We start from the raw sequence: 288358 nt of genomic DNA, 5'->3' as shown, positions 1-288358 counted from the left end.
CTTGTTAAACCTGTTTCCAATAGGTCAGAGATCAGGATAGATTCCTTCTATGCCCTACTACAGGGATTTCTACCCACAAATTATTCAAAACCCATTGCTTTTTCATAGGATAGTTTTCAAATGAAATGCCCTTTTCTTACTAAGTCTAAAAACAAAATGATGACTTCAACATTATGTAATTTTTCACCCTGTATTTCTGTCTTGGCTTGAAAATATTCATAGGTATCTTTTTTTTGCAGATGAAAAGACACCAGCAAGACAGTAATAGCCTTTATTTCTTTTTTTAATTTTATTTATAAATTTTTTTGACAATATATATGCATGAGTAATTTTTTTTATAACATATCCCTTGTATTCATTTTTCCAAATTATCTGCCCCCTCTTTCTATTCCCTCCCCCCCGATGACAGGCAATCCCATACATTTTACATGTGTTACAATATAACCTAGATACAATATATGTGTGTAAATCCCATTTTCTTGTTGCACATTAAGTATTAGATTCCAAAGGTGTAAGTAACCTGGATAGATAGACAGTAGTGCTAACAATTTACATTCACTTCCCAGTATTCCTTCTCTGGGTGTAGTTGTTTCTGTCCATCATTGATCAACTGGAAGTGAGTTGGATCTTCTTTATGTTGAAGATATCCACTTCCATCAGAATACCTTTTCATACAGCATTGAAGTGTACAGCGATCTTCCGGTTCTATTCATTTCACTCAGCATCAGTTGATGTAAGTCTCTCCAAGCCTCTCTGTATTCCTCCTGTTGGTCATTTCTTACAGAGCAATAATATTCCATAACCTTCATTTACCACAATTTACCCAACCATTCTCCAATTGATGGACATCCATTCATCTTCCAGGTTCTAGCCACTACGAAAAGGGCTGCCACAAACATTTTGGCACATACAGGTCCCTTTCCCTTCTTTAGTATTTCCTTGGGATATAAGCCCAGTAGTAGCACTGCTGGGTCAAAGGGTATGCACAGTTTGATAACTTTTGGGGCATAATTCCAGATTGCTCTCCAGAATGGTTGGATTCTTTCACAACTCCACCAACAATGTATCAGTGTCCCAGTTTTCCCACATCCCCTCCAACATTCATCATTATTTGTTCCTGTCATCTTAGCCAATCTGACAGGTGTGTAGTGGTATCTCAGAGTTGTCTTAATTTGCATTTCTCTCATCAGTAGTGATTTGGAACACTTTCATATGAGTGTATATAATTTCAATTTCATCATCTGAGAATTGTCTGTTCATATCCTTCGACCATTTATCAATTGGAGAATGGTTTGATTTCTTATAAATTAGGGGTCAGTTCTCTATATATTTTGGAAATGAGACCTTTATCAGAACCTTTAACTGCAAAAATATTTTCCCAATTTGTTACTTCCCTTCTAATCTTGTTTGCATTAGTATTGTTTGTACAGAAACTTTTTAGTTTGATGTAATCAAAATCTTCTATTTTGTGATCAATAATGATCTCTAGTTCTCCTCTGGTCATAAATTCCTTCCTCCTCCACAGGTCTGAGAGGTAGACTATTCTCTGTTCCTCTAATCTATTTATGATCTCATTCTTTATGCCTAAATCATGGACCCATTTTGATCTTATCTTGGTATATGGTATTAACTGTGGATCCATATCTAATTTAATAGCCTTTATTTCAATAAGATCATGTCAAATAATCTGATTCATGTATTCTTGGTAAAGAACATAATTAACTATCCCATTATTTGGGTTACTATTACAGCCATGAATGCAGTAGTGATTGATGATTCTACCAAAGAGGCTACTGAGCTAGAAGAAATGTTGTAAGGTTGTACTATTCCCATACACTGTTACTTACTTCTGTATGTGTACCTTCAGTGAAGAAATGATCTTCCCCCCCTCTAAGATACATGAGACAAAGTCAGTCCCCCAATCTATTGATTATGGTTCCAGAAAAGATCAGAGGCACAGTGAATTGTCATAATTCATTTCTCTTAAATGATAATTATCACACTAATGATCAAAAGTGATATTTATATATGGCTTTTAAGTTTGTCCAATGCTTTACAGATTACATGTGAACCTTGAGCTGTATAGCAACCTTGAGATGTATAGATATTAATATCACCATTTTACAGATGAGAAAACTGATGCACAAAATGATTTTAGTGACTTGCCAGTGCTCCCACCTACCTGGGAAATATCAAAGATGGGATTTCATTAATCAATCAGCATTTATTAATTATCTGTTATGTGTCAGATACTGAGCAAAGTTCTGAGAATACAAACACAAAGAATGAAGTAATTCCTACGTTCAAGTTCATATCATAATTGGAAAAACAATTTGGATATGTGTAAGCATATACATAATAAAAAGGAAGAGAAGAAACTCCTGAATACAAAGTAGTTAAGTGCAAGGTAGTTTGGGATGGAAGACATTAGCAATTTGCAAGGATCAAGAAAAGCTCCATGTAGAAAGTAGTAATCAAACTGTCTTCAAAGAAAGATATTCTTCAAGAGAGAGGTTAAAAGAAAGTACATTTCAAGTTTGGGGATGGACAGTGCAAAGATATGGACAAAGGAGTACCATGCCATGTGTAAGATACAGAAAATAGGCGCATTTGAATGAACCCTTAGAAAGTGAATAATGTACAATAAAATTGTAAAGATGGTTTGAGGATAGGTTGTATTGGAATTTAAAAGCTAAATAAAATGGAAAGTTGAAAATGCAAATTATCTCTGTTGTAGTCATAGGAAAACCTTGAAAATTAGGAGACAGCATTAAGTTGGATGAAGGCTCTATACTCCATGATTAGATATTGTGAATGATCATGCATGACTACATAGTAGTCATATGCCATTGTGTAGCACCTAGAAACCCCAAAGAAAAAAATCCATCTGAGTTTCATAATTCAGCAAAGGTATGGTTGTGCCTTTGGTAAGCAGGATATTGACTTTATGGGCACAACAACCAGGAAGGACACATTTTTAATTAATATTTTGTTTTTTTCCCCAAATACATGTTAAGACAAATTTTAATATAGATTTAGTAAAAAAAATTGAGTTCCAACTTTTCTTCCTCCCCCCCCTTCCCTGCCTCTTTCCTGAGATGGTAAACAATTTGATATAGGTTATATATGTATAATCATGTAAAACACTTTTATTTTAATTATATTGTGAAAGAATAATACACAAAATGAAAAAAAGTATGAAAAACACAAAGTGAGAATATACCCTTCAATCTGCATTCAGACTTCATCAGATCTTTCTCTGGATGTGGATAGTATATTTCATAATGAATCTTTTGGAATTCTCTTGAAACAATGCATTGCTGAGAAAAGGTTAGTTAATCAATTGATAACTGCACAATGTTGCTGTTACTGAGTACGATATTCTCCTCGTTCTGCTAACTTTGCATCAATTCATGCAAGTTTTCTCAGGTTTTCTTGATATCCACCTGCTCATCATTTCTTATAGAACAATGGTATTCAATTACAATCATATACTATAACTTGTTCAGTCATTCCATCCTCTCAATTTTCTCAATTTAATGACCCCCTCCCAAAAAAGCTGCTATAAATGTTTTGTATGTGTGCCTTTTTTTCATTTTGTTAATCTTTTTGGCATACAGAGCTAGTGATGGTAACTGCTGGATCAAAGAATATGTACAATTTGATTGCCCTTTGGACATGTTTCCAAATTGCTCTTCAGAATGGTTGGATTAGTTTACAACTCCAGCAAGAATTCATTAATAATCTTATTTTCCTATATGCTCTCCCATATTTATCATTTTGGAAGGACACTTGCTTGAGGAAAAAAGTATATGAGATTGTATAAGGCTGAGTCAGGTGTAGTAAAAGGATACTATTCATAAATGTTACAAAATAAGTGGTCAGATATAGCATAAATAGAAGAATCTGTGGCTTGCAGGGCTGACCAGAGAAGACTACAAAGACAAACATATTCACCATAGTCCAATTCCTCTAAATCATTCTCTTTGCCAAAGGTAATGTGGTCTTCAAATTCCAAAATCCTCTCAGTACAAAAAGGATGGAGAAGTTACCAGTACTGTCTAAATTTTCACTATCCTTTCCAGAAATTAGGCTTCATGTAAGCATTCTCCCCTCCCCAGTCACCTACACTTTTTTCTCAAGTGTCTAAAGATCCAAACATCTGTATTCCTTGAAAGAAAAACATCTTGTAAATTGAATATAGGGCCTGTAATACCTTTATAATCTGAATTCTGTCTCCTTCAGAGAAAATCAATGGAAATAGTTGCACCTTTGTTCTCTCCTACTCCTTCCTCTATCAGTTGTGTTGAGAAATGAAGACCATACTCAGAAAGAGGCTTGTGTGAAATCTGTTGAGATCAAGCAGGGTTTCTTCTCTGCAAAACAAAAGTTAGGAAACATAAAAATCAAAAAGCTTATTCATCAATTAGTAACAACATGTATTGGGCACTCACTCCCTATGTTCAGAACCTTGGACTAAGTGCTGTGAAGGGTATAGAGGAAGGAGAGGGTAGAATTTCTTCTATGATAGAATTCTTTGATGGATGGGAAAATAGTTTTTTCCTTCAAGAAATCCAATCTGAGTCAGACACATACATCCAAAAGGGAAATTATTCCAGGTGTCCTCATGGTAAAATATACTGATGAATTCAGGATGGAAACAGAGATACAGAGAGAAGAATGGTTATTACTAAATCAACCAACTTTATATTGGTCCCTGGACCATGGACAAAAATCATTTTTCCTGAGTAGCTGTCCTTTTAAATTTGATCAGCCAATCAATAAAATTTTATTAAGCACTGATTATGCTCTAGGTACTTTCTTGATGCTACACATTCAAAGACAAAAAATAAATCAATCCTTGTTCTGATAATTTCTAATACTATCAAAGGAAATAGGCAAATAGATAGATAGTTGGATAAAGCAAATATAGCCTAATACTCAAATAAAATTATTTCATCAATACCAATTCTGTGTGCCTCTAATACATGTCCTTCCAAAAGTTTGCTACAAAGATGTTGCCATATCTTCAACTTACAGGGAATATTTTTCATATTTTCATAACACTGCAAGAATATCAGAGGAACACTCTGACCATCATCCTCACACTTTCCTTGTGACCAATCTGTCTTTACTTCCTATCCTACAATGTCTTGTTGACACCCTTTACTCCTGTTCTTGAGTTTCTAATAAGTTATATTTTGTAGTCATTCTATTACTCTCTATGTGATGCTCATCTTTTCTTTTCAGAGGCACTGATATTCCAGCCATACAGCAAAAAATGGGAAAATGTTTGAATTGAAAAGTTGGCTCTTTGCCATCATGGAAGTTTTTTAGTCAACAAAAATACTTTATGATTTCCCAAAAGCAATTTCAGCACACTCTCCTTTTTAATTCTGGACATACATCCTTACCAATCTGTAACCGTCTATACTGTGTGCTTCAGATACACATTATATTGGATCAGATCTATAAGTAGTTAATTCAGATGGATGTGGAAATCTGGGCAATAAATATTGCTTATTCATTTATTCTCTTCTTTGTGGGAAATCTTGAGAGATTATAGTGTAAATTGACTTGATGAAATCAGCACAATATCATCTAGAAAGAGAAATATCTGAAAACCTCATGATCCAGAGAAATCCCTCATTGATATGGACCCTACGATACATGTCTTTAGCCACACTTTATTTTCCTCCAACTTCTACATTAATAATAAGTCTTTTTCAGTGTTTTGTTAGTTTTATTCTTTTGGGGGTTAATGTGTGCCATATTCAGTAATTGCCAATTCTTTTTTTGAAGAAAATATCCATGATATAGAGGCATGAGGCTACAGTATAATCTGCAAGCTTCTGACCTTTCCTTTCTGTCCCCTGAACTATACTTCCCCATATACTTAAATCACTAAATATTAAATATATATCTTTAATTTTTTTTTAAAAATCAAATCCTTCATAGAATCTCTCTACCTTCGTTTTCAACAACCAATGTTATTGTGTAAGTTGCAATTATTTTCATGGTGGATTTTTTTTAAACAAATATTTCTAGAAAGTTCTATTCTAATGTATCATCCTAGCATGGAGGATATCCTGGAGTCTCAAGGACTATACTAATAGAACATAAGTTCTGGAGCATCATGTTGGAAAGATTTTGAATACAGACTTAGAAAAAGAACAAGTCTATTTTTTGAAGGTCAATCTACTTAATGACAGACTGACTTCCTACTGACTATTTTTTTTTCAGACATGGAAACTCATAAAACAATAAATCAATAAAGAAAAGATTGTTCTCTATCCTTTGTGAGCCCTTTCTACTTCTGAAATGATGGTGGTAGAATGATAGAAAGGGGGAAGTCAAGAATAATAGTTTTTAGGCTGTCATCAAAATTCAGTTTGATAATTGGTACTCCAAATGTGAGATCCTTGATTAATAACCAATGAATAGACATCTTATTTGAAAGTGAATAATATGTACCTTGATATTCTTGCTGCTAATGAAACCAGAAGATGCATAATGGCATAATGAGATGCTACAAAAAGGAATTGACATATTTTATATACCCCAAACTTACAAGAAATATGACTTGCAGACAATTTTGAATTTGTAAACATGGGTGTCTTGAAAAATGGTGGTATCAGTGACAGATTTAAGAAAATTAAGAATTTTGTGTTTAGTCCAAAATAAAATAAGCTCATCTTTAGGCAGGTTGGGTATGAGATGACTTTTAGACATCCAGGTCAAATGTTCACTAAGCAGTTGCTAATATGGGAATAAATCTTAGGAGAGAGAGTAAAGTCTACATATATAAATTTGGGAGCCATCTACCTAGAGATGATGATTAAGTTTGTAGAATGTGCTAAAATCACTAAGACAGAATATGAAGAGAATAAAAAGGGGCTTGGGACAGAACCTTGGTATCCATCACTAGTTAGAATGTAAGACATGAGGGTGATCTACCAAAGAAGACTAAGAAGGAGCATCCAGAGACTTAAGAGGAAAAGAGAAGAGACACCTATGCTTTAGAAGCTTCAATTTGGCAGCTATACAGAAAACACATTGGAGAGGAGAAATAAATATGTTGATTTATCATCACTTCCTCATAACCTCCTTAGATTCCTTCAAAGTTCATCTCAAATACCATAACCACAAGAAAGTCTATGATGATTCCCTAAATACCAGTGCTATCTCTCCTGGGCATGCTATTTTACTATTCTATTAACATCAATTACTATTTGCATTCTTTTGTACATATTTATTTTTAATTTACATATTTTTGTGCATTTTGTTTCTTCCAATAGAATTGAAACATCTTGAAAAGACAATTGTGTATTTCTAGTCCCAATCACAGTGTCTGACACGAAATGGCTGCTTTATAAATGTTTGCCTAATTGAATTTAAGTGTACGCTATACTATAAGTGTACAATTACTATGAATTATTATTAGACACATTATAAAAGACAAGACTTCAAAAGTAGAGCTATATAATAATTTATATCAAAATAAAAATCTATTTGAGGAAATACAATATAAGAGGAGAATTACAAGGAAAACATGGAAGAGTGTAGCGTGCTGTCGTCTCCAGAAGCTGCCAGATCGCTCTCTGGGAAGAGATCTGCTGTGTCAACTCAAATCTTTCAGACAGATTCTTCTTCCTGTAGTGAACCGTTATCTCCAGGCAGTTGCTGTTAACTCTTGTCCAGAGAAGTGACTTCCCTTCCTGCAGAGAGCTGCATCAAGCCAGATGTAGTGCAGAGTCTTCTCCTATCTCTGGAGTGGTGTCCTCTTTTATCCTCCCAGAGAATGGGTGTGGGATAATGCAAGGGCTTCTGGGAAGAACCACTTCAGCCAATGAGCTTGCTCCTTCTATCAAGTCAACCTGAGTTCTCACCTTGTAATTGTCCAGACAACCTGAATTCTCACCTTGTCACTGTCCAGACAACCTGAGTTCTCACCTAGTAATCCTAACAGAAAAGGACATTGAGGATAAGAAAAAAGGAGGAAGAAAAAGAAGTGATGTGATTTAAAAAAAAAAAAATTACTCACCCAGAAAGAGACAATAGATGCCTTCAAGAAATAAATCCCCCCTCAAAAAAAATGGAGGAATTCTATGTTAAGGATGAGCATATGAAGTATCTGTATATTTTCTGGAATTTATTATCTGCCAAAATCAGATCAATTAATAAATTGTTGACTTGTTATATTGAGCACTTCATTTAAAGGTTTAAAAGGTTAAAAAATGACAATATAAGGAATACCAATTCTCTACTCAGTTTTGACTGAGAAGGAAGTACTTGCTGCAATATAGATAATAAGGTACTTTAGAGAAAAGGATAGAATCCTCATGGCATAAAGTAGAGAAGGAAAATGAAGTTGGTTAAGATCTGACATATACACAGGGTTGTAGAAATTAACTCTCAAAAGTCCTTTCCCCAAATAATAAATAGACTATTGACTAAAACTCTGAAAGGAATTAATTTACCTTTTCCACTGACATATGAAAAGTTCAAAAAAATTAAATTCTGTACATCCAGCCATTCTGGAGAGCAATTCACAACTGTGCCCAAAAAATTATCAAACTATACATACCCTTTGATCCAGCAGTGTTACTACTGGGCTTATATCTCAAAGAGATCTTAAAGGAAAAAAAAAAGGACCTGTATGTGCAAGAATATTGTGGCAGTCCTCTTTGTAGTGGCCAGAAACTGGAAACTGAGTGGATGCCCATCAGCTGGAGAATGGCTGAATAAATTGTGGTATAGGAATATTATGGAATATTATTGTTCTGTAAGAAATAACCAGCAGGATGATTTCAGAAAGGCCTGAAGAGACTTACAAGAACTGATGCTGAGTGAAATGAGAAGGACCAGGAGATCCTTGTATACTTCAACAACAATACTATATGATGATCAATTCTGATGGATGTGTCCCTCTTCAACAATGAGATGAACCAAATCAGTTCCAATAGAGCAGTAATGAATTGAACCAGCTACACCCAGGGAAACAACTCTGGGAAATGAGTGTGAACCACTACATAGCATTCCCAATTCCTCTATTTTTGTCCACCTGCATTTTTGATTTCCTTCACAGGTTAATTGTACACTATTTCAAAGTCCAATTCTTTTTGTACAGCAAAATAACTACATGGACATGTATACATATATTGATTTAACATATACTTTAACATATTTAACATGTATTGGTCAACCTGCCATCTGGGAAAGGTAGTAGGGGGAAGGAGGGGAAAATTTGAAACAAAAGGTTTTGCAATTGTCAGTGCTGAAAAATTACCCATTTTTATCTTGTAAATAAAAAGCTATAATAAAAACAAACAAATAAATAAATAATTTCTGAAAACAATTATCTCAAGTGATTCTGATGAAGAAAAAGAAAAGGGAGGGTTGGATATGGTAAATGGTGAATCTGTAGATTCATGGTGAATCTGTGGATTAGTCATTGACCTAATTATATTTGTAAAAGACAAGCACAGAAAAGTAAGGTAAGTAAGAATAAATAAACAAGAGTGAAAAGGCCTTTCTGTAAGATTGAGTCCTAAGACTCAGAATGAATTTTGCAAGTGGTGAATGCTAAGGATAACAAAAGGATCTTTTAAACAGAAATGAACTGGACTAGGGGGTTTAGGGTGAATAAAACAATAACAATTACTAATTAAGAGAAGGTAGAACCATTAAATTTTTATTTTCTCCTGCTTTTCTCTCATTAGGTCAATCGTTTTTACATGAACAAAAATTGGACAAAAAGAAAGTAGACACTAAAATTAAGTGAAGAGATTGTAGAAGAACTCTTACTTTTCCATAATTAATTCATCATCATGTTCATATGAAGCACAAGAAATAATTTCTCAGTGTAATTGCTCTAATAATCCAAGTAATCTTTGAAAAATCATGGTAAAAACAGAAATTCTACAGTTTTCACAGGACTGAAGACATGTAAATGTGATTTTAGAGAAAGGGAAGATCACATCTTAAAATTATATATATTCTAAATGTATATATTCTAAAAAAATTAAATATATTATATGAAAAGAAAAGATTATTGGGTAAGCATTTAAAAAAGGAAATAGTGATCAACAAGATATAGTATGGTTTTATCAAGAATAAATTATACTTATTAAACTCCTTTCCTTATTTTATTTTACTTATATTTCTAAACTGGTAGATAAATAGAATTTTAAAGACACAATATACTTAGAGTTTTAGAAAAGCTTTTGATAAAAAAATCTCTTTATTCTTAAGAATGAAATCTATAGGCATCAGCTAAATTACAGAACAGTTAAGCAAATGTTTACTTGATTGAATGAGCAGATTCAGGGGAGGGAGTAAAGGGAAGGAGGGGAAAATTTGGAAAAGTGAATACAAGGGATATTCTTGTAAAAAAAAATTACCCATGCATATGTACTGTCAAAAATTATAATTATAAAATTAATAATAAAAAATATCCAAAAAAAAGAATGAGCAGATTCAAATCAAACATAAATAATTGATCAGTGTTAGTTTAAAGGGAGGCCTTTATTTTAATGTAAAATAATTCATATTTTGCCTACTGTTATTCAACCTCTTTTTTTTTTATCAATTACTTGATTCTAGGTATGCTTATTAACTTTGTAGATAACATAAAACTAAGAAGGACAGATATCCTATTGAATGACAGATATGATCCAAAAGATTTTTCTTGAGAAAAATACTAAACTATATCTTTTAAGATGAAATTTAATTTGAAAAAAAAAAATAAAGGTCTTACATTTAGTTCATTGATAGAGAAAAATTGTATGAAAAAGATATAGATATTTTAGTGAATTTCAAGGAAAAGTTATATCATTAATTTGAAATGAAAGTTCAAGAAACTGGATATATTTTAAAAATATGAGAAATATTTAGTTGGAATAGTTGTTTACAAAAATTTAATTAATGAATTAATTAATTCTTTTGGAGGAGGAATTATATCTTTTCTGCTTTGCTCTAGGAGGCAGAATTAAAGGCAGCAAGTATATGATTCAGAAATGTAGACTTTGGTTAAGTATCAGAAAAGAAATACAATTGTTAAAGCTGTCTCATGCAGAAGAGAATGTTTTAGAAAGTACTGTGTTTCAAATTACTGGTGGTTTTCAACCAGTAATTGATAGCATTTCAAAAAATAGTTTACAAGGGATATTGTCTGAGGTAGAGGTTATGTTAGAAGATCCACAAAATATTATTCAGCTAAGATATTCCGTGATTCATTTAATAATCTTTGTATTCCTTTTTTCAAGGCCTCTTACTATCACTACAATTCATAAGAGTAAATCTTTGTGCAGCTTTCTAATCACTTTCTAAATGCATAATCAGTACAGTATAATCAATTTAATACACTAACATGTAAAACACAATTTCCCAGGTCTATGATTACGTTATAGTATTCCCTCCCCCATGGAATTTCAGATTAGCATAACTCCACCCACTTCTCCAATAAGTTAGAGAAATCATTGCTCCCCATATCTGAGACATATTATGGTATAAGAATAAACAGATGAATACCACATATGATTTCTCAGTGCCTCAATCATGAAGAAAAGGTCATTTCTTTCCCGAAGGTCATAAAACAAGCTTTGGAGATGAGAATTTTTAAATCCAGTTATAGTTAGGGCAGTCAGAGTTTACAAAATAGTCTCTTGATGGCTGCATTCATGAAGGCTTTCTTCACATCTTTGTTTTTCAGGCTGTAGATGAGAGGATTAAGCATGGGTGTTATCACTGAATAAAACACTGACACCAACTTCCCCAGTAATTTAGCAGACTTGGGTGTCATGTAAGCGATTACTCCTGACCCATAAAAAAGAATGACTACAAGAAGATGGGAGCCACATGTAGAGAATGCCTTTAGTCTCCCTGAGGTTGTCTTCATTCTGACCACAGTCACTATTATAGAGCCATAAGAGACCAAGATCAAGGATACAGGTGCAAGAAGGATCAGTATACCCATAAGGAAAATGGCTGTCTCTGCACTGTGGATGTCTGCAGATGCCACGGCCAGAATTGCTGGGGGCTCACAAAAGAAGTGATCAATCCTATTGTCTCCTTGATAAGGGAGTCTTAGTGTAAATGTTGTATCCACTAAGGACACTAGAATACCACTAGCCCAGCACCCCAAGGCTAGGTGGCCACATACCCTTCCTGTCATGATGAGAGGGTAGTGCATGGGATCACAGATTGCCAAGTATCTGTCATAAGACATCACAGCTAGCAGTGCACACTCTGTACACCCAAAAAGGAGGAAGAGAAGAAGCTGAGCTGCACATCCTATGAATGAAATGTCCTTTCTCCTGGACAGCAAATTGAACAGGGCTTGTGGAACAATGGTGGTAGAAAAGAAGAGGTCAGCTGTAGACAAGTTGCATAGGAAAAAGTACATGGGTGTATGAAGCTGTGAGTCAGTCAGAACTAAGGAAATGAGGAGCAGATTTCCAAAAACTGTAATCAAGTAGACCACCAGGAACAATACAAAGAGCAATAGTTGAATCTGAGGGTCATCAGAAATACCCAAAAGGAGAAACTCTGTAACCCAAGTCTGATTGCTCTGGCTCATATTCTTTTTGCTTCTTTAGAAAGGGCCCAACAGGAATTTGATGCATGGATATAACCTGTAGAATTACAAAATCTAGTGTTGGAAGAGAACTAAGATGCAACCTACTAGTTTCCCACCCAACCCACCAATAGATGCCCTGATAAATGTTCATTAAACACTTTCAGTGACATATTACACTGTTTCAAAAAGAAGATATTCCAATATTGCACAGCTCTTAACTGTTAGAAAATACTTCCATATATTGAAATGAAATCTTCCTTTTTATAATTTCCTAATATTGATGTTAGTTCTCTCTTCTGTGTCAATCTTCTGGATAGATGTTCATAAAGTAGTTCCTTTGAGAAGTAGTATACTATCCCATGAGGAAGGCTTTTCAGGGTGGCAGACCACTAAATATTAAACAATATTTCTTTGTATCCAGCTGAAGTCTCTCAAATTGTAACTTCTATCTATTAATCTATCCTCTATCACCTGATCCTTCATAGATGGTCCAATTTCTTCATCATGTTATAGCCTGGCAAATATTTGAAAACACTTTTACATGTTTTCCCTAAGAATTTTTTCCAGTTAATTATCTGTTTCTAGAAATTAAAAAAAAAAAATAAGACAAGCAAAAGAATTTAAGGAATGAAGAAACAAAATTATCACTATTCAGATGATACATATATATATACATACATACATATATATATATATATATGGAGAGAGAGAGAGTTTATATAGAGGATCCTCAAGATTTACTAAATTAACTGAAATTATTAATAATTTCAATAAAGAATCAGAGATAAAATAAATCTGCATTAATCAACATTTTCAAGATGTTAGAATAATTTATCAAAAGAAATTTCATTCACAATAACTGTAAATGAATAAAACATCTTGCAGTTCAGCTATCAAATCATGTTCAGGTCTCCTGTAAATACAATAAAAAACACTCCCCCCCCCCCAGAAATAAAGGAAAGCAAATAATTTGGGAGATATTAATTGTGCACATTTAGACCATGCTAGTATAATAAAAAGGATAATATTGCTTAGAATAATTGAATGATTTAGTGCCAGACTGATAAAATTGCCAAGGGGTTACTTATATAATAACAAAATTTATCTGAAAATAAATGGTAAATAAAATTAAGAAATATATAAAAAAGTAGGAAATCAATAATTAATTTCAGGCCTAACTTATGCTATAAAGTTGTCCTCTTCAAAGCTATTCTATTTAGTATTAGTTTAAAAATAGGAAGCATGGTGTAGAGGGTAGAAGAATCAGAAAAATACTGTTTTGATTCCTACCTCAGATTTATACTGACTCTGTGACCCTAAACACATGACTTAACTTCTCAATGTCTGAAGCAATTTTCTAAGATAATAAATGCAGCAAAGATGCTATTCTATACTGGCAGAGGAAGTTCAACTGGGGAACTTCCTATATCAATAAATTAAACTAGTTCAATATTTTTAAAGGTCGATCAATGGAATCATTTGTAAAAACAGGACTCAAATGCATTAAATATATTCTTTCACTTCTGCTTAAGCTCACCACTTTGTGAACTGGTATACCTAGTTGATCATTACCAAAAGCTTATTGACCAGCAAGATGGCAGATTAGTTTCTTTCTTTTTTTAAAATTAACTTATTTATTTCAAACTTAAATAGAAAATAGAAAAAGAAATAAAAGTAACCATGTGTACAGTGGATCATAAAAGAGGATTCAAAATATAAAGCAATAAATTTTATTTTATTTCTTGTTCCCTCCTGACTCCTCAGCTTTAATTCTACCTGCCACTTTGCCCTCCTATTACTTAACCTATTTCCCTCCAATCTTTATCTTCTCCTCTCATCCCTTTCACTTCTAAATTCTATGTGAATCTAGAAGACTTTCATAACCTTCCAAATGTGTGTATTTCCCTCTTTATCTTATTCCCATTAATCTACAGACCTTCTATATCTCCCCTGATTCCTCGTTCTCCTGTTTCTTTATTAATTTAGAGCTTTTATTTCTTTCTCTATTAGAATGCTATTACACTCTTGTAGATATATATATATATATATATATATATATATATATATATATATATATATATATATATATATATATATATTGTTTCCTCTTTAACCCATTCCCAAAGAAAGTAGGTTCCACAACTACCAGCACTTTCCAATATAATTCCTCTTGTAACTCCTTTGTATAAGATAATTACTCTTTTTACTTTTTCCTACACTGTTTTTCTTTTTAGAATTACATTTACTCAGACAATTTAATGTTACTCTTTGGAGTAGAAGAGGCTTTATTTTTTTATTTTTTTATTTTTTTTTGCTTCAGGATCCTTTGAAGACAAACTCTATCCATATTTTTCATAGTAACTTTCTATGGTTGGATTCTTTCTCTTTTGTTCATTTAAAAAAAATTATTGTAGCTTATTAGTGTAATCACACCTAATCATGGGGTGTGGGAGATGGTGTGTCTAACTCAGGTCCTCCTTTAGTTCTTCCCTCTGGCCTGGAATTGAAACCAAGAACTCTACTCTCCTTTAAGTGCCTGCAGTCAGTAGCATCCCTGTTTCCATCACTTTTGCACTTATTGGGCATGTGCTGGTTCCTTCTTGCCCAGGGCCACCTCTCCATAGCATAATTGGGGCCCTGGCATCCCCTATTAGCAGAGTACCCTCAATTTTCCCCAACTCTGATGTCCCAACTTCTTATACAGTCTGGAGATAAAAATTTCTATGGATAAAGTAAGGCTATCTTCCAATCAGCTAGCCTCAGGGTTTGCTACTTGCTATTTCAGCAGAACTAACATGGAAATGTTTAAGAGATATTTCTTCAGATCTCCTCCCATTATCCTAGGAGAATTACTGTACTACCCAACTCTTATTGATTTTTAACAACTCTACATTTGCCCTGTGGTTCTATTTTTTTTTTTTTTTTTTTTTTTTGGTGGAGAAAGTCTGGAAAGCTTTGAATTTTCTGACCTACTCCACCAATTTTCAAGTATCCTTCCAGATTGGGGAGAAAACTCTCTACTTCTTCAACTCAATCCTTATACAAAAAATATGTAGAGCAATTACAAATAAATCCATAAGAGAAAAGTACAAAGTCACTGAAAAGTGGACATCAGTATTAATTAACACTAGAGAATTGAACATCATTACTAATAAACATTTGAGAACTTTAACATCAGAATGTTAAAATCAAATGCCTTCATCAATCAACTTTCATATACTAGTGGTAGTGTAATATAGGAAAACTTTCAGATTTAGTCTAGGGGTTGGGAGAGCCTGTCTTTTTTATCCCCTGAAGATAAAATGATACTAATATCCTTGCCCTTTCCATTCTGTATGAAATGGCATTGATTTACTCTGTTAAATGAGGGAAATGAAACATGAGTAGAGTATTGGTATGGGTGGCTGTGAAAATCAGAAGAAAAGAAGATTAAAACTTATTTGAGGCCAGTCTTTCCTCCTCGATACATCATAACCAAAAAATCCATAACTTGCAAGTAAAATTTAAAAAGTACTTTTTTTTTTATGTAGAAAGAAGGCAAGTGTCAAGGAAACTGTTTTCACACAAGACCTGTTAGCTTTTTACCATAAAATAAGAGGGAGATATTGTATTATTCCAAAATGTAATATTCCAAAAAACAAAAGAAATAGGCTTACAATCAAAAAATAACTTATTCGGCAAAGTTATATGAAATGGAGATTTGTGTTTTTATATATAATCTTCTTTTAGTGCCTTACTTTTATGATGATATGCTCTTTTTTAGTGTTTGAGTTCACAAATCCAAAAAAAATTCCTTATGTTGTATCTGGTTTACTTTATTGAATCTCCAGTAGATTTTAATAATAAACTGCTTCAATATAGATAATAATCTATATAGTACAAAACTAAGCAACCAGCAATCACTCAAATGATATCTAAATTCCCTGCTAATTCTAAGATGTGATTCCAACCAATTCTTCGCAGTTTATTTAGTTGATATTCCTTTTTTTCTCTTCAGGAACATATCTAGGTGCTAATTTGGCTCATCTACTCTGGCTTATATTATAAGTACACAAATTCCACCTATGATGTGTCAAAAGAATGTAAGACCCAAGAAGACAGGGACCTTATTAGTTTTCTATTTTTTATTGTGAGCACCTAACACAGTGACTGACACATGGGAAGTGCTTAATAAAAATTTTATTAATGTTGAAAATACAATTTAGAGTTTGGAGCATTTGACTTTAGATGAATGAAACTTGAAAATTTTCATCTGAAGAATCATTGTTAAAAAGTGAAAGTCTTGTGTCATTTCCTGAGAAGAATCCATTTCTATTAGCAGCTTATTTCAGATTTCACTTGGGTTATAGAATATCTCACCTACCTCCTGAAGTAGGAAACCAATATATTAATGGAGAGACAAATAAGGACACTGACTCTAAATAGTACACTTTTGACAGTCCTCATTTTTATTGCAACTGGTTCCAATTTTCTTTTCTATAAAGAGACCAATTCCTCTGCAATAATGCCTACATCAGTGTTCCATATAACTTTTTGTAGAAGTAGAAAAAATATGGACCAAAAAGACTTCATTCAATGATGGAATATTCTTGACATCAATTTTAAACTGATGGAAAGAATTGAAAATTATGGATCAGGAAATATATAGCAATCAAGATAGATTTGGGAATCTAATCCTATTGTCTGGATATGGTTCATCAAGTGGCCAAAGATTTCTGGAATCATTCCTTTTCTGGAAGCAATGTCCATAATAGTAGTAATGGCACCCTGCACAAATATCCTGAAAATATGCACACAGAAAGTAATGATTACAGCTACTGTAGAATAAGCAGTTTCTCCATTTTCCAAAATCCATAATTTTCAGGATCTACTTTCAAAGAATTTGGGGGAGGAAGAAAAAGGTGTCATGGCAAGAAAGAGAAATTCATAGCAAATGGAATGACATGGGGAAGCAGATGGCACAGGAAATGTCATACTGTTTGGTGGGTACAGATTGCCTTTTTGAGCAACCTGTTGAGAAATGAAACTGAAGAGAAATGGCAGAGCTATGTTTTACAGATTCAAAACGAGTGAGAAGGAGAAATGATGAATTTTCTTTCCTTCTTTCCCTTCCTTTTTCCTCTACTAGAAAGAAAAACAAATTACTATGGTATTAGTAGGCCTTCACTACAGCTCCTACTATCCCATTAAAATTGTTTTAAAAGGGGAGATGGACTTTTAGGGATATTGCTAATTCTCTGATTGTGCACTTTCTACTTCTAAACTTTAAAATGTAGTAATACTTGTTTATCAATAAAACTTAGGCTATTTTTTTATTTTAGTTAAAATTAAAGTAAAATTAAGAGTTAAGACAGGATTTTTTTTTTTAGGAAATGAGACATATATGTGCTTGGTAAAGTTGGATTGTAGACTTGAAGTCTAAAAGAGCTATAGAGAAGCAGAAATCAAAGCCAGTGTTATATTTCAAGTCCCCATACTAGACTTACTAGAGACCAAAGATGTCCTAGACCAGTTTTAGTTCCTTTGTTAAAGATCACTAATCCCAGCTATCTTCTAAGAGTAAAAAGCTATTTTTAGTTTGAGAGGATTTAGGAGGTTTGAACCTTTTGAGAGATTCCTCTACTGGTAGCTTAGGAGGACTTCAATTGAGCTTGATTAGTTGGCAAAGTGATCCTTCTATAGGAATATAGTAGATATCAGTAGTTGTCAGACTTTAGCTATCAGTGGCTAAAGTCATTCACTACTCTTTCTGATAAATAATTTCATGGTGAAATTATGTTTCTGCCTTGATCATTGTAAGTACCTCTTCAGTTGAGACTGAAATCAATACAAAATATTTCTGTTCATTTTGTTATCTGCTATTCAATGGAAATTGACAGTTGTAGTTGGTGACTAAGACATAAATTCCAGGGTTTTCCTAAGGATCAAATAAAATTATGGTTGTGAAAATATTTTGTAATCTCTAAGGTTATATATGAAAGCAAATACAGACACTCCTTAGATTTGTTAAAAAAAAAAAAAAAAAAAACAGTGTTTCAAAATGCCTAGTCTTTTTCTGCCTCTTTTACCCCTCATTTTTCTTCCTACCTTCCCTTATGTTCACTCAGAATAACAATGTTGCTGTCACAAGCATGGGGATGCGGCCTGACCCAATCACTTCTTTCTTTTTCCTTTGTAAGGCCAAAGGAATATCATGCACACACTGGGTTCCCCTATTTTTCTCTAAAATTTACTCTCACAAAACACTGCATATCAACAAAGACAATGGCGCTCTCTCTCTCTCTCTCTCTCTCTCTCTCTCTCTCTCTCTCTCTCTCTCTCTCTCTCTCTCTTCTCTCTCTTCTCTCTCTCCTCTCTCTCTTCTCTCTCTCTCTCTCTCTCTCTCTCTCTCTCTCTCTCTCTCTCTCTCTCTCTTCTCTCTCTCCTCTCTCCTCTCTCTTCTCTCTCTCTCTCTCTCTCTCTCTCTCTCTCTCTCTCTCTCTCTCTCTCTCTCTCTCTCTCTCTCTCTCTCTCTTCTCTCTTCTCTCTCTCCTCTCTCTTTCACACACACACACACACACACAACACACACAAACACACACATACACACTTCCTCTTTAACACCCTTCATCTTCCCCTCTCATTCAACTCTTTTCTATTTAGCTAAGAAAAAAACCTCTTTCTGTATGTCTTTCATTTTTTACATTATCTCTTAACATCTGTCTATTTTTTCCTGCATGCCTCTTATTGCATCTTTTTTTTTTTTTTTCCTTCCTTCTTTCAACCTTATGTTTGTGAGTGGGGGAAAAAGTTCTTTATGTTTAATTGTGTACCTGATAGCTTGAATAAAAATACAAAGCATTTTCCTTAGTAAAATTCATGTTTTAAAATTTCTCTTTTATTTTACCAAGATCTGATTGAATCCCAATCATCTCACCCAAGATCCTTGGTATCCTTTGATGCTTGGTGTTATCTAAGAATCTAATGATAGCTTCATCAAATCAAGGGTAGCTAAGTCATTCTACTTGGGACTCTCCCTGTCCATCTTAGTGTTGACATTGATATTTTAATTCCCTGTGTTTGTTTCTAGGTACTTGATCAGTTCTCAATTAATCTAACTATACTAATCACCATTATTCCATGTTTTCTTAAAATATGCAATGAAATTTTGTCAAATTACTTGTTGAAATTGATATATAGATATAGTTACTATATATCTCATGAAAAGAAATGAAATTAGCCTGTCATGAATTGTTCCTCATAGAACAAAGAATACTTAGTGATTGTTGTTTATCATTCTAAGTATTCATAAAACATAATTTAAAATAATAAATAAAAGCACTTGCTATTAGTAAAGTTTAAATTCCTGTTGTCAGGAAAGTAGCTTCAGGACAAGAACCTATTAAAGTATCTTGTTAACTGCATCTGCCTCTTTTGCTCTCCAACTTTTTTTGGAGGAGTCAGAAGAATCCTCCAGAGTAATCTTCTAGCATTCAACACCACAGGTGTGACTTTCACCTCTCCAACTGCTAACCAGTGTCAACCTTATTTATTATGAGATAAGATGAAAAAAAATTTTTTTCAAGGCGTTATGACCATAACCAGATGTATATTTCTTGACAGGGACAAACTTATGAATTCTAAATGAAAAGTGTGATATCAGGGGAGTGTGAAGGAATATCTGTTCAAGAAAGATGGGGGTTGAGAGAATCAATGTTATTTTAAGATAGTTATTTCTAATCTAATTCAATATGCTCTGTCTTATCAGACATATGGAGAATATGACTTACAAGACAAGAGGGCTAATTCCTCACTTTGGTAGGGAGTAGATAGGTATGTTTTAGGTATCTTGATAATAGTTACATTAACACATTAATATTAATCAATATTGGGGCAGCTAGGTGGTGCAGTGGATAAAGCACCAGCCCTGAATTCAGGAGGACCCGAGTTCAAATCTGTCTCAGACACTTAACACTTCCTAGCTGTGTGATCCTGGGCAAGTCACTTAACCCCAGCCTCAAAAAAAAAAAAAAATTAATCAATATTAATATATTAAGTTATATTAATCTCCATTTGGGGAAGATTTTAATCTAGATCTCTCTCCTTAGGTACTTAGAATCTCAGAGATTCCCTAGGAATCTCTCCCCAGATCCAGAATGATTCCCACAAAGATATTTTATCAAGCATCCTCTTTCCTCTCATTTTGTCTACCACATGTGATGTCAGAGCTATAGAACTTTCAGATATGGTTCCAATGAAAGAAAAGTTAAGAAAACAGTGTAACAGATATGCTTCCTTTGGTAATAGGACAAGCTGAAAGGAATATACAGAAACCAAAAGGGAACACTAAAGTTATTATTATTATTAATTATTCTGAGACCTTCAAACCTTCCTTATTCCCTTTATCCCCCATTATCCCTTTTGTTTTCCCATCCTGGATTCTTCAAATTTTTTTATCTATCCACATTTGAAGTTTTAATCTTTCTTAGGTCTATAAAATGTCATAGTCCTTCGATTCTAGTATTCATTTGTCCTTAGACAAGTTTGGGCAAAAAAGAGAATCTAAACCACTTTTTAGAAATAGATGAGATTAGAAAGAACATAGTATTTATCAGATTTATGTCTCACACTTGGGAAGATAATACCGTTTCTATACTGGCACATCCTCAAACCCATAACGACCAAATTACCCTAAATTTAACTATATTGGCCCTTTTTCCAAGTCCATAATATCTAATTCTCAATCATAACAGTCATATATTCAGTTATTCTTTTACATACCATCTCCATGTTGAGAAAAGAAATTGTGTGGGATGGTGTGGTATGGGATGATGTAGTAGTAGTGGAGGTAGAGGATTTTTTGCTAGTATGGAAATTACTTATATAGATCTATTGCCAAGAGAAAATATTAGTATATCAGACTTGCTGGTTGGTTGATAATGTAACAGAAAGACAGACAGAAAAGTACTTAGTCAAATTCTCCTGAAACATCCTGTATCAAACTCCATGTCTTCCAAAAACTTCTCTCATTTTTCTCCTCTTCCATATATAACCTTATTTTCTCAATAGGAAGACAAAATGTTATAGACAGTGAGAATATTTCAAATGTGAAACATAGAATAGATCAATGAGAAGTACCTGTTGGAGTTGGAAAGTGTTGAAATTGCAGATAACTTTCATGAAAGCAAAGAGTTCTTTTCCTTTTTTTTTTTGGTATAAATGCTAGGAACTGAGAAGAAACATGGATTCTGAAAAGAATAGGTTGAAGATGAAAAAAAATGGCAAATTGACCTAAATGTCTTCTTCCCATAAACAAATGTCTTGGTGATTTCTAAGAACTTTCCTTTCAAACAAGGAATGATTTTATAAGGACAAACTTAGTTAATTGATCTGTTGGGTTTGGGAAGGTCTCTAGAGCATCTGTTATGCTCAGGAGGATTCCTTAATCATTAGGATAGTTCTAGAACTGCAGGTTTCTTTTCAGAATATTTCTCATGTAATAGCAATGAATACATATTTAGTGCAAATAATTAAAACCTACAACTCCTGCTCTAAATTAAATCTTTTCTCTCCAAATCTATTATAATTAGGCACATACTCTCACATGCCCTGATTATAGAAATTTTCTATCAAAGGATAGAATTTCCTATGTAAGAGAAAGAATTTCCTATGTAAGAGAAAGAATTTCCTATATAAGAGAAAGAATTTCCTATGTAAGAGAAAGAAGCCTGATTCAAGTCTGATAGAAGAAATAGATCCAATAGGGCTTTCTATTACGTGGAGTTATTTCCAAAGGAAAACTTTGACAAATGAGATATGATTGATAAGGGATATTGAAACAAAAGGACAAAAACATAGAGATTCTGAATCTAAATCTACTAAAGAAATTTCACATCTAAGTCTATTTTTAAGTAGCCCTTTGAAATATCCCCATTCTATCTTTATAACCTCACATTCTTATGTGAAAGACAGAAAGGACTAAGAAAGCCTTACCTAGCCAGGAAGGTACTACAAATGTAGGACATAAATTGGATGCATGAAGTAGCTATTATGTTAGGGAGATGTAAACTTCAGGTAACTAAATATTAAAGCACGGCATTCTCGTGCATTCTTTGTTCTTTGACAAGAACACTGTTTAGTGGAGAAGGGGAAGAGTGATGAACTGGATTAAATTCTTTCTTCTCCAGACAAGTCTCCTTGGTGGTTCTGAGGACTTAATTTTCAAACAAGGGTTATTTCTATGAGGACAAACTTAGTAAAATGGTGTGTAGTGTGGGGATGCTTTCTAGAGCATTTTTCCTTCTCTGGAGAATTCCTAAGTTATAAGGATAGATCAGGAAATAAATGTCTCTTTTTGGTGCAGTTCTCTCTCAGGTGGAAACAAGTATTATTTAGTGCAAGTAATTAAAACATAAATCTTCAGCTCCAAACTTTCAACTTACGCTTTTCTTTCATTCCCATATTCTCTTTGACAATATTTGTAGCTTCAACAATATGTTATATTGAGTGTCCAGATGTGGGTCCTATTCATTTTTTGGTACACTCTGAGAAATGTTATTAACTTATGAGAAGAAATTTGAAATTATTATACTTTATTTCCAGAGTTTGTATGAAGAAATAGATGTCAGTTTGATGTTCAACAGCATATTAACTAAAGGAATGACATGGCTAAAATTCTTTTAAAATATTTTGAATCATTAGTTAAAAACAAAGTATCTGAGAATTGGAGCCATATAGCTCATTTAGATTAAATCAAAACATAAATCCTAACTATATTTCTTGCAAATTGCTGTGATATGGAAGCCACCTGCCAGTGGGTGCTAAAGGTCTAACTCAGACCTGTAGAATAGATCTCTTTATGTTAGAGGACGATGATGATACAAGGAGACTGAGAGGTAGTTGCATTCTCTGATCTCTCCACTGAGAAACCGCTGCATTGTCTGACCTCTCTCCTCTTCCCTCTGCCTCCAATTTTTTTCTTTCCCAATCCCAATCCCAATAAGTTAACAGCTGTGAAGACTGCTTTGCAACTCCTTCAAATGTTATGATCCATAGCTGTGGAGGCTCTTGGAGAATTGACCTGCCCCTTCACTTAGGCATGGTCCTTAACACAAACTAATCTGCTTCCTTTCTCTTCATCTAATAGCTAATATTCTTCATGCTTTTGCATAGACTCTCCTCCATGTTTAAAATGATTGCTCATCACCTTCACAATTTGGAATTAGCAGCTCCTTTTCAGGATCAGCTAAAATGCTATTTTCATTAAGAAGTCTTCTTGATTGTCCCTAATTTTTAATAATTACTATTTCAATGTGTATTTTTGCTATATATACCTTAAGTAATTCTCTGTAAAATCTGAGAAATTATGTCCTCTTAGTATAATATCAGATTCTCAGGGACAGGATACTCACATTTGTGTTTCTATCTCCAATTCCTAGTATAAAACTTTGTATGTTCTAGTTATTTTATAAATGTGTATTGGTTGACTGACTGATAAGTGTAAAGAGCTGAAAGTCCAAAAAGGTATGCTTGAATCAGATAAGAGAGCACTTAAGGCTAATTACCTATTCCAAGTGAGACAATGACTCTATTAGCATATGTTTAGATAAATGGCTCTTCTCTCTGTGGGGAGTTTGGTGTTAAGATAATCATAGGCTAGGATAGGAGAGCAGAGAAGAGAGGAGAGAGAGAGTCACTTTGTGTCAGGACAAGGAGGAGAGAAGCTGGTGGCTCTGGACTAGAGAATCCAGGATACATTTTTGGCAAACCTCTTGGCAGTTTGTCTCCTTTAGTTCTCCCCCTAAAGACCAAGGACTTTAATTTATCCTGACTCTGGCTGCCCCCGAGGCCCTCCAAGGAACTAGCCCATACTTCACCCATCAGTGGTGATCCAGGATATGCTTGAAGATCTTCAATGAAAGGAAACTCATTATTTCATGTAACAACTCAGTTCATTTTTTAAAAAGTTTTCATCTTTAAAGAAATGACTTGGAAAATAGTGTACATTTCCATGACACAAACAACAGTTTTCAGAGCCACAGTAAAATACACAAATCAAAGTATCAAAAATTTAAAAATTAATATACCACTAATGAAAATGAAATCAACACAATTATTGTAGCTATTTTACTCAATTATATGCCAAAAGATGATATGATTTAAGTGAAGTAGGAAAAAATAGACCACCTAGATTAACAGAAGAAGAAATAAAATGTTAAATAAGCCTATTTAGAAAAAGAAACTAAACAGACCATAAATGGGCTACTTTTTAAAAACAATCCAAACAAATTGAACTTACAACTGAATTCTCCCAAACACTTACAATTAATTCCAATATTAAATTAATTATTAGAAATAATAGACAAAGAAAGAGTCTTACAAAGATCTATGAAACAAATTTGGTGCTGATACGTAAATCAGGAAGACCAAATACATCAAAAGAAAATTATAGACCAATTTCACTAATGAATATGGATGGAAATATCTTAAATAAAATACTAGTTTATGAATTACAACAACATATCACAAAATTATACATTGTGACCAAAGAGGCGAGTATGATTTAACATAAGGGAAAATATTAACATAATTGATTAATAAGCCATTAACAAAATAATATGATTATGTTAATAGATACAAAAAATCTTTTAAAAATATAATACTCATTTCTTGAAAGCATAGGCTTAAAATGTTAAGGAAAATCTATTTAAAATTACCAGCAAACCTTATTTGTAATGGGAATAAACTAGTAGCCTTTTCAATAAGATAAGAGTAAAACAAGGATGACCATTATCACTACTATTAATTAATGTTATATTAGAAAAGCTAGCAATATCAATAAGAAAAGAAAAGGAAATTGAAGTAATCAGAATAGGTAATGAGGTAATAAAACTCTCTCTAGACAACATGATGATAAACTTGAAAAGTTCTGGAGATTCAATTTCAAAGCCAGTTGAAACAATAATTCTAGCAAAATAGCAGAATATCAAACATATACACATAATCAACATTTCTATATATCAACAACAAAATCCTGAAAAACAGAGATAGTAAAAGAATACCTTATTTTAGGTAACTAATGAGACCATAAAATACCTTGGATTTTATCTACCAAGATAAACCCAGAAACTACATTAATATAATTATAAAATACTTTTTATACAAATAAAGTCAAATTTTAATAGTTGGAGAAATATTATTTGTTACTGTGTGGACAGAGGCAGGATTTAAAAAAATATATCTCTAAAATAATCTACTTATTCAATGCCATTTGTTGAGCTAGAAAAAAAATAACAAAATTCACTTAGATGAAAAAAAGGTTAAGAATATCAAAGGAATTAATGAAAGAAAAATATAAAGGAAGGAGGTTTAACAATACCAGAACTTAAACAGCATTATAAGGTAATAATGATCAAAATTTTCTGGTATTGGCTAAGAAATAAAAAAGTGGCTCAGTGAATGGAGTATATATACAATAAACAGTAGTAAATGATTATAGTAAGCTTGTCTTTGACAAAGGTACAGATTTAAGATTTTAGGATATTAATTAACTATTTGGTTAAAATTGTTGAGAAAACTGAAATGTGACCTTTGTCACTGCAAGCTATAATAGAGTTTATCAACTCTAGGCAAAGGGAAAAATGGTGTCAGGATAAGTAATGAATGCGAATTCTGGAAGCTGCTCTTTCCCACCCCATCCCTGAAATGTACTGATAGGAGAGCTGGCCAAAATTTTTCTGATTCAGAACTAAAATCTTGTTCTTCCTGTGTCTTTTTTCCTCTCTCTCCTTGTCTCACACCACTGAGGAGAAAGATATTGTAGGAAAATAAAGCTGGATGAAAAATGAAGTAACTAAGGAAACAAAGGCTTGAGCCTCTTCACATATTGGTTTATTAAGCAATGAATTCGAATTGCATTAAATATCAGGGCCAAGCCTCTTCAGTTTTAGCAAAATGAGATCAAAATGAATAAATGATCTAAACATAAGGGGAGCTATCATCAGGAAATTAAAAGAATTTTTGGCATATTAGCTATTAGACTTATTGATAGGAGAAGGATTTATAAACAAAAGATAGCATTGCAAGAGGTAAAAGAGATAATTTTAATTACACTGAATTGGAAAGTTTTTGTACAAATAAATAAACCCAAAATAGGTAAGAGTAAAAGGAAACTTAAAAATGCAGGGGTAGGGGTGGAGGGAGAGAGATTTATATAGACAGTTTCCCATATAAGGGTTTTATATCTCAAATATATAGAGAACTTTATCAAATGTATAAGAATATGAGTCACTCCCTAATTGAAAAATGATCAAAGGATAAGGACAGATAGTTTGGGGATGAAGAAATCAAAGCTATCTGCAGTAATATGAAAAATCTCCAAATCATTATTCATTACAAAAATACAATTTAAAACAACTTTGAAATAACATCTCATAGCTATCAGATTGACTAAAAGGATTAAAAAAAGAAATTACAAATGTTGGAGAAGACATGGAAAAACTGCAATACTAATATATAGTTTTTGGAATAGCAAACTGGAGAACCATGGTGGAAAAAAAACCCGGGTGTACCAGGAAGTGTACCAGGAAGACCACTATAAGCCAGGAAGTCTATTTTCCAAGGTGATTAGTGATGAAAGGACCCCATGTATTCTAAAATATTTATAGCAGCTCAGAACCAGAAATTGTGGTTATGCCCATCAATTGGGTAATGGCCAAACAAGTTGTGCTACATGACTGTGATAGAATAATACTGAACTATAAAAATATTATAGAAATACTTAGAAAAACATGGAAAGTCTTACATGAAATAGAGGAATTAACCTAGCTGAATCAAAAGAACATAAAATATAGTTACAGCAATATAATTTGAAGACTATAAGTAACCTAGCTATTCTGAGTAATATAATAATTAGTAATATTATAATATTTTGAATAATATAAATTTTCACATCTATTGCAAATAACCTATAGCTGCAGATGGTATCTATCCCCAGGGAAAAAATTTATAAATAGATGTATAATATAGTTTTACATATATATAGATTTTTGTGTGTATACTGTACTTATACACAGATATATACATACATACATACATATATATGTGAAATGGTGTCATCTAGTATGGGATAGAGATGGTAGGAGGAAGACAATTCAGAAATTAAAATGTAACAAAAAGATAAAATAAAATTTTAAATTAAAAAAAGTTTTGTACAGGATTATTGCCTAAAATTCTACAGGTCAAAATGGATAGAAAATTCTCAAAATATAAAATTATGTAAACACAACAAGAAATTATTCTGATAAAGAGAACTTGAGTAAGGAGACTTATATAGGTTAATCTGTGACCAAAATAAATTGTAAAATGGAGGCATGCAAGATGAAAGCAAGGGCAGATAAGTGAATATATTTATTTAAATAGAAGGAACCTTTAAAAATAATTATTATTAAATTTCAGAATGAATTGAGGCTGATAATAAATTTAGAGAAGAAAAATGTCTTTTAAAAATTTTAAAAACTGTATGAGACTTAAGAAAATCAAAGGTGGGTTCATAGTTCAAAGGGAATAGGACAGTGAAAATGAACATTAAAGAAAAGGTGTTACTACCCAAAGTATATTTCCTTTTATTTTTCTGACCCAGTGATACTGATTTTCAAATGAGCAAGGAAAAACAAAACAAAATAATAAAAAAAAAATTACACTGAGTTCAAACCTCAAAGCAGAAAAAAATCTTAATTACTTCCACCAGACCAAGATAAAGCAAACCCCAAATCACTGAAAGAACTGTTAAAGGTGATTACCAAATTAATTTAAATGATCTCCGAAAAGCTATATGGAAATGGAATAATGTCACATAACTTAAGTTATGTTCTTTTTTAGGTAAGTAATAAAATTTCAAGTTATTCTTAAGTGAACCACATGTAGGAGCAAAATTCTCTAATATGTAATTTGAAAATTAAAGAAGATTGACATTTTAAAATGAAAGAGATACAATGGCTTCATTAAGAAAAAAGTTATGGCAGTCCAATTTTTTTCCCATTTTTTTGGCAGCACTACTGAATAAATAGTTCATGACATGTAACTCATTAAAAGATAGATTTGATAAAATGGAAAAGAAAACAACTCCCAGAAAAACAGAGTTTGTGAGACAGAAAAAGAAAATAACTCCTTAAAAAACAGAATTTGTAAAGTAGGGAAAAAATTGCACAGAACAAAACAACTCATTCAAAAATTCAATTGGACAAATACAAAAAGAAGTAAAAAAGAAAATAAAGAAAATAATTCACTAAAATTCAGAACTGAACAAATGAAAATGAATGACTCAATGAGGCAACAAGAATCAGTCAAGCAAAAACAAAAACAAAAAAAAAGAAAAAATAGAAAAAAATACTTAATTGGGAAAACAACTTACCCGGAAAACAGATCTAAGAAAGACAATGTAAGGATTGTTGGACTCCCTGAAAATCATGAGGAAAAAAAGAGCTTAGACACTATTTTTCAGGAAATCATCAAAGAGAACTGCCCAGATGTCATAGAATCAGAAGTTAAAATAACCACTGAAAGAATTGAATGAACATCCCCTGAAAGTGACCCTAAAATTAAAACTCCAAGAAATATTGTGGCTAAATTTCAGAACTATCGAGCCAAGGAAAAAATATTACAAGCAACCAGAAAGAAACAATTCAAATACCAAAGAACCACAATAAGGATTACCCGGGACATAGTAGCTTCCACCTTAAAGGATCAAAGGGTCTGGAATCTGATATTCCGAAAAGCAAAGGAACTTGGAATGCAGCCAAGAATAAATTACCCCACTAAACTGAGCATTTTATTTCAAGGAAGAAGATGGACATCCAATGAAACAAGTGAATTCCATTTATTTCTGATGACAAGACCAGAGGTAAACAAAAAATTTGACCTCCAAATATAGAACTTGAGAGAAGCATAAAAAGGTAAAAAGAAAAGAACTCTTGAGAACCGTATTTCTGTTATGGGTATACAAAGTGCATGTATAATCTGATTTTACTGTTATAATATAAAAAGAGACTAGAAGTGGAAGGGGGATTATACCAGAAAAAAAAGGGGGAAAGTGGAAGTAAAATGAGGGAAATTATATTTCAGGAAGAAGCAAAGAAAACCTAGTATAATTGAGGGAAAGAAGGGAAGGTGATGAATATTGTGTGAATATTATTCTCATCAGATTGACTCAAAGAAAGAATATTAGTCATATTTGGTTTCAATGAGAAACTTCTCTCACCTTACAGAAAAGTGGGGGAGGAAAAGGGAAAAGGGAAGGGGTAGGCTAAATAGAAGGATAAACAGAAATAGTAGGGGAAAGATATAAGAAAGAGAGAGGGTCTCAAAAAGGAAAGGACTGCTTGAGGCAAGTAGTACTGATAAGTAAAATAATGGGAAGGAGGGAAAGGGAAAAGAAAAGAGAAAAGTATAATTTGGAGTTAATAAAATGGCAGAAAATACAGAATTAGTAGTTTTAACCATAAATATGAATGGGGTATACTTTCCCATAAAGTGTAAGTGGGTAGCAGACTGGATTAAAAGCAAGAATCCTACAATATGTTTTTTACAAGAAACACATTTAAAGAAGAGTGACATATACAGAGTAAAGATAAGAGGCTGGAGCAGAATGTATTATGCTTCAGGTGAAGTTAAAAAAAAAAAAAAAAGCAGGGGTAGCCATCCTGATTTCAGATCAAGCAAAAGAAAAAGTTAATCTAATTAAAAGAGATAAGGAAGGGTACCATAGTTAATGAAGCAATATCAATATTAAACATATATGCACCAAGTGATATAGCATCTAAATTCCTAAACAAGTTAAGAGAGTTGAAAGAAGAAATAGACAGCAGAACTATAATAAGATTAAGATCCTTGCTCTATCAGAACTAGATGAATCAACCCCAAAATAAATAAGAAAGAGGTTAAAGAGGTAAATAGAATATAAAAAAAGTTCAATATGATTGATCCTAGGAGAAAAATGAATGGAAACAAAAAGGAGTACACTTTCTTCTCAGCAGTTCATGAAACCTATACAAAAATTGATCATATATTAAGACATAAAGACATCAAAATCAAATGCAAAAATAGTAAATGCATTTTTTTTTCCAGATCACAATGCAATAAAAATTACTTTCAATAAAAGGCCAAGGGAAAATAGACCAAAAAAAGTAATTGGAAACTAAATAATCTCATCCTAAAGAATGAATTGGTGAAACAGCAATTCATAGACACAATCAATAATTTCATCCAAGAGAATGACAATAATGGGACAAAATACCATAATTTGTGGGATGCAGCTAAAGTGGTAATAAAGGGGAAATTTTGTATCTCTAGATGCTTACTTGCATAAAATAGAAAAAGAAAAGATCAAGGAATTGGGCTTACAAGTTAAAAAAAAAAAAAAAAAGGTAGAAAAAAGAACAAATTAAAAACCCCCAATCAAACACCAAACTTGAAATTCTAAAAATAAAAGGAGAGATTAACAAAATTGAAAGTAAAAACACTATTAAATTAATAAATAAAAGTAAAGGTTGATTTCATGAAAAAAAATCAACAAAATAGATAAACCTTTAGTTAATTTGATTAGAAAAAGGAAAGAGGAAAGTCAAATTGTTAGTCTCAAAAATGAAAAGGGAGAACTTTCCAACAATGAAGAAGAAATTAGAGCAATAATTAAGGTTTACTTTACCCAACTTTTTGCCAATAAATTTGATAACCTAAGCAAAATGGAGGAATACTTACAAAAATATAAATTTCCCAGATTATCAAAAGAGGAAATGAATTACATAGTCCCATTTTAGAAAAAGAAATAGAGACAAGCTATTAATCAACTCCCTAAGAAAAAATCCCCAGTAGCAGATGAATTTACATGTGAAGTCCACCAAACATTTAAAGAACAATTAGCTCCAATAGCATACAAACTATTTGAAAAAATAGGGAACGAAGGACTCCTAATTCCTTTTATGACACAGTACATGGTACTGATACCTAAACCAGATAGGATGAAAACAGAGAAAGAAAATTATAGACCAAACTCCCTCATGAATATTGATGCAAAAATGCTTAAATAAAATATTAGCAAAGAGATTACATAAAATCATCCTCAGGATAATACACCATATCCTTTCACCTAGCAGTATTTCTACTGTGCTTTCTTAAAAGAGGGAAAGGGACCCAAATGTGCAAAAATGCTTGTGCAGCTCTTTTGGTAGTGGCAAGTGGAAACTTAATGGATGCCAATCAATTGGAGAATGGCTGAATAAATTATGGTATATGAATGTCATGGAATATTATTGTTCTTTAAGAAATGACCAATAGGATGATTTCAGAGAGCCCTGGGAGAGACTTACATGAACTGATACTAAGTGAAATGAGCAGAACCAGGAGAACATTATATATGACAACAAGAAGACTACACAATGATCAATTCTGATGGATGTGGCTCTTTCCAACAATGAGATGATTCAAACTAATTCCAATTGTTCAGTGATGAAAAGAGCCATCTAAACCCAAAGAGAGGACCATGGGAGCTGAATGTGGATTACAACATAGTATTCTTCCTCTTTCTGTTGTTGTTTATTAGCATTTTGTTTTCTTTCCCAGTTTTATTTTACCTTCTTGATCTGATATTTCTTATACAGTAAGATAACTGTATAAATATGTATACATATTGGGTTTAAAATATATTTTACCATATTTAACATATGTATTGGACTTCCTGCCATCTGGGGGTGGTGGAAGAAAGGAGGTAATAATTTGGAACAGAAGGCTTTGCAAGGATCAGTGTTGAAAAATTACCCATATATAGGTTTTATAAATAAAAATCTTTAATAATTTTTTTTAAAAAGAGAGAGATGTGGGCAAGATTATAGTACAATTAAGCATACCTAGATAAGATTGAATGTCTGGAACCAAAGATTAGTGAATTATAAATTGAATTAAATTTATAAAAAGTCTCAAGAGTAGCATCTATATAATCTATTTTGGTTTTGTGCTACTTAGCACCTTTGTCAATTACTTGCACAGAAATATATTTTATCAAGCCTAGAGGTGGTATAAAGCTAGAATGCAATAATAACATGTTAAATGATTCTTTCCTGGTGAAAATTGTTTGGAAAAAATAAAATTATAACACTTTTTAAAATTTGATGCAAAAGTGTGGAAACTTGTTAAGATAGCTTTTAAAATAAAATTTGGTAGTTCAGTGTAAATTAACAGTGTACAATGATAGATCAAGGAATCAAGATTAGACAATAAAATCTTGAGGGTAATTAGAAAATTACAGTGTTTTCAAAAATTCTAAGTTCTGTCTTGTGGTAAAGAGATTAGATTTTTTCCCCTATATACCTCCAGAAAGTGAACTATGTGTGAAAATCGAAAAAAAAGCAGACTTTGGCATGGTCTCAATATGAGAAAAAATTCTTTATAATTACACCTTTCAAGAACTGAAATAAGATGCTCCAGGAGCAATTATTTTCCCTATCACTGATGGCCTTAAGAAACAGTTGTTTGCATATCAATAATTCCTTTTCAAGTATAAATTGAGCTAGAATGAACAACATGATAAATAGAGAAATGTATTTAAAAGTATTGTGCATGTATAACCTATATAGGATCTCTTGCTTTCTTGGGGAGGGAAGAGGTAAAAGAAAAAGTGAGGAAAAATTTGGAACACAAAATATTACAAATTAGATTAATTAACAGATTAATCTAGAATTAGTTAACATATAACTGTGAAGTATTAGTAAAACAAATAAAAAATGTAATGAAACATGGTTGATATTACATTTTAAAACTGTAATTAAGCTTCCCATAGAAATGCTTATGTATTGAATTAATGGCCCCCATTTCAATTTGAGTTTGACAGTATTGATGTTGGTAATTTATGTACATAGATATAAAATGACAAAAAATTTTATTCAATAGAAAACACAATTCTTTAGATATAGTTTTTTCATGAGGAAATATAATGGCACCAAAACTTTATGCAATTTAAACTCTGTGTTCCCATTAATTATAATCAATTTCAAGCTAGTTTTTATTTGTTTTTTATATGAGTGGATCTTCCTATAAGCCTCTCAAAGACTTGATTACCTTTGTTTATTTTTTTCTTCTTTTGGGAGGGAGGGAGAAAAATTTTGAAAAACAAAATTTTTAAGAATATTTCATGTTTGTCTCTGTCCACTAAAGTCCAGTGCAGAACATTCAATGGCTATGATACTATCATACTAATTAGAGTTTCCTTATGTTTCCAAATTAGCATGATTCCACACAAGTCTCCAGAATATAAATGTATTATCTTTGCATCTCTTTCTTCACCTCAGATGTATGATGAGTGTGCAATATGTAAACACTTCATGTATAATTGATTACAAAGCAACATAAACATGTATCACTGCCTCCTAATCTTGGTCACAAGATGCCATTTTTTTCATGAGGTTAAAGACTAATATTAGGAGAGGTAAATGTCAAATTCAATAACAGGTAAGAGAATCAGGTTCTACAGAATGGTTTCTTGTTGGCTGCATTTCTGAATGCCTTCTTCACATCTTCGTTCCTCAGACTATATATGAGTGGATTGAGCATAGGATTTACCACTGCATAAAACACAGATATTATTTTTCCTAGGTCCAGTGAAGACTTAGGTATCATGTAGTTGATGATTGCTCCTCCATAAAAAAGGATGACTACAATGAGATGGGAGCCACAGGTGGAGAAAGCCTTGAGTCTCCCAGAGACTGTCTTCATTTTGATAATAGATATTATGATACACACATATGAGACTAGGATCAGGGACATAGGTGTAACTATAATCACTACACCCAGGAGAAAAATAACCAACTCTGTTCTGTGAGTGTCTGCAGATGCCAAAACGAGAAGGGCTGGGGCCTCACAGAAGAAATGAGCAATGTGGTTGTCTCCTTGGTAAGGGAGGCCTAGAATGAATGTACTGTCCACCAAGGATGCAAGAAGACCACTGGACCAGCATCCTAAAGCCAAGATTCCACATAGCTTCCATGTCATTATGAGGGGGTAATGCATGGGATCACAGATTGCTAAATATCGGTCATAGGACATCACACCTAATAAAGCACACTGTGTAGAACCAAAGAATAGAAAGAGAAGAACTTGAACTGCACAGCCTGTGAAAGAAATTAATTTTCTCCCAGATAACATGTGGATTAGGGCTTGGGGAACAGTGGTAGTTGAGAAGCAGAGATCAGCCAAAGATAAATTACATAGAAAAAAATACATGGGTTTATGGAGTTGTGAGTCAAGCAGAACCAAAGAGGTGAGGAGTAGGTTTCCAAGTATGGTGCTGCAGTAGACTGCCAAAAATAAGACAAAGAGCAGCCGCTGAGTTTGAGGATCATCAGAAAGTCCTAGGAGGAAGAATTCTGTCACCCAGGTCTGGTTGGTATGGTTCATTTTCACTTAGCTTCTTTATAAAGGAGTCAAGTGATATGAGATGTCAAGATGTAGCCTAGGGAATCATAGAACCTTAATTTGGGGGAAATATTAAAAGTTATCTAGTACAACATTCAATGATTAATAGTCACTTTAATGTATGGTCATTTAACATATCTATTTAAAGTTATGCTGTATATCACAAGGAATATATTCTATGTTGAATAGCCCTTTTAAAAAGAGCTTCCCTAAACTGAGATGAAATTTTCTACTCTGTATTATCAGTTCTCCTAATACTGAAAAATGCATTCTAAAAGACAAAACTGTGCAAAATTATAATTAAAAACATAGGACTTATGGGAACAAAAAGGATTAGGGCTACAAAACTCAAAAATTTCAACAGTGACATAAAAAAATGAACCTAATTAAAATAACAGCATAGTTTTATATGTGTAGAATATTTAAAATACATAAATACTTCAGTAAATATTGCTGGTGTTTATGTCCACAACTGCTGTTTAGCCTGTGCCCTGGGTCCAACAGGTTTGCACATTTGAATTCAGAAGCAAGAGGCCATGGGAAGAAAGTAGAAAGATTGGGGTAAAGTATGTGGATGAAGACCAGCTCTTTGCACCACCCCAAGTGCTCCTATACAAGAAGATATACAATTAATATGCCACTTTACCTGGAAGTTTACTTGAAAAAGACCTGAAGCCTACTTGTTGTAGTGCCAGATAAGTTATATTGTGGAAGATATTGTGAGGTGGTTCACTTTTCTATGTTCTTCAATGAAATCTGCATAAGCAAATACAAAATTATCAAACTGTTCCTTAAAATAATAATTATTTTGGAATAATATCTCATTTTGCAACAAGGGTTTTAGCAGAAAAGACTACACTGTAATTTCTTTTTTTTATTTCTATAATATTCTCTAGAGTAGCACAAAGTAAATCTAACACTTCAGTCAAGGAGTAAGTAATTGAACCCAAAATTCCACATACAGTTTGGCTATCATGTAATTCAATATATCTTTTAGCTCATTTGATCGATCATCAATGAAACTATATTAATACGATCTAAAATTACATTATTTTTAATTATTTACAGTTGTTTTTTTTCATATTGAGCTTATAACTGAACTCAGAAACAAGTCTTGAACTTCCTCCCATTAATGCTAAGTTGAATCTTACCAGCTCTGTATTTTTATACATAATTAAAAAATAAAGGAGCAGCTAGGTGGCACAGTGGATAGAGCACCAGCCCTGAACTCAGGAGGAACTGAGTTCAAATGTGACCTCAGACACTTAACACTTCCAGCTGTGAGACTGGGAAAGTCACTTAACCCCAATTGTCTCAGCAAACAATAAAAACAAAAAAAAATTAAGTATAGAATTTCATATTTAGCCTTGCTAATGTTCATGTTGTAATATCTTCCCCATATATGGGGAAGAGAAGGAGAGAAGAGAAGCATTTCATATTTAGCCTTGCTTCTCCATATAAGTGGGGAAACAATAGAAACTAATATATTAATAGCTTTCTACTATCTGCTTAATGAAAGACAAGAGAAAGCTAAAGGAAATAGAATTGTCTTGGAGGTGATAGCAATGATTATTCCTTTCTCTTGGATAATATTTAACCTCTGGTTAGTCGGGTGATTTTTTATTTATTTCTTTTTACTGAAAGAGTTAAATTGAATAAAGTTCCTCATGGACCTCATAGAAAACACCAGGACATTGTGAAGCATACGTGCAAGAGTGACTACAAATGCTGGAATACCATTTCTGATAAAGGAGAATCACCTTGCATCAGAATTTGGGCATCAAGATTGGGCTTTCAGAATATTCAATAACAGTCTTATCTTAACTTGTATCAGTGTCCAGCTCAATATGCTAGGAACAGCCTGAGCTATAAATCCTCATGAAAATGTAGAATGTCAAAATGTGAAGACCTCTGCTTGGGAAACAGTGGCATCTACTGTTTTAATTGTGTATATAAGAAAAAAAATCCTTTTTGTATAGTAATGAGAGGTTTTACAAAATTCCTAATAAAGAGATATAATTTAATGTTGAAGATAAACAGCTATTTGCAGAATTAGGAAATCAGAATTCATAATCTGAAATATATTTTGACTGTGGGACTCTGGAAAAAATATTTCACTACAGTATTACAGACAGTTCTCTATATCTAAGTTCTAAAGAAACTGTGGATTTGTCTTGGAAAATTTGTTCCTTGACAAGAATTCCCTATAATCTTTATATAATAGGATCAGTCAACAAACAAAATAAAAAGAGTATCCAAAGGGACAAAGCACTACTCACATTTCAGGGAATATAACATACAAAATAGGACTCCCTTAGACATTTGAAAGATAGCATCATTAAATACAATGCTTTTATAAAAGACTTTGTTCTCATTTAAAAGTTTTAGCCTTCCTGACCAATTTATGTATGTGGCCATAGTCTCTGTCATCCTGCTAAGTAGTATGTCTGAATTATTAAAAGATTAGTCTTTTATCTTATATCTTTATATTATATATAACATATGTACATATAGAGAGTGATTCGCATGTAGTATCACTGAAAGGTTTTTCCATCTAATTATTCCCATTGCATTTTTATTCACTCTAAGTTTTTTGTTCTTTCTTATAGACCTTGTCTTAGATACTCTTTTTTTATTTTTATTATAGAGCTAATAAAATGAAGGATATGAAAATACTTCTCCATTTCTAAAATGCTACAGAAAAGAAAATGTAAGCATTACCTGGAATGAAAACCACCCAACTGACAAATACTTCATAAAAACAAATGTCTGAGTGCTCTTTTTACCTCTCTATTTTTCCCAAACTACCATAACTTTCCTGTCAATCATTCAAAACAGCAATCAAAATGGCCTGAGCCAAGAGCACAGTCTGAGGGCCAGAGTTGACAATCATATCTGTTCCCAAGAGTTCCTTTTGAACTTTAAGCAAATTCCACAGCTCCCTATTTTCTTCTGTAAATTCATTATCACATATCAATTAATTTCAATGCAGGCATCCTTGCTTACAAATATACTGAGTATATGTTCTTGTGAAGAAAAAAGATCTAACCAAACACTTTTCCAGTTATGCAATGAATTCTCTCTCTCTCTCTCTCTCTCTCTCTCTCTCTCTCTCTCTCTCTCTCTCTCTCTCTCTCTCTCTCTCTCTCTTTCTCTCTTTTCCTTTCCCTTCTGCTATTTTTCTTGCTCTCTCTTTCTTTTCCTCTCCATTTTCTCTTCTTCTCTTTTACTTTCTCCTCTTCTCTCCTTCTCTTCATCCTCTTCTCTACCATAATCTCTTATTCCTAATTCTATCTCTAATCCCAAACTAATCTCCAATAATTTTATGAGGAATAGAGGGCTAGAGGGCTTTTTGTGATAACCAGGAAAAGAAAGTCATGACATTTTGAAACAGACAGAATAAAAATCAGTGCAATTCAGATCTATATCACTTGAAAATTCCAAGAAAATCCATTTAAAATTTTGCCAAAAAGTTATATGTATTTCTCCATTCTATTCTAATCAATTGACTTTTTATCTAGCACTAGTATTCAAGGGAAAGGATAGATTGTTTTCTGATTTTAACATGTTGTATAGATTTGTTATTGGTAACAGTGATCTCTACTGTATTTCATCATTCATATCTGGTTTTGAAAAAAGACTTTTGTATGTAACTAAACATTAAATTCCTATATAGTTTTGTGCTAATTATAATACTTTTTATAATTATAATAAATTATAATTGGCATTAATTACCAAGTATGATAGTTTTTTTATTGGGTGTGACCTCTGAATTACATATGGTTAACTTTTTGATGATTTACTTAATTCATCATGTTTATGAATAGGAATATATTTGAATAGTAGGTGCCAATAAGTTTTATATGTTATTATGATCCCATTGATGGATATATCACATAAAGTAGGCTGGGGAGAAATTCTCTAGGGAGAAATCATGAAGAATGAAATGAATTAATCATATGAACAGAATTGGGAGTCTCAAGAACTTCATTAAGAGAAGAGACTTTCTGTGGACTTTAGTACAATAACAGTGACAGAAAATCCTACTATTGGTAACAAGGTAAAATCAAAGCTCAATTTAACAATATTCTGTTAAAATTAATTATTATTCTTGAGTATTTTAAAGTAGTCCATGAGCTTTACTCATGTTCTTTATTCATATCCAAATATTCAGCTGTTCAAAATAACTTAATAAAATTTTACTCATAATTACTAAAACAAAATGAGGTTCAACTATTTAACCTTCTTGCCATAATATAAAAAAATAAATGACATTAGATTTGTAGGAAAAACATCTGGGAGTTAGAAGCCCAGGGTTATTATTCTGACTCTTCCTTAGAAATATCCCCTCCATACTTCAACTCTTACCATATTTTCTCCTTATTTATTCACATGACTAATTTGATCATTCCATGTTCAGATGTAGGGTTTTATAGAATCCAAAATGACAGATCAAAGAAAAAGCAAGTTCCCCAACTTGCCCTAACTCTCAGCTGTGATATGACAAAGAACTATGTAGAGCAACGACCTTGTATTAAAGAATCTCAGAATTCGGTAGTAGCTCAGAGTTTATTTACTCCAATATGTAATTAAATATAAATGCCCTCCGGAGCCTCTCCAAAAATTATCAGTGACATCCAATGATGTCTCAATCCCTCCCTCCTCAGGTAGTTCATTCTACATTTGGGCAGATCTAATTGGTAGAAAATTTTTCCTCTGTTATGAACAGAAATGTCCTTCTCTGCAACATTTACTCTTTACTTTTCTTTATGGAATCTGGAGTCAAGGAAAAAAATTCCTAATTCCACTTCAATGTTAAAAATCCTAATTCTTCTTCCATATTCAAATCCTTAACAACAGCAATACTGTCCAACTGAACTTGAAGATTTTTCTGCATTCTAAGTATCACCAAACTTTTAAAGCAGTCCACAACTGGAATGACTATAAGCCTCTCAGCTCCTACATTTCTGGCTGCCATCTTCTAGACATATTATAGCTCATTATGTTGTAAATTGTGGTAACTAAAACCGAAATACTCATTACACTACATTGAGTGATTAGACCAAGTAATAAAGCCATAGGAAATTATTATCTCATGTTCTATCCACTTTGCCTACCTATTGCCCACCAAGAACAGAAAGCCTCAAGAAATTTTTGTTAATATGCACAAAAAATATCAAGAGAAAATTTACAAATTCAAGAATGAAAATTGGTATGTCAATGGCATTTCCTGAAGCTACCAATCTAACAATGCTCTCAAAAATAGAAACTAATTGAATCTGTCATTATTTCTTCTTGATGAAACACATTAGTTTTTACTTCTCACTGCTAATCACATAAGTGCTTAGAACCTACCATCTAATAATTTCTGAAAGCACCTGTTATTGGTTGAATTCCAGAAATTCCTTTTAATAGAGAAGTCTCTTCTTTTTTAAACAAGGCACTTGTTAGAGTAGCCCTTTTGCTATGATCTGGTCTCTTTTGACACACAACCCCCCCATCCTTTTAAGAACATAAAAAATCCAAAGCTCTTGAAGATTCTCAGGACAGATTCTATGACAGATTTTTAGTTCCTTGACATGGAAAAATTTATGTGTTCTATGTGAAAACATTGAGGTCTTAAGGGACTAGAAGACTATAGTTCTGTCCAGTGGGTAATGTAATAGAATTAGAATTTCATTGAAATAAGAGGTTCTGATCTCATTCACTGTGCTGGGAGTTTGTCAATAGATATTAACAGGACTGATGAGGTATACTACATTGCAGTGTTTGGGTCCCAAAATTAGTGACAGTATTTGTTTTTTTTTTTAATTAGCATAAGAGTAAGCTATCAGAATTATGTTGTTTTCTGTCACTTTTAGGGATATGGGTGCTAAGGAGATATTAACCCAAATATCCTATTCTTAGGGACAAGCTTGTTCCTGCAATTGCATTATATCAATAATATATCTCTTATTTTATCCATCACTCATACAAGTAGAGCTTTAAATTTGATAGATATGGCCCCACAGAAAAATACAAGAGCTTAGAAATCAGTGTTGTATTTATTGGTTTTCTTGCTCCATCTCTGTCCTTTCCAATTTGTCCATTACATTGTTCCAAATTGATACTTCTCAAGTACCAACCTGACCATGTCAACTGCTTGATAAATTACAGTGACTTCCTCAACTAGGCATTTCTATAGTTCATTTACAACCAATTTGCAGCCTCTTAGAGACATACAGTGCTCTTCAATTCAAAATTTATGGCCAAGCTAAACTGAATCTTTACAACTAGCACTCATCTCTCACTCTCCACTGCAATTTTTAAACAAATTATCTCCTATTCCAGGAATACACTTCTTCCTCTGCTCCACTTTTTGGAATGGCTAGATACCTTGACATCTTAGCTCAAATAATACCTCTTATGTGAAAACTTTTAAAGCCCATCCAGGGGCTAGGTCTCCTTTTCAAACAACTATAATCACTTTACAATTTTGTTTCAGCTTTTTTGTATGCTAACTTATATACATATTATTTTTCTAGATAAAAAATAGCATAGATGTTTTTTGAAGAGAGGAAATTTATTGATTTGCCTGCTTCAATGTGGAACTCTTTTGTTCTCTATTCTTAACCAGAGGAAATGTAAGTTAAATAAATAATGAACAGATGATGAAATGAACATAAAGTTATAGCAAGGAAATATGTTTTGGTAGCCTACAGAGGACTGCTTTAAAGGTCATGGTGCCACCCAAACATATTGGTCTTAGAGAAATTCATTGTTTGATATAAACCATATGCACTTGTGTTAATTCCTGAGGACTTTTTTCTGTTGTTGGGAAAAGAAGGTTCAGTGGGAAAATCTTCTCAGTAGGTAGAAGAGGAATAGTGAAACAAAAGGACAAAGACAGAGACATTCTGAATAAAAAAAAAATCCCAACTCTAACTCTGCAAATTATAGTTATTCATTGCTATTTTCCCTTTTTCTCTATATAACTTCATTTTCTCACCTGAAGACAGAAAACACTAGGACTGCATCTCATAGTCAGGAAGCATACTCCAAATATTAAAAAAGGATACATGAATGAAAAGTAATTCTTAGGTCTCGGAGATGGAAATATCAGGTAACGTATATGAAGCAGAGGATTCTCATCCCAATCTTTGTTCCTGGCCAGGAACAACAATTGGAGGAGAAGGGGAAGAGTGATAAAATAGTTTAAATCTTTCCTTCCCACAAGTCTCTTCTGTGGTTCTAAAGAACTGCTTTTCAAATGAGGACTGTTTCTATGAGGATAAATCTAGTAAAATGATCTATGGTATGCAGGATAGTCTCTAGAGCATCTCAAACTCCAGAGGATTCTTAAGTCATTAGGAAAGATTTGGAACTGCATGTTTCTTTGCCATGTATTTCTTTCTCAGGTGGACACAAGAAGCTCCATTTAGTGCATGCAATTAAAATGTAAACTGTTTATTCCAATCTACTCTTTTCTCGAAGTACCATATTCTCTTTGGTAATGTGGGTGACCCCAGATGTGGGGCCTAATATTTTTTGGCATAATATAAGAAATGTGATTATTAGCTTATGAGAAGAACATGTGAGAGCCTTTTCCTAAATTTCCAGGTTTGTTTACCAAGAAATAAATTTCACTTTAATAAGCAAAAGTCATATTACCTTGATGGAATATTATGGCTTGGATGCCTCATTATATTACTTTAAATCTTGTTAAAAATGAAGCATCTCAGAATTGAATAACACAGATCAACTAGTCCAAATCTGTCTATTTCCTTTCCCTTTCCCCAAATATTTCATATTCTACCTTCATGATTTTGCACAGACTCTCTTCCATGCTTAAAATCATTTCTCATTACCTTTACATTTTGGAATCATTAGCGCCCTTCCATCCTTAGCTACTTTCATAAAGAAATCTTCTTATGATTGTTGCAATTTGTTATTAATCTCCATATTAATATATATTTTGCAATATATCCTTTAAGACTTTATTTGTGAAATCTGAGAAATTATATCCTAGTATAATGTCAGATCCTCAAGGATAGGCTACTTATATTTGTGTTTCTATCCCCAGTTCCTAGTACACTGCTTGTCATATTTCAGTTACTTTGTAAATGTTTATTGATTGATTGACTAATAAGTGGTGATCTAAGCTATCTTTGAAGACCTTCAGTGTTGAGAAACTTAGCACCTCCTATAATAACTCAGTTCATTATTAAACAACTCTAAAAATTAGGAAGTTTTTGTACTTATATTGAGCTAATATCTATTTCTATATAACTTATTCTGTTTCTTAGTTCTATATTCTGGCAGTGTAATAACTAGTACAGAGTGAACAAAATTTACTTTGCTCCACGATTACATTGGTATGTACTTCTTCTGAGTTTCTTATGCCACAGTACTCCTCCATGGGCCCATATCACTAGACAGCTTTAAACCCCAGTTCAGAAGGCAAAATTTGGGAAACCAGATTGTTTCTTAAATAGAGCAAGCAAAATTACCCCCTGAAAGCACAAAGTGCCCACAAGCTCAAAGCCAAGGCACAGAGCTGCACAGGAAGCTTGGGACACCACTACCTTTATTCGAGAGTCAGAGCTCAACCATGAAAGCAAAAAAAAAAAAATAAAATAAAATAAAAAAGATGATATGCCCAAAGAAAAGGAAAGAAAATGAGTGAGGAACAGAAAAGAACTTTGACCATAGAAAGCTACTGTGGTAACAAGGCAGATTAAAACACAAATGCAGATGAAGACAGAATGTCTACAGAGAAAATCTCAAAGAGTGGTTTGATCTCAATTGCCCCTAAATGATCTCAGTTGATCTCAAGCCCAAAAAGATTTCTTGGAACTGCTCATAAAAGACTATAAAAGGCAAATAAAAAGAGGTAGCAGAAAAATCAGAAAGGAAACGAGAGTTATGCATGAGAGACTCAACACCTTGGAAAAAGGAAAGGAAAAGATTGTGTAAAGAAAACAACTCCTCAAATAGTAGAATCAATCAAATGGGAAAATATATACAAAAGCTTACTAAAGAAAATCCCACATTAAAAACTAGAAGAGGGTAAATGGAAATTAATGACTTTGTAAGACAGTAAGAATTAATCAAACAAACTAAAAAGAATTTAAAAATGGAAGAAAATGTGTGATAGCTCATTGGCAAAACAACTAACCTGGAAAATAAATCAAGAAGAGACAATTTAAAAATTATTGGCCTACACGAAGGCCATGACTCAAAAAAGAGACCAGATAGCAATCTATAAGAGATCACCAAGGAAAATCGCCTCAATATTCTAGAAACAGAAGAAGAAATACTGATTGAAAGAATCTATTAATCACATTTGGAAAGAGTTCTCAAAAGGAAAACCCCAAGGAACATTGTTGTGAAACTCCAAAACAACAATCCCAGAAAAAAATCGTGCAAGTTGCCAGACAAAAACAATTCAAATATCAAGAGGCAATAATCAGAATTACCTAGGATCTAGCAGCTTCTACAATAAAGGGTCTGAGGGCCTGGAATACCATATTCTAGAAGACAAAGGAACTAGGGTTACAAAAAAAAAATTTAACTATCCAGCAAGATTCAGTATCATCTTTTAGGGAAGGTGATAGAACTTTAAAAGTCTTTCAAATATTTTTATTGAAAAAACCAGACCTAAACAGAAAATTTAATCTACAAATACAGGTCTCAAGAGAAGAATAGAAAGGTAAACTTGGGATACATATATATATATATATATATAGATAGATAGATAGATATAGATATATATAGATATAGACATATATAGATATACATATTATATATATATATGCACACACACACACACATATATATATGTGTGTGTGTGTGCATATATATATATATAATATGTATATCTATATTAAAGGTTAAACTGTTTATATATACTGAGACAGGAAAACCATGTCTGTAATTTTTGAGAACTTTCTCTAGCTCTGGGTCAGACAAAAGGAGGCATCACATGGACTGAGGGTTTGATTGTGAATGGACTCTGATGTGATGACATCAAAGAAAAAGATATTAAATTGTGGGAATATGTTTGTACTGGGAAAAGAGGAAAGGCAAGGCGTAATGGGAAAATTAGTTCACATAAAGATGTGCAAAAGACTTATTACATTCCAGGGAAAGAAGGGAAGGGGATGAGCATTGTCTGAAACTTTATCTAATCAGTTTGGGCCCTAACAGGGATATCTTAATCATTCAATTGGGTATACAAATTTATCTAACCTTATAAAGAAGTAAGAGGAGAAAGAGGAAAAGAAAAGGGAGGAACAGGATAGAAGGGAGGGCAGAAACACTAGGAAAAAAACTGTAAGAGAAAGGGGGAAGAATTAATAGAATATAAAGAATTGCATGAAGTATGTTTAAAAAAACTACTAAGAGTAAGGGGGCTAAAATAGGAGAAAAGGTAGTGGTGGGGTGGATAAAAAATTACACCACCAAGGAGAGGGTGGAAAGAGAGAACTAAATTATATACAGGGGAGAAAATACGATAAGAGGGAAATACAGAGCTGGTAATCATAACTGTTAATGTGAATGCAATGAATTGTCCCATAAAACAGAAGCAAATAGCAAAGTGGATTAAAAAACAGAATCCTGAAATTGTTTAGGATTGTTTACAAGAAATGTTGCTTACAAAAATACCTTTGATACAGAGAGACAAATACAGAGTAAAGGTAAAAGGCTGGAACAGAATTTATTATACTTCAGCTGATCTAAAAAAAAAAAAAAGCATAGGTAGCAATTCTGATCAAAGATAAAGCAAAAGTAAAAATAGATCTTACTAAAAGAGATAAAGAGGGTGAGTACATATTGATAAAGGGTACTATTAATAATGAAATGGTAATAATACTAAATGTGTATGCACCAAGTAGTAGAGTAGGCACATTCCCTTCCCCTTTCAGAATCACACAGATCTAACCACAAAATAGACAAGAAAGAAACTAGGTTAGGTTAATAGGATCCTGGAAAATATGGATATGATAGACCTCTGGAGGAAATTGAATAAGAACAGAAAGGAATACACCTTTTTCCAGGCAGAACATGGCACTTATACAAAAACTGACCAAGTATTAGGGCATAAAAACTTCACAATCAAATTCAAAAAAGCAGAAATAGTAAATGCTTCCTTTTCAGACCACAGTGCAATAAAAAACTATATTCAATAAAGGGACAGGAAAAGATAAACTAAAAATCAATTGAAAATTAAATAATCTAATTCTAAAGCATGAGTGGGGACTTTTGGGGGTGGAACCAAGATGATGGAGAGCAAACATGACTTCTGTAAGCCCTTCTGTTGGGAATGTGCAGGCTTTTGATGAGACAAGGCATGGGGGAAGTAAAAGAATTTACTAAATTATAAGTAAAAGTAGAAGTAAAAGTTTATTATAAATCATCAAGAGATCTCAGTGGAGCAAAACTCTTGGATGGAATTAAGAGTTCTGTCCATTCTGCTCACCTGCCCATTCTTCTCACCCTCGTATATATGATTTGTGACTATACAGAGCTTTTGGGTTTGTTTGTAGCTTCCATGCACTTGGGAATCTTCTGTGAGACACTTAGGCTACTCTGTCCTGGTTGCAAGCAAGTGGTTTGGCAGATTTGCCTTTTGTATGTAAACCACTGAACTCCTGAAGAACTCTGGACCTAGCCACCATTACCCAGCATTGTAAATCAATCAGGAGAACTGCCCCAGGGCAAATTAAAGCAGCTGTTAGTCCTTTGCATTGAACAGACCTCAAAGCCTTAAAAAATGAATAAAAAACAAAAAAGAACTCTCACCATAGACAGCTTTTATGGAGAGAGAGAACAGACCTCAAATCCTGAGATTCTTAAAGGCAAAGCAAGTCTTCAAGAAGCCCCAAAAAGAGACATGAGCTGGTCCCCATTTCACAAGGCTCTCTTCAAAGATTGCATAAAGGATCTTAAAAGAGAGTTAGAAGAAAAATGGGATAATGAAATGAAATCATTGCAAGAAGGAATGGAAAAATGGGAAAAGAATGCAATGAACAAAACAATTTAATTGGCCAATTGCAAAAGGAGCTAAAAAAAGATAACTAAAGAAAACAATACACTAAAAATTAGAATTGAACAAATGGAAGGAATCATTATTCAATAAGTGAATATTATTCAATAAGACTTCAAGAATCAGTCAAACAAAAACAAAACAAAGTTAAAAATAGAAGAAAAAATGAAATACCTCCTAGGAAAAATAACTGACCTGGAAAATAGATCTAGGAGAGACAATATAAGGATTATTGGGCTTCCTAAAAGCCATGATGGAAAAAAAAAAAAAAAAAAAAAGAATCCAGACATTATCTTACAGGAAACCATAAAAGAAAACTGTCCTGATATTTTAGAATCAGAAGGTAAGATAGCTTTTGAAAGAATCCACTGATCACCTCCTGAAAGAGACCTCGAAATTAAATAATGATGAGTATTGGAGGGAATGTGGGAAAACTGGGACACTAAGCAATTTGGAACTATGCTCAAAACATTTTCAAACTGTGCATACCTTTGACCCAGGAGTGTTTCTACTGGGCCTATATCCCAAAGATATCTTAAAGGGGAAAATGGACTCATATGTGCAAAAATGTTTATGGCAGCCCTTTTTGTAAGTGGCAAGAAACTGGAAACTGAATGGATGCCCATCAATTGGAGAATGGCTGAATAAAGGTACATGAATGTAATGGAATATTATTGTTCTGTAAGAAATGACCAACAGGATGATTTCAGAGTTCATCAGGATGAACTGATGCTAAGTGAAATGAACAGAACCAGAAGATTATTATACATGGCAACAACAAGACTATATGGTGATCAATTCTGATGGATATGGCTTTCTTTAACAATGAGATGATTCAAACCAGTTCCAATTGTTCAGTGATGAAGAAAGCCATATACATCCAGAGAGAGCCCTGTGGGAACTGAGTGTGGACCTTACATAGCATTTTCATGTTTTCTGCTGATGTTTGCTTGCATTTTGTTTTCCTTCTTTTTTTTTTTTTTTTTTTTTCTTGAGGCTGGGGTTAAGTGACTTGCCCAGGGTCACACAGCTAGGAAGTATTAAGTGTCTGAGACCAGATTTGAACTCAGGTCCTCCTGAATTCAGGGCTGGTGCTCTATCCACTGCGCCACCTAGCTGCCCCCTTGTTTTCCTTCTTGATCCAATTTTTCTTGTGCAGCAAGATAACTATATAAAGATTATTAAATTTAACATATATTTTAACATATTTAACATCTGGGGAGGAAATAGGGGGAAGGAGGGAAAAATTCGGAACAGAAAGTTTTGCAAGGTCAATGTTGAAAATTTACCCATATATATGTTTTGTAAATAAAAAGCTTTAATAAAATAAATAAATAAAAGAGCAAAAGACAAAACAATGAAAGAAAAAAAGAGAATGAGTGGATCAAACAGAAACAATACATAAATTCATCCAAGAAAATTGGCAATAATAAGACATTATTAGTATGCAGCCAAAGCAATTTTAGGGGAAATTTTATATCTCTAAATAACTACATAAATAAAATAGAGAAAGAAAAGATCAATGAATTAGGTATGCAATTAAAAAAAAACTAGAAAAATAACAAATTGAAAAATCCCCAAATAAATACCAAATTAGAAATTTTGAAACTCAAAGGAAAGATTAATAAAAAGATATTCAGCTAATAAACAAAATTAAGAATTGGTTTCATGAAAAAAACTAATAAAATTAATAAATCTCTGGTTAGTTTGATCATGAAAAGAAAAGAAACAAAATCAATTCACCAGCATCAAAAATTAAAGGGGTGAACTTACCACCAATTAAAAATAAATTAAAGCAATAATTAAGGATCTATTTTGTCTAACTCTATGGCAGCAAGTTTGACAATCTAACTGAAATGGATGAGTATTTACAAAAATATAAATTGTCCAGGTTAACTGAAAAGGAAATAAAATATTTAAATAGTCTTATTTTAGAAAAAAAGAAATTGAATAAGTCATTAATGAACTCACTAAGAAAAAAATCTTCAGAGTCAAATGGATTCACAAATGAATTCTACCAAACACTTAAAGAACAATTAATTCCAATACTATGTAAACTATTTGGAAATATAGGTAAAGGAGTACTGCCAAATTCCTTCTAAGAAACAAATATTGCACTGATAACTAAACCAGGGAGGGAAAACCTAAAGAAAGAAAATTACAACTCAAACTCCATAATGAATATTGATGCAAAAATTTTAAATGAAATATTAGCAAAGAGATTACAGCAACTTATCAACAGAATAATACACTCTGACCAAGTGGAATTTATATCAGGAATGTAGGGCTGGTTCAATATCAGGAAAACATAATCAACTATATTAATAACAAAACAAACAGAAATCATATGATAATCTTAATAGATGCAGAATAAGCTTTTGACAAAATACAGTACCCATTCCTATTAAAAACACTAGAGAACATAGTGATAAAGGGAGCTTTCTTTAAAATAATAAGCAGCACCTATCTAAAACCCACAACAAGCATGGAGATAAGCTGTATGAATTCCCAATAAGATCAGGGGTGAAACAAGGATGCCCATTATTTAATGAAAAAAATACAAAGCATGGCAATTTAGCAGTACCAAACCTACAACGATATTATAAAGTAACAGTAATCAAAACCATTTGGTGTAGTGGATCAGTAAAACAGAGTAAATAATCAAGGCCTATAGCAATCTAGTATTTGACAAATCCCCAAATTCCAGTTTCTGGAATAAAAAGTCACTATTTGACAAAAATTGCTGGGAAAACTGAAAAATAATATGTCAGAAACTTGGCATACACCTACATCTCACGCCCATACTAAAATAAGGTCAAAATGAATATAAGATTGGGCATAAAGGATGATACCCTAAACAAATTAAGAGAACAACTGGATAATTTACCCATCAGATCTTTAGAGAAGGGAAGAATTTATGACCCCCAAAAAACTAGAGAACATTATGAAATGTGAAATGGATAACTTTGATTACATTGAATTAAAAAACACAACAAACAAAACCAACAGAAACAAGATCAAAAGAGAAATACAAAGCTGAGAAAAAAAATTTTTACATCCAGTATTTCTGATAAAGGTCTCTTTTCTAATATATATAAAGAACTGTGCCAAATTATAAGAATACAAGTCATTCCTCAATTGATAAATGGTCAAAGATATGAACAGATAATTTTCAGATGATGAAATTAAAGACACTTATAGGTATGTGAAAAATGTTCTAAATCACTATTGATTAGAGAAATACAAATTAAAACAAGTCTGAAGTACCACCTCATACCTCTCAGACTGGCTAAAATGACAGAAATAGATAATGATAAATGTTGGAGGGAATGTGGGAAAACTGGGACATTAATGCATTGTTAGTGGAGTTATGAAATGGCCCAACCATTCTGGAGAGTAATCTAGAACTATGACTAAAGGATTATCCAACTATGCATACCTTTTGACCTAGCAGTGCCACTACTGGGTGTATATACCAAAGAAATCATAAAGGAGGGAAAAGGACTCAAATGTGCAAAAATGTCTGTAGTAGCTCTTTTTGTAGCATCAAATAATTGAAAAAAAAGTGGATGCCCGTCACTTGGGGAATGGATGAATAATATGGGATACATGAAGATAATGGAATATTATTGTCCTATATAAACTGATGAACAAGCTGATTATAGAAAGGCCTGGAAAGATTTACATGAACAGATGCTGAGCAAAACAAAAAGAACCAGGAGCATATGTACATAATAATAGCAAGAATGTACAATGACCAATTATGAAAGGCTTGGTTCTTCTCAGTAGTTCAAATATTGAAAGCAATCCCAATAGACTAAACAGAAAATGCCTCCTGCATCCAAAACGATATCTAAGGAGGCTGAATGTAAATCAACATATGATATTTTTACTTCTTTTTTTCTCACTTTTTTATCTCTCCCATGGTTTTTCCATTTTTCTCTGTTTTGTTTTCTCTCTCAACATGATTAATAAAGCAATGTAAGATAAACAAATAAAATGTAAAATATAAATAAATAAATAAATTTACAACAATAAAAAAAGAAAATTTCTAGCCATATAGCACTATAAAGACATACTTTATAATACCACTTATCTACATTTCTTTAGTGGTACTATTTTTCAGCATAGTCATGTCTCCCATTTACTTCTTCATTGACTTTTGGGAAAACTGACATGTCAAAATCTTAAAGAGTATTTTATTCCAGGACTGACAGTCAAACATCATTTGAAATATATTAATGTTAAAAAAAAAAAAAGATGAATCTTTATAGTACAAAGAGAAATTTAGAGGAGGATTCTGGGAAGATGGCAGATTAGGTTGGTAAATTTCAAGCTCTCCAGATAGTCCCACAAACAGAACAAATTTGTGCCTCAGAGCAAATATAAACTAGTGAAAAATCAAGAAGATTTGGGGAAGAGCAGGGGTCCTTCAGGTACATCTGAGAAAATCTGAGGGAAGACAATGGACTGGGATTAACCCAAGTGAAGTGCAAACTTCTGGGCTAGTTCTGCAGAAACACCAAGTGGGGAATCCTGGGACTAACTGGTATGACTAGAGCCTCAGCAGAAACCACAAATTTTTTCTTTTCTTTTTTTAGCTTTTCATTTTCAAAATGCCTGCATAACTAGTTTTCAACACTCACCTTTACAAAATCTTGTGTTCCAATTTTTTTTCTCTCTCCCTTACCCCCTCCCCTCTTTTATTCAACAAGTAATCCAAAAATGATAAACATGTACTATTCTTCTATACATATTTTTACAATTATCATGTTGCACAATAAAATTCAGAACAAGAAGAGAAAAAAAGGAAGCAAACAAAAACAAAAAAGGTGATAATATTATGTTGTCATCCCCACTCAGAACCCACAGTCCTCTCACTGGATGCAGATATCTCTCTCCATCACGAATCCATTGGAACTGGCCTGAATCACCTCACAGTTGAAAAGAGCCATCTAATTCATAGTTGATCATCACATAATAAGTTTGTTGCTGTATACAATGTTCTTTTAGTTCTACTCACTTCAGTTAACATAATGTCATGTAAGTCTCTCTCTAGGCCTTTCTGAAATCATCTTGCTGATCATAAATCACAGAAACTATTACCTCCTGGACTGGTTGTGGAGTCATGGTCTAAGTCCAGTCATGGCAGTCACTTACTGGAATGGTAAGTTCTTTGTTTGGAGTTCCAGATCAGAGAGAACAGCTCAAATAAAGGCAGAGTCATCATTCTCCATCCCATGATTAGAAATGCTAATACATCTTTTTTTTAAAAATTGAACCTTGTAAAGAAGAACCCTGCCATAGAAACTTATTATGGGAACAGGAAGACAGGGCTTCATCTTCAGAGGAGGACACTGAAATAAAAGAAAAGCTTCTACTCCAAAGAATAATGTGAAATGTTTCTCTCCCCATAGAGAATTTATAGAATAATTCAAAAAAGAATTTAAAAATCAAATGAGAGACATTGAGGAAAAACTAAAAATAAAAATAAAAACTATCCAAAAAACAAGAAGGTTATGAAAAAAAGTTAGTCTTTTTTTTTTTTTCAGGACCTCAAAGATGAAAATAATTCTTTGCAAATTAGAATTGAGTGAAGAGAAGCCAGTGAAGAGATGAAGAAATAACAAAAATTCTAAGAATGAAAAAATACAACAGAATGGGAAACATAAGAAAAACAATGAATTTGGAGAACAGATCAAAAAAAGAAAATATGTGACAAAAAAAGAATCTTGACACAATAATGCAAGAATTAGTCGAAGAAAATTGTCCTGTAGTGATAGAACATGAGGGGAAAATAGAAAGAGAAAAATATTAAACAAGTACCAGTTCAAAGATATCATTTGTGGAAAACCCATAGGAATATTATTGCCAAATTTCAAAACCCCCAGGTCAAAGAGAAATTTTTGCAAGAAACAAGAAAAAAATAATTCAAATACATTGGAGCTAAAAGTACAGGCAGCCACAATAAAAGCCTGCAGTTCCTGGAATCATATCTACTGACAATCAAAAGAACTAGGCCTGCAGCCAAAAATATCATATCCAGAAAAATTATCTATAATATTGAATGAGAAGAATGAACATTCAACAAACTTGAAGATTTTCAGAACTTTTTTTTTTTTTTTTTTTTTTTTGTTTTACATAGGAAATGTACATCATCTGTTTAAGATTGACATCAACAATAGGGTAGCTCAAAAGGAAGATTGGGTCAGAATTATGGTAAAAATAGTAATCATATTATACAAATGAAATACAGAGGAAGAATAGACACAGAGACATTAGAGGTGGGGTGGGGGACTCATAGTTCTGAAAAGATACATTGGGAATAGGATAAATAGGCAGCACTACATAAATACCATGAAGGGTATAGCACCCTCCCAAATCTATAAAGAAATAAGGAAGGAGAAATGGGCAGACAGAGAGGCAAAGAGTAAGAGAAGAAAACAGGAAGGGATTCATGCATAAGGAGGAGGTTAAGTAATAGCAAAACAAGTTATGGAGCAAAATTAAAGCAAAAGGTGATAGAAAAGATTTCTGGGAGTGAAAGAGAGGTAATATGTGGGTATACATATATTATATATGTATCAACATATGTATACATGAAAATATCCTTTCTTAATTATCACCTGCTTGGGGATAGTGGGAGAGGATGAAAAGGAGGAAGAAAGAATAAAGTAAAAAAGGATGTACAGCAGAGAATAAAGAAACAATTTACAAGTATGTAAAGAAAAGATGAATACTCACAAATATAATTTCTTTTACATATATATGTATATGCATATATACATATATTATAAATACTTTCTTGAACTAGTAATTTGTTGTCACATATTTTGAATGCTCCCTGATGTTCTGCAGGTGCATGACAATGTTCTCTTTTGTTTTGTTTTATTTTTTTATATACCTTCTCTTTTTTTTTTCTTAATTATTAAAGGCACTCCAATTTCTCAAATTCAAATCAACCCATTCTCCTCTTATTCAATTCTGAGCCTAGCTGCTCATTGTCTATCTGCAGTTCAAAGCATGTACGTTAATGGATGTAATGGTTCTTTAGTATTTATGAATTTTGGATTGTTCATTCTGATGTTGATCATATTTTTTGGACAATAAACATTTTTCACTTGCATGGGTTTTCTTGTGTGAATAATTAAACCAAAACTTTGGGGTGGTTACAGATAACATTTAGAAGGATCTGTTTTACTCTGCGATATGATCAAGGCAGCAAAATGACAAAATTATGAGGCATAGGTAGTATTTTTTCTAATATTTAGGACATAGAAAGTTACATAGTGGATATGGGATTTATGGAATTTGACATATACATCATTTGTTGCCATAGCAGCACTTGGAAGATCACAATTGATACTGAATATAGCTTTTATTTAGATTCTGAGTTGGACATACTCCATGGTGGTGAAAAATTCACATGACAGATATACAACTCCATTTTTAAAAACCGTTTACATCAAAGAACTGTCAATCACAACTTTCTTAGCTGCTACATCTATCAAGGAATTTAATACAATTTTGACATAGGCAGAGGAGGTACCTTTTTGAAAGAATGTCTTTAAGATAGCATTTTGTTTCAGTAAAACAAATATTTTATATAGTCCACAAATGTTAAACACAATGAATACTATTTTTTGTTACTTTTAGTAAATTTTGTGGAAATAAAGTTGTATTCCATTGTAGAATATTGTTTGCTAGATCATGGATGTCTATTTGCCATTCCTTCAATAAGCATAATGTATTCTCATAATGATTTCATAAAAATAGAAAGTTTATAGCTACAAGATAGCAAAGTACCAATCATATTTTATATAGTAATAAGGCTCAATATTTTTTTCTTGGATTGACATTCTCTTATCTTATATGTATCTTGAGAACTGTTTCCTTCCAAGTTATATAACCTCCAGTATATACCTCCCTCTGCTACCTGGTTAAATCTAGTTTGTGTTACCATCATCTTAGTGCTATCTTCACTTCCTTTTGTAGCACATTATGCAGTACAGGCATATGTCTCTATATATGTAAAATACACTGGCATTAATGCAAAAAAGAGTTTGGTATAACAACTTATATGGATCATTTTTGTGTTGTTTTTATTATCCTTCTAGTTTCATCCTTAAATCCCTTACTTATTATTAAGATAATTTATAATACTTGGGTTTGCTGTCAAACTCTAGCTATTAATATCTTTTCATCTGTTTCACTATATTTTATACTATAAACTATTCATTACATTTACAATATTGTTTATTATATTTCATATTTATTCATAAGATTTTACAATGTGGTGATATTCTTGTAGGTTGCTTCTTCACATGATTGTTTTCTGAATAAGGTTTCTTTCATCTCCTTGTAAAAAATTATTTATAGCAATTTCCTGAGGAAAAGGTGATTGTGTCAATGTCTATACTTTTACATATTTCCATTTTGTTCAAATATATGAGCTTGTTATTAGATTAGATATATATCATAACTTCTCTTTCATGTGCTTTAAATTGGGAAAATAATACAAAAACAAAAATCATTAATAAGCTTCTTTTTTAAAGGTCGATTTACTTAGACCTGTGATTCCATAGTTAATTTAATCTCCTCAAGGAAGTAGAAGATAGGAATACTATTCAAAACATTACTCATAATACTAATTTCTAAACTCTTGTACCTCACTTTGGGATGGTATTTATCAGCTCATATTGATATAAATATTGACAAAGGAAGAGACATGTTGAACTCGATATAATGCACTTGCAGAAACAAGATTTATCCTGAAAAGAGACTCAAAGTGTTTGGGTTAACATCTCCCTAAGATTTATATCCCTAGAGACAACATAATTTTGTTGGCTCATGCTAACTTACAGCAGTCAAAAAAGAATCTTACCACTATTCTGGGACCTAAATCCCACTAGGGTATTTAACATCTATATTCTACTGTGGATAGTGAATGTAATCAGAACCTGTTATTTCAGTCAAATGTTAATTCATTCACATTACCCACATTTCTAAACCTTAATACTCTGCTCCCTCAATGCCTTAATATTTTTGTTTAGAATACATAAGCTTTTCTTTGTCAAGGAACTCAAAGATAGAGTCTGGGAGTTAAAAGTGTAGTAGTATTGTGTTTATTTGCTTTTTTGCCTTGTCTCTGTGCTTTCTATTTTTTCTTTGCATTGCTCTCAAACTGATACTGCTGAACAAGTCATCTGCTCAATAAATTCCAGCCTAGGTTTCTTATTTATAGTCAATTTCTACTTTTTCAGATTTTTATTATATGTTGTTATTCCAACCCTAAATTTATTATCAGCCAAAACTGAATAACTTATCTTGTAACTTTAATAATTTTCACCTGGCACTCATCTCCCTATTCCCACCTTTGCACAATTTCTCTCATGTTTGGAATATTTTTCTCCCTCTGCTGCACCTTTTGGAATGTCTAAATGTCTTCATAGCTTTGCTCAAATATTATCTATTACATGAAACTTTTTTGATCTCTTCAGAGATTAGGCCTCTTCCTCAAATACCCATATTCACATTGCAATTTTTCTTCATCTTTTGTGTATACTTGAATGGAAACATGTTTTCCCTCTAGATAGAAGATAAAATATGTTTCTTGGAAACAGTTATCAATATCAGAAACACATGATAGGATTTTAAGAAATTTTCATTAGTCAATTGAATGAGTGAATGTTACTTGATTAATGTAATTCCTTTGGGAACAGGGCAAACTAAACAAGAGTGAATTCAAAAGGTCTCCTAATTCTAATACTCTGCTCCTCATTATTTAGTCTTGATTACTCTTTCATTGCTCCAAACTTTTATCATTTATACTATCATTTACACTAATTTCTTTTCTTTAGATTTACCGGCATCTTTATGGAATTGTTTGGTTGTAGTCCAATACAAACTTACTGGAAAAATCCCAACTTGATCTCTGTAGATTTTCGATATCCCATATGATTTTGCCCCTTCTCTATGTATAACCTCATATTCTCACCTGGCATACAAAAAACTCTAGGAAAATATCTCAAAGCCAGGAAATATGCTCCAAATATGGAATAAAAAATAGAAGTATGAAAATAGCTGTTAGGTTGGGGAGTTGTAAATATCAGGTAACATGCTAAAGCAGAGAATTCATCCAAACTTTGTTCCTTGCCTGGAGCAAGAATTGGAGGAGATAAAGAAGAATAAAGAAGTGAATTTAGTCCTTCTTTCCCACAAAAAAAGTCTTTTTGGTGGTACTAAGGAACTGCTGTTCACACAAGAACTGTTTCTATAACAACAAATCTAGTTGCATGGTCTGTAATGTGGGAATGGTCTCTAGAGCATTTTGTATAATCTAGAGAATTTTTAAGTCTTTAGGATACATCTGAGAGTAGATGTTTCTTTTCAGTATAATTTTCTCTCAGGTGGACACAAAAAGCATCTTTTGGTGCAAGTAACTAAAATGGAAATCTTCTGTTACAAACTTTCAGTTAACTCTTTTTACCCCACTCCCACCATATTTGCATGGATGTGTGATTAAGTGCCCTGATATAGTTCCTATTATTTGTGGGCATGATGTAAAAATGTGATTGCTAAGTTAGTTGAAACACATACACACATATTCACATATATATTTTATGACACATAGGCCACCTAAATGTATAAATCCAGTCTTTTTCTCCTGGGATACCCTACTTCCTTTTCTTTTCAGCTAATATTTCATATTCTTTGCTCTTGCTTTTGCACAAACTTTGTCCCATATCTTAAATGTTTCATCATGTTTATGTTTTGTAATTATTAGTTCCCTCCCAAGCTCAGCTTAAACATTATCTCCTTTAAGAAAATTTTCCTTATTATTCTCAATTGTTAGTAATCCCCACATCAACATGTTTTGTTTGTTTGTTCACTATAAACACTTTAATTATTTTTCAGTTAAAATCTGAGTTGCATCCACTAGTATATTGTCAGATCCTCAAGAGGGCAGACTACTCACATTTGTGTTTTTATCATAATTCCAAGTATAATGCTTTGGAAATTCTTCTTATATTATAGATTAATGATTGGCTGACTGACTGACAAGTGGTATATGCTTGAAGATTGTCAGTAATGGAAAACTTATCACATTCTGTCACAATTCAATTTATTATTTTCCCCATTTATTTAAAATTAAAGTAAAAAATAAAGAGGAAATTGCCATCTGCACAGCAGAACATAAAAGAGCATTCAAAATATTAAGGACTACATTTCCATTTTGAGGAAGTCTGTGTTAAAAATACTATACATTATGTTCAGAGGTTTTCTGTTTTTCTCTGCAGTGAACTTTTAATTTTATTCTTACTCCCTTTTTTTTTCTTTTGAAATATTACTAATTTTTTTCTCATTATGCATGTATCTTAACTTTTTAAATACACATTTCTTTACAAATCATCTTGGGAGAGAAAAATCAGAACCAAAGGAAAAATGCACAAGAGAGGAAAAAAACCAAAAATTTATTGATTTACTAAATCAAACAAGAAAACAAAAAAGAAAGAAATTAAAGAGATAAATAGAATATTAGAAAAATTAGGTATGATAGATCTTTGGAGAAAACTGAATGGTGACAGAAAGGAGTATACTTTCTTCTCAGCAGTTCATAGAACTATACAAAAATTGACTATATATTAGGACATAAAGAGCTCAAAATTAAATGCAGGAAGGCAGAAATAGTAAATGCTTTCTTTTCAGATCATGATGCAATAAAAACTAGATACAACAAAAAGTTAGGAGTAAATAAACCAAAAAGTAATTGGAAAATTACAAAAAGTAAGTGGACAAAGGATAAATGTGATGAAGAATAAGAGATCTGATTCTTGGCAGGATGCAACAAATCTTCTGTTCCATATGTAATATTTTTCATTTGCTAGAGCCTGTCTTCAATGGCTTCTCCATTCTATTCAGCATGCATTCACCAATTTATCCATGACTACTCTGTGAATGGGTGTGTTGTAATTTCCTTGAAGGATATTTCCTTTGGTACTCCAATGAGTCTATGATCTTATTGGTAAGAGGAGGGGAAACTATCTACATTTGTACATTTTGCAACACATCCACATTTTCTCATTTTCTACCACTAAATCTTATTCTCCCCAAAATTTTCCAATAAGAATGGAGTTGGTGGAGGAAGTATATTCAATGTGCTAAGGGCTTCCTTTAGATCCCTGGATATTATGTGAGTACCAACACAGTTATTATATTTTCTGTTAGTTACAGCTTATTTTCACTACATCATTAACATTTCTTTTTTCTGGCCACATAACTCTATAACACATACCTTATAATACCACTTCTCTGCATTTCTTTATTGGTACTATTTTTCACCAAACACATATCTCTCATTTACTTCTTCATTGACTTTTGGGAGATCTGAAATTTCAAATCCTTAAAGACTATATTATTCCAGGACTGTCATACAACATCATTTACAACATATTAATGTTTTTTTGTTTTTTTTTTTTAAGATGAGCCTTTATAGTACAAGAAAAAGTTTTGAGGAGGATTTTGGGAAGATATTGGAGTAAGTTGATAAATTTCAAGCTCTCTAAATTTCCTCAATAAATAGGACAAATTTGTTCTCAAGGCAAACAAAGACTGGTGAAAAATCAAGAATACTTGGTACAGAGCAGAGGTCCACCAGGTACAACCTGAGAAAATCTGAAGGTTGACCCAAGTCAGGGATTAACCTGAGTAAATTGCAAAGACCTCATGATTACCTCTGCAGAAATGCCAAGTGGAGAAAACTGGATCTATCTCAATGTAACTGAATCCTCAGCAGAAACCACAAAAACTTTCACCTTCTGTACTGGTTGAAGTATCATGGTCTGAGTCTGGGTGCTGCTAGTTACAGGAACTTGCTGGAAGTTGGAGGTCTTAGTTTGGGGTTCCAGATAAGAAGGAAAAGCTCAATTAAAAGCAGAGGTACCATTCCCCACTTCACAATTAGAGGCACTTACACCAATATCTCTTATTTTTAAAAAATGTACCAGCAAAGAAGAAAGAATCTAACCATAGAAATTTACTATGGCAATAGGGAAGACTGGGGTTCATTTTCAGAGGAGTATATGGAAGTAAAAAAAAAATGTTCTACTACAGAGAATAATGTGAAATAGCTCTATCACAAAAAATAATGTGAAATGGCTCTCTACCCAAAGAGAACTTATAGAAGAACTCACAAAATAATTTAAAATTTAAATGAGAGGTATTGAGGAAAATCTTAAAAAATAAAAACAAAAACCACCCAAGAAAAATAAGATTATAAAAAAAAATTAACTAAGTAGAAAAGATAGTCTCAAACATGAAACTATTTCTTCAAATATTAGAATTGGGCAAGGGGAAGCAGTGAAGCTGTGAGAAACTGAAAAAATAACAAAACAGATTCTACAGAATTTTTAAAAAAAGAAAAAAAAACCCAGAAATATATTGGCCAGGCTAGCTCCATGGAGGGCCTCAGGATAAGTCAGAGTCAGGATTAATCAAAGTTCTTGATCTTTAGAGAGAGAAGTGAAGGAGGCAGGCAAGCTGCTACGGTACATACAATCCGGGATATATCCTGGATTCTGGAGTCTGGAGTCCCCATCCTCTCTCCTCTTAGTCTTGCAGTCAACTGACTTCTCTCCCTCAGCCCTCCAATCCTTGCCCACAATTATCTCATCACCAAACATTCAGCAAGCACCAATGGTGAGGAGAGCCATCACATCACCATCACATCACCATCACATCTAAATATGTGTATATGGAGCCATTATCTTACATTGAATAGGCAATTAGCCTTAAGTGCTCTGCTATCTGATTCAAACTCACCTTTTCAGAGTTTCAGCCCTCTACACAGAATGTGAACCATCTTTTAAGAAAAACAACAGATCTGGAGGAGAGATTAAGAAGAGAAAATATAAGAATAATTGGACTGCCTTAAAGTTATGACAAAAAAAAGAAAGAAACCTAACACTATAATGCAAGAAATAATCCAAGAAAATTGACCTGAAGTGATAGAACATGAGGAGAAATTAGAAATAGAACAAATTCATGTATCACCCACCTCAAAAATATCCTTTGTGGAAAACACATTGGAATATTATTGCCAAATTTTGAAGCCCACAGATCAGAGAAAATTTTGAGAAAGACAAGGAAAAAAAATTCAAATATGCTGGAGCTACAATTAGAATTGTATAGGATTTATCAGCTGCCACAATAAAAAAATGGCAATTCCTGGAATCATATCTACTAACAAACAAAAGAACTAAGTGTGTGTGCAAAAATATCATATCCAGCAAAATTATCTATAATATTGAATGAAAAAAATAGACATTCAATGAACTTTCAGATTTCAGGACTTTCTATCAATCAAATCCAAACTTAAGAGAAGATATAACATATAAGAGCCAATATCGAAGATCATTTTCAAGGAACATAACATGGATAGATTGTTTATATTTTACTTTTTTACATAGGAAATGTATACCATTTGTTTAAGACAACAATAGGATCACTAAAAAGAAAAATTGGGGCAGAGTTAAGGTAAAAATAGTAGTCATGTTATTCAAATGAGGTGCAGAGGAAGAATAGACAAAGAGGCATTAGAGGTGGATTGAGGTCTCATAGTTCTGAAAACTTATTCACATTGCGAATGGGTTAAATGGGCATCACTACATATATACCATGAATGATATAGCACTCCCCCAAATCTACAATGAAATAAGGGGGGAAGGATAGGTGGACTAAGAGACAAAGGGTGGGGGAAGAAGACAGTGAAGGACCCATTGGTGGAAGGTGGTTAAGTAATAGCAAGACAAATTAAGTCAGAATTAAAGCAAAGATTCAGCAGTGATAGGAAAGATAGGGGAGCAGTATGTGTGCATATATGTTTTATATATATATGTGTGTGTATGTACACACACATAAATATGTGTATATACATATGTATACATACATATATTTTTTCTTAAGTATAGCCTTTTTGGAGGGGGGAAGAAAGGAAGGGAAAAAAGAATAAAGTTAAGGTACATAGCAGAGAATAAAAAAACAAGGATGTAAAGAAAATATGGATGGATACTCATGAATATAATTTATTTTACATATATATATACTTTCTTCAACTGGTAATTTGTTGATATATATATATATATATATATATATATATATCGAACATGATAATATTCTCTTTCATTTTGTTTTGTATGCCTTTTCTGTTTTTCATTTTTTCTTATTTGGTTTTTAAATAAAAGAAAATCCAAAAAGAAGAAGGAAGAAGAAGAAGAAGAAGAAGAAGAAGAAGAAGAAGAAGAAGAAGAAGAAGAAGAAGAAGAAGAAGAAGAAGAAGAAGAAGAAGAAGAAGAAGAAGATGAAGAAGAAGAAGAAGAAGAAGAAGAGAAGAAGGAGAAGAAGAAGAAGAAGAAGAGAAGAAGAAGAAGAAGAGAAGAAGAAGAAGAAGAAGAAGAAAGAAGAAGAGAAGAAGAAGAAGATGAAGAAGAAAGGAAGAAGAAGAAGAGAAGGAAGAAGAGAAGAAGAAGAAGAAGAAGAAGAAGAAAGAAGAAGAAAGAAGAAGAAGAAGAAGAAGAAGAAGAAGAAGAAAGAAGAAGAAGAAGAAGATGAAGAAGAAGAAGAAAGAAGATGAAGAAGAAGAGAAGAGAGAAGAAGAAGAAGAAGAAGAAGAGAAGAAGAAGAAGAAGAAGAAGAAGAAGAAGAAGAAGAAGAAGAAGAAGAAGAAGAAGAAGAAGAAGAAGAAGAAGAAGAAGAAGAAGAAGAAGAAGAAGAAGAAGAAGAAAGAAGAAACAACTTGGAATCACAAAAACCAGTGAAGTTTCTTAAATTCAAGTCAATCCATTCTCCTCTTATTCAATTCCAAGCCCAGATGCTCATTTACCATCTGCAGTTCAAGGTTTGTATTCTAATGGATTGTAATGGTTCTGTAAATGGTTTTTTTTGGATTGTAGATTGTTCATCCTAATAGTGATCATATTTTGGACAATAAACATTCTTCATTTGCATGTTTTTTTCTGTGTGAATAGTTAAACCAAAGTTTTGGGGAGATTACAAATCACATTTGTAAGCTAAATCTAAATTTGTAATCTAAACCATTTAGAAAGTTCTGTCTTACTCTGAAATGTGATCAAGGCAGCAAAGTGACAAAATTATGGGGGCATAGGTAGTGTTTTTTTCTAACATTTAGGACATAGAAAGTTATATGATAGGATTTATGGAATTTGCCATATACAACCAGCAGCATTTGGAGGACCACAATTGATTCTGAATATAATTTTTATTTAGATTCTGTGCCAGACATCCTCCATAGTGATGAAAAACTCATGTGACAGACATCCATCTCCATTTTAAAAAACTGTTTACATCAAAGGACTGTCCTAATTTTCTTCACTGTTAAATCTATCAAGGAATTTAATATAATTTTAACATATATTAAGGAGATACCTTTTTGAAAGAATGTCTTTAAGGTAGCATCTTGTTTCCAGTAAAACAAATATTTTTATGTAGTCCACAGATGCTAAATACCATGAGAATGGTTGGGTAAATTATGGTATATGAATGTAATGGAATATTATTGCTCTGTAAGAAATGACCAGCAGGATAAATACAGAGAGGCTTGGAGAGACTTGCATGATCTGATGCTGAGTGAAAAGAGCAGAATCAGGAGATCACTATACACTTCAACAATGATATTGTATGAAGATATATTCTAATTGAAGTCGATATCTTCAACATAGAGAAGATCCAATTCAGTTCTAGTAGATCAATGATGGACAGAAACAGCTACACCCAGAGAAGGAACACTGGGAAAGGAGTGTAAAATGTTTGCACTATTGACTTTTTACTCAGGTTACTTATTATAACTTTGGAATCCAATTCTTACCAAGCAACAAGAAATTTGGTTTTACACACATACCATGAGTTCCATTTTTTACACTTTTAGTAAATTTTGTGGAGATAAAGTTGTATTCCGTTGTAGAATATTGTTTGCTAGATATGTACATCTATTTGCTATTCCTTCAATAAGTATAAAATATTCTCATAATGATTTCATAAAGAGAGGAAATTTATAACTATGTACAAATGTTGATATATTTTATATAGTCATAAGGCTCAATACTCTTCTCTTGAACCAACATTTTTTATCTTATTTATATGTTGAGAATTATTTCCTTCCAAATTATATCATCTGCAGAATAGACCTCTTCTTAGTACTCAGTTTAGTCTAGCTTGTGTTACCATCATTTTTAGTGCTATCTCCACTTCCTTTTGTAGCACATTAGGAACTGGAATAGGTATATGTCTCCATTTTACAAAATATGCTAAATATACTATCATTAATGCAAAAAAGAATTTGGTATAACAAAATAAATAGATTATTTTGTGTTGTTTTTGTTTTCCTCCTACTTTCATCCTTAAATTCCTTACTTACAATTGAGATAATTTATAATATTTGGGTTTTCTGCAAAACTTTAGCTATTTCATCTGTCTCACTATAACTTATACTTATAACTATAAATTACACTTACAATACTGCTTATTATATTCCATACTTAATCATAAGATTTTACAATGTGATGATATTCTTGTAGGCTGCTTGTAGGTTGCTTCTTTGAAAGAATATTAAAGTGTTTTCTGGGTAAAGTTGTTTTTAACTTTTTTCATTACCTTGTGATAATTGATTATAATTGATTTATAGCAATTAAAGTTCCTGAGGAAAGAATGATATTTTGTCTACACTTTTACATATTTCTATTATTTAATCATTTGTTCAAATATATGAAATTACTATTATTAGTTGTATATCTTAATTTTTCTTTCATGTTTAAATTGGGAAAGTCATGCACCAACAAAAATTACTTTTTTGATAATTTATTAATTTTATAATTATAATTTTTTGACAGTACATATGCATGGGTAATTTTAAAAATTATAATTATTGATTATAATCAACCATTCTCCAGTTGATGGGCATCCATTCATTTTCCAGTTTCTAGCCACTACAAAAAGAGCTGCCACAAACATTTTGGTGCATACAGGTCCCTTTCCCTTTTTTAGTATTTCTTTGGGATGTAAGCCCAGTAGTAGCACTGCTGGATCAAAGGGCATGCACAATTTGATAACTTTTGGGGCATAGTTCCAAATTGCTCTCCAGAATGGCTAGATTCTTTCACAACTCCACCAATAATGTATCATGTCCCAGTTTTCCCACATCCCCTCCAACATTCATCATTATTTGTTCCTGTCATCTTAGCCAATCTGACAGGTGTGTAGTGTTATCACAGAGTTGTCTTAATTTGCATTTCTCTGATCAGTAGTGATTTGGAACACTCTTTCATATGAGTGGATATAGTTTCAATTTCATTATCTGAAAATTGTCTGTTCATATTCTTTGCCCATTTATCAATTGGGGAATGGTTTGATTTCTTATAAATTAGAGTCAGTTCTCTATATATTCACAACCAAAAATTACTAATACATTTCTTTTTTAAAGTTCAATATACTTAGACCTATGATTCCATAGTTAATTGTTTCTCCTCAAGGAAGTAAAATACAGGAATACTATTCAAAACAGTATTAATAATATTATCTACATATTTAAATATTCATAGCAATACTTTTGTAGCATGAAAAAATCTTGAAAAAGTAGATTTCCATTGACTGAATAATAGTTATACAAATTATGGTTCATGAATGTTGTTGAAGATTATTAAGCTATAAGAAAAGACAAATATAAATTCAGAAAAACTAGAAAAATCTAAGTGAACTGATACAGAATTAGACAGTCAAGAAAATAATATACCCATTGATTACAATGATCAGAAAAACAAAAATGTATATTTAATGCTATTCAATTATAATGACCAAACTTAACCTCCGAGGAGCTGGGATAATAAATATCCCTTTCTTATGTGGATTTATTTTGTATCCTGAAACTTTGCTAAAATTGTGGACTGTTTCTAGTAGTTTTACACTTGGTTCTCTAAGCGTACCATCATATATCATCATATAATTTGGTTTCTTCATTACCTGTTTGGATTCTTACAAGGTGCTAAGTCACTGGAATGAATAGAGATAATAATTATCTAATTCGGTATGATTGATCTGACCCTACAAGGAGATGTCATGATCCAAAACTTGAAACAAGGTACTGAGTGGAATTGAGGGGACAATGATTAAATCTAACTTAGCATTGATTTAATCCTACAACAAATAATGGTTTCCTCTTGATGTAATGATTCGTGTATACTCAATGTATACCTTATAAGCAAGAAGCTCTCAGGGCCAAGGAGGACTTTGGGAAAACTTCTCAGGAGATTCAGAGTGAAGATTCATTCCCACTTCAACCTTCATGCTGGCTGGAGACATTCGGACAAGAGCTCTTGGGAACCAAAGAGAGAAATAGGCCTTTAAGAAAGCTAACCAGGCCCAGGAAAAGATTCAGGATTTTGAAGGACACAGTAAAGGATCTCCTAGCTGCATGTTGAGATAACTGAACTAACTGAAACTAAGGCTGCTCCCAGAAGCTCCCCAAGAAAACCTGCCCCCAAGGGAACGATTACAATTTAGAAATGAAGAACATCACAATTACCTACTCTAATTCCTTTAATCTCTTTTTCTTCTCTTACTGCCAAAGTTAATATTTCTAATACAATACTGAATTATAATGGTGATAGTGAGCAACTTTGTTTCACTTCTGATCTTAATGGGAATGGTTCTAGTTTTGTCCCTTTCTTGTGAACGATATGTAAGACTGCAAGTTTAGAATGCTCATAAAATATCAAATATAGTTGTGCTATTTATTTAAAAAGTTTTGTTTTACTTTGTTATAAATCATGACCTAGTGGGTAAGGGAGAATAGACATATTCAGAAATGCAGGTTATCTAAAAGGGAAAAAAAAATACAAAGAAAGTTTTATAATACAATCTTATAGATAATATATCCAGTGACATTTATGCTATATATTTTTGTCCTTCCAACCTTCTTAAAATGAGATTTTCACTCTTCCTTGTCACCCACTTCTATATATGTTTTATTTTGCTAATGTTTTCTCAATAAATTATGTCAAGGAATGAGCACAAGTTTCCAAAAATGGTCTGGCTATCATAGAGTTCAACAAAACTTTGAAGACATCTTTAAAGGACTCTGGCATACTAATAGTGAAAGAATATTCTACCAATGAACTTAGGAAATCAATTTGATAAGATTCTACTAAAAGTAGATAAAATTCATGAGTACTCAAAAGTAATGAATAGTATTTAAAGTAATGTAAATATTCTACTGTTAATAATTCAATAAAGCTTGTACTTCTAATTATTAAAGCTTAATGAGCTTACTTAAACTTCTTGACAACATTATTTTTTAAAAGTAAAGAATATTGGATGGAGCAGGTATAGAAAATTATCTAGGAGTTAAAAGTGCAGGTTTTTTCATTCTGACGCTTCTGTAAAATTATCTTCTTCATATTTCTACTCTCACCATCTCTCTCACCCCCACCATTTATTCATACTTCATTCAGATTCAGGGTTCCATAGGATCCAAAATAATGGATTAAGAAATTAAGCCCCCAATTTGTCCTGCTTTTCTGCTGAAATGTGAAGAAACGTTATCCAAAACAAACATCTGGTATCAAAGAATCTCAGAATGACTTGGAATCTTATTGCTCATCTAGTCCAATCCATTTCTGAATAGAAATACTCTCTACAACATCTCCAAAAATGACTCAGTGGCATCTAGTGATATACCAATCCCCCACTCTTAAAGTAGTTTATTCTACCTTTTGACAACTCAAACTGGTTAAAATTTTTTTTCTTATTTTTTTTACTCTTGTTTTTTAAATAGCATTTTACCAATTTCATAAAAAGGCAATTTTTAACATTCAGTTTTTAAAGTTCTGTGTTCCAAATTTTCTCCATCCCTCCCTCACTTTCCCCCTTCCTAAAATAGTAAGCAATTTTACATAGGATATATGCACAGTCATGTAAATTCCTTTTTTTTAAAACTACAAATCTGTTTCTCTGCAAGTTTCAATTACTCTTACATCTAGCTCCTAGAGTTAAGAAAAATACTCCTAATTCCACTTCGGCGTTTATATCTTAATTCATCTTCCACATTCAAATCCTTACTAATAACTATCATTTTCTTTCTTGCTCTTGAAGGCTACTCTGCATACTAAGAATGACAAACTTTTGATGCAGTTCACAAATGCCATGGCTACAAGATTCCCAGCCCCCACTATCCTGACTGCCATCCTCAAGGCATGATCTAACTCACTTTGTTCCTAAATTGTAGTGCCTAGAACTATTCAATTAATATTCTATATCTATCCACTGCTGCCCAATTTTTATCCACCAATAACTGTGACTTTACAGGAATCCTTATGATAACCATAAAAATGTCAAAAGAATCATTATAAATTCGTTCATGAATGTTAGTATGTTTATGGCACTCCCTGCAGCTGTCTTTTGATTCTATCCAAAGTGGAGATCAAGTGAACCTGTTCTTGATGAAACTTTATTAGTTTTTAGTTATCATTGTTAATCTTTTAAGTGCTTACAAACTACCATAGTAGTAATATTGAAAGTATTTGTTTACTGGGAGATTTCCAGTAGATTCCTATCCATGGGAAATGTCTTTGGGAAAGGTATCAAATAAAGGAGCCCTTTTTCTACGTTTTGACCTCTTTTGACCTCCTGTTCTTTTAAGGACATAAAAAATCCAAAGCTCCCTAATAAAGTTCTCAAGATTCACCATGGTAGGTTTTGAGTTCCTTGACAAAGAAAGTTTATATATTCTAAATAAAAATATTAAGGCCTTAAGGGAGTAAAATATTAAAGTTCTACAATGTGGGTATGTGAGCAAATTAACATTTGACTGAAATAACAGGTTCTGATCCCCTTTATTATCCACAGAGATTGCCAATTGATGTTAACTAGCCTGGTGAAGTATATAACTTTGGTTGTTTGGGTCCTAGAATAATACTAAGATTATCTTCTGGCTGTTGTAAGTTACCATGAGACAACACAATTATGTTGTTTTCTATCATTCTCTTGGGATATGAATCCTAGGGAGATGTTAACCCAGAAATCTTCGATTGTCTTCTCAGGGTCAAGATTGTTCCTGCAAGTGCATTATATTAAGAGTCCAACATGCCTTTCATTTTGTTTATACTAATATAATATGAGCTGATAGATACTATTCTCAAAATGAAGTACAAAAGTTTAGAAATGAGTATTGTGTTCATTTATTTTATTTTGTTCTCTTGCCTTGTCTCTGTCCTTTACATTGCTCTCAAAGTGATAATCCTGAACATGCCATCTGCTCAATAAATTCCAGCCTAGGTTTCTTATTTATAATCAGTTTCTAATTTTTCAGAGTTTTATAATATGTTGCTGTTCCAACTCCAATTTATGGTCAAGCTAATCTGAAATGTTGATTTTGTTATTTTGTTAATATTTACACCTTGCACATAGTTTCTCCCTTATAAGGAATGTCTAGATGCCTTCATAGCTTTGCTCAAATAGTACATATTACATGAAACTTTTTTGATCCCTCCAGAGATTACTTCCCTTCCTCAAATATTCATAATCACATAGCAATTTTTGTTCATCTTTTGTGTATGTTTCAATGGAAACATGTTATGAAGATAATATATAAGTTTCTTGAAAACTGGGACTTTGTAACTCCAGTATCAGAAACACATTATAGGATTTTAAGAAATTTTCATTAGTCAATTGAATGAGTGAGTGTTGGTTGATTAATGTAATTCCTTTGGGAATAGGATAAACTAAAATGGATGTAGTTTAACTAAAAGTAAACTCAAAATATCTCCTGATTCTAACAATCTGACTCTCATTACTTAGCCTTGATTTCCCCTTTAGTTGATCCAAACTAATATCATTTACACTATTATTTATCTTATTCAACACAAATTTCCTTTTCCTTAGATTTAACTGTCTTTGTGGAATTCACTTAGTTAGTGCAATACAAATCTACCTGAAAAATTCCGGCTTTAACTCTGCAAATTATTGTAACTCTATACTATTTTCCTCATATTTTCACCTGGAATACAGAAAACTTTAAGAACACATCTCAAAACAAGGAAGATACTCCAAATATAGAATATAAAATAAAAGTATGTAAGTAGCTGTTAGGGTTTGGGTTGGCATGATGTTAAAAAATGTGATTGCTAAGTTAGTTGAAACATAATCACACACATTTACAATATGTTAGTATGTATATATGTATTTTTCTCTATTCAAATACTCATATACACATATAAAGTTTGTTTGCTCAAAAAATAAATGATACTTTAATGTTCAAAAATCACATAAACTGATACTACCTAAGTTTATAAATCCTGTCTACTTCTCCTAGACTACCCTACTTCCTTTTCCTTTCATCTAATATTTCAGATTCTTTGTTCTTGCTTTTTGCACAAACTCCCCTCCATTCCTTAAATATGTCATCACCTTTACATTTTGGAATTAGTATTTCCCTCTCAACTTCAGCTTAAACATTATCTCCTTCAAAAATTTTTTCTTATTGTTTTCAATTATTGCTAATCCCGCATCAAAGTGTTTTGTTTGTTTGCTATAAACACTTTAATTATCAGTTAAAATCTGAGAAGTTGCATCCCAGTTGTATATATTCAGATCCTCAAGGGGGCAGGCTACTCACATTTCTGTTTCTATCACAATTCCATGTATAATGCTTTGGAAATTCTAATTACATTACAGATGCTTAATGATTGACTGACTAACAAGTGTTGTATGCTTGAAGATGTCAGTGATGGAAAACTTATCACTTACGATCACAATTTATTATTTACCCCACTTATTTATTTTCAAAAAATACAAAATAGGGGGAGATTGCCATTTGCACAGCAGAGTATAGAAGATTCAAAATATCAAGCACTAAATTTCTGTTTCAAGGAAGTCTGTATTAAAAAATACTACACATTGTGTTCAGAACTTTCCATCTTTTATTGTTTTCCTTGGTTTTCTTTTTTGCACTGTAGTGTACTTTGAAGTTTATTCTTGAATCCCTTTTTTTTTTCCCTTAAAAATTTATTAATTCTTTTCTTTTTTTAAATACACATTTCTTTACAAATCATGTTGGGAGAGAAAAAAATCGTAACAAAAGGGGAAAAACCATAAGAGAGGGGAAAAAGTAGAAATAAGTAAGCATAGCATGAGTTGATTTTAATTCAATTTCCATAGTTCTCTTTCTTGATGCAGATGGAATTTTCTGCATCATGTCTGTTGGGATTGCCTTAAATCAATGAACCACTGAGAAGAACCAAGTTGTTCACAAATGATCACTGCACATTCTTGCTGTTATTGTGTATGGTGTGTTCCTGGTTCTGCTTGTTTTACTCAGCACCAGTTCATGTAAATATTTCTAGGCTTTTCTAAAATCAGCTTGTTCATCATTTTTTATAGAAGAATAATATTCCATTACCTTCATATACCACAACTTATTCAGCTACTCCCCAATTGAGAGGCATTTACTCAACAACAACAAAAAAAGCTGCTACAAACATTTTTGCACATGTGTAATTTCATTTGAATATAGAGTCAGTAATGACACTGCTGGATCAAAGGCACAGTTTAATAGCTCTTTGGGCATAGTTCCAAATTGCTCTCTAGGATGGATAATTTCACAACTCTATCAACAATGCATTTGTATCCCAGTTTTTCCACATCCCCTCCAACATTTATTTCCCTGTCATCTTAGCCAATCTGATATATGTAAAATGAGATATGAGGTGGTACCTCAGAGTTGTTTTAATTTGTATTTCTCTAATAAATAGCGATTTAGAGCATTTTTTCATATGGCTCTAATTTCATCATCTGAAAATTGTCTATTCATATCCTTTGACCATTTATCTATTGAAGAATGACTTGCATTTTTATAAATTTGATACTGTTTTTTATATGTTTTAGAAATGAGACCTTTATCAGAAACACTGGCTGTTTAAAAAAAAAATTCCCCAGCTTTGTACTTCCCTTTTAATCATATTTGTGTTTATTTATTTATTTATTTTAACTTTTCAATTTAATGTAATCAAAGCTGTACATTTTGCATCTGATAATGTTTTCTAGTTCTTCTTAGGTCATAAATTCCTCTCTTCCACAAAGATCCCTTGTTCTCCTAATTATCTTATCATATCACCCTTTATGCCCAAACCATGTACCCATTTATTTTATTTTGGTGTAGGGTGTGAGATGTAGAGCTAAGCTGAGTTTCTAACATATTATTTTACAGTTTCCCCAGCAATTTTTGTCAGAGTGAGTTCTTATTCCAGAAGATAGAGTTTGGAGGTTTATCAAATACTAGATTACTGTAGTCATTGATTACTGTGTCATGTGTATACAATTTATTCCACTGATCTATCACTCTATTTTTCAGCCAGTACCAAATGGCACTACTGCTTTATAATATAGTTTTAGGTCTGGTACTGCTAGATAACAATCCTTTGTATTTTTTTTTTCATTAATTCCTTTGATATTCTTGATCTTTTCTTTATCCAGATAAATTTTGTAATCATTTTTTCTAGCTCTATAAAATAATTTTTGGTAGTTTGATTAGTATGGCACTAAACAAGTAGACAATTTAGCTTAGAATTATTATTTTTATTATATTGGCTCTGCCTACCCATGAACAATTGACATTTTTTCCAATTGTTTAGATCTGACTAAATTGTGTGAGAATTGTTTTATAATTGTGTTAACATACTTTCTGAGCTTAGTTTAGCAGGAACACACCGATATATTTTATTTTATCTATAGTTATTTTAAATGGAATCTATTTTCCATCTTTTGCTGTTGGGCTTTGTCAGGAATATATAGAAATGGTAAAATGTTTTATTTTATATTCTACCATTTTGCTAAAGCTGTGAATTTTTTTACATAGGATTTTGGATGATTCTCTAGCATTCTCTAATCATACCACACTGCAACTCATTCTGCAAGGAATGAGTTTTATCTCCTCATTGCCTATTGTAATTCCTTTAACTTCTTTTTCTTTTCCCATTGCTAAAGCCAACATTTTAATACAATATAAAATAATAGTGGTGATCTTATTGAATAGTTTCTCTTAATTACAAATAATGCTTGCCATTGGTTTTAGATAGAAGCTGTTTATTACTTTAAGGAAAACTCCCTAAATCCCTATGCTCTCTAGTGTCTTTAATAAGAATGGGTATTTTGCCCAAAGCTTTGTCTGCATCTATTGAGATTATCATAAGATTTCTGTTGGTTTTGTTATTGATATGGTCAATTATGGTAATATTTTTCCTGATATTGAATCAGCCTTGCATTCCTGGTATAAATCCCATTTGGTCATAGTGCATTATCCTAATAATAAGTTGTACTGTCTTTGTTAATATTTTATTTAAAATTTTTGCATTGATATTAATTAGGGAGTTTGGTCTCTAATTTTTTTTTCACCATTTTGACTGTTTGAGCTGGACTGAACACCTTTTTTATCCCAGTGAAACTGTCCTTTCTTGGAGTTTTTCCAATTTATCTTGAGCTGGAGAGGGGATTCATTCCTTCAGAGTTTGTTCAGAGGCCTGATTTCATGTGACTTTTGAGGGAAATTAAGAGAGCTTGAGCAACTTCCTGGTTTCATTGTCATTGTGGCTTTGCCCCTGGATTTCTCTCTTTTTCTACATTTTTTTTCCTCTTTCTCCCACAAAGATGTATGTATGTATGCATATATATTTGTGTATATGTATATATACATATGTATACACACAATATCGATATTCATTTATAAACTATACACATATTTGTACACAAATGTTTATGATCATACACATCTATACACAATGATATTGATGGGGGTGGTAGCCCCCTTTGGTATTCCTTGTTTAATCTCCAACTTCCTTTGGGCTAGTTTTGGTTTTCAACCCCTATTCTAATGATCTGAAATTCCTTTTTTGGGGAGAGACTGAAGGAGATAACAGAAAATTTTTGTCTTATTTACAATAATAAGAAAATTCCTGTCTTATTTACAACAACAGAGAATTCTTGTATTATTGACAAATATCTCCAGAACCTCTTGATAACATCTCTGGGCAAACATTGTTTTGATGACTCTAGTTATGTATATAAGGAAGGCTGAAAAATGAAATCTTTGCATTTGGTGTATACCAGCCAATGCCCACCAACTGGCGTCCCCTTGCAGGCAGTTTGGGTCTTCCTGAAGACCAAATGCCTGTCTATCCCTTTACTATCAATAAAGACTGTTTCCATACAGCATTAAGTAGCAAATTCATTTGCTGCCGACCCCGCCCTTGGTTACTTTGGGGAAGGAAGGAGAGAGAGAAAAGGAACTGACCCATCTCGGTTTATTACCTCAGTTTACTCCTCATCGATATCAATATGCATCTATATAAAACTGTACTATGCTTGTTGGTCTTATTTCTTTGAAAGTGGATATCTTCCTTCATAAGTTCAAGTCTCCATATTTTTCTAAATCCAATTCATGATTTCCTATACCACAATAATATTCCAACCTTATGCTGTATGCTTATTTTAGTTTCAAAAATATTAATATGGCTGAAATATAGTGTAATTTCCCAATTTCTCTTTTAATTAAATCTTTTTTTTTAGTTTTAACTGTAAAAAATAGTAATTGTTACCCCTGATTTTTTTTACCTAATAAATTCTATTCCTGATATTTACTTTGTTTATATGTATCTCTTCTCTCCTATCCCTCTTAACACCTCTGCTTTACTTCTACCCACTACATTGCCCTAATATTATTTATTTCATAATAAGGATCCTTCCTTTATACTCTTCCCACACCTCTTGCTCCTCTTGCCTCTTGTTTCTATCTGAATTAGGAGATTTTTATAATCTTCCACTTCCCCTTTTTCTGTTACTTAACCCTCTTATTTCTTTATAAATTTAAAAAACTTTTATTCCCTTTGAGATATATATGTATATGTATATATATATATATAAATGTTGTTATCTAGCTCATATTTAAAGTAAAGTGAATAGATGTGATGTGAGTAGGGTTCCCTCTAAAAGTTCCTCCATTATTCTCTCTCCACCATTCCATTATCCTCTTATTTATTTCCAAATTTAGAAGACCTTTATACCCTTCCATATAAATATTTGTATCTTAAAGGGGGCTATACCCGTATCATCTTTCCTTTCCCTCTTTCCCTTCTCCCCAATATTTTGCTTCTGCCAACTCCCTCCCTCAAACAGTCCTCTCCTTTTATAGCTCCTCCCCTTTCTACTTCTGTTCTCCTTTCTATTAGCCTCCCCCTTTCCTTTCCCTTTTCCCTTCCTACTTCCCTACTGGGTGAGAGAAGTTTCTCTGTGAATTTAAATGTGCCAGATATTTTCTCTTTGAGCCAAATCTTATGAAAGTAAGAATCACACAATGCTCATCCCCCTCCCTTCTTTCCTTCAATTGTAAGAAGTCTTTTTAGTTTCTTCATGTGATGTAATTTACCCCATTTTAACTCCATTTTTCTCTTCTTTCAATAGTCATCTTTCCTCCTCTAATATTTTTTATATTATCACAATAAAATCAAATTATACCTGTACCCTCTAAGTATGCCCATAAAAGATATACAGATCTCAAAAGTTAAACATATTTTCCCATATAGAGGTATAAACTTTTAAACTTTTTTTCTTTCCTTTTTACCTTTTTAGCCTTCTCATGAGTTCTTTATTTGAAGATCAAATTTTCTATTCAGCTCTGATCTTTTCCTCAGAGATAAATGAAATTCACATGTTTCATTGCATGTCCATCTTTTTCCCTGAAAGATAATGCTCAATTTTGCTGGATAGTTAATTCTTGGCTGCAATCTAAGTTCCTTTGCCTTCTGGAATATAAAATTTCAGGCCCTTTGTTCTTTTAAAGTGAAGCTGCTATTCATGGCTAATCCTGATTGTGGCTCCTCATTATTTGAATTGTTTCTACTATTAGGTCTGTATATCAAAGAGCTTTTTTAAAAAGCAAAAGGACCAATAAGTACAAAAATATTTATAGTACCTCTTAGTGGTGGCAAAAAATTGGAAATTGAGAGGAAGTTCATTGTAGTGGGATACTATTGTGCTTTAAGAAATGATGAGCAGGATTCTCTCAGAAAAATTAGAAAGACTTATATGAACTGATACAAAATGAAATTAACAGAATCAGGAATACATTGTACATATAACAGCAATATTTTATGATGATTAATTAAGAATGCTGATAATTAGCTTTTTCTCACAAATAATACCCAAGACAATTTTGAAGAACTTATGAAGAAAACTGCTATCCATCTTCAGAGAAATAATTGGCAGAATCTGATAAAGATCAAAACATATTTTTCTTCCTTTTCTTAAATTTTCTTATTTTTGTCTATTTTCTTTTACAAGATGACTAACATGGAAATGTTTTGCTTGATTGCACAAATATAACTTTTATTAAATTGTTTGCCTTCTCAATTTGGGTAGGGGACAGAAGGGAGAGAATTTTAAACTCAAAAAAATTTTAATGTAAGAAATTGTTTTAACATGAAATATGGAGGGAATAAAAGAGTTTTAAAATTCTTTTTTTTCTGCATTTACTATATAATCATGATTCTTGTTACTTTTATTATTGATATAATCAGTTTTATTAATAGTATTTCTTATGTCAAACTATCCCTGCATTCCTGTTATAAATCTTAATTAATCACAATGTATAATCTTTATAATATATTGTCTCCTAAATAGTACTTTATTTTGGATTTTCTGCATCATTTCATTAATGAGATTTATCTATAATTTTCTTTCTGTTTTTTCTTTTCCTTTATTTTTCCTTCTTTTTGCCCCATCTTTTAACCCTATCTCTCCATACATATCTGATTTACTATTAACCAGTACTTCCTTAATCTTCACCTTTTAAGAAATCTCTCCCTTTTCTTGCTTTTATACTCTTGTTCTTATTCTAGCCGTCCTTCTAATAATCCTTCCCTTATCCTCTCCCTGACCTTCTTACTTCTTGATATACATACTCTTCTAACAGTCCCCGTCATCCTTTCCCCTCACTGTCCTATTTCTTTATAATTTTAGAACTTTTATACTCTTCCAGATACATGTTATTCCTTCTTTAATCCATATCTGATAAGAATAAGATTCCAGCACTATCAGCCCTCTAGCCCCATCTGCTTCCACTGTAATATTTTTTTTTCATTCATGTCTTGCTTATATGAGGTAATTGATCAATTATACCTCTTCCTACCCAGTTTTTTTAAAGATTCATTCCATGACACACAATTCAACTTCTATGTATATATATATATGTATATATATATATATACTTTTAAAAAACTAACCAAGTAATGATAATATTCTTATTGACCTTATTGAATCCCTAATATTTGGTCTTCAGTGATGCAGTGGATGCCTGAATTATATTTACTTTGATATTTCTTTGGTTCTATGATCTTACTCCTGGGAGGAGTGCAAGCCACCTTCAACTGTGCATATTACAACATATTCATACTGTCATATCTTTTAATACTCAATTATATCCTCCTCCAAATTTTCCATTAAGGGAGGGTTTGGTTGGGGAAATATATTCAGTGTACCAAAGGTTTCCTTCAGGTGTCTAGATATTATGTAGACACCAATGCAGTCATCAGGCTTTCCATTATTTATCCCTTATTTTTATTATATCACTGACTCATTTATTTAAATTTGTATTTATAATGCTGCTTCTTTGTATTTCTTCACTGCAACAATTTTTCAGCATATTCAAATCTATGATGTGCTTCTTCATTGGCTTTTAGAAAATCTGTAATATCAAGTTTTAAAAGACTTCATTATTTCATCACTTATGTCATACAATATTACTTGAAATATATTGTTATTAACAAGATAAACTTTTCTTACAGAATGAAATCTGGGGTTACTATAAAGCACTGTAATTTTTCAACTCATCCTCTTTTTTTTATCAATTCTTAACTCTACTGTTCTAAGGTATGATTGCTGATGGACCGCAGTGGTCTACCAGTACACATGCATATGAATTGTCCATCCAAATGTTGATCATTTTTTCATTTGCTTGGATTTTCCTCAGTGGATTGTTAAAGCAAATCTATTATGTGATTACAGATCACTTTTAGAAGGCTCTCTTTTACTATAATATGTGATAGAGACAGCGCAATGGCAAATTTTGGGGCATAGGTAGCATATCATTTAAGAAATTTGGGGAAGAGATATCAGTGTAGGATTTATTGGACATGGAAATTTACATGATGGATGTGGAATTTGTGGGATTTTCACCACAAAGAACAGCATTTGGAAGACCATAATAGATAATGATCATATTTTATATTTAGATTCTATTGGACTTCCCTCATTATGGTGGAAAATTCATGTGACAGGCATATGTTTCTATGTATTTTTGCATTGCTTTATGTCACAAGAATGTCAATAATAATTTTCTTTGCTGTTACATCTATCAAGGAACCTTATGTAATTTTGACATATGCATGGTAGACATCTTTTTGGAAGAATGTCTTTAAGGAAGTATTTTGTTCTAGAAAATCAAGCATTTTTATAAAGTCAAAAGATGATGAACACAATGAGATATTTTTAAAACTTTTGGCAAAATTTGTGAGTATACAGTTGTATTCTACTGAAGAATTTTGTTTGCATAATCATGTGTGTTTCTTTACCATTCATTCCACAAAAGTGACCCATGTGTATGTATAATATATTTCATGAAAATTTCATAGAGATAGGAAAAGTAGAAATAAGAGGCAATAATTGTTTTTATGTGCTGCTATTTTCTACAATAATAAAACCTAACACCTTTTGCATAAATTTCTATTCTTTTATCTTGTAGATATCTTGAAAATTATTCACTTGATATCTTACAAACTATATCATGTCTAGCATAGACATCTTCAGACTCTACTTGGTCTAGTGCCATCTTTTTTTATTGCTATCTCCACTTCTTCTTAAAATGCATCAGTAAAGGCTTCTTTCAAGGTCAGCTATTTTCTAGGGTAGCTAGTCACTGTCACTGTGAATAGAATATCAGACCTAGAGTCAAGAAAACATGAGTTCAAACCCAAACTTAGACCTTATTCATTGTGTGACCCTGGATAAAGTCACTCATCCCTGTTGCCTCCATACAATAAGCTGGAGAAGAAAATGGCAAGCGACTCCAGTATATTTGCCAAGAAAACCCAAATGGTATAACAAAGAGTCTAATACAATGAAACAAGTGTTTTCTGGCTAAAGCCATTTCTATATTCATTTGAACTCCTTGTGATAAATAATTTATAATTAAACTTTCTTGCCTAAAATGGTGGGAAAGATGGGAGACATTTTATACTTTATTATTGTAGAAAATATTAATACATGTCTATAATTATTAACCATTAGCTTATTTTTCCCATTTCCAAGTTGGAAGAATCTGTACACAAGTCTATAAACATATATCCCGAGATATCCAAGCTATCCATATTGTCAAGTAGGTAAAAAACAGGGATATTAAAAACAATGCCAATGACATTAATAATATTATTCACGTATTTTAAAATATCCTTGGCAGCATTTTTGTTGTGTCAAAGGACTAGAAAAAAGTAAATTTCCATTGACTGAGTAATGGCTAAGAAAATTGTAGTTACTGTGTAGGGTAGAAGATTACTATACTATGAAAAATAACAAATATGAATCCAAACAAACCTAGAAAGCTTACATTGAACTGACAGAGTTAAATATATAGATCATCAAAAGCAATATAATCAGTTATTACAATGATGTAAAACAAAAAAAATCATAATGTGCATCATAATGATCAAGCTTAACCTTAGAAGACTCAAGATGGTGCTTAAACTGCTTTTTTTCCACTTCATTACAAGTGATAGCCCAATGGATAAAGGAGAAGAAACATATATTCATAAATATATAATATAAAAAATAAAATATATTAAAATTGCAGAAAAGTTGTATGCAGGAGAGAACACATTCATACTGATAGTATATATCCATGTAAGAATATAATGACATTATAACCTTACACATTTTGAAAATTATATTTCTATTAAAGGCAATCTATTATCATATTAATTTTTGTTGAATTTTTGTGTGGACAACACCAAAGCAACTTTCTAAAGGCTTGATTGCCTCTTCTTGTTCCCCAGAATCCTTACATATTTAGTTCCTTTTTCCAAATTCCAGTGCACAATATCCAATGGGTATCATAATTCCATATTAATTATATTTTTGTGAGTTATTCAAATTATTACAATTCTACTTAGTAATCTTCAGAGGGATAAGTATATCATCTCTACCCTCTCCTTATGACTCAGACATATTATAAGGTAAGTATGTATAGTGATATAAAAATATTAATGTGTATCTCTGCCAACTAACATGAGTTATAATAAATTAGCAGAACAGTTTCTTACTAGCAACATTTCTGAATGCTCTCTTTACATCTTTGTTCCTCAGGCTATATATGAGGGGGTTGAGCATAGGATTTATCACTGCATAAAACACAGATACCATTTTCCCTAGTTCCTTGGCAGACTTAGGTGTCATGTAGTTGATAATTGCTGATCCATAAAAAATGATGACCACAATGAGGTGGGATCCACAAGTGGAGAATGCTTTTAGTCTCCCTGAGGCTGTCTTCATCTTAACCACAGACACTATGATACACACATATGAGATCATAATTAGTGACACAGGTGCAAGAAGTATCACCACCCCCATCAGGAAAATGGCCATCTCTGAACTGCGTGTGTCTGTAGATGCCACAACCAGAAGTGCTGGGGGTTCACAAATAAAATGAGCAATCCTATTATCTCCTTGGTAAGGGAGGCGTAATGTGAATGTAGTGTCCACCATTGATACTAAAACACCACTTGACCAGCATGCCAAAGCCAAGAGGCCACACACCCTCCATGTCATGATGAGGGGGTAATGCATGGGGTTACAGATTGCCAAGTACCGATCATAAGACATCACAGCTAACAAGGAACATTGTGTACATCCAAAAAATAGGATGAGAAGAAGTTGAACTGCACAGCCTGTAAAAGAAATGAATTTCTTTCTAGACAACATGTGAATTAAAGTCTGAGGAACAATGGTAGTTGAGAAGCAAAGGTCAGCTAAAGATAAATTACATAGGAAAAAATACATGGGTGTATGGAGCTGTGAGTCAAGCAGAACCAAGGATGTGAGGAGCAGGTTTCCAAGTATGGTGCCACAGTAGACTGCCAGGAACAATATGAAGAGTAGCAGTTGGGTCTGAGGGTCATCAGAAAGTCCCAATAGGAAGAATTCTGTCACCCAGGTCTTGTTAGTTTGGCTCATGTTCTCTCTTCTTTATAAAAGAATCAAGATGTATAAGATGTAAAGATGTAACCTAAGGAATCATAGAACTTCAGTTTGGGGAAAGCCTTAAATGTTATCTAGTAGAGCCTTCAACTATCAATAGTTGGCTTGACATGTAAACATTGAATATTTCTATTAAAAATCATGACTTATATTACAAGGAATACATTCCATTACTGGACAATGCTATAAGAAAATGTTTCTATAAATTAAACTGAAATCTTTCAGTCTGTTATGTAAATTCTATGTATTATCTGCTATTTCTTATAGAGCAGCAAAAAACTAAGTCTACTCCTTCTGCCACCTAACATCTCCCCTACTATTTGAAGAAAATTTATAGTTCCTCCCTAAGTTTTGTCCTGTCTGGGCTAAATGCTTCCTGTTTCTTCAACCTTCTTAATATGAGACTTCTGTCCATTCTGGTCACCCATCTCTATATGTGCTTCCTTTTGTTATTGTTCCCTTGTAATATTGGGTAGAGAACTAAGCAAAATACTCCACAAGCAGTATGACTATCAGAGACATCAATATATCCTTTGACTCCTTTAAGAAGGAATGAAATCATATTTAATTTAATACATTGTAAAGTTATATTAGTTTTAATTACCTACAGTAAATTAAGTCATATTAAGTTTATAATTAAAGTCTTGAGGTCTTTCTTTGATAAAATCTCACTCATTATGTATTTATGTAGGCAATTATAAAAATTAAAGTATAGAATTTCAGATTTGATCGTGCTAATTTTTATCTTCTATTATCTTCCTGAAAAGAGTACAGTGGCATATGGGAAAATAACACAAACCAAAATATCATTACCTTATTAGCACCAGTTAACTGAAAACCAAGAGAAAACCAGAAGTAATCAAATTGGCTTGGAGGGGATAGCAATGGCTAGATAATTATTCCTATTATTTTCTTGGAAAATAATTGGCCCTCTAACTAGCACATTGTTTTAATGAAAAAGTTAAATTGCATAGCACTTTATGGGCCCATGAAAAATCTATAAAAAAAATCTGTGAGGAATACTGGGATGCTCTTCAGAACAATAGTAACTAGAAATTCTGGAAGGTTTGTTCTTATAAGAAGAATTGTCATGTGCCAGAATTTGGCATCAAGTTTGGGACTCTCAGGATACTCAGTAAGACTCTCATCTCAATGGTATCCATGGTTTAACTCAAAGTATTAGGAGAAGTATAAACTGTGAACCTTCACAAAAAATGGAAAAGGTCAAACTGTGTATAGACATGTTTGAAAGGCAGTAGTAGTAACTCTCATTCAAATTACTTATATAAGAAATAAACCTATCTTGTGGAATAATAAGAGAGATTTTACAAAATTCTTAATAGAGACACTATAGTATAGAATTTAGAGAGTTGTCCTCAGCATCAGAAAGACCTGACTTCAAATCTTAGCTCTAATGCATACTAACTACATATCCGTGGGCAGATTTCACTTCACCATTAAATATGTAGTCTAAAATTTAAATTAAATTTTAGAGAAAGTGCCAATCTGCCTTGGAAGAAGAAGATCTTTGCCAGGAATTCCCAATACTCATTAAATCACAGGTACAATCTACAAACAAAAGAAAAAGAGTTTTCAGATGTTGTGGTTTGCAGAAAACATAATAGAACCCTTCAGATTAAAAAAAAAACTTTTAAAGTATATTCATCTCTAGTCTCTCATCAACTCTTTCTGATAAGTATTGATTGTGTTAAGTTGCAATTGTTCTTATCCTATACTATGCTAAATTATAAATTATAAATAAGAGAATGCTCCATCACAGATTCTGTAATTTCCAGGACAGAACCAGTCACTCAGTGAAAATTGAAATAAGATTTCTCAACCTAGTGCTGGCTTTGAAATGTTAAAATACTCATACATTTCAAATGATTCTCTTAGGTAAAATTCTTGTTTTGTTCATTAGGAACATGACCATGTTACTAGGACATAGAGGCATTGACACATCTTAGAATATGGTTTATGCCATAAGAATACAAAATCCACCAAACCTATACCTAATATATGTATCTTGAGGCTGGTACTGTTTCTTCTTTGTTTTTGTATTCCCAGCACCTAGCATAGTATCTGGATTAGGGTGAGTAAAAACAATGTAATTTGAATGTTGAAAAAAATTAATAATTTGGAAACATAGTTTAATTATATTTTATTTACATTTATATTATTATATTACATAATATATTATGTATATTATTATATTTAATTATGAAACTTGTTCATAATTTAATACAAATTTCCATAATGAAAACAACCTTCAGTTGCATCAATAAATGGTAAAGTTATTATTGGGGGTTATGCTAAGACTCTAGGAAATCTAGGTAAAGTTTTTTAATCCATTTCTACTCATAATTTATTTAAGGTTAATGACATTCCTCATTTACATCCTGAAGAAGAAAGCTCATCTATAAGTGGGGACCCAAATAGGAAGGAGAACTTTTGGCTTTAAAAATTCCATTTGTGAGGGTCCCATTTTTATTGCCCTAGGATCCCCCTCTGATCATTCTATTTAAAAAGTAGGAGTTCTGAAAAGGCACATCAGTTCCTTTTTTCAGGATTTCTCATGTAAGGTAATAGACATAAACAAAGAGACAATTTATCCATTGGTAGTGTATTCTTCTTATCAGATTTCTAGGATGGGAAAAATTACTTGAAGGGTCAAGAGTTGCAAGTAAGTAATATGACTTTGGAAACCTGCATCCATTAACTGGAAGGAGTCCAACATTTTGTCATGGATTTCTGAGATCATTGCTACCCTGCAGTACATATCCATAGGATGATACATGAAACCCTGTAACAGACTTTCTGTTTTATACACAGGTTACTGAGCTGTGCAACTATTTGCTTTAATGTTCAGAAATGTCTTCTTGTTAGTCAATATTACATGAACAAAGTTAAAATTAATTTAAGATGTTTCAATAATCACACTCTTTTCCCAAGATTTTTTTGAACTCCGTTAAATCTCTTTTCTTCTGAAATTTACTATTATATATCAGGTAATTTCAATGCAGATAGCTTTGCTCACAAATATAAAGAATGTATGAGCTTGTGAAATCCTTTCCCTTTTCTTATCTAATCAGATTCTCAAGTTATCCAATGGATCTTGCTTTTTCACCTTGTTTTTCCTCTTTCGTTTCTTCTTCATTTATCTCTTTTTCTTTCCTTACCTTTCTTCCCTTATTCTTTCTTTTTCTTCTTGTTCCTTTCCACCATTCTCTATACCTATTTCTTATTTCTTCTTCTATCTCTGATCCAAAACTTATCTCCAATAAGCTTATGCGAAAGAAAGATGTTTTCCTGATATCAAGTAAAACCATGATTGACTTTATAAACAAAAGTAGACAAATAGAAAATGTTATAACTATCTAAAGTTTTTGAGGGTTCCAAGAAAATCTCCTCAAAACTTGTACAAAAATATTCATCTACTCCATTGTTTACTAATTCAATCTATATTTTCTCCACACTAGCACTCAAAGAAAAGGAGAATTTCTGATTTTTACATGTTGTTTAGGTGTATGATTTGGAAAAGTGGTTCCTATAGTATCTCATCATAAACATCTTATATGTAGATAGTATTTTTAAAGTACCAAAGCATAGTATTATGATACTATAATTGGAATTAAGCATAATATTATTATATTATGTTATAATTATATTATAATTATATATAATATTATATTATTAAAATGTAGCATAACTATTTTATGTTACTAAATATCAAGTATAATATTAATTACATTGTACAGTGAAGTCCAAATTGTAAATTACTAACTTTCAAATGAATTTATATAATATGTATATATCATGGTTATGAATAGGGATCTCCTTGAATTACAAAATTTTCCAAGTGTTAAATGACATAATAAAGTTGATGGATATCACGTAAACTGAACAAAGAAGAATGTATATAGGGAGAAATGAAGAAGAGCGAAATTAATCAATGATGTAGACAAGGTTGCTATTACCAATACCATATTTAACTGCATAAAGAGAAGAGATATTTCAAGAACTCTGGCACACTAATAGTTAAAGAGAATTCTACTCTTCTTAAGCAGCTACTCTAGCAGCTCAATTTGACAACATTCCACTAAAAACAGGTGTTATTCATGAGTATATAAAATTAATACACTGCCTTTCTAGAAAATATTATATCTTAAAACTAATTCATTAAGTTGCCACCCCTAATTATTATAGCTTATTGAAGTTTAACAGTTTAAATTTCTTGCCACATTATAAAAAGCAGAGATAAATGGAATGGGGGAATGTGTTAGGAAAATATCTGGAAGTAAGAATTGTAAGATTTTCATTCTAACTCTTCTTTGGAGTTATTCACTCCATACTTTAGCTCTCACCATCATTCCTCTTTATTTATTCACATGACCAACATGATCATACCTTGTTCAGATTTAGCACTCTATAGAATTTTTTAAAAATCGATTAGTAAGTCCCCAAATTGTCCTATCTTTTTGCTGAAATATGAGAAAGCATTATGCAAAGTAAACATCTTGTATCAAAGAACCTCAGAATGAGGTGAAATGGTAGAGTTCATCCAGTCTAATGTATAATTGAGTATCATCTCCATAAAAGGCTTGGTGACAACCAGGGATGTTTTAATCCCTCTTCTCAGGTGGTTCATTCTACATTTGGACAGCTTCAACTAATAGAAATTTTTTTCTTTATTATGAACAGAAATCTGTGTCTTTATAATTTTCATCTATTACTCTTAGTTCTAGAGTCAAGTTAAAAATTCCTAATTCCTCTTCAACATTCAAATCCTTAACAATAGCTATCATTTTCACCTGGTCTTGAAATCTTTTCTGGATTGTAGTATTATCAGACTCTTAAAGCAATCTGAAAATAGCATTACTACAAACCCCCCAGCACTCATAATTCTTACTGCTTTCACATTCTGAATGCTGGACACATTCCAGTTTATCATGTTCTTAAATGGTCATACCTACTACTATATAATGTATGAATGAATACAGAATAAGGAATGTATTCCCTCTTTCTCTGTCCACTGTTGTCTACCTTCTACCCATCAGAGACAGTGACTTCTCAGAAATCCTTGAAATATCCACAAAAATATCATGAGAAACTTTATAAATTTATGGATGAAAATTAGCATGTCTTTGGAATTCCCCAGATGTAATAACCCTATGAAAAATAAAAATGAAGTCAGCTTGTCATTTTGTTCTTGAAGCTCTATTAGTTTTTAGTTATCATTGCTATTTTTTCACACCATGCTAATAATATTAAAAAATACTTTTTATTAGAAGAGCTCTAAATCTTCAAGAAAGAAACATATTAGAGTAACTAATTCCCTATGGTTTGGCTTCTTTTGATCCCTCCCCATCTCTTTTAAGGACATAAACAATCCAAAGCCCTCAAAATATATGTTCTGGTTTCATTATGTCAGGTTTTGAGTTTCTTGACATAGAAAAGCTTATAGATTTTATATAAAAACATCAGAGCCTCAAAGGGTGCTGAAGACTAAAGTTCTGAGAGATGAATAATGTGAGAGAATTGGAACTTCACTGAATTAACAGGTTCTGATTTCATTTACTATTATGAAAAATTGCTAGGAGATGTTAACCAACTCAGTGAGTTACATTACTTTGGGTGTTTGGGTCCCAGAATAGTGACAGGATTCTTTTCTGGCTTCTGTAAATTAGCATAAAACAACACAATTATGTTTTCCATTATTCTCTAGGGATATGGATGCTAGAGAGATGTTAACCCAAGAATCTGTGAGTCTTTTCTCAGAGTCAAGCTTGTTCTTGCAAATATGTTATATCATGGCCCTATGTCTGTGACCTTGTCCATCATTTATGTCATTAAAGAAATGGAACTAATAGATATGATGCCAAAAGAAGAACATGAGTTCAAAAATCAGTGTTGATTTTCTTATCTCATATCTACCTTTTGCAATTTGTCTTTCATCTTGCTGCCAAAGAAAGATTTCTAGAACACCAGAATATATGCTCAATTCTACTGGGTCCTTCAAATAGGCATTCTATTGTTTCTTGTTTACAATCATTGTTCACCTTACAGAGACTAATTATACACTGCTCTCCCAACTTGAAATTTATTGTCAAGACAAACTGTTCTTATTAATCTTTATACCTAGCATTCATGCCTAATTTTGCATAGACTCTTTCCCAAGTCAGGAATATACTTTCTCCTAATCTGTATCTTCATATCTTAGCTCAAATACCACCTCTTACATGAAACCTTTTTTGCTCTCTTCATGGGCTTTGTGCCCATCCCTAAACACATAATCATACTGCAATTTTTTGTTCAGCTTTGTATATGCTTCTATGAATATGTGCTATCTCTTTCTATAGAATATAGAATTATACATTTCTTGAAGACAGGTTTTGTAATGCCAGCATCCAGGACACAGAATAGTAATTTAGGAAATACTTACTGATTGAATTAATGAGTGAGTGTTTAATTGATGTACCTCTTTTGAAATAGGGTAAGTTAAAAATGGATATAAAGGAATCAAAAGGGAACTCAATTTATTTTAATTCTGAGATATTTTGTTCCTCATTATTTAGTCTTTACATCCCTTGTCATTGCTCCAAGCCACCATATTTTACATCATTTATAAATTCACAGCTAATATCTTTTTTCTTAGATTTGTATAATGTCTATACATCCTATATCCAGTCTCAATAGCACTCATTTGTTCCCAGTCCAAACCCAAAGGAAGGTCACAGATGTTAAAATAGCACAGATATTTGAAGAATGATTTCATCTTGGGGAAATAAGTTTTGGGGGCCTAGAGAAGACTGCTTTTAAAGATCGTGCTACCACCTAAAACTACCATTCAGAAAAACTAATTCTTTTATATAAATAATATCCCCCAAACTCATTTTTTCCAGTTTCTAAGGTATCCTAGTGATAGGAGAAATATGTCCAGGAAATAAATCATTTGAATGAAGTTATTTGCAATAGAAAATTCTGGGAAATCTAGTAAATCTAGTGGGAAAAAAAAGGTCAAAGAAAGAAAGACTTTGAATTCAAATCTCTTCAAAAAATCCCAAATCAAGCTCCACCTTTCAGTAAACCTTTCTATTTTCCCCATCTCCACCTGTAATCTCATTTTCTCACCTGGAAGAAAAAACAAAAACAAAGACTAGAAATCCATCTCACAGCTCACAATGACTCTCCAAGTGTGAAACATAGAATAGATGCATGAAAAATGGCTAGGGTTGGAGAGATGGAAACAGGTAACAGGCCAAGACAGAGAGGTTTCTTCCTATATTTGTTTCTTGGCAGGAACAGGATTTGGGAGAGAAATGGAGGAGTGGTATTCAAATCCTCCCTTCCCAAAAACAAATCTCCATCTTTCCAAGGACTTGTCTTTCAAACAAGGACTGATTCTAGGACAAACACAGTTAATGGCCTAGGGTATGGGACAGTCTCTGGAGAATCTACTATATATACTCTGGTGGATTCCTAAGTCATTAGTTTCTGGAGCTAAATGATTCTTTCAAACTACTTCTCAGGTGGTAGTTTGAAGTACATTTTACTGCAAGTAATTCAAGCTTAAATCTTAAAATTCTTAATCTCTTTCTTCTTACATGCCCATAATCATACTGCAATTTTTTAATTCAGCTTTTGTATATGCTTCTATGTCTATATGTATGTATATATGGTTGACTACATAGATGTGGGGGTCTATTAGTTTTTTGGTGTGATATGAGAAATGATTATAATCTTATGAAAAAAATATGAAATCAATACCCTATATTTCTAGATTAGTTTTGCCAAGAAATCAATGTCAGTTTAATGTCCAGAAATGATCTTTATATCTAGTTACATAGGAATATGTCCTCCTGACTTCAGGGATGATACTCTATCCACTGCACCATCCCTAAAGGAATATTTTGAATCATAAATTAGAATCAAAGTATCTCAGAGTCATAGTATCACAGAGATCATGTAAACCAAATCTTTACAAACTAGCCTACTTCTTGTTCACTGTTCAGGATATATTTTCTTTCGCTTCAACATCTTTGCACTAATTTCCCCCCAATTCTAAAATGTGCTCTCTCATCCTTTGCAGTTCTTGGAATTGCTCTTAACAAGGCTTACCTTAATTGTTATTCCCTTTAAGAAACTTTTCTTGATTTTCCCCAAATGTTAATAGTCTCATGTAAATATAATTTTTGAAAATAGCTTATAAGTTATCTATAGTCATGTTGTATCCATATATTAAAATGTCATATCCTTGAGGGCAGGCTACATACACTTGAATTTCTATTCCCCAGTTCCTTGTATGGTGTTTTGCATATTCTGCTTGCTTCAAAAATTCTTGTTGATTGACTTAATGACAAGTGATTCAGCCTTTATTTGAAGATATTCCATGATGAGAAACTTCCTGTGACAATTCAGTCCATTATTGAACAATTCCAATTATTAGGAAAACTTGTTTTTATATTGAGTTTACATGTAACTTCCCTTCTGGAAGAGTGATACCTAATGCAGTGAAAGGATTTACTTTGCTCCAAGGAAGCAACACTGCAATTCTCTGTGCTTACTTCACAGTCCTTCACAGGCCCATACCAATAGAAAACTCCATCTAAACTGGCCCCCACAAGGTCTCTTTCATTTGATACCCCTTTCCCAAAACAGAAGAGAATGGATTTCTTCAAAAGACAATGGATTCTAGAAGACAAATTCTTCCTTTTCGTAGAATCTAGAAATTTTAAGATACCTTAGTAACCATCTAGTTCAATCCTTACTTGATAGTCATTTTCTATATAACACAATTGGCAATTTCCATCCAGTCTTTACTCAAGGACCACTGATCAGATATTAGAATGAGAAAATATTTTTCAAAAAAGAAAGCACTATGGGACTTTAGATTGGATTTTAAAAAAGGACATAAGGAATTGAAGAGATTTAATAATTGGTTATCAAAGATTTTACCAGGTAAACATCCATATAATTTTTTTCTTGTTTTGTTTTTTAAGACTGAAAATCTTGATCACAATGGAGAGAAGTTATTGAATAGTGACATATATAAGAAATGTTTGTATTTCTAGCCCAAATGAGTGGCTTTTTGTGGACCAAGACAGTTGGTACAATGGTACCAACTAATAGATAGAGTGCTAAGACTGGATTCAGGAAAATCTGAGTTCAAATCCAATCTCAGACACTTACTATATGATAATGGATAAGATGTTTGACTTCTGTTTTAATTTCTTGAAATGTAAAATGGATTCAATAATACCACCTGTCTTATAGGATTATTGTGAGGATCAAATGAGGCAATACTTATTAAAAAAAGTATTTAGCACAGTGCATAGTAATGTTATTGTTCAACTGTATTAGACTCTTCTGGATGCATTTGATATTTTCTTTTTCCCCCCTGAGACAATTGGGGTTAAGTGACATGCCCAGGGTCACACAGCTAGGATGTGTTAAATGTCTGAGACCAGATTTGAAGTCAGGTCCTCCTGATTTCAGGGCTGTGCTCTATCCTCTGAGACACCTAGATACCACTAATTTGAAGTTTTCTTAACAAAGATACTGGAATGTGTTGCCATTTCCTTTTACAATTCACTTTACAGATGAGGAAATAATATTAAGTGACTTGCCCAATGTCTAATATTGGGCTAATATCTGAGACCAGATTTTAATTCAGTAGGATGAAACTTCCTGAGTCAGGATCAGCACTCCATCTACTGCACCACTTTGCTGTGCTTAGTAGATGTGATATAAATTCTCCCTCTTTTCCCCTACTCTTTTACCTAATAAGTTTAGACTGATCTATCTTCTGGAAGAAAAATTGAAGGAATTTAGTGCTGCTTCTTTCTCCCTTCTGTTAGAAACAGAAAAATAAAATGTTGCTTAATAAAACAAAACCAAAGTTTCATTGGGGGAAAAGGAGCTCTGATGTGAAGGAGGGGCTATTTAACCCTTGTCAGAATGCTGGATAGTGGTGGTCTCTGTATGATAGGAACAAGATTGAAAGAACATGACCTCAGATCTCACAGTTGCTCTAAAGAGAAAAACATCTCCATTTCATGGGAAAACATATCTGACCATGGACCATCTCTTGACCTTATCCCTTCTTTGCTCTGTCCTTATGTAACATCTGTCTAAATTGTGGTACAGAGATATATCTCTGTCCTACTGCTGCCCAGGACCAGCCTCCTAAGGAAGAGCCCCCACAATTAAATCCACTTATCATGCTGGTGAGCATAACCTCTTTATTTGGAATCACATTAACCTCTTATAATAGTAGAAGCATTATTAAGGATGCTCTACCACTCTGCAAGTGGTATAACCAACAGAATATTGGGGAAATAACCTTGGAAAGAGAAGCCTTACTCAGTGGTATTCTAGGTGGCTATCCTTTCACCTGAGGGAAGAGGTTCCCCATGCCTGAGGACAGAGTATTAGTATCATATTCAAGGGAACATACATATTGGCTGTGCCACTTGACAGATTTTCTTGGTGATTCTGGACTGGCTATCCATATTTCTGGGTGAGAAGTGGGCAATATGATAGATACTTGCAGCATACCAAATATACAGAGAAAATGTCTGTTGTTGGTGTAGCTTAAAGGAAGATATGGATTTTTTAAAATTTTATTTAAGTTATTCTGAACTTAAGAAATAAAAAAGCATTTCTATTACATAATAGAATAGAGAAATAGATGATTACACATGAACCTGCAAATCTATTATGTACAACTTGCAATTTCTTTTAAATATGTAACATAATATATTAACATGACAGTAATGCAAGTCATTAAACTATAGTATAATGAAATTGTTACATTAGTAACATAAAAATATATGATTTAATCTATACATATAGTATATAGTTATATATTAGTATATTGTAATACATAATAAAGTTATTGTGTAACTTTTTTTCTCTCAACCCTTCTTCATCCTAAAGATCATTTTATACCTATCTCTATTTATCAGTTCCTTCTCTGGATGCAGGTAGCAACTTCTTTCATAGGTCCTTTGTAATTAATTTGGGTATTTGCAATAATCAAAATGACTTACTTAGTTACTTAAAGTTATTCTTAAAATAATATTGCTATTACTGTAATTCTCTTGATTCTGTTGATTTTACTCTCCATTATTTTTTGCAAGTGTATCCATGTTTTTCTAACAGCATCATTTCTTACAGCACATTAGTATTCCATCATGTTCATATATTATATCATGTTCAGTCATTCCACAAGGGACAGGCATATTGATTCTTTTCCTTTTTGCCTAATCATCTTTGGAAACAGTAGTGGTATTTCTAGGTAAAAGTGTATAGACAGTTGAAAATTCTTTGAGAGCAATTCCAGATTACTTTCCAATATAGTTCCACCAATAGTGAATTAGTATCCCAATTTTTTGAAATTCCTTTCAACATTTATTACTTTCTCCTTCAATCATTGTAGTCAACCTGATAGATATAAAATTATATCTCAAGGTTCTTTTAATTGCATTTCTCTAACCAAGCATGAATTAGAGTACTTTTAATAGGACTACAAATTGTTTTGATTTCTTCATTGGAGAACTGCCTGTTCATACCCTTTGACCATTTATTAATCAGTGAATGACAAAGTTCTTTATATATTTTAGGTCTGAGACCTTTACCTGAAAAACTGTCTATAAAAATTTTCCTTCAATTTTCTGCTTTCCTTCTAATCCTGGTTACATTGATTTTATTTGTGCAAATCCTTTTAAATTTAAATTAGCCATTTTATATATCACCCAGCTATCTCTTGTTTATTCATAAATTGTCTATCTATAAATTCTGCTACATATTTTTCGTGTTCTCCAAATTTTCTTGTAATATTTCCCTTTATTTCTAGGTTGTATGTCCATTTTAACCTTATCTTAATAAAAGGTGTAAAATATTGGTCTACACCTAATTTTTGCCAGATGGTTTTCCAGCTTTGCCAATTTTTACCAAATAATGAATTATTGTCTTAAAAACTCAATTCTTTAGACTTATCAAATATAAGGTTACTATATTTATGTGATGCTATAAATTGTATATCTATACTATTCCACTGATCTACCTTTCTATTTCTTAGCTAGTACCAAATAGTATTGGTAATTAAATCCTTAAAATATAGTTTAAGATATGGCACTGATAAATCTTTTTCCTTTACGTTTTTTCAATTGCTTCCTTTGATATACATATATATATATATTACTTTTGTTCTTTCAAATGAACTTTGTTATCATTTTTAACATAGTAAAATTTTTTTTGGTTAATTTAATTGGAATGCCATTGAATAAATTCAATAAAACTGTCTTTTTTATCATATTGGTTCTGTCTACCCATGAACGATGAACATTTCTTCAATGATTTCAATCTTTTTTATATATATTTATATTTATAAAATTTTTATATAAATTTTATATATTTTATTTATATAAAAACATTTTAAAATATGATTTTGTTCATATGTTGCTTGAACTTGTTTTGGCAGGAGTACTCGCAGGGATTTTATACTGTGTAGAGTCATTTTAAATGTGACATCTTCTACTATCTTTTCTTGCAGAATTTTGTTTGTGATATATAGGAATATGGATGATTTGTTTACTTTATATCTTGCTACTTTCCTAAAAGTTAAATGTTTGAACTAACTTTTTGGTTGAGTCTTTGGAATTTTCCAAGTATATCATCATTGCATTCTATTTCCATTCAATTTTGTCCAACTTTCTAGTATGTTTAGCTTATCTGAAATTCTATTTGCTTCTTTGGTTTCTTTCTTACTTATTTTTGGTTAGATTTATCTAATTCTGAGAAGGGAATATTAGAGTCCCCCACTGTTATAGTACTACTATCTCCACCTGTTAAGGACTATGCCTAAGTGTGATGGGGCAGTTCGATTCTCCAAAAGTCCCCACAGCTGTGAATTTTAACACACTTGAGGGAATTGCAAATCAGCCTTTACTGACATAGATGTTGCTTCTAATTTGGAAATGAAATAAATCAGAGGCAAAGGGGAAGAGGAGAGAGGTCAGAGAATGCAACTGCCTTTCAGCCTCTTTGTATCATTATTATCCTCTCATATGAAGGAATCTATTCTGCTGGTCAGAATTAGATCCCCAGCAGTCACTAGTAGGTTACTTTCCCATAATGTCCAAATATAATTCATTTAATTTTTATTTTAAAAATTTAGATACTATAGTATTTAGTACATGTAGGGTTGATACTGATATTGCTTCATTGTCTATAGCATCTTTTATCATAATGTAGTTACATATATACATACATACATTTATATATTCCTCTTGCTCCCAACATTATGTTGATAAGAGTTCAGTCTTTTAAATTTCCATTAGTTATCCTCTTTTCTCACTACATAATTGATTCATTTCCTTTTCTAGTCATATAGTAATCTAATGATATACTATACATTATGGATCCTATGCATTCCTTCACTAGTCTATTTTTCAGCCAAGTCATGTTTACTATGTGCTTCTCTGTTGATTTTTGTGATCTGTAATATCAATTCTCTGAAGACCATGATATGCCATGACTAATAGTCATACAACATTATTTAAACTATTTTAACGTTCTTTTTTTTTTTTTAAAGAAGATGAACCTTTATTATCAGGAAAAGCTTGACATCAATAAAAATCATGATAGTTTCTCAAATTAAATTCATCTTGCTGTCACTGCATTGACTCTTACAGCTTCCAAAGTTGTTTGTTTTTTTGGATTATTGTCATATAAATTGTTCTCCTTATTTTGTGACTTTCTTTTTTTGTTAATTTATAAAAGCTCAAAATTTTTTCTTTTTATAATATTAATGTTATAGTATAAATTGCAATTTTTTCTTCTCATTTCACTTTTCATTTTCATCATTTCACTTTCATCATTTCATATATGACATTCTATGTCTATGATTTTGACTTATAATGGATAAAAATTATCAAGTATTGATCAAAGGAAAAAAATTACCTATGTTAGTTGACTCTTCCTTACAAAGTGGGTAACATGGCAGCTACATGTCAACATGGCATAAGCTATAGGAAGTACAGATGAAGTATATGGAACTGTCCAGAAAATCACTTAAAATGAAATTCAAACTTTCTCCTTCCTTTCTGTATTATTCATACCCAATGTCTGGTGCCACACTATCTTACTAATTTCACATTACTTTCTTCTAGACAAAAAATATTCCAGATAACCTAATCTATTCTGTGTCTGAAGAATTTACAAAATATCCTACCATATTTGTAGTAGAGTACAAATGTATTCTGCACCAAAAAAAGAGAAAGTCCTTTTTGGCCTATTTGTTTGTTAAATTTCTACCTCTTATTTAATGTTCAATTCAAATACCATCTTATCTATGGAATCTTTCCTGATTTCTCCTTTCAGTAACCATCTACCTCCAAGATTTCAAATAGCAATTTGTTTCGCATCCTTCTAATGTCTTTATTGTAAAAGTCTGTGTATTATGATTATTGGTGAGATTTAGTCTGTGTGGAATACAATATGGTATGTGGAATCCATAGTTTGAAAGTCAATCTCAGAGAAAGAATGGTACTATTCCTGACTCTTACATATATTATTAGTCAAAGACTGGCAAGTCACTAACCTCTAAGTTCTCCCTCTAAGACTATAAGTTACAGAAAAGTTCCTGATCTACTTTACTAAATGAATTTTCCACATCCGGGAACTTCCCGTCAACTGAAAATTGTTCAATGAAATCATAGACAAAGAGCAAAAAAACTTTAATTTCTATTTTTGATAAATCCTTTTACTAATTAATAAATTCCAACTAAGCAGGAATTATAGACCAATACTAGGTATTTTACAACTGTGAGTGAATAAATGAGTTAGGAAGATTTTGTACAATGAAAAGAGGAAACTAAGGATAAAACTTTGAGAAGTATCAATATTAGAGTTGAGAAAATGAAGAAGAAAAAGTGAGGGAATCAGAGGAAGAATGGTTAGAGGTAGCAAGAAAAAGTAGTAGGAGTGATGAGTGGTAAGAAGCCAAAAGAAGAAATATTTAAGAAAGAAAGGAGTGCTATCTGATAAGAATTTATGCACTAATCTCACATACAGTAGAAAAGTAGATTGTAGAATTCAAAGAAGTTTTTCATTGTTTGACAAGGATAAAGATCATAAAAAGAGGTACCCAATAGCAGATGCTAAAAATAAGGGTACAATTGATTTTCCAGAATTTCTCTCAATGATGGCAAAGAAAAATGGAAGACATAAACAATAAAGAAGAAATTTGCATAGGGTTTTGTTTTTTTTTTGGTTTGTTTATTTTCTGGAAATCATTTGTGGACTCCTTTGATTAGCATTTTATTTTTTGTGTTCAGCAGCTGCTAAGTTTTTTTTTTTTACATCATTTTTTGCCTCATAATGTTCAAGTATTTTTAAAAATTTATTTGATGTGTTTTTAGAATACTTATAATCTTGAAGATTTTTCTTCATATATTGTCTTCAGGATCAATAAGTTTTGCATTCATAGAGATATTTTTAATGTTAGCTGAGCACTTTTCTAGAACAATGCATAGTCTAGTTGTCATCACAATCAAAGCAAGCTTCTGTTTTCCATAGTAGAAGGGGTTGGGACAAAGTTAAATTTTGTTTCGAGCCTATAGTTCAAGCCAAGGCATGGGGGCTATAAAACAAGGGGTTGCTAAGTAATGTGTAGTTTAGGGATTAGGCTTTTTTGTTCTTAGTTCATCAAGCTATTATCTTATTAGGATTATTAGTGTCTCAGACCAAGGAGACAGCTAAAATTGCTTCTCTCGAACACAATAACTACTTTGGAAAGATGTGAGATGGCATGGAGATTAGAGAAAATGTTTATTCCTCCAGATAACTGATAACTAGTGAAGAAGAAATTAGAGAAGTATTCAGGTATTTGGCTATAATAGTGCAACAGAATTTTACTATGTGATTAAGAACTTGGGATAAGATTTTTTTTTTTTTGTTTGGGTTTTGTTTTTGTTTTTGTTTTTGTTTTTGTTTTTGTTTTTGTTTTGTCTTTTGCTGAGTCAATTGGGGTTAACTGAATTGCCCAGGGTCACACAACCAGGAAGTGTTAAGTGTCTGATACCAGATTTGAACTCTGGTTCTCCTGACTTCAGGGCTGGTGCTCTATCCAGCTAGTCACCTAGCTGCTCCCCAGGAGAGAAGTTTTTTTAAGTTGAAAAGTATTTATTTAAAATTAAAGAAAATAAATGAACTTCATTTCAGACCTTATAAAAATATAAATATTGACTACTGAGTAACCCTTCCTCCAAAGACAAGAATTTTGTATTGGAAAATAATTTATTGACAAATATTATTATAAATGAATAAAGAGGTGAATAAAATTATATTGATGGTAATAATCAAAGAAACTGAAAGATTTGAAGAAAGTAGTATGGAAAGATTAAGTAAAGGGAGGAAGTGGGGACTGATTGAAGAAGATCAAGATAAAAAAAATCAAGGGAAGATCAAGAAAGATGGAAGACAGAAGTAAAACACTGGTGAAGAGAGAAAGGATGCAAAGAGAAAAAAGATAAACAGGAGAAAGAATAGCATATCAGGAATGAAAGATTGGTTCAATATTGGGAAAACTATCAGTGTAACACTATATCAATAACAAAACCAACGGACATCAGTAGATGATAGGAAAGCTTCTGACAAAATATAGTACCCAAATGATAAGCATTATCTGTAATGAGGATAAGCTGGAAACCTTCCCAATAAGATCAGAGGTGAAACAAGGGTGCCCATTATCCCTATATTATTTAATACAGTACTAGAAATGTAGTAAGAGAAGAAAAAGAAACCAAAGGAATAAGCAATGAGGAAACAAAACTCTCACTATTGGCAAATGAAATTATGATATACTTTGAGAACCCCAGAACACCAACTAAAAAAGTGTTTGAAATAATTAACTTTAGGAAAGTTGCAAAATATAAGATAAGCCCACATAAATGATCAGCATTTTTATATATTACCAACAAAAACCAACAGCAAGAGACAGAAAGATAGATTCCTTTCAAACATCTGTAAACAATATAAAATACTTAGGAATCAAACCTGAGAACTATATGAACAATTACAAAACACTCTTCACATAAAAAAGTCAAATCTAAACAATTGAAAAACATCAACTATTCATAAATAGACCAAGCCAATGTAATAAAAATGACAATTCTGCCTTAATTAATGTTCATATTTTGTCCCATACAGGCAAATTACCAAAAAGCTATTTGATTGAACTAGAAACAATATCAAAATTTATCTGGAAGAAGAAACGATCAAAAATATCAAAGCAATTAATTTTTAAAATACAAAGAAGGTGGCCTTATAATAATTATATTATAAAGCAGTAATCACCAAAACTATCCAGTGTTGGATAAGAAATACAGTGGTGGGTCAGTGAAAAAGACTTTTTACACAAGAAACAGTGGTCAATACATGCCTGTCAGATTGGCTAATATGATAGCAAAAGATAATGACAAATGTTGGAGGAGATGTGGGAAAACTGGAACATTAATATATTGTTGGTGGAACTGTGAATGGATCCAACCATTCTGGAGAGCAATTTGGAACTATTTTCAAAAAGTTATCAAACTGTGCATACTCTTTGACCCAGAAGTGAAATAAGCAGAACCAGATCTTTATACACAGCAACAAGAAGACTATACAATGACCAATTCTGATGGACATGGCTCTCTTCAACTATGAGATGATTCAAACCAGTCCCAATTGTTCAGTGATGAAGAGAGCCATATACACCCAGAGAGAGGACTGTGGGAACTGGGTATGAACCACACTATAGCATTTTCACTCTTTTTATTCATATTTGCTTGCATTTTGTTTTCTTTCTCAGGTTTTATTTTTCCTTCTTGATCCAATTTTTCTTGTGCAGCAAGATAAATGCATAAATATGTATACATATATTGAATTTAACATATTTTGACATATTTAACATGTATTGGGCTATCTAACATCTGGGGGGGAATTTGAAACAGAAAGTTTTGCAGAGGTTAATATTGAAAAATTAACCATGCATATGTTTTGTAAATAAAAAGCTTTAATAAAATAAAAATAATAAAAAAGAAACAGTGGTCAATGACAAAAGTAATCTAGTGTTTGATAAGCCCAAAGATCCCAGATTTGGGGATAAGAATTTACTATTTGGCAAAATCTGCTGGAAAAACTGGAAAACAATAGACACAAACTAGATATAGACCAATATCCCACATCATATAACAAGAAAATTCTAAATATTGCTTGATTTAGACATAAAAAGTGACACCATAGCAAATTGGCAGAGGAAAGAAGAGTCTACTTGTCAGACGTATGGGAAGGAAGAAAATTCATGATCAAACATGAGATAGGAGAGCATTGCAAAATTCAAAATAAATAGTGTTGAATATATTAAATTAAAAAGCTTTTTACATATAAAATCAGTGCAGCCAAAATTAGAAGGAAAGTAGAAAGCTGGAAAACAATCTTCATAGCTCTGAATGATTCCTCAATGTATAAATAGGCAAAAGATATGAACAAGCAGTTTTCAGATGAAGAAATTAAAACTATCTATAGGCATGTGAAGAAGTGCTCTAAATCACTTTTGTTTAAAGAGATGCAAATTAAAACAACTCTAAGATACCACCAAATACCTAGTAGATTGGTCACTATTACAAAAGAAGAAAAAGATAAATATTGGGGAACAGATGGGGAAAGTGAGACACTAATGCATTATTAGTGTACTTGTGAACTGATTCAAACATTCTAAAGAACAATTTGGAACTATGCCCAAAGGCAACCGAACTGTAATACCCTTTAACCCAGCAATGCCACTACTAGAGATAAGAACTCATTTTTTGACAAAAACTGCTGGGAAAATAATAGACACAAGCTCTGTGTATATATGTATATATGAAAATTGGGATGCTAATGCATTTTTGATGGAATTATGAACTGATCTAACCACTCAGGAGAGCAATTTGGAAGTATGCCCAAAGAGCAACCAAATCGTGTATACCCTTTAATCCAGCAACCTCTTAGAGAATGAAAGACAAACAAAAATAATAACAATACCACTACTGGATCTATATTTCAAAGAGATCTAAAATATTTTTAGCAGACCTTTTTGTGGTGGTAAAATATCAGAAATTGAGGAGATTCCCACTAATGAGAAAATGGCTGAACAAGCTGTGATTTATGAATGTAATGGAATACTATTGTACAATAAGAAATGATAAACAGACAGATTTCAGAAAAATCTGCAAAGACTTTACAAACTGATGCAGAGTGAAATGAGTAGAACCAGGAAAACACTGCACAGCATTAGAAACATTGTGTGATGATCAACTATGATTGACTCAGCTCTTCTCAGCAACATAATGATCCAATAAAAATACACAGGACTTACAAAGGGGAAAAACTATTCAAAACCAAATAAAGAAATAATGGACTCAGAATATGGATCAAAGCAATTTTTTTCATTTACTTTAATCTTTCTCAGGCTCCCCTTTTATGATTCCTTCATAACTGTAACTATTATTGAAATATTTTTATATGATAGCACATGTATAAAGTATATCAAACTGCTTCCCATCTTCAGAAAAGAGAAAAGGAGCTTCCTTAAGCTCAAGAGGAAAACTTAAAAGGAAAAAATATGGAATTTAAAAATTTATAAAAATGAATACTCAAATTTTTCTTCACATGTAACTAATTAATAAAATATTAATTTAAAAAATAAACTTATGAAGATCACTTAATGGCCAAAAAATGTATCAAATACATTTTCCCCTTAAGAGTTTGATTTTTAAAATCTATTAGTAAATCCTTTCATTGTTCCATAAACATTGATTGAGCTCAGCAGTATGGTAGAAAGCTCAGAGAATAAAGTCATTATAAGACTGAAGAGGTAGTGGCTATAGTCCAGTCATTTCAATCATGTCTGATTCTTTGTGATCCTATTTGGTGTTTTCTTGGCAAAGATACTGAAATGTTTTTCCATTTCCTTCTCCAAGTCATTTTACAGATAAGGATGAACGAAAATATAGTAAGCAGGAACCTAGATATATCTATTAGCCAAATGAATCCAGGAAATAAAAATTTGTGGGTTGAGGAAAAGTTCTGTAGAGTAGTGCCCATAATCGCAGTGCTTTATAGACTTGTTGAATATTATGCTACCATAACATTACGATGTCCCAAATAATTATTCAAATGCATGTCACATATAATCAAGATTGATAACATATGAGAAAAGATCCTAATCTCTAAAAGTGATAGTTTTATGTACCCTTATCCAGAAGTAAGCTGGTAAATGCTCAACAACATGTTCTTTGGGGGAGATAGGGGAGGGAATGTGTATATGACATATTATTTAATTTAAATCTGCATTATTAACATTGTTTTATCACATTCTTAAATCTAGACAGTTAAAGAAAACAATAAATCAAATCCTGGTTTATATGGTTTGCCAATTTTCAAGGTATAAATATGCTGAAAATTTGACTATTGGTACTCACAAACCAACTTACACACACCCATACCTTTACCTTATATGCTTAGTTAAAGTAACATTTCAATTAGCTCCTCTTTATTTAGTCCTATCACTAGTTAAAACATCAATCTATCTACAATATAATTATCACTAAAACTAAGAAGTGATTATCCACTTTTTGACTTAAGGACCTCCAGGAAGAGGAAGCTTGGCATCTCCTCAGGCTGCCTATTCCATGTCTTTTTTATTTTTATTTTTAAATTTTTTTATTATAGCTTTTTATTTACAAAAACATATACATGAGTAATTTGCAAAACCTATAGTTCCAATTTTCCCCTCCCCCCAACTCCTAGATTATTCCATGTCTTTAACAGAGACAATCATTAAGACATTTCCCCTTACTTACATTTACACTTAACTGATTTCATCTTTAATTTATTACCACTTGGTCAAGCAAAAGAAGTCTAAGGCCTCTTCCTTATAATGGAATTTAAAATATTTGAAAAAAGTTATCATATCGTCATTAATTTTTTTCTATAAGCTAAATATCTCAATATTCTCCAGTTAATCTTCCCATGGTGTGTTTTTTTAATAACTTTTTATTGACAGAACATATGCCTGGGTAATTGTTTACAACATTATCCCTTGCACTCACTTCTGTCCCGACTTTTCCCTTCCCTCCCTTCACCCCTTCCCCTATATGGCAAGCAGTCTTATACATATTAAATATGTTATAGTATATTCTAGATATAATATATGTGTGCAGAACCGAACAGTTCTTTTGTTGCACAGGGAGAATTGGATTCAGAAGATAAAAATAACTTGGGAAGAAAAACAAAAATGCAAACAGTTTACACTCATTTCCCAGTGTTCTTTTTCTGAGCTGATTCTGTCCATCATTGATCAATTGGAACTGAATCTTCTCTTTGTCAAAGATATCCACTTCCATCAGACTACATCCTCATACAGTATCATTGTTGAAGTGTATAATAATCTCCTGGTTCTGCTCATTTCACTCAGCATTAGTTCATATAAGTCTCTCCAAGCCTCTCTGTATTCATCCTGCTGGTCATTTCTTACAGAACAATAATATTCCATAACATTCATATACCACAATTTACCCAACCATTCTCCAATTGATGGGCATCCATTCATTTTCCAGTTTCTAGCCCCTACAAAAAGGGCTGCCACAAACATTTTAGCAAGTACACGTCCCTTTCCCTTTTTTAGTATTTCTTTGGGATATAAGCCCAGTGGTAGCACTGCTGGATTATGCACAGTTTGATAACTTTTTGGGCATAATTCATGGTGTGGTTTTTAATCTCATTGTACCATAGCCAATATAGTCCCCAGAATCTTGGGTACAATAACCATATTATTTTTTAAATTAATTTTATAATTATGATTTTTGACAGTATATATGCATGAGTAATTTTTTTTACAACATTATCCCTTGTATTCATTTTTCCAAATTTTCCCCTTCCTCCCTCTACTCCCTCCCCTAGATGACAGGCAATCCCATTCATATTAAATGTGTTACAGTATAACCTAGATACAATATATGTGTGTAAAACCAATTTTCTTGTTGCACGTTAAGAATTGGATTCCAAAGGGATAAGTAACCTGGGTAGAAAGACAGTAGTGCTAACAATTTATATTCAATTCCCAGTGTTCCTTCTCTGGGTGTAGCTGTTTCTGTCCATCATTGATCAATTGGAAGTCAATTAGATATTCTTTATGTTGAAGATATCCACTTCAATCAGAATATATCTTCATACAGTATCGTTGTTGAAGTTTATAGTGATCTCCTGGTTCTGCTCATTTCACTCAGCATCTGTTCATGTAAGTCTCTCCAAGCCTCTCTGTATTCCTCCTGCTGGTCATTTCTTACAGAGCAATAATATTCCATAACATTCATATACCACAATTTACCCAACCATTCTCCAATTGATGGACATCCATTCATTTTCCAGTTTCTAGCTACAACAAAAAGAGCTGCCACAAACATTTTGGCACATACAGGTCCCTTTCCCAACTTTAGTATTTCTTTAGGATATAAGCCCAGTAGTAGTACTGCTGGATCAAAGGGTATGCACAGTTTGATAACTTTTGGGGCATAGTTCCAAATTGCTCTCCAGAATGGCTGGATTCTTTCACAACTCCACCAACAATGCATCAGTGTCCCAGTTTTCCCACATCCCCTCCAACATTACAATATCCATATTAAAGCTAATCTCTAACACAGAAAGATTTTTGAGTAAAAAGTGCATGGCACTGTGCAAGGCTGAGTCAGCAGTATATAATGAGGGTGTTGCCTAAGAAGATGACAAATTAAATCATCAGAAAGAGCACAAAGGGCAGGAGTTAAAGCTCAAGTCACAGAGCAAGAAAGCTCATGACAAACTCATCTACTACTGTCTAATCTCTTCATCCAGTGGCACAAAGATTGCTGCCAAGGTACAGAGAGAGAGAGAGAGAGAGAGAGAGAGAGAGAGAGAGAGAGAGAGAGAGAGAGAGAGAGAAGTTTTCACTGGAGAAAGCAGAGCCTAATTTGCCAGTTGAGAATTCTCTGCTGTACCCCAGAGAGCAGATGGGAGGACAAAGAATTTTGTATATAGAGAGGAAGAAGTTCCCCAGCGTGGTGAAAGATTGAAAACATAAGCCCAAAAACCTAGGGTGAGAGGGGAGAAGAGAGATGTATGAATAGGGTCTGGGTCTGATTTTGGAACAGTGTAGCTTACTCAATATAAACACACACAAAAAAAGATATGAATTTATGTTTTGGGTAAAATTCATCCAGGATTTGTTATTTTGGAAGGATTACTAAAAATTGTAGAAAGCAAAACACTATAGAACAGAACCAAGTGATAGGCTTAAATTCTGGTTAAATTCCTATTACCTACAAGGTAATAGGAAAGTAATCATATTTGTACTATAATCATTTAAAGTTAATCATATTTGTACTACCCCAAAAAGACTAAGAGTGAAAAGTAATTTGTAAAACTTAAAAACTATACAAATGTCCAGCTCTTCTAAGGTACTAGCTCTGACACTTACTAGCTAGGTGCTGACGAATTAACCTTTTTACTTTTCCAACCTTATTTCACTCATAAGTAAAAAAAAAAAACAAAAGGCTGATGAGAAGCAGAATGATAATAGCAAATAAAGAGCTAATTATGAAATTAGGAAGGCCTGAGTTGAAATCCTGCTTCTGAAAGTACTATATGCTTGTGAACAAGTCATCTAACCATTAGGCAGCACTATTTGACTATACATTATAGATGAATTACTGAAATGCCTTGGTAAGGACGTTTCTAAACCAGGTGTTGGTTTCCTTGAGCAATTCAGTCACAGATTTTGATCTCTCACTTCCACCAAATTGGGACAGTAAGACCAACTGTCTGATCAGGTTTGTGTTAGTCAAAGTAACTTCTGTGGTATTTTGCAATGTGATTCTGTGATTCCATTATTTTGAAAAAATAAAATAAGATTTCCATAACATTCCACTAACACATTTGTTTGTTGGGTATTTTGGTTTTTTTTCTTTCCTATGTTTTTTCCCCTTTGATCTGATTTTTCTTGGGCAGCATTATTAATATGTAAATTGCACATGTTTAATCTTTATTGGATTGCTTGCTGTGTTGAGAAGGGGGGAGGAAGGGAGAGAGGGAAAAAAAAAAAATATATATATATATATCCCAAAAATGTGCAGCTATGCTTGGTGAACCTATGCCTAATCTTAACTATCAGGGAAGCTGAGACTAATTGATCTCGAGTTTGAGAATTCTAAGCTATAATGTGTATGCCAATCAGATGTCCTAAGATCAATATGGTAGATCCCCAGGAATAAGGAGTGACCAAGTTACTGCCTAAGAAGAGTAAATTGGATTAGGCTGGAAATAGAGCGTGTCATTGCTCCCAAGTAGATCTAGAGTGGGGTTGGGACTATGAGTAGTTCCTATATTTCCAGCTTGAAAATATATAGACATTCACCTCATGAATTACAAAGTTTATTTAAGAGTTGAATCAATGTTCTTTCCCTGGCTATCAAAATTGCCATTCTTTGTTCTTAACACTGTAATTAGTTCATGGAAATAATTTTGTTACCTTAAAAATTGCTATGCTTTCATTAGTATGGGTATTCCATTTATAGAGTTATGGATTCAATAAAACATAATTGATTAATTAGTAATAATCTATTAAGAAATCAAGAAGCAGAGTCAAGGTGGCAGAGTAGAGAAGCACTCAAACTGAACTTACCCAATTCCCTTCCAAATAACTCTAAAATGATTGAATTCCTAAATTGAATTCTGGAGTGGCAAAACCAACAAAAGGTCAGATGAAACAATTTTCCAGCCAAGGTAACTTGGGAAGTTAGTTGGTAAAGGTCTGTCTCATGGTGAAGTGGTCAGCCTGGAACTCAGAGCAGGTTCTTTGCAGTGTCAGCAGCAAGCTTTGAAGAAAGCTATATTGGTGATAGCTGAAGCTTCAGGAGTTCTCAGCCCATGGACAGTAGGGGAAGGAAAATAGGAACATTGGTCAAAAGGAAATTCTAGAATACCTTTTTCTGGTACTAGGTTCAGAATCAGCAAAGTTCTGGATCATAGTCTCAGGGCCAAAAAAACCCAATAGCATTTGTAGTCAAAAGGGAGCAGAGGTCGTGGTACTGTTTCCAGGGCAGAGAGGAGTGTTTGTGATCATTCACAGAGAAATAGGGACTGTGGTCTCAATTCCAAGGCAAAGGAGATTAATAGTAATTATGGCTACAGGAGAGTGAGGGACCTGATCATAATGACAGGAGGAGTGCTAGTGCTAGTGGCTATAAGGGAACAAGCTGGATAAAAACAAAACAAAGGATAGAACAGTTATGACTCATATCCTTAATTCATACCACCTTGGAAGCACTGAAACCTTATAGATCCTCAGATCCAGCTCTGAAAACAGCAGCAGTGCTACCTCCACCAAAGGAATAGATCCCAACTTTAATATAAAGTTAAAAGTCAAGATTGGAAAAAATGATAAACAAGAATAAAAAAGAATCTGACATAATTTAATTAAAGGGAAGATAAAGACACAAATCCAGAAAAAAATGATGTCTAAGCAGTTATCAGTATAGGCTCAAAAAATGTGAATTGGATATAGGCCCAACAAGAATTATTGGAAACTACTCTATACCAAGATAAGGTCAGAATGGGTTCATGATTTAGACATAAAGGATGATACTATAAGCAAATTAGGATAGAAAGATACTATCTCTAGAGAATAGATACTATCTCTAGAGAATAGATACTATCTCTCACTATCCTCCATATCCAATTTATCCTTTAACTTTGTGATATCTTTTTTTGTACGAAATGGACCATTTAATGTGTGATAAGTATTTGTGTCAGGGTAATAATCTTTTCAGACCATTGAAAAGTTGGAGGCCAAACAGTGATATGCTTATAGAAAGTTATCTAGTAGTGTGAAAAAGTACAGGATAGAAGTGAGAAAGCAGGGGAAAAACTGCTAAATGATTACTAAAGTTGTCTAGTAAACAGTAATGAGGGACAAAATCTGTTGATCAAAACAGCACCGTGTTAAGCACTGAGGACATGAAGGAGGGTAGTGGTCATATATAGAGAGATTGATGTAAGGGATATTTTGGCGTAGTCATTGCCTAAATACCAAAAGTTAAAGATAAGAAAAAGTCCAATGATAATGCCAAATTTCCATGTATTCTTTAGTAATAATCAACAAATCATCAATCTATCTAACTACATTCATCCCACATTCCTCCATGAAAATATCACGAGCTAGTCTATCTACAAAAATATCATAATAATCTTGGACAAAAAGCATATTTCATTCCAGTTTCACTATGCTATTCCTCTCATAAATCAGACTGGTGATAGAAGAAAAATTTTCATTGCATTTGTGTGATTTGATTAGATTGTTCTTAGTAAACCCATCTCACATCAAGGGAACATAATTTCCTCTGCTGAAAAAGTGATTTCACATACTATATCTCCCTAAGAGAATCTATAGTATTCTCCAATATAGAATTGAATGTGTCTTCATATAGGTTCAAGAACTGAAAATATTTCATTCAAATGAGATCTTAAATAAAGACAAAATTCAACATGAGCTACATGGAGTTTCTTTAACTCAGCTGACACTAAAAGGAAGTTGCAGAGGATATATAGAAGAATGACCACTTCTTGTTCCTAATCTCTTTAAAACTGAAAGCAGTCAATGTAGGGAAGTTCTAATTTGACTAAACTTGAAATCACTGGACTAAACTGAATTCATTCCTGACCTTCCTTCCCAGACTAACTCCAATCTAACTAGTGAGTCTCCTAGGTTTTTAAGTCTAGTCAAACCTCACTTCTCTAGTCCCTTTTGATTCATTCTGACCTGGACCTAGAAGACTCAATCAGTACATAGAGTCCTATAAAAGGACTCAGTAGTGGCAAGTTCAGCCTAATGAAGGAAAAGAGGTAAATAGATCCCTGATCTGAGACTTCTGATTCCCACAGATAGTTGGATTGTCTGAATTGAGCTGGTATCACAAAATTACAGGTGAGATGAAGATTATTTTTGATGGTCACCAAATAAAACCAGAGATTCTCCTAAGAAACCTAATTCTTTGTGATAACTGTTGCCTACTGTCCCCAGCTTCTTCTATGACCCTTGAGACTTCAAAACAACTTAGCTCTACTAATGAGCTATCTTGTTAAAAAGTTATTAATGAGGCATGTGGGCAGCCCAGGAAAACTAGTTAAATGGGACTCCCAGTGGCCTATTTCAATCATGGTGGATAGGCCCATGATAGCAACCAGAATCAGATGTGAAGAGGGAGCTAATTAATCCAGGCTAGAGAACTGTTCCTAATAAACTTTGCCTGGGTAGCAGGAAGTTAACTCTGAGATGGATGTTCCCGTTGGGAGGGAGTAATGGAGTGAGGCCAAGGTTAGCAGAAAGTTTGCTCTAAGTTCTCAAATCCATTTAACCCCTACCTGCCAAAATGTACTTTTAAATTCTAGGAAAATCTTGGCTGGTGGTCTAAGGGGTCGTGTGAAAGTCAAAGCTGGAGATAAGAATATAATAGTGGGTTTTTCCTCGGATTTTTAAAATTCTTCTCTTGATTCTTGTTTGCCCTGATAAGTTCCTAATACCCACTTATAATATAAAGATCATTTGACACAGTGACCTATGAGGATCTAGGCTTTTTGCAGGTAAAAACTTATTCCTTCTGAATAGTTTATCCTTCATTGATTCCCATCCCCAAAATTTGTAGGAAATAATTCCATTCCCATAGATTTCCTCACCCTACAAACCTCTTTTGGATTCTACAGGTTCTTTGAGTATACTAGCTGTCCCTTTCTCCACTGATAGGGGATAGATAGAAAAAGAAATTCAGTGGTATTCTGGTAAATGTTTAAGAATCATTTTTCTGAAAAATACAGTACAACTTTAAGTTTAATCTGTATTTTTCATACAATAAGTCAGACCCTAATTTGTAATGTCTGCCAGTTCTCAAATTTTAAATACACTGAAAACTAAACAGATATTTTATTTTTATTTTTTAAAAGCTTCTTATTTTCAAAACATATACATAGACTAGTTTTCTTAGAGGCCTATCTCTCTCCTTGGTTCCAAAAGCTTGATCTCCTGCCACCAGTTGCCTTCTCTGCTTCTGCCAGCTTCTGCCTTTAGCTCCTTCCTCTGTGGCTCACTCTCTGCTTATATGCTCTACACCGAGTATAAATCAATCATTATATCACTAGGAAATCATTATTTGTTGTAGGATTAAATCAATGCTAAACTAGATTTAACCAGTCTCCTCAATTCTACTTAGTACCTTGTTTCAAGTTCTGGCCCATAATATCTGCTTTCTTTTGTTTTTAGAACATAGGTGGTCATGACCTCCCTGATTTCTCAAGGAGGTGAGGACCCAAAAAAAGGAGGTGATCACACCTTTCCTGATTGCTCAAAAAAGTGGTGAAAACACCATAAAAGGAGGTGATCACACCCTCCCTGACATCTCAGGAAGGGAGATGAAAACACCAAAGGAAATGGGAAATCAAATCAGATTAGTGGGTTTCTGAAAGGTCTCATTTGAAACAGGTATACATAATATCAACATGGGAGGTATTATACATAATTACATAAATTACATAAGCACATAGCAATATAACACAGGCTATTAGTGATGTGACAAATAACATGAATCAACATGAGGAATTATACGTGTCCATAAATCCTAGAAATAGTCCAAAAGGAATCTATTGTCCATTACTTCATGTGTGTAGGGAATCCAAGGATTTCTGCAAGTTTTTAAGTCCTGCAATAATCTTATCATGTTTCAGAGAATCCAATGATTCCTGCTGGTTTTAAAGTTCTGTAACAGTCTCGTTATCAGCCATGCATTTTCAGTGTCAGATGTTTCTTAGGTCTTCTCCTTTGTTTGGAGGTTTTTCTCTTTTTTCTGTATCTCTCCAATGAACAAGGTGAATACAGCTCACTAGCACCCATCTTATTTCTTCTCCATCTGTAGAAATACAAGCAAACTCTTTGTCCCAAGCAGTTAACCCATCTAGTTCCTTCAATTTTACCACTTTCTAGATCTCTCCTCATCATCTGGCAATTACATTGGAGCTGCTCACACTGGACACTGCCCTTCTGTTTGAGTTAAAAAAGCCTATATTCTCTCTAATTGTAATCCCTTTTTCCTACCTGATTGCTTTTTTGCTGATTGATATCAGAGTCTGAACTTCTAAAGGTGTAAACCTCAGCTGCCATCATGCCCCACCTGTCTTTTGTTTGATATCTTGGAGCTGGGCCTTCCTTTCATTTCCCTGAGTCAATCTACATTCTGAGGCCCAGTGAAACTTCAGTTGCATTTTGGACATAGAGTTTTAGATCATCTCTCACCCTGTTTTCTCACTTTATCTCTATACCTACCTTGGGATTTCAGATACCCAATTTTTCCACATTGAAAGCATCAGCAAGTCTCTCTAGAAGTCCCTTGCCAAGAGGGTAAGTCTTTCCATGTTCATCATAGTCTGGATATAATAAGCATTTGTGCCCACTGTTGCACAATATCTTATGATCTCCTCTAAAGGAGCATCTTTGTGTAGTCCCCATATAATACTTCTGCAAATCTCATTAGCATTTTCCTTAGCCAATTGTTTTATCATAATTCTTGTAGCAGCATTTTCTCCAGTGGTTCTTGTGACAGCTGTCTGCAGATATCTCACAAAATCAGCAAAAGGTCCATTGGGACCTTGCTCTATTTTTGTGAAGGGGTCCCCTCGATCTTTTCCTGGGAGGGAACCCCATGCTTTTATTGCAGCAGTAGCAATTTGCTCATACACTGCTATGGGGTAATTAATCTGTATTGAATTGTCTGCATTCTGATCTTCACCTTCTAGTTGGTTAAAGATGATTTTTATGTTAACTCCACTTTGCTTATTGCATTGGGCTTGTATCCTGCATAATTCACTATACTCCGAAAGCCACACGTTTTGTCCAGGTTCTAAACATGTCCTTGCTATGGATTTCCAATCACTAGGGGTTAGAATTTTATAAGCCAAATTCTCTAGTAACATCTTAACATAAGATGATGTAATCCCATAAAGAGTACAACCCTTTTTCAAATCCTTACTTTTTTCCAAATCAAAAGGAGTATATCTTCTCTTTTGTTGACCTGAAGAGTCAAGCTCTTCGATCACAGGGTATGCATTTATTTTTAAATCACATATATTCTGACCTTCTTTTAATTTTTAAATCAGATATATCCTCACCTTTTTTAGCCTTAACCAGTACCTTTTGTAATCTTGCTATAGGCTGCTCCATAGATGATGCTGATTATGTTACTGCCTCTCCCCCTCTTCCTTCTCCCTTCATCCATAAAAGGTTAATTGAGGGAGGGAGAGTCATGAGATGGGGAATTATGTTAAGTTATATGTATAAAGTGTTGTTTTGGAAATTGAGTCAAGTCCATTACCATTGTAGTATTCACATAGTTGCTCTCCTACTAATTTCCACTCATCTGGATCCAATTCTTTTTCCTTAGAGAACCAAGGAGATGTGTATTGTAATGTTTCTAAAAGTTCAATGATCTGCTCCCAAGTTACAATTAAACCTTGGCTTTTAATGAGTTTAACCAAACTTTCTACAAATTTTCCTTGTGGTGGAGAAATCTTCTTTCTAAACATTTGTCCCATTTTAACTGGAATACTATTTTAGCCCTTTACAAAGTTTCCTTCTTGCACTCACCCTTACTTCTGAAATTAGGATCAGAGACTTTTTTCACTGAACTAAGGATCATGTCAGCCCCACATTCAAATGGCAAAATGTAATGTTCTCTTTTGGTTCGGTTTCTTTGGGTCTCTGGGAGCAGCCTTCATTACAGTTCAGTAATCACCACAAGTATAGCCAGATGTTAAAATACAAATCCTTTATTATCTCTTTCAAAGTCTTGTCTCCTTCACTTGTGGCTCAGCTAGTTTTCTTAAAGGCTTCTCTCTCTCCTTGGTTCCAAGAACTTGAGATCCTGCCACCAGTCCTTTGCCTTCTCTGCCTCTGCCAGCTTCTGCTTCTAGATCCCTCCTCTGTGACTCACTCCCTGCTTATATGCTCCACACAGAGTATACACCAATCATTATATCACTAGGAAACCATTATTAGTTGTAGGATTAAATCAATGCTAAACTAGATTTATCCATTGTCTCCTCAATCTTACTTAGTACCTTGTTTCAAGTTCTGGCCCATAATAGACAACAAGTAATCCAATATATGTTTAACAGATATTTTGAATCAATATGATGTGGTTCCAACATACCCCTACACAAAACTCTAGAGGGTTTTTTTTTTTTTTACCTCAGGATCTCCCCATTACTCCCTACTTTTCTTTAGCTTGCTTCAGTCAGTCAGCTGGAAAACAAAATAAGCAGAACCAATTTCACTGTACATATAGAATCTTGAGCCAATTAAGTTGACCAAAATCTCCATGGAAATATGGGTGGCTGTATACAGTATAATAATTAAAAAAGAAATCCATTTAGAGATTCACAGTAGCAGTACCTGAATACAAGAAAAAGAATAAAACATATATTCATGCCAATGAATGATCAGAAAAGGAGGTTAGCCTATCACATTCTAAGAGCATTGGTGGGGGGGGGGGGGGGAGAAAATGACAGCCCAGGCAATGAATTAGTACCCAGAAAATGTTAAAATGCAGAGAAAAGTTCTCTTGAAAGGTCTTCTATGAAAGATTTACCAGAAGAGATGACCACAATTTCAAAAAGAAAATAGACTTCCATCACTACTGAGAGGGAACATTCACATTAGTAATATTATAGATCCATAAGACTATTATTTAAAGTGTGCATACCCTTTGACCCAGCAGTGCTACTACTGGGCTTATATCCCAAGGAAATACTAAAGAAGGGAAAGGGACTGTATGTGCCAAAATGTTTGTGGCAGCCCTTTTTGTAGTGGCTAGAAACTGGAAGATGGATAGATGTTCAATTGGAGAATGGTTGGGTAAATTATGGTATATGAATGTTATGGAATATTATTGTTCTGTAAGAAATGACCAACAGGAGGAATACAAAGAGGCTTGGAGAGACTTACATCAACTGATGCTGAGTGAAAGGAGCAGAACTAGGAGATCATTATACACTTCAACAATGATACTGTATGAGGATATATTCTGATGGAAGTGGATATCTTCAACATAGGGAAGAGCTAATCCAATTCCAATTGATCAATGATGGACAGAATCAGCTACATCCAGAAAAGGAATACTGGGAAATGAGTGTAAACTGTGAGCATTATTATTATTATTTTTTCTTCCCAGATTATTTTTACCTTCCGAATACAATTCTTCCTTTGCAACAATAACAACAACAAAATTCGGTTCTGCACATATATATTGTACCTAGAATATACTATAAGATATTTAATATGTATGGGAATGCCTGCCATCTAGGGGAGGGGGTGGAGGGAAGGAGGGGAAAAATTCGGAACAGAAGGGAGTACAAGGGATAATGTTGTAAAAAAAAATTACCTATGCATATGTACTGTCAAAAATGTTATAATTATCAAAAAATGTTATAATTATAAAAATTAATAAAAAAAGAAAAAAGTTAACAAAAGTGCTTGACAAAAAAAGAATATTATTAAAAGAAAAGACTATAAACATCTAAAAAGGGAAGTTGTGATCACTATGAGCCATCATATTTTCATCAAGAGCAATGTCTACTAAAGACAATTAAAAACAGGAATAGTCTACATTGTAGGTTATAAGAAGATAGGCATACTATGCATTCTTAGTAGAAATGATACTCAGAACAACCATTTTCTAGAGCTATCTGGACTTATGTAAATAAAATGACAATGAGTAAAATATCCATACTTGTTGATCCAGATATTGCTCTGCTAGGCATATACCATAAAAAGATCATGGATACATCAAAATATTTATAGCAGTATTTTAGTCATAGCAAAGAACTGGAAGTGGCATGATGCCCATCAGTTAAGGAATGGCTAAAAATTGCCATACATGAAAATAATAAAAGAGGTACTGGGTTGAAAGAAAAGATAAATACAATGCATACAGGGAAGTATAGAAAGAACTACATGCACTGATTCAGAATAAAGTAAGGAAAGCAAAGAAAACAATATATGCAATTACTACAACAATGTTAATAGAAAAAAAAAAAACAATCACCATGAAACAATTGAACATAAATATTGAGATCCAAGATCAATTCCAAAAGAGTAATGATAAAGAATACGATTCACTTTCAGAAAAAGAACTGATTCTGATTGAATATATACTGAACCATACTATTTTTTACTTTCCTGTTTTTTCTTTTGTTTGAGCTATCTCATACAAAATGGCTAATATAGAAATGTTTTACATAATTGTATATGTAGGACCTATATCTGATTGTCATTTCAGGAAGGGAGGAGGGAAAGAGAGAGGAAGGATTAAAATTTGGAACTCACAACTCTAAACGAAAATATTAAAAAAAAAATTGGGGGACAAAAGAAAGTAAATGTTGAAAATTTTAAGAAAAAGGCATGGCTACAAAGAAGAGATATAACAAAATACCTCCCTTTAATCCTTAACAGAGGTAAAAGATCAGCCAACATGGAACTTTGCACATATGTTTTTAATATATTGATATCTTGCTGATTTTTCTTTTTTTCTTTTTCTTTAACCATCAACTAGTTAACCAACATTTATTAATCACTCTATGATAGGCTGTGCTAAACACTAGAGATGAGAAAAAAAGGCAAAAAGGCAAAAGACAGTCCATGCTCTTAAGGAATTCACATTCTAATGAGAGAAGAAACATATAAATACTATAAACAAGAAGATATATAGAATAAATTAAGAAGGGATTATCATTAAGTGAGATTAGTAAAGGCCTCTTGCTAAAAATGGGATTTTAGCTGAGTCTTGAAAGAAACCAGGGAAGGCAGCAAGTGAAGATGAGAAGAAAGAGAATTTCAGTTATGTGAAGACAGTCAATGAAAATGGAAAGAACTAGATGATGAAGTATTCTTAGAGGTGCAAGAAATTTTGAGCAAATCATTGTCACTGGATCACAGGAAGAGTAACTGGAGAATATAAGGCATAAAAAGACCAGAATGGTAGGAAAGATTGAATTATGAAGGGCTTTAAAAAACAAATAGATTTTTAAAATTTGATCCTGGAAGTATAGATACTGATTGGAGTTTTTTTAATTGGGAGGGGAGAAAGTAGGTAACATGGTAAAACCCATAATTCAGAAAAATCATTTTGATAGTTAAATAGAGGATGGGCTAGAGTGAGGCAAGACTTGTAGCAAGGGGACCAAACAGAAGGCTTGATACTCTGTATCTTAAGTGTGCCTACTTCTTTTTTGCCAGGAGTCAAAATCAAGGTCATGGAGCTACAAGTGCCAAACTCCATTCTCTTTCTTTCCCTTTCTTATAAACAATGACATTTGCCTTTCTCCAACTATTTGGGACCTCTTCAATTCTCCATAGTGTTTTTTTAGACAAATTAAACTGTATTGCTTCCTTTTATTTTTTAAATAGTTTAAATTTCCCTTTGAATCCTCTCTACTCTTATCACTCATGAAGAAGAGAGATGGTGAGGAGGAGAGTACAGAGATGGATCACATCATGAGCTACAATTATTAGGAAGAGGAAAAACACATTAGGATGTTGCTATCAGCACACTAAATATTCAATGACCCAAAAGTTTTGGCACTGTTTAAAAATATTAAAGCTTAAAAGTACACCAAGACTTTGAAACACCTTATATTAACTATTATTAATATCATCATCATCCCATTCTTATAACCACTCCCTATGGATACCATAGAGGTGTGACAACATTGTACTACAGGAATGCAGATAAACATGACATTCTTGCAGCAAGAGGACAATACCTTTCTGAGGATGGCAGGTGTATTTATAGCATCATCTAAATAACCAAAATGCTGAACATATATGCTTTTAGAAAGGAAAATGTATGCCCCAATTAAAAAAACATATCTCCATGAAATTTACCTTTCTAAAGAGACCCTTATTTTTCATGATAACCTACATTATCTCCAAACCCATAATGCATTACTCCTCATAAAGACAAAGTAGGGATTCCAATTTTCACATGCCCATGAAGACTATAGTAGGGTTCCAATTTTAATATACCCATCTCCATGAAAGAATCCAAAATCCATATGATACTCATGTCAAGGAAATTACTGTTTCCATGAAATTGCTCTCTCTATAAAAGAAATCCCATCTTCATCAATCCTTACAACTATGAAAACCCACAACATTATTTTTTGTTTGATGTCCTCAGTAAAAAAAGAAAAAAAATCAGAAGAATTTTGTGTCTAACAAAGAAAAATTTTTGCCCTCAAGGAATTTATAGTCTATCTTTAAAAAAGCAGATTTTCCTGGTTTCTGAAACTAGAATTCTGGGTGAGGTAAATCTTGGCAGGTATGGGTTAAATGGATTTGAGAACTTAGTTGAAACTTTCTGCTAATCTTGGCCTCTTTCCACTATTACTTCCCAAAAGGGAGACAAACCCCAGAGTTGGGATCCTGCTTTTCAAGCAGATTTCATTAGGAATGGTTCTCTAGACTGAGTTAATTAGCCTGATTTTAGTTGTCACCCTGGGCTTATCCAACATTATTAAGATAGACCGTTGGGAGTCCCATCTAACCAGACTCCCTAGGTTGCCTTCATACCTCATTAATAACTTTTAACAAGATAGCTGTTCATTAAAAGAGTTAAGTTGTTTTATAGCCTCAGGAGTCATGGTGTAAGCTGGGGATAGCAAGCAATGGTGATTACAAAGAATCTGAACATGGCAAATCTTTTTTGTGTGTATCTCAGTTTTAGCTGGTACCCAGCAGAGACTAAATTTTGCTCCATGTCCATCGCCATTGGCACCTCAGTTCACATATTTGAAATAACAAGAATCCAACTTAGTTCATTTCTTCCAGCAAGCTAAGCTTCCCACCATCATAATAAAGTCTAGACCCTCTTTGAAGCTCTTTGTACTGGCTGATGCTAGGTTTGAGAGAGAGAGAGGATAATCCAAATTGAGAGGTAGAATTAAGCTAGACAGCAAAGGACACTCAGAGATAATTTATCTGGGAAGGGAAGTCAGAAATGAGTTAAGGTAGGAAATTTCATCCATTTTATAGATAAAAAAATGGAGGCACAGAAAGGTTGTACTTTACCCAGAGTCACACAAGTCTAAATATATGAGGCAAAATTCAAACTCTCAAGGTTTAAATTCTATGTGTTTAAATATCTAGCAGCTTAGAGAGAAAGTTAACCATCAGATTGGAATTTGAATCCATATCTCCTGCCTTTAAACTTGTGTAAAACTTCTTAATTCAGCATTCACTTCTCTCCATAATCTTGTTCCACTCTTTTTTGTTGTCTTTTTCCAATCAATCTGAGAAATATTAACTATATAACCTGTCCCTTTGTTTATACTGTTCAATATGTCTACAATTCCCTCTTTTTTACTTCAGTCTGTTTAATTCTTGACCATCCTTTGCAATCCAACTCAAACTCCTTACATCTTGGATATTGATCATTAAAGATTTTTTTGCATTGTGAAAGATCTTGGATTTCACAGAGTATTTTGTTTGTACTACTTTTGTACACTTACACATTATTTAATATTATACTTTCTCCATATTTGAATTTTCCTATTGATAAACAATAAATTCTATGAAGATAAGGATAATATTTTATCTAGACTTTCCATTTCAATCAGCACCTAGGACACTGTTCTATGCACATGTTTGAATGAACGAAAGGAAGTCATCCTAGAAGGGAATGTCTAGAGTATTTATCAGGAATTTTTCTCTTATCTTGTTCTTTTCAAAACCTTTATCAATTATTTTGAGGGGGACAGATTGCATGATTATCATTTTTAAAATACAGAGCTAGATGTGGTCACTAATATTATATTCAAGAGAAAAAATATAAAAGGTTTTGTGATGAAGATGCAAAAGGTGAGATGAAAAGTTAAAAGAATAAATATAAAGTATTAAATTTAGATTATTGCATTTATTTTTAAATTATACTGTACAAGAGAGAAATGGCTTGACAGCAGTTTAGATGAAGAAGTCTTGAGTTGAAATAAACAATATAAACCACTTATCTAGGGTGATATAGTCTCTATAAAAGCCAATTAATCTAAGGCTGAAAAAATGGAATTATAAATATGAGAATAAAGTAGTTTGATATTTCCACTGTCCTCTGTATGGTCTATCATTTCCATTTCTTGAAACTAAATTTTAATGAGAAAACTGACAAAATGGAAAATGTTCTTAGTTACTGAAGAGTCATGAAATCATAGCATGTGAGAAATGGTGAGATAACTGCGGATGTTTAGTTAAAAACCTTAAGGATTTTCCCATGAAAGAGAGTATATATTTATTTTGTGTGCAAAACCAAGACAGAATGGGAATTACATGAAGAATTTATGTCAGTATGAAGTAGAAATTTATAATGATTCCACTCAGGACCTACTTAACATCCATTGAGTACATACTAACATAGGAACTAGAGGTAAAAAGGATGAAAAATGATTCAGTCATTGATTGTCTTTTGTGTGTTTATAGTCTAACAAGAGTAAACATGGACATAGAACTTGATCTAAGATTTGAATGAAAAGAAGAATTTTAACAGATAATAGCATGGATAAAATACATTCTAGTCATAGAGGATGCACAAATGTATGGAAATAGGGGAGTACATGAAAACAAGAAATAGCAAGTCATTTTATTTAGTTGGAACTCAATCACTAAGTATAGGACAGAAGTAGAATGAGCTATAGCTAGAAGTGACATTGTTCCTTTTTCTGAAGCCAAATTATGGGAAGAATCATAAATTCTATATTAAGGAGTTTGTAATTTATCCTATGGGTAGAACTTCCCATCTATCAGACTGACAAAGATGACAAAAGAAAAAAATGACAAATGTTGGAGGGCTACTACAAGACAGGGACACATTGGTGGTGATGTGAACTGGTTAAGTCATTCAGGAAAAAATTTGTAACTAAGCCCCCAAAGTCACTAAACACTATATGTCTTTTAATTCAGTAATATTACTCCAAGTACTATACCCCAAAGAAATCAGAGAGAGAAGGGGAAAAAACTATATTTATTAAAATATTTATAGCAATTCTCACTGTTGTAGCAAAAAACTAGAATGAAAGCAATTAGGGAGTGGTTGAATTAATTATGGTTCATGAATGTCATAGTTATTCAATCATTTTTGGTCATGTTCAATTGTTCATGACCCCATTTGAGGCTTTCTTGGAAAGATCTGGGGTGATTTGCTGTTTCCTTATCCAGCTCAATTTACAGATGAAGAAATTGAAGCAAACAGGATTAAAGCGACATGTCCAGGATAACACATCTAGTAAGTGTCTGAGACCAGATTTGAACTCAAAAAGGTAGTCTTCCTGACTCTAGGCCTAGCACTCAATCCACTATACCACCCATACCATAGGTAATAATAAAAACAAAACAAAACAGTGTTTAGATCTTTGAAAGATTTGAAACATTGGGAGATTTATATGAAGTGATGCTGAATGAAGTGAACCAGGGACCAGGAAAATAATTTAAACAGTAACAACATTATAAAGATGAAAGGAGGCAGAATCAAAATGGGTAAAGGCAGTAATTCACCCAACCTCTCCCACTAAAACCACTCCAAAGTCCTTTAAATAATGAGTCTAAACAAACTTTAGAACATCAGAAAATCCAAAAAGACAGAGTAGAATATTTGCTGGCCAAAGACAACTTAGAAGCTCAGCAGAAAAAGTCTGTGACACCAAGGTGGGAGTTTGGCATGCAGTCCTGGTGCAGGCTGCAACCAGCACAGCCTCATTCCCAGCTCTGGGCCCCAGTGTCAGCTAAGTAACTAAGTGTCTGAATCAGAAGCAGTAATGGTGGCTTCCAGACCTCTCAGCCCAGAATTGCCAAAGAGGAGTTGGAAAGTCAGCAGAAAAGGTCTGTGGAGCCAGGGTAGAAGTCCAGCATGCTGCCTCAGCATAGGCTGCACCATTGCAGCCCTGGCCTCAGCCTCAGCCCCAGTGTCAGCAAGGTAGGACCTCTAAATCAGCAGTCCAGGGACTAGGGAAAACTAGGAAGGTTATTGGAAAGGGTCTGTGGCAACAGGGTAGAAGTTGGGCATGTAATACCAGTCCTAACCCCAGCCATTAGAAAAGCAGAACTCTGTTGCTTTAACACACCAGATCTGACATCTACAGTGGGGTGGGGACACTCATAACAATGGTAGGGTAGAAAAGAGTAATTTGTGACCTGAAGGAACTTCAAAACCACTTGCACAAAATCCCTAAAGCTTGAGACAATGTACCTTCACCCTGAAAACAAAGCTCTATTTTAATAGAGTTAAAAGTCAAGTAATAGGCTAAAAACCAACAAAAACAACAACCAAGAAGAAGATTTTTCTGACCATAGAAAGTTATTATGATGGCAAAGAAGATCAAAATACACACTCAGAAGATGATCACAGTCAAAGCTCCTACATCCAAAGCCACCAAGAAAAATAAAAATTGGATTTAGACCATGGAAGGGCTCAAACTGGATTGTGAAAATCAATTAAGAGAGAGAGAGAGAGAGAGAGAGAGAGAGAGAGAGAGAGAGAGAGAGAGAGAGAGAGAGAGAGAGAGAGGAAAAATTAGGCAAAGAATTGAGAGTTGTACAAAAGGAAATACAAAAAGCTAATGAAGAGAAGAATTCCTTAAAAAGCAAAATTGGCCAGTTGGGAAAGGATATACAAAGCTCACTGAGAAAATAATGCCTTAAAAATTAGAATTAAAAAGCCAATTCCAATAGAGTTGTGATGGAGAGAGCCATCTGCATCCATGGGCACTGAATTTGGATTACAACATAATATCTTCACTTTTTTTTTGTTATTTGCTTGTTTGTTTTTTCCTCTCATTTTTTGCCCTTTTTGATCTGATTTTTTTTTTGTGTGTGTGTGCAGCCTGATAAATATGGAAATATGTTTAGAAGAATTGCACAAGTTTAACACATTGTATTACTTGCTATCCAGGAAAGGGGGGAGAGGAAAAGGAAGGAGAAAAATATGGAACACAAAATTTTAGAATGGTGAATATTGAAAACTTATCTGCATATATTGAAAAACAAAAAGCTATTATGAAAATTAGAATTGAGTAAATGGAAGCTAGTGACTTTATGAAAAATCAAGATACAATAAAGCAAAAAAAGAAAAAATGTAAAATATTTCATTGGAAAAACATTGACCTGGAAAACGGATTCAGGAGAGATAATTTAAAAATTATTGATCTATCTGAAAGTCATGATCAAAAAAAAGAGCCTGGATATCATCTTTTTAAATTTTTTGTTAAAACTTTTTATTTTCAAAATATATGCATGAACAATTTTTCAAAAGTAGCTCTTGCAAAATCTTGTGTTCCAATTTTCCTCTCCTTCCCCCCTACTCCTTCCCCTAGATGGCAAGTAATCCAATATATGTTAAACATGATTTAAAAAATGTGTTAAATTCGATATATGCATACATGTTTATACAATTACATTGATGCATAAGAAAAGTCAAATTGAAAAGGGAAAAATGAGAAAGAAAATAAAATACAAGCAAACAACATCAAAAAGAGTGAAAATGCTATGTTATAAACCACACTCAGTTCCCACAGTCCTCTCTCTGAGTGTAGATGGCTCTCTTCATCACAAGATCTTTGGAACTGGACTGAATCATCTCATTGTTGAAAAGAGCTATGTCATCAAAATTGATCATCATGTAATCTTCTTGTTGACATGTACAATGATCTCTTGGTTCTTCTCATTTCACTTAGCATCAGTTCATGTAAGTCTCTCCAGCCTCTTTGAAATCATCCTGCTGATCGTTTCTTATAGAATAATATTCCATAACATTCATATGCCATAACTTATTCAGCCGTTCTCCAACTTCACTGAGTTTCCAGTTTCTTGTCACTACAAAAGAATGGCTGCCACAAACATTTTTGTCCATGTGGGTCCCTGTCCCTCCTTTAAGATCTCTTTGAGATATAAGTCCAGTAGAAACACAGCTGGATCAAAGGATCTGCACATTTTGATGGCCCTTTGGCGATAGTTCCAAATAATTCTCCAAAATGGCTGGATCAGTCTGGACATTATCTTTCAAGAAATTATTAAGGAAAACTGTTCTGATATTCTAGAACCAAAGGGTAAAATAGAAATTGAAAGAATTCACCAATTACTTCCTGAAAGAGATACCAAAATGAAAACTCCCAGGAATATCATAGCCAAATTCCAGAACTCCCAGGTCAAGGAGAAAATATTGCAGTCTTCCAAAAAAAAAAAAAAAAAAAAAAAAAAAAAAAAAAACAGTTCTAGTGGAGATATAGTCAGGATGACACAAGATTTAGCAGCTTTTACATTAAAGGACCAGAGTGCTTGAAATATAATTATAATATTCTGGAGAGCAATGGAGCTAGGATTACCATCAAAAATCATCTATTCAGCAAAACTAAATATAATCCTTCACATGAAAAGGTAGATATTCAATGAAATAGAGGATTTTCAAGCATTTGTAATGAAAATATAAGAGCTGAATGAAGATTTGATTTTCAAATACAGATTCAGGAGAAGCATAAGGAAGCAATCAGGAAAGTGATATCATAAGAGACTTAATTAGGTTAACCTGAAAAGTCCTCTTAGGCATCCAGCTCCCCTTTTGGAACATACAAATGGTACAATACTGATCTTAGAGTTGGAAAGACCCACCTTCAAATTCAGCCTCAGATATTTTCTAGCTGTGTCATTTAACCCTGTTTGCCTCAGTTCCCTCATCTGAAAAATGAGCTGAAGGAGGAAATTGCAAACTGTTCTAGTATCTTTACAGAGAAAACCCCAAAAAGAGGTCACAAAGAGTCAAACATAATTGGAAAAATGACTAAAATACAGCAAAACATATCCTAAATTATTCATTTATTGTCTGATCCTCATTTAATGTTTAATTGCTTGGTGACATTTTATTTTACTTTAGTTTCAATTTTGTATAGCTTGTCTCCCTAACAAAACTATAAATTCCTTAAGGAAAGAAATCGATTCTTCTTTACAGACAAAACCATATCTTGGTACAGTGGGAAGAATGATTAGACTTAAGAGTGAGAAGGTCCCTAAATTTAAATCCCATCTCATGCTTTCTCAGTTGCCTCATCTTTTATTTATTTGTTTGTTTGTTTACTTATTGATTGATTTTTTTTTCCTGAGGCAATTGAGGTTAAGAGACTTGTCTAGGGTCACACATTTAGGTGTTAAGTGTCTGAGATCAGATTTGAACTCAGGTCCTCCTGACTATCAGGGCTGGTGCTCTATCCACTGCGCCACCTAGCTGCCCCTTTCTCATCTCTTAAATAAGAATTATGCTACCTGCCTCAAAGATTATTGTGACAGACCCATTAAACCCCATATAAAAGTAAGTTATTATAATTCTATATCTGTTACAATCCTGAGCCTAATTCTGAGTATAGGCTTGGAGCTTATTTGATAATGGAGTCATTCCTATATGTCTGTAACTTCTGGTTTCTCTTTCTGCCCTCCACTGTATGTACATTTTTTCCTATTGTATGACTTCATCTTGTTGGCTTTTGGCATTTCTCCTTATTTCCCAAAAGAGGTGGTCAGAGGGAAAGTCAAATCTCCCTGAGGGAGAAAACTAGAGTGAAGGAAGGCTAAAATACCCTGGAGAAAAAGGTAGGTGCTTATCACTCTCTAGTCCCTGAGGACAAAGATTAGAGAATCCCAGGTGCAAATTAAGAGCCTGGAATTTCTTCGGAAGAGTGAGATCATACTTGCCTAATAGCTCCAGTCTTTCATCTTATCTGTTTCTAAGGCTGGGCCTAGCCTGAGTTTGTTGTGCCTACTTTCCCCAATCCCTGGCTGTCATAGATCAGCTTCAGGAAAGTAAAATGCCTTTTCTCCAGGCTGTGGATCCAGAAGCCTAATAGCCACACAAGGACACAAGGAAATGCAATAGATTAAGTCCATAGCTGATCAAGGAAAAACTTCTCATAAAACCAGGTAATAATCAGAATAAGGAGGGATAGGTTGTTCAAGGGTACTTGGTCAGATTCAGGTGTCCAATCAGAAAAGATTTAAACAGGACTTTTTAAGAATAGAAATTCTACCAATCTTCTTATTGGGCCAACTGAAGTTGGTTTTTTGTTTGTTTGTTTTAGGTCTCAGTTAACTTCTGGGGGATAAAGGGTATCTGAAACATTTAGGTCACTAAAATCACCCACATTCCCTCTAGTGCCATCCTTCCAGAAAAGCCCAGATTAGGAGAACTCCTGAAGTCCCTCTAGAATAGATATATTCTCCCCCCATCTTTGGTTTACTCATCAGTAAAAAGAAGAAGACAACTCTATTTATCAGGTGCTGGGTATAAATCATTAATAAGATAGTTTAGATGGAAGTTTGCCTTAGATGAGGAAAGGTTTATGACAAGGGAAATGGAAGATTCATTGGATAGAAATAGTCTTTAGTTGGGGTAAAAGGGGCAATTTAAGGGAACAATTGGTTGAAGAAAAGTTCCAGTAGACTAAGTCATGGTATTTCTTTAGAAAAAAATAGGAAGCAGCCAAAATGGTTTGAACTCTAGCTCTCCTTCTCTAGCTGTCCCTAGCTATTTCATGAGGTCTATGACCAATCATTTTCATTTTCTTTTTTTTTAATATTTTTTTCTATTTTTTTAAAGAAAAGGGACAATTATTTAAGATTTCAACTAGAAAATAATTATTAAAAGTCACAAAATATGATACTGACTAGATGTAAGTAAATTCTTAGGCAATAACTTAAATAGACCAAGACCTATGTATTTATAACATAAAATATATCAGCATATATTCTATATGTATATAAATATGTTTGTATTTATCTAGCTAAGCAAGTAGAATTATGATAGCTTTATACTTTGTTTATATTTTTGTCTATGTAGATAATACATTTCACAAATTTGTCAGACTCTTACAAGATGCAAAGTAACATATTAGACACAGAAAAATATAAAAATAAGACCAGTTCTGTCAACAAAGAGATTACAATCTAGTAAGAAAAAAGGAAAACAAGTATGTAAGTTATTGTAACACTTCAAAAAAGAATATATAAGGGAAATATGAGGGAGTAGGATAGGAAAAGACAGTGTAATAAAGAGAGAGAGATTATCTGTAGCCAAAATTATTAAATAAGGCTTCCTACTAAGTAGAATCAACGTGAGGAGATACAGGAAGTGGTATGGAAGTCTGCTTTATACAAAATATTTCAAAAAAGCTTATCTGCTAAAACCTAGGGAAAACAGGGATGCAATACAGATTTTCAGTGCTGAGGAAGAATTCACAAAATAATCAGATATGGGGAGTGAGAGAAAAGAAAGAGGCAAGGTGCTTCCCATTCTACAAACTACAAACCTAGATAGAATGGCCATTGCCTAGTCAGAAATAAGGAAGAGGAAAATTTAGACTAAAAGATTATAAATTCTATTTGCATGTGAATTTCAGATAATTGGTTACTGAGGCAGATATAGTCACTCAAAAGTTCATAATGCAGGATTACCAACAGAATAGAGATTAGGAATAGATATACATCTGCATACAGATTACACCACCCAATTCGTACTTTTGGAGACACAAACTGAGTTCGACAAATAGTGATACAGCAAAAGTTCTATATCTGCAGGGAGAAAACTGAATGGCCAATCATTTTCTACCACTACGGTAGAGGGTCACAGTCAGTAAGGAAACTCTGGGTAAAATATAAGACTTTTCAGCTCAGAAGGAACCTGCTAAAAATGTCTAGTTCTGCTCCCCATTTTCCCTAAGGGATCTCAGCCTTCCTGAGAAGTCAGGGGGTGGTGACAACCTGTGTTGAGATTGAAGCAGATGATAGCAGGTGGAAGAGTGATTCCAGGTGACAAACTACATAGAATAGCAAGCTGTTTATGCTTGCTACATGCAAGTGTTTTTGCTACATTATATAAAGGGGAAAGTCCTTGAAATAAATGGACTCCATTTTCCCACCATCCTCAGGAGTCCTGCCTCATCACATCTCCACTAGGAAAGTAGGATATTTTAATTATCCCAGTGTGGGGGCTCTAGAAAGCAATGATATGTTTTGTCACCCCAACCTGGGGGCTCTTGAAAGCAGGACACAATAACTACTAGATATATACTGACTTTTTTAACATATCGCATGACAAAAAAAAAAAAAAAAAAATCCTTGCCCAAAGCAAAAACATAAGTGGAATGATTTTTATTTTTTTTAATTCTACAACTTAACTAAGATGAAATATTGAGGTACAATTGAAGTATAATATGAGAAGAGTTTAAAAGCATGTAATTTTGAATTATTCTTTTTAAAATTAAATTCATCCAAACATTGAGATCCAGATATTTTGTTTGGCATTGGTTCTAGGATTAATGTGACTCCAGTCAAATCCCAGTATCCAATAGCCTTTCTCAGGTTTAAAAAAATAAAAATTCCCATTCTTTGAGATGGAACTCTCATTACAATTGTCTCTCATCAAGGAAAGGTTGTTGCCAGGTATTGGTTACTTCTTTTATGCTAGGTGGGGGGGAAAAAAAGAGGTTTTAAAAGATCAAGTGCTACTTTTGGCCAATTCTTTTTCTTCCTTACCATTGGGATCAGAAGACTTTGAAGGAGAATCTGAGACTGGTGATTTTGCACAGTCCTCTCTCATTTCAACCTAGTTTGGTTGAATATCATAGCATCATTTCCTTAAAGTTGTAGTCCTCTTCAAGAACAAAGTACAGTCTCTGTGAGTAGAAGTAGGAGCTGCCCCACAGGGAATTCAACTGAAACTGGCCAGCTGGACAAAACAACTGTTTTTTTTTTTTTTCTTTTCTTTCCTGTCTTTTCTTTTCCTTTTTCCTTTTCTTTTGTTCCTTTTCTTTTTTCTTCCCTATATCTACATAGGCATCATAACCTTACCTATGATTGCTCTGCCCCCAAAAATATAAATTTTGATTACTAAAACCTCCCAGGATATCTTGGAGTTTATGGGCTAGACTATGAGTTAAGCCCAAATTACTCTGGCTCTCACTGATTGACCAGCAATAAGTCTGAGGCCAAGCCCCACATAGTCATTGTCTGGGTCTTAATTGACTCAGAATAAAAGTAAATGGCAGTTGTTTGTTTTGGACAAAAATCCTGATGATCATCCCTGTAACGTCTGCACTAGCTCTCTGGAGGATTTCACTACCAGCCCAAGTCCTTGATCTTAGCAGAGGAATAAAGAGGCAGGACTCATGTGGATAGTCAAAAATGAAGTCCATTTATTCCAAATTCTCTCAGCCTTATATGCCCTAATTCCCTTATATAACTATAGCACACTGTGCATGCACTAATTATATACTGTGCAGGCAGTACCACATACACAACTTGCTATTGTGTGTAGATGTCTCTTTGCCACTTGGTATAACTCTGTTTTAATTACAACACAGATTATCACCACCCCCTGACTTCTCAGGAAGGTCAGAGCCTATAGGTGGGATGGGAAACCAACACAAACACTGTCAGCAGGGTTTCTTTTACTGGACTAAAGGGTCTTATACCTCGCCCAGGGTTCTCCACTATCTGTGGTCCTTAATATTTTCCCTCCCAGACTGATTTTTGTGAGTAGGTAAAAGAGGCCATTCTTGGCCTCATTTCTCAATTAGTCTTAAGCACTGCTTGGTCACTATTTCAGTCAAACTGTGACTTATCAAAGACATTAGTTTAAAGTGGCCAAGGTATCCTATTGCATCCAGGGCCATCTCCAATTGTCCTAATTAATATCTTGCCAGATGGCTCTGGAGGGGAAATTGAGGCAGGTGATCTTGCATAGCCCTTCCTCACTTAAATCTGATTCACTTGCATGACAATAGCATTACCTCCCTGATTTCATTTCCTTCTCAAGAACAAAGGCCCAACAATAATATCAATATGTACAAGAAGATATCTAAACATTAAAGTATCAGTAAAAGTTCACATTCTTACAGTTACAGATTCATCTGGAGTTGGGAGGGATATTCAAAGTCATGTAATCCAATTTCCTCATTTTATAATAAAGGAAACCAAGTTGAGAGAAGTTGCAGAGCTGAATAAAGTGACACCGAAAATAACAGAATCTGAATTCAAACTCAGGCCATGTCACTGTAGGTTCAGAGCTTTTCCTGTGCTTTTATTGTGGTACAGATAGTCATTAAATGTGTTCCTTAAATTCCCACTGTGGTATCTAGCATAAAATAACTAGCAGAGTATCTAGCATAAAATAACCTCTATATAACTGTTAGTTGCAGCAACTGCTATTGTATTCCTCCTCCTCACTGGGTTGTCTTGGTTAAGGAAAAACTGAGCAGAGGAAATTTTTTATCAAATCTTTACCTCAACAAGGGGATTTCAGGGTAACAGCAGAATACGTGGCCAATGTGATACATCTTTCACTGTGCAATGGGAATGGACAGATATTTCAGTCCTGTGCCTGTGTGGATTTGAGGACCTAGTATCCCCTCAGAAGTGAATTATTGGGCATGGCTGTTCTCATTAAACATCTCTCTCTTTTGAACTCTTTTAAAGAAATTGTGGGAAGGGTTCTAAAAGTAGTGGAGGATGAGATACTCTCTAATGCAGAAATTCTTAATCTTTTATGTGTCATGGACCCCTTCTTCCCTGGTGAAGCCTATGGACCTCTTCCCAGAATAATATTTTTAAATGCATAAAATCTATAGGGTTATAAAGGAAACCAGTTAAATTGAAACAGTTGTTTTTTGTTTTGTTTTGTTTTGTTTTGTTTTTGTTAATTCATTTTTCAGTTGTGTCCAATTCCCTGGAACTTTATCTGGGGTTTATCTTGGCAGAGATACTGGAGTAGTTTGCATTTCCCTTTTCAGTTCATTTTATAAATGAAGAACCTGAAGCAGAGTTAAGTGACTTGTGTAGAGTCACGTTGCTAATAAATATCGAGATCAGATTCTAATCCATGAAGACAGTCTTTCTGGGTGCAAATCCAATGCTCTATTGAAATGAAGACAGATGGAAGTTAAATTACTTGCCTAGTAAGTATCTTAGGCTGGGTTTTAACTAAAGTCTTCCTGATTCTGGGCCTGGCACTCTTTCACTTGTGCCACCTAGCTATTTCCAAAACACAGTTACCAAAATAATTTTAAAAAGAAAAAAGGCAGACCATAGAGCCCAGGTTACATCCAAATGAAAATATATTTCACCCAGGGTGATGCTGTCTTTCCTCAACAATACGATAGTAGATAGAATAGTGGGCAGAAAGACCTGAATTTCAGTCCTGCTTCAGATGCTTACTGGCTATGTAACTTTGAGCAGGTGACTTAATCTCTTTCAGACACAGTTTCCTCATCTCCAAAATAGGAATAATTATATTAATAATAATTAATATTTCTATAGTACTCTATGGTTTGAAATGGATCAAATTAGATTATATTACATATAATATATCCCAAAACTCTACTAAAATTTAAAATTGTATAACATTGAAACACTTTGCAAATGTTAGATATAATTACTATTGCCTACATTCTTCCTTACTCCTGGAATGCCTTTTACGCACTATAATTATTACCACAAATAGAGTATTGTGTTCAATTCTAAATGCTATGTTTTAGTAAAAAGGTTAAAAAACTGGAGTATTTCCAAAAGAGAGTGAACATGATGATGAGAAAACTGGAAACTGTGGATTATTTGAAGAAACCATGATGTTTAATCTGGAAAAGAGCAAGGTGGGAGGGCAAATAATAAATGTATTCAAATGTCTGAAAAGACAATTATATGGAAATGGGAATAAACTTATTTTGCTTGATCCCCAAAGGAAGACTATTCAACATTTCAGTAATTGCCAAGAGACAAAGTTTTAATTCAGTTTAATTTAATTTAATTTTGATTCAGAAAGACATTTTAATACTTTAATATTAAGGCTTTCCAAAAATGTAATGGACCATTTCTATGACTCTAAGAATGAGCAGTATGATCACTTGTAAGAGATTTTGTATTGGGGATTCTTTTTTTTAATTAATTTTATAATTACAATTTTTTGACAGTGCATATGCATGAGTAATTTTTTTTCAACATTATCCCTTGTATTCATTTTTCCAAATTTTCCCCTCCCACTCTCTACTCCTCCCCTAGATGACAGGCAATCCCATACATATTAAATGTGTTACAGTATAACCTAGATACAATATATGTGTGTAAAATCAATTTTCTTGTTGCACGGTAAGAATTGGATTCCAAAGATATAAGTAACCTGGGTAGAAAGACAATAGTGCAAACAGTTTACATTCAATTCCCAGTGTTCCTTCTCTGGGTGTAGCTGTTTCTGTCTATCATTGATCAACTGGAAATGAACTGGATCTTCTTTATGTTGAAGATATCCACTTCCATCAGAATATATCTTCATACAGTATTGTTGTTGAAGTGTATAGTGATCTCCTGGTTCTGCTCATTTCCCTCAGCATCAGTTGATGTAAGTCTCTCCAAACCTCTCTGTATTCATCCTGCTGGTCATTTCTTACAGAGCAATAATATTCCATAACCTTCATATACTATAATTTACCCAACCATTCTCCAGTTGATGGACATCCATTCATCTTCTAGTTTCTAGCTACAACAAAAAGAGCTGCCACAAACATTTTGACACATACAGGTCCCTTTCCCCTCCTCAGTATTTCTTTGGGATATAAGCCCAATAGCAGCAATGCTGGATCAAAGGGTATGCACAGTTTGATAACTTTTGGGGCATAGTTCCAAATTGCTCTCCAGAATGGCTGGATTCTTTCACAACTCCACCAACAATGCATCAGTGTCTCAGTTTTCTGTATTGGGGATTCTTAATAGCATTTAATTTAGCCTGGGATATTGAAGTCCTTTCAAAGTCTGAGATTCTTCAATCCATTACTGATGGGGGGAAAAAGGATATTGCTGTTCTCTTATGGTTTCTTTTGGAGTCTGGGAACTGTTATACAGAGTAATGGAACAAACATAGATTCTGGAGGCATATCATTTGATTCTATTTGTACTTTGAGCTCAGTTCATCAATGGACATGAAGGCATTAACTAGCTTGTTTTAAGTCACTTAGAGCTCTACATACTATGGTTTGAAGCAAGAGATAGCTTTTTATTTTCAAAATACATGTAAAGATAGTTTTCAACATTCACTCTTGTAAAACCTTGTGTTCCAAATATTTCTCCCTCCCTTCCTCTATAGCAAAACAGTAAGTAATCCAATATATGTTAAACATGAACAATTCTTCTTTACATATTTTCACATTTATCATAATGCACAAAAAAAAATCACATCTACTTTCCCTTCTGTTTCTATTATTTCTGGACAGTTCTCTTTGATAATTTCCTGTAAAATAGAATCTAGGCTCTTTTTTTGGTCATAGTTTTCTGGAAGTCCAATGATCCGGAGATTATCTCTCCTAGATCTATTTTCCAGGTCTATAGATTTTCCCAGTAAGTATTTGACGTTGTTCTCCAGCTTCTCATTTTTTTTTGTTTTGTTTGACTGATTCTTGGGTTCTCTGTGAGTCATTCATTTCTATTTGTTCCATCCTGACTTTTAAGGAGTTATTTTCTTCTTTCACAGTTTTTAGTTCTTTTTGTAAATGCCCAATTTCGTTTTTAAATGAATTATTTTGCTCTATTGAATTTTTTTCCATTTCCCTAATTTTTTTTTTTGAGAATTATTTTCTTTTTCCAATTCAGAAATTCTATTTTCTTGAGACTTTTTTATCTTTTCCAATTCAGAAATCCTACTTTCCTGTGTTTTTTTAACCTTTTCTAATTCATAAATTTTGTTTCCCTGCATCTCCTGTGAATTCTTTATTTTTTCCAACTCCAATTTCAGGACGTTGTTGTTCTCTATCATAGCTTCCCTTTCCTTTCCCCATTTTTCTTCAATCTCCCTTAATTTTTTAAGAGTTTCTTCTAGGAGAGAGTTATGTGATGGGGGGCAGGAATCGTTCCCCTTTAGGTTGTTATCTGCTGACTCTCTGCTGTTAACTTCCTCGGGGTTGGATACCCGCTCTTTCTCTGTGTAGAAGGAATCTATAGTTTTTCTGGCTTTTTTGTTCATATTTAAAAAATCTTTTGGGGTCTGTCCCTGGGGTAGGAAATTATTTATTTACTTCTTTACCAGCTTCCTCCCAGACCAGATAGATGCAGCGGCCTCTGTGCCTGAGCTAAGAGAGAGCTCTGGGAGAGAGTTCCCCACCCCCTCCCTGGAAGTGCCTCAGAGGTGATTAGCACTGCTGTGCCCCGAGGGCGCTGAACAGTAAAGGCAGCACAAAGCCCAGCCTATGCTTCCCGGTGGGGCGTGGATGTCTGCAGCAGGTGACGTGAAAAGCCCCTGTGCTCAAACTGGAAGTGTCTGCCAGAAACCGTGGTCCCTAGTTCAAAGGTTCCGCTTCTCTGGGACTTCCTGGAGCTGAGTTCCACTCCCTCCAGCTAAACTAGGCAGTGTGTGTTGCCTTGGGCCGTATCTGCCCACTTGTCAATCTCTTAACTATTCTCAGGTGGGAGCTGAGGCCACACCCCCTGGTGCCGAGATCTGCTGAGTCACCTCCAGGATGGGGAAAATCTGAGTTTTTAGAGTATTTTAGCTTTCTCCTCTGAACTGTTAAATAATTAGCAGAGAAGAGCTAATAGTCTGTGCCAGATTCCTTTATCTCAGTGGCTTCTCTGATCCCAGAGCCCTTCCCAGCGCAATCGGCAGAGAATGCTAGCACCCAGCCGTCTGTGCTGGCCTGTCTTCTTCCTCCCCTGGGGACTGACCTTTTCTGTTGAAACTCCAGATTCTCTTCAGCTGGTAAGTCGTGCTTCCAGTCCTTGTGGTATCTATCAGTCCTGGGCTTATTCTGAGGCTGATTTATCTAATTGGTTGTGAGGGGGTGAGGACCTTTATAGAGTCATGTGTTTCTTCTCCGCCATCTTGGCTCCGCCCCTCATGCACAAAAAAAATCAGATCAAAAAGAGAAAAAATGAGAAACAAAACAAAAAGCAGGTAAACAACAAAAAAGGTGAAAAAATTATATTATAATCCACATTCCATCCCAACTGTCCTGTTTCTGGATGGAGATGTCTCTCTACATCACAAGTCTATTGCAATTGGCTTGAATTACCTCATTGTTGAAAAGAGCTACATCTATCACAATTGATCATCACGTAATCTTCTTGTTGCTATGTACAATGTTCTTTTGGTTCTAACTCACTTCACTTAGTATTAGTTCATGTAAGTCTCTCTAGATTTTTTCTGAAATCATCCTGCTGATCTATATATACAGATCAATGTATTGTTCTTAGAATAATATTATTCCATAACTTTCATATACCATAATTTATTCAGCCATTCCCCAACTGATGGCCATCCACTAGTTTCTGGTTCCTTCTCACTACAAAAAGGGTTGCTACAAACATTTTTGCACACTACATCTTAGTTTCTATATGTATAAAATGAGAGGATTGGAAGAGATGGTTTCTAGGGTTTCCCTTCCAGATCTAAACCTTATGAGCCTATGATCTTCTACTCACCTTGGAAATGATAATGCAATTGCTACAAAGAGTAAAGAAGTAAATATAGAATTCACAAGTCATAGCAATCCATATCAGCAGAAACAATCCATACAGGCAACTATAAGGGTTATATCTTCTCCCTTGCCACTTTTCCTCCAGTGCATAATAATCCCCACTTCCATGTTTCTTGGGAAAAGAGAGAATACATTTGGTGAATGTGAATTGACTTTTATCATTGAGGAGCTGGAAGTGTAGACTCCTGTTAGATTGGATAATGCTGGACAATATCCCTGAAGGATGTCAATTTGGCCTCCAGCTGGGAAATGACCAAAGGTGAGTTTCTTGGAATTTTAAAAATATATAAAGAAAGCTGTTATTACAGTATTGTTCTTGGATTCAAAGAAGAGTAGGAAATCTTCAATTAACTGTAGAAGAGGACCATGACATCAGACAGGTAATGCCATAACATGCAAATGAATTGGATCTGAGTGAAGAAAGGCTTGCAAGGTCACCTCCCTCACTTTCTTCTCCAAAGCTATGTGGTCCAGCAGAAAAACTGCTCCTCCTGAGTTCAAATCTGTCCTTAGACATGCACTAGCTATGTGACTGAATAAATCACTTAATCCTATTTGCCTCAGTTTTCTCATAAGTAAAATGAGCTGGAGATGATAATGGCAAACAGCTCCATTTCCCTTGTCAAGAAAACCTCAAAGGGGATCATGAAATGTCCAAAATGACCAAACAACAAACAACAACAATATAGTATCTAGAACTAGAAGGAATCTTAGAATCTGCAATCTAATCTAAAAATCTCATTTTATTTTTTTTTCCCTAAAGCTTTTTATTTTCAACATATATGCATGGATAATTTTTAACATTCACCCTTGAAAAACCTTGTGTTTCAAAATTTTTCCCACTCTTCACCCCACTTCCTCCCCTAGATGGCAAGTAATCTAACATATGGTAAACATGTGCAATTCATATATATATATATATATATATATATATATATATATATATATATATTCTTTGACCATTTACCAATTGGAGAATGGCTTGAATTCTTATAAATTTGAGTCAATTTTCCATATATTTTAGAAATAAGATCTTTAGCAGAAACTTTGAATGGAAAAAAATTTTCCCAGTGTATTGCTTCCCTTCTAATCTTGTTTGCCTTTGTTTTGTTTGTACAAAAACGTTTTAACTTCTTTAATCAAAAGTATCTATCTTGTATTCAATAATGTACTCCAGTTCTTCTTTGGCCATAAATTCCTTTCTTCTCCACAGATCTGAGAGGTAAACTATCCTTTGTTCTTCTAATGTCTTCATTCTTTATGTCTAAATCATGAACCCATTTTGGCCTTATATGGTGTTAAGTGTGGGTCAATTTCTGCCATATTAATTTCCAATTTCCCCAGCAGTTTTTGTCAAATAGTGAGTTCTTGTCACAAAAGCTGGGGTCTTACTACAGTCATTGACTATTTTGTCCTGTAAAGCTAATCAACTACTCTTCTTTCTTAGCCAGTAACAAATGGTTTTGATGACCATTGCTTTATAATATAGTTTATAATATAGTACAATATGTTACAGCTAGGCCATCTTCATTTGCATTTTTCTCATTAATTTCCTTGAAATTCTTGACTTTTTGTTCTTCCAGATGAACTGTTATTATTTTTTCTAGCTCTGAAAAATAATTTATTGGGAGTTTGATCTACTGAATAAGTAGATTGATTTAAGTAGTATTGTCATTTTTAGCTCAGTTTATGCAAGAGTACTTGATATTTTTCCAAGAGATTAGATATAACTTTATTTGTTTGGAAAGTATTTTGTAATTGTGTTCATATGATTCCTGAATTTGCCTAGGCAAATATACAAATTTTTGTATATTACCAACAAAGTTCTGCAGCAAGAGATATGAAAAGAATCCCCATTATATCTGGGGATAATTTGCTGTAATCTTTTTGCTAATATTTTATTTAAGATTTTTGCATCAATATTCATTAGGGAACTTTGTCTATAATTTTCTTTCTTTGTTTTGACACTACCTGGTTTAGGTATCAATACTATATCTGTGACATAAAAATAATTTGATAAGAGTTTTTTCTTTCCTTATTTTTCTAAATAGTTTGCATAATATTGGAATTAATTGTTCTTTAAATGTTTGGTAGAATTCACATGTTAATCCATTTGGCCATAGAGATTTTTTCTTAAGGAGTTCATTAATAGCTTGTTCAATTTCTTCTTCTAAAATGGGACTATTTAAGCAATGTATTCCCTCATCTGTTAATCTGGGCAATCTATATTTTTGTAAATAATCATCCATTTCACTTAGATTATCATATTTATTGGCATACAATTATTGCTATAATTTCCTCTTTATTGGTTGATAGTTTACCCTTTTCATTTTTGATACTAGCAATTTAATTTCTTCTTTCCTTTTATTAATCAAATTAATTAAAAGTTTATCTATTTTGTTGGGTTTTTAATAAAACTAGCTCTCAGTTTTCTAATATTTTATAAGTGTGGAATTAAGGCCAAGAGACATTAGGTAGTTTACCCAACATTACAGCTAGTAATAATTAGAACTGGTAATTGAACAGATACTCTTGAGTACAAATCTAGTATTACTACAGAAATCTCTGAGTACAAATTGTATAACAATGCCTCTTCATGACTGAGATTGTATATTATATCCAGTATCGCAGTTTATCAAGAGATGAGAAGAGTAGAGGTAGGGCCAGAGATTTTAAGAAAACCTCAGAAAGCAGACAGAGATAGGAAACTAGAAAAAAAGACTAAGTGTACTTAGGGGCCAGAAGAAGATCCCAATCACCTGAGCTGTAGAGGTATCTGAGTGGATCCATGTTTGTTTCCATTGTGATACCTTCAAACAACACTGCAGGTCAGACACACAAACACAAGGAAAACCAGAAAGAAATCAGGAAAATGAGATGAGTAAGAAATGAGGCCAGGATTCCTGGTTCAAAGGGACAAACCCCCTAAAATTTTTTTTAAAGAAGACTTAGTTTGGGGAGAAATAGAGGAGTTCTTTGTCCTATTCAAGATCATAACAAAATTGTTTTGGGATCTCAGGATAGGGAACATTTGATGATTTCAAGACTAGATTCATAGACTAGGGCATTAGGGAGCTATACTTGCAATAATCTAGTTAGGAGGTAAATAATCCATCCCCATTGAAGGTTGAATTGAACCATGAGGCAATCCTGGAAAGAAAACATTTGTAGAGATAGAGCTAGTCAGTGTTATGAGACCATCTCATTCAAGTGGAATTTACAACTATCCCATTGCTGTGCCATTCCAAGCCTAGGTGGACATTTTTGGTAGAGAATTCTGGGTCAGGAATCACCATTAAGGTGGAAATAGCGCAAAAGATTACAGAAAATAGGTTTTTTTCCCTCCTAAAACTGAAAATGAAAATCCACAAGCTTTGTAAACTATATATAACTGCTGGTGGGTAAAACACTAACCTATTCAACTATCTGTTAACTAATAATTATGTTATGTTAATCATTGCTGAAAGAGATTAAACAATTGGGTATAGAGAGTTATTGGTCATCAAGATGGCACAAGAGATATGCCAGCATCACCTGGAAAAAGCATACACTCATTGATGGTCCTTATCATAAAGTTGTTTAAATTTATTTTTACATAAATGTTATTTTAAAAAGATAACAATGATAACAAATATGCATAGTCAAGGAAGATACTTACATTGGTCATAACAAAAAATTAATGTCTACTTTTACATCTCAAGTGTGTTTTCTCCCTGCCAGGAGATAAGTAGTTTTCTTCATCATCAGTTCTCTAGGGGAAAAAAAAAAAAAAAAAAGAGATCATCATTACCTCATCAGTTTCCAGTTCTTTGCCACTGAAAAAAAAGAGATAACATAACTATTTTACAAGTATGGGTTCTTTTCCTCATTTTTGATTTGTTGAGGGTATAGCAGTAATATTGCTTTGGGAACATTATTCCAAATTGCTTTCCAGAAAGATGGAACAATTAACAACTATACCACCAATGCATTCATGTACCAGGTTTTCCATAATCTTTCTAACAATGGTCATTTTCTTTTCTTTTTTATTATTGTTCAGAGTTGCTTTAATTTATATTTTTAATCGTTTGGCTAATTTTTTCAGAAAGCTGTTGAAAGCTTGGATTTCTTCTTTTGAAAGCAGCCTGTTCAAATTTTTTGGGAGAAAAATGCATTTCAAAAAGCTTTTTTCTTTTCAAGGCATGACACATGGTGAACTATTCTTATGCTATATTTTTCCTCACATATTTTTCCTCTTGTATTTATTAATACAAGAGGAAGCATGGTATAATAAGCAAAGCAAGAATACTTTGGTTCAAGTCCTGATGGTTGGGTGACCCTAGATGTATAGCAATTGTTGATATTCATCAGAAAAGAAAGTCTGCTCATTGAAAGTTCCATCTATCAATGAGATCACAGGTTCCAGAAATGTAAAAGGAAAAAACCCCACTGGTAGATGCCTTGTCCCATAATGTGAACTAAAACAATACTATGGAAGGGGGGGGGGGCACAGATAGTCTTCGTACAGGCAAGTTGGTGAAGTCATGATAACTTGGTGAAGTCATGAAGTCATGGAAACCAATAGCTATACTTTTTTTTTAAAGGAATTTACAGTATATTGTATACATGTATACATGGAGAGCAATCTGGAATTATGCCCAAAAAGTTATCAAACTGTGCATACCCTTTGATCCAGCAGTGTTTCTACTGGGCTTTTATCCCAAAGAAATACTAAAGAGGGGAAAGGGACCTGTATGTGCCAAAATGTTTGTGGTAGTCCTTTTTGTAGTGGCTAGAAACTGGAAAATGAATGGATGTCCATCACTTGGAGAATGGTTGGGTAAATTATGTTATAGGGAGGTTATGGAATATTATTGCTCTGTAAGAAATGACCAGCAGGATGAATTCAGAGAGGCTTGGAGAGACTTACATCAACTGATGCTGAGTGAAATGAGCAGAACCAGGAGATCACTATATACTTTAACAACAATACTGTATGAGGATGTATTCTAATGGAAGTGGATATCTAACTCACTTCCAGTTGATCAATGATGGACAGAAACAACTACACCCAGAGAAGGAACACTGGGAATTGAACGTAAACTATTAGCACTACTGTCCATCTACCCAGATTACTTATACTTTCAGAATACAATACTTAACATGCAACAAGAAAATTGGATTTACACACATATATTGTATCTAGGTTATACTGTAACACATGTAAAATGTATGGGATTGCCTGTCATGTAGGGGAGGGAGTAGAGGGAGGGAGGGGAATATTTGGAAAAATGAATACAAGGGATAATGTTATAAAAAAATTACTCATGCACATATACTGTCAAAAAATTATAATTATAAAATTAATAAAAAGGAAAAAGGAAAAAAAACACCTTCTGTTCCAACTTTTCCCCTCCTTCTCCCCAGCCCCTCCCCTACATGGCAGGTAGACCAATAGATGTTAAATATATTAAAGTATATGTTAAATGCAATATGTGTATATATATATATATTTACACAGTTATCTTTCTGCACAAGAAAAATCGGATTTAAAAGTAAGGTAAAAATAACCCGAGAAGGAAAAAAAAATGCAAGCAGAAAATAACAGGAGGAGAGGAAATGCTATGTTGTGGTCCACAGGGTGTACCTGGTTCTCTTCATTATTGAACAATTGGAACTGATTTGGTTCATCTCATTGTTGAAGAGAGTCACGTCCATCAGAATTGATCATCGTATAGTATTGTTGTTGAAGTATGTAATGATCTCCTGTTTCTGCTCATTTCACTCATCTGCTAAGTATTTTCAAAATTAGGTTATGAAAAATGAAAATCTGACTAAAAAGATAATGTCAAAAATGGAATTTGTCATTCTGTATATAGCTTGGGGTTTAGAAAGAGCCATTAAGTAATAATAAAAATAGCTAACAATTACATAGCACCTACTATTTGCTAGACATTGTATTAAAGACTTTACAAATATTTTTGATTCTAATGACTACTCTGTGAGGTAAGTTAGATATTTTCATCCCTATTTTATAGATGAGGAGACTAAGCAAACACCCAGGTGATGTGAGCTGAAGTTGGTGTTAAAGGTTGGCCCCATCAGGCCACAGGGGAATTGGCAAGGGTTACAATAACTACTGTAGGTTTTACTGGGTCTTCCTGACATTCTGGCACTTACTTTCAGTATTTTACATGGTGCAAGCCAAGAAAATCCCAAAAGGGATCACTAAGAGTTGGACATCTTTTAAATGTCTAAACATTGTAAGCAGTGTAAATAGAAAAGTGAAACAGTTGGGAATCTAATAATCTAGTGAGAAGAACATGAATATACATAGCTATATAAAAATTGTCTACAAGAGAATTTTGTGGGAAATCACTGAGAGCTGAGGAGATCAGGAGAGGTTTCATTTAGAAGATAACACCAACTGAATCTTGAAGAAAATAAGAAATTTTAAGAAGTAGGAGGGAGCTAATATAAAAGCATTGAGAGAGAAAGAATGTGTGTAAATAACAAGAAGGCCACCCAGGTTGAATCTCAGCATGAGTGGAAAAAAAAAACATAATAAGCCTGGAAAGGTAAAATGGGAACAGTTTATAAAGAAGAGTTTAGACCATAGAAGTAAGTTAGCCACTGGCATTTATCAAGTAGGGGGATGCTATACTTAGTTAGTTAGATTTATACTTTAATAAAATCATTTAGGCAGCTATGTGGTGGATAGACTGGAAAGGAAAGAGGTTTAATGAAAGACCAAATTATGAGGCTATTGTAATAATCCATATTAGAGATTAAAATTGAATCTCAATTAGAATCATTACTCTGTGTCAGTGGAAGGAGGCATAGATGTGATAGATATTACAGAGGTGGAAATGACAGAATAAGAGAGACATGGGCAAATTTGTGGGCAGAAAGGAAGGAGCCAGTAGACAGAGAAATTGAAAATAAATTATATAGTAGGGATGGCAGAGGAATCAGTCTGTTAAAGGAGGGAATGAAATGGAACCATTTGAACAAGGTGAGGGATTAGTCTTGATAAGAAGGCCACTTCATGACGTGAGAAAGGGATAGAGCAGAAGAAAGTGGCATAAGGCATCTAAGTGATAGGAGATGAGGAAAAGGGGAGAAGAGGGAATTCATTGTAAATGCTTCAATTTTCTGTAAAATATGAAACAAAGTTCTCAGCTGAGAAAGTTGGTAAAAGAAGAACCAGTGGAGCTTTCAGTTGGGATAAAAAAGTTTAGAAGAGCTATTATGGAGAATGGGATAAGGAGTTGATAAAGGAGATATAGAAGGATTTCCTAGACACAATAACTGCCTAACTGGAGTTGTGGAATTTAAATTTGTAAAAGGAACAAAACAGTTGCATATTTTCTATCTTCATTCAACAACATCTGTTTAGGACTAAAAGCTCATCACTGACCAGAGTGATCCAAGACTGAGACTTGACTGGTCATAATAAATTATAAGATAATGGGGCTAGGGCTTCAAGATTGGAGAACAGTGTGGAATTAAACTGGTTCACCAATGGATCAAGATCAGGAGAAGAGGAGATTAGCCAGTGAAAAGAAGATTGCCTGGAAAACAACTGAAGGATCAGGGATTAGAGATCACAGAGCAGATGAATAGTAGAGTTTTGTAAAGATGAAAAGATGAAAAACTAATAGATTATGATCAGATACATGAATTTCAGAAGTTTTAAACTTTAAAGTAGTACATTTGTAGTTGATGGAATGGATGTAATCATTTTTGTCTTAGGTTAAGATGAAGTGAAGGAGTAGTTCATAGAAGATGAATAGGTTGAGGAACTGAGTTGTTTTGTATTTGAAGAAGTATTATTGTGACTATTGAAATCTCCTGGTATTAGGAAGGGAATTGGTGAGGAGGGAAAAAATTGTGAACCATGTATTAAACTTATTGAGGGAGGAAGGGGAGTGACTTAGTGTCTGTAGATAACAACTACCAGATTTTGACCAAATACTAGATATGATAGATCTTGTCTCTTTCAAAGAGATCAAGTTGAAGCACTTTCTAGGATCTTTTGTTCTTTATTGTGGCAATTAATTGGCATTGACTTCTTCAAGAAATGCTTATAATTGTTGTCAATTCTAGTTCTTCATGCATTTCTCATCATACTCTCTTAAATACATCAAGTTAAAATTGTTTTAATTGCATGTCATTTCTTTTTCTCATTTTTATTCTTTCTCCTAATTTCATATTACCTTTTTAGTCTTGTCACCAAGAAAATGGTCTAGAGACATAAAGACAACAAATTCTGGAATGACCCCCATGTAGATAAGTTATTTTCTGTTGGTTAAATAACATGTTGATTTTATGTATTTCGTATTCAATATATACAGCATCTCCTAATTGTTTTTCTTGATCGAAGTATTCTCGATATATTGGCAAAAGGCATTTGAGTAATCTGCATCTTTGAATTCTTATTCCTGAACTTAAATGTTCAAATATATTTTTCACTGTCTTCCTATATATCTATTCTGCATTGAAATCATTATTAAAATAAATTATTAAATATAGAGAATTTCATTGTTTTATTTATAGATTTTTCTTTGTTTTCCTCTTCTGCACCAGGTGTTGACACCAAAGATGGAAGCATTTTCATGGTGGTCACATCACAAATATATATCCGTATGCTCTACTATAAGATGATCAAAAATCACATGAAAATAATGTTTCCTATTGCCTTTGGAGGCAGGATAAAACCATGTCTTTTATTTATCTCTCTAAGGATTATTTGAGAGTTGGTTTTCTTTTGTCTTCTGCTTTTATTTCTGGCACAGTGCTTGGTATATAGTAAGTACTTAATAAATGCTTATTGACTACCTTGTTGAATTCATGTCAATCGATGTGATCCAGTTGCTCTAGTAATATGTTGTCATCAGCCATTTGACAAGGAACTCAGATATAGAAAAACACCTCAGTTCATTTAAGTAATCTGAAGAATGTGTGATTCTTACCATCCTATCTCTAGCACAGCCTTTTTACTACTCTCCCACAATCACTGTAGCAGCCATAGGATTGAATAGGTTTGAAAGTCCTTGTCTTCTTATTTTAGTTTGTTTCATGGATTGCCAAAGACTTCATCAAAATGTACTGAGAAAATGATGTGCTCCTTTGTATTTTGATAGGCTGGTCCTTAGAAAGTAGCAACTGTATTTACCTACTACACATTTGAAACCCTTACACTGTGATAGAACATTCCAGGCTAATGGTTTGTTTGTAATGTTTTCAAGAACCCATAGTTCCCTGTATGTCATGAAGAAATAAAGAGTTTATGTTTTTGTTGTTCAGTTGTTCAGTCATGTCTGACTCTTTGTGATTACATGGACCATCACATGCCTTCTATCCTACATTATCCTTAAAGTCTGTCCAAGTTTATATTCATTATTTCCATGACATTATCCATCTTATTTTCTGCTATCTCCTTTTTCATTTTTCTTCAATCTTTCCCAACATCAGAGCTTTGTACAATGAATCCCATTTTCTCATTATGTGACCAAAGTATTTAAGTTTCAGCTTCATTGTTTGATCTCTCAGTGAATCACCTGAATTATTTTCTTTTAAGTATTAATTCGATCTTGCTTTTCAAGGGACTCTCAAAAATCTTCTCCAGTACCACAATTTGAAAACTTCTTTATGGTCCAACTCTCAAAAAGATACATTGCTTAATCTTAACCTTAATCTTAAAAAAGCCATAGATTTGGCTATATGGAAGATTGTCTGCAAAGAGATGCCTCTACTTTTTAATATGTTGCCCAGATTTGCCATAATTTTCTTTTCTAGTGGCAAGCATCTTTTATTTTCATGGCAAAAGTCACTGTCTGCTGTGATCTTTGAGCCCAAAAATATAAAATCTAACAGTGCTTTTATTTCTTTTCCTTCTTTTTGCCAGGAAGTGGCAGGACTAAGCCAAGATCTTAGGTTTGTTTGGGTTTTTGTTTTTTTGTTTCTTTTTTTAAGTTTCAAGCTAGCTTTTACACTCTTCTTTTACCTTCATGAGGAGGCTTCTTAATTTCTATTTACTTTCTTTCATCAGAGTGGTATCATCTGCATATCCAAGATTGTTGCCATTTCTCCCAATAACCTTTAATTCTGGCTTTTAATTTGTGTAGCCTGGAATTTTGCATAATGTATTCTGCAAAAAAGTTAAATACATAAGGTGACAATGATGAGAATTAGTTAAGGGGTACCTAAATGAAATTAGTGTTAATTGAGGTTTAGTGGCAGGTTTGGGGTACAGAGAGTTAAACAGAGCTCTCCTGCAACCCCTTAGGATTCAATGCAAGGATAGAGTTAAATGAGGTCTAGTGCAGTGCTAGAGTTCTCTGTAAAGGAATTTACAGACCTGAAAACCTAGATTAATAAAAGAAGTTTATTGTGGGGTTTAGAAGTAATGTTGGAAGGTAGAAGACACCAGGGCCAGGGCTGGCACCGGATGGGCAGGAACCCTTGACATAGCCGGGGTAATGATGCCATGTTTGGGGCTCCTGCAAAGAGTGGACTCTAGTTTCCCTCTTTTATAATGGGGGACTTTTGGTAATCTTGAAGGGGGCCTGTGGGTGGAGTCCCAGGTTGGTTCCTGGCTGGTTTCAGCCAAGGTTAGAATTTGAATAGAATTCAATGGGTTTTTAGATAAGGAACTGTTTGTGCTGGGGGGGGGAGGGAAACCTGAGCAGATCATTAGAATGGGGGCTGGGGCAGCTCAAGTTAGCTCAGATCCCATAGGGGCAGGGAAAGCCCCAGATATCTCCCATTGAAATTCATGGGGGCTGGGAACTAGAAAGGAATCTTAACCCATATCAACAATATACAGCCTTATCATACTTTTTTTTTTTTTCTAGTCTTAAACCAATCCCTTTTTCATGCTTGATTTTAACTTGCTTCTTGACCTGCATATTGGAAGCAAAGTATTCTATGCAAAAGCTTGTTTTTAGAAAAACAGAACTCAATACCATGGTATTTAGTGAACATCTGTTCATGAAAGAAAAGTCTAGGCTCCACAGTAAACTTTCTCATAAAGAGGACCTTTAATCCACTGGTTCTAGATACCCTCACCAGGTATAACAGGGAACACTGTGCCTTGAATTGCCTTCTGAGAAAAATGCAAGTCTTCTGATTAAAGCAGAATCAACAGCATGGGGCAGATCCCAGACTGCTGAGGGCTCTAGTATTTGTCTCTGTTGTAATCATGAACTCCCTTCATTTACTCCCAAACTGCTAAAGGGTATGAGACAATGTTACTGCTGAAGGAAATGAGGCATTGTTACTGGTAAAGAAGGATTTCTTTCTTCTGGAGTCTCTGCCCTAGGGGAAGAAGATTGGCACTATGGCACTCCTAGTTTTTATTGTTTTTATTTTATAGTTTTTATTCTTATATCCTAGAATTTATTGGAAAATATTTTTGAGAGAATAAGGGACATAGGGGGAGGGAGCAATTTCTCTAAAATATCATTTCTGTGTGTTATTTTTTTCATTTCTAATCATTGCCTCTTCCTCTGAGAATCTTGAGTAGTGTGAGATCATTTCACAAAGATAAACTATCTCTGGGTTTACCCCATATTCTGTAGGGATAAGGAGAAGTTAAGAGATCTTTTGATCAAAATCATGTCAATTGATATCAATTCTCACCCTAAAAGAAAGCAACTAAAGGAATTCATGGAGATGGTGTTTACCCTTTTTCTAAAGGCTTCAGGAAACATCATTTTATGAGACATTTTGGCCATGTTGCAATCCTCAAACCATGTTTTATAAGTAATAGTTTTCTTGCGTTGTACCCAATGGCAACTTAAGTATTGTTGCCCTTTGGGTGTCTATTACTAGAACAATTGATGGCTTTCCCTACCTAATGTTATTTATGAGATATATTTAAGGCAGATATGCCCATGCCAAGCCAGAAATATGACAGAAACACAAGGGAGTGGGCAAACTAGCATGCTCCTTCAGTCTCTCCTGGGTCCAAACACAGTATGATAGATAATACCAGTCCCCTAAGCTCTAATTATCTGCCCAGCCATCTGCTCAGAATGTAGAAGGTATGGCTGAAGCTTTCTTCCAATTATGAGAAGAGTCTTTAAGAATCTCATTTCATCCTCCTCCAATAGACAGTTTTGTGATTTTACATATCACACTCAAGGAAGAGGTACTCTAGAGAATTCTCTATCCCGGTGATCTCCAGGAACAACTAAAAAGATCATTGTAATCCAGGCCAAAGTTCCTCTTATGTGAATAACACAGATCCAGCCTGAGCTCGACTGAAGTATTAGACACAGACTAAATCCAAGACTATTCTGGAATGATTGAAACAAACAACCTTATCAGGTACATTAAGGACAAAAGCTGGAGGAAAGCATTATAGATTCTCTCTACAATGAATAATCTGTCAATTTCCCACCACTTCTGTTTTCAACATCTCATTCTTTTTTTTTATTTTATTTATAATTTTTTGACAGTATATATGCATGAGTAATTTTTTTATAACATTATCCCTTGTATTCATTTTTCTAAATTATCCCCTCCCTCCCTCTACTCCCTCCCCTAGATGACAGGCAATCCCATACATTTTATATGTGTTACAATATAAACTAGATACAATATATGTGTGTAAATCCAATTTTCTTGTTGCACGTTAAGTATTGGATTCCGAAGGTATAAGTAACCTGGGTAGATAGACAGTAGTGCTAACAATTTATATTCAATTCCCAGTGTTCCTTCTCTGGGTGTAGTTGTTTCTGTCCATCATTGATCAACTGGAAGTGAGTTGGATCTTCTTTATTCAACATCTCATTCTTATAAAGAGTCTGAGATAAGGATAAGGATGTAAAGGACTGGGAATGGAGGCATCAACAAGCTTTTCTGATGTTTAATGAACATCTTCCATCACCATTTTGCCTTAATTCTGGGAGAATGGAAAAATGAAAAGAAATAAAAAGAGGAAGAAAAAAAAGGAAGGGAAGAAGGAGAAAGGGGGAAAAAGAAAGAAATAAAAAATTAAGGAGTAAGAATGAGAGGACTCTGGACATTTTGTATGTGCGTGTACATAGATAAAAAATTCATAGATATGTCTTGGTATGCCTACATTTTAAGAATGTAAAAATTACAAATGGCAGTGGTAAGAGAAGGTATGAACATAAGGTAAAGAGCCAAGGTCAGGAAATCATAAGAACCAAGTAGGTTAGATATAAGATAGGTACAAAAATGAATCAGTAGGTCTAGATGGAAACAGAAGCCATTATTCACAGAAAAGCTCAGGTTCTGGGGAAAATAGCATGGTCTGCAATGATAACAAGAACCAGACCAGGCAAAACCAGGTTGGGCAAGAAGAGATCAGAGAGCCAAGCAGAAAAAGAAATGACAATTAAAGAGTCGAGTCATGGTGTGGTATTTTAGTAATAGGATACAACTACCAAGATTATTATCAATACAGCATTTCTAAGCATTCAGAGAGGAAAGCAGTGATCACTGTGAGTTAGCAGAGATTATTTTAAAACAATTCATACAATGTAATTTATTCCTAAACTATTTCACTGATCCACCCTCTGTTTCTTATCCAATTCCAGATTGTTTTGATAATTACCACTTTATAATACAATTTGAGGCCTGGTATAATGGGACTACCTTCTTTTGCATTTTTAATTGATTTTCTTGTTATGCTTGAGCTTTTATTGTTCCAGGTGAATTTTTCTATTGTATTTCTAACTCCATAAAATAATTTTTGACAATTTGATTAATATTCCATTAAATAAATAGATTACTTTAGGCAGAATTATCATTTTTATTATATTTGCTCAGCTGCTCTATGAGCGATTGGTTTTTTCAAATTGTTTAGGTCAGACTTTATTTGTATAAAAAGTGTTTTTAATATTGTATTCATAAAGTTCCTGAGATTTTCTTGTCAGGTAGACTCCAAATTATTTTGTTTTCTACAGTTATTTTAAATGGAATTTCTCTTTTTATCTCTTATTTTTTAACTTGGTTGATAATATATAGAATGCAGATGTCTTATGTGGATTTGTTTTTTATCTTGTATCAGCTTCTTATAGCATCTTATAATTTACGGGCAAGTGAGCATGCCATAAAGTAACTAGCATGTTAAACCATATTAAACACTGCTAAAAGCAACACTGTGCTATGTCTGTGCTAGGATTTGCCAAAAATAATTTCTTATACTGGACCATTAGGTGGTCTCTGTTGAAATTACTATATGCTGATTCCACAGACTATTTTGGCCAAAGCTATATAACCTCTAGAATAAACTTGACATTCTCAAAGCTGCAACAGTAACAACCATTTCTTGTCCAAGTGAGATCATGGAAAGACCATCATGAATGTTAAATTTTGGGTAGCATTGAAGGAGTAATGTGTTACTCAATAGATTATAGTGGCTATGGAACAGAGTTTCCCAATCAGCTTAATCAAATTCTAGTCATTGTAAGTAATCAAGAAGCTCTTTAATCTTCACTAGTAATCATAATATCATTGTAAATATTACTGCTAAGCAGCATATTCTGTGGCTAATACTTGTTAGTCTATTGACCATTCGTGATCAAAGACTCTTTTTGAATGTATAAAGTTTAAAAAGTGATTCCTCCTTCTCTTCATGTCTAACTCCCAACACACACCCCTTCCCCAGAAAATTACTTGCTTAGTAAGTATCTCTGACCAGATTTTAACTTAAGTCTTTCTGATACTAGGCCTGGCCCTCTTTCACTAGTTGCTCCCAAAACAAAACTTACAAAATAAGCAGACCATAGACCCTAAGTTAGGAATCATTACATCTAATATCTATATGAGTTTCCCATTCCATAGAAACAAATATATATTAAATGATATATATTATGTGATATAATATATATTATATATTTTAATATATATTATATTAAGTATATTATATCATATATAAATATTATGTATAATAATAAGTTTAAGTTTCTTTCCTCAACAACACCATAATAGACTGAGTAGTGGGCAGGAAGACCTGAACTTCAGTTCTGCCTCAGATGCTTATTGGCTATGTGGCCTTGAGCAGGTGATTTAACCTCTTTCAGATACCATTCCTCATCCGCAAAATGTGAATAATTACAATACTAATAATTAGCATTTCTATAGTACTTTATGGTTTGCAATGGATCAAATTAGATTATATTATATACAAGATATCCCAAAAAAGTCTGCTAAAGCTTAAAATTGTGTATTAAGTGCTTCACAAATATTAAAATACTTTACAATGTTAGATATTATTACTACTGTCCACATATTCCTTACTCCTAGAATGCCTTTTTGCACTATAATTATTATCACAAATAGAGTATTGTGTTCAATTGTTCAATTCTAGATGCTATGTTTTAATAAAGAGGGTGAAAACTGGAGTATTTCCAGAAGAGGATGGATGATGAGGAAACTAGTAAGAAAACTTCTGATGATTATTTGAAGAAACCATGATGTTCAACCTGGAAAAGAGCAGGATAGAAGGGCCAATGATAAATGTGTTCAAATGTCTGAAAAGACAATTATATGAAAATAGAAATAAACTTACTTTGCTTGAGCCCAAAAGGCAGAACATTCAACATTTCAGTAGTTTCCAAGAGTCAGAGTTTTAATTCAGCTTAATTTAATTTAATTTAATTTTGATTCAGAAATTTTTTTAAATACTTTAATACTTAAGGCTTTCCAAAAGTGTAATGGACCATTTCTGTAACTTTAAGAATGGGCAATATGACCACTTGTTAGATATTTATTGAGGATTCCTAAAAGCATTTAATTTAGCCTGGAATATTGAGGGCCTTTCAAACTCTGAGATTCTGCAATCCATTCCTGATAAGGGGGGAAAAGGATATTGCTGCTCTCTTAGGATTTCTTTTGAAGTCTGGGAACTGTTATACAGAGTAATGAAACTAATATGGACTCTGGAGCTATATTGTTTGGATCTAGTTGCATTTTGAGCCTCAGTTTCTCCATCAATTGACATGAAGGCATTAAGAAGGTTGTTTTAAGTCACTTCTAACTCTACATACTATGGTTTCCAGAATACATTGAAGGAAGAGATGCAAATAAAAGTTTACATTTCCTTGGATATAGTGCATAGTCAGGATAAGAAAGTTGGAAATACAAGAGAGTTTACTTAATAGTACTAGTATATGTCAAAGACATACAACTGAGAGAGGAGAAAGCCAATGGAAATAAAGATTGTAAGAATGTACAAGACAAATTTTTTAAATGTTCAGTAACTTTCTTGTCTTGTCAAGGATGAATAGAATTGAAACTTTTAGGACCAAGCCATCATTTTGTATTTTAAAAGAGAGTTAAATAACCTCACTAAAAACATCACATAAAATAATAGAAAAAGCAATAGAGTTTGAGTCATAGGACTTGGATTTTAATCTTTGTATATTGTTAACTAATAATCTGTGTGATCCTGGGCAAATCACTGAGCAACTCTATATCTTAGTTGCTTTATATGTGTGTGTGTGTGTATTCATATTTATATTTATATATGATAACTTTTTATTTCCATTATTTGCACTTTACATGGATAGTTTTCAACATTCTCTTTTGTAAAACTTTGTGTTCCAAATTTTTATCCCCTCCTTCCTCTACAGTAAGACAGAAGAAAGTAGATACCAAGTAAATAATATGTTAAACATGAAAAATTCTTCTATATATATATACATATATATATATTTCCACACTTATGCTTCACAAGAAAACTCAGATCAAAAAGGGAAAAAATGAGAAAGAAAAAAAATCAAGCAAACAACAACAAAAATGTGAAAAAAAACTATGTTGTGATTCACATTAGGTCCCAACAGTCCTGTTTCTGGATGGAGATGTCTCCATCACAATTCCACTGGAATTAGCTTGAATCACCTCATCATTGGAAAGAGCCACATGCATCAGAATTTGATCACCATATAATCTTGTTGTTGCTGTGTACAATGTTCTCTTAGTATTATCACTTCTCTTAGTATTAATTCATGTATGTCTCTCCAGGTTTTTCTGAAATCACCCTGCTGATCAATATATATACCAAAATATTGTTGTACAGAACAATAACATTCTATAACATTTATATACCATAATTTATTCAGCCATTCCTTAAATGATGGACATCCATTCAGTTTCCAGTTTCTTCTCACTACAAAAAGGACTGCTATAAAACATTTTTGCACATTACATCTTAGTTTCTACATGTATAAAATCAAAAGAGTAGAAGGTTTCTAAGATTTCTCTTCCAGATCTAAATCTAATGAGCCTATGATCATCTATTCACTTTGGAAATGACAATGCAACTGCTAGAAAGACTGAAAAAGCAATCATAGAATTCACAAGTCACAACAATCCATGTCAGCAGAAACAATGCATGCAGGTAATTATAATGGTTAGATTTTCTCCCTTGCTACTTTTCCTCCAATTCACAGTAATTTACACTTCCATGTTTCTGGAAAAAGGAGAAAATACATTTGGTGAATGTGAATTGACATTTATCACTGAGGAGCTGGGAGGGTAGGATCCTGCTAGATTGGATAATGTTGGACAATATCCCTGAAGGATGTCAGCTTGGCCTCCAGCTGGGAAATGACCAATTTCAAAGGTGAGTTCCTTAGGATTTTTTAATACATAAAGAAAGCTGTATATTACAGTATTGGTTTTGGACTCAAAGGAGGGTAGGAGGTCATCAATTAACAGTAGGTTGTTGTTTGTCCTTCATTGTAGAAGAGGACTATGATATCAGACAAGTAATGCCATGGCATGCAAATAAATTGGATCTGAGTGAAGAAAGGCTTTGCAAGGTCACCTGTCTTACTTTCACATCCAGAACTATCTGGCTCTAGTAGAGGGTTTGTTTCCCATAAACTGCCTGAGATGAAAGAAGAAAATCCTGAGATTTTCAGTAAAGATTTAAATGATGTTTTAGTATTATAGTACCAGTTGGCTGGTGCAGAAGATATATTGCCCTAGCCCTGGAATCAGGAAGACTCCCCTTCCTGAGTTCAAATCTGCCCTCAGACATGTACTGGCTATGTGACTAGATAAATCACTTTACCCTATTTGCCTCAGTTTCCTCATCTATAAAATGCACTGGAGATAATAATGGCAAACTGCTCCAGTTCCTTTGCTAAGAAAACCCCAAGGGAGTCATAAACAGTCCAACATGATCAAATAATAAACAACAATATAATATCATAGCTCTAGAACTAGAAGGAATCTTAGCATCTGCAATCTAATCCAAAAACCTGTAATTGAGACCAAGAAATATTAGACATTACAATGTTAGATATGATTAGAGCTGGTGATTTGAACAAAGATTCTCAAGCACAAATATAATATTTTTTCCACTGTATTACAGTACCTCTTCATGACTGAGCTTGAATAATAATGTCCAGTAGCTCCATTTATCAAGAGATGAGAGGAGTAGATATAGGGCTAGAGATTTAACATAAATCCAGAAATCAGACAGAGATAGGAAACTAGAAAAAAGACTCAGGATACCTATAAGCCAGATGAAGATCCCCATCACCTGAGTGAGCTACAAAGGTATCTTAGTGGATGCCATGTTTGTTTCCATTGTGATACCTCCAAACTACACTGCAGATTAAACACACAAACCAGAAAGGGAAACCAGAAAGAAAACAGGAAATGAAATTAGTAAGAGATGAAGCCAGTATTCTTGGCTAAAATAGGCAGACCCCCTAAACATTTTTGAAAGAAAGCTTAGGTTGGGGAAAATAGAAGAGGTTCTCTATCATATTCATGATCATAACAATTTTGGGATCTCAGGATAGGGAAAATTTGATGACTTCAATTGCTGATAGACTCTAGGGCATTAGGGAGCTATATTGACAAAAGTCTGGTCAGGACTGTACCTAAACATGAAGCGATCCTGGAAAGAAAACATTTGTAGGGACAGGGCTAGTCTGTTATGAGACTATCTCATTAAAGTGGAATTTAGAACTGTCCCACTGGTGTGTCTTTCCAAGCCTGAGTGGATATTTTTAATAGAGAATTCTGGGTGAGGAATCACCATTAAGGTGGCAATAACCCAGAAGATTATAAAAAATAGGTTTTTTCCCTCCTAAAACTGAAAATGAAAGTCCACAAGCTTTGCAAACTATATATAACTGCTGGTGGGTAAAGCACTAACCTGTTAACTAATAATTATGTTATTTAATCCTTACAGAAAGAAACAAAATAATAAGGTATAGGGAGTTATTGGTAATCAATATCATAAAGTTGTTTGAATTTTTTTTAATAAATGTCATTTTAATTTTTCAATTAAAAAGTTACTTTCTCTTCCTTCTATGGAAAAAAAAAGATAACAATGATAACAAATATGCATAGTTAAAGAAGATACTTGCATTGGTTATATAAAAAAAAATTAATGTCTTCTTTTGAATCTGAAATGTGTTTATTCCCTGCCAGGAGATAAGTAGCATTCGTCATCATCAGTTCTCTAAGAAAAGAGATCATCATCACCCCATCAGTTTCCAGTACTTTATCACTAGAAAAAAAATCTACCATAACTATTTTTACATGTATGGGTTCTTTTCCTCTTTTTAAAATTTTTTCTGAGAATATAAGCCTAGTAGTAATATTGCTGAGACAACTTTATGGACATTTCAATGACTCTGGGGACATTGTTCCAAATTGCTTTTCAGAAGGCCAAAACAATTCACAACTGCACCAACAATATCTTCAGGTACCTGTTTTTCCATAGCTTTTCTAACAATGATTGTTATCTTTTCTTTTTTTATTATTATTGCTCAGAGTTGCTTTAATTTGCATTTCTCTTTTAATAACTCAGTTCATTTTTTTTTCTTAGAGTTGTTGAAAACTTAGATTTCTTTTGAAAGCTAACTGTTCAGTTTTTTGGTGAGAAAATGCATTTCAAAGAAACTTTTCTCTTTTCAAAGAATAACACATGGTAAACTATTATTATTCTATATTTCCCCCTTATATTCCCTAATAAGTGAAAGAGGAAGCATAGTATAATAGGCAGAGCAAGCATACAAGTCCTGCTGGTTGTGTGGCCCTACATGTACAGCAACTGCTGATATTCATCAGAAAAGAAAATCTGTTCATTGAAATTTCCTTCTACCAATGACATCACAGGTTCCAGGAAAAAAAAAAAAAAAAAAAAAAAAAAACACTGGCAAAGGCCTTGTCCCATAATGTAAACTAAAACAATATTATGGAAGTGAGAAAAACCCTGATAATCTTTACAGGCATGTTGGTGAAGTCATGATAAACACCATGGAACCCTATAGTTGTACTGTTTTTACAAGTAAAAAATAGCTGTGACCCTCCAATATTGAGAGGAGGTTCTATGGACACACTAATCAACAAATATTACCCATGTACTATGTACAAAGTACTGGGATACAAAAAAAGGTAAAATATATCCCTGCCTTCAAGGATTTTATAATATATTGTATACAAGATGATATTTTGATGAAATCATTCTGGATTTCTGGAGAGTTGGAGTTTCTGGAGACAAACAATTGGTACCATGTAAAAGACTTCAAGTAAGTACCATAGTGTCATTCAGACCCAGTAAAACCCAACAATGGTTACTGCAGCCCTTGCCAATTCCCCTGTGGCCTTGATTCTAAGAGATTCTAAGATTAGATGATTCTAAGAGTCTAGGGTAAATCTTTAACACCAATTTGAGTTCGTATCACCTGGGTGTTTGCCGAATCTCCTCATTTGTAAAATAGGGATATCTAACTTACGTCACAGGGTTATCATAAGATCATAAGGATCAAAATATTTGTAAAGTGCTTAACACAATGTCTGGCACATAGTAAGTGCTATATAATTGTTAACTATTTTTATTTTTATTAATGGCTCTTTCTAAACCCCAAGCTATATATCAAAATGATAAATTCAGTTTTTGACATCTTTTTAGTCAGATTTTCATTTTCCATAACCTACTTTTGAAAATGCTTATCAGAAGCACTAACAAAAACTACAAGTTTTTCAGTTTCTCATCAAAGATTCCGTAATTCTTTAATTTAATCCAAGCCATTCTCAATTGAATGACACCTCCATAAAATGTGGAAAGAAATGTGGAAACCTCTAACCAAAATGATCTGCATTCCATTGCAGCCTCCTTAGATAATAGATTTGGATGAGAGAGAAATCACAGAGGTGTTCGTTTTAGATGTATTCATGCTTTAAAGAATATTCATGTGATCACTGAATTTCCCATTTGCCACATTAATTTTACAAATATCTCTAAATTATTATATTTCTAACAAATGTTTCTTTTTAGAATCCTTGTTTTTATCAAAGAACTTAAGCTTTTTACATTCTATCTGTAAAATTTTCATAAAATGCTTAATATTTCTCAATAAATATATCCTGTTAGCATAAAGTCATGGACTCATAGAATTGCTGTGTTAGAAAGGACCTCACAGGCCGTGTATGTCAATCATCTAGGTCAGTCTATAACTGAGTAGAAATCTCCTATAGTATATCCCACAAGGGATAGAGCCCTGTCTATGGAGTCAGGAAAATCTGAATTCAAATATTCTGAATTCTGAAATAATTGCTAGTTATATGACCTCACTTAATCTAAAAGCACTATAAAATGCTACTTTATCAATATCACCTAATACATATCAAATGTAGTATTACTTAGTAGCTATATGACCTCACATAACTTCTATCCACTTCAGTTTCTTCGACTGTAAAATAGAGATTAAGTACTTTGCAAACCTAAAAGCACTATAAAATGCTACTTTGTATCCAGTCTAAATGTGAGAGCACCTAGTAATAGGGAACTTAGTAAATATTAGAAAGTTTTTTTTGTACCAATATAAAATGTGCCCATTGTTCCAGAAAAGTAATTAAGATCAACTTTGAATTTGATTTTAGTAGAGGTACATGGTTCACTCACTGCATTGGAGATTTGGATTTGGCTAACTATGAGGTGGACAGTACCATTACAACTACCATATTTGAAGGATGAGTTTTGGAGGCCAAAGCCCTATGGACTCAGAAAGATAAGTTTCACTCCAGAAATGAGCTGAAATTCAGATTACTTAGGTTACCTTATTCTCTTTCCAGATGAGATAACCTTATCAATAACAGCCATAGAAAGGATTCTGGCTTCTGATACTTACAAACTGTGTGACCCTAAGCAAATAACTTTCAGTTCCTCATCTCCAAAATGATCTGGAGATGGAATTGCCATGAAAACCGCAAAATGTAGAGAGACACATATACACATGCATTTATGTCTATATATATGTATATATGTATAAACTTATGTATGCAGCTATTTGCATTTAATCTCCCCCGTGAGCTCTGTAAGAAATGAACTATTTTTGCCTTTCTTTTGATACCAGTGCTTTGCACAGCACTTGGCATAGCAGATATTTAATAAATGCTTATTGACTTGATTTTATTCTCAGCTTTCCTATTTTAGCAATAAGGAAATGCAGGTTCGGAAAAGTTGAATAATTTACTCATAACCACAGAAATAATAGGAAAAACAAGAAATCAAACTTGGATCTCTTCATCAATCTAATATCCTTTATAGTAACTCCACTTATATTGTGCTTTTAGGGTTTAGACATCTTTATCCCCAACAATCCTCTGAGGTAAATAATATAAATGGTTCCATTTCCTTTAATAATCCAAAAAAAAAAAAAAAAAACAATCTAAACCCAACATGGTGTTGGTAAAGGCAAGATAGATAATTTCATCTTTTGTGTGCATAAAGAATATATTATACTATTCCAAAGATTGACTCAGCCTCATCTCAGAGCCCAATTTTATATAGATTTTTGGTTTGTGTCTTCAATACTCTGCCATGTTGGAGACCTTCTTACTCTTACCAAGATCCCATCTCATCCCAGGGTACAGCACAAAAATCTCAACTGGGAAACTATACTCTGGCTTCTCCAAGTAAAAATGTGTCTTTCTCTATCTGCAGTTTGGGAACAATCTCTATGCCAATGGCTGAGGAGAATTGGACAACAGTGGATGAGTTTGTCCTCCTGAGCTTCTCTACCCTGCAACCTGAACTTCAGATCCTGCTCTTTGTTCTCTTTCTCACCATTCAACTTATCACCTTGTTGGGCAATACCCTCATTATAGTGGTCACTACTGCAGACTCAGCCTTGCACAGTCCTATGTACTTCTTCCTCAGGAATCTTTCTGTGTTAGAGATTGGCTTTAACATGGTCATTGTACCCAAGATGCTGGAAACTCTACTGGCTCATGATACAACTATTACCTTTCTAAGCTGTGCCACTCAGATGTATTTTTTCTTCTTCTTTGAGGTCTCAGAGTGCTGTCTCCTGACCACAATGGCATATGATCGTTATGTGGCCATCTGTTATCCCTTGCGCTACCCAGTTATTATGAATCACAGGGCCTGTGTCCATTTGGTTGCTGCTTCATGGCTAACAGGTCTTCCTGTAGCCACTGTACAAGCTACATGGCTCTTTAGCTTCTCATTCTGTCATTCCAATAAGGTTAACCACTTTTTCTGTGACAGCCCACCTGTACTAAGTCTGGTCTGTGGAGATACAACATTGTTTGAAGTCTATGCTATTATAGGGACCATTTTGTTTGTTATGATACCCTGCCTCTTTATACTGAGCTCTTATGCCCGTATCGTTGCTGCCATCCTCAGGATGCCCTCAGCTGAGGGGAAGCGCAAAGCCTTTTCTACCTGTTCCTCTCATCTTGTGGTAGTCTCCCTCTTCTATGGATCTCTCAGTCTCCTCTATTTTAGGCCCAAGTCCAATAACTCTCCTGAAAGCAAGAAAGTATTTTCACTGTCCTATACAGTGGTGACTCCCATGTTAAATCCCATCATCTATAGCCTAAGGAATAATGAAGTAAAGGCTGCACTTTCTAGGACTTTCCTCAGGGCATTAAGTTTTTGTAAACTATGAGGTTCAGTTTTAGTGTTAATTCCCTTCTTTGTTCCTAAATGAACTGGAGAATTTGGGAAGCTGCGTGGAAAATCACTTTGGTGTAAGATTCTACTGATATCTGAGTGACAAAGACTACCCTTATTTGAAATACCGTAGAGCAAACTTGAAGTTCTTTAAAGAGGTATTTAATGTCAACAGGAAGATTGTTTGCTCTGATGTGTTCAGATTCAACAACTTTATCTGGAGTATTCAAATTGACTAAAACCAAACAGTACATTCAAAATACTAGGAGGATACTAAAAATGACAGCCTTTAACTCTGTACATAGGGACAAGCAATATCTGTAAACATCATGAGCATACTAATCTCCCAACCTCTAAAATAGATCCCAGGTAACTTAACTTTGTACTAAAATAATGACAGAACTGATTGAAGTTGATTTTCAGAAAGCAAGCAAACATGTTTTCATTGCATATGTATGATGTGAATTGTGCACAAGGAGAAACTCACAAAACACAATTCAGATTTCCTACTCTTCCAAGAAAAATCTGTTTATCAGTGACAGTAGACCACATATACTATCTCAAGATATTTCTAGTCAATGACCTCTTCAACTATTCCTATGTGCAGCACCTAGAATAGAAGTATTGATGAAAAATGAAAGATACAACTGTGTGCAGGCACTTTTCACTTTATAATGATTCACTTTATAATGACTAAGGCAAAAAGGAGATAGAAACCTTAACTACTTGAAAATATTGATGCACCTTGATGACTTCATTGGTATTAGGAAGAACATGAAAAGACTGATAAAAATGTGGTTGATCAACTCTGCATAGCAACTGCTGGTGATGCCATAAATACATATACATATATATTCATGTATACGTATACAAATTTATATATTTCTTCTTAGCCTGTGATTATATCATACTAGGAGACTCCAGTTTTTCTCCAGTAAAAACTCCTTCCACCAGAGCAAGCTTTGTAACTTAATCTTAAAGAACTGCTTGGAATTCTGCTAAGTTAGGTGAATTACCTAAAAACATATGATCACAAATCCAAAATATGTCAAATGGGACATAAATCCACTTCTTCCTGTAAAGCATTTAACAAACCTTAAAAAGCTTTATAGATGTGAGCTAAAACTATTACTTTAAGTGGCAAACTGACATAGCATTGGAGAGTTAGCCTTTTAGAAAGAAAAAAACATTGGTTCAACTTTTACATTTGACACACAGACTATGCAATCCTAGGTAAGTCAATTAACCCCTTAGTGCCTTATAAAATTCTCTAAGATTATAAATTTCACAACAGGTACTACTTATCATTAGTAGATCGAATTCTTTATCCAAACATCCCTATAGAATTTGTTATCCAAACATCCCTACAGTGATGAAATTATCATTCAGTCAAAAGAAAAATATTATCATGATTACTGATTCAACAGCTGGCATTCTATAAAAGTACAGCACATGGCTTCTCTATCTTTCAAGTAGTATTGAATAAAGAAAAGAAAATCTTTTCTTAAGCAGAGATATCTTCTTCTTTGTATGTAATGTGAAGAAAAGTGAATCAACAACTTTAGATCAATAAGCTCTTTACTAATCTATATCCTTCATTAAAAACTTGCTCAGTTTCTTTTCTTACATAATGAATAATTTAATTTATTATAGAATTTCTCTAGATTTTGTTTTCCAACCTTTGGATCCTGTTTATCTTTTCCCTTTAAATGCTATTTTAATTAAATCATTCACCTATCCAGTAACTATATTGAGTTAAAATTCTGATTAATAAACTGACAGACATTTAACAAGCATCTATTTTGTATCAGAGACTCTTCAAAATGGTGAGGGTCCAAATACAAAAAATGAAACAAGGCTATTCTCAAGGAGTTTTTATTCTGTTACACCTAGAAAATGTAATAGGGTAGAAGAGAGAAGCAAACACAAAAAAAGTGTCCATTCCTTAGAATGGTTGTTTGGAGGATAGATTGGAATAAAGAGAGAAATTAAGTTGGGAAATTAGAAGACCATTGTAATAGTTTAGGCAAAAGGTGATGAGGGCCTGAATTAAGGTAGTGGATGAGTGAAAAGAAAAAAGATCATAGGAGGAGAACTCTTTTAGAGAGACAAAAATGGTAAGGTGTGAGGATGATAAGGGAAGAAAAGGCAAGGATGAATATAGCATTATAAACTTGGGTGACTAGAAAAATTGCTAAATTAAACTAAAACAAGATAATTATTTATAGGTCATTCCAACCAGAATCAAAAAACCATAAACAGAAATTGCATTGAAGATTATAGTAGAGTACTTCTGCCATTGCATCCCACTCATTTATTTTTTTGAAACATCTGTGGAAATGCATTTCTAGATTATGAAAGGGAAATAAAGTGACAGGAACTAGACATATTTGCTTAAGAATGGACTTGAAGTTTCCAAAGAAAGTTTTGGTATTAATGCCTTATACCATATTCAAGCATGAATGTTCAACCTAAATGTTAAAGTTCTGAGTATAAACAAATTAAGTAACAAGCAGATCTTGTATCTTTCATAGCCATGAGTAGTACATGTTCTTAATTGAACAAAGGATAGAGACAATTACAAAACAAAGAAAAGATTTTCGGTCTCAAGAAATCGAAAAATTTCTCTTGAAAAAATTATCTAGGAAAATGAAATAATTAAATGGAGGGAATAAATCTTTGTATTAAATTTCTTGGATGAGTTTGGAATCCAATATATTTAGGTAACTAAAAAAATATGAGACCAAAAGTTATTCCCTAATAGTTATGTAGATATGAGCCAACTATACTAAAATTCAGTATTGGAGGAATTTGGAGAAGATTGACACACTAGTCCACTGTTGGTAAAACTATGAATTTGCACAACCATTGTGAAAAATACTTTGGAATTATATAAATAAGGTGGTGCCCTGATGCCTAGATATCAAACTATTATGTATAAGCCTTGGCATTTGATAAAAAGTAAATCCCTATATAAAGATCAAAATATTTGTAGCAGAAATTTGTTTGTGGAAGCAAAGAAGTCAGTAAGTGTTTATTAAGTACCTGTTATGTACCCAAGGCTTATGCTGAAGTCTAGGAAAACTGAAAGTAAATTAAATGGGCAACTATTAGGGAATGACTAAACACATTGTGGTACATAAATATAATGGAACATTATCATGTCGTTAAAAAATGTTAAATATGATAAATGCAGATGAACACAAAATTGTAAAAAGACTTACAATAACTGATACAAACTGAAGTAATCAGAACAAAAAAAATAATATATTTACTACTGCAATGTAAAAACAATTACAAAACAACTGAAAACAATTGTTAAGTAATTATAGAGCACTTGATCTGAATGAAAAAAATATAGGCTAATAGAAAGATTATATCTGTTTGATCTACTCATTTCTTGCTGAAAATTCTAGCAAGTTGGAGCTTTACTAAGGAAGTCCTTAAAAATATATGTGGTTAAGAGGAAATTAGCTCAGCAATCAAAAAAAACAGAAACAATATAGTCATATCATGTATCACCTTTTTCTGGTCTTCAACTATTGAACCTCTTCTGGATCATAGTTCTCTGCTAGCATCATCTGGGGATATTATAACTAAGTAAATTTTTTCCATAAGAAAGGAAGACCATAATGTTTTTAGTCTTAAATCTGAGGCTTTAAGCAATTACACCATGCCAAACAAATAACAAAAATCCAGCAAAAGCCCCAAACTAATATCAATGTAATTAAATTCCCAAAGTGGTATAGAACTCTCTGCTCATTGGTAGAACTCAATGCCCCAGACATATAAGGGGCAGAGTAGAATTAGAAAGAAGAAAGAGAAGAGACTTCTCTACATGCTTTTGAATGTCTGCAGTCTCTTTGGGCTGTTGAGACAAAGCCAATATGGTAGAGGGAAGCCAGGAAGTTGCCTGAACTTGCCCCACTTTCACAAACAACTTTAAATCAAGCTTCTAAACAGATTCTAAAGCCAAAGAACACATAAAAAGTCAGAGTGAAACAATTTTCCAGCTTAGAATAACTTAGAAGGGCATCAAGAAAGGTCTGTCCCATGTGGGGAGCACAGCAAGTGTTGGATCAAGGCAGGAAGAGACTCTTTTTTAAACACACCATAGATAAGATCCTTGAGCCCCTAGAGCAGCAGCACAGCAAGCAAGCTGTGAGGCCTCCAGCTCTAACATAGTACACAAATTGCAAACTCCAGAACCCCATATAACAGGTACAATTAGGCCAGGCCACAGCACGATGGACAAGCTACAAACACCTGAGAAACCAGATCAGAGCACACTAGCTAAGCTTCTAGCCCTAAGCTCCTGCTTCAATTCTTAGCAGAAATTAAAGTCTCCCTTGGAGTATGGTTAGAAGTAGAAGAGGCTAGAGATGTCTGATTTACCTCCATTTTAATCCACAGCAACAACCCCTACCCCATGGTATATATGGGGAGACAAAGAGATCGCAGCCTTTGCTACATGAGTCCACTATTTTAGTTGTCTTCCGGCTGCTGACTTTTTGTCTCTGGTACCAACCTAATCTGAGCTACAAAATACCTTCTAACTCCTGTCAATATCATGGTTGTCAGTTTGTATGTCTTCAAGTCAATTTCATGATGCCAGTCAACAGAACAAAATGACTATATATAGTAAACAGATTCAAGTTATCTCCACAATCAATAAGCATTTGTTAAACATCTACTATATTTGAGGCAGGCAGCTAGGTGAAGTGGATAGAGCATCAAGTATAAAGTCAGGAAAACCTAAGTGCTAAGCTAAAAGTAGGTAACCCTGGGCAAGTCATTCAAACCTGTTTGCTTCAGTTTTCTTATCTGTATATGAGTTGCAAAAGAAAATTGCAAGCCAAGAAAATCCCAAAAGGGATCACTAAGAGTTGGACATCTTTTAAATGTCTAAACAACAGCAATAATGAAAACATTCTAGGCAGTGTAAATAGAAAAGTGAAACAGTTGGGAATCTAATAATCTAGTGAGAAGAACATGAATATACATAGTTATATAAAAATTGTCTACAAGAGAATTTTCTGGGAAATCACTGAGAGCTGAGGAGATCAGGAGAGGTTTCATTTAGAAGATAACACCAGCTGAATCTTGAAGAAAATAAGAAATTTTAAGAAGTAGGAGGGAGCTAATATAAAAGCATTGAGAGAGAAAGAATTTGTGTGAATAACAAGAAGGCCACCCAGGTTGAATCTCAGCATGAGTGAAAAAAAAAAAAAAAAAACATAATAAGCCTGGAAAAGTAAAATGGGAACAGTTTATAAAGAAGAGTTTAGACCATAGAAGTAAGTTAGCCACTGGCATTTATCAAGTAGGGGGATGCTATACTTAGTTAGTTAGACTTGTACTTTAATAAAATCATTTAGGCAGCTATGTATTGGATAGACTGGAAAGGAAAGAGGTTTAATGAAAGACCAATTATGAGGCTATTGTAATAATCCATATTAGAGATTAAAATTGAATCTCAATTAGAATCATTACTCTGTGTCAGTGGAAGGAGGCATAGATGTGATAGATATTACAGAGGTGGAAATGACAGAATAAGAGAGACATGGGCAAATTTGTGGGCAGAAAGGAAGGAGCCAGTAGACAGAGAAATTGAAAATAAATTATAGAGAAGGGATGGCAGAGGAGTCAATCTGTTAGAGGAGGGAATGAAATGGGACTGTTTGAACAAGGTGAGGAATTATTCTTGGTAAGAAGGCCACTTCATGACGTGAGAAAGGGATAGAGCAGTAGAAAGTGGCATAAGGCATCTAAGTGATAAGAGATGAGGAAGAAAGGAAAAGAGGGAATTCATTGTGAATACTTCAGTTTTCTGTAAAATATGAAACAAAGTTCTCAGCTGAGAAAGTTGGTGAAAGAGGAACCAGTGGAACTTTCAGTTGGGATGAAAAAATTTAGAAGAGCTATTATGGAGAATGGAATAAGGAGTTGATAAAGGAAGAATAGAAGGATTTCCTAGACACAATAACTGCCTAACTATGGTTGTTGGATGTAAATTTATAATAGCCACAGAACAATTGCGTGATATCTTCATTTAACAGCATCTGTTTAGGACTAAAAGCTCATCACTGACCAGAGTGATCCAAGACTGAGACTTGACTGGTCATAATAAATTATAAGATAATGGGGCTAGGGATTCAAGAACAGTGTGGAGTTAAATTGGTTCACCAATGGAACAAGATCAGGAGAAGAGGAAATTGGTTAGTGGAGGGGAGGTTCCCTGGAAGACAAACTGAAGGATCGGGGATTAGAAATCACAGAGCAGATTAAGAGGTGAGTTTTTTGAGGCAGAGGAAAAGATGAAAAATTAATAGATTATGATCAGATCCGTGAATTTCAAAAGTTCTTAATGTTAAAAGTAGTACATTTGTAGATGATGGCATGGATATAATCATTTTTGTCTTTGGCTAAGATGAAGTGAAGGAGTAGTTCATAGAAGGTGAATAAATTGAGGAACTGAGTTGTTTGGTATTTGAAGAAGTATTATTGTGACTATTGAAGTCTCCTGGTATTAGGAAGGGAATTAGTGAGGAGGGAAAAAATTGTGAGCTATGTATTAAACTTATTGAGGGAGGAAGGGGAGTGACTTAGTGTCTGTAGATAACAACTACCAGATTTTGATTGAATACTAGATATGGTAAATCTTGTCTCTTTCAAAGAGATCAGGTTGAAGCAATTTCTAGGATCTTTTGTTCTTTACTGTGGCAATTAATTGGCATTAACTTCTTTAAAAAATGCTTATAATTGTGGTCAATTCTTGTTCTTCATGCATTTCTCATCATACTCCCTTAAATACATCAAGTTAAAATTGTTTTAATTGTATGCCATTTCTTTTTCTCATTTTTATTCTTTCTCCTAATTTCATATTACCTTTTTAGTCTTGTCACCAAGAAAATGGTCTAGAGACATAAAGATAGCAAATTCTGGAATGACCCCCATGTAGATAAGTTATTTTCTATTGGTTAAATAACATGTTGATTTTATGTATTTCATATTCAATACATAAAGCATCTCCTAATTGTTTTTCTTGATTGAAGTATTGGCAAAAGGCATTTGAATAATCTGCATCTTTGAACTCTTTATTTCTTATTCCTGAACTAAAATTTTCAAATATATTTTTCACTGTCTTCCTACATATCTACTCTGCATTGAAATCACTATTAAAAATAAATTTATTAACTGTAGAGAATTTCATTGTTTTCTTTATAGATTTTTCTTTGTTTTCCTCTTCTGCACCAGGTGTTGGCACCGAAGGTGGAAGTATTTTCATGGTGGTCACATCACAACTATATATCACGTGTGTGTGTGTGTGTGTGTGTGTATATTTATACACATATATACATATATATACATATATATATTTATACACATATATACATATATATACATATATATAACTATATATACTCTACTACAAGATGATCACGAGTCACATGAAAATGATGTTTCCTATTGCCTTTGGAGGCAGGATAAAACCATGTCTTTTATTTATCTCTCTAAGGATAGTTTGAGAGTTGGTTTTCTTTTGTCTTCTGCTTTTATTTATGGCACAGTGCTTGGTACATAGTAAGTATTTAATAAATGCTCACTTACTGCCTTGTCTCAAAATTCTTCTCCAGCACCACAATTTGAAAGCTTTCTTTAAGAACCATAAATGGACTTAAAATCATACATTGCTACTTAAAAAGCCATAGCTTTGACCATATGGAAGATTGTCTGCAAAGAGATGTCTCTACTTTTTAATATGTTGCCCAGATTTGCCATAACTTCTTTTCTAGTGATAAGCATCTTTTATTTTCATGGCAGAAGTCACTGTCTGCTGTGATCTTTCAGCCCAAAAATATAAAATCTGACATTGCTTTCATTTCTTTTCCCTCTTTTTGCAGGAAGTGGTAGGACTACGCCAAGATTTTAGGTTTGGGTTTTTCTTAATCTTAATTTCAAGCCACCCTTTACACTTTCCTCTTTCACCCTAATCAGGAGGCTTCTTAATTTTTCTTTACTTTCTTCCATCAGAGTGGTATCATCTGCATATCCGAGATTGTTAAGATTTCTCCCAATAATCTTTAATTCTGGCTTTTGATTTGCATAGCCTGTCATTTTGCATGATGTAATATGCAAAAAAGTTAAATAAATAAGGTGACAATATACAGTCTTATCATACTTGTTTCTAGTCTTAAACCAATCACTTGTTCCATGTTTGATTTTAACTTGCTTCTTCACTCCACATATTGGAAACAAAGTATCCTGCACCAAAGTTTTCGGAAGACAGAACTCAGTACCATGGTATTTACTGAACGTTTTTTTTCATGAAAAAAAAGTCTAGGCTCTATAGTAAACTTTCTCATAAAGAGGGCCTTTAATCCACTGCTTCTAGATACCTCACCAGGTACAACAGGGAACACTGTGCCTTGACTTGCCTTCTGGGAAAAATGCTAGTCTTCTGATTAAAGCAAAATCAACAGGATCAGGGCAGATCCCAGACTGCTGAGGGCTCTAATACTTATGTCCCTGTTGTAATCATAAATTCCCATCATTTACTCCCAAGCTGCTAAAAGGAATGAGACAATATTATTGCTGAAGGGAATGAGACATTGTTACTGGTGAGGAAGGATTTCTTTCTTTGGTAGTCTCTGCCATAGAAATAGAAGATGTTATTCACTATGGCACTCTTAGTTTCATGGAAATCAGAACTTATTGGAAAATGTTTTTGAGAGGATAAGAGACATAGAGGGAGGGAACAACTCCTCAAAATATCATTTCTGTTTTTTTTTTAATCATTTCTAATCATTGCCTCTCTTCTGAGGATCTTGAACAGTGTGAGATCATTTCACAGAGACTATCTCTGGTTTTATAGAGTTTACCCTATATTCTGTATGGATAAGGAGAAGTTAGAGATCTTTTGATCAAAATAATATCAATTGATATAAATTCCCACTCTAAAAATGTAACTAAAGGAATTCATGGAGATGGTGTTTACCCAGCTTCCAAAGGCAGCAGGAGACATCATTTTATGAGACTTTTTGTTCATTTTGTAATCCCCAAACCATGTTCTATAAGTAAGAGTTTCCATGCCATGAACCCAGTGCTCACTTGAGTATTGTTGCCCATTGGATGTCTTTTACTAGAACAATTGACGGCTTTCCCTACCTAATATTATTTATGAGACATATTCAGAGCAGACATTCTATGCCAAGCTAGAAATATGACAGAGACGCAATGGAATGGACAAACTAACATGCTCCTTCAGTCTCTCCTGGGCCCAAACATAGTATGATAATACCAATCCCCTAAACTCTAATTATCTGCCCAGCCATCTGCTTAGAAGGTAGAAGATATGGCTGAAACTTTCCTCTAATTATGAAAAGAAAGAGTCTTTAGGAATTTCATCTCACCCTCCTGACAATAGACAATTTTGTGATTTTACATCACATTCTCAAGAAAGAGATACTCTAGAGAATTCCCCATCCCTATGGTTTCCAGGAACAGCTAAAAAGGCCATTGTAATCCAGGCCAGAGTTCCTCTTATGTGAGTAACACAGACCCAGCCAGGGATCTACTGAAGTGTTAAACACAGACCAAATCCAAGACTATTCAGAAATGATTGAAACAAATGACCTTATCAGGTACATTAAGGACAGAAGCTGGAGAAAGGCATTATGGATTTTCTCCACAATGAATAATCTGTCCATTTCCCACCATTTCTGTTTTCAACAATTCATTCTTATAAAGAGCCTCAGATATAGATAAGAATGTAAAGAATTGGGAGTAGAGGCTTAGAGGTATCAATAAGCTTTTCTGGATGGTTAATTAATTTGGGGGATAGAAAAGAAAACATGTGCCATCGCCATTTTTCCTGAATTCTGAGTGGAAAAGGGAAAGGAAATGGAAAAAAGAAAAAGGAAGAGAGAGAGGACAAAGGGAAAAAAACGAAGAAATAAAGAATTAAGGAGTAAGAATGAGAAGACTCTGTTCTGACATTTTGTATACGTAGTTACATATGTAAAAAAATTCATAAGAGAGATATGTCTTGGTAATGCCTACATTTTGAGAATGTAAGAACTACAAATGGCAGTAAGGTAAAGAGCCAAGGTCAGGAAATCATAAGAACCAGGAAGGTTAGATATAAGATAGGCACAAAAATGACTCAGTGGATCTAGAGAGAAATAGAAGCCAGTGATTACAGGAAAGCTCAGGTTCTGGGGGAAATAGCTTGGTCTGGAATGGCAACAAGAACCAGAATACCAGGCAAAACCAAGTTGGGCAAAAAGATATGAGAGAGACAAGCAAAAGAAGAAATGGCAATTAAAGAAGTTGAATCATGTTGTAGTATTTTAATAATTGGGTATAGCTACCAAGATTATTATAAGTGCATCATTTCTAAATATTCAAAGAGGAAAGCAGTGATCACTGTGAGTTAGCTTAGATTATTTTAAAGCAATTCATACTACATTGACTTTAAAGCAATCATATAGTCTAATCTCATCTTTTTAAAAAGGGCTAAATCTAGATCCAAAGAATTTAATTGACTAGCCCAAGATTATATAATAACAGTGATAACTAAATTTATGTGCTTATTATGTGTCATACAATGCTAAATGTTTTATAATTATTTTCTCATTCAATCTCATTTGATATTCACAACAACCTTAAGAGGTAAGTGCTATTATTATTTACATTTTACAGATGAGGAAACTGAAGCAGAGGGTCATATAGTTTATGATATGTCTCAAGTCTTTCTAACTCTAAAACATGAATAGGGATGCATTGCTATGTTGGAAATTTTCTTCAAATAAGCTGCTAGTCATACCTTGCTTACAAAATGATATAGTATGCTTTATTTCCCGTGCTTTCTCATACTAATTATTAACTATTTACCTATATTTAGTTTATATTGTATATATATATATTTGTTTGCATGTTGTCTCTCCTGTTAGATTTTAAGTTCCTTTTGAAAGCAGACACTAACTTTTGCCTTATGTATCCCCAGTACCTAGTATGGTACAACACACATAGAAGGGGCTTAATTTATGTTTATTGATTGACCAATGCAGAATTTTCTGAATCTACAAATCTAGTGATTGTAAAAATGGAAAGAAATCAGTCTGGGGGTTAATTATTATTCAATAATTGATCCTAGATCTTGATCATCAGTAATTTCCTTTCTCATTTTTCATAAGTGTATTTTGGTGGATGTGTTACAGAATTTTGTCTAGAACTAAATTAGGTTCTTTGACTTATAGAATGAGAAAAAAACTTCTATCTCTTTTTGACTATCTGAACAGTTTATTTTGTATGAGGCAATTATTTTCTGAAAATCACTGAAAGTGGCTCAGTAATAATTTTTATTCTGTCTTCCCAGTTTCCTATTTCATCTTGTATGTAGAGTTAACATCTATTTTCTAGATGACCTGATATTTTACTTAAGAAGCCTGGATCTCCATAGGCTGTGTGAATAGAATATACTAGTCCAAGAACCACAATTTAAGCTCACATTTTGAAGATGCTTTCACAGAAGCTAAAAAATCCAACTTCTACTTTTTTAAAAGAACATTTGTTAAATTTTGAGTTCCAAATTCTATTCTTCCTTTCACTCTTTTTCAGATGATAAGCAACTGGATATAAGTTATACATGTGCAATATGTGAACTATTTCCATGTTAGTTATTTTATATAAGAAGATTCAAATAAAAAAATGAAGAAATACTGTAAAAAATAGCATGCTTCAGTCTGTATTCATTCAATATCAGTTCTTTGTCTGGAGGCAGAGAGTATGCTTCATTATTCATCCTTTGGGATTCTGTTAAGATTTTTGTCTTGCTGAGAATAGCTAAGTTATTCACAGTCCTTCATCAAACAACAGTGCTGTTACAGAATACAATGTTCTCTTCCCTTCATTATGCACCAGTTAATGTAATTCTTTCCAGGTTTTCTAACATCATCTTATTTGTCATTTTCATAGCATAGTGATAATATTATAATCATATACCACAACTGGTTTAGTTATTTCCCAATTGATGGAAATCCCTTTGATTTCCAATTCTTAGTCTCCACAAAAAAAAGAACTACTTTAAATATTTTTGTACAAATAGATATTTTCCCCTTTTTTGGAGTTCTTTAGGATATAGACCTAGCAGTGGTATTGCTGGATCAAAGAGTGTGCACAGTTTTGTAGCTCTTTATAAGATAGTTCTAAATTGTTCTCCAGAATGGTTGGGTCATTTCATAACTTTAACAACCATTATTGTCTCACTTTTCCCACATTCCCTCAAATATTTGTCATTTTTTATATATTTGCAAGTGTGATAGGTGTGAGATTGTACTTTTGCAATTTTTTTAATTTGTATTTTTCTAATCAATAGTGACTTAGAAAAAAATTTCAAATTATTATAGCTTCAAATACTATATCTAAAAGCTTCCTATTCATTTCCTTTGAGCATTTATCAAGTGGAAAATGACTTGTATTTTTTATAACATTGACTCAGTTCTCTATATTTGAGATATTAGACATATATCAAAATATTTGCTGCAAGATTTTTCCCAGTTTTCTACTTTCCTTATAATTTCAGTTGCATTGGTTTTGTTTGTGCAAAAACTTTTTAATTTTATATTTTCAAAGTGATCTATTTTTAATTTTGTAATGCTCTCTAGATTTTCTTCAATCCTAAATTTTTCCTTTGTTCATAAATCTCACAGAAAAACTATTCCATCTTCTGTTAACTTGCTTACGACATCACCCTTTTTGTATAAAGCATGAATCTATGTTGATCATATCTTGGTATATTTGTGAGATGCTTGTCTTTTTCTAGTTTCTGCCATACTGTTTTCCAATTTTCCCAGAAATTTATGTCATATAATAAATGTTTGTTCCAAATTTTTGGATTGTTGGGCTTAACATGTATTATATTACTAAGATCATTTATTATAATGTCATTTTTAATTAATTTCCTTTATATCCTTGAGCTTTTATTCTCCCAGATGAATTTTTCTATTATTTTTCTAGCGCCATAAAATAATTTTTGACAATTTGATTGATATGCCATTGAATAAAGAAATTACTTTAGATAGAATTGTCATTTTTATTATATTTGCTCAGCCAACCCATAAGCATTTATTTAGTTCAGACTTTATTTGTATCAAAAACATTTTATAGTTGTATTCATAAGTTCCTGAGAATGTCTTGGCAGATAGACTTCAATTTGTTTTATGTTTTTTACAGTTATTTTAAGTGGAATTTCTCTTTTTATGTCTTATGTTTGTATTTGGTTGATAATATATAGAATGATAATGTCTTATCTGGATTTATTTTGTATCTCATACAAGCTTCTTTTAGCATCATATAAAAGTTACAGGCAAGTAGTCATGTCATAAAGTAACTAGCATGTTAAGTAATATTAACACTGCTATAAAGCAACACTGGGCTGATTAGATCTGTGCTAGGTTTCATCAAAAATAATTCCTTATGCTGGATCATTGGGTTATCTCTGTTCAAATTACTATATGCTAATTACACAGCTTATTTTGGTCAAAGTTGATACAATCTCTAGTATATCTAGTATATCCTTAGCATCCTCATAGGGTCTCACATAAGAAAAGTTTTTGATTGCTCACTATGATTAATGGTTTTAATTGGCTTTATTTTCAATTTATGAGAAATAGGGTCAATACACAACAAAGGCAAAAGATTATGATCAATTAGTAAGGATAAGAACTGAATTAGATTACTGTAATCAAAAAAAAAAGAAATATAAGGATGAATTTTTTTTAAAAAATAAGCATGTTTAGTCTGCAGAAGATTTGAGGGACCGTGATAGCTCTCTTGAGATATTTAATGGGTTCTCCTTTTGGAAAGACTTGATCTGTTCAACCCCAGGTGGCAGAACTGAGATTAACTGGTGAAAATCACAGAAAGCAAACCAGCTAAATATGAAGAAGTTAGAAGGGATGAAGGAGAGAGTAAAGAGAAAATAAATGCTTATTAATTAAAAATAAAAGAACTTTCAATCAGAGATTGCCAAAAGGCAAATGACTACTTACTGGGGACACTGAAGGAGGTTATAGATTTTATTAAATTATATTTTTACTCTATGCAGTTTTAAGAATCTATAATTGACATAACTATATTGATAAGGTTATTTTTCACATGACCTGGAACTTGGCCTTTACTGTAACTCATGAAATATTGTAGTTTTGAAAATATAGCTATATATACATTGAGGCTAATATAAGTTTTTAGGGATAATAAAAAAAATTTAATTAAGAAAAAATCATCTACCCCCTCCAAAAGATAGTAAAGATTTAAGAAAGACTCATACTTTAGACAAATGGGGTCTCCCAAATGATGTTGGAATTAACATGTAAACTAATCTGAGTAACAAATAATTCCTTGCCTGTGTCACAGGTTCCCTTCTGTGACTAATGGCATCTTCTTTGGTACTGAGGGCATCAGAGGAATAGTCTGTGTCCTATCCTTATTCTCTGTGTGCCTCCTTTTAAGCTGAGAGCTCTTTGAGGACAGAACTTTTATTTTTCCACCAAAGAGTTCTCTAGGAGGACAGATTGTACTTTCTTCTTTCTTTATACTCTCCATGCCATCTACTCCAGGACTCTGATCACAGGGACAGGTTGGTACATTAGTGTAATTAGATGACAAAGTATTGTTTTGATATAATGTGTCTCAACTTTCCTTTTGTAGATAATAATTCTGTCTGACTTCAAAAGGTTTCACTGTTGTTGCAAGAACCTTGCTGGATGACAATCCATCTCTTAGAAAACTAACAAACAAAGTGAGAGGGAAGAAAGCTACAATGGGGAAACATCTTTTGTGACAAATCCCTACAGAGAAGCCACATCACCAACTATTTGCAGGGTCTGCGTGATGCTTTTATTTATCCTCCAGAATGTGGAACAGTGTCAAATGTTTGTCTTTTGGAAGTTGCAGATGCTTGGATGTTCTGAAACTTGAGGAGAAAAGGCAAAAAAGTAGAAAAGATTCCTATGAAGGGGTTTTTCCATAGGGCAGAATGGAGATGTAGACAGTGGATGATAAATTCTCCATCTCCTTGTGGCTGAAAGGAATCCTTTCACCTCCCTAAAATGTGAACATTCTGCAAGTTCTGGCCAAGAGAATGGTTTGGGGGAATTGGACAATAGTCAATGAATTTGTTCTTGTAAGCTTCTCTGCCCTGCCCGCTGAGCTACAGATTTTGCTGTTCCTGCTGTTTCTGATCATTTATTTTGTCACTTTTATGGGCAATGTCCTTATAATCCTGGTCACTACGGCTGATTCTGCCCTGCATAGCCCCATGTACTTCTTCCTCAAGAACCTGTCCTTTTTAGAAATTAGTTTCAACATAGTCATTGTCCCCAAGATGCTAAGTACCTTGCTGACCAAAGACACAACTATCTCTTTTCTTGGCTGTGCAACACAAATGTATTTTTTCTTCTTCTTTGGGGCTGCTGAGTGCTGTCTCCTTGCCACCATGGCCTATGATCGCTATGTGGCTATCTGTGACCCTTTGCGTTACCCAGTCCTCATGGACCAGAAAGCCTGTATTCAGTTGGCTGCTGCCTCTTGGTTCTCTGGATTTCCTGTAGCCACAGTACAAACAACATGGATTTTCAGCTTCCCATTTTGTGGTCCAAACAGAGTGAATCACTTTTTCTGTGACAGCCCTCCTGTAATTGCATTGGTTTGTGCTGACACCTCCCTGTTTGAACTGGAGGCACTGGCAGCCACAGTTTTATTTATTCTCTTTCCCTTCCTGCTGATCTTGGGATCCTATGTTCGAATCCTCTCCACTATTTTCAGGATGCCCTCAGCAGAGGGAAAACATAAAGCTTTCTCTACTTGTTCTTCTCATTTAGTTGTTGTCTCCCTCTTTTATAGTACTGCCATCCTCACCTACTTCCGTCCCAGATCCAACACTTCACCTGAGAGTAAGAAGCTGCTCTCGCTGTTCTACACAGTGGTGACTCCCATGTTAAACCCTATAATATACAGCCTGAGGAACAGTGAAGTGAAAGCTGCACTTCAAAGAACCCTCCGAAAGGCCATCATCTCCCAGAGATTATGACTAATTTTGCTAAAAATTTAACTGAGTAGGGATAGGATTAAAGGACAAAGAAAAAAGGCAGCATGGTAAAGGAGATAAAGAGTTAAACTTGGAGACAAGAAGACCTGGATTCAAATTCCATCTCTCATACTTATTATCTATATGCAAATCATTAAAGCTCCTTGTGCCTCAGTTTCCTCATGTCTATAATTGGGATACTAATACCCATAGTATATGACACTCAGTGTTGTTGTGAGGTTCAAATGAGATAATCCATATAAAACACTTGCTGTCATACTGACATATAGCAGTATGTCAATGTTAGAATTATAAATAAATTCAATTAAAACAACTCTAAAATTTTACTCACATTTCACTTTGAAGTGGCAAAGATGACAAAAGAGGCTCAATGTTAGAAGAATCTTAGGAAAACAGTTACATTTTTAGTAGGTCTATGAATTGGCCCAAACATTCTAGAAAACAATTTGGAATTTTACTTTATAAAGATGACAAAATTATCTATATCCTTTGAGCTAAAAATCTTCAGGCTAAGCAAAGGCAAAATGAATGGTCCTATCCAGACTTCAATATTCTTAGGAGCACTTTTTATGAGGCAACAAAGGAGTAGTGTAAAATTAGATTCTATTTATCTGGGAACAGCTAAACAAAACATGTTATACAAATATAATAGAACACAATACTACATATCCTTTGTAATAACCTCTGAATATGAAGAATTCAAATAAACATGGAAGATTTAAATGAACTGATATACAGTAAAGCAAGCAGAACCAGACAACAATAACTAACAATAAAAATTGAACACTGAAATATTATAATGACCAAAATTATCCCAGAATATTGGTATCTCTCTTACTTCAGTGCATAAATGGTAGACTATGAAATATAGAATATACTTTCAGACACTTTATTGATATGTTTGTCAGTTTTGCTAAATTTTTTTTCTTTATCTCTTTTTTCTCTTTTTTATAAACTTTGCTACAAAGGATGACTTGCTATATAGGGAAGAGGTTAAAAAATATTTAAAATTAATGAATTAGAAAAATAAAATATATTAGATAAAATGAAATTTTTATCATAAGTCCCAGATAAAAGAAAACACATGAGAAATAATAAAACTTGCATATTACATTCACAAAGGAACCCCATAGTCCTCTCTTTTGAGCTTTGGAGATAATGGCTTCTATTTTTGTTCTATGTACCCTGACCTTACTTAACTTTGGAATGGAAAGGGCATACCTAGAGAGGGGGTAAAAGGAGAATAGCATTTAGAATTACTCTTCCACTTGACCAAAAAGTGGAATAAAGCCAAATTTAGTCCTCTAAAGAGGAAGAAACCCCATTCCTCAACATAAGAATGGCTTTCAAATCATTATGGTGGATGAATAGAAGAAGAATTACATCAGTGGGCAGGAGATGTATTAAACAATGAAAAAATCTGATACTATACTTATTAATCATAAGAAAACATCTTGAACTGAAAAAAACCAGTATGAGAGAAAAATATAAATTCAACTCTCATAATTCTAAATGTAAATAATATTTAAAAATCTAATTAAAAGAAAAAGAATGACATTGGATTTTTAAAAAACACAATCTGTTGCTTATAGAAAATATATTTTTAAAAAGAAAAATATAGAAAGAATAAAAATAAAGATCCAGAAAACATTTTTATTACATTGCAAATGAATTTTTAAATGTAAAGGACAAAGCAAAAACAAACACTCAAAATATAAAAAGGGATAATCAAGAAAATTCCATTATGCTGAAAAGAAACAAAAACAACATATCAACTTTAATATTAAACTTATATACTCCCAATGTCTTGGCTTTAAACTGCAAAAAGTCATAAATAGTAACACAATTGTGACAGGGAATTTCAATGATTCTCTCTCAGTTTTGAATAAGTCAACCAGAAAGATAAACCAAAGAGAAGATAAATAACTGTGAAAATCACTAGAAAAAGTAGAGCTAAAAGATTTATGGTTATCTATTAAATAAAATTGCTAAATAATACATTTATTTATTAGCACCATATGGAACTTTAGCAATAATTAACCATGTATTAAAGCAAAAGGATATTATACACAAATATAAAAAGGCAGAAATAACAAATATATTTTTAAAAGATCATATATCACACTATAGTACAAACAAAAGATTCAGACCCAAATGGAGAATTGCCAATGAAATCCTAAGTAGTGAGTGGGTCAAAGAACAAATACTAGAATAGCAATCATGTGACAGAAAATAATGATAAAATATCAAAGTTTCTGGGATGCAGTTAAATCAATCCTGTAGGATGGGGGGGGGGAGAGATAGATCATATCTCTCTTGCTTTAACAAAATGAGGGGAGAGCTAACAAACTAAATGTGTATTTTTTTAATTAGAAAGCAAAAAAAAAAGATATTAAAAAGTAGACAAAAGGAAACAAAAAATCTTATAGAAATGATAAATAATTAAAAACAAGACAGAAAATCAAATGAATAAAATAGTAAATGAGCAAGGTAAAATCACAAAACCAAAAGAAATCTAAAAAGGAACCAGAAACTATCATGTCAGTTATATGCTAACAAAACTAAGAACAGAGTAAAATTCAAATATTCAAACAAAAGAATGGATAACTAGGTGATATAGTGTGTAGAGAACTGGGCTTGGAGCCAGGAACACTCTAGTTCAAATTCAGACTCAGGAACGTCCTAGTAATATCTTTAGGCGAGTCATTTAACCTTTACTTGCTTAAAATATCATTGACAAAAAGGGGATCCACTGGAGAAGGAACTGGCAAATTACATCATTGTCTTTGCCAAGAAAATCCCTTGAACAAATGTCCATGGGATCACAAACAGTAGGGTAGAACTTAAAAACTGAATAAAAAAAATTCAAAGACTAAAATTAGATTTTAAAGAAAATAGAGCTAACTATACAAGAACTACCTAAGGAGGAGATGGGCACAGGAAGGTGGGCAGAGCTCTTATCCTGATGGATTCACTGGAGAATTCTATCAAACTTTTCAAGAATAATTTGTACCCATATTACAGAATTTTTTCTATAAAAACTTGGAAAGAAAGCATCCTACTAAATCTCTTTTATGAGATAAACATAATCTTAATACCTAAACTAGAAAAGGATAAAACACAAGAAAATTACATACAAATATAATTAATGAATAACTATTTTAAAATGTTCAATAAAATCCTAGGAAAAACTTTGAACATGTATCCAAGAAACCATTCATCATGGCCAACTTGGTTTATAGCAGGGATGAGAAGATGATAATTCAGTATAAGGAAAATAAGTAACATAATTAATCATATTAAAAACAAAAGCATTCAAAAATGTTTAATTATCTCAATGGATATTGGATCCTCTTTGACAAAATATAATATTTGTGCCCCCCAATCACTACAAAGTATGGGAATAAGTGGATTTTTTATTATCATAAACCACAATACATTAGAACTTCTCCAACATAAGGCCATATGGCCTTAGAGCAAGAATAATACACAATCTTACTACTATTATTTGACATAGTTTTGAAGATATTAGCAATATCAATGTCAAGAAAAAGAAATTAAATGTATTAGAGCAAATAAAAAACAAAACGATCCTCATTTGCTAATTATATGATGGTTTACTTAGAAAATGTTAAGTAATCAATAAAGTTAGGATTAATACAATTGGTTCAACAAAGCTATAAGCTACAAAATAAATCTTTAAAAACCCAAAAGAATATGTTATAATAATAAAATTCAAGAGGCAATAATTCAAAGGGGAATTCCATTGCAAATAACTCCAAAATAAAGGAAGTATCTACGGATCAAACTACCAAACCACACAAAGCACTTATATAGGTTCAGTTACAAAGTACAAATAGCTGGAAAATTATTCCATATTTGTGGGTAGTCTGTGCTAGCATAATAAAATTGGAAATATTATCAAAGTTACTTTATAATCTTAATGCTAGTAAACAAAATTATCAAAGGGATAATTTATAAAACTCAATAAAATATTAAATTCATTTGGAAAAACTAAAAAATTATAAGATGAAGGAAAATAACAACAACAACAAAAAAAAGTAGGAACAATGGAGGAATAACTTTCAAGAACTCTAACTGTGTTATAAATCAGCAGTCAAAAAAAAACTATCTAGTATTGGTGTATATGTGTGCGTGTGTGTATAAATATATATACAAATAAATATATAGTTACATATGTATCTAAATATACATATGCATATGTGCAAACACATACACATGTATAAATGAATCAATGGAACAAAGTAAACAAGAGAAAAGAGAAGGGAATTTGAAACAAATGGAACTCAATAACTTAGTCTTTCATACTAGAAAACCTAAGTTAGGAAAACACTCCATTAAAACTGCTGGGAAAATTTGAATGGAATCTGTCAAAAAATAGGCTTAGACCAACATATTATTATATATTCCATAATACATTAAGATGAATATATGACTAATATTAACGATCAGATTATTTAAAAAAATGTAAAGAGAAGTAGATGATATACTTCTTATAGCTATGAGAGATGTATTCTTAACTAATGAATTGATAAAAACAAATCACAAGACCAAATAGATAATATAGATTACATGAGTTTCTTTGTTTGATATATTGAATTTGAAATTATTCCTAGAAATCCATTTTGAAATGTTCAGTAGACAGTTGCTGACAAGGGACTGAAACATAAGGGAAAGTAACTGTGACTGGAGATTATATTTATATATATACATACATATACATAATGTGTATATAAATATACATACATGTATATACAAATAGATATACACACATAAGTACACATATACATATGTGCATACATGTATACATATGTGTATATATGTATGCGTGTGTGTGTTAAGGCCACCTGGCCTTGGGAGTGCTGTAGTTCCCCAAACAATGCTGGCTTTCAGATAATAACCTATTGGTCAGTAATAACAAAGTTTCTGAATATGAGGTATGTAATAGACCATTCTTCAAGACTGCCTCTAAGACCATTCCTTATTTCTATTTCTAAGTCATAAAATTAGCATGTCAGTGACATGAAGCACCTAATATTTTTATCTTTTTCCTATAAATTTATCTTCTTGCTTTTATAATGTTTCTTCAACTCAGTCCTCTTCCCATGGATCCTCTGGACCTTCACCTCTTGATCCAGATTCTGAAATCTCTTGATCCATGCTCCTCAGTCCCTCTCATATAAGTAGTAGGACCTCTTTTACTCTTCCGAGGGATCTTGATTCAGCCACCCCTTCTGAACTCTGCCCATTGAGAGAAGTAGCAGACTTTTGATGTGGAACACTCAGGGTGCATGTGCCTTTTTTTAACATCAGACATTTCCCAGATTAAGGAAAAACTTGGTTATTAATCTGAAGATCTGAATAAATATCATTGAAAGCTACCTCCCTCCAATTTGATCTTATCTGAGATGTTAATATTATTATCTCCTTTTGCTGCAGCATAGAGGAAAAAAAGAATTTGGGATTTAATCCAAGTTTGGGGATGAAATGGCTAAATCATGCTCCTCCTCTGGTGTCCCTGTTGCAGACTCCCTATTGGGATTACCAGGAGGGAAGCAGAGATAGAGAGAGAAGGGATAATTTTCTAATCTTCCTCACTAAAGGTGTGAAGAAGGGGATTAAGAAGCATATTTATTATGAAAAATTTAAAGAAGTTACCCAAGGAACTTGGAAAATCTTGCCCCCTTTCAGGGGTACTTCATAGAACTCTTAAAAAATATATACTAACTCCACTCCTCCAAAGACCACAGTCATCAGTATGCATTTTATTGGTCAGTCTGCCCAGACATTAGGAGGCAGCTTCAGAAGTTAGCCATAGGTCCTCAAATTCCCCAGATACAGCTATTACAAACACTCTTTGGAGTTTTTAAAAAGGGACTCAGGTGCTACAGATGATCAGGATCATAGAGTTAGAACTAGGAATAGAGAACCTGCTCAAATTTTAGCTGCTATCTTATCTGGGAATCATGGGGGTTTGTGCTTCAGATGCCACAGCCAATGTCATTGGTCTCACAATTGTACTCAGAGGAAACCCCCAGGCCCGTGATCTAAATGCAAACAGGGGTACTGGAAGAAAGACTGCTCACAGAGGAGTCAAGCCATTTCTTCCCAATGTCCTATTCTCTGGTCTCCTCCGGATCAGGAGTGATGGTGCCCAGGATCTGGTCAGGCTCCTCTTTGCTCCATAAGGATGACTGAACCCAGGGTAACTTTGGACGTGGCAGGTAAGTCCACTGAATTTTTCCTTGAGAAATATTGTCTTCCCCGGTACTCTGGTTTCATCTGCTTCTCCCCTCATAGGGTGATGGGAATTGAGATCTTCCCTCTGCCTTGTCAGTTTAGTGACTTGTTGTTCAAACACTCTTTTTCTTATTATCTCCTCCTGTTCTGATCCCTTGTTGGGGACCAATTTTCTCTTTTCAGACCTCCTGGTGTACTTTTTGTTCTTCTCTCAAAGAATAATCCATCTGAAATCTGGAAGTAGATTCTTCTATCAGGGACCAAGGAATCCCTGCATACTTTACTGGGCATAGTTGGATTTTATAACATCTGGATGCCTAACTTTGGGATTATTGACAAGCTCTTCTATGATTTTATTAAAGGCCCTGACACATTCTCCTTGACTGGGGCCTTTATTAGAGCAAGGCTTTTAAGACCTTGAAAGCTAAACTGACTTCTGCCCCAGCATTAGCCTTGCCTAATTAGATAGGCCTACCATGCCTGCCCATTTTGTGTAAATTCTGAAGGGGCCGTTAGCTCCCCCACCCTCAAACCCATCTAGAGAAAGGGTACATATTCAAGGGAGGACTAGCTTTTATTCAGTATGTTGATGAATGGCCAGGCCAAGCCCCAGATCTGTTGCTTAAGTCTCAAAGAAACTTGACTCAATGTCATCTGGGTGACTCTCCTGCCTCAGAGCAGTGGTTGCCATAGTCCTTTTAATTGAGGAAGCCTCCAAACTCACCCTGAGCCAACTATTAGAGATTCTAACTCTCCACTGGGTTCAGGGCATTTTGGAAGCCAAAAGTCATCAGTGGCTCATTAGGGGGAGGCTTATCAGTTATTAGGTTCTCCTGTTAAGACACCTCTGATTTGAATCTCTGGGTGAGCCACACTCAATCTTGCCACCCTGCTCCCTGACAGTAGTCAGTCTAGTGACATTATTCAAAATTGTGAGGAAATGTTACATTCTATCTATTCCAGTTGACCTGACTTGATGTTACTTTTGACAAGCCAGACAGTGAATGGTTTACTGATGGGTCCAATTTTCTTGAAAATAGGGAAAGGAAAGCAGGTTACTCTATGGTGAGCCTCAATAATATCTTGGAGGCTGTCACTATCCACGGGGACCTCTGCTCAGAGAACCTAAATCATTGTGCACACCAGAGTAAAGTGTGAAAGTAAATATCTGTATTGACTCCAAATATACCTTTCATGTCTTGAATGGTCATGGGTCTATATGGAAAGAGGATTTTTGACAGCCAAACATTCCCCCATAAGTATGCAGGGGAAATTCTACAATTACTGCTAGCTATCCATGGACCTATAGGCATGTTTTGTTTTGTTTTGCTTTGTAAAGAACACCAAAAAGGGGATTTACTTCAGGCCAAGGAAAACAGGCTTCAGATTCAGCCGCCCATGCTGCTCCCTGTTTGCCCCTAATCATGGCACCTTTGATTCCCCAACTCCCTAACTCCTACACTCCTTCATATAATTCCTTGGAACAGGCCCTTGATAAAGGAAAGGGATACATTCATTCCTCTTCTGGGTGGTTTCAAACACCCTCAGACCAGTTTCTAATCCCCAGAAGCCAGCCAGTGGAAACTTTTCTTTGGCCTACATCAAGCTATTAATTTAGGAAAGAATGCCCTTCAATCCCTTGTGAAACCTATTTTCACTGGTCACAAGCTAGGAGAAACAAACAGGTCTGCCAAGCCAGCCCACTTTGTGGAAATCTTAAGGGGACTATTAGCCTCTTTATGCCCAAAACTGTCCAGAGAAGGGATACATAGTCAGGGAAGGATTGGTACGTGATTTTATACATATACTCCCTTGCAGGGACTTCAAAATACTTCTGGTTTTTGTTGATGTCTTTACTAACTGGGTAGAAGCCTTCTCTTGTAGATGTGAAAAAGCCCAGGAGGTATCAAAGTGTTTGCTCAAAGAAATCATATCTTGTTTTGGCCTGCCTAGCTCTTTATAGAGGGACAATGGCCTGGCCTTCATTTCTCAAATAACCCAAACTGTGGCTGAGGCACTTAAGATTACTTATCTCCACTCTGCCTGATCTCTTCAATCTTCTGGAAAAGTAGAGAAAATGAATCACATCCTCAAGTGAGTCCTTACAAAACTGTGCCTGGAGACTCATGAGGATTGAAGAATCTCCCATTAGGACTACTTAAGAGTCTGCATTGCACCTTGGGAGAAAGAATAACATCTGATCACTCAGTTTGCCTCACAGATTGGTACAATCCAGAAGGCTCTTTCTGAATATACAAATGAACATATTCCTAAGCCCACAGATGCTCATACTCAGTTTGTTACTCCAGTAAAATCTGGGGGACATGGTATATTTGAAATCTTGGCAGGCCCAAGGTATTGCCCCTGGGTATAAAATGGAAAGAACCCCATAGGGTCATTCTTAACTACTACAACTGCAGTTAAACTCAAAGTGTTGTGCCACAAGTTCCTTTTATTGTCTTGACTCAGTTTCCTTAATTGGTCCTGTTTCCCTAATTGTCCTGCCTCAGTTTCCCTGATTACAACCCTCAAACACTCCTTTTCTGCCCATTAGAACTGAGATAATTAGGGCTGTGGAGATCTGACATTCAAGACTCCAGATATCCTATTTCAGATATCTAATTGGCATTGTTTATAACTCTAAGGTTCAGGGTTCCTGGCTCTAAGCTGGACGCCTCCTTAACTCCCAGTTTGTAAGAATTTATGGTCCTACCTCCCAACCTTAGAATCTGATTGATGGTCCCTGCCTGGAGATCCCTGCTCATCAGAATTTGGACTCCACCCCCTGCCCTTTTATAGCTAACTGAGCTAAGAGCTATAAATATGTCATTGAGAACTTACAAGCACTGCTAGATGCTTTGGACATCAGCTCTGGGGGCAACATGCACCCAGCACAATCTCTATTTTGCCTCAGTTTCTCCAGCATTACAAAAGGCCATCCCAGCTGAGCTCATGTTTCTAAAATTAAAAGTGCTATTCCTGTTATCTCTTCTCCCTCACATATTCCCGGAGATATTCCTGTGAATCCCTAAAGGATCTGAAACTACTGATCCACAGGACTCCTGGAAACACTGGAAATATACTGGATGAAGAAGGGTGAACTTATTCCAGGCCATGAATTTCCAACTATTTGCTCAATATGAATACCAATGGCTACTTAATTCTAAGACTCATCACCTCCTGAATGCTGCTGCCACCATTTTCAAGTTGCGTCTCACCCCCTCAGTCTGGACTCCACTAAACAGGACTAGCTCTATACCCCTTATCAGCCTGATGCAGCTCCAGAAGATGAGACCTTTGTCCTTAACCCCCAAAATAACCCTAAGACCACCTGACCTTAGGAGTACTGTAGTTCCACAAACAATGCTAGCTGTTAGATAACAAAATAGTCAGTACTGACAAAGTAATAATAGTCAGTAATAACAAAGTTTCTGAAACAGTAATGAGGTACATTCCTCAACTTCACTTCTAAGACCACTCTTCAGTTCTATCTCTAAGCCATAAAATTAACATATCAGTAACATGAAGCATCTGAATTCTCTTTTTCCTATAAATTTATCTTCTTGCTCCTGGTTCTTTGCTAACTTTTTTTTGGAACTTAGCTGGCTATTATTGCATAATAAATCAAATTGAGTTTACAAATTCTTTTGCCATACCTATGATACTGATTTGGGGAGCTTAACATCGTTGGGATTTCTTACACTTCAACAAAATCACTGAAAGAGTATAGAAAAAAAAGAGAATCCAGAACTTGGTTTATTTTAAATAAATAGTATTTTTTCCAATTACATGTAAAGATCATGCTTAACATCCATTTAAAAAAATATTTTGAGTTTCAAATTTTCTGTCCTTCCCTTCCCTCTGCTCTCTCCAAAATGGCAAGCAATCTGATAGAGATTACATATGTGCAATTATATTAAACATATTTCCACAGTAGTCATGTTGTGAAAAAAGAAACAAAACAACAGGGAAAAAACATTTAAAAAACAAAAAACTAATGAAAATAATATGCTTGATCTGCATTGAGATGCCATAATTCTTTTTCTGGGTATGGATAGCATTTTCTTTCATGAGGCTTTTTGAATTGTAGGATGGCACTTTTAAAAAGCTTTGTTAAATAAATATAAAATATATAAAAATCATATAACTTCAAGAGAAAGAGAGGGAATAAGATGGGAAGATGAATCCAAGGAAATCTTTTTCAGATAATATATGTTGAAGGAAACTAAGAAATCTCCAAGGCAAAGATATAGAAAAGTGTGTTCCACACTTGGAAATATTCTTTTGCCCAAGCAGGTACTCAGGAGGCAGAAGATGCAATATTATAGAAAGGAAACCACTTAAGAGGCAAGTTTGATTAGAACAGAGAGGCTGTAAAGGGGAGTCATAGGATCTGAACCCTAAAAGGAATATTAGAGGCTAATTCCTTCAATGACCTCATTTTACAGGTAAGAAAACAAACTCGCAGAGGTTGTAACTTGGCAACACTACGTCACATCAGATTCTCTGTCTCCAGAACCACTGTTTTTTCCAGTGAACTAAGCAGCCTCTTCATAAGAATTTCAAATGGAAACAACAGGTGGGAGCTAGAGGGCAATCAATGTAAAAAGTTTTGCAGCAACAAAAAGGAAGCTGATTTTTTTTTCTGATTCAAAGAATATGGACTTTTTTTTTTTTACTTCCATGAACTCCATCATGCAGAGTATTTCTAAAAGATGAACATTAAGATGTCTGTATGGCTCAGTTTCCAGGGACAAGTGAATCATTGTTCTTTCTTCCCATCTCAAAGTCAAATCTGTAAGCCAAGGCAAATTCTCTCTCAGGGAAATTTGGATCTCTTTCCCTCAGAAGGAAAGCCAATTTTAAGAGTTGCTGGTTTTCTGCATGTCCAGCTGGATTTATTTTTAGTTACTGCAAAGGACTATTGGTATGTCAAGCCATTCTGTTTCATAGTTAATATAGCCAGTACTCATACAGCTTTTCTTGGTTATATGGATAATTGGGAAGCTCAATCAAATCAAAATAGTGCACTCATTTACAGATGCACTCATACAAAGAAGGGGAAAAATGCTTTCCCATACCATCTGCTTCCAGGGGTGATTCAGTTCCACTACTCTCTTCTAGACCTTAAAAAAAAAAAAAAAAAAAAAAAAAAAAGGGCTCTTATCCAGTGAGCTTTATCCATTTATTTTCCTGATCCTTAAAGAACTCCCATAATCAAGATTACTTCCAATGGAAATTCTACTCTTTTCTTTTTCCCCCACACAAAACATAGGTCCAACCTTTTTTTTACCCTGAGCCTGAGGAGTGACCAATAAACCCAGTGCTTATAAGCATGTGAAGAATGCTCAGCTTATGGAATTTGCACACGGACTTTGCAGAATGCATTGACTTTCTTTAATTGGTTTCAGTCTGGTAACTATGTGGTAAACAGAAGTCTCTTTGATTGGCTACAGCTGCATAGGCAGAACTGGGGTGCATTCAAAAGTCAACCTTGTATCTTCTTTTGGTTTGGCTTGTTCCAGTTTGGTGGCATTCTGATGAGACAATGCTAAAAGGGAGAAGTCTTATGTCTTCTTCATACCAGACTGACATGTGGCTAAGAAGAGACCTTGGTACTATACATCTCTATTCATTATTTTAGTTTCTTTAAGTCAAGAAGACTGGTGATGTTTGGAGTTTTCAAAGGTCAAGCGAGCAATCTAACAGGAGATTCAGGAAGTAAGTCCATTCTGGATTCTGCAGCAAATACAAGGAATTTTGAGGCCCAAGGAGTGACCTGGACCCAGTCTAGCTGTAGGTAAAACAAGGGCCCATCCAATCTAGTTGTAGCATTTAAATGTGAAATAGCTATAAATATGGGCAACAGCAATCAGCTGGGGCTCTTAATCTGGTATACTTTCTAGGTGTTGAAATAGGTGAGACTTGGAAGTAACCAAAGCATTTTTCTTCCTGTTCTACTGTAATCTTAGTAGCAGTGATAGTGATAGTAATAGCATTGTAAATCTTAAAATGCACATTACTTAAATTATCTAAACAACATATTAATGTCCTGAAAAATTATCATACCTTCCTTTGTTAATGTATATATGTTTTAAAAAGTGGATTGATGGGAACTCAAGCTAGCTTGTCCTCTTTCCCCATGGCTCCCTTGGAGGATCCCTCCTTCCAGCATCAGGCGGCCAGGAGTGCTTTAGAAAGTTGAATCAGGACCCTGAGAAATAGTATTACTACTGACAGGCTCTGTAGATCTATAAGGCTCAGTTGAGCCTTAAGGACTCCAACATGGCCAGTACCAAGAATAACTTGGCCTCTTGCTATCTGAAGCAGGGGAAATACCAAAATGCAGAAAGTCTGTATAAGGAGCTCCTAATTCTGGTTCTAGAGGAGTATGGCTTAATCATTGGAGAAAACAAGCCCATCTAGATATGTGCTGAACAACAGGAGTAGAGCAAGAATAAATGTGGAGACACCACGCCTATGGAGAACATGGCAGCTTGTTACAGACTAGCAAAGTGGACAGCCCCACAGGGAATGCCATGCTGCAGAGCCTGGGGTGCTCCACAAGGCAACTCATACCCTGAAGGACTATGACAGTGGCAGTCGGAAACAGGGTCTGTATGCTGCCAGTCAGACTAAGGTGAGATCAAGGTGACGGAGCTGCTGAAAGATGTGTGGTGGGGCATTACAGGAGAGGTGGTAATGGAGGCTGCCCGGACTGTAGGGGGCAGCTGAGACCAAGGAAGTTGGGCAGGCCAGTGGGGCCTTCCTCCCAAATTGGAGTCCTCTGGCCATGGCCACCCTGCAGATGTACAGGAGAAGAAGCTGAACCAAGATAAGTTCAGGCTGCACACAAAGGCCTGTATCCAGGGCTGGAGACCTTCAGGGGAGAGCACCAGCCTTGCTGATCTCCCTTGCTGAAGAATGTGGTCAGAAGGAGAAAGGCAAGCTTGGAACACAGAAAAGCTTGGGGATCCTGCATCCCTGGAGGCCATCGATCTGGGACTTTGGGAAGGTCAGGTGATCCTGGTGCTTTCCGGCCACCTCAAGGCTGTGGAGTCAAGAGAAGCAGAACCTCCAGGCCCAGGTATGCTGCTTGGCGCAAAAGAACCAGTGGCTCTGGGAGGAGCTGGCCGATCCCGCTGCAGCACAGGGAGCAAGCCATGGTCTAGCTGGAGAACAAGCAGTACCTGCCACTTATGAATCAGATCCTTCTCCCAGCCAAGAGAAGGGGACTGTTTACCAGGATTCTCTGCATGACTTGTTCCTAATGAGGATGAGCAGAGGCCAGCTCAGGGCCTGGAGATACCGCTCCCCAGCACGGAGTTTATGAGATCCCTGCAAGGCTCAGGACCTTGCACAATCTGGTGATTCAGTACCCTCCCAGGATACTATAGCGGCTCCAGTCTGTGAACAGGCCCTGGAGAACCCCAGGATATGGTCGTCTGATGTGGTCACCATCAGGAACATGTGGAATTTGGAGTACTGAGATCAGAAGAAATACAATGACTAAGAGAAGACCTTGGGGAAGGCCCTTAGGCCGTGGCAGCTGCCTTGATCGATGTTCTCTATGACAAGAGGGACAATGACAAAGAAGCAGAGCCCTTGTGTAAGCCTGGAGATCGATGTTTGTGGCCAAGTACTGAATAATCTGCTGTCAGAACCAGGGCAAGGCCCAGGGGGCCGCTGGAGATCAGGTGGATCCTGACCATCCCACCTTGGCCACGACCAAAAATAACTTTGTCTCCTGTTTTCTGAAGAAGGGTAAATACAAAAGCGCAGATACCTGCATAAGGAGATTCTGACTCGTGCCCACGAGAGCGAGTTTGGCTCAGTCAGTGGAGAAAACAAACCCATCTGGATGCATGCTGAAGGACGGGAGCGGGCCAAGAATAAGCTTTCTATAACCCGCTCTGGAGAAGACAGCAGCTGGCACAAAGCTTTGTGCCCCGCATCATGCTGCGGAGCTTTGGGGCGCTCTCCGGCTGGCAAGGGCTTAGAGAGGCAGCTCCCACCTGAAGGCCTCTGCCAGCGGCAGTTGGAAGCGCGGCCTCAAAGCTGTGACCAGACCAAGGTGGTGGAGCTGCTGAAAAATGGCGGCGGGCGGTGGGGTGGCCATGCCGGGTCCCGGGCTAAGCTGGAGGCCGAGGATCCAGGTTCTCTCCAGAGAAATGGCTCCTTTGGGATACTCTGCGATGCCCTGAGATGCTTCTGAAGAAGTTGCAGGAGGGTGAGCCCCAACAGTCTCCCTGCCCCCCTGGAGTGAGGTAGTCCCCTCAACTTCCTCCATGAGAGCACAGAAAAGGCCTGGGGTCTGGCCACCGCAAGGCGCATGCTCAATGTCAGCTCCCCGACCAATCTCGATGGAGCTCTCTCATTGGCTAACAGAAGGTGGGAGGGCGGACCCAAACTCCAACGGGCTCAGCCGGCCCCTGACCATCTCCTGGGACCTATGTGGCTGCTTGTGTCCTACAAGAGGGAAGGGTACAGGGGAAGGCTCAAGCATCAGTCCTCACCCCATTCTAGGCTGTTTCTCTCAGGCCCCCTCTCCCCTCTCGTTTTTTCGTCCAATCTCAGGATAACCTCCCCCTGTCATTTCAGACTTAGCAGCTCCGGGCTTCTCCCGCACAGTCTGCACTGCTAGTCACACAGCCTAGAAATGGCCTCCTGGTGAAGAGTGCAGAGAGGAGCCGCGATTCCCCCCTGAATTTATTTTCCTCTGCCCTGCCCTTCCTCTCAGTAGGAGGCAGGAAAGTGAAGAGTCTCATCAGGGCCCAAAGCAGTTCGGTCACCTGGCCCCGGGAGAGGGGATCCTTCCAGCGGGACCCATGGGGAGAGAGCAAGCAGGCTGGAGTTCCCATCAGGATGACTGTATGTATAATCTTTCTCCCTTTTTCACATTATTTCAGATCCACATATATAAATGATAAGAGTTCCTAGGTCTCTAATCCATTATTTTCCAAAATTCATATTATGCACTTGAGTTGTTTCCAATTTTTTGCTTATACATGTCGCCATTGTGATTATTTTTGCTGTTCTTCCTGAAGACCAACGCTATCACAACAATGGTGTCTTGACTTGCCAATGAACTTTAATTGAGGCAGACCTGCACAGTCATCAGTTTGACTCCCCTTCGGAATCATCAGACTCCAACAGCAAGGCAAAAGTCAAAACAACTAGCAATGCCCTGGGACTCGGTGAGAGCGTGGTCTTCCCAATTAGGGTCTTTTCCAGGTCTCAACTAATCTGAAGTCATGCCATTCAAAGACTGAGGCCTAGGAAAAATCGAGACAAAAGATGGCCCAAGTTGCCATCCCATAATCATCAATCTGGGAGGGAAAGACCAGTGACTTTCTAAACACAAAACAAATGCTATTTATATTCATTCTATGCCATTAAAACCTACACGATGAGCCACTGAGGCCAGACTTAGGATAATGTTTTTGGACCTTCAATGAAGGTCAGAATGATTTGGATTTACAAAATGTTAAATTTCAAGCGTCAGCTCTAGGCCTCAGGTTCCCCTTTTTATTTATTTTCCTTTAAAAAAAAATCTTTATACCAACTTTTGTTTCCTGTATAATGCAAAAAATATTCATTAAACTGGCATTACGTGCCAGGCATTGTGCTAAGCATTGGGAACAAAAATAAGAAAAACACAGCCCTTACCCTCAAAGAGTATACAATCTAACAGAAAAGACAATATACACAAGGAATCTGAAAGTGGGGAGTGAAGGGTGTAAGAAGGTATCCGAAGGGGCAGGATGAAGATGGTGGAGTTGAAACCAGCTGAACAACTGGAGGTTTGGGGAGGAATTTTTTGCTCCCTTCAGTCAGAGCAGAAGCAACAAGGGGTAATGTATTTATGCCATCTCTAAAAGCTGCTCATCCCCAATCTCCAAATAAACTACCTTCTCCTTAAAATAGGAACTTCTCTTAAAACAAAACAAAACACATACACACACACACACACACACACACACACACACCTTGTCAAAACTCTAAAGAGTCAATATAAGATTTATTTCATGGGTCTTCCCACATACCTAAAAAGCCTTCATAAAATTAACCAATTTCTCTTTAATAGAGACGCTATTAAACCTGAAACATGCAGGTTTCAGTTTTTACTGAAGTCCTCATTGAAGGCACGTCTACCTCCTACTTGGCCAACCCTCCCTTTTTATTTGGCCCCGCCCCCAAAAGGCCTCTAACAGTGTCTTTTGTGGTTTTATCTAATCCTTCCTGGAAGGACGTGTTCCCCAGGTCCCCAAAGCCCCGTCTCTTTCGCAGTTCAAATCCTACAGGTTCCGGGTTGTACCTAATAATATTACGCAAAGAAATAAACCATTCTTTGAGTTCAGGCCCCGCAATGGGAAGTGCCAGAGTACCAGTAACCCCAAATAGGGGACCATGACTTATCATTGTCAAAGATATCTCACTACTTGCATAACGGAGCAGGATCTAGAGATTTTTCGTCCTCGTGCTCTAGCTACAAAAATCGGACCCATTATCCTGGCACAAGGATTAAGCCGCGCGAATGCGCAAAACCTTTGGGAAATGAACTACAGGAAATCGAGAGAAAACAGAAGCGATGCATTCTGGGTATGGTAGTCCTGGCGTTCCCCAGACTCAAGTCCCGCCCCACTTCGGGGGTAGTATAAAGAATACGCGCGCGCACCTTCTATGCAGTTTGGTTCTTTGGCCCGGAATCAGTTCTTTATCAGCGGTCAGGCCAAGCCTGGCGCCCAATTCCAGGTATTTGATGACCGGAACCCATTTTCTCCAAGCACTCTGAACTCTTAAGTAGGCCGATACGCGAAGGGATTGGGGGCTGGGAGCCGAGCATCCGATCAGGGCCGTTCCCTCCCCTGAGACAGCAGTCCAAAGGTCCTAACCGAGGAGGCGAAGGTGTTTGCGGGACATGTGTGTGTTACACGTAGAAAGCGCATGTCATTTGTGTAAAGGAGCTAAGAAGATTCTCCTGGTTCTGTATCAGCAGTAACTATTGTTTATTCTGTGTAAATCACTGCGACAGACACTGCGGATTCAAAGACCCCCATAAAACGGACCTCCCCCATTAGATTATTTCATAGGGAAGAAAAGCTCTTACATGAAGGATTCATTTGCAGATGCCATGTTAAATTTGAGGTTGGAGTATTACAAACTGCTGGGATATGTTGAGTACCTCTGCGGGGCCTTGCAGGAAAAAAACTTAAGTTTAAGGGAAGATGTGTGATAGGGGTGCAATCCAGCTACAGACTCGAAAACGTTCAGGGGGAAAAGGAATAATGCAAGAAAAGGATTGGGGAATAGTCTAGTATTGTTGGAATGTAAAGTATGTTATTCCCAACCCAATGTAGTCATGTAAGTCACTGCTAGAAAGCTTTAATGAAGCCCGGTTGTAATGGCTATAATGCCCCTGTAACATGTATTTATATTGACTGTTCAGCATTATATTGACTACCGGTATTCAGAAACCTTGCGTTATTCAAACTCCTATTCTATACGGTAGTTGGGCCAAGGAGTTGGAAATAATAGGTATCCCTTTCCAGTTTGAGAAATGAATACAATTCACCATATATATATTTGCATAATGTTCTTTACTTTTTACCCTTTAAGGCTCAAATTATGACCAAGGTTGCTAGGTTCCTTTTGCTGACTCCATCTTCTCTTTGTTCACATCAACTCTGCTGCTATTCTCCAGGTGTCCAGGCTTGGGCACTGCAAGGAGGATTCCCTACTGAGATCTTAACTGAACTCTCAGGCCTTGCTGTAAGAGCAGCCTCTGGGACAAAGTGCATATCATTGTGTGTCTTTTGCCAGAACAATTCTTGACCATCCTGCTGGGGTACTAGAATGACACTGAAACACTGAGAACCTGTGAGGAATGGGTGACTGAAGAATTTGATTTAAATGCTTGAGGAGAAAGGTGAACATTTCAGAGAAGGAAAGCCTATGGATGGTCCAAGGTGCAGATTGTATCTGGTACTAATGGCTGGAACCTTACTCCTATAGGAAATTACATTTTTTCAACCTGGAATCACCTTTTCCCTCAGAACACTTGTCCAATAGATGAGATTATGTATTCATGGTGTGGGCTGAAGCAGAGCTAGCCCCACGTTCTCACTCTGTATTCTCTCAGGTTATTTCTGGGAAGGAGCTGCACATGGGATATTCTGATGAATTATAATTTAGTTCTTCCCATAAAGCAAGCTGGTAAAGAATGGGAATTTAAAAGATTGTGAATACAGATAGGAAGGTATGCAACAGAATGTTTTGGAAATGATTTTTAATTGGACAGTAAAGAGTAGATACAATGATTAGAATCTAATAAAAAAAAATAAAAGTATGAGACCCAGACAGTGATATCAGTGAACCATCATTTCAAGTTAGGATGAAGATGTTGTTCTTGAGCTCCTTTTGATCTCCCTATTGCTTCATAAAGCATAAAGCAATACACCCAAATCTTCTATAATAATTTTTAGCCTAGTAAGTGAAAATCAAGACAAGAGGCTTTCATTCATGACCCTCCACCCCAACCAGCTCTGCATTCTTGAGACTTTATTCTTCTTCAACAGGAGAGCACTGATCAAGAGAGAATGAATTCTGTGCTCCTAACTGCCATATCCCAGGTGAGTTGAGCTTTTTCCCTTCTCATCTGTTGTATCTCTAGTTTTAAAGAGTGAAAACTTTTGTTTTCTTTGTTCTCACGCTTTCCTAAGTCCTATTGAGGAACTTGTGCCCCAGTTGTTTAACCCTAATGTATTGAAAGCGTTCCATTTTGTCTGATGCCATTGTTCAGTGATCTTGTCCTACTATGCTTATCTTCTAACAATTCAGCAGGTTGTTTAGTCCTACTATATTATTAGAACTGAATTTGAACCTGTGAATAAAACAAAATAGAAAGTGTAACCTTTATCCTTAAAGGCCTAATAGGCTCATTGGAAAGCTAGGCACAAGAAATAAAATATTTTAATACTCTTGAAAAAGTTAGATAATACAAGAACGTATGAGTCAGGTCTAAGGGAAAGGATTGAATGGATGAAAGGATGAAAAGATTTTCTGAGATATGATATGAGACTGGATGAATAAGATTTAGATAATTATAGAGAAATAGAAGAAGACATCAAAGACCAAAGATTAGAACTGAAATGTTATTTGTAAGAAGCAGTAAAGATTAGCTTGACTGCAATGAAGGGTATTTCTTAGGAAATGAGAGGAAACAAGTAGGCTCTGTAGTAAGGACCATATTGTAGAGGACCTTTAATGACCGATTGAGAAATTTATTGTTTTTCCTGATAAAAACATCTGTTAAAGAGAGCTATGATGATATATATGAAGAAAAAAACTAAAAAAAAAAATAAAACCCAACAAACACAAATTCAGTAAAGGTTATGGAAGATGGAAAGTCAAAGTTGATTTCAGATCTTCATTGGACAACTGGAAGAATAAGGATTTTGGTAGTAAAGATGAATATGACTGTTAAATGTTGGTGTTAGTGATCTAAACATGGTACATGTGAAAAAGTTTTCACCAAAAGAAATGCATGCTCTATGCTTGTTCTGGGAGTTCTGTGTGATTCGCTCTCCAGTAGGATGACTGGACCTGGAGGCACTGTTCAAAGAAGCTTGAGTTTAGAGTTGATTAGTATTTTCTTAAGTCTGTTAATTTATACATTTTTTGACAAGAAACTGAATCCTTGGATAATTTATGCCAACAGAAGTATTCACAGTGACCTTCTGTAACTTTTTTGTCTGTAATAAGTCAAATATCATGGCACTTACCTAATTAACTATCATAGGCGATTTTCACATTTATGTGTCATTATTATAAATAACATATATTCACTCACAGGAACTAGTTTCTTTTCACTTTGGGAGAAAGAAGATTCATAGATCATTGTATTTTCAGAGACAGCCTAAGGAAATTCACTGTAATATATCCTGCTCAGTGATTGTTATTACATTAATGAATATCCCATGGGGGCAGCTAGGTGGCACAGTGGATAGAGCACCAGCCTTGAATTCAGGAGGACCTGAATTCAAATTTGCTCTCAGACACTTAGCACTTCCTAGCTGTGTGCCCCTGGGCAAGTCACTTAACCCCAGCCTCAAAAAAAAAAAAAAAAAAAAATGAATATCCCATGAAAATGGTGTTTAACATTATACCAGTGAAAATCTTTTCTTTATGAATTTAAAACAAAGCCAAAAATTCAATAGAGATTTATATAGGCATTTATTTAGGAAATAGAACAATAGAATTACATGAAAATATCATGTTCTTATGACTTTTTTGCATGAAAATCTTAAATTTTCTCTTTCAGCTCCAAATTTTCTCTTATCCTTTTTTGTCCTGGGACTATTTCATACTTTCATACCCACAAAACTCTAAATCTGTACTTATAAACAAATTTCAAATACAAATTTGTTCAATTGCAAAGTTAACTTTGGAAAACACTAACCTGTAAAAAATATTGGAATCATAAGATGTTATCACATTTGAGAATAATGTAGTAAAAAAAAAAAAAGTACTGAATTTGCAGTAGATTTTTGCAATTAATTTGCAATGAGATTTGGGTTTAAATCCCAGGTCTACTGTTTATTCTGTGTATGACTTTAGCTAAATTATTTAACGTATTTCTCATTTGTAAAATGTGGAAGTTGGTAGATGACCACTAAGGCCCCTTCCAGGTATTAAATTTGTGATTCTTTGTTCAAGAAGGGACATTATAATATTATTTCATATATGTTTTTGTGTACTCATATATTCATGTATGCATACACACATTATATAATAAGTCAACAAGTATTTATTAAATGCTTGCTATATGAAAGGAATGGGGCTACCAAAAAAATGAATATATAAATAAACAATTGTCCTCATGGAGCTTACATTCTATTATGTGAGGCATAGATATATAAAAGATATACAAGGTAACTTTGCAGGGGAAAGTACTCTCATTTTAAGGGTGAGAAAGATTGGGATTTGTCCTTTCTTTTTTCATCTATCATAATTCAATATAAATCTATAGAGCACTTAGAATATAAGAGCCTTTTACCAGGTCCTAGGGATGCAAAGACAAAAATGAACAGTATCTAACCTCAGTGAATTTATAGTATAGAGTGAGAGTAGGAGGGGAAGAGAAGAATGTCATATGTACATAACCAAGTAAATATAAATTATATGCTAAATTAGTAAAACTAATTTTTGTAGTAAGAAAGAGTATTGACATTTGGAGGATAGGAAGCCTTAAGAAAGGCTGCATGTAAGAGGTAACAGATAAGCTAAATCTTAACAGAAGTCTGGGATTTCAAGAGGTAGAGGTGAAGAAAAGGAGAAAATCCCACGAATGTGGGAGTTTACAAAGTTTTAGTAGGAATGATGCAGTGTTCAGGGAATGGTTAGTAAAGTTTGACTAGAATATAGCCTTGATGAAGGAGAGAAGAATGTGAAATAAGTCTGAAAAGATGGATTGGGATCAGATTTTGAAGGACTTTAAAAAACAAGAAATTTTCTGGTTTATCCTGGTGGCAATAGAGAATCACTAAAAAGTCTTAAAGAGGGTGGTGGGATAACATCTCTGAGACTTTAGACATATAAATTTACTTTGGCATACAAATTTGGTAGCTATAGGAAACATGGATGAGGATAGTGAGAAGAAGAACGAGATAATGGAGTCATACAAATTTTTTAACGTGGGGAGAGACGATAGAAGAGTTGAAGAGGATGCTAAGGTGATGAATCTAGATGACTAGAAGAATAGTGGTACATCTGACAGAAACTGAGAAGTTTGGAGAAAGAGTAAGTTTAGAGGAAATGGAACGAGTTCACTTTTGTACATGTTGAGTTTGAGATACCTTTAAGCAGGTGGAGGTGTCTAAGCAGTTGGTGATATAGGCTTAGTCTCATAAAAAAGGTGATGGCTAATTATGAAGACTTTGTCTTACTAAGAATAGGTAAGTCATTTACAGCTATGCATCATCCAGTATTGCTAATAGTGTATACTATGTTCTGGTTACTTTACTTTGCATCAGTTTCAAATAAGACTTTCCCGGTTTTTCTGAAGTGATCCTGCTTATAATTTCTTATGCCACAATAATATTCCATCACAATCATATATCCCAGTTTATTCAGCCATTTCCAAATCGATAGGAATGCTCTTGACTTCCAAATCTGAGTCACCACAAAAAGAGCAGCAATAAATATTTTAGCATAAATAGGTCCTTTTCCTTTTTTTTTCATGTCTTTGGGATACAGACCTAGCAGTGGTATGCTCAGTTTAATAGCCCTTTGGACATAGCTAGAAATTACTCTTCAGAACATTTGGATCAGTTCATGAATTTAAAAACAATGTATTAAATTTCCAATTTTCCAGTGTCGCCTCCAGCATTTACCATTTTCTTTTTTTTGCCATATTTGCCCATCTAAAAGTTGTTTTTTTTTTCTGATGCAGTTGGGTTCACTCAGGTTCACCTGACTTCAAGGCTAGCATTCTATCCATTATCCATCCAGCTGCCTCCCAGAGTTGTTTTAATTTTTATTTCCCTAATCAATGATTTAGAGTATTTTTAAAGTGATTATAGGTAGCTTTGATTTGTCTAAAAACTGCCTATTCATATTCTTTAACATTTATCAGTTAGAGTCTTGTATTTTTATAAGTTTGACTCAGTTCTCTATATATTTGAGAAATGAGGCCTTGTATCAAGGACATTTGTTGCAAATTTTTTTACAGTATTCTCCTTTCCCTGTAATTTTGGTTGCATTGGTTTTGTTTGTGTAAAATCTTTTTAATTTTATATAGTCAAACTATCAATTCCTGCAAACTGTTGCTCTTCATTAATCAGAATGATGCTTTTGAGACCAAAGCACTGACACTTTTTTCCTTTCTCATTTTCACTGAGATTAGCAAATTGAGTTATTGATGGTAACATGCCCTCGGTATTCCCCCTTTTCTATTTTATTTTTTTCTGGTTATATATGTACATTAATTTTTTAAAATACATATTTATTTATAAATCATCTTGGGAGAAAAAAAATCAGAACAAAGGGGAAAAATCACAAGAGGAAAAAAAAAGGCAGAAGAAAAAAGAAGGAAAAAAGTGAACTTAACACATAATGATTTACATTGAATCTCCATAGTTCTCTCTCTGGATGCAGATGGCATTGTCTTTCAAAGTATATAAGCATTGCCTTGGATTACTGAACCACTGAAAAGCACAAGTCTTTCATGGTTGATTATTGTACAATCTTGTTTAAAATACCATATTCCTGGTTCTGTTTATTTCACTCAGCATCAGTTTGTGTAAATCAATCTTTCCAGGCCCTTTCTAAAATCTGCTTGTTCATCATTTTTAATAGACCAATAATGTTCCTTTATATATGCTATAACTTATTCATCATTCCCCAATTGATAGCATACTCATATTGCAATTCTTTGCCACCACAAAAAAAAAGCTGCTACACATGGGTCCTTTTCCCTCCTTTATGATTTCCTTGGGATAAAGAACCCAGTAGTGGAATTGCTGGATCAAAGGGAACACACAGCAAAATTGCAAAATGCTCTCCAGAATAGTTGGATCATTTTACAACTCCACCCCACAATGCATTAGTGTCCCAGTCTCCAACATTCATCATTATCTTTTCCTGTCATCTTAACCAGTCTGAAAAGTATAATGTGGTACCTCAGAGTTGTTTTAATTTGCATTTCTCTAATCAAGTGATTTAAAGCATTTTTTCATATTACTATAGACAGTTTTAATTTTGTCATTTGAAATTTGTTCATATACTTTGACTACTTATCAGTTTGAGAATGACTTGTATTCTTATAAATTTGACACAGTTCTTTATATGTTTTATATATTTTAGAAATGATACTTTTATCAGAAACACTGGCTGTAATTTTTTTTTCCCCAGCTTGGTATTTCCCTTTTAATCTTGTTTGTGTTGGTTTTCTTTCTGCAATTTTTAATTTTTATTTAATTTAATTATTTATTTATAATTTAATTTACAATAAAATTTAATAAATTATATAATATATATTATAATATATGGTATATAATATAAATTAATAAACCATCATAAAAATTTAATTATTTATTTAATTAAATTTTTTATTTAATGTAATCAAAGTTGTCCATTTTGCATTTCATAATATTCTCTAGTTCTTTTTTGGCCATAAATTCCTCCCTTCTCCAAAGATCTGATATCCCTTGCTCTCCTAATATGCTTATGGTATCACCCTTTATCCCCAAATCATGTACTCATTTTGACCTTATTTTGGTGTAGGTTCTGTACAGAGTTCCTGATATACTATTTTCCACTTTACCCAACAATTTTTGTGAAATATTGAGTACTTATCCCAGAAGCTGTAGTTTTGGGGTTTATCAAATTTAGATTACTATAGTTATTGATTATTGTGTCATGTGTATCTAACCCATTCCACTGATCCACCTGTTTCTTAGCCAGTACCAAATGGTTTTGATGACTGCTACTTTATAATATAGTTCTAGATCTGGTACTGCTATACCACCATCTTTTGTAATTTTTTCATTAATTCATTAGATATTCTTGCCCTTTTGTTCTTCCAGAACATTTTTGTTAATATTTTTTCTACCTCTATAAAATAATCTTTTGGCAGTTTGATTGGCATGGCACTGAACAAGTAGACCAATTTAGGTAAAATTGCCTTTTTTATTTATTATATTAGCTTGGCCTATCCATGAGCATTTTGATACATTTTGATATTTTTCTCATTGTTTGCATCTGACTTTATTTCTGTGAGAAATGTTTTGTAAATGTGTTCATATAGTTCCTTGGTTTGTCTTTGCAGGTAGATACCCAAATATTTTATTTTATTACTGTTATTTTAAATGGGAGTTTTCTATCTCTTGATGCTGAATTTTGTCAGTAATATATAGAAATACTGATGATTTATGTGGGTTTATTTTATATCCTGCAACTTTGCTAAAATTATTCATTATTTCCAGTAGTTTTCTGGATGATTTTCTAGGATTCTATAAGTAAATCATAATATCATCTTCAAAGAGTTAGTTTTATCTCCTCGTTGCTTATTCTAATTCCTTTAATTTCTTTTTCTTTTCTTATTTCTGAAGTCAGTATTTCTAGTACAATATTGAATAATAGTGGTAATGATTTTATAGGGAAATGCATCCAGCTTCTCCCCATTACAAATAATGTTTGCTGATAATTTTAGATAGATTCTGCTTACCATTTTTTTAATAATTCAGTTTTTTAATTCAAAGCTTAGCTTTGTTTTGGGGTTTTTTTTGGAGGGGGGGCTTTGTTTTTTTTTGTTTTTGTTTTTTGCTGAGGCAACTGGGGTTAAGTGACTTGCCCAGGGTCATAGAACTAGGAAGTGTTAAGTGTCTGCTTATAATTTTAAGGAAAACTCCCCTTTTAATAGGCACGGGCATTGTATTTTGGCAAAAGATTTTTCTGCATATATTGATATTGTCATGATTTCTGTTAGTTTTGTTATTAATATGGTCAATTATGCTAATAGTTTTCTTGATACTAAATTAGCTCTTCTTTCCTGGTATAAATTCCACTTGGTTGTAGTGCATTAATTATTCTGCTGATAACTTGTTATAATCTCTTTGCTAATATTTTATTTAAAATTTTTGCATCAATATTCATTAGAGAGATTGGTCTGTAATTTTCTTTCTCTGTTTTGGCTTTTCCTAATCTAGTTATCAGTTCCATATTTGTGTCACAGAAGGAATTTGGCAGGACTCCCTCTTTACCTATTTTTCCAAATAGTTTACTTAGTATTTGAATTAATTATTTTTTAAATGTTTGTAGAATTCACTTATAAATCCATCTAGCCCTGGAGATTTTTTCTTAGGGAATTCATTGATGCCTCGTTCAAATTCTTTTTCTAAAATGGGACCATTTAAGTAATTTATTTCCTCTTCTATTAATTTGGACAATTTATATTTTTGTAAGTATTCATTTTTCATTTAGATTGTGAAGTTTGTTGTACAAAATAAATTTGATTTCTTTTTCATTAATGCTAACCTCTCTTTTCATTTTTATGCTAATAGTTTGGTTTTTTCTTTTTTCTAACAAAATTAACCAAAAATTTATCTATTGTATTGATTTTTTTTTTCCCATAAAAGCAAGTACTTTTGTACTTTTGAGTTAAGGAGTTTTCTTTATTTTCAATTTTATTATTTTCTCCTTTAAGTTTCATAATTTATAATTTGGTATTTAACTGGGGTTTTAATTTGTTCTTTTTCTATTTGCATATCCAATTCATTGATCTCCTGTTTCTCTATTTTAATAATATAACTATTTAGAGATACAAAATTTCCCTTAAGAACTGCTTTGGTTGCAACCCATAGGTTTGGTATGTTGTCTCATTACTATTGTTCTCTTGGATGGTTTTTTTTTTTTATTAATTTTGTAATTATAAAATTTTTTGACAGTATGCATGAGTAATTTTTTATAACATTATCCCTTGTATTCATTTTTCCAAATTTTCCCCTCTCTCCCTTTACTCCCTCCCCTAAATGACAGGCAATTCCATACATTTTACATGTGTTACAGTATAACCTAGATACAATATATGTGTGTAAATCCAATTTTCTTGTTGCACGTTAAGTATTGGATTTGGATGAAATTATTGATTGTTTCTATGATGTATTGTTTGACCTACTCATTTTTTAGAATTAGCTTATTTAATTTCCAATTGGTTTTTTTAGTCTATCTTTCCCTGGCCCTTTATTGAATATAATTTTGTTGCATTGTAGTCTGAAAAGTAAATATTTACTATTTCTGCTTTTCTGCATTTGATTAGAGGTTTTATGCCCTAATACATCCATTTTATCAATTTGACGTATTATTAAGTAATACATCACAAAAGGTTTATTTCTTTCTGTCTCAATTCAGTTTTCTTTAGAGGTCTATCATATACAAGTTTTCTAGAATTCTATTACCCTCCCTAGTTTCTTTCTTTTTTACTTTGTGGAATTAGAAGGACCTTGAGGGACCCCCATTAATATAGTTTAGCTGTTTATTTCTTCCTGTTAAGTGGCTTAACTTCTCTAAGAATTTGGATGCTGTACCATATAGTACATATACATTTGTGAAGACCAAGTTAGCATCCTGGATACCTTAGAATCAGCCAGCGCCAGGATAAGCAAAAGTTCTTGATCTTTATTCTTGGTCTTTTGGGGTAGTAGTCAGGAGAATGGACACAGAAATCTCCCAACCTTCCTTCTCTCTCTCCACTGCCCAAAGGCCACTCTCCCTTATCTTACTCCACCCTCCAATGCCTCTTACAATTCTCTGTATACACCAACAGATCAAGCCAGCACAATATAGTGGGTAGGGCCATTCCCCAAGCATATGCTAATATTGTCCAATCCGTAATTAGCCCTAAGTGTTCAGTGCATCAACTCAGCTTCAGCCCTTTACATACATTTAATATTAATACTACTTCATTGTTGATAGTACCCTTTAACAAGATATGTTTCCTTCCTTATCTTTTTAAATTAGATTTTTGCTTTTGCTTTATCTGAGATCAGAATTGCTATCCTTGCTTCTTTTGCTTCAGTTGAAGCACAATAAATTTTGTTCCATTCTTTTACCCTTTTCTATTTCAAATCTCTCTGTTTCAAATGTTTCTTATAAACAACATGTTGTAGGATTCTGTTTTTAATCCACTCTGCTATCTTTTCTGTTTTATAGGAGAGTTATCCCATTCACATTCACAGTTATGATTTCCAGTGCTGGATTTCTCTCCATTGTCTTTTCTGCCCTGTATATACTTGTTACCCTAATGCAGGTGGATTCCCTTCTACTCTAAATTCATGAGTACTTTCTTACCATGTAACTTAGCAGTGTACTATATTCTAATTGTTACACAGGGACACTTTACTTCTTTTGTACTACCTTTTTCATGGGTGGGGAACCTTTTTTATGCCAAGGAACCATTTGGATATTTATAACATGGGCTCTATAAAATTATTAACTTATAAAACTCAAGCACTGGGAGGTTATAGTACCCAGCTTTTAGTACATCATCACCAGCAGTTACTCTAGCAAATGGTTTTGTTGGCCTTATAGGGCCCACAGACTGGAAGTTCTCCACTCCTGACCTATTTACTAATAGATGATTCTAGCCACAAAGTGTGAAGTCAGGAAATAATGTACTTTATTTGGATTACTGACAACTCTGAAAATTATTAGCATCTACAATCCATTCTTCTTCAGTCACTAGCAGTTCTCTCCAAGAACATGTAAATGAATGTTGGATGATAGATTAAGCAGGAATGTATTGGTATTTCAGGAATCATTGACATTCAAGGATGTGGCTGTGGACTTTACCCAGGAAGAATGGAGGCAATTGGATCCTGGTCAGAGATACCTGTATAAGGATGTAATGCTGGAGAACTATAGAAATCTAGTCTTAGTGGGTAAGTATGTTTTTCCTGTATTTCTCACTATAAAGCATTTTTCTGTGTAGGAATTTGGGGTAAGTAATCAGTTTCCTAATTTACTTTGGGCACAAAAATAGTATATTCTTTTCATTCTTTCCAAGTGAATTTTTTCTTCTTAGAAGATAAAACAGATACCTTTGTTGTGCTGTCCACATTACTTCACTTTCTCATCCTTCAAAAACCCTAAGGAACAAAGAGTTAGAAATTAATCTAAAGATGATTTTTCCCCAGAACAAATACCCAAGTCATTTGTTTCTTTTCCTTGTGAGCAGGACATCAAGTTTATAAACCAGATTTGATATCACAGTTGGAACAAGGAAAAGAACCTTGGGTTATAGAGAGAGAAATTCCAAGAATTGCCTTCCCAGGTAAGTAAGACAGACCCAAGAAAATGAATCATTATAATTAAGTCAAAAGAGATTGTAGACTGTTTTTTTTGTAATTTTCTTTCAAGCTATCTAGCTAGACCTGCATATAAGACTGAGGTCATTTGAAATAAATTCCCTTAAATATCCTGATTTTATAATATGGTGAAATTAATTTAGAGTTGAAAGACATCTTAGAAGTAATCTTGTTTCAAATTCTCATGTAGTTATGTAATCACAAAAGTAAAACAGATCAAACAGAAAAGTAGACTATGGGATAGTTAGTTTATTTTTGTGACTTTCAATATTCAAAGAAATTTTTAAAAAATTTATTAGCCTGAGGTAACATCTTAACTTCTTTTTGACATTCAGGAATAAGGAGAGAAGTGGCTCTAATTTCTTCAGAGATGTTTAAATAAGGCTGTATAATTTTTCAGGGGCTCTCATTACATGTACTTTATGAGATAGCTTGTTTAATTCTTGTACAGCCATAATTGTTAATAAATTCTCATTTTATCTTCATGAAGATCTACTTTCGTTTCTTCTCACTTACCTCTGCAACTTTGCATCGAGGAAGTAAGAAAAAAAATCTTTGTTAGAAATATGTTGCACAAGAAATTCGGTTCTGCATACATATATTGTAGTTAGGATATACTATAACATATCTAACTTATATAAGACTGCCTGCCATCTAGGGAAGGGGGTGGAGGGAAGGAAGGGAAAAATCCAAACAGAAGTGAGTGCAAGGGATAATGTTGCAAAAAATTACTCATGCATATGTACTGTCAAAAAAAAGTTATAATTATAAAATGAAAAATATTATAATTTAAAAAAAAGAAATATATTGCAGATACATTCTTCTATTGGCCATGTTCTGTTCTGCTCTCCCTTTCTTCTTCTCATATCACCCCTAAAAAAACAAATCTTTTATCTATATTCTGAGCCCATCACTTTTATATCAGGAGGTAGGTAAAATATTTTATCATGGAGTTATAATTGGTCATATGGTATAGGGTATGTTCAGGGAACACTAACCTCTCTGGTGTGAGGGCTGCCAAGCATTTTTTAAAGCACCTTTCTACCTTCTGTGTCTATCTGATCCACCTAATTCTCACCTATGGCTTCAAGAAGCTGTAGCATGAACAGTGGTCCATGCTCAAGTAAACTATTTTGGCAGATAGGCTAAACCAGATGAAGGGTAACTGAGGGGTTTCAGACCCTTTGATAGAGATAAGGGGATGTCGGCACATGAAGACTTCTGGTGGGAGGAGCAGAGAGCAGTTTGTTCCAATGGCCATGAAAGCAGCTGAAGCAGGTGCTGTGGAGTATTTAGAGCTCGGTAGGTTGCCAAGGTTATCTACAACATCTTGAGCCATTTCCAGTTATCTTGACTTTGTCTTGCTACTGCACTGTAATGATTCAGGAAGAGAAAGCAAGGTCAATCATTTTGGTTTAATTCTGTTTCACTTAAATCTAATTTAGATTTTACCATTTTGCCATTTTTATTTATTTTAAAAGTGCTATGGCCAGGAAAAGCAGCAGGTGCAAATGCACCGGGAACTATAATCACAACTCTGCACATAGGAGACCCAGGCCATAGGGTTATCTTTTCACTGGAAGCATTAGTGAAGTTTGGAAACCCCTAGGGTGTCTGAGCAATCTTTTGTTTACACAGTCTTCATCTATTTATTATGGTGGGGTGAGGGGAGATCCCCTCTGGGAGTCAAAAAAAAATTTCTACAAAAATGATTCCACTCACCATTGGTACATGAAATGTGCACACACTTATAGAAAACACAAAATCTAATAGATCTGAAAGAGGAACAACTGTTGTTGAAGACAGTTCAGCAGATATTACATCCCTATCATCATAAATGAAACAAGGCTGGCAAATGAAGGTCAGCTTATTGGCATTGGATACACGTTTTTCTGGTGTGGCCATATGAAGCTGGCATAGGTTTTGCAATCATAACTAATCTAGTCAACAAGCTTGTATGCCTGCCAAAAAGAGTGAATGACAGGCTGATGGCAGCATGATTATCTCTTGCAGCAAAGTGCCATACCACAATCCTCACTGCCTATGCTCCCACCATGATGAACCCTAATGAGGTCAAAGAAAAATTATGAAGACCTAGAGAGCTTTATCATCAAGATGCCAAAAGAAGAGAAGCTGATAAACATCTCTGGGTGACTTCAGTGCTAAAATAGGCTCAGATTACCAGACATACCAGGGAGTCCTTGAGAAGAATAGATTGGAAACAACAACAGTAACAATTACTTATTACTGAAAACTTGTGCACCTAATGACCTTATCAGCAATATCAACACTTTCATTTACCTAAACACAATAAAACTTTGTGGATGCATACTCACAGCAAACACTGGCATTTAATAGACTGTGTCATTGTAAGGAAAAGAGACAGACATGATGTGAGAGTAGCAAAAATAATGTGTGGCACAGTGCTAAATTGAGCATAAAATTTGTCCTAAGATATTCACATTCAACAAAAGTGATGGCTCCAAGGGAAAATGACTACCAGGTGTCAATAGATTAGAACACTTCTCTGAGCAGGAAGTTTGTTGTTCATTTGAAGGGAAAATTGAATTAACACACAGTTGGCAACAGTAAAGCAGAAAGGGAGTGGGAAGCTTTCAGAGATTTGGTATACTGCACTACATTTACTCATTTGGGTCAGAACTCTTACAAACATCAAGATTGGTTTGACAGAAATGATGTGGAAATTCAGAAGATGCTAAATGAAAAAAATGTCATGCATCTCTAAGAAGACAGAATCAAAAGTAAAGCTTAGAGTGATGCAATGGCTCAATAAAAGAGCAGATAAAATTCAGTTTTATGCTGATAGTTAACAATCCAGAATGCTTTTATGATGTCCTGAAAGCTATTTGTGGGCCAAAGATGTATGCTGCATTTCAACTACTCAGTGCTGATGGAACCACATTAATTAGCCAGAAGGACATGATCCAAGAGGGATAGACCATACACTTCCATAATGTTCTCAACCAATGCTTTTATCTTTTACCTCAGGTTGATTTTGAATGCCTTTGGCAAAGCACCTGGTGTTGATTGTATTCCAACTGATATTAACAAGGTGAGGGATCTACTGCTCATACAAAACCTGACTGACATTTTCCACCTTATATGACAAGAGGAAGTTATCTCTGGAGTTCAATGATTCCTCCATTGTCCATTTTTGTAAAGGTAAAAGAAATAGATTGTTCTGTGACAGGCCAGTGTCTTAGTTGTTGCTAGCAAAATTTTTACTACAGTCTTCCTTAATAGGCTGAGTCTTGAAGTGCAATGTGGTCATCTACCTGAGAGCCACTGTGGCTTCAGAAAGGGCTGAGGAACTTGCCAATCAGTCCAGGAGAAATGGTAGGAGCAGAACAGGTTAGTACACAATGTTTGTCAAACTGATCAAGGGCTTTATCATCACAAAGGTTTATGGAAAATTATGTTGGGGTGAAACCAAGATGGCAGAGAGTACCAAGTGATTGTCTGAGCTTCTCCTGGTTTCCCTCAAATCAACACCAGATCAAGCCTCTGAATTGATTTTAGAGTGACAGAACCTACAAATATTTTGAGTGTAACAAATTTCCAGCAGAAGATATTCTGTAAGAACTTCAAGAAAGGTCTGTTTCAATGGTGGGGAAGAAAGGGGAGGCAGCCCAGCACAGATGCCACACAGGGATCCAGGGGGGAGCAGCCTCCACATGCTGGGGAAATATACTGGGAAGTTCTTAGCTAAGATACAGCAGTTTGGGCTACTCTTTCCTAATTCAGAAGCAAGTGGATCAATAGACAAGCTGTAAGACCTCCAATAGAACTACAGAAGGCAAATAGTGAGCCCCTGAACCCCAGAATAATGCAGGTTTTAGCCATGCCCACATAGTACAGGAAGGAAACCATCAGCACTGGCCCCAGGGCAGTGTGAAGCTGCTGTCAACTGCAGAGAAAGCTGAAGACAATCTCCCCTTTTCTCTAAGAGCAGGCCTCATCCTTTAAAAATGAACAAAAAAAACAAAAAGAGTTCTGATAATACATAGTTTTTATGGAGACAGGGTAAAACAGATCTCAAATCTTGAGGACACCAAAGACAAACTTCATCAAGATGAAGACACAAAAGATGATATGAGTTGATTTCCATCTCACAAGGCTCTTTTGGAAGAATTCAAAAAGACCTTAAATAAAAGAGAATTAGAAGAAAAATGGGGAAAAAGAATGAGTGGGTAAAACAACAAATCATAGACATGATTGATCATTTCATTCAAGAGGATGACAATAATGAGACAATGTACCAAAATTTATGGGATACAGCCAAAGCAGTTCTTAGGGAAAGTTTTATGTCTACAGATGCTTACTTAAATAAAGTAGAGAAAGAGAAGATCAATAATTGGGATGCAACTAAAAAAGCTAGAAAAAGAACAAATTTAAACCCCCCAATTAAAAACCAGATTTGAAATTCTGAAAATAAAAGGGGAGATCAGTAAAATTGAAAGAAAACTATTGAACTAATAAACAAAAGTAAAAGTTGGTTTTATGAAAAAACAACAAAATAGATAAAACTTAATAAATTTGATTAGAAAAAGGAAAGAAGAAAATCAAATTGTAAGTATCAACAATGAAAAGGATGAACTTTCCACCAATGAAGAGGAAATTAGAACAATAATTAGGAGCTCTTCCATCAATTGGAGAATGGTTGGATAAATTATGGTATATGAATGTTATGGAATATTATTGTTCTGTAAGAAATGACTATTAGAATGAATTACAGAGAGACTTACATGAACTGATGTTGAGTGAAATGAGCAGAACCAGGAGACCATTATAGACTTCAACAATAATACTGTATGAGGATGTATTCTTCAACAAAGAGAAGATCTAATTCAGTTCCAATTGATCAATGGTGGACAGAATCAGCTACACCCAGAGAAAGAACACTGGGAAATGAGTGTAAACTGTTTGCATTTTTGTTTTTCTTCCCAGGTTATTTTTACCTTCTGAATCAAATTCTTCCTATGCAACAAGAAATTTGGTTCTGCACACATATATTGTATCTAGGATATACTATAACACATTTAACATGTATGGGACTGCCTGCCATCTGGGGGGGGGGAGGTGGAAGAAAGGAGGGGAAAATTTGGAATAGAAGTGAGTGCAAGAGATAATGTTGTAAAAAAAAATTACCCATGCATATATACTGTCAAAAAAAAGTTATAATTATAAAATTAATTTTAAAAAAATGAAAAAAAATTTAGGAGCTATTTTGTCCAATTGTATCCCAATAACTTTGATATTCTAAATGAAATGAGGAATATTTACAAAAATATAGATTACTCAAATTAAATAGTACCATTTTAGAAAAAGAAATGGAATAAACTATCAATGAACTCCCTAAGAAAAAATTTCCAGGGCTAGATGTATTTATATGTGAATTCTACCAAACATTTAAAGAATAATTAATTCCAATACTATGCAAACTATTTGGAAAAATAGGGAAAGAAGGAATCCTACTAAATTCCTTTTATAACACAGATATGGTACTGATAATAAACCAGGTAGAGTCAAAACAGAAAGAAAATCATAGAAAAAGATGTTTGGAGGAAGCAAAGAATTGTCTGGTTTAGCTCCAGCATAGAGATTGTGGAGGGTAATAATATAAAATAGGACTGGGAAGATAGAATACAATAGTCCAGGCATTAGGTTATGAGTGCCTACACCAAGGTGATATCTGTCTAAAGAGAGAAGAGGGCATATATAAGAGCTACTGTGAAAGTAGAATCAACAAATAATATATGGCAATAGAATGGATATACAGTTTGAAAGTGTTGCAGGAATTGAGGAGGATTCCTAGGTTGTGAACCTGAGTAAAGGGAAGAATGGTGGCACCTTCAACAAAATTGATGAAAATAGGAAAAGGGAAGGTTTTGGAGAAAATAATGAATTCCATTTAGGATGTTAATAAGATTTCCACAGGACACCATTTGAAATTTGCAATAAACTACTAGAGATAAGAGATTGGAGGTTATCAGAAAGGTTATGGCTAGTTAAACAAATCTGAGAAATATCTGTGTAGAGATGATAGTTGAATCCATTGGAGTTGATTAGATAACCAAACAAAATAGTGCTTATGGATGAGAAGAAACTACAGGATTGAGTCACGAATCACAGAGATTACAACCTAGAAGAAAATAAAAGAAAGCTTAGAAGAAGCAGTCATACAAGTAGAAGAAACAAAGCAATCTCATGAAAATGTAGAAAAAAGCAACTATCAAAATAAAGAAAATGTTGCAGAGAGGTCAAGACTGCATATTCAGAAAAAGCCATCAGAATTGGTAAAGGACCATGCCTAAGTGAAGGGGCAGGTCAATTCTCCAAAAGCCTCCACAGCTGTGAATCATAACACTTAAAGGAGTTGCAAAGTTACCTTTACAGATGCAGATGTTCCTTGTGGATTGGAAATGAAATAAATTGGAGGCAGAGGGAAGAAGAGAGAAGTCAGAGAACACAACTGCCTCTCAGTCTCCTTGTATCATCATCCTCTCACATGAAGAGATCCATTCTACAAGTCTGAGTTAGACCTCCAGCAGCCACTGGCAGCTGGCTCCCATATTACAACAAATTGGCAATTAAAAGATCTTTGGTAATATTTAAGAGAACATTTTCAATTGAGAGGGCAGAAGCCAAACTACAATTAAGAAGAAAATGAAAGGAAAGGAAGAAGAGAACTATTGTAGACATACTTCTCAAAGATATGTTTCTCCTTGAAAGATAAAAGAGAAATATCGAACAATAGCTTTCAAATATGGACAGATCAATTGAGAGTTTTTCAGGATGCGAGAGACAAAGGCATGTTTGTAGGGAGCCGAAAAATAGCCAGTAGATAGGGAAAGGTTGTAAGAGAGAGATTAATAAAGAGGATAATATGCTGGAGAAAATGGGAAGGAATGAGATCAACTTGTGCATGTAGAGTTATTTGCCTTGGCAAAAAGGTCACTTCTTCATGTGAAATAGATGAAGAAAGAGATAGTGATAGAAGATATCTGAGTGATGTTAGATGAGGAAGTCAAGGGAATAAGAGGAATTCTGGGTGAATGGCCTTAATTTTTTCAACAAAACATGAGGCAAAATTCTCAACTGAGAAAATAAGGTCAGGAGGAAAATTATGTGAGGTTTGAGAAACGATGAAAAAGTTTGGAAAAGTTTCTCTAATAAGTAGAAAAATGAACTGATTCATATGAAAGGACACATAAAATGATTGCAGACAGGCCCCTGTTCAGACTATGTAACATAATTTTGCATTGGAGCCTATCAACATGATTTTCTCCAGCTTCATTCATTCCAGCATTTGAATAAGAATAAAGGGACAGGATGACAGGAGTATTAGACTGGGGCATAGTAATATAGTATAGATAAGGAAGCAAGGGATTCAGGAGAAGAGGAGGATAATGTAAGTTGAACAAGTTCACCAGTGGGTCAAGATGGGGTAGAGAGGAAGATATAGCTTTTATAAGGGTGAAAAGCTGGGAAAGAATTTGAAGAACATAGAGTAGAAATCAGAATAAGGATAGAGGACAGAGAGGTCATGAGGGAGAGGGGAAATAGAATGGTAAAAGTGCAGAGTACATGAAAATACAGTTATTGTTATGGGCTAGAACCCTGAACTTGAAACAAAGGATTGAAATGGAGAGACAAAATTATCTAATTTAGCATGGTCCAGTATGATTGATTTAATCTTACAAGGAGATGTTATGTATGGGCCAGAACTTGAAACAAAGTACTAAGTGGAATTGAGGAGACAATGGTTAAATCAAATTTAGCACTGATTTAACCCTACAACAAATAATGGTTTCCTAGTGATATAATGATTGATTTGTACTCAGTGTGGAGCATATAAGCAAGAAGCTCTCAGAGCCAAAAAAGGCAGGTGCACTAGAAGCTCTCAAAGGCTGAGACAGATTCATTCCATCTTCCACCTTTGTGGTGGTGTAGGCTGGAACACAAACCTTTGGATTCAGAGACATTTGGAGAGATTCAGAGTGCAGAGAAGGAGGCAGGAGCTCAAGCCCACGGTACCAAGAAGAGAGATAGGCCTCAAAGAAAGCTAACCTGGCCCCAGGAAAGTAGACAAGACTTTGAAAGAGACAATACAGGATTTGGACTTTAACCCGTGGCTACTTGTGTGGTGATTACTGAACTGAAACGAAGGCTGCTCCCAGAGACCCCAAGAAAACCTCAACAAAGAACATTACATTTTAGAGAAGAATATTATAAATTATCCCTTCCATATATGGATTAGGGACACAGTGCCCTCATGATCTGGAAAGTCAGCATAAAATTTTATAGTTCTCCCCTCATACCAAAGAAGTAGTCTGAATTATTAAAGAGATAAAATAGGGTAATAGTATAAAATATACATATATTTTATGCATCTCTGGGTTTCTTAACTTTTTCCTGTGTTATCTGTTGGCCTTCAGGTATCATCTGTGATTTCTGCAAAATTCTCAAAATTCCCATTTAATTTCTTATGTTGATCCATGCTGTATTGAAATTTCAAGGGACAAAGTCACAATGTGGAAGGGATAACTGTAAAACACTTGTAGATAATGGCAGGATAAAGAGCATTAATATATCTGTGTATCTGAGTTGAAATTAAAAAACAAATCATGGAAAATGAGTAAATTTAAGAAATAGGAAGTTAGTCTTAAGGGAGTATGTCAAAGATCCCTAGTTTCAAGATAGGAATTGTGTAAGAGAGAAGAACTGTGAACTAGACACTGAACTCATTGAAGAAGGAAGGTAATTTTCATGAAGATTGGTAGATAGCAGCTACCAGAATCTTTACTAGGTAATAAATATGGATTGAATAAGGAGGAGAAATTACCCACTTATCACTTTCCTTTCCTCCCTTTTTCCATTCTTTGCCCAGGCTTCACATGCATAGTTGAAGATTGTCAGATCATTGTACTCATTACCATTTTCATTTTTCTTTTATCACTTAAATTGTTTTCTTTTTCAGAACTTAATCACCAAAACAGAATTACATTTTTCTTTCTTTCAGACTGGGAAATAAAAACTGAAACCAGGAAGCTAACTCCAAAGCAAAACATTTCTGAAGAGGAATCATCCCAGAAGGTAGAAATGGAAAGATTCACAAGGGATAGTATATGTTACTCTAAGTCAGGTTACAGCTGGAGATCTGAAGACCAATTTGGCATCCCACAAGAAATATATGAGAAATATTTAAAACAAATGAGAGTTGCCCCAAATAAAATCCTACTTGGGAAGAAAACCTCTGAATGTAATCAGTTTAATCCAGACTCAGTTCTTGTTTTGAAGCAGAGCATTCCCACTAGAGAGAGATACCATAAATATGATATAAGTGGGAAAGCTTTTAAGTGCAATTCATATTTAATAAGTAATCAGAAAGTTTGTATACCAAAGAAGTCTTATGAATGTACTGTGTGTAGAAAAATTTTCAGTAAAAGTGCACTCCTTAAAAAACATTTGAGAGTCCATACCAATGAGAAACCCTTCAAATGTAATGTCTGTGAAAAAGCTTTCAGGAATACCACACTCCTTATTCAACACCAGAGAATCCATACTGGAGAGAAACCTTTTAAATGTAATGAATGTGGAAAAGCTTTCAACCAAAAAACAGGTCTTAATCGACATAAAAGAATTCACACTGGAGAAAAACCTTATGAATGCAAAGAATGTGGGAAAGCTTTCAGATGGAGTACACAGTTAACTCAACATCAAAGAATTCATACTGGAGAGAAACCCTATAAATGTAGTGAATGTGAGAAAACGTTTAGTCAGAAGGCAGAATGTACTCAACATGGGAGAATTCATACTGGAGAGAAGCCTTATAAATGTAGTGAATGTGGGAAAGCCTTTAGATATAGTACAAATCTAACTCAACATCAGAGAATTCATACTGGAGAGAAACCCTATGAATGCAATGAATGCAGAAAAGCATTTTCTGATAGATCATCCTTTAACAAACATGAAAGGATTCATACTGGAGAAAAGCCCTATAAATGTAGCAAGTGTGGGAAAGGTTTTATTCGACATGCAGACCTTACCCTACATTACAGAACTCATACTGGTGAGAAACCTTATGAATGTAATGAGTGTGGAAAAGCCTTCAGCTTACATGTACATCTTACTCGACATCAGAGAACCCATACGAGAGAAAAATTTTTAAATATGTAGTCAATGTGAGAATGTCTTTAGACACAGTTTAACCTTGGTCAAATATTAAAGGCCATTGTATAATACTAGGAATTTAATCAATGAAAAAGTTTCATTTGGAATCATCCCATATTCAAATAGCTTACGGTTATAATTGTACCAGTTAAAACTTTGATGTACTTGAATGAGAAATATGCTGCTTCTTTCCCATCCCTTTCTCCACTGTATATTGATAATATATTCCCTAGTTTCTATAAGGTGTTCTGCATCAGTTTATACAACTTTTTTATGATCAATTTGCTTAATGGTTAATTTAACACTAATTTGTTTATTAAGCATTTTTTACATTGCTAGATGGCTTTTTAATTACCTAAATTTATAGTTCAGGGCTTCTACTAGACCATTTTTGCAACACTTTTTGATCAAATACCAAAAATAATATGTGAATATTTCTAAGGTTAGGGAAATTGTTGATTAGACTAATTACTTTAAGTGAATTTGACTTCTATTCCTTAATACTAGAATTGTATAGGTAGGGAGTGAAATTCTTTCCAAAGTTTCTTTAAGAAACCACCCTTGTTTCAACATTAGAGACTTCATATTGAAAAGAAACTCTGTAAATGTAATGAATATGGCAAAGATTTCAGCACTAACTTGTATTGTCTTTGTATCAGCAGAGAAACCATATGAATGCAATGAATTTATACTATAGACAAATCTTTTAAATGTAATAAAAATAGCAAGACATTTACCTAGATATGTGTACATCTTAATTTTAGCATTAGACAGTTGACACTAGAAATCATAAATATGACCTTAAGTGATATTCCTTGGCAAATTTTTAATAAATATGAACTGCTGAGTTCCAGTTATTCCCATCCTGGGATTCAACTGCTGCTTGAGCTAGATTTTGTCTAAAGCCTTTCTCCTGCCCCAAAGGCTGAGGCCATTTGTGTCTTGGTAGATTCATCCACAATGCCCCAGGTTGCTCTCTCTGGCTGTGCTCTTATTTATTATGGGTTTGAAGGAAGGTAAGGGCTATGATCTTGTACTATTCAGTTCTGATCAAGAGTGTAGTCCTGGATCCTACCGGGAAGAGCCATGCTGGCTAGTTTCTCTTCCTAGGATTTAGGTTTGGACAGAGAGTACTATGCATTATGTCTAGCACTGTGCTCAGCTCTTGGCATACCCTGGCTTTTCTATCCCAGGATTTCTGCAGCATTCAAAGAGTCACTTTGTAGATTATTGAGTTGGGGGGCTAGACTTGGGGTAGGTGGGAAAGTAGGAATGCAATGTCATATTAAAGGTCATGCTTTAAACTTTTTTTAGGGTCATATAATTCAAAGACCAGTTGGAGTGTTTGATGACAATCTTGGCTCCTCTAAGTCCTACCACACTAACATCTCTCAATATCCCAGCTTTTTTAACACAATATTCTTCTGGTGGTTGGGAATCATGTAATATCACAACCTCCAAAAAAAATCAAAACTGAAAATGTAAAATAAGATATTCAGAAAATTTATAACCGAAAAAGAAGATTATTTCAGGAACTGGAAAGAAGACCAACTAGCTCTCACATATTATTCAGCTAGGCAGCTAGGTGGTATATATAGTACATAGAATTCTGAAGGTGGTGTTTGGCAGAACTGAAGTAGTTTAAATACTGCTTCAGGTACTTTAGCTGTGTGACCCTAGAGAAGTCACTTAATATTTGGGTGCCTCAATTTTCTCAATTTTAAAATGGGGCAATAACCTCAACCTTCTAAGGTGGTTGTGAGCCTCAAATGAGAGAATATATGTAAAGTACTTTGGAACCTTTAAAGCTCTATGTAAATATTACATAATATTTATTATAGAAATAATAAACTTTTATTACTTATGCAAAACTCTGAAGGTCCTATGAGACTATATAATGATAAAGAAATCCAATAACAAACTTTATTAAATGATTTTTGTTCCAGGACTATAAATCAGGTGAGCTAGAAGCCCACTGGCAGTAGGAAAAGGAATTGTCAGCAAAATTAGCACTAACATAAGTACAGAGTAGATTTGCAGCCTAGATCCTGTATTTTAGAGGCACAAGATGGAAAGAAGGTAGAGCTCTCCCCTGAGAAAGTCCCAGGTTGTATATATAACAAGTAATTATTTTTATATAAATTGTACCTCAGATGTATTTGTCCCAGTTTTGTCACATCTTTCAGTATTTTGGTTTTCTAATGTAAACTAATAACTATAAAATAAAACTGGGAAACCCAAATGCTTAAGAATGTATGTCATCATACCCCACTCATTTTAAAGAATGTATTAATTTTTTAGAATTCATTTCAAATTTTAAGATCCAGATTTTCTCCTCTCCTATTCCTTTCCCATCAACTGAGAAGGCAAATAATATATCAATTATACATTGCAATCATACAAATCACTTCTATATTGGCTGTATTTCTTTTTAGAAAACAAGAAAAACAAAGTAACAAAATTATACTTTAATTTTATTTCAATTCATCAATTTTTCTCTCTGGAGATGGTTGCATTTTTTTTATCATGAATCCTTTGAAATTTTTGGATCACTGTATTGTCAAAGTATCCAAGTCTTTCACAGTTGATTATCTTTATAACACTGCTGCTATTGTGCACAATGATCTTCCAGATTTTCTTACTTCCATTTTGCCTCATTCATATAGATCTTGCCATGTTGCTGGTAATGTTATGCAAGAGGGGAGACAAGGGTCTTTTAGGTATGCAAAAGGGACTTGGAATTATTGGATCAATTTAAATTCTCAAATCCAGTTTTCCTGGAGGGTTGGGTTATGGTTCTAACACATAGTGGCAAAAGAATTTCTGGCTTACATTTGCTGTCCTGTAATAAAAGAAAAACTGTGATGGAAAAGAAACCCTGGCTCAGACTTCTTGCTACCATGTGTAATCAGAATGATGCATGGTTAGTGGCAGTGCAGAGAGTTGTGGGAATCCCCCTTTTGATCAGAAGCACAGGACCAACATGAAAGAATTCATGAACCCGAAATATTAGTGGCAAAAAAGGAATTTTTACTGGCACTGAGAAGTCAGCTTTGCTAGGAAGACTGACTTCCTCAGTGGCAAAATCCTGGTAGGGAATAGAGGTTAGCACTGAGAAGAGAATGTCTCTTCACAGAGGGCAAGAGTCCTGGTAGGCAGCAGTGCCAAAAGGGAGAGGTCCCTTAGCAAATGCCTACTTTCTTCTCTGGACTTCTACAAGGATCTGGAGTTTAGAACTGTCTTTTTTAGAAGTCTGAAGCTAAAACTTTCAGTTGAAAAGAAAGGCAATGTCCCCAGTCCTAGATACTTATCAATATCAGGCCCAGATCTCCAATTGAATGAAAATCACTCTAAGGCTTTCTGAATGGGGATCAGGCTACCATTGGGGGTGGGAGGGTACCCAGCCTGGAAAATATGCCTTCTTCTAGACTCTCTGGAGTTTAGGAGGCCAGGAATCAAAAGGGACACAATTTCAGAGTGATTATTTTAGATTAAAGGGGACAAAGTTTCACTCCTGTCAAGAAGACACTGAATCAATCACCCCAATTGCGTTAGCAAGGTTGGGAAACAAATGTTAGCTCTTGTTCTGATCAGCTGTTAAAAGTTCTCTTCCCTTCTGAAACATTTACCCTTGGCTTCCCCTCCTTTCCTTTAATTCCATTTTTCTATACTACCTATATATTTGTAGTCTATATAAGGTTATTGAAGGTAGTGCCCTAGGCTCTCCTTTTTTTTAATGTACAGATGAGTCTATGCTCTAAGCATTATAAAAAATCTGCAGATAATTCTCTATTGTGCCAATGATTGACATCAGTACCTAATCAATGAACCCTCAGTTAAATCTATCTAAATAATTTAAATAATTGCTTGTCCAAAGTAATTGTTAGACCACTGAAGATAATCAAAAACAGATAAGACTAAAAATTTAAGGAAATATTATAAAGAGTCAAGCGAAGGAAAGAAAGAACATTCCACTGATTAAATTCCACATTTCCCTACAAATGATCAATTTTGTGGGGAGAATAACACTGAAAAATCACTGAAGTGGGGAGAGGGGAGACAAAAGATACTTGTTTTTGTCCAATTTGCTGATCTTCATGATCCTATGTGGGGGTTTTTTCAACAAAGACAGGATTATTTTGACATTTCTTCCTCCAATTCATTGTATGAGCAAGGAAACTGCGACAAAAAAAAGGTTAAGTAACCTGCCCTGGGTCACATAGCTAATAAATGTCTGAGGTCACATTTTCTCTCAGCTACTTCTGACTCCAGAGAGTTCTCTCTCCACTGTACCTCCCAGGTGTCTCACTGGCAATATTCCTAAATGTTACTAAAATCCTAATCTAGGGAACTAAAAGAGATTGGAAATGAGGAGGTAAAGCTCATACAGGATAATGATGTTTGCCTAATATGGCACTTTATTGGTCAGGATGCGGTTATTTCTCCATGCCAAGGAGCAGCCAATAGACTTCATATAACCCTGAGTTACCTACAGAGACTAACTATCGGAAGTGACTGTCGGTGGGCTGGGAAACCCCACGGCGGCAGTGTCCCTTGGATCATTTGGTCTCATTCTCAAACGTGCACTCCCACACTACCCGATCACTTAGGGTAAGATCTCAGAAGACTAGAAGTCTGGAAACTCAAATAAGTATAAACAAAGAAACCGCAAGAAGCACCAATGATGACAAAATCCTTCTTGACGGCTCGGTAGCTTAGGGTCTACAGGAAATGAACCCGTTCGTGTTCAAGTATGGGAATACTGCAAGTTCCTTAACCAATATTGGCCCTCACTATTCCATCCCGACCTAAATTTCAAATGCTAATTAGACAATCTGGAAATCGCTTGGGGTGTAGAGATAAACTCTTTTCTTCTCCGCGTTGCCGTTGGAACTGGCACTCACAGGGTTTGCTTCCAGCAGTTATCATTCCCTGTCACAGACAAGTAGATCTTTTCTTCTGGTATCAGCAGTTCTGAGAGGTCCGAAGCGTGGAGGCGCAAACTTACCCAATTCTGCTGGTTATGTGTCGTCAAGAACACTAAACAATGTGAGATGATGACTCTCACTGTGCGGATAGGGCCTGGGCGCCGTTTCCACATGGACCATTAGGGCCACAGGCCCTAGGCCGAACTGCCGAACAAAAAGATTAGCGAGTAGGTGGTTTCTAGCCTTTAGCAGAGTCTGCCACTTACAGACTGGTTTCTAAAGGGTTTCTATTCATCCCTTCTTTATTACTTACATTCATTTTTTACTGTCACCCCAAGTCTGTAAAACGTAGCATTCAACAATGATTTCCCCGGAATGCAGCCACACAGCTGCCACTTCGGAGTCCTCCCTGCCCTTCGGTGCCTCGCCCACCAGTGCGGGAGAGCTTTTCTCTCTACAGAGACCTATAAGAAAAGAGCCTTTACTAGAGCGCAAAGGGTTAGAGAGCGTTCTAGGCATTATAAAGCGAAGGTTTGTCAGCACGCATGCGCAACTTCAACGCCCGTTTAGTGCGCGCGCAACCCTTCTGCCATCATGGAAAGCGATTGTCGGCTTCAAGACACGTTTTTTGTGTGAAGCCAGAGTGGACCCAAGGCCCAAAGCCCAGGTATTTAGGGACTTTAGCGTTTTGTCTTTGAGTCTGTGGCTGGAGCAGCCAGAGGTGATGAGGGATGCAGATATGCTGCTGCCCCGAGCGCGGGGCGAGCGTAGGGAGGGCTGGGGGTGGGGTTCCTTTTTGCGCATGTGCAGAGCCCTGACCTTCGGCTCGGGGCTGTGCCCCGGCTTCCGTACTCTCTCTTTGCCCAAACAGTGAGTTCTGAACCGCAGACTCGGACTTGCCAGGGGCTCGGGGGTGGTGGGCGAAGCGGCTGGCTGTTTGCTCCTCGCTCCTATAAGGGCGTGAGAAAGGACTTGAACCGGCCCTTTCGTGGTCGATGATTGTCTTTTTCTCGATATATTTCTTACAAAGGACAAGTGTGGCGCTCTGCCCTAATACGCCTCTGACCCGTTTCGTCCTTGCAGCGCCTCCTCTTACGGGAAGAGTGCTTTGTTGGAGCTAATGGTTCTCTTGGTTGGCCGAACACCACCTCAGAATGCTCCGGAGCCCGTCTCCGGTAAAACGTATACTTTTAATCAGTAAGTCTCAGTCCTGCGAACGCGTGCACTTCTTTCCAGCGTGGAGTACTTGGTGTCGGTCTCTTGAAAGCCCGGGTTCTTCCCGTGCATCCGTGACTGTCCCGAGAGAACTTTGTTCGTTGGCTGTCCAAGATACTAGTGAATGAAGCGCGTCTTATGCCATTTGTATGTGCAGGGCCGCCTGCCATTTCTGAGGAACTCGGGAACCGAAGCTACCCCGTCCCTCTTGTAGATTCTTCCTGTCTCTGCCCAGCGGACAGCCTGAGGTACCCAGGGGAGGGTTGTCTGCGAGGAGATCGCTGTCTGGGTGTTGGAGCGCCTGGAGGAGGCCGGCCCAGCGGGAGACTTAGGGTTTGGGGCGGAGCCTTAGAGACTGGGAGGAACGATTCCCAAGTCCCGCTGGGAAGCTCAGAAGTTGTCACAACTAAATAGAACGTCAGAGCCTTCAGAGATATTTGGGAGGAGGTGACTGAAGGATCTTGACACATTCTTTAGGAAAGAAATTAAAATCACAAAAAAGAATGGCCGGGAATTTTTGGTCTTGGGGCTGAGAGGTGAATTCTCCCCTTTGGCTCAGAAAGAGGAAGAGGGATGCCTAGTGTGAGGTGTATGGCAAGTCGGCCGATGATTCGCTAGTCCTGATTTATTCCCTTTCACCAACTAGTGCCCTTTACTCTCCACATCCACACTAACATTTCCTGGTTGTCCCCTGCCACTTTTCCTTATTTTTGTGATGTAATTTGTTTCCTGTTGAGAAACCTTTAGGCAAGCATTATCCCTCCCAATATAAGGGGTGACGGGCTCTGAGAGGTAGTTGCTTTTTTAAAAAGCCAGACTAGAATCTAGGAATATCAAATCAAGTTCTCTTTCACTGCCTTAGGCCATGCTGATGATCTGCTGTAAACAATTTTATTTATAAAACTGTTTTCTCCAAAGAACTACGTGACTTGCTCATAAATTTTTTGAGTGAGCCAGGGGAATTAGAATATTGCCATTAAGTAAAGAAGTTACCAAGATGCAAAAAACAAGTACTTCAAACTTCACATATTGAGGAAGGTAGGAGGATGCAAAAGGTTATATGTGGTATCATAGGAAGAAAAGGTTAGCGTCATATGACTCGGTTTTAAATCTCAACATTGCTCCTTTAATCTTAAGAAAGGGGCTTAGTCTCACTGAGCTCTTCACTCATCTTGAAAATAACAAACTTTGATTAAATAACCTCCAAATAGATGGACCTAAAGGGGGATGGGGTATATGCTCAAATAATTATAATATAAGGTATATGATGGGGGCAAATTAGGGATCACTAAGAAATGGTCTTATGGCAAAAATATTTTGGGGAAATAAATAGGAATAAATGTAAAATAACATGCTGAGTTTTAAAAAACTTCACGGTAACTTTAAAAATGATGGACAACTAAACAATGGTGGCAAGGTCTGGAGAAAAAGACTTGGATGTTTTATTGAATAGTGAACACCAAATGAGTTTACAGTACAACGTGGCAATCTAAAAACCTACTTCAATACTGAGCTGTGTTAAGAAGTATAATGTCTAGAATTTGAGAGATTGTGATAGTATTTTATCTCTGAGCTGATCAGATTGTAGTGTTTAATTCTAGACATCACATTTGGTGAAGGGCATTACAAAGTTACAACTTTTCTAGAGAAGATCAAGATGAAATGGCAACCAGAGAGCATGCCTCTGTTATTAAATTCTGTGTGAAATTTAGCAAAGTGATCTAGGAAAATTTGAGAAAAGAGTTTTCTCAGAAAGCTTTTGTTAAATGTCTACTATTTGCCAGGTACTATAAAGGTAACACAAGAGCTGAATGTTGGGGAGGGGGGGAAAATGTTTTCACTAATTAATAAAGATGCATGGTATATGGCCTGGATGAGAACAGAAAAGAGTTGGATATATCATTTGGCTGGAATTTAGAATGAGTAAAGAATAAAATGAAATAAGTCTAGTAAGGTAAGTAGAAGGCAAGATAATCACATTTATTTAGGATTATATAGATAGAACATTTTCACAAGATTCTTATGAAGTTTCTCTTGTAATCGAAATAATATTGTTATAGAAACATTTCTCCAACATTTGCCCAGAGACAAAAGTCTGCCAGGATTGGGATTTGAACCCAGGTCTCTTCTAACAAAATATATATCACTTTTCCACTTCTCTATATGTCACAATTGTTGCCAGGCTAAAAAGTTTCTATTTTATCTCTATCCTAATAGGGAGTCTTTGAAAGTTTTGGAACAGTGTGGCAGATCAGTTCTCTGCATTAAGTTATTTTGTCAACTATGTGAAGAATGGGTAGGAGTCAGGGAGGTGCTAGAGTCAGGAAGACTAATAAAGAGTCTATTATAGTAGTCTAGGCAGGAGATGATGTGAATGTAAAAAATAGGTTGGGGAGGGGAAGGTGGTTGCATTATGAATGGAATGGCAGAGCAGATTTGAAAGATGTCATTGAAATAAAATTAATAAAACTTGGTGACAGTTTGGTAAAAGGAGAGAGAGAGATGACTTCAAAGTTTGGTACTTGCATAGCCAAGGACAATGATAGTGCTATTAACAGAAATAGAGAAGTTAAAGGCAAAGACAGTTTCTATGAGATGTTGAATTGATAGGAATGAATATCAGATCACCAGAAGATTAAAAAGTACAGAATCTTGGGTAAGAAATAGATGATGATCCAGCAAAGGAGATTAAGGAGGAGCAGTCAGTTAGGAAAAAGGAATAAGAGAGCAATGACACAAGTCAAGAAAGTTAAGAGCATCTGAGATGAGGAAGTGGTTGAAAGGCATCTGGTAGGAAATGGATTGAATAAGAAAGTCCTAGTAACCTTAAAGAGAGCAGTTTCAGTAGAATGAAGTGGTTCTGAAATTTCTTTGACTGCCTTGTGCAGATCATTGCAATTGCTTTCAACTAGTATGTGGAAGGGTTCTAAACTAATCAGGATAGTCTCCCATATGTTCATTTCTTGTCTCCAATTCTTCCTTTTCAGGATTTTCTCCCCCAAAAGGGGAGCATTAAAGAGGAAGGAATGTCTTCTGTGTTCCTGACAGCTGGATCCCAGGTGAGTTAAAATTTCATTTCTTCCTAAAACGCCACTTAAAAGGCTCAGGAAGTAAAATGTTTACTTCTTTTGTACTTGAATTTCTTTTTTTTAAACAAAGACATTCCAAGGTCTGAGTAGCAAATGTTTTCCCTCAGATGTTTGAAACATTAATAGGCTGGTGGAAGAAATGAACATACCTGTGGAAGAGGTCATGTTAGAAAATGATGACATTAATTTTGTTGACTTGAATAATAGCTAGTTTAGAATTTATCCTGCAAAAAAATTTAAAAGTCTATGGTATTCTCAAAAAGGAAGCAATTATGTGATATGATTAAGTTATATTAATGGAAAGAAATGTCTCTTAGAAAAAAAGAGATTAAAGTGGTTAAGAATGAAGAATGACGTGAAGCTTTCCAAATGGTATAATAGTGACCTCAGTGGCAAACATTAATGTGACTATCTAGAGTGAATCCCAAAGTATATAAAAGTAATAGAACCTAAATCAGTAAAGGATTTAGCCCTTCAAGTTTACAGTTTATTTCCCCACAATAACCTGATGAAGCATAGAATGTATTATCATTTGTAGAGAAGAGATTAAGTGAATTAGCCAGGGCCTCATAGCTAGTTGTGTTGGAGTTGGGATTTGAGCTCATATCTTCCAATTCTTAGACCAGTGTCCCTTTCACTGTCCCATAATTATCTCTAAATAATACTACATCCATTGTAAAAAGGTATTCATATTCATACTTAAATGTCTAAACAATATCCTGTCTTTAAGAGTGCCAGGGGATGGCTATGATTCCTATCAAAGTGTCCATTGTCCATGATTCATATGACATAGCCTTACCAAAATTGTCCTGGAAGTCTCAGGTGGGAATTTGTTGGTACTTTTCTGAAAGCTGGATATTTATTTACATGTTCCTGACAAGGAAACCAGATTCTAAAGGCATCTCCTTCCAATGATAGTTAAATGCATGGTTTATTTTACAGTCTTACACAATAAAAAGATATGTTGGTACTTAGTTTATTACTTGCTTTCACACTGAAAGGTCACTTCTTAAAAAGACCTAAATTTTCAAAAGTTGGATATAAAAAAGAATTCACAATTGGAAGGAGGACCCTGATGGGTCAAATCTAATTTCTGAATGGTTATCACCTTTGCAATATCCTACCCATCATCATAAAACTGGTAGATCTGGAAGATCTCCTTTGAAAGTAAACCCAATAACTCCTAATCTATAGCCTGTTTCACTTCTGGACAGTTTTTTTTTTTTTTTACATTAGTATCAAATTCCCCAACACCCTTGCATTCCTAGTTCTGCCTTTTATTATGGCACTCAAAACAAATCTAATTTTTGTATCATGTGGCAATCATTCAAATACTTGAAAACAAGTATTATATTCTCACCACTAAAGCTCTTGTTTTCCAGCTTAAGCATTCCTGATTTCTTTATCTGAACTTCTCACAGCATCATGTTGAAGAAAATCTATTACTATTACTGTATTCTGCATTTAGGTACCAGTCTTCCAGAAACAGTTTAGTGTAACTTTAATCTATATCCAAGCCATTTCTAGCTTGGAGAGAGAAATTTCTAATGTTACATACTTTCTAATGAAAGCAGCCAGGTATGATTGCTCTAAAATTTTAGGTAACATAAAAATCTTGAATAAGAAAATATATCTTTTCAATTTATTTTTTAATTATAACATTTATATATATAATTATAACATTTTTTGACAGTACATATGCATAGGTAATTTTTTTTTTCTTTACAACATTATATCTCTTGTACTCCCTTCTGTTCCGAATTTTTCCCCTTCTTCCCTCCACCCCCTCTCCTAGATGGCAGGCGTTCCCATACATATTAAATATCTTATAGTATATCCTAGGTACAATGTATATGTGCAGAACCGAATTTTGTTATTGTTGTTGCAAAGGAAGAATTGTATTCCGAAGGTAAAAATGATCTGGGGAGGAAAAAAAAAAAAATGCTCACAGTTTACACTCATTTCCCAGTGTTCCTTTTCTGGGTGGAGCTGATTTTGTCTATCATTGATCAATTGGAATTGGATTAGCTCTTCTCTATGTTGAAGATATCCACTTCTATCAGAATGCATGTATAATGATCTCCTAGTTCTGCTGATTTCACTCAGCATCAGTTGATGTCTCTCCAAGCATCTCTGTATTCCTCCTGTTGGTCGTTTCTTACAGAACAATAATATTCCATAACATTTATATACCACAATTTGCCCAACCATTCTCCAATTGATGTACATCCATTCATTTTCCAGTTTCTGGCCACTACAAAAAGGGCTGCCACAAACATTTTGGCACATACAGGTCCCTTTCCCTTCTTTAGTATTTCCTTGGGATATAAGCCCAGTAGTAGCACTGCTGGGTCAAAGGGTATGCACATTTTGATAACTTTTGGGGCATAATTCCAGATTGCTCTCCAGAATGGTTGGATTCTTTCACAACTCCACCAACAATGCATCAGTGTCCCAGTTTTTCCACAGCCCCTCCAATATTTTTCATTATCTTTTCCTATCATTTTAGCCAATCTGACAGGTGTGTAGTGGTATCTCAGAGTTGTCTTAATTTGCATTTCTCTGATCAATAGTGATTTGGAACACTTTCATATGAGTGGAAATAGTTTTAATTTCATCATCTGAAAATTGTTCATATCCTTTGACCATTTATCAATTGGAGAATGGCTTGATTTCTTATAAATTAAAGTCAATTCTCTGTATATTTTGGAGATGAGGCCTTTATCAGAACCTTTAACTGTAAAAATGTTTTCCCAATTTATTACTTCCCTTCTAATCTTGTTTGCATTAGTTTTGTTTGTGCAAAAACTTTTTAATTTGATGTAATCAAAATTTTCTATTTTGTGATCAATAATAATCTCTAGTTCTCCTTTGGACACAAATTCCTTCCTCCTCCACAAGTCCGAGAGGTGATTTATTTATGATATCGTTCTTTTTGCCTAAATCTTGGACCCATTTTGATCTTATCTTAGTATGTGGTGTTAAATGTGGGTCCATACCTAGTTTCTGCCATACTGCTTTCCAGTTTTCCCAGCAGTTTTTGTCAGATAATGAATTCTTATCCCAAAAGTTGGGATCTTTGTGTTTGTCAAACACTAGATTGCTATTTTTATTTACTATCTTGCCCTGTGAACCTAACCTATTCCACTGATCAACTAGTCTATTTCTTAGCCAATCCCAATGGTTTTGGTGACTGTTGCTTTATAATATAGTTCTAGATCAGGTACAGCTAGACCATAAGAAAAGATATCTTGAAATGCAGTCTAGGATAATATTTGAGAACTGAACATAATTCCCAGTACTGGCTGCACCTCAGTCATTCCCCTTAACTAATTGATCAAGGCATGGGAGTTGGAATACTCTTTGCTCCTCATTAATACTTACAGATTTTCCTCCTATCTCCATCATTCAGTAACTTGTCCTTCTTGGAAGTTCATATCCTCTATCCAATCAAAATCCTGGTAGCGTTTGTCTACAGGCTTCAAGATGACTTTCTTCCTTCCTCAATGAGTTCTTTCAATGAGTTCTATACCTGGCTGACAATTTTTCTTTCCTCTCTAAGACCTGCTCTCATACTCGTGGACTTAAACACATATGCATATATAATATGTATATGTGTGTGTGTGTGTGTGTGTATTTTCACTTTCCCTCAAACATCCTCATCACTCAGTTCCTTTCCTTATTTACCATCATCTGTACCCCACCTCAGCCACACACAAACATGATCATACTCTTCATCTTGCTGTCACCCATAAATGTACTATCTCCATTTTCAAGAATTCTGAAGTCTCATTTTGGATTATAATCTATTTTCTTTTCATGTCTTCCTCTTTCTCTTCCTCCCCTTAGTAACCAAACCCTGTTTTTCATCCAAATCCTGACCTTCAGTCCCTTGGGACAACAATGTCTAAGAAATATATAGTTTAAAACAGAATGATAGTGTTATATTACATAGTACATCCCAATTATCTCACATTTTTTTTTTATGATTCTTTATACCTAACCAATTAAATTTAACCAAACTGAAACCTATCTATTTATAAGCATATCTTAAAATCTTGATCACATTCATTTTAACTTAGTTTGTTTCACTGGCATTTTTATTTTTTTTAATGTCCAAATGTTGAATCTTTTTTGATGATTGTTGTCAGTATATTTTCATTCTCATAGATTTCCTTCACAGTGAACTTGGTGATAACTCTTTAGTCATATATTGGAAGATTCTGTCCCTAAAAATTTAGTTAAAAATGTTGTAAACCTCAGATTATACAATGAGAATAGAGCAGATAACATTAGATCATAGAATTTAGAACTAAATGGAATCTTGAAGATTATATGGCCCACTTTTCATTTTAAGTATAAGGAAACTACTAAAGCCCAGAGAGCTGAAGGGAGTTACTAAAGTCATATAATAAATAGCAGAGCTGATCACGTTTCAAATAAGATGTTGAGTTTCAAATATACATTTTAAGAAGTGTGTTGACAAAAGTCGATAACAAATTAGTTATTCTGTGGACGCCAGAGAATAGAATTTGCTAAATAGATATATGTTATATAAATGCTCAATTCAGATCAACCAAAGAAAAAAAAAATGTAATCACAGCTCAGTTGGAATAGGTGCGTAATTTGTCTCGTCATCAAGAGAGTTTAAACGTGGGCTGGACAACCAGCTGTCAACTACAGAAACACACTTTGTATATTGCATAAGAGTCGGAACTAATTTAGACTAAGGATATAAAATCCTCTGAAGTTTTATATCATCAGTCAGCTTCAGTATTTTTTCTACTCTTTTAGGCACTTATTTAAAATTTTTAAGCACTTTCCTCTATTCTTTATGTCATGTTTCTAAATTTTCTTCATTTATAAGACTCCTTAAGGGTACCTTTTTTTTTTTAAGTGCCACAATCTTGTACAGTACTGTAAACACAATATAGTAATAAATGAATGCTTGATTTGAAAATTTTGAGTATTCTAAACATAATCAGAACTTTTTCCTGTAAATCTTATCTATATGCTGTGATGCTTTCAATTTCCTCCACTATTCCGGAGTAAAGGGAGAAGTAAGCTCATGCTAAATAACTGTATTTGGCCATTTCAGGAATCTGTGACATTCAAGGATGTGGCTGTGGACTTCACCTGGGAGGAATGGGAGGAACTAAATGTTGATCAAAGAGACCTTTACAAAGATGTAATGTTGGAAAACTACAGGAATATAATCTCACTAGGTAAGATAAGAATGACATTTCTATGTGATTTGCAATATCCATTTTTCTCAGTTTTTAAAAAGTAATACAGTCTTATAAAATGTTTGAGTTAAGCCTGAATCTTAGAGATCTGAGGTAAGGATCTTTAACACTTTGTAGTACAGGTTCTTCTTACTCTTCATTCCCATGTGAAAAATGCTTAATGTTAAATTAAAATGGGAATAATTTCATTGACTCCATGATCCTGCAGTTTTTTTCCATTCTTCAGAAGTCCTGAAGACTAATCAGTAAGACTTCATCCTGCCATAGTACTATTTCCTATTACAAAATGTCCAAACTCTTTGTCTTTTCCCTGTGAATAGGGACAAAAGTTTCTAAACCAGAGGTGATCTTCTTGTTAGAACAAGGGAAAGAGCCCTGGATGGTGAAGAGAGAAATCCCAAGAGTCATTTGTCCAGGTGAGTGAGTAAGAATTTAGGTAGAAAAGGAATCACTAATCTTCATGAGGGGTTAGTATCTTGTGTTAGTTGGGTAACTTTCAGAGCTCCCCAATTCTATTAAAGATCAAATTCATTTTGATTTGTGTTCTTTTATACTTTAATTGGGATCTTAGATATTTTCCAGTACAATTTGCCACATATGGGAATTCTTTCTCTAGATATTTAGCTGATAATTATTGAGTCATTGTTTGAATATTGATTGTTGAATATTGATCATTGGTATAGTACCTATTATATTGGGAAAGTAGAAAATTCTCTTTTTTGAATAGCTTTATTTGATTTTTATTATATTGAACATTCTAATTTTCCCTTTTGGAATAAAGAAGGAGGAGACTAAATCCCCCTTTGTAAAATTCCCTCCAAATATTTGAAGACCACCATCATGTTCCTCTTAAATGTTGTTTTTTTCCCTTTGTCTTTCAGTGCATCTCTCAAGATTCAGAGGTGACCTTTTTACCTAATCTTAACTCCTTCCCTATATTCTGATTTTTATCTTTTACTATTTTTTCATTGACCTTCATCTTCTGATTATTCCTTCTGATCTTCAGTTTCTCCTTATTACAATCTAATTTTGCACTTAATTCAACTTCTAGATACATATTATGGTCAGTTTAATTTAACCTGATGAACATCACTTTCCTCAGCTATAAAAAAGATAAGTATGTCAGGAAAGAATAATTTCACTATCTGTCTCAATCAGTATTTATTAAGCACCAACTACATACCAGACATTACTAAGTGCTAGGGATAGAAATTTTTAAAAAGAAAGACAGCCTCTGCCTTCAAGGAACTTAAATCTAATGGGAGAAGACAAATAAAGGAGGACATTGGTGAGAAAGGTATGGATCATTAGGATATGGGGGAAAAGTCAGAGAATTCTTAAAGTAAATTAACCAGGTGAGAAATGAGGAAAAGTTTTGAGCTGAGCTGTCTACTTAAGTGGAGGTTGTGGAGTTCATTGTTCTACCTCCAGGTGGTTTCACAGCATTGTAAGGAAAATGCCTTAGAATACTGTATTGTGTGAGTGTCTGTGTATGTGTCTGTGTGTATGTGTGTATGTGTGTGTGTGTTGCTATAAATAAATCATGGAATTTTTTTTTAATATAACTTTTTATTGACAACATATGTATGGGTAATTTTTACAACATTGTCCCTTGCACTTCTGTTTCAACTTTTCCCCTTCCCTCCGTCCACCCCCTCCCCTAGATGGCAGGCAGTCTCATATATGTTAAAAATGTTAAATTATATCTTAGATACAATATATGTATGCAGATCTGTACAGTTCTCTTATTGCACAAGAAAAATTGGATTCAAAAGGTAAAAATAACCTGGGAAGAAAAACAAAAATGTAAGTAGCCCACATTCATTTCCCAGTGTTCCTTCTCTGGGTGTAGCTGATTCTGTCCATCATTGATCAATTGGAACTGTATTGGATCTTCTCTTTGTCGAAGATAATCCACTTCCAGCAGAATACATCCTCATACAATATTGTTGTTGAAGTGTATAATAATCTCCTGGTTCTGCTCATTTCACTTAGCATCAGTTCATGTAAGTCTCTCCAGCCTTTCTGTATTCATTCTGCTGGTCATTTCTTAACAGAACAATAATATTCCATAATATTCACATACCACAGTTTACTCAGCCATTCTCCAGTTGATGAGCATCCACTCAGTTTCCAGTTTCTTGCCCCAACCAAAAGAGCTGCCACAAACATTTTTGCATATGTGGGTCCCTTTCCCTTCTTTAAGATCTCTTTGGGATATAAGCCCAGTAGTAGCACTGCTGGATCAAAGAGTATGCACAGTTTGATAACTTTTTGAGCATAGTTCCAAATTGCTCTCCAGAATGGCTGGATTGGGTTACGACTCCATCAACAATGCATCAGTGTCCCAGTTTTGCGGTATACCCTCCAACATTCGTCACTATCTTTTTCTGTCATCTTAGCCAATCTGACAGGTGTATAGTGGTATCTCTGAGTTATCTTAATTTGCATTTCTCTGATTATTAGTGAAAATCATGGAATCTTAAGAGTTAGATGACACCTTAATGGTTATCTTTCCCAGCCTCTTTTTGAAGCATGCATCTCATTTATGACATCCCTAATATTTAACATCTCAGAGACCTGCAGTGATAAGTAACTTATGCTTAGGTGGCCCTATTTTTGAACAAATCTCTTTTTAGTAATTTTTTACTTAGGTAAGAGTATGTGAGAGAGAAATTTGAAGCCAAAGGTATTAATTCATAAGAAATATGCAGTGGAGAAGAAGGCTCTTGATTTTAATTGGAATTTGAAAATGCTTTAATCTGAATTCATTTTTTATTCTTACAGGAGAGAGATATCATAAATGTGATACATGTGAAAAAAATTTCAAACATATTTCTCGTCTAATTAAACACCAGAGAACTTGTACAGAGAAGAAATTTACTGAAGTTAATGGCTATGAAAAATCATTTTTACAGCAGACCCACCATGCCCAAAATCAGAGCATTTATACTGGAGAGAAACCTCATAAATGTAATGAATGTGGAAAAGCTTTTAACAGAACTGCACATCTTAAATTACATCAGAGAATTCATACTGGAGAAAAACCCTATCAATGTAATGAATGTGGAAAGACTTTCAACCAGAATGCACACCTTACTCAGCATCGGAAAGTTCATATCAGAGGTGATCCCTATACATGTAGTGAGTGTAAGAAAACTTTCCGTCACCCTTCATCCCTTGTTCAACATCAACGAATTCACACTGGAGAGAGACCTTATAAATGTTATGAATGTGGACTAACTTTCAGGTTATATGTATATCTTACTCTACATCAGAGAATCCATACTGGAGAAAAACCCTATAAATGTAATGAATGTGGGAGAACATTTAGGTTGCGTTCAATCCTCAATCAACATCAGAAAATTCATACTGGAGAAAAACCCCATAAGTGTAATGAATGTGGAAAAGCCTTTAGTAGAATTTCATTCCTTACTGGACATCAGAGAATTCATACTGGAGAGAATCCATATGTCTGTAAAGAATGTGGGAAGGCCTTCAAACAGAGATCATCCCTCAACCAACATCGGAGAATCCACACTGGAGAGAGGCCCTACAAATGTAATATCTGTGGAAGAGCTTTCACTGGTCGGACGCAATTTAAGCAGCATTACAGAAGGCACACTGGGGAGAGACCCTATAAATGTAATGAATGTGGGAAAGCCTTCAGTGGAACTCCATTCCTCAAAAGACACCAGAAACTTCATACTGGAGAGAGACCTTACAAATGTGATAAATGTGAAAAGACTTATAGGCTGGAAGAAAATCTTGTGCAACATCAAAGAATCCATTCTAAAGTGAAACCTTACAAATGTATTGAGTGTGGGAAAGCCTTTGCCTATAGAACATGCCTTACTCGACATGAAAGAATACATAATAGAGACAAATCCTATGAATCTGGAAAAACTCCCAATCAAATTTCATACCTTACCCCAAGTCAGAGAAATACTAGAAAGAAATCTTTTCAATGTACCAAATGTGGAAAAGCTTTCAGTTATAGTGCAGCCTACATTAGACATCAGAAACTTCACAGTGGAGAATAGCCATGTGAACAAAGAAAAAACAGCTTTTACAAAAAAAGTCATTTTTACTATTTCATTTCTCTCTTTTATACATTTTGGCTACTCTCCAAAAGCTGCCAGATTGAGTACATCTGATTGAGATATGTGCTATTCTACAGAGGAAAATGATAAACAGATATTTGAGGCATTATTAAAAAAAAAAAAACTACTAAAAGAAATAAACCTCATTCCTTTAAGAAAACAATGTAATTTAATAAGAACCTTTGAAAACAATGAAAATGAGCAAATATAATTATCACATATGAGTCATGATCATTGAAAAACTGTGAATATAATATAAGCCAAATTTTTTGTTCACATAGGTATAATTATAGTTGGAAATTACATTCCTGACAACTGATGCTAAACTTTTTATAGAAGTAACATTTTATTTAATGAGCTACATGTGATAGAGCTTAACAAATCCAATCTAAACTATATAAATCGATATAACACTAACTAAAGACAATTTTGAATAATCTCTTTGAGGTAGGGGCAATATTTTTTTTTAGCCATATTATTACATAAAGAGTAATTGGGAGGCATGCTTTGTTGGTTGAGAATGAACTGCAAATTTTAAGTTGATGAATGAACTTTTATTATTGTGCTCAAATTAATTGGCAGCTTTCTTGAGGGATAGATTTCATTCTCTTCTGTAAACTATAAAGCAAGTGTTTCTTAGGGAGGAAATATCCAGGCCTGTAGAAATCATGGGCAAAGCTAGGCAGAGAAACCTTTATTTAAAGTTTAGATAACATCTAGTACCTAGCTTAGTCTAGTGTGATTAAGTAGTACTTTTTCATAGTTATACTTGCATATTGTTTCCAAGTGTGTATACCCATTTCTTAGCAAACACAAAATACTGAAAAGATGATGGTGTGAAAGAACTGAGATACATGCCATCTTTTCAATAGACTAAGGAATTTAACATGGTTTATTTTAGGAGTGGAAATAGATATGGCAGAATAAGATGAATTTCATTCCCTTTGATGATATTAACAGCAAAAAAAAAAAAAGTTTCAAATAGCAGAATAAATTGAATTTTAAGTTTTAACAGTGAGCAGTCACAGCAAGAGTGCTTTCTAATGGCTAGCATAGCTAAACATGCAGTGTTCATCACTAAGAGATTGCTACTTGGGGATAAGTTATCTGGCCATGGCAACCCATGAAACAAAAATGGAAGGTGACTCCTACTGTAGTGGTAGTGGGAGAATGTGGGAAAAGAGGAAAGAGTACTAAAAATCACAAATTTTAAACATCAATAAAATTTAACTTGGCCGTGGACACCCTAAATGTGAGGCACTTTTATGATGATTAACAAGTAGACATATTACAGAAGGAACTAAATTTTGTTGGTGTTGACATTATTGGTATAAAAAATTTGACTGAAATAAAAGAATGATTTTCAAGTCTTGAGAAAAAATTAGAGAAATTGTTAATTAGTTTTACTCTATTCCCAAAGGTAGCAAGGTGTTTCCTGGAATATTTATTACATATAATATCGTTTCTGTTAAAGGCAGAGAATAAAGAACTAAAAAAAAGACATATGGGCCTATGTACACACTAGAGCCTCTAGATCAGTGGACCTCAAACTTTTTAAATAGGGGGCCAGTTCACTGTCCCTCAAGACTGTTGGAGGGCTGAACTATTGTAAAAACAAAAGCTCACACTCTGTCACCACCCCTCAGCCCATTTGCCATAACCCAGAGGGTGCCACATAAACATCCTCAGTGGCCGCATCTGGCCCACTGGCCATAGTTTGAGAACCTCTGCTCTAGATCAAATGTTCATAATTCTGAATAAATGGTGATGGGTGAAGGACCCCTTTGGTTGTCAGCTAACCTCTATTTGGGCTACAGAATATTATTTTATGTATATAAAAACATAAAAATTACACCTATATGGACATAAAACATGTTTAAATAATACTTTGATACATCAATAATAAGGGTATAGAAGTAAAGATGGTTGAAACAAAAATCAAACCCATCTCAATACATATAGTGTAGCAATAAAGAAGGTAACGACATAACACTGAAGCCTCACATCTATGATATTTTGAGGAAAAAAAGATGTGTTTATGTTTATATAAATATGATCACCATGAAATAACATATTTTTTAAAAATGGAATTATATTTTGACAGGAAATGCCTAATGGGATCATTTCTAAATTGTTTATATTCAGACTATTGAGTCATTAAAGCAAAAATCAAAATACGAAACTAAAGGAAAATTTTAAAAAGAATATATATTACCATTAAATCTGCTCAGTATAAACACATTAATTTATATCCCAAAAATGGAATGAGGGAAAAAACATTTACACCAATCATGCGATTTAATGTAGATATTTTTTAAAAACTAATGCAACTCAAACATCAATTAGGAGACCAAAAGAGTCTGAAAACCATTTTAATCAGCAAACAAACACTTAGCTAACTTGCCAAGCAGAACATATTACATGTAAGCCAGGGTAACACTGATTTAGAATACCTATTTCCTTTTTTTTTGGGGGGTGCAATTGGGGTTAAGTGACTTGCCCAGTATCACAGCTATATATGTTTCATGTCTGAGATCAAATAACTGGTCCCCCTGACTCCATGGCTGATACTCTATCCACTGCACCACCTACCTGCCACTGACTACTTCACTTTTTAATTTTTTTTTTTTTCCTGAGGCAATACTGGTTAAGTGATTTGCCCAGGGTCACACAGCTAGGAAGTGGTAAGTGTCTGAAGCCAAATTTGAGCTCAGGTCGTCCTGACTTGGTTGGTGCTCTATCCGCTGCACTACCTTGCTGCCCAGCTTTTAAAATTCTTGACAGAAGGCTAATGTAATAATTATGAGCAACTTCAATTCAAAATGAGCAATAGGATAAAGTTTAAATTTGCTTAGCAAGAGGCCCAAGAAAACAAAGGCGTCCAATGGGCATTTAAGAGTACAGTTGAGAGGATGACCAAACAGAGGAGAGTTTGGGGACAGGTTGGTATAAATGCTTACAAAGAAAATAATTGAGGGGAGTAGGTGTTTTTAGGTTAGTGAAATCTACCTAAAGAAATCCTAGGTGGTCAACTAAAAATAATTGAAACAATTTTAGCAAAGTAGGATATAAAATAAAATCCACATGACTCCCCATCTTTTTTTTTTTTTTTTTTTTTTTTTTTTTTTTGTAAAATTAACAAGGTAATCTAGAATACATATTTTCCCCAAAATTCTATTCAGAATACATTATATAAGCTATTTGGGAGTCCACCTATCAAAACACATGGGTACTATATAAATTACAAAAACATTACAGGAGGAAATATTGGAGATAATAGTTTATACTTGATCCAAGGATTGTTGTAGACCTGGGGGGAAGAGGAAGTAATAAAAGTTTGTTTTTTTAATTTATTATTTTATTAAATCTTTTTATTTACAAAGCATATGCATGGGTAATTTTTCAATATTGACTCTTGCAAAACTTCTCTTCCAAAACCTCCTTCCCTCCACTCCCTCCCCTAGATGACAGGTAGTGCATGTCAAATATGTTAAAAATATATGCTAAATTCAATATATGTATACATAGTTATCTTGCTGCACAAATATCGGGTCAAGAAAGAAAAAAAAGTGAAAAAACAAAAACAACAGAAAGAGTGAAAATGCTATGTTGTGGTCCGCTTTTAGTAACCACAGTCCTCTTTCTGGGTGTGATGTCTCTCTTCATCACTGAACAGTAGAATTGATTTGAATCATCTCATTGGTGAAGACAGCCATGTTCATCAGAATTGATCATCGTTTAATCTTATCGTTTATAATCTCCTGGTTCTGCTCATTTCACTTAGCATCAGCTCATGTTAAATCTCTTCAATCTTCTCTGAAATCATCCTGCTGATCATTTCTTATAGAACAATAATATTCCATAACATCCATATACCATGCCTTATTGAGCCATTCTCTAACTGATAGACATCCACTCAGTTTCCAGTTTCTTGCCACTACAAAAAGGGCTGCCACAAATATTTTTGCACATGTGGGTCCCTTTCCCTCCTTTAAGATCTCTTTGAGATATAAGCCCAGAAGAAAAACTGCTGGATCAAAGGGTATATGCACAGTTTGATAACTCTGGGCATAGTTCCAAATTGCTCTCCAGAATAGTTGGATCCATTCACAGTTCCACCAACAATGTATTAGTGTCCCAGTTTTCTGAGTCCTGAGATACTACTACACACCTGTCAGATTGGCTATCAATCAGAGTATCTCCGAATTGTCTTATTTTGCATTTCTTGATCAATAGTGATTTGGAACACCTTTTCATATGACTAGAAAATCTCAATTTCTTAATCTGAAAATTGTTCATATCCTTTGACCATTTATCAACTGGAGAATGACTTGAATTCTTATAAATTTGAGTAATTTCTCTATTTTAGAAATGAAGTCTATCAGAACCTTTAAATGTAAAAATGTTTTCAGTTTTATCATTTCCCTTCTAATCTTGTCTGCATTAGTTTGTACAACAACTTTTTAATTTTGTTTGTGTTTGGGGGGATGTTTGTTTTATAGTATTTTTCCAGTTGCATATAAAGATATGTAATTTATATAGTATGCTTTAATCCACATTCAATCTCCATAGTTCTTTCTGGGAGTGGATGGCATTTTCCATCCCAAGTCTATTGGAATTATCTTTGATCACTGTATTGCTGAGAAGAGCCAAGTCTGTCATAGTTGATCATCACACAATCTTGCTATTACTAGGGTACAATATTCTGGTTCTGTTCACTTTACTCAGCATCAGTTCATGTAAGTCTCTCTAGGCCTATTCATTTTTTACAGAACAAAAGTATTCCATTACATTCAGATACCACAATTTCTTCAGCCATTCCCTAATTAATAAGCATCCACTCAAATTCCAATTCCTTGTTATCACAAAATGCTGCAAACTTTGTTTCCACATGTAGCTCTGTTTCCCTCTTTCATAACCTTTTTATTTGGGGAGGCTGCTGGATCAAAAGTTATGTACAGTTTCATAGCCAAATGGTCAAGAATTTCAAGGAAAATAAAAAGGAAAAAGGACATTCTACAGAACTGAAATAGACTGTAAAATCATTAGAATTATTACTCATTAAAACATAGAAGAGTTGATTATTGGAACATAATAGGTATACAGTTATACAGATGCAAGTAAATTAGAGTGGTACAATGTTCTACAGTAAATCCAAAAACAGTTATCAGGGTAATTTGACAAAACAACCAAATTTATTTTGGCAGAAATTAGATTTAGACCAACATCTCATCATATACCAAGGAAAATTCCAAATAGACATATGACCTAGATGTAAAATTTATATTAAATTTAAGGAACAAGAAAGGAATTGACTTTCTCAATTATAGATAAGAATTCTGATTACACAATGAATAGAATCACAAAATGAACAATTTGATTATATAAACTGAGAAGTTTCTGCACAAACAAAACTTTTGTAGTTAAAATTAGAAGGGAAACCCACACTCACACCCCCAGAAGAAAGCAAGGAATCATTATAAGAAGTTTTTTGGGTTTTGTGTTTTGTTTTGTTTTGTTTTTTCTAATAAGAGTAAGAGCCATCTTTTTTAAATTGTCAGTGGATAAGGCCAGTCAATTTTCAAAGAAAATTGCTATCTCTGCTACCCACATCTATATGAAAGTGTTTCAAAGCACTAATTAATAAAAAGAAATGAAAGTTAAAACATCTCTGAGACCTTACATCATGATACATCAGGTTGGCAAGCATGACAAAAAAGGAAAATAGAGAAGGGGTAGAATGAGACTGGAAGAATAAAGTGAACAATTTTTCCAAGCTCTTCCAACTAATCCTTCTAAACAACTTTTTTTTTTTTTTTAAAGCACATCAAACTGAATTCTGAGCAGGTTACCAACAAAAAGTCATGAAGGGTCATTTTTTGTTTCAGTCCAAGGCCATCTAGGATAGAAAATCAAGTCTCAAGACATTGAAGTGAGGCTTTCCTGAAGCATGGCAGGGGGAAATGTTATTTGCTATGGGCCAGTGGAGTTAGTAATGGCAGTAGCAACATCTGGAGTAATCAATGCTTAGAGACTAGTCTTGGTTAGAAATAAATTCCAAGTAAGACCTTTGTGCTAATATTGGGCACAAGATTGGGTACCATTTAGCAGTTCCATTGTCCAGTGCCCAATAGGAATTTCTGGACAAGGAAAATAATTTTTTTAAAAAGTAAAACCATTTAAAAAATAAGAGTAATAGAGAAAAAATTAGGAAAATAAAAACAATGCAAGAAAATTATGGGGAAAACACAGTTTGGCAAAAGAGGCCCAAAAAGTACTAAAATTATTCCATCAGAATTAGCCAAATGGTAATAGAGGCTAGAGGCATAAAAAAAAAAAAAAAAAAGAACCCCTGAACAGTTGGAATTGACCAAATAGTAAAAAGGGTACAAAATTTCAGTGAAGGAAGTTACACTTGTAACAATTAGAATTGATCAAGTGGAAGCTAATGACTCCATGATACATTAAGAATCAATAAAAGAAAAGTCAAAAAATTGAAAAAATAGGAAAAAAAAATCTCATAGCAAAAATAACTGAGCCAGAAAATAGATTGTGGAGAGCTCTGTTAAGAATTATTGGTTACCTGAAAGCCATGATTTTAAAAAATAAGGATTTCAAATGTTATATTTCAAGAAATTATGAGGAAAAAAGTGCCCAGACATCTTAGAAACAGAAGACAAAGGAGAAATGGGGAAAAAATATTTTCTGAAAGAGATCCAAAAATGAAAACTTCCGGGAATATTATGGTCAAATTTGAGAGCTTCCAGGTCAAACAAACAACAACAACAACAAAAATACTGAAAGCAGTTAGAAAGAATTCAAATATTTTGAATATTTGAATATTGAGGCACAAACAGTATCACACAAGGTTTATCAACCACCATCTTTAAAGGAGCAGAATACTTAGAATATCATACTCTGGAAGGCAGAAAAGCTAAGATTATAACCAAGAATAAATAATCCACCAAAATTGCTTATAATCCTAATGGAGGGGGAAGGAGGCCAAGGGTAAATGGATCACCATTAAAAAGGAGAACTTTAAAGCATTCCAGATGAAAAGACCAGAGCTGTATAGAAATTTTGATATTTAAAAACAAGATTAAATTACAAACCAGAATCTCCCCCTTTTTTAACTTAAAGTGAAGTATGATAGATTGTTTAAGTGTGTGGGGGGGGGGGAATCATGATCTCAGACAAAACAAAAGCAGATATAGGCAAAATTAAAAGATAATCAGTAAAATTACATTTTACTGAAAGGTACTATAGACAATGGATTCATATCAATAATAAACGTACGCACAAAATGGCATAACATCTAAATTCTTGAAAGATGAGCTAATTGAGTTACAGAAGAAAACAGTAAAATTCTTGTGGGGGATGGCAAATTCCTCTAGGACATAAATTTAACAATAAAATAAAAAAGGTAAAGAAATTAAGAAAATTTCAGAAAAATTCAGAAATGATAGTCCTCTGGAGAATATTGAATAGGAATAAAAAGAAATATATCTTTTTCTCAATTGTATATGGCAAATTTCACATAAAACTGTCAAAAACAAATGTAGAAAATCAGAAATAATAAAGACCTTTTTCAGACCATACTGCAATAAACATCACTGTCAATAAAGAGTTTATAACAGATTTAAAATGAATTGGAAACTAAATAATCTAATCCTAAAGAATGAGTGGGTCAAAGCACAAATTATAGAAACATTGAATTTCATTAAATAGAATACATGCTAATACCAATATTATATATATATGTATAATATATATTATATAATATCAATAAATAGAAAACATGCTAAACTAGTTAGAATACAGTTAAAAGAGTACTTAGTGCAAAATTTAACACACATCAACAATACAAAAAGAATAGATGAGGACATGCATCTAAAAAAATTAGAAAAACAAACATCTCACAACCATCAGATTGGCTAACATGAGACAAAAGGGAGATGAAAAATACTAGAGGAAATATGGGGAAATAGGTATAATTATTTAAACCATTCTGGAAAACAGTTTAGAACTATGCCCAAAGGGCTATAAAATTTGACTCAGCAATACTACTACTAGATCTATACCCAAAGAAATCAAATGAAAAGGAAAAGAATCTATATGTGCAAAAATATTTATAGCAGTTCTTTTTGTGATGGCAAAGAATTGGAAACTGAGGGGATATCCCTCAATTGAGGAACTAGAGAATAGGTTCTGTTATGTATGACAGATTACTACTGTGCTGTAAGAAACAATGAAAGGGATGATTTCAGAAAAACCTAGGAAAACCTATACAGGGTCATTATTAGTCCTTTTGACCTATGTCTTGCCAATGGACTCTGATAATTCTGGAGGAGACAGGGAAGCTAATGACTTTGCACAGCTCTTCCTCATTCAAATCCATGTATTGCATTTGAATTGCAAGACATCATTTTTCTAAAATCCTTGGTCCTCTTTGAGAAAGGCAAACAACAAGAAAGATCTATATGGATTTGCATAGGGCAGAACTCTGGAGAAGTATACTTGAAACAAGGATACTTATAACAAGGAGTTAACTCAGTGGAATTGATGAGATGATGGTTTGTTAGTATACATACTAAAATCTAGTAAAACATACATACATAGAACTTAGCATGGTGATGTAATGGTTCTCTAGTTCACACATATTCAGGGTGCAGTAATGATGTAATTGTAATAGGGTATTTAAGCACTGAGAGGACTAGAAATGAGACTTTTCATTTTTGACCATCCTCCTGGTGGCTCTCCTGCCTTCTGCACTAAGATCAAGGCTGGTCCCAAGGATCTCCAGAAAGCTAGCCTGAACATTACAAAGTAATGAAAGTTACAAAGTGAAATGAGCAGAATTAGAACAATCTACATAGAATATTTTAAGGAAAATATCTTGTGAAAGACTTAGTAACTCTGATTAATACAATAATCCACATAATTCCAAAGGTCTCAATGATCCACCTCCAGATGAAGAACCAATGGGCTGTTTGTAAATTGAAACATATCCCTTTATTTTTCTCAGGAAAATAAAGCATAATTTTTTATTATTTTTTTATTTTTTAATTATAGTTTTTATTTACCAGATATATGCATGGGTAATTTTACAGCATTGACAATTGCCAAACCTTTTGTTCCAATTTTTCCCCTCCTTTCCCCAAGATGGCAGATTGACTAATACATGTTAAATATTTTAAAGTTTAAATTAAATACAATATATGTATACATGTCCAAACAGTTATTTTGCTGTACAAAAAGAATCGGACTTTGAAATAGTATACAATTAGTCTATGAAGGAAATAAAAAATGCAGGCAGACAAAAATAGAGGGATTGGGAATTCTATGTAGTGGTTCACAATCATCTCCCAGAGTTCTTTCCCTGGGTGTAGCTGGTTCAGTTCATTACTGCTCTATTGGAACTGATTTGGTTCATCAGAATTGATCATCATATAGTATTGTTCTTGAAGTATATAATTATCTCCTGGTCCTACTCATTTCACTCAGCATCAGTTCATGTAAGTCTCTCCAGGCCTTTCTGAAATCATCCTGTTGGTCATTTCTCACAGAAAGATAATATTCCATAACATTCATATACCATAACTTATTCAGCCATTCTCCAATTGATGGGCATCCACTCACTTTCCAGTTTCTGGCCAGTACAAAAAGGGCTGCCACAAACATTCTTACACATACAGATCCCTTTCCCTTCTTTAAGATCTTTTTGAGATATAAGCCCAGTAGTAACACAAGCATATTATGTCACATTTTATGTGTAATGGTATTATATTTCTTGCCTTCTCATTGAATAAAGGAGTGGGTGAAGGAAAGGAGAGAATATAAAACTGAAAATATATATTGGAGTCAGGAAAACTTGAGTTCAAATCCTGTATCAAACACTAGCTGTGTGACCCTGAGCTAGTCTTAGTTTCCTAATCTAGAAGATAAAGATAATAATAGCATTTACCTCATACAACTGCTGTGAGGACCAAATGAGATAAATGATATAAAATTCTTTGCAAATTTTGAAGCACTATAGAAATTCTTGCTATTATTATTAAGTCAACAATATGAGGATTTAATTACAAGAATGGTTTCACAACTGAGCATTCTATATAACTATCTTGATACTGTTCTGGTTCACTCTGAAGTAGTCAGGTTTTGTCACTTCCAGAACAATGATAGAACAATTATAATTCATTTCAGCATAGATTTACTAAGTCCCCCCTCTAATAGGCAAAAAAAAAAAAAAAACAAACCCTGGATCTTATAAATTTCCCTGACACCCATTAATCTTATTGTGGCATGTTGACTCTGTTCAGAGCACTAAAATCTCTCTTTACCTACACCTGCACCTTGACATTTTCTTGGAATTCCTACATTTCACCTTTGTATTCCATATTTGATTCAGCCAGATCTTTTCCCCCAGTTGAAACTGAGCAAGAATCTATCTATCCTCTTTTATTTGAACCTGTGAACTTCTGCTGCCTAGTATGAAGATTATTTGTTGAATCTGAGGGTAGTCTCACTCCAGAATAATTTCCTCTTCCTCTTCCTATAGCCTGGGGACCAGTGTCAGCTCTGACTATCTTTTTTTTGTTGCTCTTGCTCCCAAGTATTTTTGATTAGGCTTTGAGCCTTCCCTGCAGTGAGCTAAATCAGGTAAAAAAAAATTCAAGTTTATGCATACTGGCTTTCTAATTTTTATTGGGGAGGAAATCTTGAAGGAACAGCTATTTAAGATATCTTATTATGTGCAAAGTACTGTGTAGTGCTGGGCTTATAAATTTTAAAACTACTCTGACTTCAATGTCCTTGTACTTGGAAAGAAGGATGAATAAAGTAACCCCAGGTTTGGGACAAAAGAATGAAGGTAAACTACACACATCTCAGATTGGCTAAGATGACAGGAAGAGATAATGACCAGTGTTGGAGAGGACGTGGGAAATCTGGAACACTGATGCATTGTTGGTGGAATTGTGAATGGATCCAACCATTCTGGAGAACAATTTGGAACTATGCTCAAAAAGTTATCAAACTGTGCATACCCTTTGATCCAGCAGTGCTACTATTGGGATTATATCCCAAAGAGATCTTAAAGGAGGGAAAGGAACCCACATGTGCAAAAATCTTTGTAAAAACCCTTTTTGCAGTGGCCAGAAACTGGAAACTGAGTAGATGCCCATCAATTGGAAAATGGCTGAATAAGTTGTGGTATATGAATATTATGGAATATTATTGTTCTATAAGAAACAATAAGAAGGATGATTTCAGAGAGATGTGGAGAGACTTCCTGAACTGATGCAAAGCGAAATGAGCAGACCCAAGAGACCTTTGTACATGACAACATCAATATCATATGATGATCAATTCTGAGCAATGTGATTCTTTCCAACAATGAAATGATTGATGCCAGTTTCAATGGTCTTATGATCAAAAGAGTCATCTACACCCAGAGAAAGAACTGTGGGAACTGAGTGTCGTTCACAACATAACATTCTCACTCTTTGTATTGTTTGCTTGCACTTTGTTTTCTTCATTTTTTTCTTGTTTGATTTTATTTTTCTTGTACAGCAAAATAATTGTATAAATATGTATGTATATATTGGATTTAACACATATTTCTACCATGCTTAACATATATAGGAGTACTTGCCATCTAGGGGAGAAAGGTGGGAGTTGGGGGGAACTGGAACACAAGGTTTTGCAAATACAATGTTATAGAATTATCCATGCATATATTTTGAAAAATAAAAAGCTTTAATTTAAAAAAAAAAAAAGAAGAAGAATGAGGATAAGTCTGCAGAAGTTTCCTGGGAAAAAATATCTTGTCATTGTGCTACAATTAGATTTCTGTTGATTAAGTGTATAAAGGGATCAGACTGCTATCTGGTTCTGGTCATTTGGTTGGGATGCTTCCTCCTTTCCCTTTCCCCACTGAAGTTCCTCCGTCTCCTCTCTCAAATCTGTGCTTTTTGCTTGAGCGAAATGGCATCCTGAACATTGGACATACCAGAACAACAAATTACAAAAACCAAGACCATAGACTTTTAACCTTGACTGTGTCCAAATTACATGTTCTGCCTTACCTGGAAAGAGAAACCATTTATCATTTGGGGTTTGGGGTTCTGTTCTGTTTGTTCTGTTTTTTGTAATTTGTTTTTATTGTTTGCTTTTGAGTGGTTTTTGTGTTGCGTTGTTTTGTTTTTGGAAGCTGGGGGGAGAGAAGAGAGAATAAACAGATAGACCAACAGAATTTTGAATCAAGTGTGTAACAGCGTGGCTACATAAAAACAATGCCAATTTGCTCTCTGTGAAAGGAAGTGTGACTCCACAGTGATGTAGATATAATGTGAGCATTTGCAGTTTGACTGGAGAGTAGTGTGACTACCCATAATACGTGGTCAAAATGATCTCTCATTCTTCCTCTTAATAATGGTAACTACCTCTCTAAGATTGTTGTAGGAATAAAATGAGCCAATAAAGCTCCTCACAAAATTTAAACGGCTGTGTGTTTTAAATGCCAGCTATGAAGTATCTAGGACAGACTTGTCTGCAGGGCCTCCTAGCACAGAGGAACGTGGAATCTATAGCTGTTGGTGCTCAGAGCACACCTAGTCCTACCTGTCGTTTTTGTTGAGTCGTTTCAGTCATATTCCATATTCTGTGACCTAATTTGGGGTTTTGGTTTGCTATTTCTTTCTCCAGATTACTTTTACAGATGAAAGACTTAAAGCAGAGCGTTAAATGGCCTGTTCCGGGTGACACAGTAAATGTCTGAGGCGGGACTGGAGGTCCGCTAGGTGAGTCTGCTGGACTCCAGGACCCGCATCCCTTCATAGGCTCAGAAGGGGAAGTTAGAGTGGCAGGACAGGATTTCACCCCAAAGTTGTGGTCATTCAAACTGCTGCTCCATCCACCCGCCCCTCTTCTGCCCTTCCTTTTACAAAAGGTGCCAAGTTCCAGGCTCAGAGCCTCAGTACATTTTACATCCCCAGTCCAGGGGCAAGAACACCAGGGTTACTACTCATTTGTGTACGGGGGCACAGCAGAGCAAGCAGCGCCACTCGGGGAACCAACCGCCCTTCCAACCAGTCAGAAGTCTGGCAGCCACAGGTGGTGCTTGCCTCCTGTAGGTACGAGGGAGACCAAGGCCAAGAGATTTCTCCCTCTTTCCAGTGGCCCTGAGGTCTATTGTTACCCTGAAATGATGCAGAGGAAGGGCGAGTGTTCAAGTGACTTTCACTTTCCAAAGTGGTTCCCAAGAGCAGCATGCTTCAGGGACTCCTTCAATGGCATGAGAACCAACTGCTGGTCTGGTGAACTCGGGAACAATTAGGCAGCAACCCTAAATGCGCGCTGTCTAAAAACCTTTCTGGATCTCATTTTCCTCAAATATAAATGGAGGAAGCTGGAGTTGGCTAAATCATTGTCAGCTCTAAATTCTATGATGCCAGAGAAACTGAGGCAAGACAGAGATTAATTTTTAATATTTTAATTGTGGAGAGTTAAGCTAGCTGACCAAATCAAACTCATGTTCAGAAATCATCTGATCCTGAGCAACTGGGGCAGGATTTTTTTTTTTTTTTTTTTAAGCTAAACAGGATATATGGCCTGAGTACACAGGCAGATTAGGGGGGTGAGGACAGTAGGTCAGTGGACAAGCCATAATTACAGGAGAGGACTATAACTTAGTCCTGACAGGATGAGGGTCAAGATAAAAAGCTCGAGGGCAGAAGACAACAAGGGGAGGGGCAATACTCAAACTGAGAGGAATTATCCACGATCCTGACTCAATTCTCCCAGGCCTAATGGCTAGGAAAAAAGGAGTAGGACTATAATAATTTTAATAATTCAGGGATTAACAATACCATGGGATGTTTTATGGTGATTTGAAACTCCAAATGCCCCAAACCAACCTTTTCTCCCAAACCTTTTCCTCCACCATTTTTTGATAGTAGCAGTCCCTATGGGGAGTAGCAGTTCACCACTATGGGGTCATCTTTGACTCATTTCCTCTTCCTAACTGCCCATATGCAGTCATCATTTTTGTCAATCCTGGTGGGAATAACATTTTAGGAATGGGTTTTACCACGAGTAGACTAGGTAAAGGGGCACCCCTGCCTGCCCTTGCTTCACTAAGCTGCTGAAAGGCTATCCCAGCTGAAGCTATACATTAGCTCCTAGATTCTTAGTCATTCACATTACAGAAAGAGGATCAATCATGGAAATTTTTGAAGATTAAGGTGAGAAACACAGAGATAGGGCAAAAGAGAAACATATTTAAAAGAGGAGAGATCTTTAGTCAGAATGTAAGGTGAAGCTAACTTTTTTTTTTTTTTTTTTTTTTTTTTTTTTTTTTTCTGTGTTCAACAGTAGGCTTAATAAATTGAGAGTTTGCGGGGTTTCAGTTTGAGCCTCTCTGTTGGGTCACATCCAACTCAGACCTCAAAGCCCTTTTAGTTAAATCTGCAATATTGTATAAATCCAAAGGTGGTTGAGAAACTTTTGGATTGGTTAATCCTATGATAGAAGTTAAAGAATGAGGTCTAGTTACCTCTTGTAAGACTTTCTGTCTAAAAGTTTTTGATAGCCTGGCTGGATGAGAGGAGAAATTATCATTTTTTAAAACCCCTTAACATAGTTGATCCATTTTTTCTCTCACAAAAATCTTGGGATAGGGATAAATCTATATATAATATAGATATGGATAGATATAAATGTGGGTGCATATATATATATGTATATATATATGTAGATGTATGAATATAGATAGATATAAATATGTCATTATAGATAGATATGAATATATTTTCCCTTCATTTTACTGATATTGCATGTGAGACCTGGAGAATACAAGTTCTTAAGACCCTAGAACTAGTTAATAACAAGAAGCTAGGTCCTCTCTCTATCTCTAAAATCTATTAGGAAACAATTCTCAGAAAATAAAGTTGGTGCCATATCTCTCAAATTATTTTACTCAAAGAGCTCAGTACATTGGCTTATTTTTAAAAAACAGATTTTTATTGATATTTTTGTTTTTATGTTATCTCTATTTCTCATTGTGTCTTTCCCATTCACCCCCTCCCAGAGAGTTATCCTATTTTTATGGATCAGATCAGGAAATTAAAATACTTTTCTTCATTAAATTAAAGGATAGTTTATGAATAGAGACACTGACTTATCCAATAGCATACAGAATATAGGGAACAAAGACATATTCACTTTTGTAAACCTGTTTCCTCATGCTGTATATAAAATAAGAATAATTCTACCTGCCTCTATCAACTTATTTCTAGACAGTGACATAGTTTCAGAAAGCAGTGGCCAAGACATTTAATTCTGGAAAGGATGAAGGTTCTGTTTCTAGTTTTCTATTATCTTTGACTCTTGTGAAGACAGAAAAGTATAAGCATCAGCCTTAATTTGTCTGTAGGGATTTCCTGTCCATTTATTTTGGGAAATTCAACATAAGCTTCCTTTCTCCAGCTTTTATTTCTCATATTTCTACTCTTCCTTAAAAGAGAAGTGTAAAGGAGGAAAACAAATAAAATAATGCTATATTTCCGAAAGCTGTGTTTCAGGTGAGTTGGAGTTTATTCTCTCTCCCAAAATGTCATTTCTGTTCTCAGCACGTAAGCATATTCTTTGATGTCCCTCCTCTGCCCCATCCTGGTACTCTCTCCCAACAACTAAATCAGGAACATGAATATGATTTCCCTTGTATGGAAGACTGAGATCATATTGATATAAGGTATATGGTATATAAATAAGAAATGCTTCTTATTTACTTCTTGTTCCTCTTTCGAGATCTCTTTCTTTCACTCAGCATTCATTCATTTAACAAATTATTCAAGTCTACCACAAGGCTCTATGAACAATTCCAATCTTTGCTCTAAAGTTTAGATTGATTAAGGAAATAACACAAGTTCATAAATGAGAAATTAATTCCGTATAAGAATGTACTTAAGAGGACTAATCTGAAGTTGGACTTTGGATACCTATTAGCTCTGTGTTTTCTAGAAGCTTACATTTATTTTGCCAGAGGAAACTATAAGTACAAAGAGGGGAATAATATATATATGAAAAAGTATTCTGGAACTGAATTATGAATATATATATATATATAAATACATAATATAAACAAAGAACTTTCAATATATTCTAAGGGAGCATGGAGAATCACTAGAGGTTTTTTGAGGGGAGGTATAACATCAATCTTTTGGTAATGGAGTAATCAGTCATTTAGTAATGAAATTACTTTAGTAATTTTATTTTAGCAGGTGTTTAATGTACTGAAGATGGGAGACACTCAAGGGGATGAGAGTCTAAAAAAAGGAGAAAGGAGATAGAAGAGAGCCCAGGACATGGATGTGATCATCCATGTTATAAATGTTGATGTTATAAATTGAGATGTGAATAAAAGTGACTATATTGATTCAGTATTGCTAGTTCCTTGAAATTTAACAACTCTAAAAACATTTTTAAAATGAAAAGCCTAAGGAGCTATCTTAGATAACAAACATCTGATCTTTTTGCTAAAGGGGAAAAAAAAAACACCAATAACCATTACTAGCAACACTGAATTAAAGAACAATTTCATTTCCAAAACATTCTGGAAAAAGATGATAGAAGGTTGTGAGCAATAATACCTTAAAAATAATGAATTGCCAGAGGGGAAAAACAGAACTTCAAAAATCTTGGTGCAAACCAGATAATCCTGTGTGCATGTTTCAATAACAAATACCAAATTAAATGACAATTGGAGTTACTGAATTGTTTAAATGTTTTTGAGATAATATCTAAATTTAAATGAATATCATCCTTCCTCCCCAACCCCACACTTATTTATCCTTTTTTACTATTTGCATATTATTTGTGTGGAAGACTGAGGTCATATTGATATAAGGTTGCATATTTGTCTTTGTAAGAAGAATAGGAGTTGGGGGCCAGGATAAGTAATAAGTCTAGTTTGTATATGTGTTTAAGGAGAAAAGTAGAAATGCATAGCTAGAACTAGAATGTAAGTTCTATGTCAGAATTGGATATATCCACATAGCAGAAGCTTTGATAGCTAAAGCTGTCATAACATATAAAGCATATAACAAGATCATAATCTTTATTATGGACTGTCTGCTTCCTTTAAGCTGGTTTCTTTCTGTTCCACCACATATGACGTGCTCCTTCTAGCCTTAGGCAATTGGTTGATAGTTTTCTCATAATCTAAATTGACATATATATATATATATATATGTATATGTGTATATACATATATATACATATATATATATATATATCTTTTGCTATTAGAGTTTACATATTTTTAAAACCAGCTTTTCTGCTAAGTCCTCCCTCACAAGTCAGACCCACAGTAATGTGTCCCCTCTTTGAAGAATTCTTTTCTGTCACCCAATTTAACACTTCATTATGTATGATCTTATACTTATTACTAGTTTTTCATGGGCATAAGTAACTTTTTCCCAAGTAAAATGTGTATTCTTTTAAGGTAGAGACCTTATCTCCTATTTGTGTAGTGCTTACAATCTAAGATTGTCCAAGTAAATGTTTGCCTTGGACAACACTTTTAGAACCATTTTCTCTCTAGCTCTTTCAATGTTGTTATCATAGGATTCCCTTCTCTAGGATTCTTGAGGAGGGAAGATTTTTGAGGGCTATGTTTAAAATTAATTTAAAGTGAAATCTTCTATATGAGCCCTTTTCTGATTTCATCTTAACCCTTTTAATAATATTTACCTCTGTACATGTTACTTCTCCATGTAAAATGAAAACTACTTGAGTATAGGGACTATTTAATTTTGATATTTGCAACTCCAGTGGCTGGAATATAGTAGGTACTCAGTAAGGGTTTGCTTGCTTGCTTCTATGTTTACCATTTCAGGATTCAAGGTCATAAAAGGGTAAGTATGTGAATTTTACTCAAGAGGAGTGGGTACCACTGGACAGATAATATAGAGATGCAATGCTAGAAAACTATAAGAATTCCATATTCAGCTATAAGAACTCACACTGGGTGAGCCTGTCTTCTTCAACCAATTGTGCTCACTTGGGTGGTTTTGCTTCTTTATTTGTTAATGGTAAGGGGCCCTCCCAAATATTTAGCAGAGTTTTGACACAGGCTTCAAAGATTCTTTGAACTTAATCTCTTTTGGACCCCCAGACTAATGAATTTCTGCTTCTTATTCTTAGGTGAAAAAAAAAGTCTTCATTTTGTAGAACTGAAAATGAACAGTTTTATTGTGTTGCCCTTTAGATTTCAACTAACCCATTTTCTACTTTCTCAAACTGGAGATTAGGTCCTCAATGCAGATTATCTGTGGAGGTGATAGGAAAACACTATTCTTCTTGCAAAGACAAATAGAGTGGCACAATATAATTTCTGAGCTAAGACCCAATCTCTGCTTTTTCCTCTTACCTTTTCTGTAAATATGCAATTTATCTATTTTTTCAAAAATATTTCAAATTATTCTTTGGTTATTCTTTTCACAGGACTTTGGGTTGGGTTTTATTACTAGCACAAACTTCCATATACATTTTCTCTCCCCATAAGCAGGATTTCTATGATGCAGATCAATATCATGCACCATTTGGAATCAGCAGAAAAGCAATAGATACTAAAGGAAAGTTTTAAACTATAATTATCTAATTAATCTGTAAAATAGTTATTGAAAGTAACATGGATGGGATAGACAGTAAGGGGGAAGAGACTGGAAATAGAACCCAGATGGTCAGTAAAATTGTGACATTTTTAAAATGTTGGCTGGGAAGTTTTCTTCAAAAGTATGGAGGAAATTAAGAGTCAAGAAATCTGGATTCCAATCACATTTTACCATTAACTAGCTACATGATTTTAAATAAATCATTTAACTGCTTTGAGCCTCAGTTTTCTTATCTGTAAAATAAGAGGGTTGGATAACATAATTTCTGAATCCTTTTTAGTTCTATCTGAGGATAAGAAGGGGATACTTAAACTCATGTCCATGAATTAAATATATTTTGTTCATGTCCATATGGGTGTAACTTATATGTATTTTACTTTATTTTATACTTAAAAACAATATTCTGTAGCCCAAGTACAGGTCAACTAACAACCATTTATTCAGAATTATGAACATTTGATTTAGAGGCTCTAGTGTGTACATAGGCCCATATGTCTCTTTTACTTCTTTATTCTTAACATAAACACTACTAACCATAAACACTGGACTAAAATATCATTCTTTTATTTCAGTCAAACTTTTTATACCAATAATGTCAACACCAACAAAATTTAGTTCCTTCTGTAATATGGCTACTCGTTAGTCATCATAAAAGTGCCTCACATTTACAGTAACCACATTCAAATTAAATTTTATTGATGTTTAAAATTTGTGACTTTTAGTACTCTTTCTCCTTTTCCCTCATTCTTCCACCATCACTACAGTAGGGGTCACCTTCCATTTTTGTTTCATGGGTTGCCATGGCCAAATAATTCATCCCCAATCTCTTAGTGATGAACATTGCATGTTTAGCTATGCTAGCCCTTAGAAAGCACTCTTGCTGTGACTGCTCACTATTAAAACTTAATTCAATTTATTCTATTTGAAATTTTTTTTGCTGTTAATATCATCAAAGGGAATGAAATCCATCTTATTCTGCCATATCTATTATCACTCCTAAAATTAATTAATCATGTTAAATTCCTCAGTCTAATGAAAAGATGGCATATATCTCAGCCCTTTCACATCACCATCTTTTCAGTGTTTTGTGTTTCTTAAGAAATGAGTATACACACTTGGAAACAATATGCAAGTATAACTATGAAAGAGTACTACTTAGTCACACTAGACTAAGCTAGGTACTAGATGTTATCTAAACTTTAAATAAAGGTTTCTCTGCCTAGCTTTGCCCATGATTTCTACAGGCCTGGATATTTCCTCCCTAAGAAACACTTGCTTTATAGTTTACAGAAGAGAATGAAATCTATCCCTCAAGAAAGCTGCCAATTAATTTGAGCTCACCAAGATGAGCACAATGATACAAGTTCATTCATTGGCTTACAATTTGCAGTTCATTCTCAGCCAACAAAGCATGCCTCCCAATTACTCTTATGTAATAATATAGCTAAAAAATATTGTCGCTACCTCAAAGAAATTATAAAATAATTATCACATAAAATTCAAGTTTTTCCTTTTGCCTCAAAATTAATCCAATAATCAATTCACTTCCCAAATTCACAATTTTCCTTAGTTTGTTAGTGAGTTATATTGATTTATATATAGTTTAGTTTGGATTTGTTAAGATCTACCACATATAGCTCATTAAATAAAATCTGTTGCATCTAAAAAAAAGTTCAGTATCAGTTGTCAGGAATGTAATTTCCAACTGTAATTACACATATATGAACAAAAATTTTGGCTTATATTTTTGTTTATATCACAGTTTTTCAATGATCATGACTCACATGTGACAATTATATTTGCTCATTTCCATTGTTCTCAAAGGTTCCTATTAAATTACATTGTTTTCTTAAAGGAATGAGGTTTATTTGTTTTAGTAGTTTGTTTTTTGTTGTTTTTTTTAAATAATGCCTCAAATATCTGTTTATCATTTTCCTCTGTAGAATAGCACATGTCTTAATTTGATGTTCTCAGTCTGGCAGCTTCTGGATAGTAGCCAAAATGTATAAAAGAGAGAAATGAAATAGTAAAAAGGACTTTTTTGTAAAAGCTGTTTTTTCTTTGTTCACATGGCTATTCTCCACTGTGAGGTTTCTGATGTCTAATGTAGGCTGCACTATAACTGAAAGCTTTTCCACATTTGGTACATTGAAAAGATTTCTTTCTAGTATTTCTCTGACTTGGGGTAAGGTATGAAATTTGATTGGGAGTTTTTCCAGATTCATAGGATTTGTCTCTATTATGTATTCTTTCATGTTGAGTAAGGGATATTCTATAGGCAAAGACTTTCCCACACTCAATACATTTGTAAGGTTTCACTTTAGAATAGATTCTTTGATGTTGCACAAGATTTTCTTCCAGCCAAGTAACAAATTGGGAAAATATTTTTAAAAGTAAAGGTTCTGACAAAGGTCTCATTTCCAAAATATATAGAGAACTGACCCTGATTTATAGGAAACCAAACCATTCTCCAATTGATAAATGGTCAAGGGATATGAACAGACAATTCTCAGATGATGAAATTGAAACTATTTCCACTCATATGAAAGAGTGTTCCAAATCACTACTGATCAGAGAAATGCAAATTAAGACAACTCTGAGATACCACTACACACCTGTCAGGTTGGCTAAAATGACAGGAACAAATAATGATGAATGTTGGAGGGGATGTGGGAAAACTGGGACACTGATACATTGTTGGTGGAGTTGTGAAAGAATCCAGCCATTCTGGAGAGCAATTTGGAACTATGCCCCAAAAGTTGTCAAACTGTGCATACCCTTTGACCCAGCATTGCTGTTATTGGGATTATATCCCAAAGAAATACTAAAGAGCGGAAAGGGACCTGTATGTGCCAAAATGTTTGTGGCAGCTCTTTTTGTTGTAGCTTGAAACTGGAAGTTGAATGGATGTCCATCAATTGGAGAATGGTTGGGTAAATTGTGGTATATGAAGGTTATGGAATATTATTGCTCTGTAAGAAATGACCAGCAGGAGGAATACAGAGAGGCTTGGAGAGACTTAAATCAACTGGTGCTGAGTGAAATGAGCAGAACCAGAAGATCACTATACACTCCAACAACAATACTGTATGAGGATATATTCTGATGGAAGTGGAAATCTTCAACATAAAGAAGATCCAACTCACTTCCAGTTGATCAATGATGGACAGAGATGACTATACCCAGAGAAGGAACATTGGGAAGCAAATGTAAATTGTTAGCACTACTGTCTATCTACCCAGGTTACTTATACCTTCGGAAGCTAATAATTAATGTGCAACAAGAAAATGGTATTTACACACATATATTGTATCTAGGTTATATTGTAACACATGTAAAATGTATGGGATTACCTGCCATCGGGGGGAGGGAGTGGAGGGAGGGAGGGGATAATTTGGAAAAATGAATTAAAAAAAAAAAAAAATTTTCTTCCAGCCTATAAGTCTTTTCACATTTATCACATTTGTAAGGTCTCTCTCCAGTATGAAGTTTCTGATGTCTTTTGAGGAATGGAGTTCCACTGAAGGCTTTCCCACATTCATTACATTTATAGGATCTCTCCCCAGTGTGCCTTCTGTAATGCTGCTTAAATCGCGTCCGACCAGTGAAAGCTTTTCCACAGATATTACATTTGTAGGGCTTCTTTCCAGTGTGGATTCTCCGATGTTGGTTGAGGGATGATCTCTGTTTGAAGACCTTCACACATTCTTTACAGACATATGGATTCTCTCCAGTATGAATCCTTTAGTGACCAGTAAGGAATGAAATTCTACTAAAGGCTTTTCCACATTCATTACACTTATAGGGGTTTTCTCCAGTATGAATTTTCTGATGTTGATTGAGGATTGAATACAACCTAAATGTTCTCCCACATTCATTACATTTATAGGGTTTTTCTGCAGTATGAATTCTCTGATGTAATTTAAGATGTGCAGTTCTGTTAAAGGCTTTTTCACATTCAGTACATTTATGAGGTTTCTCTCCATTATAAATGTTCTGATTTTGGTCATGGTGGGTCTGCTGTAAAAATAATTTTTCATAGCTATTAATTTCAGTATATTTCTTCTCTGCACAAGTTCTCTGGTGTTTAATTAGATGAGAATATGTTTGAAATTTTTTTCACGTATCACATATATGTTTATGTATATATTGTAAGAATAAAAAATGAATTCAAATTAAAGCATTTTCAAATTCCAATTAAAATCAAGAACCTTCTTCTCCACTGCATATTTTCTTATGAATTAATGCCCTTGGCTTCAAATTTCTTTCTCATATACTCTACCTAAGTAAAAAATTCCTCAAAATTTGTCCAAAAATAGGGCCACCTAAACATAAATGTTAAAACATAGATGTTAAATATTAGGGATGTTATAAATGAACTGCATCCTTCAAAAAGAGGCTGGGAAAGATAACCATTAGGGTGCTATCTAACTCTTAAGATTCTATGATTTTATTTATAGCAAAACACACACACACACACACACACTATACAGGTCAATGTTAAGGTCTCTTTTATATCCTTATTGTCACCTTCAAATGTATTTTCATAGTTTTCTGTAGAGTCAGAAGATGTGTCCTCTTTATGTTCTTATTGACAAACTCTAGTTATTCTCTAAATTTCATTCTTTCACTTCAGTTTAATAAGTATTTATTATTTGTAGATGTGACAGTTACTGTGTTAATCTCTTGAGTTACAAAGGCAAAATAGTCCTTCCCCTAATGGCACTAACAGTCTACTGTGAGGAAATAATTTGTGTGCAAGTCACTAAATACAAAATACTTTTGATCCTTCCATATATTGATTCTCTGAGCAATATCTGGACGTCTCAGGAAAGGCCTTGAATACAAAGTGGAAACATAGAAAGGATGAAGAATAGAAGAAGTAAGGCAGGGGGAGAGTTGGAAAGATAGGAGATTATGACCAAGGGAATTTTAGAGTTCAAATCATGGAGGTATTATAGTTTTGAATAATGGTGAGATCTATGGTATATAGAGGGCTGAAACTCTGAAAACGTGTGCTTGAATCAGACAGCAGAGCAGTTAAGGCTAATTATCTATGCAATGTGAGATAATGGCTCTATAAGCATATACTTAGATGATATGGTCATGTGAGGGCTCTCCTCATGATTGGCGCTTGCTGAATGTTTGGTGCTGAGGTAATTGTAAGCAAGGATTGGAGGGCTGAGGGAGAGAAGTCAGGGTCACTTTGCTGCAAGATGAGGAGGAGAGAGGCTGGAGACTTCAGACTCCAGAATTCACAATACATCTTTGGCAAGCTGCAGGGCAGCTGCCTTCTTCATTTCTCCCTCTAAAGACCAAGGACTTTGATTGATCCTGACTCTGGCCGATCCTGAGGCCCTCCAGGGAGCTAGTCTGGATATTACAGTTGAGGTCTTTGGATTTATTGACCTTTATACCATCGTGTTCATTTATTTGTAAGTGCTGCATTCCTAATTTAATTCCCTTACCAACTTTCCTAATTTTTTTAACCAATACAAAATAGTTTTGATAATTAAGTGTAGTTTGAGATCTGGTATTGCTAGGTTACCTTACCTTTATTTTCTCTTCTCCCCCTGAGAATCTTGACATTTGGTTTCCCCAGATGAATTTTGTTAATTTTTTTCTAACTCTATAAAGTAATCCTTTGGGAGATTGAATGGCATGGCACTGAAAAATAAATTATTTTAGGCAGTACTTTGTTTTTATAATATTGGCATAACCCAATCATGAGCAATTAATATCTCTTCATTTATTTAAGTCTATCTTTATTTTTTAAATGCAATAAAAACCCAATGACTTCATGAGGTAGATACAAAAGTTTTGCTATCCTACTTTTCCAACTGAGAAAACTGAAGCTCAATGAGTGATTTACTCATGATTGTTTTTTCTTTCTTTCTTTCTTTCTTTTATTCCCCTGAAGCAATTGCAGTTAAGTGATTTGCCCAGGATCACACAGCTAGGATGTGTTAAGTGTCTGAGGCCAGATGATGCTGTATCCACTGTGCCATCTACCTGCTCCTTTACTCGTGATTTTTATCCTGGTAAGTATCATAATCATGATTCTAATGAAGTCTCTTTTGAGTCCAAGTCCAATACTCTTTCTACTATTCCTTAATATTCAAGTAGAATGTAGTGGTCAAAGAAATCAAGGATAAACTTTACTTAGAGAATACCCAATTTAAGTGATCAAGAAGGCAATAAGGAAACAGAAACAAAAATTAAGGGGTAATAGGAGAATCAGTGGAATGAGGAGGAGAGGATATTCAGAAAAGAGGATGATTAATCTTGTTAAGGGCTACAGAGAAATATAAGATGATGAAGACTGAAAAAAGGCTTTTGTATTTGGCTATTAAGAATGCATTGGTGACCTTTAAGAGAGTTGTTTCATGGAAGTTGTGAGGATGATAATTATATTACATAATATAAAATGTCTGGGGACAAAGAAATAAAAATATAGGGGGTAGATAATGTTTCAAAATTTGGATCTTTGAAGGGGAGAATAAATATGGGGCAAAACTTAATGGAATAGAAAGGGTCAAGGAAAGGTTTTTATAATACTGCAGGTACTTAAGCAAATCTGTAGGCAATAGGAATGAACCAGTGAAGAGGAAGCGTTTAATGGTATTTGAGAGATAGGAGATAATTAATGAAGGAAGATTCTGAAGAGACAGTAGGGAATAAGGTCAAGAAAAAGCAAATAGATGGATAAACCTTAGCAATGAAAAGAGTTACTCATTCTACTAAATTGAGAGATAAGGAAGATTCTGAAGAGACAGTAGGGAATAAGGTCAAGAAAAAGCAAATAGATGGATAAACCTTAGCAATGAAAAGAGTTACTCATTCTACTAAATTGAGAGATAAGGAAGAATATGATAATGCCAATAAATGTTGAGGTAGGAAAAAAAGAAAATTAAAATTTACATAATTTGACTTCAACTTTCGCAGTGAAGTTGGAGGTTACATTATATGCTGAAAATTTAGTGGATTATAGGGGTGTGATTTAGGAATGAGGAAAAAGGATAATATTTAGAGTATTCACTATGATGGATGATAAGGGATCATAGTAAAGCATACATCAAGCAAATGAAGCATAAAAATTACAAATGAACTGATTTGACAAGTTGCCTCGTTAAGATATGATATGGATCATAGTTTTAATCAACTATTCAAGGATATATGGCTAGGCCAATCTATTTAACATTATTATGAAATTCATTGAGAAAGCTCTGCAGTGTTCTAAGACACAAAATATTAGTACAAGGTCATCTGCTAAAAGGAAAATTTGGAAAACTTTACCATTAAGTCAAAATCCCTCTTTTGAAAGATTACAGAGGCTATCACTCACAATGTGGATGAATAATTTTAGTGAATCTAATCTGCCTACTTAACACTATATATTTGATGTCAGTACAGAGATAATTCCATAATCAGGTCGTACCTAAAGTCTTATGTAATTTTGACATATGAGTGAGACATTTTGTCTGAAAACTACCTAACAACCATTATCCCTACCACTAGCAGGTGGCTCCAGTAACAAGTGGTTCCCAAACTTGGAGAACCAGAAACACAAGAAATAAAAAAGCAGCAGCACTTGAGAGTTGTTCATGATGGGATCTCTCGTGGGAAGCCCCTTCAGTAACCCTTTGTGGGGAAGGAGAAAGACTTGGTAAGACATTTTTCAGTGAGGGTAATTAAAATGGACCAAATTCATATCAAAAGGCCAAGCCAAGAGACATAATGAAAAATGCTTAGTAAAACTAATAAAGGAACAAGAACCCATAAGGTTCCTTTAATTTCTTCATCTTTACCTAAGGAAAAGATGTATGTCTTATCTAGTAATCCTAATTATAAAGATAAAGAAATGTGGCTTTCACCGCCACCAGAGGCTCTTCTGTGCCAACAGCCAGAAGAATTAATGGTAACAAGGATACCAACCCACATTTGAGATATTAGCAAGGACAGTAATGTACTGAGCAGATAAGATACCCTATTGAGGTTTATCAGCAGATAGTTTCTTGTACCTTAAACACTTGGATGAAAATTCCAGTAAGGAAAGATCAAGGAATTTCATTTACAAAAATTACACAAGGACCACAAGAATTGTTTTTTGATTTTCTTGGATGCCTTAATGAAGCCTTGGCCAGATCAGTTGGTAATGAAGGAGTAGCAGAAGTACTCCTGAAGCAGCTGCTTGAAGAAAAATGTAATGTAGATTGTAAAAAAAGCTTTGGCTAGTTGAATAAGGATATTTTTATCTTAGAGCAAGCTTTACAAGAAATGATAAGACAGTTAAAATTGCATAGTCTGGTAATAGCCCCAGAGAAAGTACAAAAATACCCTCCTTTTCAGTACTTGAGGCTTTCAGGTTACAGCAGATGCTGTAAGATCACAAAAATTACAGATCAGAAAAGATAAATTTAAAACTTTAAATGATTTTCAAAAGCTTATGGGTGACATACAATGGCTTTCACCCAAAACTAGGATTGTCTAATGAACAATTGGCTCCTTTATATGATATTTTGAGAGGAGATTCAGATTTAAATTTTTCACCAACTTAGTCAGCTATGAAAGCACTATAAACAGTAGAACAAAGCATTGAAAAGACTCAAACAGATCTCATCAACCCAAACAAAGGGTTAAGTATTAGCCTGTTGAATACTCCTGAATACCCCACTTTGATATTACATTGAGAAAAAACTATTATAGAATTGATGACACCTCTGATGCAGTTTAACTCTTCATTAACACCATATGTTACCATGATAGATTATTTTTCAAGGTTGTCAAAAGGATCATTATTTTGACTGTATGACCTGTAATTTCAATATATATCCCTTTTTCTGCAGGATTCCTAAATAATTTATTTTAGACATCATCAGAATGGCTGTTATTGTTATAATTTCTCTTGTCTTATTTACATGACTCTTCTTTATCTAATGCAAAATTGTATTCTACATGGGCCCTAAGTGATACCCAGAATAATTATTGACAAACCTATTCCATGGGGTCTTAATGTTTTTATTGATGCTACTAAGCATAATAGAGCAGCTTGTTTTTGTCCTCTCAACCAAAAACATGAGTCTTACACTCCTTTTGAGTCTACACAACAAAATTAATTATTTGCTTTTTTACAGGCTTTAAAGATTTGGTCTATGGACATTATTTTACTTTCTGACAGTGCTTATGCTATTTTTGCTTCAAAGTATTTAGAGACAGCACATCTTACATTTCAACCAACTCCTATATTCTAATTATTTGTTGAAGTACAGACACAATTAAAAGCACGACATGGCAAAATATTTCCTTATCACATACCATCTTTTGGAACCCAGAAGTATGCACATGTGTCAGTGGACACATACTCTGGTTTTACTTATGCTACACTAGCAAATCTGAGGGTGTTCAAGCTATTATAAATCATTTTTGTGTTGCTGCACAATTCATGAGCTTTCCAGTAATGTTAAAAACTGACAATGCTTCTGTTTATACTTCAGTCTCATCCAAAGCTTTTTGTACAGAGATGTATATTTCACATGTTTCTGACATTCCTTATAATCCACAAGGTCAAGGATTTGTGGCCCATCATAGAGGCTTTAAGACACTTCTACAAAAACAAAAAAGTGAATAATATAGGTCAAGGTTCATCATCACAACAGCTAGCTTATGTTATCTTCACCATTAATTTTCTGATGTTTGATGACAATGGCTTAAGCCCCACAGACAAGTTTTATCCCCTCCTATCAGGGTTCCTTCGGGCGCCATCTCCACTCTGCCCTGAAACACAATTTATTAGAGCCATGTGGCGAGACCCCACACGAATATATGGCGCAGACCATCACATCTACTGAGATGTGGCAAGGGTATATTTGTGTTTCAACAGGTGATGGAGAAGAAAAATGGATTCCAACCAGACACATCCACATCATGGGGAGAAAGCAAACATCCACAAGATTCGGCAGCTGTTAGAGCATCTCACCCTGCAAACTTGTCAGCTTCCTTACCAGAAGTGACCATCCAGAAGAAGAAGGCAGAGAACAAGAGGCTTATGTTCTACTGTGACTCTGACAATGCTCTTTACATCCTTTAGCAAGCAGACTTGGATAACAACCACTGCACAATATTAGACTTACTTTCCTTTTCCACCATGGTAGGTATGAATTGTTACTTACTGACATAACTACAAATAATGCGATGGTGTTGGGGGGAAATAAATCCTATGGGAAACTTAGATCCAACAGTTTTTAACTTTACAAGCAAGGGTAATCATGTTCCTATATGCTTTGGTAAAAATGTAATTGATATCTGGTGTCTTAAGTTAGTATCACATGAAGAATGAGCAAAAGAACATGTTATAGGATCAAGAAAATATTGGGGAATATGGAAATTGTATACCACTCAGTAGCCATTAATAAAAATCATGGTTTCATTAGGTACCCCAAAATACTACCATGTAAAGACATTTCCACAACATGGGTCCATAGCCCATCGTGAGAGAAATGCTGTAACTTACATCTCACTGTCACTGCAAACGGTTTTTTACCAAACACACTATTTCATTGGAGAAGAGAATAGCCTTATTTATCACACACAGAAACACTAGTGGAGGATCTCATATAAACTAGAGATGGAAAAGAGTCCCCAAACTTGTGAAGGATTTTTTCTAGTCTTGATTGGGTGAATTGTATAAGACGTGAAAATGCATTTATTATAGGAGGAAGAAGATCTTCTGTACAAGCTTCCACAAATTACTTTCAAGCCTTCATTGCCACTAGAGATAAACAAGGAGAATTGACTATAAAATACAATAAAATATCAGGAATATTTAACATTACTTGCATAAATTGCTTTTAAGCATCCTGTATAGATTGTAGTATGCAACAAATTATAATTATAGAACAGCCCTCTTTTGCTATTTTCCCTACTTCATTGAATTATTCCTGGTATCAATCAGCAAGAGATCTTTCATTACAAATAATATCTGATGCCTTAGTAAAAAGGATAAAACGATTTGTTGGACTTCTTAAAGGAATAAGCCCTCTTGCTACATTAATTACTTGTACTACTGTTTCAGCTGAAGCTTTGCAGACTGGTGTATAATCTGCTATCTTTGCTGAAGAATTGGCAAAAAATGTTTCCATTGCATTTCATGAATTGTTGAAGACCACATTTAAGTGTGTAACCCAGAAAAGCCTATAAAAAGGTTCAATGGAACTACATCTTTAAAGAGCAGATCATTTCTCCAAAGCACCCCACCAACTAAGAATCCCAGTTCCCCACAGATGTGAGTCACAACACACTTAGAAAGACTAAAAGACATATTTTGGTAATCTTTATCTCACTCTCTGAGCAGAACTGGCTGACTTTAGAGATTGCTTTGACCCACACTGGCATTCAGTGATAAGAGTCTGGAGGTCTTAAAATATATTTATTGATGCAGATGTTGCTTGTGAAAGAATGTATGCTTTTATTTTAATAACCTTGTAATACTTAAAAAAAAACTTTTATATATTCTGTATGGGGAATGTAATAGAGAGAGAGGTTAAGAGATTTTCACTGAAACTGCCTCTCTGTCTCCTTGTATCATTCTCATCTTTTCACATGACACAATCTATTCTGCTGGTCAGTATTAGATCCGTAGCAGCCATTAGCAGGTGACTCCCATAACAAATAGTATGGAAAAAATGGAAAAGCAAATGTGAATGATACAAGAATATTATGAAAAGAGAATTAATTTCTGGATGAAAGAGGCACAAAAATACTGAAAAAAATTATTTTTCAAAACAGAATTGGCCAAATGTAAAAAAGAGGTGTAATAATTCACTGAAGAAAAAAACTCCTTTGAAGGCAGAATAAACCAATTGGGAAAAAAAGGTACAAAAATTCAGTGAAGAAAATAATTCCTTTTTTTTTTCTTTTTTTTATAATAGTTTTTTTAAAAATACATACAAAAATACTTTTCAACACAGACTCTTGCAAAACCTTGTGTTCCAAATTTTTCTCCCTCCTCTACACACCTTCCCTTAGATGCAACCAATCCATGTTAAAATGTGCAATTAAAGAAAATAATTTCTTAAAAATTCAAATTGGGCAAGTGAAATTTCAAGAAATAATGAAACAAAATCAAAAGAATAAAAAATATTTTAAAATGTGAAATATCTCATTGGAAAAAAAAAAACAACTGACTTAGAAAATAGATGGAGGAGAGAGAATTTAAGCATTATTGGACTACCTGAAAGCCACAATCACAAAAAAATCCTAGATACCATATTTCAAGATAGTATAAAGGAAAACACTGATACGCATCAGAGGTTAAAATAGAAATCAAAAGAATTTGCTGATCATCTCCTAAAAGAGATTCTAAAATAAACATTCCCAGGAATATTATAATCAAATTTCAGTGTTCTCAGGTCAAAGAGAAAATATTGCAAGCCGTTAAAATGAAACAATTCAAATATCATGGGATCACAGTCAGGATCACAGAAGAGTTATCAACTTCTTCATTAAATGAGTGGAGGACACAGGATATGATATTATGGAAGGTGAAAGAACTAGAATTACAATCAAGAATAGTCTACCCAGTAAGCTGAGTATAATTCTTAAGGGAGAAAAAAATCAATTTTAATGAAATAGATGGTTTTCAAGGATTCCTCATGAAAAGACCAGAGTTGAATAGAAAATTTGACATTCAAATAGAAGACTCAAGAAAAGCATAAAAAGGTAAACATGAAAGAGTAATCATAAGGAAACAATGAAATTAAACTGTTTGTATTCCTATATGGTTAAATAATATATGTAATTCCTAAGAACTTAATCATTATTAGGACAATTAGAAGGGATCTGTATAAATAGTGTGAGTTGATAATTTGGGGATGATCTTCCAAAAAGATGAAAAAGAGGCATACAAAAAAGAGAAGGGATGGTGGTGGTGAACTATGCTTGAACATCAATCACTCTCATTAGAATTGGTTCAAAGAGGGAAGAACACACATATATGCATTTATATATATAGATAGATAGATACATGCATACATATATAGATACATACATATATGTATATATACATACATTTCTATGCATGTACTCATATAGAAATCTATCTTACATAATAGAGAGATAGGCAAGGAAAGGAATACAAAATATAGGGCACTGATCAGAAGCAAAACAAATATGTGAGGAGGACAGGATAAAAAGAAAGAGAAAAGGATAAACAGAGGAAAATGGGATAGAGAGAAATGCATAATTAGTGATCATAATTGTGAGTGTGAATGTGATAAGCTAAATAAATAAATGAGAATGGTAGTAGAATGGATTAGAAACCAGAATCCAACAATATATTGTGTAGAAAGACATATTTTGAACATTAAAACAAACACACAAACAAAATGAAGAGCTGGATCAGAGTCTATTATATTTCTGCTGGAGTGAAGAAGGCAGAAGTGGCAATTATGATCTCAGACAAAGCAAAAGCAAAATTAGACCTAATTGAAAGATGTAACAAAAGAAACTATATTTTGTTAAAAGGTACCAAAGACGGGGCAGCTAGGTGGCGGAGTGGATAGAGCACCAGCCTTGAATTCAGGAGGACCCTAGTTCAAACCTGGTCTCAGACACTTAACACTTCCTAGCTGTGTGACCCTGGGCAAGTCACTTAACCCCAGCCTCAGGAAAGAAGAAAAAAAACCACAGTACCAAAGACAATAAAGGAATATCAAATTTTATAACAAATTTCTCTGATAAAGAACTAATTTCTTAGATAAAGAACTGAACCAAATTTACAAAACTAAGACCCATTCCCCAATTAATAACCAAAGCTATGAACAGGCAGTTTTCAAAAGAAATCAAAACTGTCTATAGTCATTTAAAAATATTCTAAATTACTATTTATTAGATAGAGGCAAAGTAAAATAACTCTAAAGAAACCATCTCACATCTATCAGAAATGACAAATGTTGGAGAGGGATGAGGGATAACAGGTACATTATGAACTATTAGTGAAGTACTAAACTAGTCTAATTGTTCTGGAGAACAATCAGAAACTATGCCCAAAGGGTTATAAAGCTGACTTGCCCTTTGACCCAGCAATACCACTATTAGGTTTGTAACCCCAAAAAGATGAAATTAAAAAGAAAAGTTCACACACATACACACTCATCAACTCTTTTTGTGGCAAAGAATTGGACATTGAGCTCATCTATTGAAAAACTGAACAAGCTGTGATATATCATTATTATGGTATACTATTGGGCTATAAAAAATGATGGGGTGGGTGTAGTTTCAGGGGGGAAAATCCATGGCAAGACTTTTATAAAATGAAGTGGGAAGAATCTGGAGATTATTATACAGTGTTGTGTAGCAGCAATCTTGTAATGATGATGATCAAGACGTGATTGATCTGTTTAATATAGTGATCCAAGACAATTCTAAAGGGCTCTCCTCCAGAGAGAGAACTGATATACAATACAAATTGAAGTACAATTTTATCATTTCATTTTTTTTGATATAGCTAACATGGAAATATGTTTTACATGATTTCATAAATATAATTAATATAACATTGTATGCCTTCTCAGTAGGTGGGAGAGGGGGTGAGAGGAAGAGAATCTGGAAATCCGGAAATCAAAAATTAAAAAGAAAAGAATGTTTAAAATGAATAAATTATGTTTAAATTTAAAATGGTTGCATGAAAAATACTAAACGATACTCTCGTGTGCATATAAAATTCTCATAAAGATTTTACAGATATGATCAATTCTTAAGGGAGAAAAAAATCAATTTTAATGAAATAGATGGTTTTCAAGGATTCCTCATGAAAAGACCAGAGTTGAATAGAAAATTTGACATTCAAATAGAAGACTCAAGAAAAGCATAAAAAGGTAAACATGAAAGAGTAATCATAAGGAAACAATGAAATTAAACTGTTTGTATTCCTATATGGTTAAATAACATATGTAATCATATCAGTCTTGGAGTATATGTAAAATGTTGGCTTTAATATGAATTTTTCAGTTTCTATTTGGTGAAATATAGCAATTCTTCTCTTTCAGTTTCTTAACTTTAAGTGCCATTGTTATTTATTTGTATTGCATGATTTAAGAGGAAATTTTTCATAAGATGTGAAAACTGGAAAACAGGATCTAGAGAGAGCTGGGATCTTTCATCAGAAGAAGTAGAAATCCTAGGAAATTATTCAGTGAAGGACTATGGATTTGGATTTAGTATATTGATGTTAGAGACTTATTTTTCTCTAACCATCTTAAAAAAAGACAACCAGCAAAAACACCAAAATTGATTCTGAGATATTAAATTGGATGTCAAAGAATAAGAAGAGTTATTCCCCCTCATTCATTTTATGTTCCAGCCAAACTGCATTATCAGGTACTTCCCCAAATTTGATATTCTCCCTTTCATATCTATGCTTTTGTATAGAATGTCCTTTTTCATTGGAGTTCACTCTCTCCTCACTTCCATCTCTTAGAATCCTTAAATTTCTTCTAAATTGACTTTACCTTTTCTAATTCACACAGTGGATCTCACCCAGAGTTCTCTATAAACATATGTTTACTTCTCTGTAAACATAGTAATTAGCACCTTGCCAGGGCACTGACAAGCATTACTCATTACTCTTCTGTTGCAGAGATAAATAATTCCTTTACATTTAATATTTATAATTTAATTCAATAAATATTTTAAAAATACACAATTGTTAGGCAATGGAAATACACAAATAAAAATAAAATAGTCTTCAAGAATTTTTACATTCCACCAAGGGAATAAAATAAAATGGAAAATAATTTATTAAGAGTTTACAATGTATCAAGCAGTAAGCTAAGTGTTAGGAATGCAAGAGAATGCTAAGTCCCATCATCACTGGATGCCGTCATAGGAAACCATAGACCTTCCTTTCCTTAGTCCAGCCCCTACTGCCCCATTGCTCAATTCCCACAAAGTGTAAGACACACATTTTCTCATCTAATGTGTTAAAAAAAAAAAAAAAACCCTTCCCCAATTCGGTGTCCACTCAGACCCTCATATTCACTATTCTTTGTAAAAACTTAATAAACAATTTTTCATTTCGTTCTGTCAGTGGAATACAAACTCTTTGAAGGCAGGAACTGCTTTGTTTTTGTCTTTGAATTTCCATAGCTTAGAAAGCATTCACTTACTGAATTAGAAAGGAATTGCCTATCTCTGCTACAGGACAGCCATCTTTGGAGGCAGCAATATTAATAAGTTGAACAAAGAATCTGGTTGTCCTTCTACAGGTTCCTATTACAAAGAGATTATAACTTGGCTAAAATACATGTCCTTCTGGCAAATGTATAAATGTACATACCTAGCATATTTGGGTCAAGTTGTGCCATAATTCCACTGGCAGTGGTGAGAACTATGGATACAAGACATCAGGGGAAAGACAGTCTCACAATCAACTTGTTGGCAGATTGGTAGTATCAACTCCTGACTCTTCATTCATCCTTTTGCTTTCTTCTCTCCACTGTATATGTTGTGGGGAGATCCTAGAAATATTTTGTCTTTCTTGATCTTCCCACTGAGTAGGACAGAGAGGAAAGGATTCCTCCAAGCCAAAGGTATTCTCCTTTCATCAAACTTTCCTATCCTCTTCACTAGGTCCTTATGGTCCTTCCCAGCCCTAAATCAATGATCCTGTAATTATGATGTCAAAGGTGGAGTAATTTGGAGTTTTAGATCAATGTTTCCGGGATCCTAGGCTTCTGTGGAGAATGTGATAAAGTGTGGTCTTCACTTCCCTATTCCTCAGGCTATAGATGATAGGGTTTAACATCGGGGTGACCACCGTGTAGGATAGGGACAGCATCTTCTTGCTCTCGGGGGAGTTATTGGACTTAGGTCGGAAATAGGTAAGACTGGCAGATCCATAGAAAAGGGAGACAACAAGGAGGTGGGAAGAGCAGGTGGAAAAGGCCTTACGTTTTCCTTCAGCTGAAGGCATCTTGATGATGGTAGAACCAATACAAACATAAGAGCCCAAGATCAATAAGCAGGGAGCCATGACAACCAGAATAGTTCCTACAATGGCGTAAATCTCAAAGAATGCTGTGTCTGCACAGACCAACTTCAACACAGGGGGGCTATCACAGAAAAAGTGATTTACTTGGTTAGAGCCACAGAATGGGAAACTGAAGAGCCATGTGGTCTGTACCGTGGCTACAGGAAGTCCTGATAACCAGGAGGCAGCAGCCAGCCACACACAAACCTTGGGGCTCATGACAACTGGGTAGCGCAGTGGGTCGCAGATGGCCACATAGCGGTCATAGGCCATGGCTGCCAGCAGAAAGCACTCTGAAGCCCCAAAGAAGAAGAAAAAATACATTTGAACAGCACAGTTCAGGAAAGAGATGCTCGTGTCATGGGCAAGAAGGGTTACCAGCATTTTGGGAACAATGACCAGGTTGAAGCCAATCTCTAGGAGAGACAGGTTCCTGAGGAAGAAGTACATTGGACTGTGCAAGCCAGTGTCAGCTGTAGTGACCAGTATAATAAGGGCATTGCCCATCAGGGTAATAAGTTCAATGATCAAAAACAGTAGGAAAAGCAACGCCTGAAGCTGGGGTTGCAGAGCAGAGAAGCTAAGGAGGATAAACTCACTCACTGTTGTCCAATTTCTCCCAGCCATCAGCATAGAAATTGGTACCCAGCTGCAGAGACAGAGAAATGTTTTTTAACTAGCAGAATACATTATAATTTCCCAATTTACATTTCTCTTTTTCCCAGAGTAGAGACATGGAGACAGATTGTGGGAAAAGGGGGTTTCTAATATGGCATAATATTAAGGATACAATGCAGAAAGCAGAGCTTGTACTCAGGAAAACGGAATGTGGGTCAGTTTTAGAAATGGCATAGACCTCTTCCAACAAACATAAATAGAATATCAATCCTGGGTCAGACTTATGGTTTATCCAGTCTGGGAATTGGTCTCTGAATGTATAACTAAGGCTATTTTATAAGAAGAGATTTGATTTTATATCTTAAGAATGTGTTATAAAAGATGTCAGGGTTTTTTGTTGACAAAAGATTAGAGCTAAACCATTATAATCCTTAAACTAATGCTTAACCCTAATCTAAATCTTCATTTAACAAATTATACCTGTGAATTACCTAAACTGCTAAAATTTAACGATTTATACATGAAATAACTGAAGTACAGAGAGGTTATGTTTTGGCAAAATTTTCAAAGCTAATTAGAAGATCTAAATTTAGAAACTAACTGTTCTATAATATACTATCATTGAGAAATTTCCTTGTAGTTTGTTTCTTAATTGCTTGGAGAATAAGGTTTTCCTATTGATTTGAAGGCTAAAACTGTGAACCTGCTCTGTGGAAATATGGCCCATGGCTAAGGCTTTGACCTCGGAGTTTCCTCTTAGCTGAGGTCAAGAGTATTAGTGCATTCACCCAGATGCTAATTGCCTTCTATACCAGATTACCTTGTATGTGTTTTGTATGTATTTATATTTGCATGTTATCTCCTGTGTTGGAATATAACCCCTGTGTTGGAAAATAAACCCCTTAAGAATAGCATCTGTTTTGATTTTGTCATTTTATCCCCAGTGCCTGGCCCATAGAAGCTTGTCAATTGATTTCTTGCTAAATTTCAATATGAAGTCCATTTTCTCATAAGCCACATTATCCCCTCACCTCATATACCTTCATGTGGCATCTAACCTCATATGTTCGTTTCTTCTTTCTGGTGCGGTTATTATAGCCTTTATTAAACAATATTATATATAATTTAGTAAATTTATTAAATAAACTACAAGCATATACTTACCAATTTAAAAAAAGAAATCAAATATACTCTTTGTTTAGAAAAAATGAAAAACCCCAATTATGGATAATCAATCATAATACAAATGATTTTAATTAAAGAAAAACCTAATGAAGACTTCTGGGATTTTTTACATTTGTTTTTAAAAATTCATTCACTTTAAGAAGAAAATTATTATGAATGAATAAAATTAACATTCTAATTTTAAAAATCAGTACTTTCTTAATAGTCACAGAGGTAGTTTTAAAGTTGTTAAATCATATACCCTGCTGTTAGTCATACCCACAATAGGGAGTAGAGGGATATGAAGACAAAAAGAAACTTGAAATGTATAGACCTATTGTTAAAATGGTCACCAAGAAATTGCCAAGTTCTACTCCTGCCCCTGATTTTGAGATCAAGGGTTATCTAAGAGAAGACATGGGAAAAGAACCATAACAAACTGTTAGAATGTCTTGGTCAGTGTAAGCAGGGCAACGATTCCTGAACCAAAGGGATGGGAAGAATCTAAGTATGAACTGGGCAAAATCTGTGAGTTGGAGAGAAAAGGAGTGATATGCTCTTTACCTCCTTTTTTTTTTTTTTTTTTTTTTTCTTCATGGGGAATCAAAAGTTCCCATGGGTTATCTACTCACTTTAATTCCTTATTCCTTTTCTATTCCTGTCAGCCCCACTTGACAGACTTCCACATAGCTTTAGATAGTTCCAGTCTTTCTTTTAAATATTCATTTTTATTCCTAAATTTTAAATAATCTGATTAAAAACTTATTGGTTAGCAGAAAACCTGACCTGTTTGTTTCACTTTACTTAATATTGAGAGAGAATTAAAGTAAAAACAAGAGAAAAAAAGAGAAGAGGATAGAAAAGAAGAGGAAAAGATAATTTTCTTGTTTCAGACATTAGATTTTTTTTTTGTCTAGCAGAGCTGAAAAAAAGGAACTGAATATATGTAATTGCCTAAGGAATGCTCTACGGTAACCCAGTCACATTGCCATGCTTAACCTTGTCATTGATCTCTTCCAAAAAGTAGATCATAACCTACTTATATTAAATTATAAATGACATGTCTAATCTTAATTTTATTTTATATAACTTTTTTTAAAGAAGAGAGACTATATAAATTTCAAATACATTTAAAACTTTACTGGCGCCCATTTAGACTATGTAGCCTATGGCAGTAGGAGTTTCTTTAAATGTTCAAATTATTTCTTTACCCATTATTCTGAAGGCCTCCTCATTAATCAGAATTCTCAATTGGTGATGTCACTACTTTACTTACACAGAGTTCTCTAGATAATGTTGTCACTTCCAAGTATTATGAAAAATGAAGTCTCAAAGACATATTACTTACACCAATAATTGTGATCTTCTATCCAAAATGCTGCTTCCAGTTGGAAGAAGGGAATTATTTTTCCATTGGTTAATGCTTCTTCACAGGTATTTAACAAAGCTAAGGGACCAACTTACAGATTTTTATACTCAATCACAAAGCATGTCCATCAATGTTTTAATCAGTCACTATATATTTAATGTGTACTGTGCATTTAGCTCTATGGAGAAATGCAAAGAGAAAAACAGTGTCTACTGTAAAAGGGCTAATTAAGAATAAATAACAGTACAATTTTAAAAGTAGTAATAGCATTTTCAGAGCAAGAAATAAATACAAATATATAAAACCTTCCTAGAAAAAGTGTTTTCACTCCAGTACTATGATTTTTAAAAAATTAGTAGAACATTATACAAAGTGCTGAGAAAATACAATGTCCCATCCCACACCTTTTACCCCCGGAAATTTCCTCTTTGATTTAAGAAACATACAGGTTGAAAGGAGCAATTCACAGCTGAAGCAATAATTAAAAGGATGCAGAATGTGACATTGTTTACATTAAGCTTACATTTTTACATTAAGCTTACATTTTACAATTTTATATAATTTACATTACATAAGTTTACATTTGATTCCAGGTACACATGGCATTATCTTTGATAGGCTCAAATTTATTATCATCTGCATTGCTGGACAATAAAATTTTTGAGCATATGTTCTGTTTCAAAACCCAAAAAATTTTAGTGGCTGATGGACTAATCACTTGAACTAGTCCTTTTAGAAAATATAAACATTACATCCACTAAATTTTTAAACTTTTATTTATTTTTAATATTTGAATAAAACAAACATAACATAGCATAATATAAAAAGATTACTACATCAAACTACAAATCTATTATATATTATGTATAGGATTTACCCCAGGAATTATTCCAGGAATAGTTTAACATAAGAAAAACTATTAACATATTAGACTATATTATTACATCAATAGATGCAGAAAAACTTTTGATAAAGAACAACATTTGTTTTCATTAAAAAATAAAAACACTTGAAAGTATAGCTACTAATGGATGTTTCCTTAAATTGATTAAAAATTATCTAAAACTATCCACAAGCATTATATATAATGGGATAAACTAGAAACCTTTCCAGTAAGATCATGTGTGAAACAAGGAGGCTCACTGTCACCAACATTATTCAGTATTGCTTTGGAAATCTTAGGAATAGCAATAAGAGAAGAAAAAAAATAGAATCAGAAAAGGAAATGAACAACAAAACTAACTCTTTTTGCAGGTAACATGATGATATAATTGGAAAATTACACAGGCTTAACTAAAAAGCTAGTAGAAACAAGTAATTTTAATAAAGTAGCACAATATAAAGCAAGTCCACATGAATCAGCAGCATTTCTATACATCACAAACAAATCCTGCAAGAAGAAATAATAAGAGATGCCCCATTTAAATTAACTCTAGATAACATAAAATACCTGGGAGTACACTTGCTAAACCAAAACAGGAACTAGAAGAACAAAATTATAAAGAACTTTTTAAACAAATAAAATCAGATTTAAATAATTAGGGAAATATTAATTGCTCATTGATAGACAAGGTCAATATAATATAAATGACAATTTTATCTTATTTATTTATTCAATGCTATCTCAATAAAATTACCAAAAAATTGTTTTACTGAATTAGAAAAAATAATAACCAAATTCATTTGGAAGAAAAAAAAATCAAAAATATCACAGAAACTAATGAAAAAAAAAAGAAGTGTAGAAAAAAGGAGGTTTAGCAGTACTGGATCTTAAACTATTTTATAAGGCAAAGCTTCTTAAAATTGTAGATCAATGGAACAGAGTAGAAACACAATTTACAGCTGCAAATAAATGTAGTAGTCCTGTATTTTAAAAATGTAAAAACTTAAGATTTGGGGATAAGAATTCATTATTTGGTAAAAAAAAAAAATTATTGAGAAAACTGGAAAGCAGTTTGGCAGAAATTGTGCATAGATAAATATTTTAGACCATATGCCAAGATGAGATCAAAATAGATACACATGACTTAGATATAAAGAGAGATATTATAAGAAAATTTGAAGAACATATTACTTATCAGATTTATGCATAGGTGAACAGTTTATGAATAAGTAAAAGAAAAAAACAGTAAGGTATAAGATGAAGAATTTTGATTAAATTAAATTAAATTACAAATACATTAAGTTAAAATAATTCAGTATAATAAAGCTCCCATTAAGTCTTAATTAGACTTATTAGTTAATCTTCCAATAGCAGGAGTGGGAAATCTATAATAAAGTTGTTATCCATTTTCCAAGTGGGCTTGATGCCTGCACATGAGCCAAAATTACTCTCAGATGGACTCTTATATTTCTATATGCTCCTTGTTTGAACCTGGGGGTACATGCTTCAAATTCGTCACAAAACCATGGCAATTGAACAAAAATTATTTTTAAGATCTTACAATTGTCTGAAACTTTTATTAATCATGACTGCCACATAGATTCTTATATGTTAAGTTGTATAAACTTTCCTTGAATCCAGAAGGACTTTTAACAGAATTATTGCAACCTCTGTCAATTTCCTTTCTTTCTGTGTTTTATAAATTTTATTATGCAAAAGGAACTTAAAGGAGAAAGGTATAATATAGCATCTAGGAATATAATGCCATCTAAATGATGGTAGACAGTCTTACCAAAATGGTTCACTTCTGCTCTTCCTCAATTTCCACTATGACTTAGGCACCTACTTGTTCCTGAAGGAAACCTGACTCCATAGCTTCTTCATCCACACTTTAGTTTTTATTCAGGATACCTATGTTCTCATTCCCGTATTCTCATATTTCTGAACTGTTATTCAAAACTCTCAAGGTAAAGATTTATCTTTCTATGAAATAGTACCTTCACTCTAAGGAATACACACATGATGTATCACATGAATCAAATGCTAGAACTATAGTTCTGGTGGTACAACTAGTTAGCTCTATTGAACATTCATAAATTTAGTTTTAATAACAAACTATTCTTTCATTTATAACATTTCTTTTTCCAAGAAAAATGGCTTCTATTCTTGGCTATTCCTCTAACCTTTTATATGTATCATAATTCCTTTGGTCTTTTTATCTGTGAAAGCTGAAGGTTGACCAAGTTAACTTGTAATCAAAATGACATACCACCAAAGTGTTGTCACTATGTCCTTTGAGATCCCTTGAATAATGGAGACAAGTCTAATTTTCCATGAACAAAACTCTGTTTCACAAGACCATCCAAAAAACTGACAGGATACACTATTCGGGTAGTAAGTCATCAATCAGTGGGAAATATCCACCTGAATTTTGTCTTTATTATGATAAGCTTATTTCTATCCTCAAACAACACTCTATGAGTCCTCAACCCATGATAGATAATTTTGATTGGGCATGAATAATATTCAGTATTCCTTCAATTCATGAAAATGTCATTGTGAGATGTGCTAGAGCAAATTTATACTGACCTGCAAAAGCTAACTGTTCACTTTTTAATGTGAGTATGTATACTTTGGAAATTAGCAATGCCACAAATCAGGGATTAATTTATTATTATGATGATAGTCTAAATTGGAGAAGATGTTAATATATACAGATTAAACTTACCTTTCCTTCCCTCCCCGGGTAGATCATTGTTAACTCCTTACCAATATATCACTAGTGTCATAGTACATAGTGTCATAGTACAATAAGTCAAGTGACAAATAACGGCTGAATGCAGTATATATGCCATGGAATTACTAGAAACATTTTTCTAATGTCTTCTCCATAAGACATAGCCTTAAGGATGGGAGTCATTTTGAAGGAAGAGAGGATGTTTGTGCACATGACTTAAAAGTGTGGCCAAAATACTTCGACCTCAGAGTAATCTAGTTGTTAGGAAAATTGCTCACCATCATTCCTTGAAGATTAATGTCTAATCCTTTAATAACTTCTCTGAAGCATAATCTCTCTCTTTTTATCCAGCTTTCCATATTTCTCAGCTTCTTGGATTTTAGTACTCAAAAAATGCAGATTTCTTTTCAAGTTTAGTTTTGAGCTTTTATTTGCATGGATTCTGAGTTGAATTATCATATCTTTTTCTTTGTCAAATTATCCTTCTTAGTGTCCTTTGTAGGCTTATTGTTTATATTCTAACTTTCATGCATGTGTAAAGCTCAAGTCTCTATTCTAGACTCTCTCCACATTCTCTTTACTTCTTAATTATCTCATTTGTTCACATCGTTTTAACTATCACTTCCTTGTATTCATATCCGAAATTTACATTTCTAGACCTTATCTCTTTCATGAATTCCAGTTCTGAATCTCCACCTTCCTTCTAGATAACTCAATCCAGAATTGTGAACATCTGGTGGACATCTCAAAATAAACTTGTATGAAATAGAAATCATAATTTTTTTTCTTCTAAAAATACCCCTCCTTCAAACTGCTCCATTTCTGTAATGAGTTCTACCACTCTCCCATAACTCCCATAGCTAAGATTCACTTAGGAGTAATCTTTGACTTACTGCCATTCCTCATTGCTTATTGTCTATCATACCTTCTCAATACATGTCAATTTTTTTTGTTTTCCTTTCCATTTACATGCTCATTTTAAGGTGACTTGATTAATCAATAATACTTATTAAGCACCTACTATCATCCAGTCCCTTTAAGCACTTCACAAGTATTATCCTTTTTTTATCCTCACAACAACACTAAGAGGTAGATGCTATTATCCCTAAATTATAGGAGAGAAAACTTGAGCAAACAGGTTTAAGTGACTTGCTTGAGGTCACACAGCTGTAAAAACCTGAGACCAGATCCTTAACTCCAGGCCCAATGCTCTATTTACTGAACCACCTCATTGTCTCCAGTGTTCTACATCTATCCTCCACCTCTGCACAGAAGTAGGGGAAACTGACTTCTCAAATTTCTTTGAAACCAAGCTTGACTATTATAAGTTCACAGCATTCTAATGATATTAGATGCCAAAGATAAAAACTACATTTTTATGGGATTGTGGAAAATTTGTTTGTCATATTACAGCAATGCAACTGAGAAAGCCTATTGATTAGTGTGATCATCAGGATTAGAAATGAGGGAGTGGAGTAGGAAAAAACCAATTAGCAAATATTGATCAAATGCGTACTCAATGCAAGAATTGGACCTGAAACCAAGAAATCAATTCAAAACTGTGACATTCCTTTCCCTCAAGACCTACTAGAGTAAGACCTACTAAGAGAGCCTACTAGAGTAAAGTAGGGAAGAATGAGATGCAAAATATTCACAAGTGAGTAAATACAGATTATTCACAATTATGAGAGGCAGCACTAAACAACCGGAAGAATCAAAATGGAACTCTTGAAAGGGGAATTTAACTTTTGTTTGCATCCATTTTCCTGATAATATTGGTAAAAATGGGAATGGTAATAGCACTTACCTCCCAAAGTCGTTAGGATTAAATTAGATAGTATTTGTAAAGTTCTTAAGAAAGTGCCAATTCACAGTAGATGCTTAATAAAAGCTCATTTTCCTCTTTCCTTATTTCCTTCCTTCCTTCCTTCCCTCTTTCCTTCTCTCTTTTCTCTCCTATCAATCTATCATATCTATCAATTCATAGCATATTTTTCTACCTACAACATTAACACTATTTCCATAATTCACCAATACAACAAATAAGTACTTCATGTTTATCACATACAAATTAATGTGCCATGTACCTCATATAGCTCCTATGTCTAAAGATCACCCCACTGATCCTCCCAGCATCAATGTCAGTCAGATGAAACAAATGTCTTCTCATCAAGATTCAGCTCTATTCTACTATTCTATAAATCATTCAAAGAAGGAAGTGGAAACCATCCTGTGTTATGTAGTGTTGTATCTATATATATGTATGTGCATATGTATTTCTTCTCCCCAACTAGACTGTAAATTTCTTGAGGATAGAAACTATGTATTATTTATTTTTATATCTCCTAATCAACACCAGGAACATTGCCCTGTATGTAGTAAATACTTCATAAATGATGATGCTAAATATTATCCACAGGCTTCTTTTATGATTATCTCTACTATAAGTACTTGGGGACAAGTTTGGGAGAGCATGGTGGAAAGCACTGTGAACTGAGAGGTAAGTGATCAGGGTTCTAGTATTGGCAATTGTGTTAATTCACGATGATGTACCTGTGACAAGTTACATCCTTAGTTTTTTCATTTACAAAATTAAGGAGTTGAATGAGATCATTTCTAAGGTCCATTTTATCTGAACTGTTCTATGATCTATAGGCACATTTGACAATCATTCATATAATTAATGAAAAAGCAAAACAAACAGCAGGAGAAAAATGTACATATATGATTTTCAATCACTCTCTCCACACCTTCCTGATTGAACCAGGTGTGTGTGTGTGTATAAAGTATATTATATATATGTATATATTTCTGTGTTTGGGGGTGTAATTATATATATATATATGTATAGATATACATATATATATATATGTATATAAACTAATCATTCTTAATTTGTTGAGATTTCCATTGCCTCTGGTGTTCTGCCTCTCTCCAATAATCAAATCTTTTTTTATCCAATTACTTTTCATCCTTCCACCCACACTGTAAGCTATGGAAGCTCTTACTGTTTAGCCCCATCCACCCCACAGATTGATTCCCTTTTCCTGATATCACCAGAAGTCAAGCATAATATAGTGGATAAAGAACTGGCATCCAAATAAAGAAGACCTATATGTCAGGTTCCACTTGTTTATGTGTTTTGAGTGTTCCACACAAAGTTTGTGTGACCCTACACACTGCAGTTGACCTCTCAGTACCTCAGGCTATAAAATATAGTGTAGAGCAGTTGCTGATTTGCATTGGTAGAAGTTCCAGATGTTCCTTATGTCAGTGAAATCATAAGTCTGTTCAAAATAAGATGATGATGACAATGATGATGACTGGCAGTTCTATAATGCTTTATCATTTACAAAGCACTATATGTGTGCATATGTGTATATGCATACATATATATGAAATATATACATACATATACATATATATGTAATAAAATCCAACTAGAGTCTCACAAAATAAAATAAGGTAGAACATTTATTTATATGAAGGGAAAATGAGGTACTGGAGACTGTTTTGGAATTCCACAGGGCCCTCTTGACCTGGGGACTTCCTGAAGGATTATATTTTGAAGGAAATCTGAGCTACCTTAGTACCTTCCATGTGTCAGACATCAAATATCCTCCTGACACAAGCAAAATAAACTGAAATCTAGGAAAATAAAAGTCTTCCCAGATTGATGAAAATAGGAATTAGAAGGCATCTATGTATCCTCTACTTTTCTGAGCACCCACTTATACCTTAATGGTTTGGGGGAGAGGTATGGCCCAAGTTTTGCTCAGACCCTTACCTCTCTGGTGGAGGAAGACCTGCCTTTTTCTCAGTGTCTTCAGTAGCCACAGGAATATTGTGGGAAAAAAGCTTACTCTCAGTTATAATGTTGGCCTGAAATGACTGGGAGCTAGGAATCCAAGCCTACCTTATCCCGGCCTCAGAAAACACAATGAGGTAGCAGACCTGGGAGCTGGCCAACATGAGGAATAATCCTGAACTCATCCTTTTCCAGAAACACCAAGGTGTTTATCCCTAGCAATGAATCCCTTCCCTACGTCCTTAGGGCCAGGTGAGAGACAACTCCTTCCCTAGAGGATACAGACTCTCCCAGATCCCCTTCCTCCCTGAGTGAGAATTGACCTTCCTTCAGCTTCCCTTCAGGGGCATGGAGAAGTCTCAGGAGTAAACCAGATGAAAGTTTATAAAGAAATGTATGCAGTAAAACCTTGAAAGAGAAATAGGAAACTACACAAATATAAGAATCAAAGTGAGAATCTATTGTATATTCAAGATAATAGACTATAAAGGAGCAAAATTTGAATTTGATTAAATTTAACAAACATATTAAACCACCTTCTATGAATAGGGCATTTTGCTAAGAACCGGAGATTCAAAGATGATATTGTAGTATGGAAAAACTTGGTGCTTTTCTGATCCAGTGTTTCTCTGATCCACAAGCTATCTATGACTTGAGTCAAATCTTCTCTTCTTGGCTAGTACCCCCACATTGATATATTATCCCTCCTTTGAAAATCCTGCCCTACTTTGGAAGTATCAGTCCTGGTCCCTGTCTAAAAGATTGTGAGTTCCATTAGTAAACTTTTCTTGTTTTCCTACCTCCTATTTCTTTGGTTGTCATGGGTTGAAACATGTGACCTTTCCTTTGAGGATTTTCTTTAAATATATGAAATCAAAAGGCCCATTGTTTCGATTATTGACTGGCTAACTTAATTCTTTTTGAAGCCTTTTTAATTTGATGAAAAATTTTAAAAAGAAAGGGTTTATAGTCACCTAAGAGGAATAAATGTATTTCTATAGGTTTGCTATCTAATATAATTATTATATTAGAAAGAAGGGAATTTGAAGAAATTCCAGAAAAATGTCATTTTACAAAAAAACAAGGAAAAGATCACTTTCACCTTGAGGGGGAGTAGTAGTTATGTTCAAGTAAAACTTTATGTATCTCTTTCCTTTTCATACTTACAATTTTACTGAAGAGCCAAGATGTTAAAGAAGTGGGAAACAATAGGAGAATATATTACTAAGAGGTGAAGGATGAACCCCTTTAAAGAATCTTCACCCTTTAGCAGCCTATAAAAGATCTGCCCATCTTTCTTTTTCAAGGACTCATTTTGGATCTAGCATTTTCTATCCCTTGGATTTCTAGCAAGGGGAGAAAAGGGTTTCTCTCCTCTTCCCACCAGTAATTTACTCTGACAACAAATTCCAATCAGAAAGGTAAATGAAAGCCAGTCACAAATTACATCATTATCCAAGCAAAGGGAAGTGCCACAGGAAGCCTTTCCCATCCCCTCCTTAAAGCCCTAATTATTAAAGATAGAGCAAATTGTGACTTTGTAAGCTATATTCAGCCTTGAGGTTGAATAGGCTATAGTATAAATATAAATATAGTATAAATACAAGATGAGGAAAAGGAATGTAGTTAAACCCAAAGCTGAACATAAAGTTTGAGGGATGCTAGAAAACCAAATTTTTCAGCATTGTGAAAGAGCCTTTTTACTCCTCTGTAACTAAGTTATGGGACAGCTTTGGGCCTTATTTTTGCAGTGGGGTTGACATCTGGGGGCATAGGCAAAAATAGGGAACAGAGGAAAACTGCCAGGGATTTTGGAAAGGATTTCAATAAGGTGAGGTCAGTGTGGCAGGTTATTGCTGCCCATGTTTTGTGTCATTCAATAATGATCTTTGTATTGCTTTTGCAAGAGATTAGGGTTTAAAAATTTTGGATTCTGAAAGAAGTAAAGCCTAGGAATAATGGAGTCAGACTAGACCTAAAAAAGAAAGACAGAATAAAGAATGAACACCCTTATATTCTCCACTCATCACTTCTCACTCTCTAAACTTGTTGAGACCCTGGATATCTTAGATTCAGCAGGAGTCAGGATAAGCAAAAGTCTTTATTCTTGGTCCTTTGCAGTTGGTCAGGGGGTTAGATCTAGTGATCTCCACACCTCCTTCCTCTCTCTCCACTGCCAGGAGAATGACCCTCCTCCTCCTCCTCCACCTACTCATATCATTTCTCCTTTTCTGTCCACACCCACCAATCGAGCCAGCAAAGAGTTGAGTAGGTTCATCCTCCAAACATGTTAATAGAGAATTGTCCAATTGGTAATTAGCCTCACGTGCTCGGTTATCCAAGTGTATCTGCTCAGTTCTAGCCCTTTACAAAACTACTTTGACTCCCAAATGAACAAAAAGTTGAAATGAAAACCCTTATCACTTCTTCAACTATCCAAATGTATTGAACAGGAATGGGGAGGGGGAGGGAGGTTCTCATATCTTATAAAAGGGTGAGTTATGATTGTATAAAAGATTGTAAATGTTTTTGACTTAGGCTCCAGCACTAAGAAGAATCCTGACAATTCCATAAGCAATGAAAGGTAGCGGCTATGAAGCTATTTTCTGGTTTCTATTTTCTGGGGGCTTTCATATTGTTTTCCCACAAAAAAACAGTTAGATATTGAATGAGAACCGTTTAAGTTCACATATGAAAAGAACTATACTGAAACAGGCGAAATATCTTTTGTGAAAACTCTCTGGGAATGGGTGGAATGGGAATCTGCATACTTCACAGAACTGAATGAGGGTACAATTCTTCTGAACTCTGCTCTACTGAGATCCACTCTGTAGTATTGAGTTCAAATTCTGGTAACCAGTTGGAGAAATCACATGGATTGATTTTTGACTGAATTTTGACCATAGAATGGTTACCACCAAAGCGAGGGACATCAAAACCCTGAAATATCCTGCTTAGTTGAAGCCACATGGAAGGTTTGAGTCAGAAGAGTAACACCTATGACTATTATACATGCCTTCTAATACATGTCTATGTGGGAAAGCTACCAAACTTTATTTTACTTTTCTGTATAAGGTAGCCTTCAGAAAAAAGATTGGGAGGTGTAGACCTTGGCTCCATAATAAGGAAAAACTGCCTAGCAATTTGAGCTGTCCCTAAGTGGCTTAGGCTGCCATGGTATGTACTAGGCTGACCAAGGACCTCAAAGGGAAAGACAGCTTCTCAAAAATATATTAGAGAAGACTCTGCTTAGGTAAGGATTGGGTTAGATGACCTCTTGAGATTTCTCCTGGGTTAAAGCTACTAATTCCACATCTTAGAATTTTGTCACAAGGATATAGATATTTCTTGAAGATGGCAGCTTTGATTTAGTGTTGAAGAGGTAATTTATATTGCCAATGGGACACACCCATGCTGGAAACTTTAGAACTAAGAGAGCTGTTAGCCAAGCCATTAATCAATATTATTGTTTGTGATTCTAAATTTTCCCATAGAAGGAGTCTTTTAGGAGAAATGTATGGGAAAAGAACCTAAAAATTATTAATAACCACAAGCTCCTATAAAAGAAAAGGAAAAAAGAACTATTTCATGGGAATAAATGCTTTTGGGGACATGGTAAGTATTTGGTAAATTCATTCATTCACTAATTCAATAAACATAGATCTGTGTCAGGCACTATGCTGCAGAGACAAAAGACAATCCTTGCCCTTAAAAAGCTTACTATCTAATTGGAAGACAACACACAAACAAATATATACAAAGCAAGTTATAAAGAGGAAATAATTAAAAGAGGTAGAGTACTAGAATTAAAAGAGGTAAAGAAAAGCTTCCTGTAGAAGATGGGATTTTAATTGAGGCTTAAAGGAAAACAAAAATGTCAATAGTCAAGTTAGAACAGAAGATGAAGCAGTAGAGGCAAGAGAGAAAACCAGAGGAAAAGTCTGCAGCTGAGAGGTAGAATTTGAGAAGAGGCAATGTGACTGGAAGATAGGAGGAGCTAGGAAATGAAAGGCTTTGCATATTAAACAAAGCATTTTGTATCTGCTCCCAGAGGCGACAGAAACGTGTTTATTGAACAGGGTGAAAACATACTGATAACTGAATGAAGGATGGAATGGAGTGGGGAGAGACTTGAGAAAGGCGGACCCACAGCAGACTACTGCAATAGTACAAGGATGTGGTGTTGAGGGCCAGACTGATTTGGTGGTACTATAAAAGGAAAAAGATGACATATTTGAGAGATGTTGTAAAGAAAAAATTGAGGGCATTTGGCAAATGTTTGGATATGAGGAGTGAGAGATAATGAGAACTTCAGAATGCCGTCTAAGTTGTGAACATGAAGGGGTTGAAAGAATGGTGTCCTCAACAGCAATCAGGAGTGTAGGAAGAGAGGAGAGTTTAGGGAGAAAGATAATGAGTTCTGTTTGGGACAGTTTGAGCTTCAGATGTTAGCTTGAGATGTCTGAAAGGGAATTAGAGATGGAAGATTGGAGTTCAGCAGAGAGATGGGGGAAAGAAAAGGAAATTTAAGAATCATCTGCATAGAAGTGGTTATTAAATCCATAGGACCTGATGAGTTCATCAAGAGAAATGGTATAGAAGGAAGAAAAAAAAGGTTCGGGACAGAATCCTCAGGGATATCTATGGTTAAAAAGAATGACATGGAAGAAGATTCTGCAAAGAAGACAAAAAAAAAAAAAAAAAAGGAATGGTCAGGTAGGAGAAAAGCCAGGAAAAGTGGTATTTCTAAAATCTAGAGAGAAAACAATATCAGGGAGGAGAGTGACTAAACCAGATCAAAGGCTACAGAGATATAAAAGAAAATGAGGATTGAAAAAAAGCCATTGAATTTAAGAACTAAGATCATTAGTAATTTTGGAGAAACCAGATTTGAAAGAATAAGGTTGAAAGCCAGACTGTTAGTGGTTAAAAAGAGAGGAGAGTAAGTAGAGGCACTTCTTGTAAATAGGGATTTTGATGAGAACAGAAGAAAAATAAGATGATAGATATTAAGGATCAAGTGATTCAGAATCATTTTTTCCCAGGGTGCTAACTTTGGTCCCATTATTACCCATCCAGCTTAATCCTAATCCTCTCTAGATTTATTCCTTTTCTTCCTTTAACTTCTCTTTGTGCTTTGGAATTCTTACTGGCATTTACAAATTTACCTTCTCAATCTAGGTCTCTTTTGGGTCATTCAGTGGTTCAGGCTAGATTCAAAATTGCAATGAAATGAAATACTTATAGACCATCTATTTTACGATAAAGGAAGTTTACTTAGTTATACCATGGAAAAGGCATTTAGCAAGGATACAGCACTGGTTCAGTTAGATTCAGGTCCTTCCATCTCCAGGTAGAAATGTATTTAGTCAGAGGAGTGTGTTCTTTCACAAAGTAGAGAGATACCTGTCAAATCTAAGAGGCATTAATTTCTCCTGGATCAGGCTAAGGGGAATCTGGAGCCCTGGTCTCCTGGTCCAGTAAATCATGGAAGATGGTTTTCCTTCCTTTTAGATGAAAACTAGCCCAGCATTTGTATTTGTTGCTAATATTATTCTGATTATATTCTATCCTTTAGTGGCAAAATACTAATGATCTTCTAAATCTTCTACTACTTACTTGACCATTAAAAGAAAAGCAATAAGCAATATAACACCCTGTCCAACCCCAGGATAAGTGACTAAATATGGAGGGAAAAATCATCAGAAATCTAAAGCTACATCTACCCCATTTCATGGTTCTTGATGATCTGATCCACATGATGAGTGATGTGGGATCTTTATAGTTCCAAGTGGGTACAGTAGAGACTATAAGCAAGAGAGAACAACAGGTTCACAGCACAGATAATGACATTCCCAGCACAGTCATTGATCCTCTTCATGATTCAAGAGCCTTGTAGGGAATTAACTAAGAAATTATCACTTTCTTACAAGGAACCTGTCCTGATGCTAAGTCAGCACCAAAATTTGCCCACCACCTATTCATTGTTGTTAAGCCTTACAAACAGGAACTCCACTAAGGAACTTACTAAGGTAAGAGGCCACATTAAATCTTTACCACTGTAGAAACCTCATCTGAGGAGCTCCCCTTTCTACCTGTCACATTCATTCAAGAATTCAGCCATTTACATGTGAATTCTACCAAACATTTAAAGAGCAATTAGCTCCTATACTATACAAACTATTTGGAAAAAAATGAGGAGTGAAGGACTCCTACAAAATTCCTTTCATGGCACAGACATGGTACTAATACCTAAATCAGGTAGGACAAAAACAGAGAAAGAAAATTATAGACTAATCTCCCTAATGACTATTGATGCAAAAATCTTAAATAAAATATTAGCAAAGAGATTACAGGTAATCATCCCCAGGATAATACACTGTGACCAAGGATTATACCAGGAATGCAGGGCTGGTTCAATATTAGGAAAACTATTAGTACAATTGGCTAAATCAATAACCAAATTAACAAAAACCATATGATCATCTCAATAGATGCAGAAAAAGCATTTGATAAAATCCAACATCCATTTCTAATAAAAACAGAGAGTATAGGAATAAATGGACTATTCCTTAAAATAGCCAGTAGCATCTAGTTAAAACCATCAGCAAGCAATATATGTAATGGGGATAAATTAGAACCATTCCCAATAAGATCAGGGGTAAAATGAGGTTGCCCACTATCATCATTACTATTCAATATTGCATTAGAAATGCTAGCATTGGCAGGCAATAAGAGTGGAGAAAGAGATTAAGGGAATTAATGTAGTAATGAGGAAACCAAATTATCACTCTTTGCAGATGATATGATGGTATATTTAGAGAACCCCAGAGAATCATCTAAAAAACTATTAGAAATAATTCACAACTTTAGCAAAGTTGCAGGATACAAAATAAATCCACATAAATCATCAGCATTCTTATATATCACTAACAAAATCCAACAGCAAGAGATATAAAGAGAAATTCCATTTAAAATAACTATGGATATACACACCTGTCAGATTGGCTAGAATGATAGGGAAAGATGATGTGGAATGTTGAAGGGGATGTGGGAAAACTGGGACACTGATACATTGTTGGTGGAATTGTGAATACATCCATCCATTCTGGAGAGTGATTTGGAACTATGCTCAAAAAGTTATCAAACTTTGCATATCCTTTGATCCAGCAGTGTTTCTACTGGGCTTATATCCCAAAGAAATATTAAAGAAGGGAAAGGGACCTGTATGTGCCAAAATGTTTGTGGCAGTCCTTTTTGTAGTGGCCAGAAACTGGAAACTGAGTGGATACCCATCAATTGGAGAATGGCTAAATAAACTGTGATAGATGAATGTTATGGAATATTATTGTTCTGTTAGAAATGACCAGCAGGATGATTTCAGAAAGGCTTGGAGAGACTTACATGACCTGATGCTGAGTGAAATGAGCAGGACCAGGAGATCATTATATACTTCAACAAAAACACTATATGACTATCAATTCTAATGGACGTGGCCCTCTTCAACAATGAGATGAACCAGTAGAGCAGTAATGAATTGAACCAGCTACACCCAGAGAAAGAACTCTGAGAAATGAGTATGAATCACTACATAGAATTCCCAATCCCTCTATTTTTGTCTGCTTGCATTTTTGATTTCCTTCACAGGTTAATTGTACACTATTTCAAAGTCCAATTCTTTTTTTGTACAGCAAAATAACTGTATGGACACATATACATATATTGTATTTAACTTATACTTTAACATATTTAACATGTATTGGTTTACCTGCCATCTGGGGAAAGGGGTGAGGGAAGGAGGGGAAAAGTTGGAACAAAAGGTTTTGCAATTGTTAATGCTGAAAAATTACTCATGCATATATCTTGTAAATAAAAAGCTATAATAAAAAATAAAATAATAAAATAACTACAGATAATATAAAATATTTAGGAATTTATTTGCCAAGGGAAAGTCAGGAACTATATAAGCAAAACTACAAAACACTTTCCATACAAATAAAGTCAGATCTAAGCAATTGGAAAAATATAAAGTGCTCTTGGATAGGTCGAGCAAAAATAATAAAGATGACAATACTGCCTAAATTGATCTATTTATTTAGTGCTATACCAATCAAACTCCCAAGAAACTATTTTACTGATCTAGAAAAACTAACAATAAAATTCATCTGGAAGAACAAAAGGTCAAGAATTTCAAAGGAATTCTTTGAAGAGAAAAGCAAATGAAGATGGCCTAGCTGTACCAGCTCTAAAACAATATTATAAAGCAACAGTCATCAAAACCATTTGGTACTAAAAAATAGACTAGTTGATCAGTGGAATATGTTAGGTTCACAGGACAAAATAGCCAATGACTATAACAATCTAGTATTTGACAAGCTTAAAGACCCCAGCTTTTGGGATAAGAATTCAATGTCTGACAAAAACTGATGGGAAAATTGAAAACTATTACGGCATAAAGTAGGCATAGACCCACACCTAACACTGTACACCAAGATAAGGTCGAAATGAGTAGATTATCTAGACATATAGAATGATATTATAAATAAATTAGAGGAACATAGATTTGTGGAGAAGGAAGGAATTTGTGACCAAAGAAGAACTAGAAATCACTGTTGATCATAAAATAGATAATTTTTATTATATTAAGTTAAAAAGTTTTGTACAAACAAAACTAATGCAGACAAGATTAGAAGGGAAATAATAAACTGAGAAAACATTTTTACATCCAAGGGATCTGATAAAGACCTCATTTCTAAAATATATACGGAATTGACTCAAATTTATAATAGTTCAAGCCATTCTCCAATTGATTAGTCAAAGAATAAGAACAGACAATTTTCAGATGAAGAAATTGAAACTATTTGTAGCCACATGAAAAAGTAATACAAATCACTATTGATCAGAGAAATGCAAATTAAGACAACTCTGAGATACCACTACACACCTGTCAGATTGGCTAAAATGATAGGAAAAGATAATGAAAAATGTTGGAGGGGATGTGGAAAAACTGGGTCACTGATAGGGATCCAACCATTTTGGAGAGCAATTTGGAACTATTGAACTATTCTCAAAAAGTTATCAAACTGTGCATACCCTTTGATTCAGCAGTGTTTCTACTGGGCTTATAATCCAAAAAGATCTTAAAGAAGGTAAAGGGTCCCATAATGTGCAACACTGTATGTGGCAGCCCCTTTTGTAGTGACAAGAAACTGGAAACTGAGTGGATGCCCATCAATTGGAAAATGGCTGAATAAATTATGGTATATGAATTTATGGGATATTTTTGTTTGGTAAGAAACAACCAGCAGGATGATTTCAGAGAGGCCTAGGGAGACTTGCATGAACTGATATTAAGTGAAATGAGCAGAACTAGGGAATCATTGTAGATGGCAACATTAGTATTATACAGTGATCAATTCTGATGGACATGGCTCTCTTCAATAATGAGATGATTCAAACTAGATCCACTTGCTCAGTGATGGAGAGAGCCACCTACACCCAGAGAGAGAATTATAGGAAATGAGTGTGAACCACAACATAGCATTCTTACTCTCTTTGTTATTTGCTTGCATTTTGTTTTCTTTCTCAGTTTTTCTTTTTCTTCTTTCTTGATCTGATTTTTTTTTGTGCAACAAGATAACTGTATAAATACATATACATATATTGGATTTAACATATATTTCAACATATTTAACATATATTGAATTCCTGCAAGTTAGGGGAGAGAGTGGAAGGAGGGGAAAATTTGGAACAAAAATTATGCAAGGGTCAATGATGGAAAAATCACCTATGCATATGCTTTGTACATAAAAAGCTTTAATAAAAAAAAGTGTTTAAAAAAATGAATTCAATCATTAGGTCATCAACTAAAGATTCCTTTTCTTCCAGATAAATAGACATTCTCTATAATTTTGAGAAGACTTCCCTTCTGCTAATATAAAACAAAGCATCTCTCAATAATTCTATCTTTTTTAAGGGAGGAGAAGAGAAGGAAAAGAAAAGCATATATAAAGTACCTACTATGTGCCAGACATTGTATGAGGTACTTTACAAATAT

At 34.2% G+C, this 288358-nt stretch overlaps 8 protein-coding genes, 2 long non-coding RNA genes and 1 pseudogene across 19 annotated transcripts; 6 read left to right on the top strand and 5 right to left on the bottom strand.

The window, feature by feature from the left end:
• Nucleotides 1–11644: 11644 nt before the first annotated feature.
• LOC141553617 (olfactory receptor 2D2-like) lies at nucleotides 11645–12589 on the bottom strand. The gene has a single exon (XM_074285176.1). It carries the CDS (start codon nucleotides 12578–12580, stop codon nucleotides 11645–11647), a length of 936 nt encoding a protein of 311 aa, XP_074141277.1. The 5' UTR covers nucleotides 12581–12589.
• A 21477-nt stretch (nucleotides 12590–34066) lies between these two features.
• LOC141552918 (olfactory receptor 2D2-like) lies at nucleotides 34067–35002 on the bottom strand. The gene has a single exon (XM_074284832.1). It carries the CDS (start codon nucleotides 35000–35002, stop codon nucleotides 34067–34069), a length of 936 nt encoding a protein of 311 aa, XP_074140933.1.
• A 42714-nt stretch (nucleotides 35003–77716) lies between these two features.
• Nucleotides 77717–174636, bottom strand: LOC141553626 (uncharacterized). Its single transcript, XR_012485551.1, has 3 exons — nucleotides 174453–174636; nucleotides 137761–137853; nucleotides 77717–77844 (listed from the first exon to the last, which is right to left on the bottom strand). It is a non-coding gene; the product is annotated as an uncharacterized LOC141553626 (long non-coding RNA).
• LOC141553616 (olfactory receptor 2D2-like) lies at nucleotides 80454–81383 on the bottom strand. The gene has a single exon (XM_074285175.1). It carries the CDS (start codon nucleotides 81381–81383, stop codon nucleotides 80454–80456), a length of 930 nt encoding a protein of 309 aa, XP_074141276.1.
• LOC141553615 (olfactory receptor 10A2-like) lies at nucleotides 157043–158005 on the top strand. The gene has a single exon (XM_074285174.1). The coding sequence runs from the start codon at nucleotides 157052–157054 to the stop codon at nucleotides 158003–158005; it is 954 nt and encodes a 317-aa protein (XP_074141275.1). The 5' UTR covers nucleotides 157043–157051.
• Nucleotides 173156–174103, top strand: LOC141553614 (olfactory receptor 10A4). Its single transcript, XM_074285173.1, has one exon. It carries the CDS (start codon nucleotides 173156–173158, stop codon nucleotides 174101–174103), a length of 948 nt encoding a protein of 315 aa, XP_074141274.1.
• A 12670-nt stretch (nucleotides 174637–187306) lies between the features above and the next one.
• Nucleotides 187307–188597, top strand: LOC141552917 (kinesin light chain 2-like; annotated as a pseudogene).
• Nucleotides 188598–188765: 168 nt separating this feature from the next.
• Nucleotides 188766–214303, top strand: LOC141557464 (uncharacterized). Of its 5 annotated transcripts, none has more exons than XM_074293187.1 (5): nucleotides 188766–189253; nucleotides 192961–193014; nucleotides 202695–202821; nucleotides 203118–203213; nucleotides 212291–214303. In XM_074293187.1, exons 1-5 carry the CDS (start codon nucleotides 189248–189250, stop codon nucleotides 213445–213447), a joined length of 1440 nt encoding a protein of 479 aa, XP_074149288.1. In that variant the 5' UTR covers nucleotides 188766–189247; the 3' UTR covers nucleotides 213448–214303. The 5 variants fall into 5 exon arrangements, with proteins under 5 accessions (XP_074149288.1, XP_074149290.1, XP_074149287.1 ...); XM_074293186.1 differs by lacking the exon at nucleotides 188766–189253 and adding an exon at nucleotides 191011–191137; XM_074293188.1 differs by lacking the exon at nucleotides 188766–189253 and adding an exon at nucleotides 191122–191269.
• Nucleotides 214304–218686: 4383 nt separating this feature from the next.
• LOC141557459 (uncharacterized) lies at nucleotides 218687–233264 on the top strand. 6 transcript variants are annotated; one of them, XM_074293158.1, is made up of 6 exons: nucleotides 218934–219036; nucleotides 219453–219832; nucleotides 222572–222643; nucleotides 227772–227898; nucleotides 228240–228335; nucleotides 230707–233264. In XM_074293158.1, exons 3-6 carry the CDS (start codon nucleotides 222611–222613, stop codon nucleotides 231960–231962), a joined length of 1512 nt encoding a protein of 503 aa, XP_074149259.1. In that variant the 5' UTR covers nucleotides 218934–219036; nucleotides 219453–219832; nucleotides 222572–222610; the 3' UTR covers nucleotides 231963–233264. The 6 variants fall into 6 exon arrangements, with proteins under 6 accessions (XP_074149257.1, XP_074149259.1, XP_074149262.1 ...); XM_074293161.1 differs by having other exon boundaries at nucleotides 218948–219036; nucleotides 219453–219566; XM_074293159.1 differs by having other exon boundaries at nucleotides 218955–219036; nucleotides 219742–219832.
• A 24921-nt stretch (nucleotides 233265–258185) lies between these two features.
• On the top strand, nucleotides 258186–262261 carry LOC141557474 (uncharacterized). Its single transcript, XR_012486801.1, has 2 exons — nucleotides 258186–258362; nucleotides 260577–262261. It is a non-coding gene; the product is annotated as an uncharacterized LOC141557474 (long non-coding RNA).
• A 5140-nt stretch (nucleotides 262262–267401) lies between these two features.
• LOC141552916 (olfactory receptor 10A5-like) lies at nucleotides 267402–268355 on the bottom strand. Its single transcript, XM_074284831.1, has one exon. The coding sequence runs from the start codon at nucleotides 268353–268355 to the stop codon at nucleotides 267402–267404; it is 954 nt and encodes a 317-aa protein (XP_074140932.1).
• Between the last annotated feature and the right edge of the window lie 20003 nt (nucleotides 268356–288358).

This window comes from Sminthopsis crassicaudata, chromosome 2, assembly GCF_048593235.1.
Source record: "Sminthopsis crassicaudata isolate SCR6 chromosome 2, ASM4859323v1, whole genome shotgun sequence".
NCBI lineage: Eukaryota > Metazoa > Chordata > Mammalia > Dasyuromorphia > Dasyuridae > Sminthopsis > Sminthopsis crassicaudata.
This window is presented reverse-complemented; position numbering and strand designations above follow the sequence as displayed.

What these genes read in the sequence shown, in the direction of transcription:
- LOC141553617 (XM_074285176.1), bottom strand. Translation starts at nt 12,580, where the DNA reads ATGAGCCAGAGCAATCAGACTTGGGTTACAGAGTTTCTCCTTTTGGGT.
- LOC141553616 (XM_074285175.1), bottom strand. Translation starts at nt 81,383, where the DNA reads ATGAGCCAAACTAACAAGACCTGGGTGACAGAATTCTTCCTATTGGGA.
- LOC141557459 (XM_074293156.1), top strand. Translation starts at nt 218,731, where the DNA reads ATGATTTCCCCGGAATGCAGCCACACAGCTGCCACTTCGGAGTCCTCC. An exon ending in ACCCAAGGCCCAAAGCCCAG is followed by an intron (nt 219,037 to 222,571) that starts GTATTTAGGGAC and finishes CTTCCTTTTCAG; the next exon opens with GATTTTCTCCCCCAAAAGGG. An exon ending in CAGGAATATAATCTCACTAG is followed by an intron (nt 227,899 to 228,239) that starts GTAAGATAAGAA and finishes CCCTGTGAATAG; the next exon opens with GGACAAAAGTTTCTAAACCA.
- LOC141552916 (XM_074284831.1), bottom strand. Translation starts at nt 268,355, where the DNA reads ATGCTGATGGCTGGGAGAAATTGGACAACAGTGAGTGAGTTTATCCTC.
- LOC141552918 (XM_074284832.1), bottom strand. Translation starts at nt 35,002, where the DNA reads ATGAACCATACCAACCAGACCTGGGTGACAGAATTCTTCCTCCTAGGA.
- LOC141553614 (XM_074285173.1), top strand. Translation starts at nt 173,156, where the DNA reads ATGGTTTGGGGGAATTGGACAATAGTCAATGAATTTGTTCTTGTAAGC.
- LOC141557464 (XM_074293186.1), top strand. Translation starts at nt 191,066, where the DNA reads ATGCAGTTTGGTTCTTTGGCCCGGAATCAGTTCTTTATCAGCGGTCAG. An exon ending in TCCTAACTGCCATATCCCAG is followed by an intron (nt 193,015 to 202,694) that starts GTGAGTTGAGCT and finishes TTGGTATTTCAG; the next exon opens with GAATCATTGACATTCAAGGA. An exon ending in TCCAAGAATTGCCTTCCCAG is followed by an intron (nt 203,214 to 212,290) that starts GTAAGTAAGACA and finishes TCTTTCTTTCAG; the next exon opens with ACTGGGAAATAAAAACTGAA.
- LOC141553615 (XM_074285174.1), top strand. Translation starts at nt 157,052, where the DNA reads ATGCCAATGGCTGAGGAGAATTGGACAACAGTGGATGAGTTTGTCCTC.